The sequence below is a fragment of the Emys orbicularis genome, chromosome 1 (assembly GCF_028017835.1).
Source record: "Emys orbicularis isolate rEmyOrb1 chromosome 1, rEmyOrb1.hap1, whole genome shotgun sequence".
NCBI lineage: Eukaryota > Metazoa > Chordata > Testudines > Emydidae > Emys > Emys orbicularis.
Window position 1 is genome coordinate 56,488,200 of NC_088683.1, and position 288,358 is coordinate 56,776,557.

Consider the following 288,358-nt stretch of genomic DNA (forward strand, 5'->3'; position numbering starts at 1 on the left):
GGAGGTGGCCATCTCTCCCCAGTCCCATGTGGGGGCTGGCCTGGGGCTGTGCGAGCTGACTGGCACGAGCTGCCTGACATCACCACTTGCCCCCTGAATGTTTCTCCACACACCCCTAGGGGGGCGTGCCACACAGTTTGAAAACCTCTGTTTTCTACTATATTATGTGACTCATGTTATAGGTCCTTTATATTAACTGCTGTACAAATCACCTGGTGTCGGGTGCTATGGCAACGCAAGCCGTACCATATTAGTAGGGGCTCTGCAGCTACTTGTTATAAAGAGAGAGGGCTGCTGACAGGGCAGCTGTTCTCTATGGGTACATCTACAAAGCCTGCAGCAGCAAGCCTCCCAGACTGGGCCAACTGCATAGATATTGTGGCTTGGGCTGAAGCCCAGGCTGTGAAGCCTAGGGAAGGGGATGGACTTTGGAGCCTGAGGTCCTGCACAAACTGCAGTTTCAAAGTACTATCTACAGAGCTATTTTTAAATCACTAGTGCGAGCCTGAATCTATCAGTCTGGGCTAGGAGGCTTTCTGACATGGGCTATGTAGACATATCCTGTGATGGCTCTGGGACTCTGGAACTTTCTCTTGTCTTTGGTCCATAATAGCCTGAATTGGTGACCTTCCAGGCATGCTATAAAAGAAATCTGCTTAAAAAGGTTTTCAGAAGGGACTGAGGGATGCTTCCCAGAACAATGAAAGAGAGAAGGGACTGAGGGATGCTTCCCAGAACAATGAAAGAGTGCAAAGGCGTTTTTGGTAGGTGGTTGGCAAGCAGAGTTCCTGTTTGAAACTGTTATTTTAATGCTGCTGGGATTTTATTGTATTACTTATTACTTGTTAGGGTGCGTAGGGCCTTATTTAGGCTTTTTTTTTTTATTTAGAAATAAAATAAATAACAAATGCTCTTCACTGCCTCTTCAAGATCTGGAGAGTAGATGTTCAAATCCACATCTAAATTAAGGGTTGTTTGTTTTTTTGTTTCTTGGTATATCTGCAACTCTGATGTGGTTGTGTGAAAGGTTGCAGGACTTAAACATTCCTTCCTCCTCCTCCACGAACAAATTCAAATTCTAACCAATTGTAGAAGCAGCCCTCAAACAGACTGACATTGAAACTGGAAAATAAGCTTTATTGTATCACCTGCTTTCTGGCTGGCATCACTCTCCCACAGTGAGCAGGAGTATGAATAAACTGCTTGGGTTTCCTCTCCAAGGGTAATTTTTGTTTTCTAATATACTTTAATTTTGTCTTAGTTTTGAGTCCTATACCTCACTGAGTACCTTGTCAGTACTCAACAAATAATTAATATTAATAATTGGGGGTGGAGGGGTTAGAATGTGTAATTGCCATTGTCAGGCCAGGGATTATACATGCAAAAGTGTGTGGACCAAACCTTCTGATCCCGGCCTCCCAACCAGAATGTCCCTGTGTCTCCTGCCACCAACAGCCTGTGGAACAGCTTCCCAGCAGATGTTTGGGAAGCCAGAAGGGGATATAAAACATCCATGTTTACATTTCCCCTGCAGGTGTCTGGGGTGTACTCGTGTATAGGTGGAAGCTGGGATTTGGTCCTAGGGATGATTTGATACCTTTGAAGATACCTAAACATGTTGGTGCTCCCCCAAGACCTCTTCCATTCGGTGCTCCAAGAGCTCAGTTCAACTTCAGTCTTGTTGCTTAGGTTCCTTTACTTGGCATACATCATGAGTTGATCAGACTCAAGTGTAGGAGTGGGTATACGGCATACCACACATCCGAAGTTACACAAGAAATCTCTTCCTTTATATACATTTACACATTACACTGCATTCACTATACATTGCATCACACATTTTGGAATTGACTTGGTCACTTTGTAGGAACTAATCTCTGTACAATATGCACTGTCTGTGCACAACTTACTCTTTACCTCATTTTATGTTCTAGGCTTATTTTACCCATTGTTATCTTGTCCATTGTAAATGGTTCCCTGGGTGTTCCCCTTTATTTTAACTAGTATAGACATTCTGTTTCCAGCCTGCTGATCCATTTACCTTCCTAATCCGGTCTCCCAATAAATGAGACCTAATCCATGTCCAATTATTCATGTTAAGCGAGGGCTACAAAATGTTTTGATTCTTGTATGTTCTTCTGTCCCTGTTTGGCCAACTGTCCCCTACTCTGTAGAACTGGTCAGAGCACCTCTCTGCTCAAAGATAATGAAAACAGGGTCGAGTTTGAGTGTAAGTGAAAGATTTTAGCTTTGTCCTATTTACTTTCATTTTTCTGTCTGAAACTAGCATATTTTGGGCACATTTCATGAGCATGATATATTACTAGAATAAATGAAGCCACTAAGACCCCTTAGATGTGTAGTCAGTAGGGAGCCATCATGTTACATGCAGTAATTTTCACATCTTTGAGCTAAATCACAGATCCAAATGGAAAACCCATCAGTCAGGGACATCTTAGGAGTTTGTACATACACGGGGGACATTTGGTTCATAAACCAAAGAATGGATTACACTCACCCATATGTTGTTGTTTTTAATCTTTGACACATACAATATGGATAATCTTCATTAAATGAGTAATCCAAGTATAATTCAATAAAGATTATTTATCGATTTGTTGTGGCACCTGGGTGCTTTGCAACAGTGAATTATCACCACATTTAGACAACATATAGATTTTTCATCTTAAATTACTCATGTTGAAAAATATTCTTTATTTTAGACCTGATCCTATTTCCCATTTCAGTCCAATGGGAGTTTTGACATTGACTTAGGTGTCTTCAATTACTTTACTTTTTTTGCAATGTTTCCCTATGGGAGAACACACAACCAGATGGAATGACTTATCTAAATGTGGCAGGGGATGGGAGCATTTTGTGATATCTGGCCCACCTCTCAGATAAGTGAAAGGAAAAGCATGACACACTTGCAGGTTAATATATACCTTTCACTTTGCCAAGGGGCATGATACAAGTAACGATTTCTCTGCAACCCCAAGTGCACTATGTAGTGAGCAGGCGTACATTTTAGCTAACTGCAGTACATAGTGTATAATTGCAACAGTCATGAACAGGATATGAGAAAGGGATGAATAGCATATATATGTATGTTTACATGTGGATAGTTCATTTTTATATCATAACACACAGCTTGTTCTTTTAAAGCCTACGGTTTCAGTAGAGGATTGATTGTTTATCTTCAGACTGTTGTAGATCAGTTGCTATGTTGGTCTTCGTTATGGCCTGTAAATAAATAGCTAGGAAGTCTGTTACAGATTACGTAGCCAAAATATGGCACATAGTAGACTAAATTGCCCAACAAGACCTGTATGTAGTCAGAGATAGAGCTGGGAGAAATATTCCTTATAACACCTTTTCCAGTGAGTGAGCCTTTCTGAGTTAGTGAAATGGAATTTTACAAAATTCCAAGGTAAATGTATTTTGTGCTGTAGATGCATAAAACATTTCCAAGCTGCTATATAGTATGAAAATTCAAAAGTGTATTGTGAAAAGTCCAAAAAACTACATAGCCTAGTGGACTGAGCACAAAGTAGTGAGCCAGAAGTTTGAGTTTTGTTGTCACCACTGCTACTTAATTTATAAATGCGCTAATAATTCTTTACATTATTTAAATGCTTTAAATTATTGTTAATGCTTAACCATATTTAGTAGGTACATTATTTTGTTTTACAGATGAAGCTCAGAAAAGTGTTTTGCTAAAGTTCCTGTGATGTGTCACTATTAGAACTGGTGTCTCGCACCTTACAGTTTTAGGCTTAATCTACTACACCACAGAGCCCACAGGCAAGAAAATTACTACTCAGTCACTTTTCCCTATCTGTAGAATGGAGATAGGATATTTACCCAATTAAATGTATATTTAATCCTGAATATTTTCATTGTTGCTTATGGTAAATATTACTATTCCCATTTTGCAGAGCAGAAAATTGAGGTTCATGACTCAAGGGCTCAGCACTAGGTCTCAGACCCACAGCCAGCATAGCTTTCAGCAACAGTGAGGCAGGAGTTTTTCCTTGGCTAGAAATAGGGCCCTACTAAATTCACGGTCCATTTTGCTCAATTTTACGATCAGGATTTTTTTAAATTAGTCATTTCACATTTTCAGATACTTACATATGAAATTTCAAAGTGTAGTTGCCTTGGGGATCCTGACCCAAAAGGTTGTCAGGGTAGGAGTAGGAGTTGCAAGGCTATTGTAGGCGGGTCTTGGGATTGCCACCCTTCTGCCCTGCTGCTGGAAGGGACACAGCCTTCAGAGCTGGACAACCAGAGAGGAAGGCTGCTGGCCGGGCGCCCAGCTCTAAAGCCAGCACCGTGCCCAGCAGCAGTGCAGAAGTGAGGGTCGCAGGGTCTGGGGCGGGGGTGGGTTACCATATGTCTGGTTTTCCCAGCAGTCTCCCACCCGCTGCGGGGGGGGGGGGGGTGACAGCTGGAGCCACGGAGTTTTCTGCAGCTAGGGGAGTCCCACCCTGGGAGTGGCCCCTGCAGGAGAAGAGGAAGTCTCATCCCTCCCCACTCCCAGCCGGGACTAGCAGCTGTAGCCCTGCACAAGGTAGGAGCCCCTGGCTGAGTGCCAGATTTCCCGGGGGAGATCAGATTTCACGGTCCATGACTTGCTTTCCATGGCTGTGAATTTGTTGGGACCCTAGCTATAAAGCATAGGAATGTGCAGATTTTGGTGAACTGGCTCTTTCTTGTTCATCCCAGATGACCTTTACTGTATATGTACTGTTGGTGTGGTCTCTATCCCCTAAAAATCTAAAGGTAGCAGCACTGTTCCTTCTAGAAAATCCCTGAAAGAAGAGGCAACCAAAAGACGTGAACAAGCAGAGGAGGTATGCAAGCTGTTGGGCAGCCCCTTCCGCACCCCCCCCCCCCCCCGCCCCAGGTCTGTGATAGGAAGGGATTTCTTGAGGAATATTAAGCTTTAAGGTACTAATATATGGAGGTCTGACTATTTTCCTGATATTAGTTTTATTGTGAATTTAAATGTTAGTCTTCAAGTGTATCCCTACTATATGTTGTTTAATAATTTACTTTTATTACCAAGAAGAATTGTCATAAAATAAATAATTTTGTTACCTTTCCTAAATAATACCGCTGCAAAAAATGTATCATTCCTGCCTTCCAATTTACTCAGCATCTAAACTAGCCTCCTGGTGCACAGTTTATCACATCCCTTCCCATCAGAAAAATAAACACAAAACCCCTTAGACAACTCAGCAGTCTCAAAAGAGTCCTACACATCATAAATAAGAACACCATTCTCTTCAACCCATGCTCCCAGGTGGAAAAAATACATCTGGGCTATTCCTGAATCAGGGGTCCAGTTTGAGATAGCAATTGCCTCCTTTTTCTCTGCTGACACAAATGGATTCCTTCTCAAATGGCTCCCTCTAACACACATGAGGCCAATCCAGTTTACTCCTGCGGGAATTCTGCGCGCAGTATTTTAAAATTCTGCAAAATTCTGCATATTTTATTTGTCAAAACAATGCAATATAATCACATCATTTTCAATTATGTTGGTAATTTATTTGAAAATACCTGTCAGCAAGAATGTCTGTAACAATACAGACAACAAAAAAGATTTAGGAAATTTTTTTGACAAATAGTTTCCTTACTAGGTATATTAGCACATCTGTATGGCTCCACAGAGCAGATGGCAATACTAATATTTCCAAGGATGTCAAGCACAGAAGATTTTAAGGGTATGTCTACATAGCAAAGAAACACTAGTGGCTGGCCCGCGCCAGCCGACTTGGGCAGATGTCAGACTGTGGGGCTGTTTCATTGCTATGCAGACTTCTGGGTTCGGACTAGAGCCAGAGCTCTGGGACCCTTCCATCCTGCAGGCTCCTAGAGCCCAGGCTCCAGCAATGAAACAGAAAGACCCCAGGGCCCTGTTCCTCTGCACCAAGGGCACCGCAATAGTGACCAAGAAGGACAGAATCTCGCATGCATGCCTAGACCTGTCCCCCAATCCAGGTGATTGGGGCTCAGTACAGGGGTCTGTGTATGGGAAGAATGGGGCTCAGCATGGAGTGTCTGAGTGCAGGGGGGCTCAGCAGAGGTGGGTCTGGGTGCTGGGGGAGTGGAGCTTCGTGGGATGGGTTGGGGGTTCAGGTGCAGCTGGTTGGAGCTCAGTGGGGCGGGGGCTTCGACAGGGTGGTCCAGGTGCAGGGGGGTGGGGCTTGGTGGCGTGGGGGTTTGAGTGTGGCGGGGCTGTGCATGCGGTGGTCTGAGTGCGGGGCATCCAAATGCGGGAGGGTGTGGGTCGGTGGACGGGGGTCTGTGTCTGTGGTGTGAGTCTCTCTACCTCACTTGCATGCATGTCCCCCCAGCCTTGTCCCTCATCCCAATTTACGTCTCTGCTGGCTGCTCCGCACATTCAAACCGATGCGCCCACACTGCTGGGGAGGAGTGAATGACCACTCTTGCAGCCTTCCTTTGCTTTCCAGTCAGACGTCATTTTTCTGTGGGGAAGCAAAGAAATCTGCGGGGGACATGAATTCTGCGTGCGTGTAGTGGCGCAGAATTCCGCCAGGAGTACCAGTTGGGCTATGCACTGGGGAAGTTCTGCAGCAGTTGTGGGAGATAATGTCTCCCCTTCTCTCTGGCTGTAGAGAAGTTCTGCTGCTGGGGAACCTCCACATACAAAGAGGAATAGATGATGGGTTTCACAGTAGCAGAACCACTATTGCACTGCACACAGGGCACACTTTTGGCTCCATGTATGCTGTACCTCCATACATTGTGCAGTGAAACTGTTCTAGGTACTGCAGTCAGGACCCACCACACACAAGGAGGAAGAGCAAAGGATTTGCCCCTTTGTGAAAAGCGGAAGAAAGAGAATAGCATTGGAGGAAATAAACAGTATATTGGAAGCTGATCATGAGAGTCTTCGCATGTACTACCCACTTCAAAAAGTAATGTGAAAGCAAAAGAGAAAACATAGTTCTATCTATTTATAGTAGCACTAAGCTACCTGCTTCAGCTGATAAAAAAGTGATAAATACAGAGGAGTTCTACTCACTCCAGCACCCTGGAGTCAATCTGAGAATATGTAACTATCCTTAGAGACTCCTCTGTGTGATAAACAGCTTAAGCACCTTAGATGTAGGAACAAAGTCTCTGTCTCTGAAAGAATGAGTGAAATCAAACTAGTAAGTCTGCACTCCTAGAGCATTCTAAAAATGATTTTCTGCTACTGGCAAGCAGCCAGCTTCTCTTGGCCATCTCAATGGATGTTAAGAGGAAAACACACAGGGAGAGAGTAGAGTCCAGGCATCATAATCACTGCATACATACAGCAGTGAGTGTGGAGAGACAGAATTTAGTTATTCAGATATAATTTCCATAGTGTCAAGATGTTTGGAAAGAAGGAGAATCCGCACCCTAATTCAGGCACCATAAAATGCACTGTAGAAGCAAACAATATATCCTAACTGTGCATGTGCTCATTGCTCTGAGACTGTTGTTATATACTAGCGATATGCTGATTGACTTGCATGTTGTTAGAGCTGTTGGGGAAAAATGGGATAAAAATCACATTTTTCTCTATATTTTGTCACTTGAAATTATATGATCAACTTTACTTATTATAGACTGTTGACATGGGATAAAAACTAAAATAATACCAGATTGATACCTGGCATTTACACTTTTAACATGCAAAACTATTTATAGAATAGTTATAGAAGAAACTATTTATAGAAGAAAAAGCTAGGAGCAAATATAACACCTTAAAGACTAACAGATTTATTTGGGCATAAGCTTTCGTGAGTAAAAACCTCACTTCTTCGGATGCATAGAGTGAAAGTTACAGATGCAGGCATTATATACTGACACATGGAGAGCAGGGAGTTACTTCGCAAGTGGAGAACCAGTGTTGACAGGGCCAATTCAATCAGGGTGGATGTAGTCCACTCCCAATAATAGATGAGGAGGTGTCAATTCCAGGAGAGGAAAAGCTGCTTCTGTAATGAGCCAGCCACTCCCAGTCCCTATTCAAACCCAGATTAATGGTGTTAAATTTGCAAATGAATTTTAGTTCTGCTGTTTCTCTTTGAAGTCTGTTTCTGAAGTTTTTTTGTTCAATGATAGTGACTTTTAAATCTGTAATAGAATGACCAGGGAGATTGAAGTGTTCACTTACTGGCTTATGTATGTTACCATTCCTGATGTCCGATTTGTGTCCATTTATTCTTTTGCGGAGGGACTGTCCGGTTTGGCCAATGTACATGGCAGAGGGGCATTGCTGGCACATGATGGCATATATAACATTAGTGGATGTGCAGGTGAATGAGCCCTTGATGGTGTGGCTGATGTGGTTGGGTCCTCTGATGGTGTCGCCAGAGTAGATATGGGGACAGAGTAGGCAACGAGGTTTGCTACAGGGATTGGTTCCTGGGTTGGTGTTTCTGTGGTGTGGTGTGTAGTTGCTGGTGAGTATTTGCTTCAGGTTGGGGGGTTGTCTGTAAGCGAGGACTGGCCTGCCTCCCAAGGTCTGTGAGAGTGAGGGATCATTTTCCAGGATAGGTTGTAGATCGTGGATAATGCGCTGGGGAGGTTTTAGCTGGGGGCTGTATGTGATGGCCAATGGTGTTCTGTTATTGTCCTTGTTGGGCCTGTCCTGTAGTAGGTGACTTCTGGGTACCCGTCTTGCTCTGTCAATCTGTTTCCTCACTTCCCCAGGTGGTTATTGTAGTTTTACGAATGCTTGATAAAGATCTTGTAGGTGTTTGTCTCTGTCTGAGGGGTTGGAGCAAATTCGGTTGTATCTTAGGGCTTGGCTGTAGACAATGGATCGTGTGGTGTGTCCTGGATGGAAGCTGGAGGCATGTAGGTAAGTATAGCGGTCAGTAGGTTTCCAGTATAGGGTGGTGTTTATGTGGGGAGGATAAAGGGTGCAACTGTCTGTGACAGCTCAGCTAAAACAAATTCTAACATAAGCCATGTAAATAAGTTGAAGCATATATTTTAATTGCTTAAGTGTTAGGTAAAATGTGCTACCTAGATAATTTTTATCATACTCAATCCTTTTTTCACTCACCCTTAAATATATCATGCATTATCAAGCCCAAGTATTCATACATGATGTAATGCTATTTCCCAATCTGTCTTTAATATCAACAGTTAATTTGCTGATTAACCATAATCTTATAGTTTAATATACTCTTAGGTTATTTTAACCAAATGTTAAAAATTGCAAAATTCATTGATTCAAAGTGTTGTTTTAATATCTAAGATGCCTACAATTTAAAGTAGTATCATAGGAACCTTAATTGCCTTTTGCATACATGCTTTTTTTCTTTTTAAATATATTGTTGCATTTTGGACACCATTACTTATTGAAAGCAGTCATCCATGTTCACATAAAGCCAGACTCTGCCATCCTTCCTTACAGTGAATAGAACCTTACTCTACAAATTGCCACACTGAGAGTAATGAGAATAAAGATGGTGGAATGTGGCCCATAGTGTAGAGAATTTTCAGCATCTGAGTAGTCTTAAACATTTAGTAATTTAAAATTATCTAGAGGGGAATTTTGTAAGTGAAACACACGTACATATTATGTAATATTGTACACACATACACACACACACACACACACACACACACACACTACGTTAAAATAACATTATTAAGGTTGCAAAGCCAAGCACTAAAAAATTAGGAAATGCCAGTATTAAAGTTGCCCATGCAATCTTAATTCAACCCCCTTATTTATATGCATTATGATACAGTCTTTAATTGCATATCCACATACTATTTTTTTCCACAGGACTCCTCTTTCAGTGCACAGAATGGATAGTGTTCAGTTAATATGTGGCCCCATGCCTTACTTACTGCACGCGATTCAAACCATGCTCTGACGACAGAATTATCGCTCTACTCATGGGCTTTTTTGTGGTACTCATCCCTATAGTATCCAAATGCTTCACAAACCATTTATTTTCACAACACTCTTGTGAGATGGGATATTATTATCCCCATTTTACAGATGGGGAAATGAAAAATGGAGAGATTAAGGTCCAGAATGTCCACTTATTCTGGGTGCTGAATTTGAGACAGTTAGGACCTGATGATTCAGAGTACACAGCATTATGTAGCACTTTATATTTTCAAATCACAGCTCCCATTGACTTCAGTTGCAGCTGTGAGTGCTTAGCATGTCTGAAAATTAAATCTGAGGTCTTACGTCAGACATCAAGAAAATGAGGAACACACAATTGGTGACCATTTGTAAAAAGTTTGATTTCCCAGTGACTTGCCCTGCATCACATAGGAACTCTGCATTAAGGTTGCACAGACAGCCTTAATTCTGGCATTTCCTAACTTTTGAGTGCTTGACTTTGCAATCTTAATAATGTTCTTTCAACATAGTTCTGTGTACATGTGTGTGCACATACACGATTTACTAAGTTTTTAATAAAGCTAATTGAAAAAAAAAAAACCCCAGCAATCACATCGACACCCAGGAATGGGTCATCAACAGGGTTGGGACCTTTAGATCTGCTACATAGACCTCTGTCACTTGAGCTAATGGAGTAACGAATAGCAGTAGAAGATTGTCATCTTCCCTGTGGACGTACATGAAGCTATTTGCAGACAGCAGAGGAATGGTGAAATAGGAATTTTTTGCTCCATTTCAAGCTCTGGAGGGTTATGTGCTCTGGGGGCATAAACTCTTCCGCTCATTGTCCCCGCTCTACAGCTTTACCCTTTTTGCCTCATCCCCTCCAAACTGTAACCCCAACTTCCAGTCCTGGGCTTCACAGTCAGTCCCAGTCTCATTCTTATTGCACAGCCAGTCTCAGTTCCCTCCATCCTGGCTCACTGGCTGTTCTTTCTCTCCTCCCCTAAACCCCATCTCTAATTGCCTGCCCCTCCTTTCTACCGACTTTCCCTGTCAGCTCTGGCTCACAGTCATAGTCTCCCTCCTTGGCCCCTCAAGAAATCCTTCTCTCCTCTCACCCATCCCCTTTCCCCAATTCTACTGTTTCCCAGTTCTGGTCTTCTATGCTAACTCCTCAATTGGTCTTTCTTTCCCCCCCACACTGGCCAAAAAAAAAAAAAAAAAAAAAAAGTTTTTCCCAGTCTGTATCAGATAGTTGTATTAAATGCATCTTATCTAATTCCCATACAACTGTGAACACCCATATTTTGTTTGAAAGTGCACCTCAAATCTTATTTCCCATATCTATACAATCCAGGCTTATACAATAGATCTGCAAGATACTTGGTTTCTTGGTTTTACAGAATCATAGATCTGCAGTGTGACACAACTAGAAATTTTTGAACTCTGGAGTCATTGAGCATTACAGTTTGGTAGAAAAATCTTTTTGTTTGAATGTTATTCCTAGTAGTAGAAAGCATGACTGATAACATTTTAGTGTAGCTATGGGCATACATACATATATATGTATATATATATATACACACACATACACTATTTAAAGCAAAGAGAATGAATAAAATATTTTAATAAACTGAAAAATTGTACAATGTGTGCAAGTTCTGTTGATCAGCTATATTAGAATTATTCTAAATAATTCATTATATGAAATAATTGCTAAGTACTGTAGCATTATTGGTATGTATGCAATGAAATAGCGCATTTCTAATGGCCATATCAGCTAGTAAAAATTCCCAGGCTGCAAAGATTTGTAAAATAGGAGGCCACAGAGGATGTTCTGATGACTTAAAAATAAGCATATCATAATGAACATTTTCAGAGATATACATAGAGTGCTTTGGTTGAAGAAGTAATAGATGTCATGATTAAAAACCTTTTCCTAATAAAAATGTATTGCAAGGTAAGAGAATTAGTTCAAAGGACTCTTTTGTAACTCTCCGTCACAAAGAATCTGTTTTATTATGATAGCTGCCATCCTGGCAATCAAGTGACAGATTTTACTGTGGCTTTTCAAATGTCTGTTAAATATAGCGCCTCCATTTTTTGAATGTTTTGAGTAGCCCACTGTGTAGCTACTGTTTGAAAAGTAACGTGTCACAGTGGGAGGTTGGAAGGGAATGGGCCTCCAAAAGCATTTAGTGCTTAATGGGTCTACTGCTGTAGTGAAGCAGTGTGCAGAAATAATTCTGATTAGGCTTGGTCAATCAAGCTACAAAATCAGACCTGTCCCTTTTCCATTCAGCTCTAAAATACAGAAAACAATCATTGTTTAAAATACAATTTTTAAAAGTCCTTGCACTTTTAGTTAAAATACCATTTATTTCTTAACATCATATGACTGATTCTTATACCTCTGGATACTATCAAATGTAGAGGGAATCAAATGGTTAAACTTGGAGAGGAGATTAGTTCTTTCATTTGGGATTTCACTTTAAAAGGAATGAGTAAAGCTATGAAAATAATAATGTTGAGAATTGAGTTCTGCATGTATTAAATGATACTACATGTGAATAATGGAATAATGTTGTACCACATTTGTAGTGTAATAAATAGCTAATTATTTACAGTTTCATGTCAGAAAGTACCATTAAAACTCTCACACAGCCACATACGTTTAATTAAAAAGGAATAACTTTGAATGATAGGATTTTTGCATAATCATCATGTTGTTTTAAAGATAAGTATTTGGATAAAAGACAGACAAGACTTGGCTGTTAACTTTTAATTTCCATTTTTAAAATGTTTTATATTTTTCAGCTAAATAAGTCATAGCTTTAGTACTAGTGCAACATATGTGCAGAGGGGGCACAGCTAAAATACTCTGACTCTGTTAAGTTTAAGAGGTCATGTGACTGTGGTTACTGTTGAACCACACTGACAATATACTTTGAAGTAGATTATATTACATGTTAGTTGTGCTTTTGTGAAGAAAAGCATTATTCTGAACAGGTCTTGAGAGCTAAATGGGTTTCAGGGGAATTGATAAATAGTTATTGTTGCAAACAAACACTTTAACTAATGTTGACAGGATTTTTATACTTTTATTTGTAAAATAATAGCAAAAGCCATGACGTTTTTAACTGAAATTCTCTGCAGCTTGCATTGTGTACTGTTTCAGAAAACAGATGAATGGTATTTAAACCAACATCTCAGATGTTTCATGTTTCTAAGGAATTATAAAGCTTGAGAAAGAATCGCTGTTCTGTACCTACGTTTCCTCAAGGTAATTGCTTGAAAAGCAAAGGTGATTCAGGGATTCATGAGAAGTGACAAACCATGGCTGCCAACACTACGTATGGTGCAGTCAGCTTTTCTGAACTTTCTTAGTTTATTTTTCAATATGGATAAATTTGCTTTCTGGCACTGGAATCCCATTTGTCATAAATAGAAGGCTTTGCAAGGATCCACTTCTTACGCATGGTGAACAGAAAATTGAGAGCTACTCCATTTGGTAATTCATACAGCAGAATGCAAGGGCAAAGTGAAAGCAGGTCTCTGAGTTAAGAGAAGCAAATCACCATCAGTTGCTTAGGGGAAAATACTGGATGGGGGAAGATCTGGATGGAAATGCTTGTTGACTTAACTGGTTTTAGTATTTATGTATTGTGTAAAAGCAGGAGGAGCTAGAGAGATTCTATTTTTTTAGATAGAAAGTCAGTTATTGTTTAACCTTCCCTCCACCCGCCCCGAAGCAATGCACATAATTTTACATCATTTTAAAGGTTCAAGCAACTAAGCAGATTTTTGCTTGCTTTTAAATAAATACAGGGAAATGTTTAACCCCTATTGTATTGACACAAAGCCTGTGCTGATCACACAGTGAAGCCTGGGAGGTCCAAACACAATGTGATTGGCTGTTTAAAACTGTCCTCTTTTTATACATGTTTCTGCACACAGTCCAGCAACAGCAGGGTTCAGCAGCACACAGTTTTGTCAGCAGGATTACAACGTGAGGGGGAGAGTTTTACCAACTTACCATTTTTTAATAAGAAAATGTAAAGAGGCAAATAATTACATCTGTAAGGTAATATTCTACAGCTACCTTTTGTACACAATTTTGTTCCTCTTTGATGTTCAATTTATTAAGATAGATGCACAAATCTAAGTACTGTATCAGCTAGTTTGGTTTATTAAAATATGAGAAATGTGAGGAAGCTGAGTTTATAGCTCTGAGGATGAGGTTCAGAATCTCTTTTGTGCAATTAATTTTATATATTTGATTAGCTTGGTTAAATGTTCTAGAATTTGAAATCAGCACCACTCTAACTTTTTGTTGAATTGTGTAGAAGGGCTTGAACTGGTAGCATAGTGAAGCCCAGATGTAATTAAATGCGGTGTGCTGGAAAGTCTTAGATTGATTTTAATGCTGATTTCTGGGAAAATAGATTCATTATTTTAACGCTTATATCATGTGGCATAGAACTGTTTCTGAAATATCATAAACTTGTTTAATTTTCATAAAGGATTTTACAGTGCTGAAAGTTTACTTTCATGAAAAAAGGAATTTTTTTTCCCAGTTACAAATTTATCGTATTAGTTTTAAATTAGTTTTGAGGTATTCCCTGTTGTTCTTCCAGAATGAATATTTGAGGAGGATCTAAGTAACAGAGTACTATATGTACACAAGAAGAAAAAGTGTTACCACTCACTGATTCTTCTGCTTCTGTTTCATTAAACAGAGAGGAGCATGTTCATTCCTCTCTAAACATTGACATGTGACAGTTCTGTGATAAAAATCCCTATAATGACTGTTAGATTTTTGCATATAACCCTCTTTAGAAAATGCTTGGGAAAAAATTCCTATCAGAAAAGTGAATTTTGGTTTTTGAAATCTCAGAGACCACAATGCTGTATCTAGTCTAAGCAATCCTGCTGTATAAATATACCTCTACCCCGATATAACGCGACCTGATATAACACGAATTCTGATATAACGTGGTAAAGCAATGCTCCCGGGGGGCGGGGCTGCGCACTCCGGTGGATCAAAGCAAGTTTGATATAATGTGGTTTCACCTATAAAGCGGTAAGATTTTTTTGGCTCCCGAGGGCAGCGTTCTATCGAGGTAGAGGTGTATCTGTACTAGTATATCCCAGAGAAGTGTGATTACTCCCACACTCCAAAGCAGAGCAAAATATCTTTTAAAAACCAAATTAACAATTTTAGTCTGAATCATGTTTACAATACATTCAGATCCAGATAAGCAAAGCTGAATGTCATATTTTAAGACCTTTTCCCCACTGATTGTATCTATGCTTTTTTCACATGCACTTAAATCAGCTGAGATCTTTGATTTTTTTTTTCTTGCTCTGTATTTTGGAACTTTAATAAAAGTTTGAGCTTTTGTGTATGTGTGTGTGGGGGGGAGGGGGAATTGAAAAGGAATTGAAATAGATATACTGTGTTGTATCTTAGCATTGTAAATCAAATTGCCATCAGCTGATACTAAAATAACTATGAAATGTCATTGAGTTTAACTGGGGTGTTACATTCTCTGTCAGTTTCATTACAATCTAATTTATATAATAAAACCCCACTATAAATGGGTGGCAATCTATTTTTGAATCGCACTAAGTGTTTAGGAAGTCTTTTGGTCAGCTCATCATATATATTTCACTTAAGTAAAAGATACCCTTTATAACACACTTTCATTTGTCGTAACAGTTTACCGTCTGGATCCTCTGCTTGATCATAGTATGCCTACCTTTAAAGTCTGTTATGTAGCAAGAACCAAAAGGATTGATTTGGTTATTATGTTAATGCATTATTTGCAAATAGACCACTGAAACTTTGAAAACATTTATATTTAAAAAGTCATCAACATCACAAACATAATAAAGTAGTATTAAACTGTGCTATCACACTCCATTGTTGTTCCATTTAATTGAATGGGGAGCATACTCTGTGGTATCTGAGTGCCTCGAAAGTCCAAGATATACACCTTAACATATTTAAAACCACCTTCACCAAACAAGGACACTCGTTGTTTCCACCAGAGAAGTAGATCGCATCCTGGAATGGGCCACCCAAATACCCCGAGAAAACTAGCTTCAATTCAGAAATAAAACCGCACACCCATATGGGGTATCGTGAAACAAATACAGCCCATACTTGATGGGGACCCCATCCTGAAAGAAATATTGCCTGAATTCCCATTTCTGGCCTTCAAACAACCCCCAGCCTCTCCAAGCTCAACAGCAGACGCAAACTGCCCTCAGAGTAGGACACACCAACTCACAGCAGCACCAGACCCTGTACAAACTACAAACTGCAAAAACTGCAGACACATCTCCACTGCTACAGTGGTCAACCCCCTCCACAACACACCGTTCAAGATCCATGGGTCTTACACAAGCCTATCACAACATGTGGCATACCTCATCCAGTATGCTAAATGCCCCAACCATAACTATCTGGATGAAACCAGATAATCATTATGCTCTTGAATGAACTCACACAGGGAAATGATAGAAGACAAAAACACCCTAACACCTGTGTGTGAACACTTTGTACAAAGCTATCCCTCTATATCTGACCTATCAGTCCTCATTCTCAAAAGAAACCTGCACAATGCTTTCAAAAGATGAACCTGGGAGCTTAAATTCATAACTCTGCTAAACATTAAAAATCATGGACTGAACAGAGACACCGGATTTACAATTTGTAACCCACTAAGCCCCTCTGTTTGTCCTAACTGTAAAGGTGTAAATGAACCACTTTACCATAAATGATCCCTTACAGTATGTGCTAATTGCTTATGCTAAACAATCTGTCCCACCTTGTGTTTTGCTGTGACTCTGGAAGTACCTTTCTCAGATCTGAAGAAGAGCTCTGTGAGGCGTGAAAGCTGGTCTCTGTCACAACAGAAGTTGGTCCAATAAAAGAGATTACCTCACCCACCTTGTCTCTCTTAAACAGAAGTGATATTTGAGCTTTAGAATCTAGAGAGCCACTTTATTATTAAACTAAATTGTAGGGAGCTATAAACTAATTATGATTTGACATCCAACTCCAAACATCATGTTGTAAGATGCGTATCTGGCCCTTTTGTGGAAGAGTATTTATTCCTTGAAAGACTCCTTAAGAATTACATGTTCACAATTTGTGACTTTATATTAAACAGAAGAAAGTTTAACTGTAGCTTAGACAGCAAATTCTGTGCTTAGGCTGTATGAGTCAGAGGCTAGCGCCTGTTTAAAGTCATGTATCTTGGAGAGTCATGCTTGGTGATCACGGATATAAGTAGCTGGGGCTTTAAGGGAAAATTAATAAATTCGGAGTGCCAGCTATGTTACTGCAAACATTAATGACAGTGAGTCTGAAGATGAAGGAGACTTGGAGAAGCAGAAAAAATAACTAATATGCAATGTTACTCCCTGTCATTTTCATTCATTTCTAAGTACCACGAGGGCTGGATTAAGGCAGGGGCTTTAGGGGCTGCAGCCCAGAGTCCCGGCTCAAGGGGGAGCCCTGCAAAAATGAATCACAGGCAGCAATCCCCAACTCTGGGCCGCTAAAAGTCCCGTGGCGCAGCGGGGCGCTCAGGTAGGCTGCTTGCATGCCGTGGCCCCACACAGCTCTTGGAAGTGGCTGGGTGCTAGCACGTCTCTGCGGCCCCTGGCTGTCCCTCTGCCCCCAGGAGCTGCAGAGATGTGCTAGCAGGCAGCCACTTCCGGGAGCAGTGTGGGGCTATGGCAGGTAGGCAGCCTGCCTGAGCCCTGTTGTGCCGCTGGGCAGGAGCAGCCTGTGGTAAGCACCTCCCGACCAGAGCCTACACCTCTCGCACCCCCTCCTCCACCCCAATCTCCTGCCCCAGATCAGAATCCCCCTCCTGCATCCAAACTCCTTCCCAGACCCCGCACCCTCTCCTGCACCCCAATCCCCTGCCCCAGTCCCCTCCTGCACCAAACTCCCTCCCAGGAAAAAGACTTGTATACAGGGGCCCCACAAAATCTAATAGCCCTGGGCCCACAGGAGAGTTAATCCAGTCCTGAGTACCACAATAACAACAATTTTAAAAATTAAATATCTTAATAGAACGAACATTAGCTGTAGGCCTCAGGAAATTAAATTATATTACTTTTTGATATTGTATGTTTTTCTTTATTATTAATGGAATGGTTTTACCAGGCTAGAGCATGTGCTGGTTAGTTATAGTATTTATTTATCTGCCTTATGTCATCATGAATTAACCAATTTACACAAAACACATCAAGAAGATGCCATACAAAATGAAGCGATGCTGTTCTACATTGAGATAAAAACAAACTGTAGCGGACAAACCTATTGAAGTATCAACTATTACCTCAACCTGTTCTGAATTTGGACTAAAAAGAGAAGGTTTGATCCAACAGACCTCTTCTGGAGGGTCTTCCATTGTCCTGGCATGGGTGAAAAAGAAAGCTCAATAGAGGCAAAAAAGTTTCTCACCCTTAAGGTGGAATAACTTTCCACTTCAGATGTGGAATCGTTAGGCTAATGGACTGAAATAAATAGATCTGCCCATGTACCGGATTTGGTGATGATTACTTGAGAAGCTTAGCTTATCTCTCAAAAACACAATAATATTTTAGATAAACTTCTGAGGATATCAGTTCCATAAAAAATGTTAGCATCTTGGAACAAATGAAATCCTGATATCTTATTATTCATTATTGGTTTTATTTACTGTTTATATTGTGAAAACACTCAAAGACCCCAATTAGAATTAGGGTCTATTGTGCTCAGTATTGTTCTAAACAAAAAGAAAGACACAGACAGTTCTTGCCCCAAAGAGCTTACAATCTAAAATGAGAGGGAGGGTAGAGGATTTAATACTTCTATCTATCCCTCCCTCTCACCTTTCTCCCATTGAAATCAATGGATGTTAGGCACCTAGATGCTTTTGAAAATACCACTGCGCACTTATAAATGTTTAGGTGTCTGAATACCTGTACAAATCTTTCCCTTAGACACTTTTGACTCCCATTTAAAAATAATAAATTGTGGAACGTGGGGTAGTTACAGGAGACGGTGAGTAAGTAGGATTGAGGGAGTGCAAGAAGGGAAAGAACACAGGGACACAGATTGGATGGGGAATGGAGAGAGGAAAGAGATATGAGAGGAGGAGGTGGAGGGCAGGAAGCGTGAAACCAGCACCGGAGGTACTGAGATGAGGAGAAATAGGAGGATGTTGCAGCAAGCAACCAAGCAACAGATCAAAAATCATATCCAGAGTGCAAACTGCAAAAAGCAGCCTTCTGGGAGATGGTAAGAGGCCACAGATCTGAATCTCTCCACTGCTGTTGTTACTGCTTTCAACTCCAGCTGTTGCTTGAAAAGTTTCTGCTACTGCTGAGGACTGGCTCTCCCCTGGGAGGTTCTGCTGTACTTTCACCAGCCTATGTAAGTGAGTAAAGTGAGGAGAATGAAGTTATCCCAGAGGGAGGAGTTCCCACACTGAATTCCGAGTCAGAGGATGAGTTAACACACAAACCATGCTTTTTTTTTTAAAGGTCTAATGCATACATTTCAGCAATAGTGGCAGGTGTAGAGCCCAATCCTGCAAACTCTTAGGTATTTGAATAGTCTTACTGAAGTCAGTAGGACTATGTGCATTAGTAAATATATGCTCTTGCATATGTGTTTGTAGAATTACCGCCTTTGTACACTGAATTGCCCACATACTTGCCGAGTACTTTTCTTTTGCCTTCTTCAGAAGCATCTGGTGTTGGCCACTGACAGAGACATGATACTGAACTAGGCAGGCCAGTGGTCTGTTCGGAGTGGCAGTTCTTCTTCTAGTGCTGGTCCCTATGTGTAATTCCACTGTGGGTGTGCATATGCTCCATGGAGCTGAGACTGGAGATTTCTAGCAAGTAGTGTCCATTAGTCCGCACCCGCATAGTTCTCCTCATGTTCCATGCTGAAGGTATAAGGGGTGATGGAGACCAATCCCTCTCCAGATCCTTCTTACTGCTCTATGGCGCTGACTGCTGAGTTATAGTCCTCCAGTGTCTGGAACTGATCCTCTTCAAAGTATTGTCCTGTAAATATTTATAAGTTTTATATTGTTATCGTTAGATATATCATTAGAATCCCCATGCTGGGGAATTTTCCAGTCCTTTGGCATGGGTCTGAGATTATGCCCAGACTCCCAGGCTTTAAAAATTGTGTCTCCTCCTCCTCTTCCTTTCTGGTCAGCAGTGACCACCAGCACTGCTCAGAAAAACTCCTATCTCCGCTAAGTGCAGTATATGTAGCTCTTTTCCCAGCTGAATGCAGTAGGTATAGACCTGGCTTTGGAAGCACCTAATGGAGTGTGCCATGAGGTCTCAGTTGGATCCAGGCCAGGGAGACCTCCCCTCTCCCCCAGTACATCAGTTTGAGACATCAAGAAGTACACCTCCTAGTCCAGTGTCCGATTCAGGAGAAGGTATGGCTAGAGTGAAGGACCCTTCATCTGGGCCTTCTCATGGGAGTAAGAGGCACTCTCAAACATAACAGTAGATCCTCTTCTAGATCTTCTAAGAGAACTCCTCAACTCTGTCCAGGTCAGGTAACTCTTCGTGCCCAGGAAACAAGGACAAGAGAAGAAAGAACCTCCTAAGCCTCGTGATCATGATCAGAAGTCTCATAAGAGCAAGGTGTCAGGGGCCAGACCAGCTAGGTCCTGCTGCTCGCCTGTTCCTTGACTAACTTTGTTGCTAGGCAACCAGTGATCCTAGCTGCATTGCTTTGGAACTGACAGAGTAGCCACGGACCCTGACTGGCTGCTGGTGTAGCAGCCCTGCTTATAAGCCTGGCCTACACAGCAGATCAGCTGCAGCTCAACAGTACCACAGTCACAGCTGCGTTTGCACTTGTTCCAGCCTGCTTCCACTTCCTGCTCCTGCTCTGCTCTGCTCAAGTCCCTGTTCCCCTCTACCTTCTGGCTTTGATCCTAGCTGCCTTGCTTTGGAACTGACAGAGCTTCTACCTTCTGGCTTTGATCCTCTGGCTTACAACTTGGGTTGACCCTTTGATTCTGATATTTGGCTTCTGTCTCTCCAGTTTCACACATACAGAATGGGAAGAGACTGTCTAGGAAGGAGTACGGCAGAAAGGGATCTAGGGGTTATAGTGGACCACAAGCTAAATATGAGTCAAAAGTGTGATGCTGTTGCAAAAAAAGCAAACATGATTCTGGGATGTATTAACAGGTGTGTTGTGAGCAAGACACGAGAAGTCATTCTTCCGCTCTACTCTGCGCTGGTTAGGCCTCAGCTGGAGTATTGTGTCCAGTTCTGGGCACCGCATTTCAAGAAAGATGTGGAGAAATTGGAGAGGGTCCAGAGAAGAGCAACAAGAATGATTAAAGGTCTTGAGAACATGACCTATGAAGGAAGGCTGAAAGAATTGGGTTTGTTTAGTTTGGAAAAGAGAAGACTGAGAGGGGACATGATAGCATGATAGCAGTTGGAGTCCGTTTTTGAAGCTTTTCTGTTGTAAAATAGCCGCCCACAGGTCTGTCATTGAATGACCAGACAGGTTAAAGTGTTCTCCCACTGGTTTTTGAGTATTATGATTCCTGATGTCAGATTTGTGTCCATTAATTCTTTTGCGTAGAGACGGTCCGGTTTGGCCAATGTACATGGCAGAGGGGCATTGCTGGCACATGATGGCATATATCACATTGGTAGATGTGCAGGTGAACGAGCCCCTGATGGTATGGCTGATGTGATTAGGTCCTATGATGATGTCACTTGAATAGATATGTGGACAGAGTTGGCATCGGGCTTTCTTGCAAGGATAGGTTCCTGGATCAGTGTTTTTGTTCAGTGATGTGTGGTTGCTGGTGAGTATTTGCTTCAGGTTGGGGGGTTGTCTGTAAGCGAGGACAGGTCTGTCTCCCAAGATCTGTGAGAGTGAGGGATCATCTTTCAGGATAGGTTGTAGATCTTTGATGATGCGCTGGAGAGGTTTTAGTTGGGGGCTGAAGGTGACAGCTAGTGGTGTTCTGTTATTTTCTTTGTTGGGCCTGTCTTGTAGGAGGTGACTTCTGGGTACTCGTCTGGCTCTGTCAATCTGTTTTTTCACTTCAGCAGGTGGGTATTGTAGTTTTAAGAATGCTTGATAGAGATCTTGTAGGTGCTCGTCTCTGTCTGAGGGATTGGAGCAAATGCGGTTGTATCTTAGAGCTTGGCTGTAGACAGTGGATCGTGTGGTGTGTCCTGGATGGAAGCTGGAGGCATGTAGGTAAGTATAGCGGTCAGTAGGTTTCCGGTATAGGTTGGTATTTATGTGACCATTGCTTATTAGCACAGTAGTGTCCAGGAAAGGGACCGCTTGTGTGGATTGATCTAAACTGAGGTTGATGGTGGGATGGAAATTATTGAAATCATGGTGGAATTCCTCAAGGGCTTCTTTTCCATGGGTCCAGATGATTAAGATGTCATCAATGTAGCGCAAGTAGAGTAGGGGCGTTAGGGGACAAGAGCTAAGGAAGCGTTGTTCTAAGTCAGCCATACCCACAGTTGAATACACATAGGGACCAGCACTCAAGGAGGAAAGGGAAGTTACTTACCCTGTGTAAGCGGAGTTCTTTGAGATGTGTGATACTTATCTGTATTCTACTACCTGCCCTCCTTCACCTCTGCTTTGGACTCTCTCTCATTCATAGTAAGAGGAGGAAATGGAGAGGCATTGGTCTACATTGCCCCCTATACCCTTGGTACAGAGCAGAAGGGGAGCAGCTGCTCAGACACAGACCAATGGACACTACTTGCTAGAAATCTCTGGTTTCAGGTGCATGAAGTACATGCATACCCACAGTGGAATACACATAGGGAACACACATCTTGAAGAACTCCAGTTCTTCCTCGATTGCTTGCACATGTCCATTCCAATGTAGGTGTGTGCCTGCCTCGAGCATAGTTGCCGGAATTTTTTCCCTTAGTGGTATCTGTTGGGTCGGCTCCAGTGCCCCCTGGTGCTACGCGCTCATAGCGCTAGTACAGGGGCCCCCGCCGAGACCGCACGCCTTCAGTTCTGAAAGCAGCGCAGAAGTAAAGGTGGCAGTATCTTGACCCCCATAGAATAACCTTGCGACCCCCCGATGACCCGCTTTTGTGTTGAGACCCCCAGTTTGAGAAACTCTGGTTTCCCCAGTAAAATCTGTATAGTATAGGGTAAAAGTTACACAAAAGACCAGATTTCACTGGGAAGACCAGATTTCATGGTTCATGGCACGTTTTTTATTGCTATGAATTTGATAGGGCCCTATTGATGGCTGAATCCTGAAGAGCAAGCTTGCTCGGAGCAGGTTCATAGAGTCCTACTGGGCAGTAGAAAACCCTCCACAAGGGCAACTTACCTGGCAAAGTGGAAACGATTCTCCCTCTGGTCTTCCCAACACGGGGTTGCACTTACACAGTCCTCAGTGAAAATTTTGGCGTACCTTCTGCTCTTGAAACAGCAAGATCTGACCCTTTCTTCAGTCAAGGTCCACCTGGCAGCCATTTCAGCTTTCTATCCTAAGGTCGACAACAGTTTGGTCTTCTTGCACGAAACGGTAATCTGTTTTCTCAAAGGCCTGGAGAGGGTGTTCCCTCAAGTAAAGGAACCAATCATTCTTGGGACCTAAACCTTGTCCTGTCAAAGCTGATGGGCCCACCCTTCGAGCCGCTAGCGACATTCTCACTGTTGCACCTCACCTGGAAAGTCGTCTTTTTAGTGGCCGTCACTTCAGCCAGGAAAGTTTTGGAGATCCAAGCCCCCACGTCAGAACCCGTATACAATATTCTTCAAAGATAAAGTACAGCTGCGCCTGCATCCAAAGTTCCTCCCGAAAGTGGTTTCACAATTCCAGTGTAGCCAAGCAATTTTTCTACCAGTATTCTACCCTAAGCCTCAAGCAGCTACGCTACCCTACCCTAAGCAACAGCGTCTGCACTCCGTGGATGTTAGATGGGCCCTGGTATTTTATATTCAAAGGACCAAACCATTCCACAGATTGGCTCAGCTGTTCAAAGCGATAGCTGAGAAAATGAAGAGGCTCCCCATCTCTGCCCAGAGGATTTCGTCATGAATTACTTCATGTATCCAGGCATGTTATGACCTCGTGGGAGTTCCTCCTCCACCTAACCTGACTGCTCACTCCACAAGATCTCAGGCCCCTTCAGCTGCTTTCCTAGCTTAAGTCCCTATTCAATATATCTGTAGGGCAGCAACCTGGTCCTCACTGCACACATTCTCAGCACACTATGCCATTACCTAACAAACCAGAGACAATGCCAATGTCAGCCACGCAGTGTTGCAGTCAGCTTGTCCTTGAACGCCGAGTTCACCTTCTGTGCAACTGCTTGTGAGTAATCTACATTGGAATGGACATGTGCAAGCACTCAAAGAAGAAAGAACGGTTACTAACCTCTCTGTAACTATTGTTCTTTGAGATGTGTTGCACATGTCCTTTCCAAGACCTGCCCACTGTCCCCGCTCTCAGAGGGTTGGTAAGAAGAAACTGATGGGGTGATCCAGACAGCTCCAGCTGAATTTAAGTCCTTGCTATAATATTATAAAACAACATTTCTGTAATCATATTCTTTCTTACAAAACAATCTAGTTGTATATTATATATTTGAAAGTCTTCTTTTGAGTTTTTTAATAAACGCCATGTCACTCACCCTTACCCTATTATTCATCTACGCTACAATTGCTCCATAGAATTTCGAAACCAAGCATCAGGTTTTAATTTACATGTTTAAAGGTCCAGGGTGTCATCCTGGCCGCACTGAAATCACTGGGAGTTTTACCATTGATTTCAGTGGGGTGAGGATGTCTCCCCCGGTCACTAACATCCTTACACAATTAATACTGACAACTCATATTCCTTTTAATGTAGGTTTTAATCCTCAAACTGCAAGAAATGCTATACCGAATATCGTTGGTGTTAGTTCCAAGTTTCTTCTTGCTTCCCTGTTTCTCTTGAACATCCAAAAACTAATTCAAATATCAAGTATTGTTCTGTAGATGTTTCAAAGATGATCCCATGGCATAATTTACTTGGATCTTCAAGCTTTTGATTAGCTCTCTTATGAGAGACAATTAAGGAAAAAATAAATAACCACACAGTAAAAGGCTAATTCTTGTTATGGATTATAAGTGAGTTCATCAGAAGGGTTCTAGAAGACTCATAGCAAACAGTTAATCCTCAAAGTAGATGGAAGTTAATACTGACCTAACCAGAAGGTTGACACTTTGACCTCTTTCCACATCAGTTCAGAAATTCAGCAGTTTGATATACTCTTGCTTCATTCCTGTTTCTTTTCTCACAATTAAATGTGAAAAACCTAAATGAATTAAAATGGATTACAATGCATACAAGGCTGTAGACCATAGTTAGTTTAAAAGATGATCGTGTGGGAAAACAGAAATTGTTTGTCCAAGATTAAGAAAAAAGCCTCAAAACTGGTCTGTGAAGCTGCATGTGTTTGGCATGCACAAAATGAACATTCATTTACGTCAGTGTCTGTACGGTCCAGATTCAGCAAAGCACTGAAGCACCTGTATAACTCCAAGCACAGAAACAGTCCCATTGACTTTACATGCTTCAGTGCATTGCTAGATTGGGAGCTATGTGTATGCAACATTTGAGTGCAAGTTTGGAAGTTAACTTTGGAAAATTAGATCCTCTCTGTTGTAACTGGCAAGTAACTGGTCCAGCTGAAATATATGAACATTTGGGTTTTTTGAACATGGCATTGAAACTGAAGGCTCTCTGTAACAGTGAAACAAAAGAGACATGTCAGTCTTCCAGAGTTACTAGATTTGCTTTCTCTCTCTGGTTTTTGATTATGAAGGGACCACAAATTCAGTTTAAAGAACATGTCAAATGATTACATAGTTGTGAGCAAAGTAAAACACCTCTAGGCTAGTGCTGAAAATAAGTCAAGGTTGTCAGGTCACAGAACAGTGTAACAGCAAAATGTACTTAAACAGGAGGTGAAAGAAAGGCAGATGAATTGTCATGTGTGACCAATGGTATCAAATTAAATGAAACTAAAACAAATGAACTAAGTCACTGAAAGGAGTTGTGCATAGTTTTAACTTTTTATAAGTCTCTTCTGTTTTAGTCTCCTCATTTGTAATCAGAAACACAATGAGATGCAGTAAGTTATAAATCTGTAATAACCTCTCTAGAAATGAAATGAAAAATTGATATTGTAATTTTAAATCTGTAGAGTGACCAGAGGTGAAAGTAAGAGCTGGTGCACCGTACCGGGGCAGATTGGCTTCCCCTGGCAGCAATTTAAAAGGCCTGGGGCTCCCAGCAGCAGCTGGAGCCCTGGGCCCTTTAAATCGCCACCCAAGCCCTGCTGCTGGAGCCCTGGGGTAGCGGCGGCGGGGCTCTGGCGGTGATTTAAAGGGCCAGGGGCTCCTGGCTGCCACTACTGCAGCGGAGCCCCGGGCCCTTCAAAGCTCCGCTAGAGGCCGGGGCTCCCCTCCGATGGTGATTTAAAGTGCCTGGGGCTCTGCTGTGGTGGCAGCAGCTGGAGCCCCGGGCCCTTTAAATCACCCCCGGGACTCCCAGCCACCTCTGCAGCTGGGAGCTCCGGGGGTGATTTAAAGGGCCCGGGGCTCCCAGCTGCTGCTACCACAGCCCCAGGGCTTTAAATCCTGATTTAAAGCGCCCGGAGATTTAGAGGCCCCGCCCCCTCCTAAGGACTCCGGAGTACTGGTAAATCCTTTAAGTTACTTTCACCCTGACAGTGACACAGGGCTTGATCTTGCAGACATTGCCAGGAATAGTCCTGGCAAGTGGGACTGCTCATAGTTGCAAGCCCAGTTGTGTTTGCAATCTGTAAAGTCACATTTCAGAACTCACTGCACTCACAGTGAGAGGTAGGTAAGCTCATTTCTCATAGTTTCGAACATAATAGTTTTGAAACTTCAACTCAGCTTGTATTTGGTTTGATTTCTAATGAAGAGACACTGTGGAAAAACAGCCGAAAGAAAACAAATCCGGTCACAGTAGCACCCCTACTTTATGATCCAGTTAGGGATTGAGGAGGGCATACAATAGAGAAGTTCATAAAATTGAACATCTCAGAATTACAGTTTTTTTTAAACACATTACATTGCTCATCCTAGATAAAGTGCCTCCTTACCTTCAACCAGCCTCATCCTTATTCCACCATGCAACTCTCCTCTTCCCTCCACTTCAGGTGGTGACCACAGTTTCCCTTTCAAGGCCCTCTCCCAACCCACTTTCCCTTCTCTCATCTCAAGTCTTTCTCCCATTCAGAATGAGCCAGTAATGCAAGAAATCACAGGGCTGTAGGGAGGCTACTGAAGCTCTAACAAGTAGCTGCTTTATATTACTGATGAAGCAGTCTCTACCTCTTGTGGTCTAAATCCTCACCTGCGATGTAGAGGGTGCGCTTCTGCCCCACGTAGTTGCAAGTGACCATTGGGACTCAGTGCTCCTGTATGAAGGGGAAGAGAAAATCAATAGAAATAGTGTTAATTCAGTTCTTACTAAAACACAGTTTTGAATATAATTTCAATCCAGCTACCTTTATTTATTGTGGCAGGTATGTCAAGATATATCTCTGACAGCTCTGTCTACTTCTGTGCTACAATTTTAATTTCTATTTCGTAGCAGGTTATTATTTAACATGATTCAGAGAGAAGGGATATTTACCTATTTAAATGTCTCGTTCTCCATTTTTTTTCCAGACCAAGCAGTAACATAAAGAAGTCCCAAGAGATAAGAAGGAAAGAAAAACAGAGACACAGATCATCGTGCTCTGAAAATATTTGTACAAAGGTAGGACAGTTTTTATTTTCTTCCTAAACATTTATCTTCCTTTACCAATTAACACTAAGTGAAATCGGATCTCATGGCATACGATACCATGATTGTGTTGTGTTCATAAAATGATACATCACATTCTGTATTTAGTTGCATTTTCAAGCTTGATGGCATAAACAGTTTGTGATGAGTAGAAATTAAAAAATGTCAGTTTTTCTAGTTGTTAAAGAGCTCAGATCAAATGGATTAAAAATGAAAAGCAGACAAACAGCATCCCATGGCATCTCATGCTTAAGAAATTACACTTAATAAATGGTGACGTTCATAGCTGGGCAAAACAGGGAACAAACTTCAGAACAAGTCATGCCAGGAAACAAATGCCCCTCTGAAGATATTGAAGTTCAAAGATTCTTGTTATGCGATTAAATACAATTTTTTTTCCTCTTCCACACTCCCTTACAGTTTTTATTATGGAGCCATCCACTCACGGGTTCTTCAGTCCCACGGTTTCGGTCACACAAGAGTAAAAAGCCTGTTTTGGAAGTTTCGAAGTTACTTTGATTCTCCTTTCTGTCCTTTTTGTATTTGCTCTGCACAGGCTTTTCACCACTAAAAAGAGATAGCGTTGCTAGAATTCAGCAGTGGCTGCTGAATAGACATCTGTGTTTTAATATATGACTTTTGTGAAATAAAAATCTTATTTGGGGATCTTGAATACAGTACTGTGTGCTGTCTATCAGAACAGATGCTGTCTATGTTGTGCATTTCATAGGAGTGGGTGGCTGCACAGGCATTTTGCTCTTATTTATCAGATTTTTTCCCAACATGAGGAAATGTATAGTAGACTTAAAACAAAGAAAGGAAAGTGATAGGTAACAAAAAGCATTGATATGTGAGACAAATAGTGCTGCTGTTCCTATCAGCATTCACTGCATCTTTTCTCTCTAAAGGTTTTATTTTGTATAGTTCAAGAATCTTGTCCAAAATGGTACCAAGTCATTCATGAGCTAAATGTAGTTCCATAAAAGTGGACTGTTACCGTCATTTTTTGAAGCGAGATTGCTGTCTGAAAAAACACTATTAAAGATGCTGAAAAGCTCATTTTGATGGTAACCAAATGTTGTTCTCTAGGAAGCCTTCAGGTCCTCTGGCTTTGCTGAAGGCTGCTTTGGTTCACTAGGGTCTTGAGGTCCTATCACAGTGCCCTTGCTGCCCAGTCAAGACCCTGTTCTCCTGCTGGGCAATGCTGCCATGCAGCAGATTCCCTGGGGCCATATGGCTGAGTGACAGCTAGCCAGACCTAAGCTGACAGCCATTTGAATGTTGAATTGGCTCATGCACAGGTGCCTGCTCCCCAGCAGTGAGATGGTCTGGCCTTATTCTGTGACTCTTACTCTCCCTGTGCCTCGCTAGTTGCTTCTACAGTTTGAGTGCTTAAATCTTGATGCGCCTTAGAAACAACTTAGATAGAGAGGGATAATGCATTATCTTCTTTTGGCAGGGACCAGTACTGGCCTTACACTTGGACTTGTGACTGTAAAATGGATAGTAGCATGAAGACTTGGGAGAAGGGTCAGAATCTAGAGGGAGCATGGGCTGTTATAGCAGAAATAAGGGAGAGACAAGACAGAATGGGGGGGGGGGGGTCAAATCAATATCTTAGATGTCTGTATACTAATGTGAGAACTATGGGGAATAATCAGGAAGAACTCGAAATGCTAGTAAATAAACATGACATAGTTGGCATCACGGAGACTTGGTGGGATAATACGCATGACTGGAATATTGGTATAGAAGGATACAGCTTGCTCAGGAAGAAAAGGCAGGGCAAAAAGGGAGGAGGTGTTGCCTTAAAAATGTACACTTCTACCCTGATATAACACAACCCGATATAACACAAATTCTGATATAATGCGGTAAAGCAGTGCTCCAGGGAGGGCGGGGCTTCGCACTCCGGCGGATCAAAGCAAGTTCGATATAACGCGGTAAGATTTTTTGGCTCCCAAGGACAGCGTTATATCGAGGTAGAGGTCTATATATTAAAAATGTATACACTTGGACTGAAGTTGACATAGAAATAAGAGACAGACTTGTTGAAAGTCTCTGGGAAAGGATAAAAGGGGTAAAAAACAAGGGTGATATCATAGTAGGGGTCTACTACAGACCACCAAACCAGGAAGAAGAGGTGGATGAGGCATTTTTTTAAACAACTAACAAAATCATCCAAATCACAGGACTTGGTGGTGATGGGGGACTTCAACTACCCAGACATCTGTTGGGAAAATAACACAGCAGGGCACAGATTATCCAACAAGTTATTGGAATGTATTGGAGACCATTTTTTATTTCAGAAGTTGGAGAAAGCTAATGGCGGGGAGGCTGTTCTAGATTTGATTTTGACAAATAGGGAGGAACTGGTTGAGAATTTGAAAGTGGAAGGCAACTGGGGGGGGAAAGTGATTATGAAATGGTAGAGTTCATGATTCTAAGAAATGGTAGGAGGGAGAACAGCTCAGTAAAGACAATGGATTTCAAGAAGGCAGACTTCAGCAAACTCGGAGTCGGTAGATAAAATCCCATGGGAAGCAAGTCTAAGGGGAAAAACAATGGAAGACAGTTGGCAGTTTTTCAAAGAGACATTATGAAGGACACAAGAGCAAACTATCCCACTGTGTAGGAAAGATAGGAAGTATGGCAAGAGACCACCCTGGCTTAACCAGGAGATCTTCAATGATCTAAAACTCAAAAAAAAAAAAAAAAAAAAGAGTTCTACAAAAAGTGGAAACTTGGTCAAATTACAGAGGATGAATATAAACAAATAACACAAGTATGTAGGGACAAAATTAGAAAAGCCAAGACACAAAATGAGATCAAAGTAGCTAGGGACATAAAAGGAAACAAGAAAGCATTCTACAAATACATTAGAAGCAAGAGGAAGACCAAGGACAGAGTAGGCCCATCACTCAGAGGGGGGAAAGACAATAAAAGAAAATGTGGAAATGGCAGAGGTGCTTAATGACTTCTTTGTTTCGGTTTTCACCAAGAAGGTTGGTGGCAATTGGACGTCTAACATAGTGAATGCCATTGAAAATGAGGTAGAATCAGAGTCTAAAATAGGGAAAGAACAAGTCAAAAATTACTTATACAAGTTAGATGTCTTCAAATCACCAAGGCCTGATGAAATGCATCCTAGAATACTCAAGGAACTGACTGAGGAGATATCTGAGCCATTAGCGATTATCTTTGAAAAGTCATGGAAGACGGGAAACATTCCAGAAGACTGGAAAAGGGCAAATATAGCGCCCATCTATAAAAAGGGAAATAAGCACAACCCGGGGAATTACAAACCAGTCAGCTTAACTTCTGTTCCCAGAAGGATAATAAGAGCAAATAATTAAGCAATCAATTTGCAAACACCTAGAAGATAATAAGGTGATAAATAACAGTCAGCATGGATTTGTCAAGAACAAATCGTGTCAAACCAACCTGATAGCTTTCTTTGACAGAGTAACATGCCTTGTAGATGGGGGGAAGCAGTACATGTGGTATATCTTGACTTTAGTAAGGCTTTTGATACTGTCTCGCATGCCCTTCTCATAAACAAACTAGGGCAGGGATTGGCAACCTTTGGCATGCGGCCCATCAGGGAAATCTGCTGGCGGGCCGGGATGGTTTGTTTACCTGCAGCGTCCGTAGGTTTGGCCAATCGCAGCTCCCACTGGCCGCGGTTCACCGTTCCTGCGGGAAGCGGCGGCCAGCACATCCCTCGGCCCACACCGCTTCCCGCAGCTCCCATTGGCCTGGAATGGCGAACCGCGGCCAGTGGGAGCTGCAATCGGCCGAACCTGCGGACACTGCAGTTAAACAAACTGTCCTGGCCCACCAGCAGATTTCCCTGACGGGCTGCATGCCAAAGGTTGCCGATCCCTGAACCAGGGAAATACAACCTAGATGGAGCTACTATAAGGTGGGTGCATAACTGATTGGAAAATCATTCCCAGAGAGTAGTTATCAGTGGTTCGCAGTCATGCTGGAAGGGCATAACGAGTGGGGTCCTGCAGGGCTCGGTTCTGATCCGGTTCTGTTCAGTATCTTCATTAATGATTAGATAAGGGCATAGAGAGTACATTTATATAAAGTTTGCAGACGATACCAATCTGGGAGGTGTTGCAAGTGTTTTGGAGGACATTAAAATTCAAAATGATCTGAACAAACTGGAGAAATGGTCTGAAGTAAATAGGATGAAATTCAATAAGGACAAATGCAAAGTACTCCACTGAGGAAGGAACAATCAGTTGCACACATACAAAATGGGAAATGACTGCCTAGGAGTACTACGGAAAGGGATCTGGGGGTCATAGTGGATCACAAGTTAAATATGAGTCAACTGTGTAACGCTGTTGCAAAAAAAGCAAACGTCATTCTGGGATGTATTAGCAGGAGTGTTGTAAGCAAGACATGAGAAGCAATTCTTCCGCTCTACTCCGCGCTGATTAGGCCTCAACTGGAGTATTGTGTCCAGTTCTGGATGCCACATTTCAGGAAAGATGTGGACAAATTGGAGAAAGTCCAGAGAAGAGCAACAAAAATTATTAAAGGTCTAGAAAACATGACCTATGAGGGAAGATTGAAAAAATTGGGTTTGTTTAGTCTGGAGAAGAGAAGACTGGGAGGGGACATGATAACAGTTTTCAAGTACATAAAAGGTTTGGTACAAGGAGCAGGGAGAAAAAATTTTCTCCTTAACCTCTGAGGATAGGACAACAAGCAATGGGCTTAAATTGCAGCAAGGGCGGTTTAGGTTGGACATTTGGAAAAAATTCCTAACTGTCAGAGTGGTTAAGCACTGGAATAAATTGTCTAGGGAGATTGTGGAATCTCCATCATTGGGGATTTTTAAGAGCAGTTTGGACAAATACCTGTCAGGGATGGTCTAGATCAGAGGTTCCCAAACTTATTTGGCCTACCGCCCCCTTTTCAGAAAAAAAATTACTCAGCGCCCCCCTGGAAATCTACCTTCTTTAAGCGAACAAACAGAAAGATGCAGTGACAAATTTGCGTTCTTTTATGTATCTATATTTCTACCTACGTCCTACAATATAGTAAAGAAAGATGTGTTATTAGAATATCGCCCACGACATCAGGTATACAGTGGTTTTTGCGTAAGACGGCAAAAGACAACCAAACTAAAATACTAATGAAACTAATAAATGGGGTTTTGTTCTTTGCTCAGCATTAGCTATATGTATTTGATATTAAATTGTCAAATATCAAACTAAATTTATCAAGAAATAATTAATTTAAAAAATAATCAATATGCACTTAAAAATCAGTTAATAGTTTTAATTTAGTTTGCCCTTATTTAAATAATTGTTCCTTATTAACACACGCCTTATTTACCAATTAACACAGATGATTCGATAGATATAAATAAATGTTAATAGTTAACAGTTTTTTTACGATTTCATTCCCGTTTTCGTTAATATTGTAATAAAAAATATGACAAATATATTGACTGTACACTTCAAATAGTACTGTACCGACACAAGCCTGCTACGATTTTATTATTAGTAAGCACTAGAGACACAGAAACGTACGGTAGATATGTAAGAAAATATAAAAATACTCACGTGTAAATTGCTGTTTTATTGAAACAACAATAATACAATTTGCTTTCTATGTGATCCGTAAAGATCGAAGGTATCAAATATGAATAACATTTTTTAAATACTTATTGCACTATTGTTAACTACTTTTTACACAATTCAGAAACAATCTAAATTAGATTTCATACATGTCGCCTATTTATAGTATCGTATTGTAAACAAATCATTACACGCACATATTCCTGCCGATGCATGCTGGACTTCCCGACAATGCGCGACACGCTCGCCTGCCAACACTTGCTTGTTAAGAGCTGTTGGCGGACTTGACACCTGATCGGTTATAATTTGTGAATTTATTTGGAAAATAAAGTAATCACTACAACTTTAACTCTATGTTACACAACAGATGAAACATGTACGAACGGTTTTTCAAAATTTTCTTATAGTCTCTTCTTTCTTTATGCTTCCACCTCCCCCTTATTTTTATTCAACGCCCCCCAATTGCACCCAAGGCTACTACTGCCCCCCTGGATCGTTCCAGCGCCCCCAAGGGGGCGGTATCGCCCACTTTGGGAACCTCTGGTCTAGATAATATTTAGTCCTGCCTTGAGTGCAGGGGACTGAACTAGATGACCCCTTGAGGTCCCTTCCAGTTCTGTGATTCTATGACATAGATATATGATGACATGACTACACAATGAGATGGTTTGATCAGTGTAAACAAAGCTACAATGGATGCAGCACTGTAGCTGCCTATTAGGTACAGAAACATGTGGCATTAGTAATGGCTAGACATCAAGAAATAGAACCTTGGGCATCACTATGTACATGGGAGAGGTGGGCATTGATTTCTGTGGAGCTGCAAGACAAAACTACCCTACAAGCTTTAAACAGCTTGACTTTGTGCACTGGGATCCAGTCACAGGCAATGGAGAAGGGAGAGGGATCAATGTTTAGCCCTTTCCCCTCATCAGCCATAGCAGCCTGCCTTGTGGCCTTTTCCTCTAGCTGGTCTATCCTAATCTGCCTCTTCAAAGGGTGTCTCAGCCAGACATACGCCCACTTCTTCTGTCACATTGAATCCTGCTGGCAGTATCCATCTGCCTCTGTGAAGGAAATGTTTCTCCATTCAGCATTTATTTAAAGGGACACTATCAGCTTTTTTCAATTGGCTCATTGTAATAATGCATTTGTCTGGAAGAGCACCTTTTAAATAGGATTCATTAAAAATAATAATCATTTTAAATAATTCTTTAAATATTGTTAAATAGGTTTTTATACTCCCTTATTTATATTTAGAAGGGTCTTTTGAATGGGTCTAAAATGAGCATATACTCAGACCTATTCCCAGCCCCCTTTCTCTTTTTGCATAATGATGCTTGCTGCTGTTGCCCACTTTCATTTTCAGCTATGCTGCTACTATTACTGGTAAACACCTACTATCAGGGCCTAGAAAGTTCCTGTACCATCAGCAAAACAGTAAAACTAACTAAACATAGAGTGGTGACAAAACCACAAAGCAAACAAACTAAAATAAGTGAGGGAAAAATGTTTCTCTAATCTATTTAATTAATAGAAATCTTAATGGTTAACTTGTAACAATAGTAGGTACAAATAGAAATGTGATTTTCAAATTGACAGTGTTCCTTTAAAAAATATTTTGAAAATGGTTTCCTATTCTAACAAAACTGGCTCATGACAAACCCTCTAGCTAATTTTCAAAAACTTGACAGCAAAAATCCTTTTTTAAAAGTTGTGTTTGCATTTTTCAACACTTCTGTAGCAGTGAAAAGTACAATAGCTCTTAAATTTCAGCAACAAAAATGGTGAAATGATGCTTTGTGAATCACAACAAATCTCACTAAGGAACTGTCAGCATTGTGAAAAATGAGAGAAATTGACTGAGGAATGATGATTTTTTTTTTTAAAGAAAAAAAAGAATCTGAGCTGCCAATTTATCCTTTGTGAAAGCAAAAGTTTATAGACTTCATTACAAATACCTCATTAAACTTTAATTTATTAAGTAATAAAATATATTACAGGGAAAGATGTATCTGAAATTAAAATATTTTTTTAAAATAAAAGTACTTGTAGGTTCTGATTTATTTGAGAATCTTGGGTACTGACATTCTAATGAGCAGAGACTGACTTCAGTTCTTGGGACCACTTGAGTGTGTGTGAGGGATTTCGGATTGATTGGCTTGTTTTTACCTTAAGTGCCTGGAAGCATGAAAGCACAGGAATCAGAGACTGTAAAAATAAATTAAATTCACTGGACCGCGTCCTTCAGCTACTTGCTTGGTAGCTCTATTGTAACACATTTCTTCAAGATGGTAGATGCTGAAGGAGGAATAAAAGGAATATATTTTATCCTCAGTGGAATGGCTGATACAGTTTTCATAAGTGATAGGCAGTGAATTAGAATTAACACAATTTTATGCCACAATGCTGCCAACCCAAACATTCAAAAATCATGAGTTCCCCCCCATCATGTAAGCGGTGCAAAAATCTTGAGATTATATTTTGAAGTTTAAATCATGTTTTTTGATCTGTCTGCAGATTTTTGAACTCCCTATGCACTCCCCCACTAGGTGTGCGATAGGTACAGCATTGACATCTCTCCCAAAATTATTGTGAGTGATGCGATTTTGGCCCCTGTGTCAGGAGCTCTCACTAGAGGTCCCATTCAAGATCAGGACTCTGTTGTACAAATACAAAGAGCCAGTCCCTGCTCTGAAGAACTTACAGTGCTAAGCATAGTGATGGTTGTGTGACATGGGAGCAGGAACTGGGACTTGCCAACCTCCTTCTCTTATAGGGACCAACAAATATTTCGTAGAAGGGAATGACTTTTAATCCTTGCTGAGCTGGGAACGGCAGTGTTGTCATTTCTTGTGATTTTTTTGTGAGTGCTGGAGCTAGCACCAGTTTCCTGGTGATGCAAGACGCTCCAGGCATGTAGCAAATTTGAGCCCTCAGATTGGCTGCCTGCCCCACTTTCACACCTCCTGGGACAGAATAATCAATTAGAGATGCTGTAGGCAGAGCTCCCTCCCTCTCACTGCAGCAACCCAAAGCTGTTCTCACAGGAGGGGAGGAGGGAGCAAAGAGCCAGGCTGCTCCACTGCTGCCTCCCCTCCTGTTTGCCCTGGAGACAAGACAGTGCCTCTGCTCCTCCCCCCAGGCTCCTCCCTTCCTGCAGCATCCAACCTATGAAGGGGCAGAAAGGACGTGAAAAGCCCCTGGAGTTGTAATCATGTTTTTACCCTACATCAGTGGGACTTAAAGATATATTTAAAGTTGAGCACCTGCTTAACTGTTTGCTTATGCCGAATCACAGCCACAGTATCTAACAAACTTGCCTGACTTGATGTGTAAAGATATTTAAATCAATATTAGTAAAAACACCTTACTACATAAATCCCAGGTAGTCTCTATATTTTGACTTCTTTTCCTTTTCCTGTAACAAACATCCTCCTACCCTTTCCTCCCCAAGTTTTTTTACTTCTCGGACTCCCACTGAAATAAATGACTTTTGCTGTTAACTTCAAGTGGGGCCAGGATTTTGCCTTGCTGGCTTAGTATGTGAAAAGAATGCAGGCAGGTGCAGTAGGTAGCTCCTGATTGCATAATTTTAGTACTGCTACCTTGCCTGAGGGGGAAGCAATGAGAACTGAAGAGAGACTGGGGAAAGAAATGTAGATCAGAAGGGTAGCAGGAAAGAAAGGGTGACCAGACAAAGGAAAGGTGAAACACAGGGCAAAGCGTAAGATATAGACTGTCTACAACAGCGGAGGTTGTAAACACAGGACAGATGGAACAAAACATGTGGGAGTGAGGATTAGAGAAGGAGGGGAAACTGCCCTACTCTCTCTCTCCCTTTACATTCAGGAGGGTGGAGGGCACACTTCATATAGAATTTGAAATGCACATTTACTGTGGGATCCAACACCCTCAATTTTGGTTTTTAAGATACTGAATTTTAAAAAAAATATGCTATATTAATCCCTGTTTAAAGAAGTAGAGCTGCCATTCAGGAACATTTCTAGAGAGACATTATTGCTCTTTTCTTCTTCATTTCACTCTCTCATTTTTTTTTAGTTTCTTGTATTTCCTAAAATTTTTGAATGGCATATATTTGTATTGCTGAAATTGCTGTAAGCTTGAATGAATTCTTTGCATCATAAATATCTGAAAGAAGCAGGAGATTGTATACTAGACATAGAGTTAATTTTGCCTAGAGGGGAGGGATTGGAGTGAAATATTTTATAGTTATGCTTGAAATGTGGAAGGAAAAAAAAGATAATTAGGTGATAAACTTCTAGACTAAGATGAATTATATCCTAGAATTCCAACGAAGTACCATATTTAAAAAAACAAACACCATAAAAGGTAGGATTATTTTACCATAGCATCGCAGGCCAGAGACAGGCAGGCATCCAAATAGAGGTTTTTTGTCACTCAGTTTTGGCCAGACATATATTCAATGGAATCTCTTCTTCCTGAGGCACAGAGTCCTATATAACATACAAAAAACCAAACACCATAAAAGGTAGGATTATTTTACCATAGCATCGTAGCCCAGAGACAGGCAGGCATCCAAATAGAGGGTTTTTGTCACTCAGTTTTGGCCAGACATATATTCAATGGAATCTCTTCTTCCTGAGGCACAGAGTCCTATATAACATTAATCCAAATGTCTCTTTGAGCTGCCAGGCAGAAGGCAGGGCTGCCCCTCCCCCACCATCCTATTTCAGTGATCCTAATGGATCCTCTGTGACAGCTGGTCCTTGTAGCATAGTAAAACCTTAGTGCCCATAGGGATTGGGTGGTTCATATACATGTAGATATAGTTAATACCTAGACCTTTGGTAGAGGAAGCTCTGTAAATAGATTTGGGCCTATCATACAGAAGATTCGGAAATGCTGAATTTGTTAGAATAGTCTGCATACGTGAAATCTCATGCATGAGTTTCCTGAAGTAGCAAACAAAAGAGAATCAGTGAACATAATTAATCCAAATTTCAGAAAAGCTTTTGATACTATACTACACAAAAGATCAGTTTACAAGGTTAGTTAGAGAGGGATCCCTGGAATGGATTATAGCAGCATACAAAAGACGAAGGACAGCAGTTCAAGGTGGAGAGAGAGATGAGCTGGTTTCTGCAAGTGTCTCTTTTTTTATTATTTTGTTTGTAAACGGGCAAAAAAGGATGCAGTTTCTCAAAGGGCTACATTTCCTGTTACAGAATTGTAGAAAAGTTAGCAAATATAAATGAAAAGACATGCTAAACTCAGATGATCTGGACTGATTTATAGTGCTTGAGTTCATGCAATATAGCATAGAGTAATGTTGGATAATGAGGCTAAAGACTACAAAGAATTTAGTATTTTGAGTGTCCCATCAGCATTCAAAGCTGATGTCCTTTTGCATAGAATATAGCTAAACCTTTAACAGCAGGAACATTTTAACAAAGTTGTATAGAGTGTATGTCTAAATGGGTAGGGAGAATAATACAATACAATACATTAATTTTAATTTTGAATTAATCTTTTAAGCAAATTTTATCCCAAATTGTTTATGCCTGCAAAAGACAGTTGTGCATTATAAACTACTGAGCATAGATGGGCTTAAAGGGCTGATATTTGTAGTGAAACGGGACTTTTCTTTAAAAAGCTATTGCTCACAAAATTGACAGTTCAGGTTTAGATCCCTAAGCCTAAGTGTACACTGGCAATTGAACAACAAAACTTTTGTCTTTCAGAGGTGTTAAATACCCTCCCCTTCCCCTGAAAGACAAAAATTTTGCTGCGACAAGTGCCAGTGTGAACAGCGCATTGTCAGCAGAAGCGCTCCCCCGCCAACAACTCAAATGCCCCTCGTTGGGAGTAGACTACACTGCATGACTTTTAGCACAGCTGTGGCAACACAGCCATGTCGCTAAAAGCTGTGTAGTGTAGACATAGCCTAAGTCACACTTTGAGGTGGCTCCACTATGATTCACAAAACTCCCGTCAAACCCTGGAGGCACCTAAACTCACCCAGTGCCTAAATTTTCAGTGTAAAAGTTCCCTTGGCACCTAAGTTTCTGCCTGTGCGTATGTGCTTTGCTGCCTCACTAGCTTTCCAGGTAGCTCTCTCCTACCTAAGCTCCAGAGCAATTCATGAACCAGGGAAGATAGGCAGGGGAACACCTAAATCTCATGTAGGGCCCGATCTGGTAACTGTGCTTAGAGGCTGCCTACCAGATTGGGTCCTATTCAAAATGTAGTGGGAGGTGGAGGTGGTCACGGTGATGGTGCTGACCTTTTAACTTTTAGCACAGTGGTTAGAGCACTCCCCTGGGAGGTGGGAAACCAGTGCTTGATTTGTAAGAAAAGAGGTGCAGGGGCTCAAGCAATTAGGTGCCAGGGCTCAAGTAATTTATTTTACATTCATAACTGATGCAGCAAACCCAGAGATGCCGGGGCTATGAACTGCCAAGCCTAGGGCAGGGGCTCAGCCCTAGCAAGCTATGACACAAATTAAGCACTGTGGGAGACCCAAGTTTAATTTCTCCCTTGTGCCTGGTGGGGAGAAAGAGTTTGAATAAGGGTCTACCACCTCTCAGGAGTGTGGGCTGATCAATGAGAAATAGGTTATTAGGATGTGGGTTCCCTTAGTCTCTCCTGTTGGAACTGTTCCACTGTGTGTAAATCATTAAAAAGTCTTTGGAGCAGGGGGATTGGACCCTGGGTCTCTCACCTACCAGGTGGGTGCCCTAACCACTGCATGACAGAATTGTTCTCTGTGGACCAGAGGCTCTCTTAATTATGTATCCACAGTGCAACAGCTTCACCAGGAGAAGCTGAGGAAGCCCCACATTGGAATATCCCCTAGCCCAGTGGTTAGAATACAGGCTGGAGAGGTGGAATACCCCTGTTCAAATCCTTTCTCCCCTTCTGCCTGAGGAGGGGGAATTGAACTTTGGTCTCCCACAATCCAAGTGAGTGATCTAACCACTGGGCTAAAAGTTGTAAAGTTGGGTGATGGGGGTACTGCCACCAGCTGTTATGTGTGGAGTTAGGTGCCTGCTTAAGGTATTCTCACAAGAAACACCTTAGGTGTCTAAGCTGCCTGACTCCAGGAGACAGGTTCCTGGTTGTGAATTGCAAGCAGCAATAATCACCTCCCCGCAGCATGGCCTTAGACGCCTATCTCTGAGAAAGAGGTGGGGCTTAGCACACTTTAGTATGCACACCCCGCTCACCAGCATCTCCCATGGGCTAGCTTAGGTGGCTCCCCATAAAGTGTGCTGGCTTTTTGTAGATCACATTCAAAGGTACCTGTCTCTCCCCATTCATTGGATAGGTTTTGTGAATCACAGTGTTGTTCCTGTGATTTAATAGATGCCTAAAAGTAACTCCCTTTGTGACTCTAGCCCTTTATCACTCAGGGTATGTCTACACTGCAGTTAAAAACCCGCAGCTGGCCTTTGCCAGCTGACTCAGGCTCACAGAGCTTGGGCTAAGGGGCTGTTTTAATTATGGTGTAGATGTTTAGGCTTGGGTCCTCACAGCACCTTGTGAGTTGGGCGGGTCCCAGAGCTTGGGCTGCAGCCCGAGCTCCAACATCTATACCACAGTTAAACAGCCCTTTAGCCCGAGCCCCATGAGCCCAAGTCAGCTGGCATGGGCCAGCTGCAGGTGTCTAATTGCAGTGGAGACATATTCTTAGTATCTCTGTGACTCAGTTCCCCAGGGCGTTTTGAGGATAACTATACAAAAGATATCTTTATACCTGGTGCAGTGTACCTCCCCCAGCATGTGTATCTACACTATACACTGGCCAAAGTTCTACTTCCGACCCATCCCCTCCTCTTGCATTGGGGTGGGAAGGACAGCAGCCTCTACCTATGGTATGGGTAGTCAGTCCAAGGAGTAGGGTGTGGCCCCTTTGTCATTGTGCAAGATGGGCTGTAATCTGGCCCCAGAGCAGCAAATAAGTGAATCTGCAGGTGTGGGGGAGAAAAGCATCTTTCACTCCCTCTCTGGGGAGCAGAGGAAGCACTGCTGATGTGTTCTTGGTAGGAGAAGCCTCCTCATTCGTTCCTTTCTCCCACCCCCTGCACCTTTGGAACTGCGACTAGCCATGCTGGCCTGACCTATTTGCAGTGGAAACACTTAAAAAGTAGTCTGATCTCAGGGATATTGCCAATTCCAGCAGTATTCCACATAATATTGTGCTCTCTCTTAGGAACCTTGATCTGAGCATGATGAGAGACATAGTACCTCTCCCCTCCCAGTAGTATACCCAAGGGTTCTGTGAGGATGGCAGCTTGGGCTGGTATCAATGTTCAGTTCTCTAGTAAAGGCAGCTAGGCAGCTCAGCCAGCTATTACTTTCCCTTTGCTTGTCCTGCACATGCTGGGAAGGCTGCCCCTGAATACCTCACAAACTGCTCCAGTGTTGTAACCTTCTCTAGTGGACAGTGCAAGTAGGGGGTGCCCCCTTTCTCCCTTCATCACTGCGCCAGCTGGGCTACCCTCCAGATCTCCATTTTCTTTTGGTTGGTGGAGGTTCTTTTCCCTCTCCCCACCCCAAAGTTTGCCAGATGCCTGGGTAGGCAGTACTGGTGCTTCTCTTTCTTCTTCCTACAAACTCTGGCTGCCCTTCCTCTGCTGTAGGGCATAGCAGCTTTTTTATCTTAAGGCAGCCACTGTTACTTCCCCCTGCTGTTGCTGTATGAAACTAATTGAGCACAGGGACAGGATGATTACTCGATACAGGAGAAAGTGAGGACAATTAGTTGCAGGAGCCAAACAACTTAGTGTTAAAGTTTAAAAATAAAACTGCAGTCAATCAACTGGCCATGTGTTCATCATGGCCCTCATATTTTCTAATATGCTAGAGCCTGTTTTTTTTTTTTTTTTTAAAAGAATCCATTATTTTCTTTTTAAAAGAGCCACTCAAATTCCCAGAATTATTTTAATAATAAGAAAAAGCTAATTTAAGAAACAGCTTATTTTAGTAAGTCGTGTATTTTATTCAATGCCCTTCTCTAGAAAACTCAATAGCCTGCATTAAAAGGTTGGGGTTTTGTTTGCTTGCTTGGTTGATTCCATTCAAGGTGATGGAAGATTCTTTTTGGGGTACCTGTAAGCCTGCAAAAAGAGTGGGTATGCAGTCTCAGGAGTTCCAAGAGGTTTCTCTGAAAGGAAAATTGTTTATTGAATCTCTACTCTTTGAGCAACACGGGTCTTACATTATATGTGTATGAGAGTGGCAGAGAGAGAGAGATTGTATAAAGATGTATCAGGAGGTAGCCGTGTTAGTCTGTATCCACAAAACAACAAGGAGTCCAGTGGCACCTTAAAGACTAACAGATTTATTTGGGCATAAGCTTTTATGGGTAAAAAACCTCACTTCTACAAATGCATGGAGTGAAAATTACAGATACAGACATAAATATATATTGGCACATGAAGAGAAGGGAGTCACCTTACAAGTGGAGAACCAATGTTGAAGGCCAATTCAGTCAAGGTGGATGTGGTCCACTCCCAATAATTGATGAGGAGGTGTCAATACCAAGAGAGGGAAAATTGCTTTTGTAGTGAGCCAGCCACTCCCTGTCCCTATTTAAGCCCAAATTGATGGTGTTAAGTTTGCAAATGAATTGTAGCTCTGCAGTTTCTGTTTGAAGTCTGTTTTTTTTTGTTGAAGAATGGCTACTTTTAAATCTGTTATTGAATGTCCAGGGAGATTGAAGTGTTCTCATACTGGCTTTTTTAAGTTACCATTCCTGATATCTGATTTGTGTCCATTTATCCTTTTACGTAGAGAATGTCTGGTTTGGCCAATGTACATGGCAGAGGGGCATTGCTGGCACATGATGGCATATATCACATTAGTAGACGTGCAGGTGAATGAGCTCCGATGGATTGGTTGGGTCCTATGATGATGTCGCTAGAGTAGATCTGGGGACAGAGAAGGCAACTGGGTTTGTTACAGGGATTGGTTCCTGGGTTAGTGTTTCTGTGGTGTGGTTTGTAGTTGCTGGTGAGTATTTGCTTCAGGTAGGGGGGCTGTCTGTAAGCGAGGATTGGCCTACCTCCTAAGGCCTCTGAGAGTGGGGGATCGTTTTCCAGGATAGGTTGTAGATCATTGATGAGCGCTGGAGAGGTTTTAGCTGGGGGCTGTACGTGATGGCCCGTGGTGTTCTGTTATTTTCCTTGTTGGGCCTTCCCTGTAGTAGGTGACTTCTGGGTACCCATCTCGCTCTGTCAATCTGTTTCCTCACTTCCCCAGGTGGTTATTGTAGTTTTAAGAATGTTTGATAGAGATCTTGTAGGTGTTTGTCTGAGGGATTGGAGCAAATGCGGTTGTATCTTAGGGCTTGGCTGTAGACAATGGATCGTGTGATGTGTCCTGGATGGAAGCTGGAGGCATGTAGGTAAGTATAGAGGTTAGTAGGTTTCTGGTATAGGGTGGTGTTTATGTGACCATCACTTATTTTCGCTGTAGTGTCCAAGAAGTGGATCTCTTGTTTGGACTGGTCTAGGCTGAGGTTGATGGTGGAGTGGAAATTGTTGAAATCCAGGTGGAATTCTTCAAGACTCTCCTTCCCGTGGGTCCATATGATTCATATTCACAGAAAAAGTAGACTCTTTGACCTTATGTGGCCTCTAAAAATATATACCTCTTTGTCCCATTAATCTCATCACAAGTCCCTCGTGTTCACTAAAATACCTCTTCATTTTCAGTTCAAGTATCTGCCCCTCAGCCTGGCTTTTATGCCCTTACATTTAAACAATTCAAGGTAGTATGACAGCTATCTTAAGAAAGAAGGGTGTTACTCACTCATCCAGGCCAAGTCCTGGCATGATGGTTTCCAGGTGGTCTTAATCTGTCTACAGCTGTTTATCCCTCTCATAGTTTCTTCAAGATCTGGAACATCCTTAATAAAGCTCAGAGGAAGGGTTACGAAATGAGCCTAATTACTCGTGCGTGACCATGAGAGCCTGGTTTACTGGCCTACTGCAACTCTTAGAAAACCACTCCCAGACAAACCAGGATACACCTTCACCAAGGGCCTGTCCTCCATTTTGCATTCATATGGATTGGCTCAGTACAACAATATAGCTCATTACAGAACATGGGATATCTTCTCATCATGATACGGTTCCCGCTGGACTTCAGCTCTCTCACACATTATAGAGTTAAGTATCAGAGGGGTAGCCATGTTAGTCTGTATCCACAAAAACAATGAGGAGTCCGGTGGCACCTTAAAGACTAACAGATTTATTTGGGCATAAGCTTTCATGGGTAAAAAACCCCACAGGGTTTTGCCCAAATAAATCTATTAGACTTGAAGGTGCCACCGGACTTCTCATTGTTATTATAGAGTTAACATCTTGGCGTTGGCTTGTAATTCCTCCCAACCTCATATTTCATTGGAAAACTAGTGTTGTTCACTTGTCATAGGTTCCTTACCAATATAGTCCCTCCTTTTGACATTAATCAGGATATTTCTAGCTCCAACTTCAAGACCTGGGAAGAAGTCCTCTGGCACTTCCTGGACAACCATGGCCTACTTGGTTTCAGAAAGCCCAATTTTTCCTTCCTTCTTTTTTGGAAGTGCCTGCAAGAAGCTTAAAGTCCCTTTAATGCCCTGTAGCCATTCACGGAGTTCCTGTATTCCAATTCAGCTATGCCTCAACAAGCCTCCATCACTCACTGCACCTTAAAGCCCACTGTGTCAGAGCCATGGCTATGGACTATGACACAGATACCATAGAAGAGGAACCACTCACTATGACAGTGACCTTTCAAGCAACAGAAAACCAGTTGGCTGGTAAGAAAAAATGTTACTCTGTTATTTCTACCAGCTCTTTGCGAAATAGGAACTGCAGTAATTGAAAGAAAAGGTCAGGGATTGACATTAAGGAAGGAACTAGCATACATTCAATCCAGACATAATTTCTTTACACAAAGAATTGTTTGATTTTTAGAACAAATAGCCAAGGGCAACCATCAGAGAATATAATATATATCATTCCAAGAAGGAACTGCAAATGTTTCTGGACTAGGAAAAAAATCAGAAAGTATAACTCCAGAACAGGAGCTGAAACCTTAGAGTCAGAAGTTGTTTTGTTTTTACTGTGGGAAACAATAAGAGGCACATCTGAAAACAAACCATAAAAATCAGAATCCCAGGATTAAATGGAGATATGCCCTAACAGACCATATGATGGTCTATCGGTTACATATTTCTATGATCCTCACAATACCATTTTTTTTTTTGGATACAAGAGCAGGTGGATATTTATCTCTACAGCTAATACTGAGGTTAATCACAATTCCAAGAAGTGTTACCCAAAAGTGGTGTCTTTGGTGCAGACCATATCCTATTACTTATGCGTAGACTGTTCTTTATATAAGGCAGTGATTTAAAGGAGTCCAGTGGGATGAATTAAGTCTAAATGTCCTTATTAATCTCCACCCCCCTTCTCAAACCTACATATGTACATATATTCTTCTAGTATTTCCAAAATTAATGAGGGGTACAGAGCCAAAAAATCTGTAGAAGCTACTCACTGAAGCATGCAGGCTCGAAGCGTCCAAATTATTTTTTATTTCAGTAAATTCTCCTAAATTATTTTAACACATTTGCAATTCAACCTCTTTTTACTTTAAAAAGAATATTTATCTTTTATTCTGTAACATATGCCACTTCATTCTTTTTTTCTGTTCTTTTTCTAAAACAGCAACTCTGTTGCTTGTACATATGAAATTAAATGTAAGAGTTTCAAAGAGAAAGTGATTTAGTAACTGAGCAATGAGTAGAGCACTAAATTCAAATATTTTTTCTTTCAAAAAACGTACATGGATACTAATATATAACTTGAGAAAACTAGAATTTGAGCTATTCCTATTCCAGTGGCAGTTTTGTCCTTAATGTTGGTAAAGCATAACTTTTCTTTGCAAAAATGCAATGCCTCCATTTGAAAAAATAAAATACTTTCTTTACATTTCTCCTGGGGGAATTCTGTGCCACTGGGGGCATGCATAATTAATGAGCCATGCATATTTTTATTTTTTTGCTGAAAAAAAAAAAAAGCTTCTGCTGGAAAGTTGCTGCAGTTCTGCCTTTTGCCCATCAGAGGGCACTATGGTGCTAGAGCAGAGCAGCCTCAGCAGAAAATAACTTTGACTGGAAAGTTGCTGCAGTTCCACCTTTCGCCCATCAGAGGGCACTTTGGCGATAGCACAAAGCAGCAGCTCCTGGCCAGCTAGGGAAGAGAAAGAGCCTATCACAGCGCCTGTCGGGCCAGGTCAGGAGACAGGGGATATGGGGAGACAGCATGGGGCTGCTGGGAGTTCAGACAGGGGCTCATAAGGGCTAGTGGGGGAGGACACTGGGGCAGGGGCTGAATGGGAGTGGAGGCGCAGGGCCACAATAGGGAGGGAGGTGCAGGGACACATGGGATGGCTGAGTGGGAGCACAGAGACACTTGGGGATGGGGGCGTGGGTGTCTGAGTAGGGATGGAGGGACACGTGGACAGGGGGTGCAAGGACACATGGGGGTGCAGGGACTCGTGGGGACAGGGGCAGATGTGCCTGACTGAATGGGGGAGGCTAGGGGTCAGTCATGGTCTGCATGGGGGATGGTCCCTAATAATCCCTAATAATCCCTTCCCGTCCTCCCCCACCAAAAAAAACCCCCGTTCCATACTTTTCCCACCCATACCCAATAGCCCTCCAAGTTCACACCCAGGCTCCATCCCAGCAATTACTTCCCTCTCCTCCAGCTCCTCCATTACCCCTGACTCCCACAAGCCTTTGTACTGCTTCTGAGGGGTGCGGGAAATATGTTTCTGTATTGTAGTTTAAATGAATTATTACTCAGAGTTCTCTGTTAATATGCCTAGTAAGGAATCTATTTGTCAAAAAAAAAAAATTCCTGAATCTTTTTTGTTGTCTATATAGTTACATACATACTTGCTGACAGGTATTTTGAAATAAATGACCAAAAATAATTTAAACTGGTGTGATTATAGTGTGTTATTTTGACAAATAAAATATGCAGAATTTTGCAGAATTTTAAAATGTGGGCAGAATTTTTAATTTTTTGGCACAGAATTCCCTCTGGATTATTACATGTTTGTCATTTATAGCAAATATGTTCCAGAAGCTTTCACTTAGTCTGAGTTCACTGGCTGTTTACTCACCAGTGTTTTGCTGAACCCAGCATTTCAAGACTCATTCAATATACATTAGTAATAAACTGTATCATCAGTGATTAACATTCTGTATTGTAGTAAGAACAAAGTATGTTTGCTCTGTAAAACAATTATTTCCAAACTAAAAAGATTACAGGAATGTTTGTCTTGTCAGGGAATGTTTACAATCCGATTTTGTTACAATTTAAGTTTATATTCTGTAACTTTTTTTCCTGACATATTAGTTATGCTTTTGAATTAGCCAAGCTGCATTTTTTTTTATAAAGTCTTGCACAATTGTATCAGAATTTTGTGAGGAACTTTAACTTGATCTTTTACCGCTTTCTGCCTTTTTTCCCCTTAGTTCTGTAGAGTATACCTCTCAAATAAAACTTGAAAGACCTCGCTCATTTTAATTCCCAAGTTACTTGCATACCTTCGTTACATAAATTTGAAGTCTCTTCACTTTCATTGTGGCAAACTATTTACATCAGAAAGAATGATGTAGCTGAGAGGAAAAATAATGTTCATATAAGAGCTTTGGCCAAAATTTTCAAACTTTTAGTCCTTTACAGTTAGGCACGTAAATCTATATTCAGTCACCTAAATACAGGGAAAAAGAACAGGAAAACCTGTGGTACCTTAGAGACTAACAAATTTATTTGAGCATAAGCTTTCATGGGCTACAGCCCACTTCTTCGGATGCATAGAATGGAACATACAGTAAAAAGATATTTATACATACAGAGAACATGAAAAGGTGGAAGTAGCCATACCAACTGTAAGAGGCTAATTAAATAAGAGAAGCTATTAACAGCAGGGGAGGAAAACTTTTGAAGTGATAATCATGATGGCCCATTTCGGACAGTTGACACGAAGGTGTGAGGATACTTTAACATGGGGAAATAGATTCAATTAATGTAATGAGCCATTCCCAGTCTCTGTTCAAACCTAAGTTAATGGTATCTAGGTCCTGTAGTAGGTGACTTCTGGGTACTCTTCTGGCTCTGTCAATCTGTTTTTTCACTTCAGCAGGTGGGTATTGTAGTTTTAAGAATGCTTGATAGAGATCTTGTAGGTGTTTGTCTCTGTCTGAGGGATTGGAACAAATGCGGTTGTATCTTAGAGCTTGGCTGTAGACAATGGATCGTGTGGTGTGTCCTGGATGGAAGCTGGAGGCATGTTGGTAAGTATAGCAGTCAGTAGGTTTCCGGTATAGGGTGGTGTTTATGTGACCATTGCTTATTAGCACAGTAGTGTCTAGGAAATGGACCGCATGTGTAGACTGGTCTAGGCTGAGGTTGATGGTGGGATGGAAATTGTTGAAATCATGGTGGAATTCCTCAAGGGCTTCTTTTCCATGGGTCCAGATGATGAAGATGTCATCAATGTAGCTCAAGTAGAGTAGGGGCGTTAGGGGACGAACAGAAGCCCTTGAGGAAGAGTACCCAGAAGTCACCTACTACAGGACAGGCCCAACAAAGAAAAGAACAGAACGCCACTAGCCGTCACCTTCAGCCCCCAACTAAAACCTCTCCAGTGCATCATCAAAGATCTACAACCTATCCTGAAAGATGATCCCTCACTCTCACAGATCTTGGGAGACAGACCTGTCCTCACTTACAGACAGCCCCCCAACCTGAAGCAAATACTTATCAGCAACCACACACCATACAACAAAAACACTAACCCAGGAACCTACCCTTGCAACAAACCCCGCTGCCAACTCTGTCCACATACCTATTCAAGTGACACCATCATAGGACCTAATCACATCAGCCATACCATCAGGGGCTTGTTCACCTGCACATCTACCAATGTGATATATGCCATCATGTGCCAGCAATGCCCCTCTGCCATGTACATTGGCCAAACCGGACAGTCTCTTCGCAAAAGAATAAACGGACACAAATCTGACATCAGGAATCATAACATTCAAAAACCAGTAGGAGAACACTTCAACCACTCTAATCACTCAGAGACAGACGTTAAGGTGGCAATTTTGCAACAGAAAAGCTTCAAAAACAGACTCCAACGAGAAGCTGCTGAACTTGAATTAATATGCAAACTAGATACCATTAACTTAGGTTTGAACAGAGACTGGGAATGGCTCGGTCATTACACTAATTGAATCTATTTCCCCATGTTAAAGTATCCTCATACCTTTGTGTCAACTGTCTGAAATGGGCCATCTTGATTATCACTGCAAAAGTTTTTCTCCCCTGCTGTTAATAGCTTCTCTTAATTAATTAGCCTCTTACAGTTAGTATGGCTACTTCCATCTTTTTGTGTTCTCTGTATGTATAAATATCTTCTTACTGTATGTTCCATTCTATGCATCCAAAGAAGTGGCCTGTAGCCCACGAAAGCTTATGCTCAAATAAATTTGTTAGTCTCTAAGGTGCCAGAAGTACTCCTGTTCTTTTTGCTGATACAGACTAACACGGCTGCTACTCTGAAACCTAAATACAGGACCGGCTCTAGCGTTTTTGCCGCCCCAAGCAGCAAAAAAATAAAAAAATGCGATCACAAGCGGCAGCAGCTCTACTGCCGCTTCATTCTACGGCGGCAATTCGGCGGCAGGTCCTTCGCTCCGAGTAGGAGTGACGGCCTTGCCGCTGAACGGCCGGACGTGCCGCCCTCCTCTTCATTGGCCGCCCCAGGCACCTGCTTGCTACGCTGGTGCCTGGAGCCGGCTCTGCCTAAATAAGTGGCCTGATTCTCAGAAGTGCTGACCAGTTGCACCTCCAAATTGTCTTCTGTAAGAGTTCCTCCCCTTTAATCCAGGCCTGAGTTTAGTTTAGTGTCCCAGTTTAATCAAAATTAGACTCCATCGTTGGTGGCCCACAGAGCCTCTCTGCCCACCTTACTGACTGTGAAAGATGAATTAAGTTTTATTAAGTACTATGAATTGAAGTACTATGAAAGATGAATTAAGTACTATTCTCCCTGGTCTCTACTTGAAAGTTTTACTGGGCTTTTAGATTCTCAAGAAGTACTTCAAAGGAACTAGAGACAAATGAAGGGTACAAATAGGCAGGCAGGACTGGATCTTATCCAGCCAGAGAAAAGAAAGAAAGATGTTGCAAGCACAACTTAAAGCCTGCGATGTGGACTGAAGGGAGCTCCTACTTCCTCTTTGTCTCTCCCAAAAAAGTCTGTAGGTTTTTTTAAATGACCTAGTCTAGACCAAATATTCATCCCCACTTGTCAATAGCTGTTTCAATAGGCTTCTCCAGTCCTATAGCTGGAGTAACTCTTTCAACCTGAACCATTTCAGCAAGTACTGAAGGCCCTGAGAATCTGGAGCAGTATAATGTATGAAGATAACTTACTTGCACAAGTTCACTTCCTCCAAGTAATTGTACAATTTGCAGATGCTCAACTGCGTTTTGGACATGGGGGCATGATAATATACCACAAGCAAACTGTTCATCCCAGTCTGCTTGCTAGAGCTAGCACCTGGTCTTACAGGGTATGCACAGCTCAGGAGGATGCAGATAGTTATCATGAAAGATAAATGAATTTAATTAAGAATAATATATTTTAGCATTTTTCCTAGATTCATCACCATTCTTTTTAATATGTAATAGGGTCAACATAGCACAATATTTACTAGTGAAGCCACAAGGGGTAGTGGATAGTATTTTGTTCTCTTTAGTGTTTCTTACCATGTTCAGCTTACATTTTTTCTTAAATATTTTCTATCTCACCCTCACATAGGTGGGTCAGTGTGTTACAGATCTGTTACTGTCTTGAGTTTGGGATGATTGAATTATTCATGAGGTGCAAAATTGTGAAAGAGTTAAGTAGGTCATTCATGGAGAGCTGATGAAAACTGTTTACCATCATATTTTGGTTACATGGTACACATTTTAACAGGAAGTCATTTTAGAGTTTTGTTAGTGTGTTTTAAATGCTTTTACGTGTGTGTGTGTGTGTGTGTGTGTGTGTGTGTGTGTGTGTTTTCTCGTTTCCATTCTTTGAGAGTTTACTCCAGTTAAAATTTCACCATATTGAAAACAAAAGACTAAAATAAAAAAAACATAACACAAAAGGTGCACTGTAGTATACGCTTCCCTTGATGCATATACATGGATTACATACATTAGAAGGAGTTATCTTTAAGTATTTTGGGTAACACTCAAATCTCTTTCATACATACTTATTTAGTTTATTATAAATCTAATAAGATGTCGTTGGGGTGTTAATATGCCCATTTAGAAATGAAGTCAGAATCCTGGGTTATGATTTTAGGACCCTATTCAGCAAGGTACTTATGCATGTGTGACTTTAAGCATATGAGTATGCCTATTACTTCAGTAGGCATAGTCACATTATTAGGTAACTTAACAGTTGAAGCCTTAATGATCAGTCAGGATTGAAACATTGTTACATTGTTAAGTTTATTTTTTGTTGATTAAAGTTAGAGTTGTATAAGATTAAATCAAATGAATGAGAAGATCCATGAGGCTAGGTAAGTGTAAAGAAATCCTGTGTAACACCTTGGATTCTGATCAGTGACACATTTATGAATTCTGTTCATTCACAAAAACTGCTGGTAGGAAGAAAAGGCTCCTCAGCTTGGTGATGTGAAAAGTGGAGGTGGGGTATAAAGAAAAGCCATGCATGAATTCTTTTTCTGAGTAAACAATTAAGTTTTGTTCCCTTCTCCCACATGACTCCCCCAAAACAATATCTAGTGTGAAGCACAGATGCTGTTCACAAAACCTTCACAAAGTGTGCTTCTTATCAGCTTTTTATCTTTTGACTTTGTGAAATGACTATATTCACTAAAAAAATATGCTTTGTTTAGTCAGTTGAAAATTAATCACAAGTTTACATAGGCTGATTTTGTTTTTGACTGATTTCCGGCACTGATGCAAATGTGACTGGAAACTATGCTTAAAACTGCAAGGAAACTGTATCAACTTCACATATGTTGAAGCCAAAGAATGCCCCTGGATATATCTGATATTTGCTCACTGCTCTCTCAGAATTAAATTGTTAGAAATACAGAGCCTGATTCTGCAAACTGCTGCTCATATGAATAGACTTTAATCGTGCAAGTAGCCCCAGTGAAGTTGATGAGATACATAAGTACTGCTGAATAGGATTTGGCCCATGCATTCCATGGATTAGACAGAAACTATCAAAATCATTTTAAAAGCCCACCACAACGAATTTTATTATATTTAGTGAAAAAGTCATTGCTACCCTTGCAATTACCATTTCCCCTGTATTGATGCAATATTTAAATAGTGCACTATGAAACAGGAATGGATTCATTTGGTCATTTAAAGCATTATCTTTTGAAGAGCTGGAGGAGGGGAGGATGGTGTAGAGAGAAGATTTTATGCAATTATATTTTTATACATCAATGCCTGGAGGTACTTTAAAGGGAAAAGAAACACAAAAAGCTTCTGTAAGCAATATTATTAATAATCTTTATAGTGCTACATGGAATTAAATATAAGTTTGTTGTTAATAATCATTTGGGTTACTAGGAAGTTTCAGGAAGAACATTTACAACATCATCTCAAAAAAGTAGTAGCAGTAAATGGGCCAAATTTTGAGAACTCCATGCAATCCTGTCAACTTCCATGGGATAGAAGTGAAAGGTTAATATAATGGAGTAACTCCACACACACACACACACACACACACACACACACACACACACACACACACACCTCTAGATTTTAGAGGGTAGTGTAGTGTAATTGTGGTTATGCTGTAGTTTATAATCAGTCAGCAGAAATAGTGATGCAAATCATTAAGTGGGTACAAAGTAGTTGAACCAGATGTGCAAGTAGATGAAAAACTGCAAGAGCATCGATGAGAGATTCTGGAGGTTAAATTAGATATTGAGGTGGTGGGAAAAGAGAATCTAGTTGCAAATGGTATATCGCCAGTCCAAAATGGGGTATTGCCTTTTAAATTATTCTATACAGAGGCAGTAAAAGAGTAGCCACACACAACTAAAATTATGTTGCAGATTGAAGCAGTACTGCCACTACTTCAAAATGCTCTCTTCCCCCATTAGTCCTTTTGAAACACAACACTTACACAATTCTTTATCTGCTCACACTAGCAATCACTGTTGGTGCTATAACGCTATGTTCCCACAAACAGATCTAACACATTAAAAATGCTTGAGGAGAAGGGATACAGCATGGTCAAGTGAGCTTGCTGTGGTGACATGTACACTGACATAGGACAGAGCCTGTAAGGGCATCATATGGCGTGTGCATTTGCACCTTGACAGATGTCTGCATTGATCTCTGTAGTTGTGTGTCGTGCAGTTGCCCAAATTGTCTGTTCAGTGCAGGAACTGCCTCTGACATCTACTGAGTTTGACAGTATTTTCCCTGGGGGAGTTTATGAGTTACAGCCTGCATCAGACCTTGCCTGTCAGTTATACTACTGTGCCCTACTCTGACTTTGCACCCATCGCTATGATAGCATTATTTTACACCCCATGTTCACTGCAGTACTTTTTAGTAGTTTAGCATACCACTATACCTGTTTACATCCTGTGAGTTCATTTTGCATTCACTTTGCAGAATTTGTCCTGGTAATGGCTGTAGCTAATTAAACATTTGGATTGAGGCAGATATACATTCCCCTGTACAATTGGTGGAAAACACTGGGTGAAACGTTGAAGTCAGTTGCAAAATTCTCTTGATCAGGCCATGCAGGTGAATGAAGATAGACACAGGGATGGATTTAAGTAGCAGGCTTTAACTTTATTAATTTAGCACCCATCCACAGTGTAATCTGCTCCATCTCCCTGACTCTTGCATACCAGGCATTTAAAGTGGGTCAGTTTTCTGGGTTACAAGGCTTTACCATCTAACTCAGAACAGGCTCTGCTCCACTTGCCCATAGGATTCAGTTCACTCTTCTGAATCCTCCTTCCCTCACGGGGGATGGAGATTACCAAAGAGGGACCTTGGTCTGCAATGACTTCAGGTCTCCCCTACCCCGATAGCCACGAGTGCACCACTCCCAGGTCTCTTTTAGATCTGGGAGCTGGACCTTTTAGCTTTTATCCACACTGGACACTATCCACAAGTTGCGACAACTAAACATTCCTACAAATTACTAATATTAATTTCCGAGTCCTGCTCTTGTTTAGCCTAACTCCATGAAGCTCTGGAGAAAGCAAAAAAAAAAAACCTACCAGGCCACTGCCAATTTAGCCCCACTGGGAAAAATTCCTTCCTGATCCTTAAAACAGGCAATCAGCGAGACCTGCAGCATTTTAAAAAAACATGCTACAACTATGGGGAAGGAGAGTGGGACAGCTACAGGAAGTCTATAAAAGACCCAGGCAAAGGTTTATATTAATGAGGGGGAAGGAGGAGTGAGGGACCAATCAGCTCTCATATCCTTTTGGCTGGCCAATGGCAAGTGAAGAGTCCCTGTGTTAGAATAATAGAATCACAGGGTTAGAGGGGACCTCAAGGGCCATCTAGTCTAATCCCTGCATGATTTGTTGTGTCTAAGCCATCCAAGACAGATGGCTATTCAGCCTCCTTTTGAAAACCTCCAGTGGAGGAGCTCCACAACCTCCCTAGGCAATTTGTTCCATTGTCCTGCTGTTCTTACAGTTAGCAAGTTTTTCCTGAGTTTTAATCTAAATCTGCAATGCTGTAGTTTGAACCCATTGCCTCTTGTCCTGCCTGCCCTCTGTGGAAAGAGAGAACAACTTTTCTCCATCTTTTTTATGGCAGCCTTTCAAGTATTTGAAGATCATTATCATGTCTCCCCTTAAATTCCTCTTTTCCCAAACTAAATATACCCAGTTCCTTCAGCCTTTTCTTGCATTCCATCTCTTTGATCATCTTTGTCACTCACCTCTGGATCCTTTCCAGTTTCTCTACATCCTTTCTATACATTGGTGACCAAAACTGGAGACAGTACTCCAGCTATGGCCTAACCAGTGCTGTGTAGAGCGATACTATCACCTCCTGTGATTTGCATGCTATGCCTCTGTTAATGAAACCTAAAATTGCATTTGCTTTTTTTGCAACAGCATCACATTGTTGACTCATGTTGAAGCTGTGATCCACCACAACTCCCAGGTGCTTCTCAGCAGTGCTGCTGCCAAGCCAGTTAACCCCCATTCTATTATTTGTGCATTTGGTTTTTCTTCCTGAAGTGTAGCACCTAACATTTGTCTGTGTTGAATTTCACTTTGTTGTCTATAGCAGTGATGCACAAACTTTTCCAGTTGTGCCCCCCTACCAGTAACTGACTCTGCCCCCCACCCCCACATTACTACACAGCCAAGGCATCCTCAGCAGCAGAGCTTGGGCTGAAGGTGGGGCTGGGGGCGGAACTGAGGATGGGTCAGGAGCTGGGGCTAGATGCGGAGCTGGTCTGGGGGCAGAGAGGGAATGAGGGCAGAGCTGGGTGGGGGTGGAGCAGGGGGCAGAGTGGAGCTGGGGCTTGGGGCGTAGCGGGGTTGTGGTGGAGCTGGGCTGGAGGCAGAACAGAACTGGGGCTGAACAGGGTTGGGGGAGCAGCGAGACTGGGGGAGGAGCTGCTCTGGGGTGGATCAGGGCTGTAAGCATGGCACTCCCTCCACACCCCCTGTGGGGGCTGTCCTGGGCCCCACCGCAAGGGGGTGGCATAAGACACCTGGCGTTGCTGCTTGCGTCCCCTAGGTGCACCACTGGTCTATAGCCCAGTTCTACAGTTTATCAAGAGCCCTCTGAATTTTTGCATGATTTGTTCTTAGTAAATTCTGCTAGTGATTACCCCTTCATCCCCCAGGTATTCGCAAATGGAATGTTTTATACATTGCTCTAGTAGCTTCCTAAGTATCAAGGTCAGGCTGACTGGTCTGTAGTTCCCGGCTCTTCCTTTTTCCCCTTTTTGAAGATGGGCACTATGTTAACCCTTCTCCAGTCTTCTGGGACCTCTCCTGTCATCCATGGGTTTTCAAATCTTGTTGCTAGTGGCTGAGAGATTTCTTCAGCTAATTCCTTCAGTAACCTGGGGTGAATAGCATCAAGCCCCACTGATTTGAATTCATTCAAATTGGTCAGAAGATGTCCAGTATGAACTCCTTTCCTCCATATCTTTTCTGGATCTGTCCACCACACAGCCGGTCCAATCTATATCCCACCTGGTGAGATGAGTGGGTGGCAGTTGACTGCAGTTGCACCAGGGTTTCATTCTATATCTTTTGTGATAAAATCAGAATGACTAGGGAGGTATGAAATTAGAACAGATAGCATGAACATCAGTTACATGAATTTTCTTTTCCTGTTATCTTTTTATTTTCATCAGTCATTTTGATTTGTAACAGGCCAATATAAGGAAGATTACACACAAGCCTGTCTTCATTCGTTGAAACTTAGTTAATTTGAAATGAGAATGACAACTGTGCCATACACAATGGGGGAATTCTCTCAGGAGAGATACCTGGCCCCTCTCTGAATACTGTGGTTGCCATTAAACAGTCAGCAGTCACCAGACTGTTGTTTTTGAGATCCCACAGTTATTCAGATATACCAATAATAGGAAATAACTGTGGTGTGGTGACTACTGCCTTTCCAGTGATGACCTTTGTACTTTGATAGTTTCCTTCTCTGGTACACAGAGCATTGGTGTATAGGCCCTGGAATCCAGGAGTGGTTTAAAACCTAGTGACCCCAGCTGTATTTTATGGATCCCAATCCGGCATGTCTGATTCTGAGAGACCCAAGTCTTGTCAACAAACTTGCCAGGCAGGCCAGCTAGCTTCAGCTTACACTACAGAGTTGATTAAAAGGCTTTATAAACTACTCTCAATAGTGAGTAAAGGAGAGAAACACTATGGGTATGGGCTAGAGAGGCTGTTGTTAAAGGAGCAGGAAAATTATTTTTTTAATTATACTGTTTGTGCCTTCAGTTGGACTCAGTGTTAGAATATAAAACACAGCAGATGATTTCAGACTAAAATGCTGTTAATTGGTTACCTAAGGCTGCAAATCCTGGCTGTTCCACAGTGACCAAAACTAACTTTCTGTGATTCTGTGCAAAATTCTCTGCTTATGCGAAAGCTACCTAAGCACTTAGTAAAATAGAACAAGCGGTGAACTACTGAAGCACCCAAGGGGTGCTGCGTTCTGTACGGGAATTCAAAGCAAAAACATTTAAATGATGTATCTTGGCATATAAGTATTCTAGTTTTTACTGAACAGTGACTTTTGTTCAGGAATTCACAAGCTCTTATGGATTTTCTAAAATTAAGCAGATGTGTGTACTGTAACTGTTCAATAATGTCATCAGGCATCGGGAACCCTATTTTGCAGTAGCTAAGTGTCTTTTCATATTTGACATGGTCCAGTAATGTTGCAGAGCTTTGCTGCTTCACTAGATAGTTGATTACTATCAGCAGTTTCTAAAGCCTTTTAATACTGCTGAAAGAATAGATAATGAGTCTACAATGCACAGTGCTAGAATGACAAAACAAAGAATGGATATTTAAACGTTGATGCCATTTAGTTTCCAAAATAATTACAATTCATATGGTTTTATTGGCTTTTACAAGTTTGGAATATAATTCTTTATTTTTCAACTTGTATAAAGTGTCATTCAGCATGAATACCTTTCAGCATGAAATCTATCGAATGTTTTAACCACAAAAAGTGAAAACACACGTTGCTTTGAATATTGTCATCCATTCATTTGTCAACAGACTTGTTGGTTTATGAAATATTATCAGAAGGATCTGAATTAAACAGTTCAAATATTTTGAAAGAGAACATACATTTCTGGTGTTTAAGTTTGCACTTGAAATGTTTTTAAAGTTTTGCAAATACAAATAAATTATTAACATACTATAGTGGCAAAATGAATCAATAAACTACATATTGATTTTGGCAAAAATAATATAAAAAGTTACATATAAACAAGCACTGGAGATTAGCCATGCAAAATAATAATATTTTTTCTATGTATTTTCTTTGAAAGAATACATGTTTTAAAATAGGAAACAATATGAATTTTGTTTACTTATTTTTCATTGAATTCTGTACTAAGTAAAGCTGAGTGTGAACATAAATTTGAGATTTTCATAATGAAACGTTGAGAAAAGAATAACTTAAAAGTATAGATCACAATAGCTTTTGCAGACAAATTTCTTGTGTGTGTGTGTGTGTGTGTAAATATATATATAATCTCTCTTTGTTGGTATCATAAATTGTTAATGCACTGTAGTATTTACATCTTAAACAGAAACAACAGCTGATTGACTTTAAAGTATTTCTTCTACAAAGAAAATAATAATTTACTGTAGCTTTGTTGTGATCAATCAGTGCTTCAGAGAAAAAAATTCTTTTCTGTTACAAACAAGGTATATCAAGAGGTGAAATGGAGTTATCGGTCACAACTATCTCTGATAAACATTTGTTCTCATGTCAAAACTTGTACATATTTTGTCAGAATCAGTGCAATTGATTACCAGCAGGAAAAGGCTGACAGTGACAGTACAGGTTATGGCTGAGATGCTTGGACTAGTTCTTCCTCATTTCATCACTTTCTAAACAGAATCTTTTAGTAATGCATAAGCAGTTCTATTCATTTCTTCTCCTCATCCAGAACCTCCTCTTCATCACTGCTGCAAATGTGATTTGCTATTTTCCCTTTTAGCAACTGTTTTCAATTTTGGATCACTCCATGGTTTTCAGGCTATTTGTACCTTAATGTGTAAGCTGAACAGTTCTAGAATTCCAGACATGGTGAATGCTCTGGGGTACAACTAAATGAGGAAGCCAGGAATGCTAGAAAATTTATTTTTAAAGGAGCAATGACAGGACCCAGCAGACAAGTCACCAGACCTACAGGACTCTGCTTACAAATCTTCCAGATATGGAGTATTATGGCACGTTGCATGCCAGGGGCCTGGATGGCAGATGACTTATTTACCAGACTGATTTAGATGTGAAAAGAGATCATTCCTTTATATTGGTATAAGGGAATGGTCAAAGTTTTAGGATTTTTTTTTATATTAAAAGAATCGATTTTCACATCTTTGGTTAAAACATTATTTTTCCTCATGACTTAATCTATGGTGTATAGTCTTTCTGCACAGCATCCTAATACATGTGTCTAAAGGTCAATAAAATAAATTATAGCATATTTACAGAGTTCTGTGGGGGAAACTTATGCATAATGCTTGCCTGAATCCAAATGAGCTGTAGAAGATACCATGCCTTTATGAGCATTGCATGCCTCAAATATTTTAGAAATACTAACTGAAAACATCTAGGAATTATGCTCTTGAATGATGCAACAGTTTGAAAAAATCAAATCATTTATTCAAGCTGCTTAGAGTGAATAAGTGCAACAAATAAATGAATTATTAGGCATCTTTCTGAATGAAATATTTTTGAACTAAAGTTAATTCTTGCATTATTTTGTTTTACTCAAATATTTTATTTCTTTTTGACATTCACTTTATACAGGTTGTCTTAGGTTACTCCTATAACTTATTATAGAAATAGATATTTAGTATTTTATAAGATTGGATAAGGATGCACTTTTTTTTATTAGATATGCATTACTGTGCATAAACTTTGTTGCACATATCTTTTTTATGAACACTAAAATGTAAAAGGAGAATAAAATAATTTGGTAATAAGGTTGTCTTTTCATGTTTTTATAAAAAGGGTATCTGTTGTTTTTTTAAATTATATTGTTAGTGACTTATCCTACCCATTTTTGTTCTTGAACATAAAAAAAAGAATGTGTAAGCAAACTCTCTATAGGAAATCCATTGAAGGGTTGAGATTCCTTCTTGCATGATTTATTGTGAATGGAGAATATATCCTATCTTCCTCAGGTGCTGATTTTATGCATCGTCTCGCTCTTGATGGAAATACAAGTTGTGCTGCAACTCTTGTGAGGAAATATGGAGAAAATGTGTTTTGAATTATAAAGATTGTTTAAAAAAGAGAAGCTAATAATGGAGTTCTTAAGAGTATAATGAAATTTAAGAATACATATCCTCTGATTGTATACAGGAAGTTATAAGAAAAGAGTGAATGTGGAGTTTACATTTTGCTGTGCTGTTTCAGAATGGTTGCAGCATAGTTAAAAATGAAGACTGTGGACTTGAGCCTACTCCCACTTTTTCAGTATCCATTAGGAAAAATTCCACTGAAGTGAATGGAGTTATACCCATATAAAACTGGTGTAAATAAAGATAGAATTGGACCTAACATTTGAAGCTATAGTTCTAACTATTGTGTACAGAAGAGGGCATTCCTAGAAACTGACTTGTCATTTTGCCTATGACAAGCAGAAGGGAAGGACAAGTCACATATATTTATGTATATAATTGTTTACATTCCTAAGGCTCTGATCCTGCAAATATTCACGTACATACTTAATTTTAAACATGAGAGGACCCCTTTGAAATCACTGGCAATAGTCATGCTGAAAGTTAAGCATGTGTGTAAATGTTTTGCAAGATGGGGTCTAAGTAACTGCAAGATAATACTATATTGCAAGCCTGTCTTTCTCCCCTTCCCCCCATTCATACATATTTGTTTATTACCTTTCCTTGTTGTTCCATGTTGAATTTACATTATGCACTTTTAGGGGCAGTAGCCTTGTCTTTGTGAGGCACCTAGATCATCCTTTGGCAATTGAGAAACTATTCATAATAATGTGTGGAATTCTCACTATGCATTCCTTCAAATGCTCCTCTCCAGCTGAGTGGTGGGGAAGCATGGTCAGAGTGGCAGGAGGATGGTCAATTCTTGGGGGGCCAGGGAATGAAAAGTGCTTGATCCCAAATATGCTAGAGCTTAGCCCTTCTTTGGCCTCAAGTGCACAGGGATATTTGCCTTGAGGAGTGGGAGGGGTTTCTCTGGCTCCTATTGACCAGCCAGGGGAGCTGGGGGAACCAAAAGGCTCTCATTGGGGCTCCCTTCTTAATTTAAAGCCCTCCTGGGTATTCATGGGACATTTTGCCACTATTGCTGCCTTGTTTCATTCCCCCGTAGTTGAGGTATGCTGAGCTGTGTTTCCAGGATGCTGTGGGTCTCACTCATTGCCTGTTTTTTGAATAAGGTAAGAATTTTTTCTTATGAGCCAAATTGGCAGGTGTCCAGAGGAAAGCTTTTCTTGTACCATTATGAAGGCAAATTTAGGTCAAAAGAGTAAGAATGGGAATTTTAATGGTGGAGGAGTATAAGAATGTTTAGTTCATTACAACTTACAGCCAGTGTCCAGTGCAGATAAAGGCCGAAAGGGCCAACTCTGAGAGGTAAATGAGACTTGGAATGTGGCTGGGGGGTCTTTTTACCTGTAAAGAGAAGGGGAGACATGAAGTCTTCATGGACTGAGATAACCATTGGTACCATTTTCCCCATCGCAAGGGTAGAGCAAGAGGATTCAGAGGTGGTCTGAGTCCTTGGATTAAGCTGAAGAGGTTCAGCTCTGAAATACTGGTTTTATGGTGTGAGGCCATTTAACCTTACACTGGACCCAGTTAAATGCTCACTATGGGAGTGAAGGGGATGGACGGCACGGCTCAGATTTGCAGCCCACAGCTTAAAATCCATCCCTCATCTGCGTCTTATTCCCCTGTGTATCCTGAGAAATAGAAATGTGAAAGGAGGTTAAATTCAGTTTGAACTCTGTGTGCTATGAAGTTGCTGAATACAGAATAGGAATCCAGCAGAAGTTACATAAAAATGATGAGACATAGTTCTGTGAAAGCAGGTGTCATAGCCATCAGGTGGTTGAGCTGAATAGACTGCTAGAATGAAAGATGATATAATGAACAGTATGCGTAAAGATTTTGTGTGTCACAGTTATATCACAGTGAGAAAAGTGGAGAAATTGTGCCCCAATTGAAAGGAATGAAAAAGAATGACCATACTGTGTAATTATTTGATTAGCATGAATACAAGTGCATAGCACAATGAAGTGAGGAAGAGATTCAGTAGCAGTGTGATGGAATTCTGTGGGAGATGCAGCAAGTGTGGACTTTTGGTAAGCAACTTTATTTTCCCTACAATAAAAATAAAGCTGGGGGAGGAAATCTATTCTGATGGCATCCCTTAGTAAGGCTCTTTAACTCTTAAACCTTTTGAATACTGAATAAATTTTGAAGATTGCTGTATCATTTTTTGCTGTTGATGCCCTAGCCATTCCTGTGTGTGAATCAAAAGCAGTGAAGGGGAACAAAAATACTAAGAAGTTTATTTGGTTAATTTTATTTGTATTTAAAGAACTTTCTTCTGCCTAGATATATACAGCCAAATGTTCCCCTCTACAGCACAGACCCCTTGTTTCCCATCCTTGCAGAAGACCCTTCAGAGGTGCTCCAGAGGACTGGGCTCTTGTAGGAGGGAGGAGCGGAATTAGAGTTAGGATCATGGGAATGACTTTTCATTGTGCCATTGCCCCCACCTGGTGCCATGAGAATTCTCAGACTGAGTTGAGCTACGTATTGGCTATGGCAGTACTAATTTATAGTAGTTCCTTCACTGAAGAGTGAAATGCACATACCTCCAAAGGGTTAGAGAGAACTGTAAGGATCATAAACACATTGCCAACGTGGCTTCTGCAGGAATCTTGCTGTGGGGGAGGCTGCAGGCAGAGGGCACATGACATTTGCTCAGATGGCCCTGGCCTCCAGCAGTTTCCCTGAGGCCATTTGGTTGGGGAGGAGGTGCAGGGGGCAAACATTGGTAGATGCCATTCTCATCTACTGAAAAGTGATGATTATGGAGTGGATGACGTTTAGGATGTATGAGGCAGATGTCTCATCTTTCACAAACAGGAGGAAATTCAGTTCAATTATTGTGTGGTCTCTTTTTTTGTGTCTGCAGTTATTTGCAGACACAATGCAGGTAACTTGGTAGTTCAAATATCTGACTGCACCTTCAGATCAGGTGCTTTGATTACCAAGTGACAGTAATTACAGGCAAGAGAAAAGTCATCCAGCTTTTGAAATTCTGGCCCTTAATATCATTAAAACAGTGAAAGGAAATTGAATTGCTCTGTATGGATAGTTAGAGTTAGTTAGGGTTTAATTATATTTGTCATCATAATCCACACTTCACTAGGTGCTGGTTTTTGTACAAATCCCATGACCCAGATACACTGAATGGTTCCTTTTAAAACAGTATTTTAATCATCCTTTTTTAATCCTTGTGTTGTCTCTCTCTTTTTCCCTATGGCATTCAATATCTTGGTTAGTCCAGTGCCAGTGGGTGTTCAGTGGCTTGGGTAAACTCTTGCTGATTAAACATTTGGGAAAACATGTGTTTGAAGTTCAGAGAGTCTCAGTGATACCTCTTATTAGCTTTGTAGTCAGAAATTCTGCTTCACGATATTGAACATCAGATTTGTCGCAGTTCCCCCCAACGAACATTGTAGATATTAACTTATTGCATTTTTAATATTTCAAGACCTATTAGAAGAGAACCATAAGATTAGCAGAGATCAAGGTGTTTCTTGTATGCCCTACTACTGATATGAGGATTCTAAATGTGTTATTTCCTGCCCAAAAATAAGTCTGTTCCTTATGGACTTGGCAAAAATGGTTTTCCAGTGTTATAGTATCTGTTCATTAATCTTAAAAATGGAAATTATTCCCCTGGATTTAGAAACTTAAATGGTTTTAAAATCCTTTTCTAATGCACATTTAATTCAGTTGGTGAATGAGAATTTAGCACTTTACATGATCTGGTAGGAGTATGTATTGAGCTGAACTTGATTCTGAAGCATCACTCTGAAATAATTTGTAGTTTATGTCAGAAAATGTATAACACGCCATTGGCAAAACACCAGAACCCCAACCCAAAGAGAAAGGGCTAAGAAATCTTTGCAATGGTACAGCTTAGACCAAGTTCATGCCAAAGAGAGACCGGGGGGTGGGGGCACTATGCTTAATTTCACCATGTGATATCACCACGCTTTCTCAAACTGTGGAGCCAGACCCCATGGTTGCAGACTAGCCTATGTATGGGTGGGTCTTAAACTCTTGGCTTAATATTGTATTTACAAACTTGACAATAAGAAAATGCAAATCTCTGCATGAGATGTCCTTTTAGATTTCTTGTGCTCTTGTTCCAACTCCCTTATCCAGGATTTCCCCTGTAATGACTGTGTTTGCAGGAAGCTGCTATAGCACTGGCATTGAGAATATCTCTTCCTCCGCTCTCAACATTCTCACTGCTGGTGTCCAGCCAGCCTGGAGCGGCTGAGAAAGAGAGAGTTAGTTGGAGGAAGAGACAGCAGATGGCAGGGAGGGAAGGTGTCATGAAATGCTAAACTGTATTACACTGTTCAGCTGCTAGGTAGCACAGTCGGTAACATACCTTACCAGAGCTGGTAATGGCTAGAGGGAGCAGTGTATTAAAGATTTCTAATGGGAACACATCTGGTGCATCTCTGGGATGGAAGCTGTGTAACCAGTCCATATCTGGCACATGTCATGGTGTCAGAAGTGAAGGTAGCCAAACTGATGCCAGAGGAGAACAGAAACAGAAAGAAAGCCGCACCAAACGTTGCAAGCAGAAAAAAAACCCAACAAAGTTGATGCCATTTTTCAGTGCCCCAGAGAAAATCAGCTTTGGCAGACCTTCAGAATAGACAGATTGGAAGCAACATTTTGCAAGATTTTGTATTGCTACTAAATTCCACCAGTAAACTGAAAACATTCAGGTATGCTCTTTAATGTTCTTTAATGTATGCTATGGGGATGGGATTCAGGCAGACAGCATCTTTAAATCCTTTCCTTCACTGAAGACAGTCAGAAAGATGACTATGACAGAGTTCTGGCTATGTTTGAGGTATACTTTACATCTCAAAAAAAGTGGAGAATTCAACAACCAGGGGAATCTATGGCATCTTTTCTTAGAGCTTTATATGCATTGGCTGACAACTGTGGTTTTGGGCCTATAAAAGGTGAAAACATTAGAAATAAATTAGTTATTGTCCTTGCAGATGATAGTCTTTCATAGCAGCTACAATTAAAAACAAATTTAACCCTGTATACAGCTATTCAAATAGCAAGACAGTCCAAACTTGTGAAGCAGCAAAACAAACTTTCCAAACCAGAAACTAATTTAGAAGAAGTAAACAGACACAGCACGAGTGCTAAAAGTAATTATCATAAAAACCTTGAGGCAAAGAGGTAGAACTCCCAGGCTAATTACAAAGCCTGCCAGATCAACTGCACAAGATTTGGGAAAATTCATAGCCCAAGAGATGTACATCCAGCCAAAGGCACAAGCTATAATAAATGCACAAAATGTGGACATTTTGCAATTGTTTGCTGACTCATATTACAGACAATCCAGAACAGTAGAGGGGAGGGTAACAAGCTCTTATGGGCTCAGCCAGAACTAACCAGGCACACCTCTAAGGCTTGCTCTGCCTGGAGGGAGGAAGCTTAAAACGGGAATCCTGCCACAGGATGGGGCGGTGACTAGGGTAAGACTGATGTGCCTCAGAGACTGATGGCTTCAGGGTTAGAACAAATAAGAAAATGGTCACAGATCCTGCCACACCCGAGAATGTATGGACCAGGTATAAAGCTGGGGTTACCAAAAGAAGAGGCTGGAGGCAGACCCTAACCCTGATCAAGGACACTAGAGCTTGCAGATAATCATAGAATATCAGGGTTGGAAGGGACCTCAGGAGGTCATCTAGTCCAACCCCCTGCTCAAAGCAGGACCAATTCCCAACTAAATCATCCCAGCCAGGGCTTTGTCAAGCCGGGCCTTAAAAACCTCCAAGGAAGGAGACTCCACCACCTCCCCAGGTAACGCATTCCAGTGCTTCACCACCCTCCTAGTGAAATAGTGTTTCCTAATATCCAACCTAGACCTCCCCCACTGCAACTTGAGACCATTGCTCCTTGTTCTGTCATCTGCCACCATTGAGAACAGCCGAGTTCCATCCTCTTTGGAACCCCCCTTCAGGTAGTTGAAGGCTGCTATCAAATCCTCCCTCATTCTTCTCTTCTGGAGACTAAACAATCCCAGTTCCCTCAGCCTCTCCTCATAAGTCATGCGCTCCAGACCCCTAATCATTTTTGTTGCCCTCCGCTGGACTCTTTCCAATTTTTCCACATCCTTCTTGTAGTGTGGGGCCCAAAACTGGACACAGTACTCCAGATGAGGTCTCACCAATGTCGAATAAAGGGGAACGATCACGTCCCTCGATCTGCTGGCAATGCCCCTACTTATACAGCCCAAAATGCCGTTAGCCTTCTTGGCAACAAGAGCACACTGTTGACTCATATCCAGCTTCTCGTCCACTGTGACCCCTAGGTCCTTTTCTGCAGAACTGCTACCTAGCCATTCGGTCCCTAGTCTGTAGCTGTGCATGGGATTCTTCCGTCCTAGGTGCAGGACTCTGCACTTGTCCTTGTTGAACCTCATCAGGTTTCTTTTGGCCCAATCCTCTAATTTGTCTAGGTCCCTCTGTATCCGATCCCTACCCTCTAGTGTATCTACCACGCCTCCTAGTTTAGTGTCATCGGCAAACTTGCTGAGAGTGCAGTCCACACCATCCTCCAGATCATTAATAAAGATATTAAACAAAACCGGCCCCAGGACCGACCCTTGGGGCACTCCGCTTGAAACTGGCTGCCAACTAGACATGGAGCCATTGATCACTACCCGTTGAGCCTGACGATCTAGCCAGCTTTCTATCCACCTTACAGTCCATTCATCCAGCCCATACTTCTTTAACTTGGCAGCAAGAATACTGTGGGAGACCGTATCAAAAGCTTTGCTAAAGTCAAGGAATAACACATCCACTGCTTTCCCCTCATCCACAGAGCCAGTTATTTCATCATAGAAGGCAATCAGGTTAGTCAGGCACGACTTCCCCTTGGTGAATCCATGCTGACTGTTCCTGATCACTTTCCTCTCCTCTAAGTGTTTCATAATTGATTCCTTGAGGACCTGCTCCATGATTTTTCCAGGGACTGAGGTGAGGCTGACTGGCCTGTAGTTCCCCGGATCCTCCTTCTTCCCTTTTTTAAAGATGGGCACTACATTAGCCTTTTTCCAGTCATCCGGGACCTCCCCCGATCGCCATGAGTTTTCAAAGATGATTGCCAAACCCCAAAGGGGTAGCCAAAAGACTGCCTAAAAGATTGAGCACCTTTGTCTTTTTCTTTTACTCTGATTCTCCCTCTCCCAGGGGATGGAGAGGGAAAGGCATCTTTTGTTTGGAGAATCCCTTGTATGCCACAAGTCTGGAGAAGAAACCAGCCCAAATTGTGGTCTGGTGGGGACATGAGGGGGTCTCACCCACTACAGCCTGCCTTATTATACTTTTACACTTGACTTCCCAGAGCTTATGTTCCATTCTCTTTTCCTCACTAGGATTTGACTTCCAATTTTTAAAAGATGCCTTTTTGTCTCTAATCACCTCTTTTACAGTGCTGTTTAGCCATGGTGACATTTTTCCTCTTACTGTTCTTTTTTATTTCTATTATTTGGGGTAAACATTTAGTTTTTAGTCTATTATGGTGTTTTTAAATAGTCTCCATGCAGTTTGCAGGCAATTAAGCCTTTTTATAGCCATTTAACTAGCTTCCTCATTTTTGTGTACTTCCCCTTTTTGAAGTTAAATGCTACTGTGGTGGCTTGCTTTAGCATTTACCTCTCCTACAAGTATGTTAAATTTAATTACATTATAATCACTATTATAGAGCTGTTCAAGAACTATTGTTTCTGGAATATATCACGTTTGATGACACAGCCTTCCTGGAGAGTGAAACTGAATATGCACGGAAAGACTGTTTACTTAAAATTGACTTATCAGCAGAAGAAAAAGTCCTATCATTTTCAACCCCTCCAAGAGCTGAAATCACCTGACTAGCCCTGAATATATTCTGAACTGCATGGGCCAGTTGACCACAGAAACAACTTACAAAGACAAATAACTTTAAGAAGCAATGCTGAACCATATGGAATAAAAATACTGCTATCAGACAGACATTAGAAGAAACTAGCTGCTGATTTATGCAGATTCAGAGGGACTGAACAGAACAGGGCAATTATCTAGCAATCCATCCCTGGTTGTCCAATCCCAGTTTCTGGCAGTTGGAAGTTTAGGGACACCCAGAGCACGGATTGCATCCCTGACCATTTTGACTAATAGCCATTGATAGACCTATCCTCTATGAACTTATCTAATTCTTTTTTGAACCCAGTTATACCTTTGGCCATCACAACTTCCCCTGGGAATGAGTTCCACAGTTTGACTGTGCATTCTGTGAAAAAATACTTTGTTTCTTTTAAACCTGCTGCCTATTAATTTCATTGGGTGACCCCTAGTTCTTGTGTTTGGGAAGGAACATAAGAACGGCCATACTGGGTCAGACCAAAGGTCCATCTAGCGCAGTATCCTGTCTTCCGACAGTGGCCAGTGCCAGATGCCCCAGAAGGAATGAATAGAACAGGTAATCATCGAGTGATCCATTCCCTGTCGCTCATTCCCAGCTTCTGGCAAACACAGGCTAGGAACACCATCCCTGCCCATCCTGGCTAATTGCCATTGCTGGACCTATCCTCCATGAATTTATCTAGTTCTGTGAATGAGGGGTTTGGGGTGTGGGAGGGGCTCAGGCAGAGGGTTGGGGTACGGGGGGTGAGGGCTCTGGGGTGGGGCTGGGGATGAGGGGTTTGGGGTGTGGGAGGGGCTCAGGCAGATGGCAGAGGGTTGGGGTACAGGAGGTGAGGGCTCTGGGGTGGGGCTGGGGATGAGGGGTTTGGGGTGCAGACAGGCTGCCCCGGGGCAAGGGCCAGAGAGAAGGATTTCCCCCCAGCCCTCTCCGCACAGGCAGCAGCGAGCTCCAGGGGAGGCTCCCCCCACTCCCCCCTGCACCACACTCACCTCGCACCACTGTCACTGCATGTGCTCCTAGGGCCCCTCTCAGGTACAGGGAGCCCCCTTGTCTCTCCTGCGGTAGGTGCCGGAGGGGGGGGGGCTGCCATCACATGTGCACCTCCTCCCCTGTTGCTGCCCCTCACTGTAGCCTCACTGGGGGTGGGGGTTGGGGCTGCCCCTTGTCCAGCGTGGGGCAGGAGCGGTGACTGCGGGCGGGGGGCCCCCCTGTGCTGGTGGAGGGTCCCATTGGAAAATGAAAGGGTCTGAGGGGGAAGGGCAGGCTCAGGGTCAGTCTGCCCTGGCAGTAGTGGATGGGGGGCACTAGGACCCTGCGGCGGCAGTTGATGTAGGGAGGCAGCATGGAGCTGCAGGGGAGAGACAGGGACCCTCCGGACCCCGGAAGGCGAGCGGGGGCAAGTGGGGCTGGGGGACACTCGGGGGAGGAGTGTGGGGGCGGCAGGTGGGGCCGGGGGAGAGACCCGGCCCCGAACATTGATGGAGCTGGGCTCCCGGGCCCTGAATATTGCTGGAGCCTGGGCACCATGAGCCCATATAACTCACCGCCTATGTCCTTTTCACATTATTTTCTTTGGATTCAGTACTTACTATGCATTTTGTGAGAATCTATAGTATATGCTTGGCATACGTTTTATATGATGTGGAAGCAAGTATTTTATAGTAGAAAAGCCCTTTCCCATCTATTTGATGGAGAAATATACTGAACTTCATTTCAGTAACCAAAAAACAGACAGCAATAAATTCTGTATGTATGCATACCCTTGTAGAATAAAATTGAAACATACCCTTCTTGTTCAAGAGCTTGTTTTACAAGGACAAAATAGGAGTTCTCATCAAAACTATAATGTATGCAGAAAATATCCTGAGGAAAATAGCAGTCAAGCAAATTAGCATTAAACAGATATGTTTAGTGGAATTGTGGATCGGTATATCTGTGAATTGGAAGTTCATGTTTGCATCTTTTAAATTATTACATCAAAGTGTAATGTTTACCCAGGGCTGGATTTTGGGGCAGGAAACCCACGTGACCAACTAGGGTGCCAGGATTGGGGGGGTGCCAGCTCGGGGTGCTGTTTTTGTTGTTAGCATCAAAAGGAAAAATAGAATGTTTGAAGTAACATGTTTCAGGTATTCCATATGTGGATTCATTTTTCACTAGCCTCCTAGAATGTTCTGGACCTTTGTAGAATCTCATGGAACCTTCCAGACTTTCTGAAAACTATAATCAGACTCATGTGATGACAGAAACAGCAGTGAGAAAAATTGCATACCACAAATTGATCCTAAACTCTGCCGATATTGATCGTACAATTTTGAATAGGCCTGGGCAAAACTGAGTATATGACGTTTCCAGAAAATAAGCAGATGTGACACTTCTCAAAGTCATACTGTGAAAGAGTGCTTACGAATGGTGAGAAACTGAATCAGCATTGGCTAGTTTACTCTAAATCAACTGACAAAATGTTCTATTTTTGTTGCAAAATATTTGACAAAAATGCCAAATCATTGCTTGCACTTTCCAGGTACAATTACTGGCATAACTTAGCTGATGCTCTGACGCAACACGAAAAGTGACCCAGCCATTTGGCCGACAAGACACTGAGGTCGCTTGCTATTCTATCACTTGAAAATGCCATTGGCCAGTCTTTGGATCTCTCTGACACTGTGTTTTAGTTTGAGACTGAACTAAAGGACTAGGGTTAACATTCTAAGGCTGTCACCTACTGTAACACTAGTCCACCCAGTGTTGGTGCACAGTTCAATTTCTTGATGTTAATACATTTCAGTTATTCTTAAAATTAAAAAGTTTCTATAAGCTTAGAGGAAATGAATTTTCTTATTTGCTTATATATGCAGGGCCGGCTCTAGGCACCAGCAAAACAAGCTGGTGCTTGGGGCGGCACATTTTTAGGGGTGGCATGGCCGGCGCCAGAATGCCGCCCCTAAAAATGTGCCCCGGCCGCCCTAGCTCACCTCCGCTGCTGCTGCCGCCAGCGCGCGAAACAGCTGATTCGCGCGCCGCTACTCGCCCTCCCTCCCACGCTCTCAAGCCTGGGAGGGAGGGGGAGCAGCGGCGCACGAATCCGCTGTTTCGCGCGCCGCGGCCGCTCGGGGTCTCCCCCTCCCTCCCAGGCTCTCAAACCTGGGAGGGAGGGGGAGATCCCGAGCGGCCGTAGCGCGCGAAACAGCTGATTCGTGCGCCGCTGCTCCCCCTCCCTCCCTCCCTCCTAGGCTTGAGAGCCTGGGGGGAGGAGGCAGGGCTGGGGATTTGGGGAAGGGGCGGAGTTGAGGCGGGGCCGGGGGTGGGGTAATTAAAAAACGGCCAAAATTGTTTTTGCTTTGGGCGGCAAAAATCCTAGAGCCGGCCCTGTATATATGGCATGAATAGATACAGATTTACAGATCCTAGCATGCAAATTTATCCTCTTATATGATAGGGATAAATCATGCATACAAATTGTGCATCAAAATCATGAAAATGGTGATTAATACAATAAAAAATAAGGTATTCAAAAGTTTAACAAATAAAGGGGGGGGGTGCCAAAGACGTTCCTCATTGGGGCACATTTGGTCTAGGGCCAGCCCTGTGTTTACCTAGATAATATTTATATACTTCTGGATAAGTATGGATAATTTATTTTTGTCTAAGTAAAGTACAGCATTTGCTTCTTCACCCCCCCCGCCCTCCCCCCACACACACACACACCATGGGAAAAGTAAGTTAGAAAACAGAGTGGATTTACCCAGGGCCGATGCAACCACTAGGTGAACTAGGCGGTCGCCTAGGGCGCAAAGTGGTTGGGGGCGTCCGAGATTTTTCCTCCCTCCCCTCCCTTCCCCTCACACAGAGTGCAGCGCGGCTGATTGGGCGCCTGGACCTGATTTAGCCACTCCCATTGGCCTCCAGCAGGCAGAGTCCCTCCCCCGCTCCCCCCTCCTCTTGCCTCAGCGTTGTGTCGCCAGCACGCTGCGGGGGAGGGGCTGTGGACTCCGCAGCCTGTTTGTTTTGGCTCCACGTGGAGCCAGCAGCTGGAGCAGCATGGTGGTAAGGGGAGTCCCAGGGGGGCTGTCGGGGGCGGGGGAGGGTTGGATGGGTCGGGAGTTCTGGTGGGGGCCTATTAGGAGGTGGGGGTGTGGAGAGGGATTGGAGCAGTCAGGGGACAGGGAGCAGGGGGAGGGTCGGATGGATCAGGGTTCTGGGGGGCTGTCAGGGGGCGGGGGGAGGGTTGGATTGGTCGGGAGTTGGGGGGGTCTTTCAGGGGGCGGGGAGTGGTTGGATGGGGCGTGGGAGTCCTGGGGGTCTGTCTGGGGGCGTGGGTGTGGATAAGGGTTGGGGCAGCCAGGGGACAGGTAGGGGGTAGGGTCCTAGGGGGGCAGATAGGGTGAGGGGGGTCTCAGGAGGGGGGCAGTCAGGGGACAAGGAGTAGGAAGACTTAGGTAGGGGGTAGGGTCCGTGGGGGCAGCCAGGGGCAGGGGTCCCAGGAGGGGGCAGCCAGGGGACAAGGAGCGGGGGGGTGTTGGGCATTCTGAGGGGGATGGGAAGTGGGAGGGAGTGGATGTGGGTGGGGCTCTCCCCCCCGTCCTCTTTTTTGATTGTTGAAATATGGTAACCCTAAAAAAGTAGTGCCCTGGCTTGACAGGGAGGAGCCGCCTTCCGGAGGCACCGGAGAGCCAGAGCGTCGGCTTGCGGGGGTGGCGAGCCCTAGCCATGGAGGAGCCGGCGCGGCACAGGGGGGCAACAGCCCTGCAAAGGCGGCGGCACTGCTAGCGGGGAGCAGCTGTGCCTCCTGCCCAGGCTGTGGCCCGGCGGCCCCTCCCCGGGGGCTCCTGCAGGCTGCAGCAGTTGCATGTGGTTGGCGGCCCCCGTGGCCCCCCCCCACCCCCGGTCCCTCCTCGCTGTGCTAGGGCTCTGCAGCTCCCAGGCATGTGAGCTACCGGGGCGCAGGGCCCTGAGCCTACTCTGGCAGGGGCAGCGCGCGGTAGTGACGGCTCATACTCCCAGGAGCCGCAGAGCCCGAGCATGGAAGGGGGGAGCCGGGAGGCACATGGGGGCTGCTGTCCGCATGCATCCACTGCAGGAGCCCCCGGGGGGGGCGCCAGGTGGGTTGCAGCCCGGGCAGGCGCACCCCCCGGCCTACCCCTCACCGCGCTCGGGTTCTGCGGCTTCCGGGCGTGTGAGCTGCCACTGCCCCTCCCAGAGCAGGCTCAGGGCCCTGCGCCCCAGTGGCGGCTCACACGCCCGGGAGCCGCAGAACCCGAGCACGGTGAGGGGTAAGCCGGGGGGGCACATGGAGGGCCTGCATCCACTGCAGCCTGTAGGAGCCCCCGGGGGGGTGTACCCGGCCACAACCTGGGCAGGAGGGACGGGGGGCGCGGCTGCTCCCCGCTAGCTGGGCCACCGCTTTTGCAGGGCTGCTGCCCCCCTGCGCCGCCCCAGCTCCTCCATGGCTGGGGCTCGCCGCCCCCGCAAGCCGATGCTCTGGCTCTCCGGTGCCTCCAGAAGGCGGCTCCTCCCTGCCGAACTGCTGCAGCGGCCCAAGCCCGGCAAAGCCAGTGAGTGGAATCAGGGCGGGGACCGCTGGGGTGGGGTGGGGAGGGCTCGTGGGGGGCTGGGCATCCTCCAGGGGAGTTCAGGGGGCGGGGAGGGGGGAACCTGGTCTGGGGAGCAGCCCCTGGGCACGGCTGGTCCCTGGGGTCTGTAAAGGCTCGTTGGGATTTGTCCCTCAATGAACCGATGTGCGGGGTGGGGGCGCGTAAGGTGGAAGTTTCGCCTAGGGCGCAAAATATCCTTGCATCGGCCCTGGATTTACCTCTTGATGAATAAATGAATCCTTTTTTACCCTAAAGCTTTGAATTAATGACTTGTGGAAAAAGGCTCACTCAGACAGATCATAGTAATTGGCATTGTCCTAGTGATGAGCTGCTTGATGATGTTGCACCTAAAACTGTATCATTCTAATGGTTTTAAATGACCTTCTCTGATTTTTGAAAACCGAAAATACCATAGAAACTAAGTTTAAAATAAGCTTTAATTGAAAGGGAAGCACATTGGGAAAGGATGTTAGCATTTTCTCATTTAGAGGGATTAGTTTGTGATAATGATATTTTAAAAATTCCATTAGATGTGCAAGATTAACATGTCAGAGAATTAAGCTTTGGTTTTATTTTTGAAATGTTAAAATATAGGCCTCTTAATCCTTTCAAATTGCTCAAATCAGAGAAAATATCCACATTTACCTGGGTTTGAAACACGAATAAAAATAAACTCATTCATATTTTGGAATTTTTTATATCTTTTATAAAGTAGATTCAAATAAATGACTGGGAGGAGGGAATTAAGGGGTGAAACCAATTTTGTTATTTTGATGCAAGTTTGTGTGTTGACCTTTCCTTAGACTGTAAGTTCTTTGGGGCAGGCACTGTCACTTACCATATGTTTGCACAGTGCATAATACAATAGGGCTGTGACCTGTTTGTAAACCTGTAGGTACTAATGTGATATGCATGCTTAATATTAACAACATTCTTTTATCACCTAATCCTGTTGCTTCTTCCTGTACAATATCTCCATTATCCATCTTTTTCTTTCTAGTCCTAGAGCTAAAATCTAAGTCAAAGTATTAGTCATCTATCATCTAAACTATTGCAACTTGTTCATTGTGGATCTCCCAGATTCTGTCCTTGTTCCTCTCTGGTCTGTCAAGAACATTGCTGCAAATACCGTTTTTCTGTCCACAGCTCTGATCACATTGCTTCTTTCTTTGAATCTCTCTATTAACTCCCTCTCACTTTCCACATCAAGTTTTAGCTTGTACTCTCCACTGTTAAGGCTCTAAACATCTCTACAACGCCTCTTTCTTCTGTTCTGCCCTCACCCCTGTAACTCATAAAAGATACCATTCCCTTTGTATTTTCTCCTCCTCTCATCTCCATCTTTTCATCCAAGCTGTCCCCTACACCTAGAATAGTCTATCCATCCTGCTGTCGCAACTACGCACCCTCTCCTCTATCAGGGCCAATCTGCCACCTAATGAAGGGCTGCCAATTATTATTTTTTATTTTATTTTATTTTAAACACCACACAAAGCATATAGACCACTCTGTGCTCTATCCACCCCAGGGAGCAAGGAGAAAATCTGGCAGTTCAGCAAGGAGGAGGTTGCTCTGTGTTTGAATTATTGTCTGTTTGGTTCCTTTGTAAGCTCCTCAAGGCAGGCAGGCTCTTCTACATTCTCTAGTGCCAAGCAGATAGTCAGTACTCAACACAATAATATGAATGGGCAATGAAGTGCCTTTGTTTTTAGCAGTTCATTGTTCTGAGACAAATATGTTTATTTTGTTTTCAGCTTTCTGTCTGCATTTGCACCATTTGTGCTCTCTCTTTGCCCTGTTGCACATGCTGAATGTTTTTCTCTGTCTAGATTTGCAGAAATCTGGAAGACTTTACTTTGCACTTTATGATTTAAAAAACTGAAAGAATTAACAGTAATTCCCCCACCTCCAGTGTCCTTTTCTATGCAGTACATGAGACCACCAAAAGCAGACAATCCCCATTGAGGCATACAGCAAGTAAACCATTCTTTCTTACACCCACCCTTTTACCTTCTCATCACTCATTGCTCCACTGCCAATTATGTACAGAAGGTGTTCATGTTTATCACCATAGTGTAAGCTTTCCTTCAAGCAAAGGTACAACAGTTAGTTATAAAGTTCCAGAGACCTATTGTGGTGTCACAGGTTACCGGACATCCTTGAAAACATGCATCTACATGCTTCTCAGGAGCGCAGCCTGACCCGGGGTCTAGTTAGTGAACCCATCATGGCTGGGATATCTGTTCACAAGTATTTCTCCTCATATCTTTCCTAACTGTGCAGTGGCAGTATGACGAGTCTCATTTGTTAAAGTAGAGATGGGCTTGATTTACAAGCTTGCTCACTCTGCATTGTAACCAGTGTTAGAATGAAACGTTGGGAATCTCTGTTCAAAGGCACTTGTCTCTCCCCATTCATATTGCAGGAACCTAGGCATTTAATTCAGGCTTTGGTGATCACAGTGTTCCTGTGATTTTCTAAGCACCTGAAAGTTAGGTACTATGATGTTCAGCATCATCTTTGTGAATCTGGGCTTAAGGTAAGTAGGTACTTTTGAAAATGTTACCCCAGTCCAAAAAATTACTGAAACAATGGTATCATGGGACTGCCTGTGTATTATATCTCAATGACTTTTAGAACAAGCATGCTTAGTTTACAAGTAAAAATATTATTTTCCTAACTACCAATCTTGCAAACTCCTACTCCATCTTGAGAGTCAAGCTGTGTTCTTTCCTCCTTCCCCATCTGTAAGAAATGCTAAATTGTGTCTCACTTACACATGTGCAAGTTGTGTTCTCAGGGTCACCAATGCATTGTCATTGCCTTCTATAGATTTGTATTGGTGGAATCAACTGAAACTTTGTAAGCAATTCTTTGACACACAAGAAGGAGCGTACTTTCTTGAGTTGTACAGACTCTGCAGAAGTGACCAAAATAAAAAGCAGTATTATTTTTGTCACAAAAGTCAGCAGAGATGACTGAATATACAGATAGGTGAGAGAGCGTAAAGCTGCTGAGTAAAAAGGTGCCATTTTTACATAGTCACTTTTCAGAGTAGACCTGCAGAGACTCTTGGGAGGACAGGAAAAACCAACAAACTAAAAGCTTTTGGCTCTTGACACCACTTGTCCCTGATCTGTCAGTGTGGAGCAGCCGTAAGTAGAGGAACTGACATCCTTTTTTATTTTTAAACCAAAGGCCCAATTGTTTCCCCTGGTCTCCAACTCCATGCAGAAACACCCAGAGGAGAGAGGATCTTTTGAAAATTCTGCAAAAGCCACCTTGTGGAGTTTCCTCAGTCTTGCCTTGAAACCATACCAACAGTTACACCTGTGCAACCCAATCCTGTAATTAACTCCAGGCAGGTGGAAGCCCGGCACCTATGTAGACAGAGCTCTATAGAGTTTAGTCTGTATTGGTCCAGAGTGCTCAGCCTATTGCAGGAGTGAGCCCATGGAGAAGAGAGTAAATTACAGGAAAAGCTATGTTATCCGGCACTTTACAAACAGAAAAGAGATAAACCGGCATTTCGAGAGAGGGTGCGGGGCGCAGGCTCTGGGAGGGAGTTTGGGTGTGGGAGGGGGATTGGGGCAGGGAATTGGGGTGCGGGAGGGGTTTCAGGGTGCCAGATTCAGGCAGTGCTCACCTTGGACAGCTCCCCTCAAGTGACAACATGTACGGATAGGCGCAGCCAGGTGGCTCTGCGCACTGTCTCTGCCTGCAGGCGCCGCTCCCGCAGCTCCCACTGGTTGTGGTCAATTCTCCTAGGTGGAGAAATGGTCACAGGGGCTCCGTGTGCTGCCCCTGTCCCGAGCGTTGACTCCGCAGCTCCCATTGGCCAGGGACTATGCCCCGCACCCCCTCCTGTGCCCCAACCCTCAGCCCTGAGCCCCCTCCCACACCCAAACTCCCTCCCTCTTAATTAACCAAAAATTTTGACTTACCGGCACCTCCTATTCCCCCAACATGCCTGATAACAAAGTTTTTACTGTATGTTGTTGCAATCAGAGTTATCAGTTACAACAGAATGATACAGAACACAAACAGAATGGGCATATAGATAATTAAACTGGTTTATTTTTATTATTATTTTACCCTTATACTATGGTAGCCCCTAGAAGCAGTCAGATGGTGTCCATTGTGGTGGGGGCTGTACAAATCTATAGTAAATGACAGTCCCTGCCTCAAAGAACTTGCACTCTAAAGGAAAATAATGTTTTCATCATTGCTGTGAAGGAAGTGGTAAGTGAAATGTTTATGTATATTTTGGTGACTTGTTCATTATGAATAGGACTATTTTCTTGAGACTTCAACACAGAGATGTACAGCTTGCAATGGGTTTTGAATTGTATGATATTTTGTGGATTTTTTTTTATTCTGTTAATGCTAATTGTATGGTTTTAACTGCAATGAGAAAGACAATGTAACTATTGTTCATACCGAAAATGCATAATTTGGAGGAAGCATAATAGTTCTAGAAACACGTCAATATTTGTATGACTCATAGTAAGTTATGCAGTTTATATCTTATAAATTTATTATAATGTACGTGTTTTACAGTAACACTTAAGAGGCCCCAACTAAGACTGGGTCTCGACTGTGCTAGGTATTGTATAAAAACACAGTGGGTGACAGTTCCTGCCTGGAGTGCATATATCTAAACTGACAAGACCGACAAAAGGTGGGATGGCACAGAGGCCCAGGGAGGTGAAGTGGCTTGCCCAACGTCACTCACTGAGTTACTGACAGGTCTCCTGAATCCCAATCCAGTGGAACCATGCTGTCCTCCATAAAAATATATATGTTGTCCAAATGGCATGAATATTACTATTAATATTCTGTCAATAATGGCTTAAATAGTCATCAGATTGAGTTAGCTGGTTCTATTTGCTTGTACGATTTTGGATTACAATAATTGTTTCTAACTGGAATTTTTTATTTTAGCTTTATCATTTCAATACTAGGTAATATTAAGTGTTGCATTTCTTTAAGATATAGACTTGTTTTTAAAAAAGCTCATATGTCATAAAAAGTATATTTCCTATTAAAAATTCTGATGGTTTCATAATTGTTGTGTAAAACACAGAAAGAAACCCTGCAAAGATCTGGACTTGACTGATAAGGGAGTTGCTATAATCACAAAAGAGAATATTTTGATTAAACTTTTTTCCCCCCAGAAAATACTATGTGTGACATAAAATGAATATTTATAACATATAAGCTTTTTATGTACAAATCATTGAATGCTTCTATTTATTAACTCCCTTTTCCCTCATGTGGAAATGTTTTTCTTCATTGTTTCCCTGGGAACCTATATACTGCTGCTCAAAACAGATGAATTTCCCTGAAAAAGCTTCATTGTCCTCTATAGTAAAATATTCATCTATTTGGCTACGTGAAGAATCCAGATATTAGACACTGAGGAGGGAAGGGAAAAGTTTCATACTCTACCAGTTTACTTGTAATTTTCCTTGGATTTATAGTGTCTGAGCCTGATCTCCAGTATTCAGAAGTATATGTAATAGATTGCACATTTTCCTAAAACCCATTAATTTTTTGTATTATTCCTTTCTTGCAGTGTCATAGTCTTTCCACATGTCTAACTTTACGTTTGACTCTAATGTGAATACTCTAAAACAGGGGTGGGCAAACGTTTTGGCCTGAGGGCCACATCGGGGTTCTGAAACTGTATGGAGGGCTGGGTAGGGAAGGCTGTGCCTCCCCAAACAGCCTGGCCCCTGCCCCCTGGCCTCCCTATCCTGCTCCCTGTCCCCTGACTGCCCCGACCCCTATCCACACCCCTGCCCCCTGACAGGCCCCCCGGGACTCCCATGCTTATCCAACTGCCCCCTGACTGCCCCCTGGAAATCCCTGCCCCTTATCCAACCCTCCCGGTCCCTTACCATGCCGCTCAGAGCACCAGGACTGGCAGCCACGCTGCCCGGCCGGAGCCAGCCACGCTGCCGCGCAGTCTAGAGCATCAGGGCAGGCCGGCGGCTCTCGCAGCCCCGCCACCCAGAGTGCTGGCGGCACAGTGAGCGGAGGCTGCGGGGAAGGGGGGGCAGCAGGGGAGGGGCCAGAGGCTAGCCTCCCCGGCCGGGATCTCAAGTGCCGGGAAGGAAGTTTGCCCACCTCTGCTCTAGAATGATGTAAACAGATGTGGCTGTATGTGTGATGTTATGTGCATATTTGTACATCAAAACTATATTGGCCAGCCAGCAATGTATGGCACACATCAGACATTCTCCTAAAGAGATGGCACAGCAGCTGCATTTCCTGGGAGATCAGGGGTGCATTGTGCCTATTCAGCACAGGACTACATTGGAGGTGGTGTGTGGCTGCCCCACCCCAATAGCATCTATGGGAGGCATTGGGTCTCTTTGGTTCGACGGGGACTTGTTCCATTAAACATTGAGGTGTCCATCCAGACACCAGATTTTACCTCCCAGTTTACCCCTTCCTTATATATGCTTGTCCTCCCAGCCCCCACCTCTCCTTTCAAAGGGATTATTTGCTTTCTTCTTTTCTTTTCCCAGGTGAAGCAACCCAGACACTTGAAGCCTTGCGAGCAGGTGGCTAGCTGGGAACCATCACTGTGTGCTGTGCCAATACCCAGTGCTCTGCTCCTGAGTCATTGGTGCGTCCAGACCCCTTACTTCTAGTCCTGTTCTCCAAATTTAATTATGTCTTACTTTAAAAGGAACAGTCATTTCCCCCTCGATTTTAAAGATTATTCTTTTTTTCTAAGCATACTTTAAAAAAAACTTTCAGGCTCTAAAATTGTATTTTGCTAGCTTGCGTGTGTCTCCCTTAACCCATGCTTAACATACACAGAGCTTGGAGTTTGAGCTCACTCACAACTAACACGTCAGCAAGAAATACAGGAAATGCCACCATAGGTTAGTTTTAGTGGTATATATAAAAACTTTTGTATAATCTGAAAATCTATTGAATGGCTCCTGAAGCAGCTGTTCCTGCCAAATTTTACTATGAAAGATTGTTTTCATGTGTTTTCTTGTGAAAAATCTAGGTTGGAGACACTGGTTTATGAGATATTTGATAAAAAGGTTAAGGGTAAAGGCAATTTGTTGTTTAAAAACTGGAGATCTGAAATTGAACCATTTATACTGAGCTGTATAAGGACATGTCTTATTTTCTAGTGGCTGACATTATGACATAATATAACAACATTCATTAGCTGTTGTATTCATATAGTATTAAATTATAGCAAATTGCATTTTGAATATGTTGAACAAGAACACCAAGTTGTGCTGACAACTAATTACTCCTGTATGTTTAAATACGTTCTATCATAAACCATTTGGGCATTTTCTCTCTATAAAATACGACACTTAATAACATAAAGAGTGCAAATTCAGAATTAACTTTCCCAGTGCTGCTTAATCCCCATAGTATACCAGAGTACGTCAGCATTTTATATTGTATTAAATCATTGCAGTAATAAAGATAGAAGACCTGAGGTATTTTTGCATAATGCCAATTTCACACTCGTTTTAATTGTATTTACAGTCCAGGGGCCTCATTCTCCACTGCCTGATACCTTGTGGAGTCATTTACATGTGTTCAAAGTGAGTGCAATGTAGGTGTAAAATGCTATCAAATCAATGCACTAGTGTGTTACACTCACTTTGCACAGGAATAAATACACCATAAGATGCCATGCAGTGAAGAATCACGCGCTGGGCATTTCCCTGAAGGGAGAGTGATGTTAGCTAGGCTATCTGGGTGGAAGCTTTGTGGGGAGTGGAATCATTGAAGGCCAAAGCTCATCTGGGGTGTGGTCCCATAGCGCTGAGAGCTTTGTCTAAATCAGGGATTTCAAACTCAAATCACCACAAGGGCCACATTGGCCTGAAGGCCGCATCACTGACACCTTTTCATATAAAGATACAAAAGCCCCCCGGCCCCACCCCCACTCCACCCCTTCCACGAGGTCCTGCCCCGCCTCTTCCCACCCCTTCTCCGCCTCCTCCCTGCCCCTATTCCAACCCCTTCCCCAAATCCCCACCCCTGCCCTGCCTCTTCTCTGCCTCCTCCCCTGAGCACGCGGCTCCCCTCCCTCCTGGAAAGTGCTAAGCGCTGCCAAACAGCTGTTTGGCCTCCGGAAGCGCCTGGAGGTAGGCAGAGGAGCGGGGATGCGGCGCGCTGGGGGGAAAGGGGGCTGGCGGGTGAGGGGAGCTTGGCAGCCGCAGGAAATAACTCCGGGGGGACAGGGAGCTTGGCAGGCTGCGGAAATAACTCGGCCCGCGGGCCGCGTGTTTGAGACCCCTGGTCTAACTCATGGATGTCAAAGTCATTCTGTGAGGAGGGCCAAATTCCACTTCTGGTTGTGGTTTGGGATATAAATTTCAGTTCACAACAGACTTCACACTGACGTCAAGGGGAAGCTTGAACAAAGTTCAAGGGTAGAGTATGCAGGTCTGGATTAATGCACAGGCAAACTAAGCATATGCCTAGGGCCCAAATGCATTGGTGGGGTCGGGGCTGGTGCCCAACAAACAGCCATACACTCTGCTCACCATAGCCGGGCTGGCCATGCTGCGGGACCAGCTGTTCATCCTGCTGCTGCTTGGGGCGCTCACCTGCCATGACAGTAGGGCGATCAGACCAAATTTGAGTGAGTGGCACTGTGACCAGTGTCATGATACGCAGCCCCCTGAACAACAGGAACATGAACAAATGGTCCAGCAGATCCACAGCGTGGCCAGCCCAACTGCGGAGAGTGTACTGAATGGCTGTTTATTGTTATTCATGAGAAGATAGGGGCCAAAAAGTGTATTTTACCTCTGGTGGGTTAATCTGGCCCTGAGAGTACAGCCCTGTGTAATAACTTAAAATGTAGTTGTTATTATTTGTTATTTAATCAATTATCCTTGTGCAAGTGGTAAAGCAATTATAATAGATCATCTAATATTTTTATTGCAGTAACACTTGTGGGCCCTGAACCTGAAAGAGGCCTCCTTGTGCTAAGTGCTGTACAAATATTTAGGGATGTACTTTCCAGTTTCATCAGAAACCCTAATAGGATGCAAACAAAGAAAAGTATTTTCCTTATTTTCCACCACTGTGTAAAAAGTTCACTGCAGTCAGGAGTCCTTGTGAGCTGTTTTGCCCAAAAAGGCAAGTCCAAGAAATTCTCCTGGGAGGAGCTAATTTTAGGCATATGATGTTTTTGCAGTTATACGAGATCCCGTGTCCCATCTTATTTTATGTAATCTCAGCTAGTTGCTCTTTGTAAGGTAGTTGCTATCTTGCTACCTTTGCTCCAAACACATTTATCTAAAAAAACAAACATTTCCAAGAGATTTTCCTCTCTTTTTGGGTTAATGTTATTTTCTGTGTATGTGTGATGCTTCCCAGGGTTGTGAGGCACCCTGCTACCACTTGCCCTTAGCATGAGGAAGTCTTGTCTGTGGGTCAGATCCCCAACAGCACCAGCCTCTGGAAACACAAGCACTGACTTTCAGGACTATGTAGACCCCACTCTCTCTTTACAGTTTAACGGCAGGCACATTCCAATTCCTGTGTCCTCTGAGCATCTCCCTGGAATGGCCAGGCCCTGATCCACTGGACACTTACAGAATTCACAGATCCTCTGTTCCTGTCAGGGCCGGGTCATGGACGGCCTGTGTACACTAGTCAGGAGATGAGTAGCAAAGTCAGAGTTGAGCGGGGTCCGGATACCAGGGAGTCACACTCAGGCACCAGGTTACAGACAGCAGGCAAGTAGCAGAGTTGGAGACGAATGAGGGTCAGCAGCCGGAGTCTAGTGTCCACAGAAAGGCACAGTCTGGAGCGGAAGCAAGAAGGTGGTCTGTCTCACTGTTCAGACAGCTCCCCATGATGGGCTCCTGGTTTATATACTAACTTGAGCCAATCAGTGGGCTGTGGTGGCCCACCACTCAGACCCTGCTGGATGATACTTCCGGCAGTGTCTAGCTTCACTTGGTCCTCCAGAAGAAACACAGGCTAAGCTTCCAATGGTGATGTGAAAGCGTCAGCTGCCCAGAACCACCATGGTTCCAGGTTCTAGTCCTCCAGGTTCTTATACCAACGCTCCCCGTTCTGGGCCCTCTTTGGGGTGATGCCACCCCAGGATTGTTGTGGTGAGTTTCCAAGAGTAGAATGCACATGAGTGCAAAACTAATTAGGGTCTGAGCCTCTGTGAGGGTACTGCCCTGAGGCCATGTTGGATGCATCCGCTTCCGCTATAAACGGGCAAGTCAGGTCAGTGTGTGCCAGAATTGGGGCTATGGTGAAACTGATCTTACGCTGGTCAAAAGCAAGCTGGGCTTCAGTTGACTAAATGAACTGAATGGCTTTATGAAGGGGGGAAGTCAGGAGGGCTTTTTGTTCAGAAAAGTTGGTGATGAATTGCCTATAAAAATTCGTGAAGCCCAAGAAGCACTGAAGTTCTTGGCAGGTCTGGGATGCTGTCCAGTTGTGGATGGTTTTCGCCTTCTGCGGGTCCATCTGAATGCCCTCCAGGGAGATGATGTAACCTAAAAATTCAGTGGTGGCCTCGTCAAAGATGCACTTCTCTAGTTTGGCGTGCAAGTCATGCTTCTGTAATCTCTCCAAGACAGACTGGACATAATGGCAGTGCTGCTCAGGGGTCTCAGAATACACCAGCATATCATATCCGTGACATAAACGTAGCCTTAATCATGAGCTAAGTCTTCCTTGCAGCTTTTAGGTTTGCTTTGATGAGTGGCTTAAATTTCTCTGAGGCCAAAAGATTGGGCACTGTTCTTAGTCCTAAGTATAATATATGAACTAATTCTCTACTGATGAAACATCTCTGTAGTATTGTTACATCATTATTCTCTTATTCTTCTCTTCCAGCTTCCTTGGTTACATTTACATAATTATTCCAACATCTAGTTTGGTAAGAAGAAAAGAAAGTTGGGCTTGTTTGTCTCAGTGGGAGTTAACTAATCCATCTTAAAATAATGATGACAAAAAAGACCATATCTGCAAGCAGAGCTTCCCTGATTCTCTTTCTGTGCCAGATGATTACTGCATTGGAAGTACCTCTTGATCGTAAGTATTAACTTGTGAAATAAGCGTGTTATAATGGAAGATAATGACAACATCTAAAACCAAACACTGAGAATGTATTAGCAAATGATGGAGAATCTATGTATCAAAACATTTTAATCATTGTTTACTTTCAATTTATAATGTTTTAAAAGAACTGTACAAATAAAATGGCCTACATTATAATTATTAGCCTGATGATGACTGATGGAAGATTTCCATAATTATGACAAATTTCTAAAAGTATCTATTATAAGCCGGGCTGGTATTGTTAAGGTGGCCCAACACTTCCCATTATAAGACCCTGTCTTCAGTAGTTTAATACTTTGCTGAACTTTGACCATTTTGGCTGAAATTTTCCATTCCATGTTCAATGCCTGGTGTCTGCCTTAGGTTGGATTTTTTTGGAAAATTTCAACCTAAACAGTTCAGTCATTTTCAGGAACAGGCTGGAGAAAAATACATTGTTTCTCCCATGGATCATTCCAGGGAGGAGGTCCTGGCCCAGGACTGGCAAAGGTAATTAAGAGCCGTAGGCGGCATAGGGGGACAGCTTCCCCAGGGCCAATCCTCCCCTTCTCCCTGTTTGCAGGTGGGAGGGGGGTCGGGGTGCAACAAGGGAGGGCCAGGGGGCTCAGATCTCCCCCCTTTGGCCATAGACAGAGAGGTGTGGAAAGCCGGCGGGAGGAGGTCCTAGTTTCTTCAGGGAGCTGGGAGGGAGATGAGAGGGTAGTGGGGGAGAAAGAGCTGCAAGCAACCTCCTTAATTCCTACCTATTTTTTTTTCATAAATATCCCAAGGTTAGCATCTCTGCCCCAGGCCACCTGGCACCCCAGGGAGCAGGTCACCCTGTTAGAGTGGCATTTCCTAAATTTGGAATGCTTGACTTTGCGACCTTAATAATGTTCTTTTAACAAAGGTGTGTGTGTGTGAATGTGTGTGTGTGTGTGTGTGTGTGTGTGTGTGTGTGTGTGTGTGTGTGTGTAAAATACTAAAAATAAACTACATAAAAGTAAAAGTATCAATTCAGTAAAGAGACCTAAGTGTTATGGTAGATATCTCAATGAAGATCTCTGCTCAATGTGCAGATGCAGTCAAAAGAGCAAACAAGATGGTACAATATATAAAGAATAGGATGGAGAATAATACGTAAAATATTATAATGCCATGTAGAAATTAGTGGTGCAGCTTCATCCACAGTACTGTGCAGTACTATTCGTGCCATCTCACATGGGTATTTCAGAATTATAGAGGGTTCAGAAATAGGTAATGAAAATGGTTAGGGACATGAGAACCTTCTTACATGTTGAGATATTGAAAAGGCTGGGATTGTTTACCTTAGAAAGAAAACAAATAAGAAGGGGCATAATACAACTATATAAAATAATGAATGGTACGAAGAAAGTAGATCTGGAGCTTCTGTTCTCCCTGTCTCCTAACATGCACAAGGAGATGTTCAATTAAATTAAAAAATGGCAAATTCAAAAGTGATAAAAGGAAATAGTGTTTTCTCCTGGGGCATTCTGTGCCAAAAAATTGAAAATTCTTCACGCAGTATTTCAAAATTCTGCAAATTATATTTGTCAAAATAACACTACATAATCACACCAGTGTCAGTTATTTTGGTAATTTATTTCAAAATACCTGTCAGAAAGTATGTCTGTAACAATACAGACACACACTAAAATTCCCCCAGGAGTAGAGAGTTAAAGAAACCCCTATGAAAACCCAGTTCCTGTTTCTCTGCCCCCTTTCCTCCCCCCCAGAGCCCAGCCATGGTACCCCTCCAGCCAATATACCCAAACCTCTCCCTTGCAGAGCCCAGTTGCGGGGCCCCCCTGGCCCAGATACCTCCCCCCAGAGCCCAGCCACAGGGCCCACCCTTGCCCAGATACCCCCGCGCCCCCCAGAGCCCAGACATCCACCCTCTCTCGCCCCCAGAGCCAAGCCGTGGCTCCCCCAGCCTAAATACCCATCCCAGAGCCCAGGGATCCAGAGGGTGAAACAGCCTGATGCTTGGTCCCAGGCTTGCATGGAGCTTCCTGCGTGCTGCCGTCTCCTTCCCTGAGGATGTGCTGATAACTGCAGCTGCCAGGAACCCTCTAGCTTTCTCCCCCTCCCCCCAGCAGTGTCTTCTATGTGTGAGCTGGGCTCTGTCTGGTCTAGTGGCCCCTAGTGGTGGCCCACAGCACTGAAGCCCATTTCTGTGGGGGAAAGGAAATTCTGCGTGCACAATGTTAATTTCTGCAAAATTCTGCATTGTGCAATGGCACAGAATTCCCCCAGGAGTAACTGTTCCACATATGTAATTAGACTGTGGAACTCACTGCTGCAGGAAGTTGCTAAGGCTAAGAACTTAACAAGATTTAAAAAGGAATTGGATCGTTATATGGATAAGAATAATATCCAGAGTTGTTGTAGGTAACGCTAATGACAATTTTGGAAGGGGTATGAAAACTCCATGTTTCTGGGTTTACGACAATCTCTAATTATTACAGACTGGGATGAGACCTAATGTGGGGGTGCAGATAACCCTACATCTATCTACTGTGGAGTTCTTACACCTTCATCTAAAACATCTGGTGCGGGCCATTGTTAGAGACAGGACATTGGACTAGATGGACCATCAGTCTGGTCCAGTGCAGCAATTGCTATGTTCCTATATTGAACACTTCCGTTGATTATAACCACGTAGAACAGAGAAACCCAGTTTAAATCTAGTCATATTTAACGGAAAATTTAACAGATGTTAATTTTAAGACAGGGAAACTCAAACTTTGCTACACCAAGGGTTATATGGGCAATTTGCTGGGAGTCTGAGGTAGATTCCTAATTGGTGTAAAACAGCCCCCTTCATCTTCGAGCTAGTGGTGTAGCCTGCAGGGACTAAAAGGCAATAAGGTAGTTCTGCAACTTTATTCAGGGCATTCAAGGCGTCTGGCTGCACTTCCATTTTGAAGATCAGTATGGTCATGGGCCATGTTTCAGAATTCTGAGCCACAAGTTCCCCCTTAGGTGCTATGCCTGTCTTAAACCAATTGTCTGAAAGGACAATTCAGGACCACTGATAACAGGGATTAATACGTGAGCAAATTCACTGATGTCTCTAATCTGCATGGTTTCCTTTACCGCAGTGTTGTCTGTAATAAACAATTATCTACTGTAATGATCTTGGGGTTCATTAAGCAACAAACCAATGAATGAGAAAGGAATAAAATTTTTAATAAAACAAACTAGAGAGATTCTGTGGTGAACTGCTGTACACAGCTACATAATGTTCTCATTGCCAGCTTCCAGCTTACATCTCTAAATTCTTATATTCATAATACTGTCCCTTATGAGGGAGTGTCTCTAAATTATAATCTTCCACAAACATATGTCTACATCCACTACTGTAAATGCTTGTTTTTCTTTAATAACAATACACCTAAATTGCAAGCATTTCGGGTTTTTCCCTACACATTTCCCAAATATTTCAAACTAATGACCTTCATTTCTATAACAAAATCAATATATCTAAATGAGACTGGACTTGTAAATGCCCTTACAGCACTACATTACTAAACTGCCGTTCTGTGATTTTTAAAGCATGAGGTACGAATGCCTGTGTTTTCTAAGTAGAATTTGTTTCCCTGGCTCTTTAATTTTACACAATAAAAAGAAAAGTAATTCAATCCCCTTCTTAGGTTTGAAATGTATATAGTTTATTTGAATGATTTTAATGTGCCCATCACAGTGGTATCTGGGCACATGAAAGACCGTAAAAGCAATGCTTTAGATTAGATTAACCTGCCTTCAATAGACAGCACAAATGGACCTCTTACCTATATAATGCCAGCTCTTAACAAGAAAGAAGTATGCCCTCCTACCTTGACCTCAGTAATTCTGTCTGAGTATATAATATAGAGGCAGGGATTTTTCAGCTGATACAGATAAATATCCATTAACGAAGAAAACAAAGAATCTGAACAAATGTCTGTAGCTAAATTATTGTTTTTATAAATAATGGTAAAAACAATCAGAAAATTCTTAATTATCTCAGTGTGACCAAGGGATGATCAACAGTGTAGGTAATGAAAGGTAGTTTTAGTCTTTTCATTCTCTGAAATATTATTGAAGATGGGACCATATGCAAAGTAACTGATATAAGGATGAGATCATATAGTGTAGCATGTGACAGGGAAGATTAATTGTACTTTTCAGTTATTTTTCAAATTGAAATTAATTGCCTGTCTGTGGAATAGAGTTAGATGCTTTTGTGTTTGTAAGAGTTATTTTAGCTTTAAGCATTTCCTTTGTATTTCCATATGGTCATATGGGTAGATTGATTTTGGCTGCAGCATGAGGGCAATGCACTCTATTAATTCTGATTTCCTGTCTCCTCAATACTTCCAAATCAATGTTCTATGTCCTTTTTAGGTCAATGCCACATACCATGGTTGACATTAAAAAGTGAGCATTTCAGAGCAGTTTCCTATACGGTGGAATCTGAGCTACTGTAGTATTTCCTGACACAATGGGAAATGTTTTTAGTATTTCAGATATTACACTGTGGTAAAATGTTCTCTTTATAAATGACCACGTATATATCAGAGATACTTACCTTCCCTCTCTAAGATGCTAAGTTTCTTCTTACTAACAAATGATTCTCTTTAATCTTTGTTTGCCCATTCACCTGCTGATTCTGATGGGGGGAAAAGCAATACTTCTCAAAGAATGTAAGTTTCTGTCCACAAAAAATAGATAGTGAAAAATAAAATGTGTGCTGCTTAAAATTAATACTTATTTTGTTGAGCATTAAGTGTAAAGTCCAAATAATGTGGATCTGGTATTTGTTCACAGTTGTGTTTGCTGTGGCTAAATGTTTTGTGCATGCAGTGTTAAGAAAACACTATTGTATACATGTCAGCTTGAAGGTATTTTTATAAAATAAAACATTCAAACACAATTTGATTTTACTTTACCTGAACAGTAAGAGTCTTACAATTTTTTTTTTAAAGCAATTTGCTATTGCTACTTTCAGGAGTAAAAACATTTGGTGAAACTGAATTCATTGAGAGGTGTGCATGCATAAGGCAGGGACAATATGACCCACTCATTTTTTTATACCTCTGATGGTGGAGAAATTTTTATTTCTTTTTAAACAGTGCATACAGTAAATAAACTAGGTCCAGTCTTCCTTCAGGATGCACTAACATGGACATTGTGCCCATCTTGAGTCCAGTGAGTTCAAGTACAATGGGACTCCACATAGGTTTGAATGTTTTCAGGTCTTGATGCTGGATTGAGGTCTTATATGTGCATCAGGTGCTATCAATATACTGTATTACAAAAGTGCTCAGATTGTACCCCTTTTCAGACAGCACTTTTGCCATCTTAGAACACTGGGTATACTGGCCCTGAGAACTGTTCCTCAGAGGGGAAAAGAACTAGCCTCTGACTGCTTCTCTACAGGAACATGTGAAGAGTCATCATCCTGGGAAGAAAACCTCCCAATCACTTTCCTGTATGCAGTGAGGAAGGAAAGGAGATGCTAACCCTGAAGGACCTGTTCTGTTCTATTCTATATAGGGTATTATACTATGCCATGTTACCATGGTATTTGAACATATCCACCTTGCTATTCCAGGAAATGGGGATGTTCAACTCCCACTACAGCGCACTGGGAAGTATATCCTGGAATGGTTGGCCCCTTGTGAAACCATTTCTCTTTCTCTTTTCAAGATATGTATTAGCTAGTCAAATAGAGAAATATGCATTTGCAATGAGTTAATGAAAACTGTCCAAAATTTGTAAAAAAGATTAGCTCTCAGAATTTCAGTACCTTCCTGTTAGTGGGACAGTTAGGGCCCAGTACTGTGAGGCACTTGAGCACCTCCTGTGAGATGCTGTGCACTCTCAACTCCCATTGTTAGGATCAGGATCCTTGTTACTAAGACTTCTTCTAATTTTGAGGTACTAACCAACTTCTAGCTGGAAAATCATGCGTAGTTGTTTTATGACTCCTTTGCAGCATGTTTAGTGCAATCTTAAGGTCCCAGTGCTACAATTCTTACATACAGAAGTGTCCAAGAGGAACTTTATGGTGAATATTTTTCTCAGTGAACATTTTTTTACCTATGTAAGGGTTTCAGGATGATACCCTTACAGATCAGTTCAGATAATTCAGTGGTTAAGTGTATACTGGGGTGTACATGCTTACGTGCACAATAATTTACATTTGTTTTCAGAGGAATTTACTCTGGAAAAAAGCAGAATATGTGAGGAAGTCATAGGCCAAGGGATTTCATTGACTTTATTTATTTAAAGCTGAACATATTCAGGGATAGAACTCTGAACTACTGTAATGATACCCTGGCAGCCACTGTAGTGTAAAACAGATTGAGAGTGAGATATGCAGTAAGACATTGATTGTCACTGTCTGCAACTCCTTTTTTTGTCATGAAATTTTGCATTCCTTTCTGTGCAAAGAGAGGTGCAGTCAATGGTAAATGATTGCGAATTACTTTCATAGATTGGCACCAACTCCTTCACCAGGAGAATGAGTTTCAAACCATGCCAATCATTCTTGAGCACTTGACTGACCCGGACATCTCTTGTTCATCCTTGGGCAATTCAGCAAAATGGATATTCCTTATTATTTTATGGAAAAGGTAGAAAATGCAAAATCCATTTTAGGTTTGTTCGGTACTAGGAGAATAAAATGGAAAAATTCTACAAGTGCTATTTTTGATACAGAATTCCCAAATGTGTCAGTATCTGGATATACTTATTTTTCTAAACACTTAAGCTATAGTCAAACTTTCAGGTACAAATTTATGCAAAAATTCTTTTACTCCTGAAATGTAGTTTTCCTTAAATCATACCTCAAGTGTGAATTAGTCATGTTACCACTGAAATTTAGTGCAAACTGGACTCCTACTTGGAGTGTTCGAAACACATCCAATGTTTATAAACTGAAAACAATGTACATCACTTTTGATTGGTTTGTGTACACTGAAGAGAGCTCTTTTCAAGTGTAAATTGGGGCTCTTGTTTGTTTGTTTTGAAATATTTGTTGGCTTTAAGGATTCAGGTGTCCTTTGACTTCACAAATATTGAATGAGTATATCTGTAGTATATTAAACAAGGAACATCCATGAAACCTCTTGGGAAGGGTCTTCAGTTGTGGTAAATCAGTACAGCTTCATTGAAATGAATAGAGCTAACCTGATTTACAACAGTAGAGCATCTTGCCTTTTGAATGCAAAGGATACTTTAATACCAGTTTTTTGTTGCTAATTTTGTCTTTTCTGCCTATAACACTGGTGTGTTGGTACCTTGAAAATATCATTGTTTCTTAATGTTTCTTAATTATGTTCTGCAATAAAGTATCACAGCCTCCAACAATAACTCAGCAATCTCCAAAAGACTACATTGTTGACCCTCGAGAGAATATTGTAATACAATGTGAAGCAAAAGGAAAGCCACCTCCTAGGTTAGTACTACTTTTATTGTTTTTGCAGTTACAGAAATAATGTAGAAAATCTAGAATAACAAATATGAAAACTAAGAGGAAATGAAGTAATTTTCTAGACTAACACACAGCTTTAATCTAAACTAGTAACATCAAATCAGTGTGAAGTCTTATGTTTACCATCCTTGTTATTTTTATAATAGTAATAATATCTGCATTAAGTGAGCCCTTCCCATGAAAGTGCTGAGGACATTGTACTGAACAACAGTACCATAGAAACATTCTAAAAATGTATAGCGTTACAATTTTGAAACATCCTCTTAAAGTTTTCACTAGGAAAATCAGTAAGGGGATCATTACAGTAAGAGGAGTAGTCAGCTGTACATGGGGGGCACTACAAAGCATATCATAGCACTGGTCTGATCACCTTCCATCCTTGGATATCCTGGTGGAATTTCTAAAATGCAGGTGGTGTATGAGCACACATAACTGCTAGAACAAGGCTGAAAGTGGAGGTCTCAAATTCATCCATGGTCTGCACCATTATTTGCTTGATTGATGTATTCCATGATTTCTAAATTGTACAATTTTGTGAGCAAAATGCAATGAGCTAAGGAATGTGTGTCAGCTTAAACTTGGGTTTCCTTGATTTTCTAGGTTTATTTTATAGCTTTCATATTACTCAGAGTATATTAGAGGCAGAGGTGGTGGTGCTGCCTATAGTTAAGGCTCTCTATAATTCCATTATAAGACCCTCTTTTCAGTTGCTTATAACTTTACCAATTTTTAATAATTCTGGCTGAAATTTTCTATGCTACATGTCTGCATGTTAGGCTGAATTGTTTGCAAAGTTTCAGCAGAAAGAGTTCAGCTGTTTTCTAGAAAGCGGGGGAGGGATAGCTCAGTGGTTTGAGCATTGGCCTGCTAAACCCAGGGTTGTAAGTTCAATCCTTGAGGGGGCCACTTAGGGATCTGGGGCAATATCAGTACTTGGTCCTGCTAGTGAAGGCAGGGGGCTGGACTCGATGACCTTTCAAGGTCCCTTCCAGTTCTAGGAGATGGGATATCTCCATTAATTTATTTTATTTATTTATTTAATGAGGGTAAGCAAATATATATTGTTTTGCCAATGTTAAAAAAAAATCTTACAACTTTTATTGAGAAGCTCTAATTCCCTCCAGTTTTTAGAGTGGGGTCTTGAAAATATTCAGGGATGTGACTATGGGATCAAAGAGAGGTTCTTTTTGGTGTCCTCATGAAAATCCACCTGAATTTATTCAGTTTATAAACATATGAAAATTACCATTTGTCTATGTTCAGTAGAGGTTTGATAGAGGCTGGAAGTAAAGTTCACCAAACATTTTGTGTATTGAGCATGCTCCACTCACAAATGTGCTCTATGCAAACTACACTAAGCATTCTTCACCCCACAGAGCTCATAGACATACTCCAACCCAGGGCTGAGCAGGACTTCTCATGGAATTGTTCCTTCTGGCATCTGGGGGCAGTTGTGATGCTGGACACCAGACCCAAGAGCAGGGAGACTTTCTCTCCTGTGCTCTCAATGTTTTTATTGTAAGATGTTTTTAATGTCACACGTCTGTTATAGAGTACGGTAGCATCTCTAGAGTTAATGCTGCACCAGGATTTCTATTTTAACAGAGGTAATGACATTCTCTAAAAACTCTGTGTTGAGTGAGATGATGAATTTGTAATGCTTACTGTAGTTTGTAAAGTGCTTGAATTTTCTAGTGCATTTTCCAAAGGAAAGCGGGGGAAGGGGGGAGGGAAGAAGTGATGAGACGGGGACAACCTGAGTTTAGTTATGCCTATTTTCATAGGCACTATGTGACCAAATATGTTTTTTGATTGAGCTAATTGACTTGATACAATAGGTCAAGCAGTAGAGGCTCAACTTTTAGATCAAGTGGTTCTGGGTTAGATCCCTGCAGACACAAATGGGAATTAGCACGGCTATGGAACTCTGAAGTTTGCTAGGGAGAGGGTTAGTGCAATGTACCTCTTTGTCCCCTGCTATTGTATAAACCAGGGATTCTCAAACTGTGGGTCCCAAAGTGGGCTGCAAGACTTGCTGGAGCCTGGGACCAAAGCCCGAGCCCCACTGCCTGGGGCCAAATCCCAACAGCTTCAGCTCTGGGTGGCGGGGCTCAGGTTACAGGCCCCCCTCCTGGGGCTGAAGCCCTTGGGCTTTGTACCCCCCCCCCCATCTGGGGTGACGGGGCTCAAGCTTTGGCCCTCACCACCATCGCAGCAGGGCTTGGATTTTGCCCAGCCCCACCCCCCGGGCCCAGTGGAGCTCAGGTGGGCTCAGGCTTTGGTCCCCTCTCCTGAGGTCGTGTAGTAATTTTTGTTGTCAAAAGGGGGTCGCAGTGCAATGAAGTTTGAGAACCCCTGGACTAAACCATAGATTGAGGCTTCTGAGTGTGCTACTGCTTCTAGCTAACAAGCTGTCTTTTTAGGTCAAGCAACAGAAACTCATGCTTTTAATCTCGGAGTTCCAAGTTCAGGCTCCTACATTGCCCATTCCACACCTATCTATCTGAAGCTAAAATTGAACCCCATCTACCTTCCACTCGTGGTGCTCATGGATTACAGAAACTCTCCTGCACTGTTCAACCATAGGAGGACATACCACAGTTTAAGCTGTGTGAACCCTGCTGAGTTGGTTGAATTTCACTTGTACTACATGTATTTAGATTTATATGTAAAAATCTCACTAGTAATCAAATATAAATGTGCAATGTATGGCCGACTTTTGTATGTTTAAGGGTCTGATCCTGAGAGGTAATGAGTATCAGCAGCACCCACTGACTACACTTGGGGTTGTATGTGCTCAGCACTTCATGAGGTGCAGCCATATAATCACGATCCTAGCATTGTATCAATGTATTTTTGGAAGTAAGAGAATATATATTATGAATGCATTTTTAGAGCAGTAGGAGTGGCATACTGTGGATCTATTTCTTTTCCTGAAAAGAAATCTTTATGAATTGTAATACTGTACATTCTCAGCAGCTGCTTTACAAAACATCAGTTGTTTTAGGTAACACCAAAAGTAACAGATTGGTTATGGCCTACGCGAATGCAAAATTTAATGTATAGAATCACAACTGTTTGCATTAGAGTAGTGAAAAGCAATCAAACCCACAATATTACCTTTTTATTCACTCTGGTAACTTAAAAAATGGACAAACCAATTAAGAGACATGATCTCCTGCTGAGACCTTATATGACACATTTCAGCCCAGAACAAATTCTTACAGGGCAGTTATAAACCCTTTGAATAATGGGGTTTATAATGGAAATGCTAATGCAGCTTTAACAATATCAATTCTAGCAGATTTCACTGTATCATCTTTAGTGGAAAATGAAAGCATTTTTTTCTCTGTGATTAGCTTATCAATCCTTCTGTGTAATTTTATAATATAAATATTATAAATAATTTATAATTTGTAATTTTAAATAATATAAATAATATATAGCAAAACTGCTGACCTTAAAATGGCATCTATTAACGAGTGTAGCCAAGTCTTTTGTCTCAAAGCATGTGTGTTTATTACTCATTTCCCAGTTAAATAATTCAAATATATTGTTCTTAAGCCACATTTTTATGCGACACACAAAAATCTCTATGTATTAAGAGATTTTCTGAAGTTATTTTTCTTGTTTTTTCCAAATCTTTAGTAATTAGTTTCCTATTCTTGTATTTATGATTCTAGTTTCTCATGGACCCGTAATGGAACTCATTTTGATATAGATAAAGATGCACGGGTAACAGTGAAGCCAAACTCAGGAACCCTTGTAATAAACATTATGAATGGCGGAAAGGCAGAAGCATATGAAGGAGTATATCAGTGTACAGCAAGGAATGAACGTGGAGCAGCAATTTCCAATAACATTGTTATACGCCCATCCAGTAAGCGTAACTCTAAAATTCATCAAACCTGAAACATTTGTACTTATTTTTTTATTGTGAACTTTTTGGTTAATTATTTTCTTTTTTCCTTTCCTTTAAAAAAAAAAGACATCTTTTTAATCATCAAAGCGATCTTGTTAGAAGGTAATTGTACAGTTTCTGATATTCTAGTTTAGTGCTATACTGCATGAAAAGCTGCCAATTTTCTCCAAAGTTCCTTAGTAAGTTAAACACCCAATATGTTTTCCTGGTTTTCAGTATGTCTGACTCATTTGTCATGTTTAAAATTGGACAGTGTATAAAACATTACAATTAGAAAAAAGAATTGTAAATCTTTAACATATTTCTGTGATGTGGAGTACTTTTTTAAAAAAAAATCTGTTCTTGCAAAGTAATTACTTTTTTTTTCTTTCTTTCTTTCTTTCTTTCTTTCTTTCTTTCTTTCTTTCTTTCTTTCTTTTTTTTTAAACAAACGCCTAACATGGAGTATATTGAGACAAACACACATATCCCTCCTGTCCCCAAATCTTAAAATTTATTGTGGTATTATATTGTCGTACTTTTCAAACATCACAGCTCTTCAGCGCAAATGTATTTTCTTGAGCTCCTCTTATTTTTACCATAGTCTTTGTTAAATCTCTCCACATGTAATGCCATTTTAGAACTGTCTGACTTTGTTTTTTCTAATTGTATGCATTGCTTTTCTACATTATCCTGAATCAAACTTGTTAAATGTTAGTGATTACCCAGAAGAATCCCTTTCTGTTTGATTATTTAGAATAAAGCAATGATTCTCTAAAACGTATAAACAACAATATAATGAAACCTTTCTTTTTTCCAAAGACAACACAACTACTCAGAAGTAGAAGTTATAATCCGTGTACAGTAAATGTCAGAAGACCGTTCCTTTTAAATTATGTTACATATATCGTTCTTTCGTGGGGTTCTGGAACTTTATCAATCCAGAGTGTTTATGAATGTGAAAATTATCTTCTACAGGATCCCCCTTGTGGACTAAAGAAAAAGTAGAACCAAAACATGTCAGAGAAGGTGATCCTCTAGTACTTCACTGCAGCCCTCCAGTTGGCTTACCACCACCTATAATATTTTGGATGGATAATTGTAAGTTTATATTAAATCTGCATAAATAACATATTTCTTGACCATTTTTATTACTGTTCTAAGTAATTTGTAATTACTTATGAAAAATTGCAGCAGACAGTGTAGTTACTCAGTGAGGATAAAATCCAGTCTCTCCTTGTGCAAGGCTGCACAGTTCCACAGAACAGGAAGGGCCATGCCAGCAGAGAGGCTGCTCATGAGCAGTGGGTGCAAAGAGGGTTAGGGGCTGTCTGCATGTGTCTTGTGGTTTTATATTTGCTGACGTATTTTTGAGGGGAGATAAGGAAGCAGCTGAGAGCACTTACAAAGAGATGAGACATTACAAAAGGCAGAAGGTAGGTCACATCTGGGGTCCACAGATCACTAATGTATTTCTTTATGTATTATAATGAAAATAAATGTGCCCTTGTTTTTACTTAGCTTTCCAAAGGCTGCCTCAAAATGAAAGAGTTTCCCAAGGTCTAAATGGAGACCTTTATTTTTCTAATGTAAAACCAGAGGACACTCGTGAGGACTATATTTGTTATGCGAGATTTAATCACACTCAGACTATACAGCAGAAGCAACCTATTTCTGTGAAGGTGTTTTCAAGTAAGTATTATTTTTCTTAATTATACATTTATATTGTATTTATCTAGATTTTTCACTTGCTGGCCTACAATTAAGTAGTTGTATGTGACAGAGAAATTGTAATCTTCATCACAATAAATAAGAAATAATTCTATACAACTTTAAAATATTAATATCCAGTTTTCTTTATAAATACTTGGCAAAAACATGAGCTGTCCTAAATAATACATGCTGTTTTACTTTCCATGTTCACCTTTAAAGTTTTACGTTAAATACTGAATTTTTCCTTTTCAATAATATCTCACTCAGTTCACCTATATTTTGTAACATTTTACTTATTTAAAAATTATAGTATGATAAATACTGAATTTGAATTGGCAATCCTATGTGCGTACACCAGTTCATAATGATCATGGCTGTTCAAATGAATTAATCAGCAGACAGCTGCAATAACATATTGCTTTCTGCTTGTATTGTTAAATCGACTTGGCCATAGAGATTCACGTTTGATGCCCAGTAATCTGATTTACCCCACTTGTATGCATTCTTCATGATATTCTGTTTATTTCAGTGGATTCATTGAATGAAACTATATCTGCTAATTTGAGTGACACTGATTTTTATGGTGGTGAGTTATGGTGATCCCCACTGGTATTCCCTCTTTCATAGTAGAATTTAGTTAACTAACTTCACCTCCATGGCTACTTACCTTTGACTCCCCTTTCCAATTTCTAATAAATATATCCATTAGTACTGGTGATAATATACACTTTACAAAGGGACGGCACAGTGTGATCCTTTAAAAATACTTAAATAATTTTGATGTAATGTCAAAAATATGACACACAACAAAAATCTCAGCTTTTACAGCAAATGAATCCAGTCACACTGGCAGATTTTACAGATTATTTGTCTAATTGCTTCTGTATTATGCTGTTCATTTATGTTTTTCCTCTAATTTAATTGGTAAGTGGAAACGTTCATTATCACTGGGACTAGTCAATATTACATGCTATATCATAAGCATTAATAGTAGCTTTAAATATTTTAACAGATGCTCTTAATATTTAATAATTTACTTAATATACTATTCATTTTTAATCTGTTTCATAAATGTAAAACTAGATTGAATTAAAGTCTAATACTTTTAAATGTATTTGTAAAATTAACTTAAGAGAAACAAAATTCTGGATATTTTTGTTTTAATTAACTTTAATTCAGTCCGTGTTGAATGGTCTGTTTTTCTACATTGTGGGCCATATCCTCAACTGGTATAAATCTGCTTAGCTCAGTTGACTTTGATGGAGGTACACAAATTTACATCAGCTGAGGATCTGGCCCCACAATTTTACATTCTATGTGATGGATAGAAAATAGGTTAAAATATATTATTATTTTATTTTGTTTATCTTGAGGCCTTTTCCATAACTGAGGTTCTATAGACACTAATCCTCAATTACTGAAAACTAAAATATCGCAGGAGCATGACAACTTTTAATTGTCTACATAAAATTTAAATTTAGTTAGAGAGCAAACCATAAGGGTGGGATTTCTGCAATAGGGTAATAATGACCTGCAAATAGAATGACATATCGAGTACAGTTATTAAAAATCCATTCAATTGGCACATGACACAAGGCTGCAGAAGTCAATTTGCCACGATTTTTCACAGCCTTGAGTGGGTTTTTGCAGTGCATGAAATGGGCAGATTGTTTATTGTAGTGTGGCCTTTTTCTGTGTTCCCCTTTCTCTGTCTCTTTTCCTTCTGAAGAGGCACATTTCATATACCAGCATTTGAGATGCTCTATGTACATCCTAAAATTATTTTAATGTGTTCTTTATGACTTAATTTAGCAATAAATCCTATGTCCAGATAAACAAGGCATATACATCTTTATATTGCTGCCCATATAAAAAAATACCACAGCAGACTACTGTGTTTTAAGCTATTATAGTAGAATACTGGAGTATTTTTATAATGTTTATTTCGAGAAAACAGTCTGATCCGATTTCTGTATCATTAATATTTTAAAATGGAGTTATGAAATACTGTAATAGACTTTGAATTAAATCAAGAAGTTCCAAAGGTTTTAGAACAGATATAGTAATCTGTGTATAAATTTGGGTTTAGATTTATGTCTATATATTGGCCATGTTATTTAATTTTTATTATTGTGGAGAAAGCACTTGATCATATAGTTCAGGTTTTCCGAAACATTCAAATTAAAATTATGTCTTAAAGGGACAAGACATGGCTGAAGTTTATGAGAAAAGTCCTTTGTGGACTGGAAGATTCTGAGCAAAACATATTTTAAACTGCAATATATCTTGTCACTCTCATTATGTTTTTGAATACAACAGGTTTAATTTGGTTCAGTTTTTTTCTGTGTCTTATTTGTGGTGTTAGTGGAAGTACAGAAAACATCAGATGTTGAATATGATTCCTGCAATATGATTCCTGCACCTTTGCAAAGCCTAATTGAAGTGTGTGGGGCTCTGCACAGATGTAAGGGTCCGTATGAACCCATCACATTGCAGAATCAGGGCCTATGAAAGTACAATATCGAACAGGTTGGCTCTTTTTAATGTATGTGTCCAATATTACAATGTTTCTTATGTCCAGATAGGATTCTAGTATGCTGAGCAAAACCCTAACCCTTTGTAGCTCTGCAAATTCTTACAAAAGGATTTTTGAATTAAATGAACAATACACAGAAAAACTCCTGTGCTAAATTCTGGAATGCCCATATGCATGAAACTGAGCCCTCATTTTAATATTAATGTATATGCTATCATCATACCTGACTATAAATATATTTACTGTCAGTATTCATATGTATTGGAAGCAGATGGATTTTTGCCGGGTTGGGAAATATGTTTGAAAAATATCTTTCTGATTGTTTTCATTATTCTAATTTTTTTTTAATCAGCCAAGCCATTGACAGAGAGACGACCAACTCTTTTAACTCCAGTGGGGAGCACAAGTAATAAAGTGGAACTAAGGGGAAATGTACTTTTGCTGGAGTGCATTGCAGAAGGATTGTGAGTTGCTTTTTCAATCAAAATGTTCTTTAAATATAAAGGTAGAAATACTGAGAAATATTTCAGAAAGAACATCAGTGCCGTAGAAAGTACTCATAGCATAATGCTAGATGTCATAATGATAGACGTTGTTAGATGCACAGAGACAAGCAGATAGAAACTAAAAACCGAGGTGTTTGTTTTCAAAACATGACACATATATTTGGATACTGATAGATTAAAAACATATTTAGGACATAAATGAAACAACCCTTATTATGCTGGCCAATCTTTACACATCACAAAACTGCTGCACAAACTCAGCAATATTGATTGTTTATGTACAAGAGAGGCCAGATAGTAGAATAGCATGGGTGCTTCAGGCTACACTTGGGATGCATCTGCAGAGGTGTAGGGAAGAGTTTGTTATGTTCCCTCTGCATGCCTGAATCAAGCCAATGCTCGTGTTCCCTCACATTTATGATAACTAAAGTCTCCGAAACTACAGAGACAAGTAAGAACCTGCTGACTTGATCTTCATCTACACAATAGCTGGCAAATCACTTGTGTGGGAAACCTTAGGACCACATTCTATTCCTATCTCTGGCTTTTCTTTGTAAATTAATTTGTTAATTGGTATGTATTTATGTTTCTTTATTATAGTGTTTGGTGGCCCCCACTAGTACCTGTGTGCATAGGAAATCACAAAATAATACTTTTATCAATGAGTCTACCAATTTGATAAATGAATTTTACCTAACACATCCGCTTTTAACTCTTAATAAGCAATTGGCAGAGAAGGGTACATAACTGATTTGGTGCAGAACTAGAAACATTCTATCACTTGTTGAGACTTCTGTGGTTCCCCAAGATCAAAAAACAGTCAGTGGCCCATGTTAGCATAAAGTACACATGATTGCATCAAAATGGGGTAAAATTTTGAAATATTAACCAAGTACATTGTGTCATCATGCATTTTTCTCTCTTGTCTAATTTCATGGTGGTTTTTTATTAGTAGATAACAGTGCATGTGGAGCCAAATTCTGCTCTGTTAAGCTGTTGTAAATTAGGTTCTTCTAGTTAACACCATCACTACTGAGAGCACATCGTACTGTATATAATTTTGGATAGTAGATTTCTAAATGGATATCTGCCTTGAATTATTTATATTTGAGAGGTGACATTCTACTGGAGAAACAAATATACTTTTTTACGTTTAAACATTTTAAAATATATCTCCATAAGTTTGGTCAGCTCACATGTGGTGTTAAAACAAACAATTTGCTATTAGCATTTCAAAATCTCAATACACTACAGATCATCTGATATTTTAGAGGTGGGCCCAGAACTTCAACTGCACTGAGTGCATCTGAAAAGAAGGGGTGGTTGGCCTCCCCGAATACAGGGGCTGCTCTGCGATGGGTTCATCCCCAGCACATTTAGGCCTGGTCTACACTACGAAGTTAGGTCAACGTAAGTCACCTTGTGTCAACCTATTTGTGCATGTATCTATGATCAAATTTATTTCTGGATAATGTAAGTGCCCTGCTACAGTGAAGCAGTAAAACTACCTCCCTGAACAGTAGGGAGCCCTAGTTGACCTACTGAGGTTGATAGTGTGAGTGTAAACCAGGGGTCAGCAACCTTTCAGAAGTGGTATGCCAAGTCTTCATTTATTCGCTGTAATTTAAGGTTTCGCATGCCAGTAATACATTTTACATTTACAGTGGCCAGCAGATGGAACCCCAGACTGGCAGTGGGCTGAGCAGGGCCGGCAGCCGGGACCCCATGCTATAAAGCGGGACCCACTCAGTCCGCTGCCAGTCTGGGGTTCTGTCCGCTGGCCCCTGCCAGCCGGGGTCCCAGCCACCAGCCCCGCTCAGCCCACTGCCGGCCTGGGGTTCCGTTCATCCAGGCCGACAGCAGGCTGAGCAGGGCCGGCGGCCGGGACCCCAGTCCGGAAGCAGCGTGCCATGGTAAATCAGCTCGCGTGCCACCTTTGGCACACATGCAATAGGTTGCCGACCTCTGGTGTAGACAATGTGTGACCTGTGTCAACCCTAACAGACCTCCAGCAGCTGTCCCACAATGCCCCATTCCCTGCGGCAGTGACTGGTCTGGTTACAGTTGTAAACTCTACTGCCCAGGGGTCACAGAGACAGCAAGCCATTCCCCTACTCCTCCTTTAAAACTCTCCAGATGTTTTTTGAAATGTCTCTTCCTGATTGCCCACCTTTGCAATACACCTATCAGCTCATCCTTGTTGTATCCAAGTTACTGTGTTGGCTCCATGCACTGCTACCTGGAGTGGGCAGGAGGTATTGAATCTCCTGGCCCTGTGGGGAGAAGAGGCTGTGCAAGCACAGCTATGGACCAGCCGTAGAAACATGAACATCTACAAACAGATTACATGGAGGATGCTGGCAAAGGGGTACAACAGGGATCAGCCACGGTGCCATGTGAAAGCAAAGAAACTTCTCCAGGGATATAACAAGGCCAGTGAGCGCAACATTTGATCTGATGGTGCCCTGCAGACCTGTCCCTTTTACAATGAGCTGCGTGCCATACTTGCTGGAGACCCCACCAGCACCCCACAGACCACCATAGATACCTCAGACAAGCCTGATACAGAAACCCCTACTGTGAACACTGAGGAAGAGGAGGGGGATATGCAGCGGGTGGCTTCAACCATGCTGCAAGCCAGGATCTGTTTGAGACTCCGCCTCAGTCTAGCCAGTCCCACCAGGCAAGCACAGATGAGCCTGATGAAGGGGAAGTGATCTCAGGTAAGTCTGTGCATACATCTTTCCTCACAGTGTTTAAATTTAAAGATGGAGCCCATCCCATCCCCAAATTAATAAGTCACAGGTATCAACTTTCCACTGATTTACTCACATGAGAAGAGGTAGAGGTACAACAAACAAGTTGAGATGGCAGCTGCGTTTTCATTCCCCGGTTGGCTGAGGCAAGTGGGACAGGGCAGGATGCGGAGCACTTTGTTTATGTACGTAGGGATGTCCATTTTATCCTCCTGGGAGAGCTCAATGAAACTTCCATGGGGCTACTCTGCAATCCTGTCCCAAAGGTTTCTAGGGATGGCTGTGTTATTCCTTCCTCCGCAATAGAACACTTTCCCATGCCACTTTGCAATGAGTTTTGCAGGCACAATTGAAGTAAACAGGCTAGAGGCACAGGGACCCGGGCAGCTTCTGGACGCCAGTAGTAGCTGTGCTCTGTGCCTTTGTTACCCTAAGAGTGAGATATCAGCTAAAATCACCACCTCCTATGGAAAATAGTGAGAATATTCAGTGCCATTGCCCTGTACTCAGTACCCATGGAATAGGGACTGAAATGTTATTGCTTCAAGTATCAGAAAATCCTTCCCCCCGGCCCCTGGCAGGCCATATTCACCATGGCTGGGGCTGTGCCAAGGCGCTCTAAAGCTGAAGTGTCAATATGCATTTCTTATTAAAATTGTTTATGGGATTGAGGAAAGGGAATTTAGAAACTTATCTTTCCCTTTCTTTTGTGATTGTAAATCCATTGGTACATCTCGGTTTTTATCAGCAGCTTCTGCTATGATGGCCTTGAGGGGTGCCCCCTCCACAGCCCCAGAATGCTTGACCCTGAGGAGGAGGAGAAAGAAGACATGTTCAGAGAGATCCTACAAACCAGTGCTGCATCTGACTATGAACAAAGGGCTTGGAGGGCCAGTATGACTGACAGCATGGAGACGGAAAGAGGACAGGGGAAAGGCCCAGGAATCCCAGCAGGACAAGGAAAGGGAAATGTACCAGGACATAATGTCCAATAAGTACAATTATATGATGGGAGGCAGGGTTCTACAGTCCTGGGGTTCATTTCCAATTTATCTCTTAAGTTCCTAAAGCTCATGCTTCAGGGTTCAGACAGCCACCAGCAGGGGTCTGGAAGATCCCCCTGTCCAACATATTCAAGGAGGGTTTTTTTAATCTTCTTCCTCTAAAGCATTAGGGATGGCCATGGCTGGAGATGGGGCATTGAGTAGGGTAGGGCAGGGATCTGAAGTGGCATAGTGCATTCTCTCTCTCTCAGGTGCTTCGCTGGCTGATTCTTGCTCACATGCTCAGGGTCTCGCTGACCGCCATATGTGGTGTAGAGAATGAATTTTCCCTCAGGTCAGTTTAACAGTGACCTTGTGGGGTTTTCGCCTCCCTCTACAGCATGTGGGTGTGGGTCACTTGCCAGGATTGTCTGGGTATATCGCATTTAACCATTTCCTTGCCATTGTGGGGCCTCAAGTACTGGTGCCCCTTGGTCCCTCCTATTCTCTGCCTGTGGCTCATAGTAGTCTAGTCTCCTGTGGGTTGTAATACTTTGGTCTCATTTTGAATGTTGGGTTTGGAGTGTGGGTACTAAGTGATGTTGGTGGCCTGTGATAGACATGAGCTCACATTAGATGATCTAGTGGTCTCTTCTGGCTCTCAACTCAATGACTCTAAGTTTTAGGAATGTACTGGGGACAAGTTTTTGTTTCAGAAAGTGGAGGAACTGGTTGTGCTTTTGAAGGATTCTAAGGAAAGGGGAGCAAGATCAGCAGAGTAAGGACAATGGACTTCAAAAAAGCAGTTTAACAAACTCAGAGAACTAGTAGGTAAGGTCCCTGGGGAAGAAAAGCTAAAGGATAAAGGAATTCAGGACAGCTGGCAATTTCTCAAGGAAATAGTATTAAAGGCACAACTGCCAACTACAGTATTCCAATGTGAAAGATAGGAAGAATAGTAAGAAGCCATAATGGCTCGATCAGGAGCTCTTTAATGACATGAAAATCAAAAGGGAATCTTACAAAAAGTGAAAACATGGATGAATAAGAAGGAGTACAAAATAATAGCACAAGCATATAGGGACAAAATCAGAAAAGCTAAGGCACAAAATGAGTTACATCCAGCAAGGGACATAAAAGGCAGTAAGAAGAGGTTTTTTTAAATATATTAGGAACAAGAAAAAGATGAAGGAAAGTGTAGATCCTCTACTTAGCAGGGGAGGATTGCTAATAACTGATAACATCAGGGGCTGTGGTGTTTAATGCCTATTTTACTTCAGTCTTCACTAAAAGATTAATGGTGACCAGATACTCAACACAATTGATATTAACAAGAAGAGAGAAGGAACGCAACCCAAAATAGAGAAAAGAACAGGTTAAAGAATATTTAGATAAGTTAGATGGTTTCAAGTCAACAGGGCCTGATGAAATTCATCCTAGGGTATTTAAGGAATTAGCAGAAGCAACCTCAGAATTATTAACTGTTATTAACTGGAGGACAGGTCAGGTCCCAGAGGCCTAGAGAAGGGCAAACATAATACTTCTCTTTAAAAAAGGGGAACAAAATGGACCCTGGGAACTGTGGACCAGTCAGCCTAACTTCAATCCCTGGAAAGATACTGGAACAAATGATTAAACAATCAGTTTGTAAGCACCTAGAGTATAATAGGAATAGCTAGTATGGTCAAGAAAAAATGAATGCCAAACCAACCTAATTTCCTTCTTTGAGAGGGTTACTGGCCTTTTGGATAGAAGAAAAGCAGTAAATATATCTTGATTAAAATAAAGCTTTTGACACAATCCCACATTATATTATCATAAGCAAACTAGGGAAGTGTTGTCTAGTTGAAATAACTATAAGGCAAATGCACAACTCGTTGAAAAACTGTATTCAAACAGTAGTTATCAACGGTTCAAAGTGAAATTGGCAGGGCATATTTATTTAGTGGGGTCCCGCAGAGTTTAGTCCTGGGTCCACTACTGTTTTTAATTAATGCCTTGGATAATGGAGTGGAAAGTATGCTTATAAAATTTGCAGATGACACCAAGATGGGTGGAGTTGCAAGCACTGTGGAGGACAGGGTTAGCATTCAAAACAACCTGGACAAATTGGAGAATTGGTCTGAAATCGACAAGATGAAATTCAATAAAGATAAGTGCAAAGTACTTCCATTACAAAGGAAAAATCAAATGTACAGCTACAAAATGGGGAATAACTGGCTTAGGTGGTAGTATTCCAGAAAAGGATCTAGGGGCTATATTGGATCACAAATTGAATATGAGTCAACTGTGTGATGCAGTTGCAAAAAAGACTAATATCATTCTGGGGTATATCAACAGGAGTGTATGAAATGGAGGTAATTGTCCTGCTCTACTCATCACTGGTGAGGCCTCAGCTGGAGTACTGTGTCCAAGTCTGGGCAACACACTTTAGGAAAGATGTGAACAAATTGGAAAGCTTCCAGAGAAGAGCAACCAAAATGATTAAAGGTTTAAAAAACTTGACCTCTGAGGAAAGGTTAACAAAACTGGGCATGTTTAGTCTTGAGAAAAGAACACTGAAGGGGACCTAATAACAATCTTCAAATACATTAAGGGCTGTTATAAAGAGGACAGTGATCAATGTTCTCCTTGTCCACTGAAGTTAGGACAAGACGTAATGGCCTTAATCTAGAGCAAGGGAGATTTAAGTTAGATACTAGGAAAAACTATAAGGATAGTTAAGCTCTAGAATAGGCTTCCAAGGGTGGTTGTAGAATTCCCGTCATTGGAGGTTTTTAAGAACAGGTTGGACAAACTCCTGTCAGGGATGTTCTAGGTTTACTTGAGCCTGCCTTAGTGCAAGGGGCTGCACTAGATGACCTCTCCAGGTCCCTTCCAGTCCTGCATTTCTATGATTCTATGATGGGTCTTCTCAGGCAGCAAACCCAAATGCTACAGTCCCTGGCTGACCTACAGGTCCAAAAATCCAAGATTTCCCACCGTGGGTAGTCCTTGGAGAACTCTATAGTCACTGCTCCCTGCACCCCCCACATGGCATTGTGGGCCGCATCTCTACCCCTACCACTCCAAGCTGGGGAACAACAACAAAAATCAGGAACAGCGTCACATTCATTGACCCGTGAGAACCAGGGTTGGTGTGTGTAGCCACAACAGACTGCATGTGTGCACTCAAATGGACAGAAATGTTACCTCCCTTTCCAGTGTTAAAGTTCCATCCCTTTAATTTATGTTAAACATTTGTGTTACATTGTCTGGGGGTTTTTCCCCCCACATTGTTTTTCTGCACTGTTTTTCCCACTCAATAAAGTTCTATTTTTGGATAATACAATTATCTTTATTAGTTCACAACACATATTGCAGAATTCATACACAAAGTAATCAGTACTTGTAGATTTACAGCATGTACCATTTAATTCATAGCTTCAGAAAAACATCCGGTCATACTTATAAATGTACAGCTAGCACTACACAATCCTTAGCAGCACCCAAAGCTCTAGGACCAGAGGACAGTTCAGCACAGAACACTACTGTGCCTGACCGTTAAAGTGCTCTTTCAAATCCTTCCTCGACTGTATAGCTCCACACTGGGCTCATGTAAAGGTCCTTGTGTCTGGCTGTTCAAACTCAGCAGATAGCCACTCAACCTCCATCTTCTACCCTGGCAGTGGTTTTCCCCCTTTGCCTCACAGATATTATGCAGGACACATTGGGATGTTTTCCTCACTGAGACCCAATCTTGTGAGTAAACACCACCAGGGTCCCTTCAGTCTACCAAAAGCACATTCAATTGTCATTCTGCACCTGCTGAGCCAGCAGTTGAATCCTTGGTGCTGTCAAGGTAGCCAGTGTGCAGCTTCGTGAACCAGGAGAGCAAGGAGTAGGCTGGGCCCCCCAGAATCGCTGTTGGCATTTCAATATCACCAATGATAATCTGCCGGTCAAGAAAAAAAAAAAAAGTCCCTGCTTGCAGCTCTCTGAATAGTCCTGTGTTTTTAAAGATGCAAGCGTCATGCACCTTCTCTGACCAGCCCACCTTGATATCAGTGAAGCTTCCCTGATGATCCACCAGTGCTTGCATAACCATAGAAAAGTAGCCCCTTCTGTTGTACTCTGTGGCAAGATGGGCTGATACCAAAATTGGGGCAGGCATGCTGTCTATTGCCCCATTGCAGTCAGGAACCTCATTGCTGCAGTGGTGGGAACTTGATCCGTCTCCCAGAGATGCCTGAGCAAGTCATTTCTATCCCACAACATGATGCAAAGATTTCCTAAAAGGTATTGTGCTGGATAGCAGCATGTGGCACACTGGGATACCTACTCACGGAGCACCACACTTTGCATTGACACAAGTATTCCTGGTGAGTATGTGCAATAACCGACATAAGCAGCCAAGTATGCACTCGCCCAAATGATATACAAACTTCAGCAGCTATATGCAAAGTAACTTGTATCGACCAAAGTTTGTAGTGTAGACATGGCCTTGGTGGGGCACAGGAATGGCTTGCTATGTCTCCTTTGCTCTGTCCATTTCCTTTAAACCAGCTTTCGAGGAGTGGATGATATCAAAACTAATACTGTGGCTCTGTACTACTCGAAGATCCTCCCTCTATTGATGAAGGTGAGCCAGATCTGTCTGGTAGGGTTGCCATGGGGACAAAATGTCTGGAGTACAGCCAAGAATTGGCGCTATGGTCCTTATCCAGAATAATGCCGGTTGTGATCTGATCAGCTCTCACAAACTAAGCAAGAATGATCTGGCCTGGTCAGTGCTCAGATGGGAGACTTACAAGAAATAAGTATCACTCTTCCTTCTGAGTCGGCTGTGACTCAGTGGGAAGAGTGATACTTATTCTGAGTCAGCTGTGACTCAGTGCCATTTAATGGTGTTAGGTGATATAGTTGTGCTACAGTTGCGGTCTGTAGGATGAGACTTAAAATTGAAGCCCTCCCCGGTTAAAATTATGTGACATTTTTTACAGAAGATACGGGTGTTAATATTTCTTTTTGGCCAGGCCAAATTTAGGGTTAGGTAACTTCATTTAGCCTACCTAAATTCTTCCTGCACTTTCAGTAAGTTACAATATTCCTGGTAAAACTTGTGCAGATATTTGTAGTGTGCTGCTAGGTCTACTACTAACAACTCCTGTTGAAGTCAATGATGGTTTTGCCAAACAGTTCCTGTGGGGTTGGGGCCTTAAACAGCTGTCACAAACCACTCCAGAGGTGCCTTAATTTCAGTATCAGTGAAGTGATTCCTGGGTGTACACAGTAGTTGAATTTTTTTCCTCCGAAAAATACAGTTTTGTCAAAATAGACATTTTTTACAGGAAAATATAAATTCAGATGAAAAATTTCTACCTTCCTATGGGAAATGTCAAAATGAACATATTTTGTTTTGAATTGACATTTATGACATGCTTTTTTTTGTTTTAACTTAAAATGGCATTTCATTTTTGCTATTTGGCTTAAAAACATAGAAAATTACATTTTAAGTCAAAATGAAATGAAAATTTTCAAAGATTTTCATTTTGGAAATTTCTTATGTGAAAAATTTAAGGTTTCTGGCCTGCTATAGTATAATTTATAAAGTACAACAAATATTATGGGTTTGCTTAATATAAGGTGACCAGATGGCAAGTGTGAAAAATCGGGTTGGGGGTAATAGGCTTCTGTATAAGAAAAAGCCCCAAGTATCAGGACTGTCCCTATAAAATCGGGACATCTGGTCACCCTAGTTTAAGAAGACAGATGCTGCATATATGTGATATTATTGGAAGCTACCTTTTTCTTTGAGTAGTGTCCCTACGGGTGCTCCACTGCATCCAGCTTGCATCCCTGCACTACTGACCGGAGACCTTTGGTAGCAGTGTCTGTTAGGCCTGCACATGTCCTGTGTCCTGTCTCTCCTCTTGCCCCGCCATGAGGCTACCCCCCCACCCAGTTCCTTCTCAACCGTCCCTGGCAAGAGATGGTGCCATTTGCAGCCCGTTTGCTATCATTAATTTCTTTAGCATTCCTAGTAGTCTCCTTAGTCTTAGCTGTAGTCTTTCTTTTTGTTTTCTATACCCCAGTCAAAAAAGGAGACTTTATTTTCCCCCTTTTTCATTGGGGACCCTTTTCCCCAATGGGATATGCCTGATTCACCAGGCTTCAAGAAGTGACCTCCTGCAAAGAGGCTATCCCAGTGGCAGGCAAGCACTCTCATGTCATACCATGCCTCGGGGAAGGCCACATCCCACAGAAGTGTGGTCTCTGCCAGTAACTTAGACCCAGGTCTCAAAAGGACAGAGAGTTGAGATAGAAAATGATCTTCATGAAAGCATCCTTCCAATCTTCGGACCTGTGCCGAGAGTCACCTGGCAGACATGCCCGCCACACAACCCTCAACATCAAATGACTGTGGATTGAAGTGTTCAGCCACGGACCCCTCTCGTAAGTCATCATAAAAGAGAGCAGTGAGTCCCCAGAGTGAGCCCCAAGCTATCTGCAAAAGATCTCTGACACATATGGCATCGTTGACACCGAAACAATTCCAGCCCAATATCCATGGCTCATGAAGATCTGGAGCGGCAGATATCGTTGACTTGCCTAAGGACCTGATGGGCACAGGCACCGAGTCAACAGTAATGACTGACAAAGATAGGAGCGAACTACACTCCAGTAAAAAGACGCTGCCGGTATGCAGTGTACCTTCAGCACCATCATCAATGCCCCATCTGGCACTGGAACAGTGGATACAGGCAAGATCCCCGATGCCCTCTGTACTACCAATGGTACCAGGTCAGTCAGCACCACCGGTATTTAGGCACTCAAGAGACCTCCAGGTATCTGACGTATCAGACTCTTCTCTTCTCGGCACCGGGACTTCAGACTGAGTCTCCTATTAAGGCGGGAGTATTCTCTGGTACCCTGCCATGTACCCCCACTTTCAAGTGAGGAGTCAGACAGCGAGCCAGAGGAGACCGTTTCCCACTACTCCTCCTATGCTCCCTATGAGCCCACTACCAAGAGGCTCCTTAAGTATAGCCTTGGTATGGCCAGCCATGGGCACCCCCACCAGGCTCTGTTCCACTACCCCAGTGGCCGTACTCCGAATACTGTCCAGTTTTGGGCCCCACACTACGAGAAGGATGTGGGGAAAATTGGAAAGAGTCCAGCGAAGGGCAACAAAAATTATTAGGGGGCTGGAACACATGACTTATGAGGAGAGGCTGAGGGAACTGGAATTATTTAATCTGCAGAAGAGAAGAATGAGGGGGGATTTGATAGCTGCTTTCAACTATCTGAAAGGGGGTTCCAAAGAGGATGGATCTAGACTGTTCTCAGTGGTAGCAGATGACAGAACAAGGAGTAATGGTCTCAAGTTGCAGTCGGGGAGATTTAGGTTGGATATTAGGGAAAAAAATTTCGCTAGGAGGATGGTGAAGCACTAGAATAGGTTACCTAGGGAGGTGGTGGAATCTCCTTCTTAGAGGTTTTTAAGGTCAGGCTGGGATGATTTAGTTGGGGATTGGTCCTACTCTAAGCAAGGGGTTGGACTAGATGACCTCCTGAGGTCCCTTCCAACCCTGATATTCTATGATTCTATGTGCTTAATTTGTAAGCATGTGAGTAGTTCCATTAAGCATACCCTGCAGTCTCGCTGGGTCTCCCCTCCCCGGGGAACCCCCAACCCCCTATCCCCATCTCGCCTCAGTCTTTGGCTACTGCCAGTCATCATTTAGCCCCCACTCACTGGGATGGACTGCAGTATAATTGCCACTCATCATTGGCAAGGAGGGTTTGGACCTGCTGCCTCTACCTACCCTTGGGCTGCCCTCTGCATCCCCAGTACCTTTCTTGGCCTTTAACAAGGCCTGCAACCTGGGGGTTTGCCAGGCCGGAGCTTCCCAGCTCCTCTGGCCTTTCCTCAGCCCTGCTCCAGTCTAGGTACCCTGCTCAGCTCCCAGCAGCCAGGCCCATCTCTCTCAATATCTAGAGAGAGACTCTGTCTTGGCTTCTGGCCCCGGCCCTCTTATAAGGGCCAGCTGGGCCCTGATTAAGCTGGTCACAGCTGTGGTCAGCTACGCACTCAGCTTCCCCAGCCATTCTTAATCCCTTTTACTCTGCTGCAGCCTTCTCCAGGGTTGCTTTCACCCTTCCAGGGCCGGAGTGGGGTGATTACCCCACTACACTCCTACTGTCGAAAGTTCTGTTAAAAAGGGAAGGAGACAGACTTGGTACCCTTATGTAATGGGGTCAGGACTCCCCACCACAGCGCCTCCTGCTGGTTGCTCCGGGAATTAACTCCTTCCAGCCTTGGAGCGTCTCCTGCTGGCTGGTGTCTCGCCCGTTGTCTGCTCTGATGTGTTGTCTCCACCACCGGCACACGCGTCGCAATCTGGACACGGCCCTCTTCAGGACACGGCCCTCCGGCAGTGCCCACCACTCCATTCTCCCCCCTTCCAGGGGCATATCAGTAGTCCTAGACCGCACCTGTCTTCATGGCCACCTGCCACCCCAAAGTCTAGTCCCTTACCTCAAGGACAAGGTGCAGTCCATGGGCCATGCTCCCGCGTGGCAAGGTGCGGTGTAAGGGGGGAGGAGGGGACCCAGGACCGCCCACTACTCTGGGCCCCAGCCCAGGGACCCTTGAGCAGCAGCTGCTTGCTGCCTTCCTCCACTCCCCGTCACTGCCTGCTTTCCCTGGGCCACTTCCCCATAGCCGTAGCACCCACTCAGCCCTTGTTTCAAGGCCTGCAGTCTGGCAGAGTCAGCCAGAGCTCCTGCTGCCCTGCTACCCTGCCCAGCAGTGCTCTGTAGTGCTCAGCAGGGTGCCGCTCCTTCTATGAGGAGCCAGTCCTCCTCCCTTGCTGGTTAGGGGGAGACTGATCTCCCTCTGTGCTGCAGCCTTTATATAGGTCCGATTGACTGCCCACAGGCCCTTTCTGATTGACTGCCCATCTGCGCAGCATCTCTGGCCTACTTTAACCCATTTTCTCCTGGAGTGGGGCAGCCTCCCCACTACACCTTACCTGTCACAACTCGTGACATGCCCACCAATCTCTCTCCGATACATTCTATACCTCCTCTCACAGAATGAAGGATGCACTCTACATCCCAACCTGGAGATTCTTTGCCTCAAAGCTTGGCTGCTTCATGGTTTCAACACATAGAGGACTCCTATTCGATGGAGATACAAGAGGTATTACTACACAGTAGAAAGTCCTCAACACACCATACTTACCTGCAGAAGTGGTCCAGGTTTTGGATTTGGTACAATTCCCAACAAATCTCCCCAACATACATGACCTTTCCAAACATCTTACATTATGTACTGACTCTTAAAAAAAAAAAGGTAAATATCTCTGTTTGCTCAGGGTCCTCCTAGTGGCTATAGCAGTTTTCCACCAACAAGTAGAAGGGTACTCAGTGCTATCACACCAGCCACTAAACGATTCCTCAGGGGCATAGTTAATCTTTTTCCCCAACCCCGACATTCTGCACCTACATAGGACCTAAACCTCGTATTGAAAGGCCTGACTAGACTTCCCTTCGAACTCGGGACCACCTGTTCGCTTACATGCCTGTCAGTGAAGATGACCTTCCTGATAGCAATCACCTTGGCTAGGAGGATAAGAGAAATAGCGGCTCAGATGGCACATTCCCCCTACACGATATTCTTTCAGGATGAGGTTACACTCAGGCCACACCCAAAATTCATCCTTAAGGTAACTTCCCCGTTCCATGTGAACCAAATGATTCACCTCCCGACTTTTTACTCTAAGCCTCACTGTGATAATAGGAAGGCTATATTACACACACGAGATGTCAGGAGGGCCCTAGCCTTTTACCTGGATAGAACAAAGTCTTTCGTGAAGTCCCCGAAGCTGTTCCTCTCTATTGCAGAAATCTCCAAGGCTCAGCAATGTCAGCCTAGAGACTCTCTAAGTCAGTCTCAGGCTGCATTAGACAAAGTTATCAGATTTGCAACATGACATCTCCAGATACTATTTGCGTGTACGCCATGAGGTCGATCTCTTCATTCGTCACCTTCTTCAAGAATGTCCCTATCTCAGAGATCTGTAGAGCAGCGATGTGGCCGTCAGTTTATTTTCACAGAATACTATGCAATCACTGAGGATTCTGTCCTCCGATGCCATCATCGGCTCCACAGTACTGTCATCTGTAACTGACCTGACTCCGAAGCCCCAACCCTCCAGCAGGGATAGTGCTCAGGAGTCACCTACAGTGGAGTACCCATAGGGACACCACTCAAAGAAGAAGAACAACAGTGCAGTAATGATGGTTCTTCGAGATGTGTGTCCCTATGGGTGCTCCACAACCCATCCTCCTCCCCTCTACTTTGGAGTTCTTGTCAATGACTCTGCAGTAGAGAAGGAACTGAGGTGGGTTAGCCCATGTGCACTGGTTAGCCTTAAGGCAGGGCATGAGGGGAGACCGTGCATGTGCGGACCTAATGGACACTGCTGCCAAAGTTCTCTGATCAGCAGTGCAAGGACGTGAGCACACCTCCTGTGGAGCACCCATAGGGGGACACATCTTGAAGAACCATCGTTACAAGGTGAGTAAATTTTTCTTCTAAAGTAACATGAACATCAAATTGCCACCACAAATAAATAATCATAGCTTAGATAAAGAACATTCACGTATGTATTTGAATCTTTTATTAGAGTCATTAAGGATTGTAAATTGCAATTGATTAAAAAAAATGTATTCTGTAATTATTAAATCAAGGAAGTTTGTTGATGTTAATGACTCTACGATTTACTGGAAATGACAGAGTAACATTGGAACATTTTCCACATTTGTTGGTTATCCCCAAAAACCCAGGTCAAAGTTCTCAGTACAATAATTATCTTTACAAGAAAAATTAATGGATTGAACTCTTAACCTCGCTTTTTCCCCAGCTCTTTAATCTCATCTGTGTTTTTCTTTCTCCAGACCCACACCAGTTATCCGCTGGATTAAAGAAGGTGGAGAACTGCCCATCAACAGAACATTTTTTGAAAATTTTAAGAAAACTCTCAAAATCGTAGAGGTTTCTGAAGCTGATTCTGGAAAATACAAATGTGTAGCAAGAAATCCATTAGGTTCCACTCACCATACCATTACAGTAACTGTCAAAGGTAATGCTAAAATAATCCCAAATTTTACAATGTCAGCATCCCAATGCAAGGTTATATAGTAATGTATTTTATCAGGAAAATATATTACAGTAAATATCTACAAGGATGAATACGTGTAAAAGAAACTGAGTAAAAATAGTCATTAAATCGACTGAGGTTTCCCACAAGACAGACTTTACCATGTCTAGTCTTTAATTTTTATGATGGCCTCATATTAGTGGTGGTGGTTTTTTGCCAAACAGTTCTGTGGTGCTAAATTGAAGCTATCCCTTAGAACAGTGGTTCTCAAACTTTTGTACTGGTGACCCCTTTCAAATAGCAAGCCTCTCAGTGTGACCCCCCTTATAAATTAAAAACACTTTTTTATATATTTAACACCATTATAAATGCTGGATGCAAAGCAGGGTTTGGGGTGGAGGCTGACAGCTCGTGACCCCCTGAGGGTCATGACCCCCAATTTGAGAACCCCTGCCTTAGAAAGAATTCCATTAATACAATACTAACTGGTACCTGTGGTAAATTTAGTCTAGGCTTTCTCTTATGCGTCATAAGAGACTGCTCCCCCACTTCCTCTACTGCTCCTTTCCCTTCTCCTACTCCTCGTCCTTCTCTCTTCATTTCTTTCTTTTCCTTCTCTTCATCCTCCTCTGCCTCCCATCCCCATTCTCCTTCTCTTTTCCCTTTTCTCCCCTTCCCATCTTCGCTCTTTCTTTTTTCATATCCCCTTCTTCTGGTTCTACCAAACTAATTTTTACTAAGTTTTATCTGTCCAGTGGTATTATAGCCCTGGGATTAAAGACACTTCAAATATGTTAGTATTTGAAGTGCACCTGAGGGCTTTTGTTTGAATTAGCTAATGAGAGTTGATTATTCCTCACGTGGCAAATCAGTCACTTCTTTTAAGTAAACTGCTAGTGTTTGTGCACAACTCTTGACACCAGTTTACATTGATGTTGACTTTGTTTGGTTCATGATGGTTCTGTGGATATCATCCACTTCCTTTTTAAAAATAAAAAGATAAATTCTCCATGCACCTGTGTCCACTAATACAATGCATTATTTATTTATTTATTTTTATACAAAATGTGACAAATATGCGGTTTGCATAGACTTACTGCAAAGAATCTGCTGATAGGCATATAGAAGTTATTTTTCTTATAAGGAAATCATCTCTTGTCCATTTTGTCTCTCTCTTTCTCTGTGTTTGTCAGCCAACCAGGTTTCAATTTTGACCCCGTTAAAATCACTGGGAGTTTTTGCATTGATTCAGTGGAGCCAGGTTTTCACCCTAAATCTGTTTCTCCTCCCCCACCCGCCTGAGTCGCTCGCACTTTTCTCTTCACCTATTATCAGTCCCTCTCTTCCTCTTCTATGGGTGGCCTAAGGACCAGGGACGCCTCAAAACTTATTAGAAAGGCTACTGTACTAATCCTTTTACAGAAGCCAGAGTCTGTTATCTTTTGCTGTCTTTAGAAATACAGATTAGGATTAAAGCCACTGATGTGTATTAATCGAATTTACTTCCATTCAGTTAAGAATCTTGAAAATTTTAACGTAGATAGTTATGCATTCTTTATGATTTATTGTCCATCTATTTAACAGCCTAATGGCTTGTATCACTTGTAACCTGAGCTAATCAAAACATGATTTTACCGTAAATTATTCATATATAAATATATATATCAGCATTTTTGCCAGTTATAGCTACTGTACTGACCTTCTGAATGGAGACTTGCAACATTGATGATTGTTGTGTTTTCTTTCCTGACCAAAGCTGCTCCATACTGGATCACAGCACCTAGAAACCTTGTGTTGTCTCCTGGAGAGGATGGAACCCTGATCTGCAGAGCTAATGGCAACCCCAAACCTAATATTAGCTGGCTAACAAATGGTGTGCCCATAGCAAGTAAGATTTTTAATCATCTTAATGGAGGATGAATAAAAACACAATAAAGATTAGGGACACATAAGGGATATGAAACTTGTTCACATATGAATAATTATTCCATATTTAAGGATGTTTTGCCTGATGTTGAATAATAAATGTGTATGACGTGAAAGAAAAATGCTACTGTGCATGAAGATGAAACAGCAGAAATTACCTCCAATGTGCTGAAACTTCCAAATATTACTGTTTTGAAGTGGACAACTCATTATCCTGTTCTGCTGTCTGCTAGTGTAATACTCATGGAGATGAGGTCTTAGTAACAAGGCTGTGATGTGTTCCACTGACTGGAGATATCAGAGGGATAGAATGTCTAATTGTATTGCCATTGCAATATATATTAGATCTCTTAAGATTCATAGCTATTCAGTTGCATCCCCACTGGAAAGTTGGTTCTGTGTAAGAACTGAAAAGGGGGTAAGAGGTCAAAAGTAAACCTCTGTGGTTATATTAAGCACCTCTATAGGGGTTAGAATTTGAAATATTTTCTAGCCTTCCAGCTCTCAGCAATCAAAGACTGTAGTAAGGCTGTCTGAATGAATCAGCAGCTGTCTGGAAATCAGCTTGTGGCAAGTAGGTGTCAGAGGAGATGAACCCCTAAAGCAATGAAACAACTGATTCTGTGAATGTGGATAAGAAAAGCAGCTGTGAATTGATGCCCCAGTCACTCATTTGTTAGCAGTGTTATGACTGGCAGCACAATATAAGGGATGCAAGACAACTACTATCTATAGCACATCTGTACTTGAGGAAAACTTACACACTGATATTGCAATATGCTGTCAATTCTTCTTATACAGGAACTCCTCACTTAACGTTGTAGTTATGTTCCTGAAAAATGCGACTTTAAGCAAAACGATGTTAAGCGAATCCAATTTCCCCATAAGAATTAATGTAAATGGGGGGGTTAGGTTCCAGGGAAATTTTTTTCAATACTGGTACACAGTGATGATGATTGTGAAGCTTGGTTGAGGTGGAGGAGTTAGAGGGTGGGATATTTTCCAGGAAATGCCTCACTGCTAAATGAACTAGCAATTGACTGAGCCCTAAGGGTTAACTCTCACACTCTATGAGGCAGCAGGAAAGGAGGGAGGGCAGACAGACACACACCCTATGTGTGAGAGAAAAAAATGCACATTTCTCCTTTAAGTAGCTGACCCCAGGTTTTAGTACACTGCCCTGTTAATTAAATCAGCTTGCTGAGACCTCCTGAGACCACAGCTACTGCCTAGAAGCTCCCTCCATAGTGTGAGTCCCTCCCCCCCCCCCGCTCTATGGAAGATGGGTTAAGCGGGGTGCAGGAGCAGGAGGGAGGGGGAGACACCCTGACATTAACCCTCCTCTTCCCTCCTCCCCCCATGCAGCAAGCAGGAGTCTTGGGGAGCAGCTCCAAGGCAGAGGGCAGGAGCAGCACATGGCAGTGGGGGGAGGGACACAGCTGAACTGCAGGCAGCTGCTGCACAGGGAACTTAGGGGAGGGAGGAGCTGATAGGGAGGGCTGCTGGTCCACCCTGGTTCCAACCACCCACCAGCCAACTGCAACTGGCTGCTCTTCCTGCAAGCAGTGGACAAAACAGGCAGCTGCCAAATGACATTAGAAGGGAGCATTTCACAACTTTAAACGAGCATGTTCCCTAATTGATCAGCAACTTAACATTGAAACAACGTTAACCGGGACGACTTTAAGTGAGGAGTTACTGTATTCATATAATCACTGCTGGTCCTTCACCCTTGTCATAGAAATTTCTGTCCGTTCCGGCTGAGGAATAAGGAGAGACGGACACAGCTAGCCAAGCAAGGAGCCCCGGGAGGGGCGATCCGTTTATTTCAATTGCAATTGGGTTCGAGCTCATAAGTCAGCAAGAACAAAGAAAACACTTACACCAAAGCGTTATATGCAGTTGCTTATGATAATCTATCGCTCTATGAGTGGCCAAAATTTGCCATCATTACCATACATAATTAGCAAGCTACATGTTTCTGCCCCTCTTATGACCCCTTATTGTTCATCTATTTGCCCCCTCCTCCTTGCTTATTTTGCAAACTAAGTGGTTAGCTATCTACAGGACGCAGGCACAGAAAGGTCCATTGTCTCCAGGTTTGGAGTTTCGCTACATTTCCTCTTGAAGGAACTTCCTGACTACCTATAGCTGACCCTGCATTTTGTCCTTCTTCTTTCTCCCATGTGTACGTGACAAATTTGCCCCCTGGCAGTTAAGTAGAATAATTTTATATCACCCTTATCCCTCATCTTTCCCAACGTAACACTTAAGACAAAGGGGGAAGGGATAGCTCAGTGGTTTGAGCATTGGCCTGCTAAACCCAGGGTTGTGAGTTTAATCCTTGAGGGGGCCACTTAGGGATCTGGGGCAAAAATCAGTACTTGGTCCTGCTAGTCAAGGCGGGGGCTGTACTCAATGACCTTTAGGGGTCCCTCCAGTTCAATGAGATAGGTATATTTCCATATATATTTTTTTAAAAGCCAGACAACCTAACCAGCTGCTTTGTCAGAAATGATGATAGTATTCTAAAATTCTGCCATTTTGTGCTGGCACTTTAAAGATTTGAAAGTGTAGTATGAAAGGGAAATTTCCAAAGAAGTTAAAAAAAAAGTAAGAAGTGGTTCAAGTAAAGATCAGTTAAAGAGACAGCAGGACTTCCAGGAGTCAGAGTCCATCCCAGGAAGTTGCAAAAGAGAGAAGTAAAACCTTACCTGATAGGTGTAAAACCTCTTGGAAAATGAAGACAGACAGCAGGTATGGGGAAACAGCTAATAATGTGACTTAAAAGGAGAATATCAGGAGAAGTTGAGGGATAATGCTGTAAGCCAGACATCTGCAGGGGAGAAGGTAGAAGCACTCACCAGGGAAGGTGAGTGATAAATATGATTTGATTAAGATTGTAACATAGGTTTTAAAATGCTGGGTCACGATGGCTAACTCAGTCACATAACCTTGAGGTTAAATAGTAAATCTCAAAGCATTCGTAAGTGTGCTGGATACACTCAAATAGGTTAATAGCTAATAAAATAACAAATAAATTTTTATACCCTTTTCATAATTTTCTTTCTTTACTTTCTCCTGCTGTTTCGTTTCCTTTCCTGCCCTATTTTTATGTAGATGTTTTTGTCCTGTCAGCCCTTACAGTTCATCTAGCCCCTCCCACTGCAGACTCCACTCTCTGTTCAACTCTCTCTTGTATCCTTGATTATTCCAGCCTTCCTCCTCTGGTAATCAGAATCCACCTCTCACCTCTATTGCATACTGATGAGTCACTGATATCTTTGGAAGTTCCAGATCTCTCTTATTCCTTAGCAGGGTTCTGTCCCCCCCTCCACCATTCTTCTTCCCTTAGCAGTTGCAAATATTTAACTGGGAGTTTAGCTGACTACTGCAGTGCAAAGTGTAACTAAATGACAGGGCATCTGAGGGAGTGCGGGAGATAAATGGAGCCAAGTGACAGAGTGCTATACTTACGAATTCTGCAGCTTCTAAAAGGAAAATGTTCCAGTTTAAAATAGCTGAAGCCAGTCTGTGGGATTTGCAAATGCAGCATGCCCTCTTTTTCACTTGGCATAGAAAATACTTATGTGGGCGGGGCCCCACTTGCTTCCGGTTGAATTTTTAATGTATCATTGTAAAATGATTAAACTAAAGCAGCTGGTTGGGCTGCAGGGCAGTGCTAGGAGAGCTACACCAGTGGCACCATTTCAAAGCAAAACTGCTATATTTGAATTTCAAAGACCTTCTGTCACCATAGATCCCACAATGCACCTCCTGTGGCCCAATCATCTGTTTGCAGTACTTTAGTTTTCTATTGGAAAATACAACTGGGAGATGCTTAATGCTTCCTGCTTTGTTTTCCTATTATAGTCAGACAAGGGATGGGGCAGTGTTGAAGAGAGAGCCTCTCACCTGTGTTTCAGTTAAAGGAAAGGTCCTAACATCAAGGAACGAGATGGGGGAGAGGGAAAGGGAGAAAGTTGAAAGGCAACATCATGCAAAAAAGGGGAAAAATAGTGGGCACTTAAAAAAATTAATTAAAAAAGAGTAGTGGCTAAAATAATTGCCTCCGCCCACCCTCAGAGCCTGTTACCTGGTGTAAACATCTTTTTTTAAAAGAAATAAATTTTAGTTCATTTTTAGTTAATGATCACATTTTTAAGAAGAAAACAATTTTATAATTACAGTAATTTGCTGGAATGATAAGGGCCTAATCTTGCAATGCTTACTCACATGAGTAATCTTTATATGAGTGGTCTAGCTGAGGTCAAGTACGATAACTCGCATGAGTAAGGGCGTCCAGTTCAGACCCTGACTCTGCTTTGCCTTGTGCTTCAATTAACACTTGAGTTCTGCACTATTCATACTTCTGCACAATCTTTACTGTTTTGTGGTTTAAATATTTAACATGGGTTTACAAAAGGGAAATCATGCATAAAGTGCCTCAACTTTTAAGAAAGTAACTATCCAAATTAATTGGAAGGGGAACCACTGACATAATTGGACTTCAGAAAGGTACTTGCAATACTGCACAAAAGACTAATTTATTGGTTCAGTGGTTTATAGTACAGGCTGAGCTATTAAATATTAAACACACACATTTCAAAATTAGAGGACATAGTGTACTGAAAGAAACTGATTATCTTCACTTGATATGTTCTTTACATGCTTGTATCATTTTTCACATTAAAATGATATTTTTATTCAGTCTCTCTTTGTAATCACATAATACATTGAATTGAAGACAGAAAATGATAACCCTTTGATCTCTGTTCATGAGAATGTTTCATAATCCTTGGTTAGGAAAATTCTTAGTTCTTATTATTTTCCCTGAATTTTTACACACGCACATGCACTCTGCTGGTCCCAGCCACATGAGTGTGGGATGGAGGCTACTGGGCTCTGATATTCTGTAGAAGACCAGTCCCACAGGAGAATGAGATGGGCTGTCAGTGCCAGCATGCACTCACCACTCCAGCCATCATTCCTGCTGGAGTTGTGCAGATGGGCCAGGATCTGAGCTAATGAATATAGAATGGATGAAATCCATTGAAACTGGATTTTATTTACTGCATACAGTGTACAGTGTACCCAATGGACAGTGGTTGCTGGTGCCCAAAATACATGGTGGGGCTGCAGGTAACAATCTGTCACCCTATAGCCTCCACTTCCTACCATCCCCTGTAGGTTGATACTGTTTTCAGAGTGAGAACCTGGGGTTCCAATTAGGAGGTCTCAGGGAACTGTTTTTCAGGCGAATAAGGAAGGGTTGGTGGGGGAAGAAAGAAGAAGATAAAAGGGCACTCTCTTCCGTCTTCTGTCCTCTCTCTCGTAGAATGAAAAATTGTGCTGGCTTACAGTAAAGGGCAAGATGAGAGAAAACAGTATTTATTCTTCTTAACATTGTGTCCCCTTGTTGTTCTTTCCCAGTCCCAACTTCTGCCCCTCCAATCTAGCTCATAACAAATCACCTCTCAGCTACTGTCTTTACCACCATGCACACCAACTACCAGTTCAACCACACCCTCATTCACCAAGTGACTTCTTTACTCCCTTCTCTCAACCCTGCAAACCTGGCCCTTCCACTGCCCAGCTCAGAACTTCTCCAAGTCCTGCTTAACTACCTTCAACACTTCTCCTACTCCTCCAAAGCACACAATCCAACTACAGGCCAAGAGTCCCAGCTTTTCTGTCCTAATTTCCCCACAGAACATATGCAATTAAAACAACACCTGGACGAAACCCTCCAAAAATACTCTCGTCCCATAATATAGTCTAAATACATAATGTGACATTTAGCCACTTTGATCAAAGGTCTGAGAAAGTAGATCTATGCAAAGCCCTAAGGAGCTACAGATTTTGGTTACAATGGAGAACATTTGCGGCTCTCAACCATCAGCCTGTAGACATTTAAATCTAGGCACCATTACTCAGAATCATCAGTCGTATCCTCGGGATAGCATGTAGGAAAGAGGCAGCCTTTCAAGTTTCCAGGCCCAAACTATGTAGAGTGAATTATACATTGTCACAGGGTCCACTCCTGGCAGGTGGCACCTCCCCCTGGTGGCTTTGGGGATTAGCTCCTTCCAGGTGCTGCACCTTTTGCCTTGGAGGACTTTGATACCCTGGAAGGGGAGGACCAGAGTGACCTGGCCGGAGGGCAAGTCACGAAGAGGAAGCTGCAGCTCCTGGAGTGAGATTGTCTTCTCTCACCCTGTTCTCCCCACAGGTTGGACTCTTTGGGGCTTCCTTCCTTCCTTCCCCATACAGGGGCACTCTCTTTTCAGGTGTCCCCTTCACCTGCAGGCATAACACTCCTTTGGCCTCTGCCCTCCTGGCCCTGATACCTCTTTTCCACTCTCTGCAGCCTCTTCTAATTTCTTCCTGCATGAGCTTAAATAAATACAGTGTTGTTCAGCCAGCTGTGTCAAATAGTTTTGCAGGTACCAATGTACCTCCCACTGTCTCTGCTCATTCTCCAGCAGCTGCCTCAGCAGGATCTGGATCCGTTCTGGCTGTTTGTCAGTCCTCATCTGCAGGGGCGAAGACTCTGGAGTCCAGGCTGGGAGGGTATAAGTGCCTTCATCAAAAAAGGCTTCCACATACTGTGACTCCATTTTCTCTTTCCTTTTTTTCTGTTATTGCCTCCCATACTCCCCTTGTATCAGGGGTAACCGCCTTATACTGTCCTTCATGGTCCACCAAGATCTCTTACACAATCTCTTTTATAAGGGGTAATCGCCTGTCCGCATTCTCCACCGAACTGTGGAGGGGCCACACATTGCAGGTGACACCACCTCCTGGCGGCTCTGGGGATTAGCTCCTTCCAGGTGCTGCACCCTCCTCTGTCAGTCTCTTCACCCATCGTTATCTCCCACCCTGTCTCACTCCAGGGGTTGCAGCTTCCTCTTAGTGACTCAGCCCTCTGGCCAAATCACTGAGGTCCTCCCCTTCTGGGGTATCAAAGTCTTCCAAGGCAAACTGTCTCAGGCAGTCCACTCTCTGCTGTCTGGTCCATGCCACTTCCCCAGTGGCTGGTAGGGGAACCCGGGCTTTCGCTCTACTCCAGGTTCCAGCTCAGGGGCACTTTCGTCAGCAGCTAGGGCCTGCCCTATCCCATACCTTGTTGCATTTCCCCTGAGCCTTTCCAGTCTTTCTGGCTCTCCCACCTCTCTGGTTTACCAGCCCAAACTCCTTCCAACTCCTTCCAAGGGAGTAACTGTAGGCTTCCTATCTCTATAGCCCCAAACACACCTCTCTTCTTCCAGAAAGTGATTGCAGACTATCTCCCTGCCATCCCTTTGTGCATCCTGGGCTTTATACAGGTCCCTCCTCTTCCTGTCCAGCTGAATGTCATGTCTAATTAATCCCATCTCCCTGGCTTCTCCAGGTGCAGCCTGGCCTGGCCACCTTGACCCTTTCAGGCCTTATGTGGGTGGATACCCCATCATACACCTGTGTCGTGTCTTGAATTGCAAGTACAGTCTTTATGTAATATAAATGTAACGTTCATTGCATCTACAACCTATATGCAGGAGAACGGCCACATCCAGCACTAGCTGTAGCTTTTGGGTGGTCTTCAAAGTTAGTTTCAGGTAGAGCATGTGAGAAACCTGGAGGTCACAAATATATGGATTACTCTGGTTATGATGCCATCTTGATTCAGCCAGTTACCAACAGAATTTACTTAAATCTAATAAGCACTAGGATATTCTTCTCTTATGCTGTACTTTATTTGATATTTACTGTCTTGTCCCCATTCTGTCCTTGCAAATATAGCTAATAAAAGGCATAGTGTCACCACAATTATGCAAATAATTAACTATGATCCTATTTGACTGTTATGGTTTCAACCTCCTTCAGCAATACTGGATCATACATTTATAACCTTAACTAGGGAAATGACTGACAAGTAATGGATATGATTGCAACTTTTACATATTGGTTATGAATGTGATCCTCTGGAGGAAGAGGCATGTAGGATGAAATAAATAACATTACTTTTAGCATTAATGGCTATAAGACAGATGATATTTTGATCGTTCTAAAACCTGCAAAGCCTACATGAAGACCAACAGCATTTTGTATGAAGGCTAGACAGGGGCCAAGTATTTCAATAGATGTCAATAAGAAAGACTGCTTATCATTATTATATTATCTCAGCAGAAACAACAACAGGGTCTACTGTGTCTTCAGAATATTGCTCATGTGTTAGTTATCTCTGGTTGGTCTTCAGCACCATCTGCTAGGGATCACGTTTATAAGACCTATGATTGATATGCGCCATAGTGTTTACATTCACTGCAAAATGTGCATAAGCTATGAGAAATATTTTTGACAATCTGGGCTCTACAGTTATGATGAAATATGTTCAGTGTCAACATTCATATCAAGTATTTGTTTCTTTGAATGATTAATTTTCTACCCTGATGCAAAATTATACCGTAACAGCTTTTTAAAAAAGATGAACAAGAGATTATCACAGTTTAACAACATTTCCTTCTGTTATGCTGTTAGTATCAAGCATCAAGTATAAGTACACCATTATGAGTCCCAACCCTATCTTATTGGAATTTATTTGGGGGTTGAAAAAATAAAAATTTATTTCTGAAAGGTTTATCAGAAATCATACCTGCTCACTTTAAAAGCATGGCAGAAATGGTTGCTCTTGATTCGTAGATGTACCGTGTTAAAGAAGATTTTGGCATCTAAAGGCACTTAGAGTAATTAATTTTGCTATTCCGTCCCAAGGAGAAATTCTTCTCCACTTTTACTGTGTATTGTTTATGACATCTTATTGATCAAAGAAAGATTATGCTCCAAGATGAGCAGAAAGACAAGGTGTACATATTGTCATTGATATGTGAAAAAGCAGCCAGGTTACTGTGTTTCTTTTCCTTCTAGTATATTGGGTTAGCTTTTAGCTCAAGGGAGTCTCCAACACAGCATCTGAGCATGTCATCAACATACTTGTTATCACTTTCACTATCAAATAGAAACACAGTTAGCAGCCTACCCTACAAAATATGGTGGTGTTCCAAGTAGCATATTTCTGACAATAATTTGTATAGTATCCTGGGCCTGCATTGCACTTTACAGGCAAATAAAAGACAAGGACCCTGCCCTGTGGGGCTAACAGTTTAAATAAACATTGCTGAGAACTTTTAATACTGGCTCTTCTGTGACATTAATATTTGGTGGCTTCTTCATTTCAGACATGGAAATCACAGAATCATAGAATATCAGGGTTGGAAGGGACCTCAGGAGGTCATCTAGTCCAACCCCCTGCTCAAAGCAGGACCAATCCCCAACTAAATCATCCCAACCAGGGCTTTGTCAAGCCTGACTTTAAAAACCTTTAAGGAAGGAGATTCCACCACCTCTCTAGGTAACCCATTCCATATGAGGAAGTCATTCAGTGATTCTGGGAACAGTCAACGGCTTGACCAATTATCATAGTAGTAGTAATAATAATAATTAATAAATCATAAATTCATAGAAACCAGAGATGGAAAAATACATCTTAGGCCATCCAGCCCATCTCCATTCTCGGGGTTATACTCTAATGGACATCTATTACATGTTTGACTAGTCGAATGTTAAATATGCCAGGCAATGTAACTCCCCCCCTTTCCTTGGCAAGACTATTCAACAGCATTTTAGGGCCTGATCCAAAGCCCATTGAAATCAATGGACAGACTTCAATTGACTTCAGTGGGCTTTAATTCAGGCCCTAATATTTTATTGTCAGGGATTTTTTTCTTGGTAATCAGGGTAAAATTTTCTTCTTTTGACTGCTAGTTATCTATGTTTATATGCACTGGGCATGCAATGTACTCAACTAACTGTTGCTCTGAGAATCATAAATTTGAACTTCCTGAATGTTGTACATATACAATCTAAAGAGTAAATACACCTCATCAGAAATTAGAAATTTCAATGAGAAATGGAAAAAACAATTCTATGGAATTTTTTTTCCATTTTTCACCCAACTCTAACCATAATGTTGCTTTTAATGTATCTATAATGTTGCATTTACCTTTTTAAAAAGAAAATAGAATGGTGCTACTAAGTCCAATCAAATAAACATATTATTGTAAGAAATTTCCAGTGCTATTTAGGAGATGGGGGATATCATGCAAAACTAGAACTGGATGTGCAGTCTAATAATGAAGATAGATTCAGATCAACATAGGGGAGACTTATGGTGTGGAATGACTAGCTAAGATGAAGAGAGTGTTGGACATAATATATAGCTTTCTTTGTGTTTGAACGTGCTGTATTTATTTGCATATTTGGAGAAGCACATAGAAAGCTGGTTCAACATACACAAAGCAAATATGCACCTAAGGGTACTGCAAATATTGGGAGTGGGAAAGCATTCAGGTCTCAGTCCTGCAAATATGTAATCATGTGTGTAAGTATTTGCAGGATTAGTGTTTCAGTAACCTTGTGGGAGCAAATGTGGGCTTGACAGGGACAGATATTTACGAGTTTGTCTAGAGCAGCAGAATTCCTTGAGCAAGTCCTGATCATTCCTTTAGCAGAAAGTTGCACACTGTATTTAAACAATGTGCAGCTTCCTGCTGCTTTTGCTGTCCATGTTTCTACCTCAGATTTTGGCTAATATGCCAATAGTCCGTGTTCTATTTGTGAACAAAAGTCATGATTCTGCACTCTGATCATCTACATGGGCAGGTCCCTTATGCACAGTCAGTTGGGCTCTGCTTGAGGTCAGGGTTCTGTCCACATGGATCAGATTGCAGGATTGGGGCTTAAGTCCATAGATTTACTGAAGTTCTAAAAAGTAGCCAGCTTTTAGATAGGACTGCAAAAAACAGTCAGATTTGACTGTTCTTTCCACACACTGACATCTCAAACACATCTGAATGGAATTTTAACAACCCCCCTCCCCCCACCCCACCACACCCTCCTCACACAAGTTAACTTTTGAACTGAGTCTTAATGTGAGAAATTTCATCCCAAAAAGTAATTTGTGGGGAAAGTTATAAGCAACAGAAAATGGCACATATATTAAAAGTGGCTTTTCAATGCTACCTATAGCATCATTGTCATAAAAGTGTAAAAATGAGCTCATTTTCAGTTGCTTCCTTCCACAGTGGTGAACGTAATTTGCAAATTATCAAATAATGTAACAAAACTGCTCTTAGAAGGCAAATCCTTCTTCTTGCTTGCAAAAAATAGTCCATTTCCAAAAATAATGTCATCTCTCTTATGTGCTACTGGTACATCTTTGTCTGAGGTCATTGCCCAAAGACAGTTAACTGTTGATGAACACAGTAAAAGAATCATAAGTTTCATGAATATTAAAGAAGCTCCTAAATTATATGCCAGTAGAATCAATCTTTGATTAAATGAATTCCTAAATTAATCACACAGAATATACATATTCCATATAAAGAAGATTTTTTTTAAGTACACAGGTATGTAAACTGATGTGGTTTTGCCAGTCAACTCAAAGTACTTCATCCTGTAAAAGGGATCTACACTGGCAGAAAGTTTTTTTGCAGGATCAGGGCCTAGCACAGTAAATGTGCCCTCAGAGATTATATTGAGACCTTGTTTAAGCATTTAATTTCAGGGGATGGGAGGATTTGTTTCACTTTGTGAGTTTGAAATTTCCTCATAAAATTAAGATCTTTGACATAGCATGTGAACATGTGAAATAGCATGGCTCCTTCACATTTTTAGTAGGGCCAGTATTGGCAACCACAGTTGCCAACTTTCACGTGGTAAATAAGCACCCCGACGTTCACAATAAGCCAAAAATAAAGCTAATCCCATTTCAAAACAAGGCCAAAACAAGCCAATCCCTAAGAACCACAACACTTTATTTGACTAGATCCCGCCGCATGCAGTCTGGGACTGTGGTGGGCCTGCTGTGCACCCTGACGGTCTCCCCCCTTTGCCCCTGCTTGCCAGGAGCAGATCAAAAAAGAGAAGCAACAAGCTACAAGACAAACAAGCAACAAGCTACAAGACAAAAACTAGCCAACAAGCAACTCACAAGCCAATTAAGCCAAAAACAAGCCACATTTCTGCATTTTTTCACAGGTTTGGCATGTCTGTTGGCAACATGTTTTGAACCAGGAGTAGTACTTAGTAATAAAGAGAGTAGGATTCTCTGAGGTACAGGCAAGTGTTGATGTTGTGAACAACCAAGCAGCTAGGTAGTTAAGTCAGTTGAAATATAGGTGATGGGCAGAATTAAGGTAAAAGGGGTCTTGAAATAGAATATGAGAAGACAGGGAGCTTTTGGTACAAAAGGAAGCAAAGCAAAGGCGATTACCCCCAACAACAGAGTGATGGTGGCCCAGATTTAGGAATGGAGGTGGACTGGGCTTGAGAAGGAAACCATTCTTGAGCCTGGAATTGGACAGGAAAAATGTATTTAGAAAATGATTTAGTTAAATTGGTGCAATTTCTTTGCGTAAACTAAGCTTTGGAATCAGAGTGAGATGAGAGCCATTTGAGCAGAGGAAAGGGGGTCATAATGAGAAACAGAACTGGACCAGAGATATTTCTAGTCTACTATCTTGCCTGTCACAGTTGTCAGTACCAGATGTTTTAGTATACGGTACAAGGAAAAAGCAACAGAGGGTCTTGTGGCACCTTTAAGGCTAACAGAAGTATTGGGAGCATAAGCTTTCGTGGGTAAGAACCTCACTTCTTCAGATGCAAGTGACTTGCAGTGAGGTTCTTACCCACGAAAGCTTATGCTCCCAATACTTCTGTTAGTCTTAAAGGTGCCACAGGACCCTCTGTTGCTTTTTACAGATTCAGACTAACACGGCTACCCCTCTGGTGCAAGGAAAACAACCCATAATAGGCAGTTGTGAAATAAACTATATGGGAAATTAATTCCTAATCCCTCTCAGTTAGAAGTTAAGTTATGCCCCGAAGCATGAAGATTTATATCATTTTAAAAAAATCCTTGCTAATTTAACAGTGCATGTTCTTATAATCCATATGAATGGATTCTTTTTTTTACTTCTCTTCAGCTCTTGGTCTGAATTATATCTTTGGCAATGCATTCTGCAGGCTTAATTATGCTCTCAAATTCACAGATAATATCAGGGGATGTAGACCCGGGAGATACTGCCAAAAATGTGGTGTCTGCAAATACATTAAAACTGTAATTTTGTGTATTTATATGCAACAAAATTTGACAGTCTAGATTCTATTTTCAGTTTCACCTATGCAACCCCACCCAATTTATTCTGGTTGTGCAGGGATAACTGAGCAATATTTGGTCCAGTAACTTCAATAATATGTCTGTCTTTTACTCTGCATTATATATTTCATCCCAAAGCATCCCAGGCCACTTCTAGAACTCAGCAGCTGTTTAATACCATGCAGCAGCACTACAGAACAGTTTAGAACTGGCAGTGGTTCAGTACTCATTCAGAGGAAAGAGTGCCACCTACTGAATCACTAACACCACTTCCATAAATGCTCCTAGCATGTTCACAGAGAACTCCTACCCAGTAATGCATCTGACCTATTATAGTTTAATTTGAGGTAATTTTCATGTGGGGAAAGCTATTTTTTATTTTATGTTTTTAGACATATTTATGTTTAAGAATAGCAGAACATGTGAACAGTTGGAGTTCCTAGAATATTCTAAAGTTCCCCCATCTTTATAAATTAATTTTCTTTTGGCATTAAGAAGAAGGTTTTTTCTTATCCCAATCATTACATATCTGTGTCTGTATCTTTGTTTGCCTGAATCGTAAATACATCAGTATATTTTTGTATGTTTTCCTCTTCAAATTACATGGATCATATGCCTTTGACGTTAATCATAAAAGAACAGTGGACAGTATAAGTATAGAATAAGGATAGAATCTGGATAACCTTCTAAATCGCATCATGATATAACGGTGAACCACTGAAGGGAAGTCTGGGAAGATGGAATCAAGAAATACTTCTGTCTTTCATAATATTTTATTCCCTTCACAAATATAGTACTCATCAGCTTAATAACAATTTAAGAAAGAATAAATACACTTTTTTTAACCCATATAGTTGCCCCAGAAGATCCTAGCAGAAAAGTAGATGGTGATACCATTATTTTCTCTGATGTGCAAGAAAGATCAAGTGCTGTTTATCAATGCAATGCCTCTAATGAATATGGATACTTGCTGGCAAATGCATTTGTGAATGTTTTGGGTAAGATCAATCTTTCATTTTTCATCTGTAACTTAATTAAGAGTTGTTGATTAATAAATTTTCCTGATATTGTTTAATTTAATCCAGACTTTCTGCAATGGTAAGTAACAGAAAAATATTGCTGATTAAGTCAACATAAATGTTAATAAAATAAATATTTTATATTGCAAGTGATTATGAATACTAATCAAACCCCTATATTACACAGTTCTTTCTTCTCCTTCATATATGGTCTCCACAGAGCCCCACTGTAGGGGTTGCATGCCCTGCCATACAGCTACAGAACTTTTTTGAGTAGAGTGTGAGCATATCTCCTGAGCCCTCACTCTATAGATGAAGAGCATAGATACCCCACTCTCTCTAACTTCCTCTCTCCCCTCTGCTGAAGGAGGCATGAAAGCATCTTGTCCCCTTTCTCTGTTAAATCAGGCAAACAAAAATAGCAGTAAAGAGTTAATTAGTACTAGGTTTAAATTAATGTTTCATTTTAATTTTTTTTATGGTCCGTTAAAAAAAATATGTTATCTTGATCCACATAAAAACCGGGACTTCAGATAGTCTTGAAAAAGGTAAAGGACACTCAGCTAAAGCCTGCAACACCTTTAAGATCTTCTCAAAAAGGATCCAAAAGGATTTTAAGACGCTGTTTCAGATGCTGCTCTTGCAAGATGATCTGGTTATGCTTGTGTCAGGGAGACCTTCTCCTAAGAAAGTATCTCCAGCCATGAGTAGTATGGCCTTCAGTGCCTCCCTGTGAGCTTAAGCCTGTTGTAAAATCTGAGTTGGAAAGAGGTCACCTTGTAAAGCCTCACCATGAGGAAACAACAGAATCAGTTCCAAAGATCAGAGTTCAGCAGATGGAGCCAAGGACAGACCCTCTTTCGTTGCAAGATGCCTCAGAGGAAAGGAAAGGTGCTTCACCAAAGAGTTTAACCCCAGATCCTGGTGTGTGCAGCTTCCCTGTACCCAGGGGTTGTAGAACATCCTAGTAATTGTGTGTTCAAATCAGTTATCTGCATTGGGGCAATGATATTTGTCCCAATAGACCTTGCTTCCTTTTTTTGAGCATTTTCTGATTTAATTCTTCCAGTGAAGTCATATGCTTCGGTGCCTATCAGTATTGCTCACTGAAAAACAAGAAGGAAGTATTTACTTGTAACAGGGAGAGTCCCCTGTATTACAGCTTCTACAGACTACCAGCAGCAGAGGTAGATAAAGCCCCTAAGTCACCTCAGAGGGAGATATAAATGTGTAATTTTATAGGCTACTCCTGATCTTCGTAATCAAATATGCCTTATATATAGATAAATAAAATAAAATGTGTTGTGTTGTCTTTTTAGCTGAGCCACCAAGAATTCTGACTCCTGCTAATAAATTATATCAAGTCATTGCAAACAATCCTGCGTTGCTAGATTGTGCTTTTTTTGGTTCACCTGTGCCTGAAATTGAATGGTAAGTCATTGTGTATAAGTACTTCTGAAGAGGCATACACTTTCCTTGAAAGCAATCATTTAAATGTTTTTTGTTATTCTATATTTCTTTTTTTTTTTAAATAAAGTAGGGCGCTCTTTTTTTTAACATGCACTGATTACAATATTGATACATTAAATTATTTATGTAATTTAACATTTAATTAAATTACTGATAGTTTCCATTTTAAATTTCACTACATGGATTTACTTGACATCTGTATTTTCTTATCCAGTACTCTAAAATTTGCTTTTCTCACACTAGATATGATTGAATTAGTGCATGATATTGGATAATGATACAATTTTTAATATAAAGGTTTAAGGGAGTAAAAGGGAGCATCCTGCGCGGAGATCTTTATGTTTTCCATGACAATGGAACTCTGGAAATTCCTGTGGCACAAAAGGATAGTACTGGCACATATACCTGTGTAGCAAGGAATAAATTAGGAAAGGTACAAAATGAGGTCCATCTAGAAGTCAAAGGTAAGAAACCAATCATTGTTGTAAACCATTTTAATCACAGTTTAACCCAGTATTTCAGACAATTTAAATGTCTAATAGCAACTCTAAATTTCAGATCCAACAATGATTATTAAACAGCCTGAATACAAAATCATTCAAAGGGGTGGCCAGGTTTCCTTTGAGTGTACTATAAAGCACGATCCTACCTTAATACCAACTATTACGTGGTTGAAGGATAATGGTGAACTGCCAGATGATGAAAGGTACAGATAAATTATTTATTTTGTTTTTTGTAATTGTATTTTTAAATTCATTTTTGTTCATGTTTCTCCTGTTCATCTGAAATGTACAAGCCAACATATGTTGAGTAACTTCCACAAGAAGACTAATCAATAACAACATCAGACCCATGTTTGTCTTTGCCTAAAAGCCCATCCTAGTACAGTGGCAAAGTGAAGGCAGCAATTAGAAATGCAAAAGCAACATTTAACCAATGGAAAAAATGGAAAATAGCAATCAAAATAAATTAGAAGTCTGAATAGTAGAAATTTGATAAGGGAAGCTAAAGACATCAGGGACAAATCCATGGTTGGTGCTAAGAACAATAAGAAAGAGTTTTTAAAAGTATATTAGGAGCAAAAGAATTCATAGCAGTGGTATATGCCCATTAATAGATAGAGATGGTAAAATTGTTTGTGATGCAGGCAAGGCAGAAGTGGTCAATAAATATTTCTGATTCTGTATCTGGAAAGAAGCAGAATGATGTACTTGTATCACATCAGGATGATGAAGTAATTTCTAGTCCATTAATAACTAAGGACGTCATTAAACAACATCTGCTAGAAATAAACATTTTAAACTGAATGGAAAAGTTGCACCCAGGAATCTTGAAAGTGCTGTGTGAGGAGATCTCTGGCCTGCTGATATTCATTTTATAAATCTTGAAATACAAGGGAAATTTCAGAAGACTGGAAGAGTGTTAATATTGTGCTGATATTCAAAACAAGCAAACAGGATGACCCAAATAACTATAGGCCAGTAAGCCTGACTTCAATCCTGGGGGAAATAATGGAAGAGCTGATAGAGGATTCAATTGATAAAAAATAGGAATATATAATTAATGCCAGTCAACATGGTTTTATGGAAAATGGATTATGTCAAACAAACTTGATTTCATTCTTGGATGAGATTACAATTTTGACTGATAAAATTAACTGTGTAGATGTAATATACTTAAACTTTTGTAAGACATTTGATTTAGTACATGACATTCTGAGTAAAAAAAATAGCACTATACAATATCAAGACAGCACATATTGAATGGGTTAAGAAAGGGCTAGCTGACAGATTTTTAAAAGTAGTTGTACATGGGGAGTCATCATCATGGTGGTGTTTCTAGTGGGGTTTCTCAAGGATCATTTTTAGGTTTCATTCTATTTAACATTTTCATCAATAATCTGGAAGTAAATATAAAAACACTGCTAATGAAATTTACAGATGACACAAAGATTGGTGAAGTGATAAATGATAGGACAGGTAGGACAGTCATACAGAGTGATCTGGATTGCTTGGTAATCTTCAAACAAAATGTGTTTTAATATAGCCAAATGCTAAATTATACATCTAAGAACAAGGAATGCAGACCAAATCTAGGGAATGGGGGACTTTATGCTGGAAAGCAGCGACTCTGAAAAATATCTTGGGGTCATAATGGACCCTCAGTTGAACATGAGCTTCCAGTGTGATACTGTGGCAAAAAGGGCTAATGCAATCCTTGAATGTATAACCAGGGGAGTGGTGAGTAGGAGCAGGGAAGTGATTTGACTTCTGTATATGGGTTGGTGAGACTGGTACTGGAATATTGTATACAGTTCTGGTGTCCGCATTTTAATAAGTATGTTGAAAAATTGGAAAGGGTGCAGAAAAGAGCCACAAAAAATGTTTGAGGGCAGGAGAAAATGCCTCATAGTGTGTGACTGAGATCTGAATCTGTTTAGGTTTTCAAAAATAAGATTGAGATATCCTTTGATTACAATGTATAAGTACTTTAACAGGTACTATAAGTACTTTAAAAAATACCTGGTACTATAAGGCTCTTTAATTTAGAAGAGAAAGGAATCCCAAGAACTAATGGCCGGAAGCTGATGCCCAACAAATTCCAATTACAAATAAGACACAAATTTTTAACAGTGGGAGTGATTAACTATTGGAACGAACCAAGGGAAATGAAGGATTCTCCTTCTCTTGGTGGCTTCCATTGAAGATTGGATGCCTTTTGGAATATGTGCTTTGGCCAAACAAAGGTTATTGGGTTCAATACAGAGGTAACTGGATGAAATGTAAAGGCCTGCGGTATACAGGAGGTCATATTAGGTGAAGTTATGGTCCCTTCTGCCTGAAATTCTACATCACCACAGAGAGAGTAATTTTTCTGTTCTTGATCCAGAAAACACTAGAGCTTTGTAATCATGTGGCCGACTTTAACAACTTGTATGAGAATGGAGGACTTTTCTGTTGAGATCATCCTAGGCTAAAACTCTACATTTAACTGCAAGATAACTACTGTTAAATCATACTGGCAGATGGGTGGGAGAAGGAGCTTGGAAGCTAGGAGAGAGGAGGTTCTGTAGGGAAACCCTAGCAACAGTCAAGCTTGGGTAGGGTTCTTAGGCTGAAGTTTATATTATGCTAATGTTAACCTGCCAATACAGACAAATTCCACAAAGTAAGTTCTCTTTTCCAAAAGTGAAAACCATATCTTTGTATGGATTTGGTTGTGGTGGGGTCTGCCTATTAATGTTTCTAGCAGATTCTGTCAGTGTTTACCCTACATTCATGACCATGCATGGGTGAATCATTTCTAGGATCCCAAACGTGATTCGGCCAGAAACATTGAAAGGTTTTATTTTAAAAAGTTAAGGCAAATAGTATATGCAAATATTCCACAATTAGGCATATTACACAAGTACACGTAAGACTTTGCAATTCACTTTCTATGAACTTTTATTCCAGTAAAACTGGATCAAACAAGTGTTTGAAGAAAGCAGCTACAAAAGATTAGCAAACTCAGAATAAGTGAATTCATTATAAATCTGATCAGATGTTCACAGCTCTAGTTGTGTGTTGGTGATGTGTCCTGTCTTGTCTTTTGGAGGACATCAGTATCCTGTTGCAATGACAGTTAGGATTGAAGGCTTCTGCTAGCTTCTGAGTGCAAAAGCAACACTTTTTGGTGCTACACATTTGCAGATCAGAGGTCTGAATCAACTGCTAAGAGAGGTGTCGTTCAGAAAAGAAAACACATTTGAATACTGATGTTACCTATTAGTGAAAATGTAATTGTAGTGCAAATGTTGAAGATACATTAAGCCATGGAGATGTTGCTAGTACCCACAAAAATATTAAGCCATCATTAAGATTTGGTAATGTTTATACAAAACTTTATTATAACAATGAAAAATCCACGATTGACTGTATTGTTTACAGGTTTATTATTCATAAAGATAATTTGGCCATTATGAATGTAACTGATATGGATGATGGAACCTATACATGTGTAGCAAATACTACCCTGGACAGCGTTTCTGCAAGTGCCGTACTCACTGTTGTTGGTAAGATTGCTTTTAAAATGTTGTAAGGGCAAAGCTGTGTTTGTGTTGTATAAATTGTTAAAGCAGTATTAGATTTGATATGATGGACACTAATAGAGTTTGATAAAATAAAAACACCCCAATTCATATATGCTCTTTGGGCATTCAGTTCAATTTTAAGATAAAAAATAAATGATATTCAATCTTGCCTATATTGTCTGATATTTTTTAAGGTAGTGTATGAAGCAGAAGGTAAAATGTGAACCAGCTGTTCTGTTTTTTTGAACAGAAAGTAGTGTCTCCAATGGGACAAGGTCAATCTCATAGTAGGTGGGATTTTACCTTCGTTGCAGTTGACCAATGACTCTGCAGAGTATTTCAGCACCAACACCGGTTGTCTTGAGGTTCTTGTCAGCTTCTGCAGTTGTATTCTGCTTCAAACAAGTTGAACAATATGCTTGTTTAACTTTCACTCTTGCTTCCAGGATTTTTGTTAGACTAGCTTTCTTTCAGTTTAGCTAGGCTTCCTGTAATTAAGAAATAGCTATGAAGTCCACCAGCCAGGAACTGATGGAGTGCAGTGTACTGTGGATATGCCTCCAGCGCATGCCTTCTGCTGACTGGGGACACCAATTGTGGGGGGAATCAATACCCACATAAGGAGATCCTGCTGCTTACCAGCACTCTTGTTCAGCTCAGGATCAGTCCCCAGGAGTTTAAACTCTTCTAGTAGCTATTGGCTCTGTTCACTGAGTGTTTGAGAAGGCAGCCCTACTTCCTTTATTTCTCTAACCAGCTTTACTTCAGTCCAGTATCTCTCCTCTCCCTCCTTGTAAGTATCTTTTCAATATATCGTCTGTGTGATTCTTAGCTAGAGAAGCTAGCAGGAGTCTCAAACCAAAATCTACGGGTGCTCTAACATTCTACAGTGGTTTTCATAACTGTTCAAGGGTGAGAGAAGCAAAATGCCAGTTTTAGTTGTTATTGACCTTGTCCATATGAAAAATAAGGGTAAAAACATTTGTCTGTGTACGAGTCTTTTACTATATTTATTTTCTTGATTTAATTTTTCATGTGAAAAAAATTGGTTACTTTATCTTTCTTGCAAAAAATAAAAATATATCAATGCATGATTTAAAATTGACCGTTTCTTGTAGCAAAAATAACTTTACTTTATTATCTCTAACAAATGTAATCTTTAACTATGTGTAAAATCATGTTTCTTTGGCTACTAATTTTGATTAAATCCTTTATATTAATGTCCTTTTCAGCTGCTACCCCAACTCCAGCTATCATTTACGGTAAACTAATACAAAATCTGTCTGCATCATCTACCAAACATATTTCACACTTTTGCCTCTTGCAAATCGTGTCCTCTTTGTTTTTGTTTTTTCCGTTTCATGCCTTTTTACCAACTTTTGTTTTTAAAGCAGAAGAGAATTCTGTGCAGTCATACCATTTTCTTATTAGCCATTTGTTCAAACTGTTTCATTACTATAGTATTAGCCTTTGGAATTTTACACGAAGGCTATTTTAAATTATTTGGGAGTATACAATTTATAGAAAATGAAGTTTTTAAACAATTTTTTAAATGTGTTTACAGTATCATTAAATTTCTTCATACTAAGTACAGTAATGCAATATATTTTCTGTAATAATTTGTAATACAGTACACATACTGGAAAAAAAAGTTCAGCAGTGTCCTGAAAGCCCACATCAAAAACAAGTATAGGTCTGATCTTGCATCATTTAAATTAGAGGGAGTTTTGCTGTTGACTTCATTGAGAGAAACATCAAGGCCTTTAATTCTAGCTTCCACAGTGCAGAAGCATAAGCTAAACCAGGGGTAGGCAACCTATGGCAAGGCACGCGAGCTGATTTTCAGTGGCACTCACACTGCCCGGGTCCTGGCCACCGGCCTGGAGGGCTCTGCATTTTAATTTAATTTTAAATGAAGCTTCTTAAACATTTTAAAAACCTTATTTACTTTACATACAACAATAGTTTAGTTATATATTATAGACTTATAGAAAGAGACCTTCTAAAAATGTTAAAATGTATTATTGGCACGCGAAACCTTAAATTAGAGTGAATAAATGAAGACTCGGCACAACACTTCTGAAAGATTGCCAACCCCTGAGCTAAACGAACCCTGAAAATCTAATTGTAGCAGTTTACATGGCCCTAGATAGGTATTTGCGATGTCAAAAAGCATCCTGTTTTCTCAGTGGAAAGGGGTCCTTAAAAGTGGCCAAAGAATTGATCTCATAAATGTCTTGATTTTATTCCATGCTGGAAATGAAATCAGACTTTATTACCAAGGTTCTTTTCTGCTTCTCATTAACATTTTACATGAATTTTAATGTTATGGCATAAGAGTGCCTAGATTTTAATCTTTTACAATATCCTGAATAAGGTGTTTAGTTTACTATCATATTCTTTGAATTTGCGATGCAAGGCAAAATATGGTACTATGGACCTGATACTGCAAACACTTAAAAATGTGAATAACTTTATTCACTTTAATAAGTCCCATTGACCTCAATGGAACTACTCCGGTCTTTCATTCCATATATTTCATTTCATATATTATTAATATAATGAATAATTTTCAGCAATATTGGATGAACAATTGCATAATTATGCATTCAGAGTATTGTATATTAACAGTTTAGTTTATATTTTCAGGCTTCTTAAAATGTGTAGGTTAAAAGTAAAATGTCTTTGTTTTTCTTATTGCAGAGCATCTTTCTTAAATTGACGCATGAAATATTTGTAGCAATTCTGAAACCGTTTCTTCTTAATATCTGCGCTTCTTTATTTTCCATGACCAAATATTTTATTTCATATATAATAGTTAGCTACTCGTATTCATTAGTCATTAACTGAACGTGATGCTGAACCATGCATTTCATATTTCTTTGCTTTTCGTTACTGTAGCTTTTATATTGCAAAACAATCAAGCATAGAGTTTCCGTCAGTAGTATTTGCTTGTTACAAATGTATTTAGAAAGTTCCCAGCAACATCAGTTCTTATCCATTCCATTCCAATTGCATGCAAATGGCCACTAAATCATATCTGCAAAATGAAAGTAGATCTCTTTATTGTTGTGCTTTTGGAAAAGTTTTGGTTGAAATGTGAGAATTGTTGCCAGGAAGAAACTCTTTAATCTGTTTTATTTAGTTACTACTGTATGTATTTATTTGGCTTACAGATCGTCCAAATCCACCCTTTGATTTAGAATTAACAGATCAGCTAGAAAGAAGCATACAGCTGTCCTGGATACCAGGCTATGACAATAACAGCCCCATTACAAGTATGTTTGGTTATATTTACTGGAACAAAAATTCATTGTTTTAATTTTTCAGATTCCAAAGAGTTTTGAAATATAACTTTGTGTAGTAAGATTAGCAAATACATTCTTTCATTGTTATTATTATTTACCAGCATTACAGTGGTGCCCAAAACATGTTGCATGCTATTCAAACATATGGAAGGACACATTCCCTGCCCCAGAGAGTTCAGTCAAAAGCCCCTAATCCTGCAGTCCCAACCAGTAGCACAGACACTTGCATCCATGTGAAACCCCTTTTAAGGGCTCAGTCCTGCAAATACAGGAATAAATTTTTAATCATATGTTTAGCCCCATTGAAATAAAGTTACTCCCATACATTTTTTGAAGGTATGTGCCCTTAAAATCTTAAACTAACCTGACTGTGCGACAGTTGAATTTGAAAGCTCATTGGCAGCAATATCTTTATGTGTTATTAATCTTTGTTGACAGAAAGGCTTTAACTTCCTCAAAATTATAAACCAGATGGTTTTTCTGATCTTTTCAAAGCCAGACTTTTGACAGAAATAAACATATTTTGGGCCCCGGAAGCAGTTCATTCAGGCCTAGTGCTTGGGGTGTGCTCTCCAGTCCAATCTCTATTCCAGCAAACAGGAGCTTGCAGGTTTCCAGGCCAGGCTCTGTTAGTGTCTCTCATTGGGGCCCTTCTGCACTGGCTCCCTCCCCAGCCACTGCTGCTCCCCCATAAGTCCCACACAGTTTGCACTCAGCTGTAACGTCCAGCAGTCACAGCCTGTTCCACACATGGAGCTGTGTTCAGTTCCCACAGTTTCCTCTCCGCATCCGATTTCGCTGCAGCTCCTGGCTTGGCAAGCAGCCACCGCTTCCCAGTTGAGCCCGGCCACTTCCTCATTCAGGACCCTTCCCCTTACCTGGCCAGGAGAAAGGGAATGTGCAGTGGGGAGTGCTGACGGGAGTTATAATCCCTGCTTAGCAGGTCCATCACACTACATATACAATTTCAAATGTTTTCTCTCAGTGCTTATTTCTGTGCTGAAACGTCATCTATTGTTTCTTTTTCTCAGTATGGTATTTCTAAGGCTCCTGTTGTGGCAGTATCCAAGCAGCTAAGACAGTTACAATAGAATTATGCTTACTTACAGTTAGAATGCCAAAGAGTAATGTTTCCATTACATTTCTTGCTAAGGACTGCTTGTTCAGTTTGTTCTCTAACTTATTTAGTATAATTTCAAGTTTATTTTAAAAATATTTAGTGTAGATTGGATTGCTGACTTATGATTATTTCATTCATAAATGACTGTGCTAGTCTCTGATGCCTAGGAATGTTATAGTTCTGACGTATAATTGAACTCAATTTTTGTTGATAGATTTTGTCATTGAATATGAAGATGGAATGCATGAACCAGGGGTATGGCATTACCAGACAGAAGTCCGTGGGACTCAGACAACTGTACAGTTAAAGCTGTCTCCATATGTTAACTATTCATTCCGTGTAATAGCTGTCAATGAGATTGGTAGAAGTCAGCCAAGTGAAGCATCTGAACAATACCTAACAAAAGCTGCAAGTAAATAAACACTACCATTTACCAGTAATCAATTTACTCTTTAGATGCCATTGAATGATTTAGAATTCAAACAACAGTCGGACCTTACTCAATTATAAATATTTAACTTTTAGAGCCAGATGAAAATCCTTCCGGTGTTCAAGGGATAGGATCAGAACCCGATAATTTGGTGATTATATGGGAGGTAAGTTTTTTAGCCTATAAGTAACATTTTCTAGAAAATAAAAGTATCAACTTTGAACAAATTAATAGATGTTATAGTTGGTGCTTGTTTGAGACAAAATAAAAATCCATTAATTTGTCTGAACCTTTCCCCTTTCTTAAATAGGGGGGAAAATGTAAATAAATACTCACAGTGAGAAACATACTTTCAAAGGACTGTTTTCTCCTTGGTTAATTAGTGGTTTCTCCATCTTCCTGACAAACTCATTAATTTAGGATAACTTGAAGAGTTTTCATGCATTAAGATTAAAATATATACATAGTATCTTAGATCAGTTAGCCTCATAATTTTAGAATGGATTCAGATTTAAATCCTAACTCTTCACTAAGCTTTATTATAAACTAAATTATCATTATACCTTCCCACTTCAAGCTGTTTGTGGATGCATTGTACTGACACTTACAAGGCAAGAATTCTGATTCTGTTTCTAAATATGGATTCCCAACTACCCATTACTGCAAAGTCAGCTTCCCATTACAGCTTTGAAAAGGTTCCAGCTCTCTGGGAAATATGATTTATAATAACTTCTTTTAGCTCTTTCGTAGTAGCTGTCTTCCACGACTGAAGAAAACTGACAAGAATAATATATTTACATCAGTTAGCCGGCATGATTAAAACACTTAGTGATTAGGTTCTCTGCTTTTCAAAACATTCCAGGTGATATACGAATGCATTATTTCATTTTGATGCCAGGGTAACTGAAATTACACCAGCATAAAAACGAAACAGCATAATACAGAAGTTTCAATAGCATTACACTGGTATAAAACTGGGGGAACCAAATGGTGAATCAGGCTCATTTTTACACCTTGGTTCTTCTTTAGAAGCCTATGATTTTGTTATTATCCTGGATTGCTCTTCTTTACAAATGTTATAAAATAATGTTAATGCATTCATTTCTTTTTTTTTTCATTTTAGCCTTTAAAAGGTTTTCAGTCCAATGGACCAGGTCTTCAATACAAAGTCAGTTGGCGTCAGAAAGATGTTGGTGATGAGTGGACTTCTGTTATAGTTGCAAATGTTTCAAAATATATTGTATCTGGTACACCAACCTTTGTTCCATATGAGATAAAAGTACAGGCTTTAAATGACTTAGGATATGCACCAGAACCTGCAGAGGTGATTGGACATTCTGGGGAAGACTGTAAGTTTCTCAGACTGACTGACTTGTACTAATTAAAAATATCCAAATACAAAGTCACGGAGGGATTAAAAAAAAGCCATTGAAAATTTGTGGGAGGGAATTTTTCTCTCATGTAATAAATGAAAATTGTAAACTTCAAATCTTTGGAGGATAGTCAGAGGCTTCATAAACCTCAGCGGTATGAATATTGAGGCCCACTTCAACAAACAGTTGTTAAATGAGCCAACAGTGTGACCCATTCCTTTATGAGTGTATTATCTGTTCATATAGTCTCTGATTATAATCTGGGATTCGTTGCATCTCTCTCCCACACAGTACCAATGGTTGCTCCAGGCAACGTGCAGGTGCACATTGTTAACAGCACATTAGCCAAGGTGCACTGGGACCCCGTTCCACTAAAAACTGTCCGAGGACACCTTCAAGGATACAGGGTAAGTAATGGTAGAAGCTTTTATATCCTCATCTATCAAAATAAAATTCTCTTAATGTGTATATGTGTTTGGGAGGGAGGTAACTGCAATTTAAAATGAGTATTTTAGATTTTTTATTATAGCACAATTTTGGTTGATAATTTGTTGACATAATATACTTAAGACAAATATGTAAGGCAATTAACTTATTCCTGCATGGAATTTTGGTTAAAAATAATTATCACTGTGCAAAATCAATATAGCCCGTATTACAAGGATTAAAATCTGATTATCTAAGTGTAGTGCCCTTCTCCACCTGGTTACCTCCTTTAATGCCAATCCGCTTACAGGTTTTGATGGACAGGTCTGGGTTCTTTTGGATCCCGCCACCCACTCAGCAGGGTGTATCTTCTTTCATTTTTTCCTATGAAATTATTTGGCAGTGCCTCCACCCTCCTCGCTCCTTCCTGGCGGGGTCGCCAGGGCAGCGTGGGCGGAAAATTCTAGCTACAGAGTAATCCCCACTTACTTGCCAGATAGTTGGAGACTTCCAAGAAATAACCCAAACACATGAAAATATATTCAGCACAATAATTATATTAAACGGGAGACAAATACAACATAACAGGGTGAAACACTATTTTTAGGGTCACCGGTGCCCACACGGAAAATACCCGTGACTTGATGTAGCAAATGTAAAATTAGTGTCCCGTTGGTACGCATACTTTGCTGGGGCCCTTGATGACCTATAACCACAAAATTCTTCTCTGCAGTGGTTTAGCAGTGTGGCTGACTGGGTTCAGTACAGCCCAAAGGACTCACAAGTGGGAAGAGGTGGTAAATCCCTCCACAGGTGTAATATGCAGCAGTTTATAAAATCCTCAAACCCTGACTCCGTGGCTTGAGGACACAGTTCAGGGAGTAGGGGGGTCCCCAAAACAAATTCCCTGACTAACTAAAAGATGGTGCATTCACAAACTCCATGAATGATCCTCAGGTTCGAAGATGACACTGGACTCCTCAGTCACTGCAGAGGGGCTGCTGTCTGCTGGCAGGGATCCTCCTCAGGCAGGAATCAGGCTGCGTCCGTCCCAGGATTTCCCCTCAGCACAAAGGGGTGCAGGGCTCAAGGTGTAGTTATACAACTACACCTAACATCCAAACTGTAGCCTCCTAGCCCAGCCTCCAGTCACACACTCAGCAGGCAGCTTCCCTGGATTAACAGACAGAGCAGAGCTGACCATGTGGTGACTGGTCTCACCTAGGGAGCTGGAGGGCGAACTCAGCCTGGCTGGGGAAATTTCCCAGCAAACGCTGCAAATTGGGAATCATCAGTGGGGAAGGAAAAACCCAGCTGAGGGATCTGCTGTCAGGTCCCTAGAGGCCTGTTCTCAGGGGGAGCCCTGCATGCAGGCCTGGGTCTCACCAGCTCCCCACACAGCCAGTCCTGCCCTTTTCCTGGCTGGCTCCAGACTGACTACAAAATGGCTTCTCCCTGGGAGGGCCTGTCACTCCCTATTGGTTGCTGGGCGGACTCTGAGTCTGCCTTGTCTCCCCCTCCCTACCAGGGACAGTGTGCCTCTCCCTGAGCTGCCAGCAGACAGAGTCCCAGGAATCTAGGTAATCTCCTTGGGGGTTACAGGTTTCAGAGTGGTAGCTGTGTTAGTCTATCAGCAAAAACAACGAGGAGTCCTTGTGGCACTTTAGAGACTAACAAATGTATTTGGGCATAAGCTTTCGTGGGCTAGAACCCACTTCATCAGATGCATGGAGTGGAAAATACAGGAGCTGGTATAAATACATGAAAGGATGGGAGTTGCCTTACCAAGTGTGATATATGCCATCATGTGCCAGCAATGCCTCTCTGCCATGTACATTGGCCAAACCGGACAATCTCGACGCAAAAGAATAAATGGACACAAATCTGACATCAGGAATCATAACATTCAAAAACCAGTAGGAGAACACTTCAGTCTCTCTGGTTACTCAATAACAGACCTAAAAGTGGCAATTCTTCAACAAAAAAACTTCTAAAACAGACTCCAACATGAAACTGCAGAACTGGAATTAATTTGCAAACTGGACACCATCAGATTAGGCCTGAATAAAGACTGGGAGTGGTTGGGTCATTACAAAACCTAAATTTAATTTCCCCAATACTAATTTCCCCCTACTGTTACTCACACCTTCTTGTCAACTGTCTGAAATGAGCCACTCTCATTACCAATTGAAAAGCTATTTTTCTTCCTTTGTTATCCTGCTGTTGTTTGAATTGTCTCATTCAACTGACCTCACACTTGGTAAGGCAACTCCCATCCTTTCATGTATTTGTCATCTGTGGCTCAGTAAAGGCTCAGTTTAAAAAGGGGGAATACAGGGAGTGGGGCGGAGGGGCTCCTGTGATAGTAGGCCTTGGAGCAGGGTGATGGTATGGAGGAGAACTGAAGAGGATCTGTGGGGAGCAGGGGAACTTCAGGTAGAGAGACACCAGGTTGCAGAAGGACACCAGGGAAAGAGGCCCTGGATGGATCTTACATCTAGTTGGCACTCTCAAAAGAGCAGGAAAAGCCTGAGCAAAGTCCAGGAGGGTTGAAGAGTGTTAGCTAGAGAGGACAGACGCTGAGAGGAAGGGTTGTCGCCAGCTAAAGACTGGGTCAGAAGACTCTCTGGTTTTTATGTGGGTTTTTTCGGACTTATGTACTGCAGAAGGAGTCGGACTGTTACATGAATCAGTGGGAGGGTTAAGTCACTCCAAGAATTGCACAGTGTTGGAAGCTGTGTGGCACGTTGAAGACCCAGGATAGAAAACTGAAGCAGGGTGTCTCCAGCAGCGTGCCATAAGGGGTATTCTCAAAGACTGCATTCTGCAACAATCTGGAAGAAAATACAAAATCATTACTGGTAAAATTTGCAGATGGCACAAAATAAATAGAGTGGCAGTCAGGAGTAAGACTTTTGGATAACACTGCATTGCATGGTAATACTTCCCAATAGTCCTAGTCCAACTCCCATTGAAATCAATGGAAAGCCTCACGTTGACTTCAGTGTGGGTTGGAGCAGGCCCAATCTGAATAACTACTTCACAAAAACAGTGCACTTCAAATGTCATAGTTATTTGTATGGTTTACAAAGCAGTCAGTTACCTTTCGTGAGACAACAGCAAAGTCCTAAAGCGAAATTCAGGCCTTTCTGGAAAACAAAATGACTTCTATATTAGGATTACTGCATGTATTTACTGGAACTGATTTCAAACCTTTTGGTCATTGGATGTGCAGCATTACATTAGGAACGCGTACACGGCTCAATGGAGAAGGTGTGCCCAGGTGTCACATGACTGAGAGCCAGCCAGAGAATAGAAAGTCATGTAGGTAGCTGCAGTATGAAGCAGGTTACACCCAGCTCACCCTTGCACATTTGCAAAATGGCAAGTAGATCAGGCCCCTAGTTAATACCATTGAGTGCAGTGAATCATTCTGATTAAATACAAACACACACATTGTTTTAAGTGGTGCTGCTCCCCTTCTCCCTATTACTTTAATTCATTTTCCTGGCTGAACTATAAATTATGTGAATAATACATCTCTATCCTGATATAACGCGACCCGATATAACACAAATTCGGATATAACGCGGTAAAGCAGCGCTCCGGGGGGGCGGGGTTGCGCACTCCGGCGGATCAAAGCAAGTTCGATATAACGTGGTTTCACCTATAACGCGGTAAGATTTTTTGGCTCCCGAGGACAGCGTTATATCGAGGTAGAGGTGTATAACATATTCTCTTTGAACTTCACATTCCCCTACCAAATCACCTTTTCTTCCCCGATCAGAGCTCTGGCACCTTGTATTGCAGAGCCAGCACTGGTATGAAGTAGTGATCCTGTCAGTTTCCAGATGAATAGACCACCTATTTGAGCTGTTCTTAGTAAGGTTGTTTTGCATCACCTGGTAGAATGTCCTCCAAGTTCATTTCAGTCCGAGATAATTTTCAGCCTGACTGCTGACATTCCCATACTAAAGTGCTTTCAGAAAAGTTTGTGACTTCAGCATTTCTGAAAATTTACATGTCATGACTCAGCCCTGGTTTAGCTTTGATTCTACTACTACCAGCAGGAGTTCAAGCTAAACTGGTCAGGAGGGTGAAAATTAGAAGCATTTTTCAACACTGAACCTGTGTGAAATGCTCATGGGAACCAAAATATTAGTATACCCTTGTATCGGTTTTTTTTTCTTCTTTTTACTCTAAATATTTTTATTTCATATCTTCCTCACAGCAGATTTTATAACACTTGTAACTCTCCTTGTCTTGACCAATCTTTTTAGGTCACATTTGCCACATATTCTACATGCCACTGGCTCTCATTTCTTTCCTTTTCTGTTACCTAATAAACTTCGGATTTGTAAAAATGCTGCCAAGCTGTTCAGAACAGATGAAAAATCCAAACTGATTACAACCTCGCCATAGGCTAAACACTGATTGATTTACTCATTCTGATCATAATACTTTTGTAGGAGTACTACAGAACGGAAGAAGTTTCAAGGTGTTTCAAGAAATGCTGTTGCATGAATCTGGTCAACCAGGGTTCAGTTTGTTGTTTTCCTACCTCAAATTCTGCCAACTGCGTCTGTTCAAAACTGAAGGGCATAGAGTTATCCTTTCTATTGAAAACCAATAGAACCAATCTCTTTCCTTCAGAAGGAAGTCTCTTGCTCTGTAGACACTCTTTTTATATTGTAAGTCTTCCCACAGTACCTTATGCTGGAATAACAATATTATCACCTGCAAAGTAATAAAAACAAGTAGATCCTGTTATTACTATAATTGAAATAATTTACAGTTGATGTAATTGAAACTAAGATCAAGCTACATGAGCTTGATAAACTTAAAATCCTGATAGCAATATATATAACCCGATCCCTGACAGGATAGCATGACACTAGCACCTTTAAGTTGACCCCCTAAATAAACTAAAACTAAAACAAAGTAGAAGTCACAATGATAAGAATAAGATTCTTAACCAAAGGCACCTGGTATTGCATAACAGATTTCTTTGTCTAAATGGGCTTTCCAGGACTAACAAAGTCCATCATTTCATATTCTTAATGGGTAAAATCCTGGCTCCATTAAATTCAATGGGAATCTTGCCATTGACGTCACTGGAGCTAGGATTTTACCCCATAGACCTTATTCTAGTAATTTTAGTGTGGGATCACACTCACAGCCTAACAGTGGCCCTGCAAAATAAATGTTGATATATTTGAGGGTGATGTTCCTAGGAGTAACACAAAATTTTAAGGGGGCAAATTTTAACACTCTCTGGAGAATTGTTTTAAGGAGACTGAAAGGTAAAGTAAAAGGTGCCAAGGAGAATCTCAGTAATTATGCCAGGGAAGCTCACCTTCATTCTGGGAAAGTCTGAAGCCTCTTATCAAGAGAAGAGTGACACAGCACTAAAACAAATATACTCTGAGGGGGATTAAACCATCACATTTGTTAAGTCTGAAAGAACACCATTAGGCTAACTGAAATTTTGTGAGTAGTACTTAGCAGACACCAAAGAGTGTGCGTTGCTAGAGACACCCGCCATACAGTGAAAATCTTGACCTTTTGCTGAGGAAATGAATAGAGGTGAATCTCCAGCTCTGTCAATCCAGTTCCTTTCATGAGCACCCAGGAAAAACATGACGAGAATAAGAAAGGAGAAGCGCTTGAAGGAATTGGGGCTGAGGTATTCAAAACTGGGTTCATATTCACCAGAAAAGGACAGGGTAAGAGACTGAATTTGCTCAGCACCTCACCAGGTCAGTTTCAAGAGAGCACAATAGTTATTTGCTGTGTGTAACATTCTAAAATTTTGAAGGTGGATGTCAGAAATGCCCTCCCCAGCAGTCAACTGTGAAAGAAGGGGGAGGGATAGCTCAGGGTTGTGAATTCAATCCTTGAGGGGGCCACTTAGGGATTTGGGGCAAAAATCAGTACTTGGTCCTGCTAGTGAAGGCAGGGGGCTGGACTCGATGACCTTTCAGGGTCCCTTCCAGTTCTATGAGATAGGTATATCTCCATATTTTAAAAAAAAAAAACTTTGAGCAGACAGCAGGGGAAGTAGGCAGTGTCTATTCATGGAGGGAGGGTGGCAGACACAAGAGAACATACATGGCTGGTAGGGACATGTTATATTTATTTTGATGGAATACATGGCTCCAAAGAGTCAAAGGTGTTAACATGACGCAGTCACTGTCCACATTAACATTGTTAAACAAGGTCCAGAGTTTACTACACAGAGGCCTGCTTAGTCCCATGGCAAACACACTGTTAAAAATCCCTTTAACCTTTTATTAAAGATACAGAAAAGGAAAAACAGTTAAAGTGTTTGGAATGTAAAATATTAACTAAGGCTTTCATTTTAACAACCTCCCTTGTTCCTGTTCCCTTTCCCTTTAGCTGGAGTGAGTTTTTATAAGGGAAAAGTCCCTGTTTGACCATCTCTTAGATGGTATTAAAGATTATAATAACTGTCCTTTTGGGAATAAAAGAAGTGTTGGGGGAAAAGGAGCTGAGCTGGAGCTTTTGTTATTGCTGCTATTGTTAAAGTCCAATTCTGTTTCATAGAAGCAACCCAAGACAAACACACAGTGACGGGGCAAGGCCAGATGGCTATAGAAAAGTAGTGGGAGATAGATATATTAGCCCCAGGTTAAACAAATCCCTGGTACCAGGATAAGTAAATGGCAGCTGCTCCAGGTCAATTAAGACACCTGGGGCGAATTAAGAGCTTTCCAGAAGGCAGGGAAGACAGCTAGGTTGATTGGGACACCTGAAGCCAATCAGGGGCTGGCTGAAACTAGTTAAAAGCCTCCCAGTTAGTCAGGTGGGCATGCATGTCAGGTGCTGTAGGAGGAAGTTGTGCTGTTAGAGAGACTGAGCAGTACATACCATATCAGGCACAAGGAAGGAGGCCCTGAGATAAGGGTGAAGTGGAGCTTGAGGAAGTGGGGGCTGCTGTGGGGAAGTAGCCCAGGGAATTGAACATGTCCTGTTCCTAAAAGGTCAGCTACCATAGCTGATACTATTAGGGTCCCTGGGCTGAGACTGGGAGACAACAGAGACTGTGCAAGGGAGGATAGCTTCTCCTCACTTCCCTCGCTGGCTTATGATGAAAATGGCTCAGTAGACTGTGACCCTTGTCTCTAGAGAGAGAAGGGTTAAGTGGAGGGTCACAGTGAACCTCTGAGGCTAGCGAAATCCGTCAGGAAACGCAGGACCCACGGAGACAAGGACAACACACAATAGGGAAGAGAAAAGAACAGCAAAGATAGAATATGCAGCTTATGTCTCTCGTGTTGACTCTCATTTGCATCCTCTTTGCTGGAGAACACAGGCACAATATGTGGTGTAACCAGCCACTCTGAGACCTGACAAACTTGTATCAGCATTGGGCTGTTTAGGCATTGCTTTTAGCTGTCTTTCTGGTCACAAGCTTACAGCAGTGTTGCACAATATAGTCTTTGCTGGCTAAGAGACTCCCGTTAGACAAAAATCAATAGGAGAAGGATAGGAAAGAGGAGAAATAAAGTGGGGAAGTAAAAGGACAAACAAGGGACGAAGTAACAGTCTCACATCCCAGGTGGTGTTCAGGATTCAGCCAAAACCAGTGGAGGTGGTGATGTCATCTGGGTCTCTCTCTCCAGCCTGGGCTGATCAGAACATCTCTCAGGATCAGGATGACAAAGGCCCAAAAGTGTAACAGTAGATCCCGGGTCTCCCAGGAGCTGTAGGAGTGGCAGCCATGATGGTGAAGCTTACTCCTTTCCTTTTTTCATTCAGTAATTGTTGCATTTGCTTTGATTTTTCTCCCCTAAGTCTTTTTTAAGGACACCAAAAGTGAGTGATGAGCAGACTAGCCTGTCCCCTCATTATTTTGTCATAAGAACATAAGAACATAAGAAAGGCCGTACTGGGTCAGACCAAAGGTCCATCTAGCCCAGTATCTGTCTACCGACAGTGGCCAATGCCAGGTGCCCCAGAGGGAGTGAACCTAACAGGCAATGATCAAGTGATCTCTCTCCTGCCATCCATCTCCATCCTCTGACGAACAGAGGCTAGGGACACCATTCTTACCCATCCTGGCTAATAGCCATTTATGGACTTAGCCACCATGAATTTATCCAGTCCCCTTTTAAACATTGTTATAGTCCTAGCCTTCACAGCCTCCTCAGGTAAGGAGTTCCACAAGTTGACTGTGCGCTGCGTGAAGAAGAACTTCCTTTTATTTGTTTTAAACCTGCTGCCTATTAATTTCTTTTGGTGACCCCTAGTTCTTGTATTATGGGAATAAGTAAATAACTTTTCCTTATCCACTTTCTCAACATCACTCATGATTTTATATACCTCTATCATGTCCCCCCTTAGTCTTCTCTTTTCCAAACTGAAGAGTCCTAGCCTCTTTAATCTTTCCTCATATGGGACCCTCTCTAAACCCTTAATCATTTTAGTTGCTCTTTTCTGAACCTTTTCTAGTGCTAGAATATCTTTTTTGAGGTGAGGAGACCACATCTGTACACAGTATTCGAGATGTGGGCGAACCATGGATTTATATAAGGGCAATAATATATTCTCAGTCTTATTCTCTATCCCCTTTTTAATGATTCCTAACATCCTGTTTGCTTTTTTGACCGCCTCTGCACACTGCGTGGACATCTTTAGAGAACTATCCACGATGACGCCAAGATCTTTTTCCTGACTCGTTGTAGCTAAATTAGCCCCCATCATGTTGTATGTATAGTTGGGGTTATTTTTTCCAGTGTGCATTACTTTACATTTATCCACATTAAATTTCATTTGCCATTTTGTTGCCCAATCACTTAGTTTTGTGAGATCTTTTTGAAGTTCTTCACAATCTGCTTTGGTCTTAACTATCTTGAGTAGTTTAGTATCATCTGCAAACTTTGCCACCTCACTGTTTACCCCTTTCTCCAGATCATTTATGAATAAATTGAATAGGATAGGTCCTAGGACTGACCCTTGGGGAACACCACTAGTTACCCCTCTCCATTCTGAGAATTTACCATTAATTCCTACCCTTTGTTCCCTGTCCTTTAACCAGTTCTCAATCCATGAAAGGACCTTCCCTTTTATCCCATGACAGCTTAATTTACATAAGAGCCTTTGGTGAGGGACCTTGTCAAAGGCTTTCTGGAAATCTAAGTACACTATGTCCACCGGATCCCCCTTGTCCACATGTTTGTTGACCCCTTCAAAGAACTCTAATAGATTAGTAAGACACGATTTCCCTTTACAGAAACCATGTTGACTATTGCTCAAGAGTTTATGTTTTTCTATGTGTCTGACAATTTTGTTCTTTACTATTGTTTCAACTAATTTGCCCGGTACCGACGTTAGACTTACCGGTCTGTAATTGCCGGGATCACCCCTAGAGCCCTTTTTAAATATTGGCGTTACATTAGCTAACTTCCAGTCATTGGGTACCGAAGCCGATTTAAAGGACAGGTTACAAACCTTAGTTAATAGTTCCGCAACTTCACATTTGAGTTCTTTCAGAACTCTTGGGTGAATGCCATCTGGTCCCGGTGACTTGTTAATGTTGAGTTTATCAATTAATTCCAAAACCTCCTCTAGTGATACTTCAATCTGTGACAGTTCCTCAGATTTGTCACCTACAAAAGCCAGCTCAGGTTTGGGAATCTCCCTAACATCCTCAGCCGTGAAGACTGAAGCAAAGAATCCATTTAGTTTCTCCGCAATTACTTTATCATCTTTAAGCGCTCCTTTTGTATTTTCATCGTCAAGGGGCCCCACTGGTTGTTTAGCAGGCTTCCTGCTTCTGATGTACTTAAAAAACATTTTGTTATTTCCTTTGGAGTTTTTGGCTAGCCGTTCTTCAAACTCCTCTTTGGCTTTTCTTATTACACTCTTGCACTTAAGTTGGCAGTGTTTGTGCTCCTTTCTATTTGCCTCACTAGGATTTGACTTCCACTTTTTAAAGGAAGTCTTTTTATCTCTCACTGCTTCTTTTACATGGTTGTTAAGCCACGGTGGCTCTTTTTTAGTTCTTTTACTGTTTTTCTTAATTTGGGGTATACATTGAAGTTGAGCCTCTATTATGGTGTCTTTAAAAAGGGCCCACGCAACTTGCAGGGATTTCACTTTAGTCACTGAACCTTTTAACTTTTGTCTAACTAACCCCCTCATTTTTGTATAGTTCCCCCTTTTGAAATTAAAGGCCACAGTGTTGGACAGTTGAGGTGTTCTTCCCACCACAGGGATGTTGAATGCTATTGTATTATGGTCACTATTTCCAAGCGGTCCCGCTATAGTTACCTCTTGGACCAGCTCCTGCGCTCCACTCAGGATTAAATCTAGAGTCACCTCTCCCCTTGTGGGTTCCCATACCAGCTGCTCCATGAAGCAGTCATTTAAAGTATCGAGAAATTTTATCTCTGCATTTCGTCCTGAAGTGAAATGTTCCCAGTCAATATGGGGATAATTGAAATCCCCCACTATTATTGGGTTCTTAATTTTGATAGCCTCTCTAATTTCCCTTAGCATTTCATCATCACTATTACTGTCCTGGTCAGGTGGTCGATAATAGATCCCTAATGTTATATTTTTACTAGAGCATGAAATTTCTATCCATAGAGACTCTATGGAACCTGTGGATTCGCTTAAGATTTTTACTTCATTTGAATCTACACTTTCTTTAACATATAGTGCCACTCCTCCCCCTGCACGGCCTGTTCTGTCCTTCCGATATATTTTGTACCCCGGAATGATTGTGTCCCATTGATTGCTCTCAGTCCACCAGGTTTCTGTGATGCCTATTATATCTATATCCTCCTTTATCACAAGGCACTCTAGTTCACCCATCTTATTATTTAGACTTCTGGCATTTGTGTACAAGCACTTTAAAAACTTGTCCCTGTTTATTAGCCTGTCTTTTTCTGATGTGCCAGATTCTTTTTTATGTGGCTGTTTATCATCTGATCCGGCCCTTACATTATACTTTTCAGTCCTCTGCTCCTGACTATAACCTGGAGATTCTCTATCATCAGACTCTCCCCTAAGGGAAGTCTGTGTCCGAGCCACACGCTCCTCTGCAGCAGTCGGCTTTCCCCCATCTCCCCATGTCCAGCAATTAAAGCTAGTTTCTGACACGCCAATTTTGGTTATTTTTCAAGTAAATGCAGACATGTATTCCAACTACGAGTGTGCGCGCCCCGTGTCTACTGGCCACCAATGTCTTACCGATACCAGTAGCCCCCTTGGGCTCAGTGGTAAGCTCCTTTGTCCAAGTCAAAACCAAGATTGCCTACTCGTGTGACTTTGGGGGCTGCAGATCAGCCGCAAGTCCAGACGCCCATGGTTCCCTTTCCTGTGGAGCCACCAGAGTTTCCCCATCTGGAGATGCTACCTCAGGAGCGACACATCTGTGGCTCAGCCAACAGCCTCGTCCTTGTCCCCAGACAATGTGGTGCTGCCTGGTTCATCCTCCCCTTCCATCCCGGAGGGCTTCAAGGCATACCAGTACCTTTTACGCCGTGTGGCTGCATTCCTTGGTATTCAAGCAGAGTTTCTCCAGGAGAATACCCATAAACTCATGGACATTTTCCAGCCCTCTGTCCCTGAAAGGGTGGCCCTTCCAATTAACGAGGCGGCCTTCGAGCCTGCAAGAGCTTTTTGGGGTACACTGACCTCAGTACTGCCAGTGGCCAAGCGTTTGGAGAAGTGCTGTTTTATGCCTGTTCAGGGATGCATGTGGTTCTGTTCCCATCTGGCCTAGAACTCCCTGGTGGTCATGGCGGTGAATGACAGCCCAGCAGGGCAGATTCAAGTCCACTCCCAAGGACAGAGACTCTAAGCGCCTGGACCTTTTGGGAAGAAAGATATACATCTCCTCTTCACTATAGATGAGGATCACAAACAAGCAAGCTTTGCTGGCTGAATATGACTTTCTTAATTAGTCAGCTATGGCCAAATTTGAGGAGCAATTGCCCAAGGCTTCAAAAGAGGAGTTTCGGGCATTTGTCTTTGAGGGCTGCTTGGTGGCCAAAACATCTCTGCAATCCACCCTTGATGTTGCAGACATTTCAGCCAGGGGCAATAACCATGAAGAGGACTTCCTGGCTCCAAAACTTGGGGATCGCTCTGGATATCCAGTAAGCAATTGAGGTCTTGCCTTTTGATGGCTGAACCTTGTTTTCGGACAAGACTGATGAAACCCTGCATTCCTTTAAGGATTTGAGGACTACTTTAAGGTATTTGGGGGTGTTTGTGCTACCCTCACAGAGACTCCACTGCGGGACACAGCAACAACAGCTGTACAGGCTGCAGCATCCGTTTGTGCAGCCCTTCCCCCTCGAAACAGCAAGATTACTCCAGGAAGAGGGACAAGTCTCATAAGAGGAAGCACTCGGTCTTGAGTGCCCTCCTTTGGCGCATGCTAAGTAGACATTTTGACTTGTTGGACCAGAGCACTGTTCCAGTTGTTCTTCCTCCCTTGTCATCCCCCCATTCCTTTGAGGACATGCTGGCCCATTTTTACAATGCCTGGGTCTTGATTACCTCTGACAGTGGGGTCCTAGACACTGTCAGATCGGGCTGTGCCATCCAGTTCTTCTCCAAGCCCACTCGCCACCCCCCTTCCCCATCCTTCTTCAGGGACCCCCTCTCATGAGACACTGCTCTTTGAGCAGGTCAGCTCTCTGCTAGCATTGGGAGCGGTGGAGGAGGTATCCTGCCTGCTTTGTCTCAGAACAACTGGTTCACTGCTCTGGACCTTCAAGATGCTTACTTTCATGTGACCATTCTGCCGAATCACAAGAAGTTTCTTCACTTCATGGTAGGAGACTGACAGTTTCAGTGCACAGTGCTTCCGTTTGGCCTCTCTTCTCCGCCCCCCCAAGTCTTAACCAAATGCATGGCCATAGTCATGGAAGAAAATCCATATTTTCCCCTACCTCAGCGACTGGCTGCTGAAGGATGGCTCCAGAAAGGAGGTTCTTGCCCATATTGATACCGTGCTATGTTTACTCAACCTCTTTGGACTCATTTAAAACACCGTGAAGTCAGCCTTGGCTCCCGCTCAGCAAATAGAGTTCATTGGGCCCTGCTAGATTCCACGAGGTTAAGGACATTTCTGCTGACCAACCGCTTCCAGGCAATTCGACAGATGTGTCTTGATCTGCAATCACAACCGTTTACAACAGTCGGCAAGTGTCTGAGCCTGTTGGGCCAGGTGGTACAACTCACCAGGTTGTGTGTTTGCCCTCTTCAGATGTGGCTCAGGATGGTTTACTGCCCTGCCCTGCATTCTCTGGACAGGTTGGTTCACCTTCCTCCATCATTCCTGGAGTCCCTGTGCTGGTGGGAGTCCCCATGCAATGTGTGCAAGGCATCCCCTTCACTTAGCCCTCTCCGACCAAGTCACCGGCTACCAACGCATCCCTTCTGGGTTGGGGGAGCATCTGGACATGTTGAGGGTGCAGCCTTTGGTTGGGACAGGAGGTCTTGCTCCACATCAATGTGCTGGAGCTTTGGGCCATCCACAATGTATGTCGTGCCTTCTGGGACCATATCAGATGTTCAGTGGTTCACATACTCACAGATGATACCACCACAACTTACTGTGTGAACAAACAAGGGGGAGCTCGCTCCAGATCACTCTGCCTGGAGGTGATCAACCTGTGCCAGTTCTACATTGAAGAAGAAATCACCCCAATAGATGTCTATTTACCAGGGATCCAGAACCACCTCGCATATCATCTCAGCAGGTTTTTCTCCCCGAGCTACAAATGGTCTCTGAAGGCGGAGGCCCTTTGGATGGTTTTCACAATGTGGGGCATCCCCACGATCAACCTCTTTGCAGTGAGGGAAAACAGGAAGTGTCACCTATTCTGCTCTTGAAGGGGCTCAGCCTGGGCTCCCTCTCCGATGCTTTGCACTACAGCTGGCAGTCGACGCTGCTGTACTCATTCCCCAGGTCATTGCCAAGCTCAAGGTGGATCGAGCCAGGCTCATCCTGATCACCCCATCATGGCTGAGACAGTGCTGATTTTGGGACCTCCTCACTCTGTCAGTTCAGCATCCCATGCCACTTCCTTTCTTTCCCAACCTTCTCACACAGGACTGCAGCTGCACCTTGCATCCGGCGATCAGCCTCTTGCACCTTATGGTGTGGCTGCTGCATGACTGAACAAGGAGGAAAAATGTTGCTCGGAGGTTGTCTAACAGGTCCTACTTAACAGTAGGAAGCCTTCCACTAGAATAGTCTACTTGGCGAAGTGGAAGAGGTTTTCCATGTGGTCCTTGGCCCGTGGAGCCATCCAGCAGAGACTTCCATCAAGGACATATTGGAGTACCTGCTACACCTTCAGGAATCTGGTTTAGCACTCAGTTCTCTAAGAGTGCACTTGGCAGCAATATTGGCATTTCATCCACCTCTCCAAGGAAAATTGATTTTCTCCAATGCCATGGTGATGAGATTTCTGAAAGGACTTCTCCACCTGCATCATCCAGTACTAGAGCCAGTTGTGGGACCTGAACACAGTTTTAGCAGCTCTACTGGGGCCTCCATTCAAGCCCCTTGCTTCCTATCCACTGCCTTTCCTGTCTCAGAAAACAGCATTCTTGATGGCCATTACCTCTGCCAGGAGGGTGGGTGAGTTGCTGGCCCTAATGGCAGGGTCTCCTTACATGCAATTCTCCAAGTATAAGGTTATGCTCTGTCCACATCCCAAGTTTGTATGCCAGGTGGTCTCTCAGTTTCAATTGAACCAGGCGGTATATTTGCCTGTATTTTTCCCTAAGCTGCATTCCTCCCCTGAGGAGCAATGCCTCCATACGTTAGATGTTAGATGCTGTCTAGCCTTTTATCTGACCAGGACCGAACAATTTCGTGCTTTGCCTGGCCTGTTTTGTATTCTATTTGGACTGCATGAAGGGACAAGCAATCTCTTTGCAGACCATCTCTAGATGGATAATGTCTTGTATCAAGACTGCATATGAGATAGCATCAGCTACGCCTCCTCAACAGATATGGGCATGTTCGACTAGAGCACAGGCAATGTCGGTAGCATTACTCAATGACATTTCCATATTGGACATTTGTAGGGTGGCCTCAGGGGCATCCATACATACACTTACGGATCATTACGCGATCACTGCTTCTTCCAGAGCAGACACTAATGTCAGAAGAGCGGTCCTGTGATCCTTACTCAGATAGACTCCGAGCCCCACCTCCAGGTGGGGGTACTGCTCACTGGTCACCTAGTTGAAATACACGTCTACATCTACTCGAAGAATAATAATTGGTTACTTACTGTAATTGGGTTCTTTGAGATGTGATGCAGATGTATATTCCACAACCCACCCTCCGTCCCCTGTGCTTCAGAGTCTTCCCTGGATGTTCAGTGTGAAGGAACTGAGAGCGATTGAGGCAGTGCTGCCTTATATAGGGGAGGGACTGCAGACACAAGGCGTGAGCACCACCCCTTTACGGTTACTGGTAGGCAAAAGTCTCCAGCTCTGGCACATGGGGCGCGCACACCTAGTTGGAATACACGTCTCCATCACATCTCAAAGAACCACAGTTCCAGACCCAGTAAGTAGCCATTTCTTCATTGATTTCTGGTCCCACACGTCTCTTGTTTATCGGACATGATCTTAACAAAGTCTTGAGTAATATCAACAAGCCTTTTTGTTAAGGCTAATTCAGTCTTTCTTTCTCCTTTTTGCACCCTTTTCCATCAACATTTGTCATATGTGATTGGAACCATTTGTAAACTTTTGTCAGTGTTCCCACAGTTGGTTCACAATAGGGGTATATTTGTTGGGTGATTTATTACAACTGGGGGCTACCTTCTGCCAGGTCTGCTGCCTTTCCATTGGCTGGACATGGGGGAATGGACTCACTGGTTAGTTGTTATACTTAGTATAATATTGGTGCTGTTATTTAGGATGCTGCAGTCTGACTAATTGCCCATTTTGGGATCAGGAAGGAATTTTTTCCCACTGGACCAAATTGGTAAGAGGGTCTGGTCTGGTGGGTTTCTTTGCCTTCCTTGCAACATCATGGAGGCTATAGCATTAAGACTTTAAAAGGCTTAACATTAGGAAAGTAAGACTGCTTAGCTTGCCACAACTCGTGGCTGGTTTCCAATGTGGATAAGGATAAAAGGGTCCAGATCCAAGGGGTAAATGAGACCTGGGATTGTGGTGGTGGACCATTCGCCAATTGGAAAAAGGGGAGACCTGAAGTCCTTCCTTGGGAGCCTCTTACCCCTCCATGTTGGGGAGGTGGAGAGGATTCAAAAATGAGCTGAGTCCTAGGGATGAGCCTAGTTATTAGTTCTGTGGTGGGAGTTCTGAACACCACAGTGTTAAATGCTTGGTATGAGTGCACGGGAGGCAGGGCACATAATGCCCCTCATCACTGTTAAATAAAATGGCTGTCTGCTTAAAATTCATCCCAAGTGTCTGTTCATTCACTTTCATGTATCTATCCCTTATTAAAGAGGGTTAAGCATTCAGAAGCAAGAGAACATGAATTGATGTGAAGAAAGAACAGCCTCTACAAGAGCTCAGGGGGAAAGTTCCTTTTTAAAAAAAATTATTTATATGTAAAATGAACTGCAAAAGAAGATTCATTGGTTATCCTCAGCCTGTCTCAGACTGAGACCCAGATCCTGCAGTGAGATGAAGGCAGGCAGACTCCTGCACCTGTGTGGATTTCGTTGCAGGACTGGATTGTAGGTCTCCTTTGATGATTTGCCTATCACTCCAGACTAGAAAAATCCCTTGTGTCCTTCACACACACACATGTCTGCAAGATTCTGAAAGTCACAGTCTGTTCCTTGGTCTGCTTCTGGGACAGTGCAACTATGCACTGCCCCTTACATGGAGCTTGCTGAAAAGCCACTCTCTAGTCCTAAGTAACCACCTTTTAAAATGTAGTTAGGTATTCATGAAAAAAATCATAGCTACCAGTTTGCAAAACTGGAACACCAAAATACTCACTACAATTTTTTTTTTTAATGCGTAGATTTACTACTGGAAAGTACAGAGTTTATCTAAAAGAAGGCGGCGGCATGTGGAGAAAAAGATTCTGACATTCAGTGGAAACAAGACACATGGAATGTTGCCAGGACTGGAGCCTTATAGTTCTTACAAGCTGAATGTTAGAGTTGTTAATGGTAAAGGGGAAGGACCAGCAAGCCCTGACAAATTATTTAAGACTCCTGAAGGAGGTATGAAATGAGGAAATTAAGGTATAAAACTAAGCTTAGTAAGTTCAAAAATAGCATGTTGTAATTTTAAACTTTCTTGGGTAGTTGAAAGAAATAAAATTGGGGGTTTATATTAGGCACGATATTAAACATTATGTTTGTATGTACAAAAGTGAAAGCAAATGTAAGGGTGATACAGAAGTTATGCCATAGTATTTTATAAGACATTCTAGTGCCATATACTTAGCATTTACCATATATTCTTCTTACAAGTTCCTGGCTCACCTTCCTTTTTGAAGATTACTAATCCAACACTGGACTCTCTCACTTTGGAATGGGGTCCACCTACTCACCCAAATGGTGTTTTGATAGCGTATACACTAAAGTTTCAACCAAGTAAGTAAATAATGGTAAAATCAAAAACCTGTCTCAGACCACCTGCCTGCTGAATACTAATTTATATCCTTAATTCAGTAGTTTTTTCACAATTTACAACAACTATGTGGTATACCTTCTATAAATTAAAAATAAATCATACCGAATGTTATATTTGTTAAAATATGGTAAAGGTTGATCTACATTGACAATGGTCGCAATTGAAAGAGTTCATCCTCTGGGCTACAACTGTGGGATTTTTTATTTTTTATTTGTTTGTACTTCTCTACAATGAATTGATCCATGCTTCATCAAATGCAAGTAAAAGCTGATGTGTAATTGTCAGCTAAACAATAAACAAGTCATGGAATACCCTCTCAATCTAGACTGGAAAGCCACTAACCTGTCCTCCTTCAGATCCCCACTTCTACCATGATGTCTACAGTAAATAGCCAACTGATAATGGTTAGGCAGGTAGCTGGTGTTATCAAGATTTTGGTTTTATTTACATCTTAGAACTAAACCCCTCAAAACTCCAAAAACTTTTGAATGAATCAAATCCAACTAATTGTCCTCCCTCCTGCATTCCTTCCATTTATTTGTCTCATCTACTTCAAATGTTTCTTCTTAAATTAGATGTTAAGTTCTTTGTGGCAGGAACCATTTCTTTATATGTACAATATGTCCTTGACCCTGACTTGGGCTCCTGGAAGCAATGTAATTCTTAGAAATGATAGCAGAAATACAGTATTGTTACTCTAATAAATACAGTTGAGCTCTCTGCTATGATCATGATAAATATCTGACATGTAGCATATATCATACACTTGGATCCCTTTATAAAACTTACTAACTGATTTTTACATCGAATATATAGTAATCATTTCATCCACCACTGGAGATCAGAGAGCTCTGTGATAAAATGTAACAACAATGGTTCAACAGAACACAGTATCATTACACAACACTTCTGGGATAGAAAGTACTCTCCCCAGTTGATATGTGTGGGGAATGTAGGTAGGCAGAATATAATTTTGCAAAAATTGTCAGATTTATCATGACTACAAATGGTCTGGAATTGTTTCATATATTTTCTGAAAGACTGAGTCCCTAAGAGTCATCTTGTTTGTCTTTCAAGTACAGTTGAAAAGTAACGACCACCTTTACCATGTGCGTACAAACCAGATGGGACAGCATGGCCGGCGTCTGTGACTTGAGGCGGGGTGCCGGGAGAGCATGCCCGCAATGATTTGACTGTGGCACTGGCTACTGCGGAGAGGCAAAGGAGCCTTGGCCCTGAGAGGGAAGAGCGGGAGCTGGGTGCCCTCCTCAGGCAAAGCAGCCAGCGGTGCCTTTGCATAAAAATATAGTTCTATGGGTGGCCACCTCTGCTTGGCAAGAGATAAATAGGAGAGTGGAGGGAGAAACCTATACAGCAGGGGGCAGCACCCATGACCCCACCCTGCCCTGGGGCAGAATGCAGACCCCAGCAGAGGGGCACCTTGATGATGATCCAGCGCTCCCCTGAGCAAGGAGGTGGCCTGGTTAGAAGCCAGGGGTGGGAAAGGCTGACCTATTCAAACTGGTGGCAGCAGCAACGAGCTCCTCAGTGGGGGCCTGCAGGTTGTGACTGGCCAGGACTTCTGGTGCAGGGCAGGCTGTTCTGGGCAAGCCAAGTGATTTCAGGCTCTGATTAAGGGGGGACTGGAAGGGGCTGAGGCCAGGGCCGGCGCTTCCACTGGGCGACCCTAGGCAGTTGCCTAGGGCAGCAGGATTTGGGGGGCGGCATTTTGCCGCCCTCGGCGGAAATTCGGCGGCGGGGGGTCCTTCTGCTCCGGGTCTTCAGTGGAAATTCGGCGGCGGGTCCTTCACTCGTTCCGGGACTCGCCGCCAAAGTGCCCCAAAGACGCGGAGCGGAAGGACCCCCACCGCCGAATGCTCAGAGGAGGAGCGCTGCCGCCTAGGGCGGAAAAACCCTGGCGCCGCTCCTGCCTGAGGCAGTGCCGCTGGGAGGCAGTGGTGCCCTGCCCCCCTCGTGAACTGTCAATGGAGGGAGACTGGGGGCCCCCACGGCTGGGATGGGGCCCCCACGGCTGGGATTGTGCCACGGATCACCCCACATGGCTGCATGAAGCTCCGGCAGCCAGAGAAGATGGTCAGTTCTACCTTTGGAGCTGTGAGACTATGATGGAGGGGCCCTGACCCCCCTACCTCCCAAGCATGGAGATCAGAAGGAGGGCCTGGCGGGAGGTGGTGGGGGTTACAGCAACTGGCATAAGTTCTTCTTGTGCCCGCGCTTGGTCTGCAGGGCAGCCCACGTGGCCATCTCAAACACCTTGTGCACCCCATCCTTCCTACTGGCTGAGTACTCCAGGTGGCCGAAGGTGTATTTAATTCATTATCAATGTGAAGGGAAGACTTCCACCTGCTGCATCACAAACACTCCTTCATGTAGAGCTGGAGTTTTCTTTGCTGGTATCTCCTAGAGCAACTGCCTACGCCTGATCCTGCATAGCTGGTGTAATATGAAAAGATGTCTGTATTGAGGAGCTCTAGCTGCAGGTTCATCTGAGTGGTTTTTTTATTGTTTAGTTGATAATTGCACATACATACCTTTTTATTATATTTTGAAAGGAAGCATGGATCATTTTGCCAAAAAATAAAAAACCTGTTGGACCATATATAATATGCACATATGTGCATATATTTACAGTTTATGAATGTTCAAGTAAATACTGTGAATATAAAAAAAAACCTAGTGGCAACATGATGCTTGTCCTATTTGGAATGTTTTATTCACTGCATGGTAACAGTATGGGGTTCATTTGACTGTGGAGTGTGTGTGTGTGTGTGTGTGTGTGTGTGTGTGTGTGATTACAAATGTGTGTTTCAGTAATGACAGTAATGAGGACCTTTAATCACATAATCATCTACTGATATCAGAAAGTATCTTAATTTTAATTCATCTCTGAGATGGCTTCTCGCTCAGCCCTGCCCTTGGGATGCACTTGTCTCCAGCTATGCACCTAGAACCATTTGGAGCCATAAGTGCCTCCCACATAAAAAACTCCCAGCTGCCTCAATTTCTGTTCAACTGCTGCAATAGCTTGACACCAGTTAGCAATCATTTGACTATTTTTGTCCCAACATTTAGTGTGTTTTATTCTTAGGTAGGTAGTTTAGCATATTCATTAGGTTTTAGCAGTTTTTTACGATAAATTTTTCAAAAGCACATAAGTCCCATTTTCAAAAATAACACAGGTGTCCCAGTTTCATAAGTGACTTTCAAAGTGACTTACACTCCTAAGTGCCTGAAGGTCAGATTATTCAAAGGCATTTAGGCACCTAACCTACGTAGACACTTTTGAAAATCCCACTAGACAACTATCTTCATCCTTAGGCCCTTAAATACCTTTGAAAATCTGTCAAAAAGTCATTTTTCAAAATGGGGCTTAGGCTCCTAAGTCACTTAGGTGCTTTTGAAAATGTTGCCCTTAGTCTTTTTACTGGTAAAAATATCTCCCTGTCTCCCTGACATTCTCAGGAGTGAGTAAACTGCACCTTATGCCCCCTACACAGCCACACAAGCCTAGCCTCTATCCAGCATGTAGCTGATTTATCAAGTCAGATAGCAGAAGTTACAGTATTTATCATTTCTGGAATCAGAAAATGAACAGCACTGTAGAGAAATTTGAAAAGAAAGGCAGTACCTGGTATAAAATGTTTTAATTAACACAACTGTAATATAGATTGTGTTCCTAATTAGATATTCAGAGATAAACCATCTAACTCTTTATGCTTTTCTCACAATGACAGTTAACAGCACTCATGAATTAGGCCCCTTGGTAGAGATCAGAATTCCTGCAAACGAGACCAGCTTGATATTAAGTAATTTAAATTACAGCACACGATACAAGTTCTACTTTTATGCACAAACATCAGTTGGAGCTGGAAATCAAATAACTGAGGAAGCAGTAACAATTATGGATGAAGGTAAGATGGGTATGTATAAAGAAAGTCCATTTAAGTTTAAAGAATCCTACAGAAAATAATTTAATGTTTTATTTAAAATGTTAGTACTTTTTCCTTGTTGAAGCACTCTTTATTAAAAATTATCTAGCGAATACCTAGTTTTAGTGTGCACTAATATAAACTATTTAAAACAGATTTTAAAGAAAAGATGTGCAAAAATTTTCTACCACAACTGATGCTTAAAAAAATTGGTGTAAAAAGCCACCTCTGTATATCACTTTCTTTACAAGACCTAAGCTACTTGCTTTTCAGGGCTAGGCCGTGCCTTTCAAAGTTTTATGCAACTTTACATACTCTTAAGTGCCTTTCCCAGTCATCTATACTATATCTATATTATGCTTCTGGTCACAGGTACAAGACTTTGTTCTGGTTATTATCCTTCATCCAGTGATAAAGTCATGAAATGCTGCCTGCTATGGTTTGGGTAGTAGAAAATCTATAAAGTCTAAAACAATACAAATCTCTAAATCACAATAACTTATATATAGTCTAAATGTTTTCTCATGGGCCTAGTAGGAACATGGGTGTACTGTAAATGTAGTACCACAGCTAGGACCAAGACCAGTCCAGTATATGGTCACCAGTTAAAGAGTCTGGGACAGCCACATGTTAATTTAGAACTAAGAGTATTGCTTTATAAGCTTACGTTGTTTTAGGCATTTTAGATTTAGGATCTGGGACAAAATTCTTCTGTTGGGAGTGCTATCCTTTAAAATATTATGGAAATTCAATTTAAATAATTAAAATCACTGGAAATTTTGTGATGTGGCCTTTGATAATTTTGCACACCTCTAATAAATTCTGTTTTATTGCAAGCTTTAGATTTACTTGTTTCATACTTGGTAAGCTTATTGTTTGTTGGAACTGCCATAAATTGGTTGGTATGAAACCCAGTAGATCTAATAGGTGTATTCTGGTTATATCATAAAATGTAACTTTTTTTAAAAAGTGAATGTTAACAAGCATGAACAGTAAAGATTAATAAATGCATGTATATTAACTTTAGAATAATCAATCAATGTTCAACATAAGTATGTATTTAATTTCTTACTCCCTTGATCTAATATATTTCACTTAGAGCATGCTTTTATGACAATTTATATTTATATATATGTTCCCTCTGGTGTTGTATCTAATTATATAGTGTCCTATTTTTATTTTCCCCCATTAAAGCTGGTATTCTCCCTCCTGCTGTAGGTGCAGGCAAAGGTAAAATAAAACTCTGCATGATTTTGTAAGTGTGTGGATTTTTGCAGTGTTATAAATGGGGAAATTTCTGCTGGTAAGGAGAGAAAACACTGGCCTATATTTTGTTGTATTAACTATTACTTGATATTGGGGGAGCTGTTTATTTAATAGGCTGCCTTGCTGATAAAGATGCACCCTACATATTTTTCTACAAAGTTCCAGAGGAATTTGTTAGCTTTACTTCAGCAAACTCTAATTCTTTCTCTGCATTATGAAGTTGTATAGCACTCTCCTGTACATTCAGGGTCTAGGCGCGGTACTACCCTCTTACTAGCATGGGGTAAACAGGCATTCTTTCACACAAGCTCATCTACCTTATACAGGTTAGCCTTTATAGGTACGTCTGTACAGCCCACAGCAGTGAGTCTCTGAGCCCAGATCGACAGACTCAGGCTTGCGGGGCTCATGCTACAGTGCTAATAAAAGCTGTGTTGTCATTTGTGGAGGGCTGGAACCAAGCCCCAACCCTCTGCCTGAGCTTCAGAGCCTGAACTCCAGCCCAAGCACCTACACAGCTATTTTTATGCACACCTGAGTCTCTCAGCCTGGGCTCTGGGACTCAGTGCTGCTTGCTGTGTAGATGTACCCAACAACTGATATTGAAAGGACTCTGCCAAGCATAGGTGCACAAACTAGGGGTGCCGGGGATGCTCTTGCACCACCTGTTTTGAAGTTATGAAGTTCCATCAGATACAGGGTTTACAGTTTGGTTCAATGGCTTTCAGCATCTCCACTATAAAAATTGTTCCAGCACCTATGCTGCCAAGTATATGTTATCTGGGAAGAGGAACATCCTTTACTCCTGGGGGAATTCTACACCACTGTGCATGCGCAGCATTTATGTCCCCCACCGATTTTTTTGCTTCCCCGCAGAAAAATGACTTTCTGACGGGGAGCAAAGGGAAGTCACAAGAGTTGTCATGCGACTCTCCCCAGCAGTATGTTCTGGGTGCCCAGGGAAGCCGGTGGAGAGAGAAATCACTGTGCGGCAGGAGGCGGGACTGGGGAAGACCCAGCTGATGGCCCCTACCCTGTGCCAGGCTCAGCTGCTGGTCCCAGCTGGGCTTGGGAGGACGGGACTTCCTCTTCCCCTGCACAGCACCCCCAGATTTCTCCCCCGGTAGCAGGAAGCTCTGCAAACTCCCCCACCCTACCCCACTTCCTGCATGCAACACTCCTCAGCTGCAGGGGGAGGGATCCCGGTACAGGGAGCTGCTCCCCAAGCTGCCCAACCCCTGTGCATCCAGACCCCCTCATACCCAGACCCTCCTGCCGAGCCTCCCCACCCCCACACTCAGAACCCCCCCCTCCATGAGCCCCACCTCCCCTGCACCTAGATTACTCCGATGAGTCACCCACACCTAGATCCTCACCCTACCAAGCCCCAAGCAACTGCACCTGGATCCCCCACTCCCTCAGAATCTAGACCACCCCCACTGAGACCCCAACACCCGGACCCCTCTGCTGAGCTCTATCCCCCTCAACACCGAGACCCAACCACAATCACCTGGACACGTCTGCAGAGTCCGATTACAGTTGCACCCAGAGCCCCCCCAACAATCCCCTGTGCATCCAGATCCCCCCCGCACCCAAATCCACTACTGATCTGCCCACACCTAGATTGCCCCACACAGAACCCTTTCAACCCACACCTGCATTCCCCCCACTAAAGCCCTCCACACTTGGATCCTGCCTTGCTGAGCCTGCCAGCCCACACAGAGGGACAGTCCCCTTGGGTGTTCCTTGCGCTGTGTCAGGCTTGGGTGCAGCCTCACCGTTGAGACCATGTCTTGGGGGGGAGGGGAGGGAGAGGAGCTCCATAGTGATCTCCCACCTCTATGCAGCCAGTGGCCTGTGCTCCCCAATGCCGTGTTGGAGCCTCCACATTTATTTGACAAATAAAATTTGCAGAATTTTAAAATATTACGCACAGAATTTTTATGTTTTGGCGCAGAATGCCCTCAGGAGTAATCCTTGTTCTGAACCATGGTCACTTTTATCCATTTGGTCAACTTTCCTTCACTTACAAATTAAATATGGATAGGAGTTAGATTACTGACAGCACCTTAGGTGAATTTCTCTTCTGCTATATGTCTCTTCACAGAAAGAGGGCATAGAGGAGGTATCAGGTTGAACATATAGGCAACAACTTTCTTTGTCTCCTTTTTCTTCTCTTTCTCAGGCTCACAAATCTTATGACTGAGCACTCAGGGCTATTTCCTTCAATAGTTGATCTACTGCTTGAGGCACATGTTCATCTTTGGCTTTGGATTCAGCGCTATTTATTCCTTTGTGAGGTAGCTGGTCCCTTTGTCAGACACAGAATTGCCTTTGTGCAGAGTTCTTGAAGATAATACCTTCCTATTCTATGCATTTTCACACGTATAGTTCTTGTAATAGCTTTGGAAAAGGGAAGCAGTTGAGACAGTAGATAAGAGCAGAGCCCATTATGTGCATTTTCAATACGCAGCTCTAAACATTTTAATGTAGTTATGAGTCGTAAAGATGTCTATGCATTTGAGTGATTTAACTATACAGTTTACTGTGAAGACATAATTAACCCTGATGAAACATCCCTGTTTCCTAAGGAAAAGTAAGTAGATTATCAGAATCATAAATAAATATCTATGTGTGCGGTATCCTATCAAACTTTTTTATACATTTGACAATATAAAAACATTGTCCAGTGGAAAATATATCTAAAGCAGTCAGATATGTTTAACGATATCAGTCAGTGAAGAACGTACTTCAATTCTAATCCAGTATCAGGTGACTCAGACAAATTTAATTTAAAGTGTTTATACTTTGAAATCGGATTTATAAAAATGGTATCTTCTTACAACAGATGTGTTTCTGTTGTGTATACAGCTTACTTTAACAGCAGTTTCTTTTTAGTGCTTTTTTACTCCATTTATCACTGAAAGATCAACACAGCTGGGATCAAAGAAATTGGATTCTTGTTCTTCTTGGTCATCATAAACTAAGTCCCAATGAGTTCCAACCGTACAAACCCACTGAAGAAAAATAAGATTCCACATATATAACTGAGGGTCTAATTTCAACCTTACTTTAAAAAAAAAGTCTCTAGTTCTTATGATTTCAAAGAAAACTTTGAAAACATGAATCAAATATAACAGAAGCCAAGACATCCAAGTAAGTTCTCGGACAACCTGAAATGACAGCTGTGAAATGTGAGCTTCCTCTTTCATCTCAATGGGAGTTAACTCAGATAGTAATGATGATAATTGATATGTCAACGTGGTTTCCACAGCTGAGACAGCAACACTTGTTTTTTTCCTCCCATCAAGGAGGAGCTAACCCCAAGAAGCCTAGCAATGCATTGAACCCCACTGATGGAGAGCCAAGCCCCAAAAGCCCAGTAGATCATGTGATCCAGTTTTCAGCATCTGCACAGTCTTTTGAAAACACCATCTCATTTTCTCATCTCAAGAGCTTGGAAGAGTACAACTATTCGTTGTTTTTCATACTTGACCCCCTGAAGACAAGCACATGTGTGGTGCAAGTCAATGGGACAAGTCCCATGATGCCATATTCACAGAGTAGAACCACACCTTAAAATGCAGGATCAAGCAAAGCTATAATAAACTATGGATCTTTACTATTCCTCAAAATTTTTACCATAGTCTCAAAATAAATCCTCTACCTTCTGAGCCAATACTTCTCTTACTGTCTCTCCAAGCGGAAGTGAACTCTGAAATGGACTGTATACTACTGTTTCTAATATTTTAAACAACCATAGTATCCTTGTTTTCTCAGTTTCTCTTAGCTGTTGATTGCTAAACTTGAGATTCTTTAAATTACCTCTAGCTGGATTGGTCAGATCTGAATGGTAGTGCTTGTCAGGGGGAAGATAACTGCTTCAGGCATCCCAGAATTTTTTAAATCAAAACGAAGAGAAGTAATTTCTCTGCAATTTTCACATAATGTAAAATAGATATTTTAAATAGGAAAAAGAAAAAAGAAGGGTTGGGGGAAGAGATGGTTTCCTCGCCCTACTGTGAGGAGTTAGAAAGACAGAGTATTGCAGCAATTTAGAGAAAGTAAAAGGGAGAAAGAATTGTTCAGACTTAATATCCTGTACATATGAACCCCCATAACCAGATTCTCAGGGCTGGCTAGACTATTACATCAAGTAGGAAAATCCCTGGGGCCTTGGCAGAGCATAAAGAATTGAGCTCCCCTTCCCTTCAATATTTCCACTCTCAAGAATCCTTAAACAAAAATCAAACAAAACAAGGGAGAGGCAGGAGATTCAACACCCCCTTTGTCATGCAAATCTGCCTTTCCCCGAACCTGCCCAGATCACTGAAGAGGGAAACACAGTCTTCACTTAACTGGATAAATGACCCTGTCACACTCTGTTTACTTTCCAATTTAAAATTACATGATCTTTGTCTTTCCTAACCCTAAAAAACAACAAGGAGTCCAGTGGCACCTTAAAGACTAACAGATTTATTTGGGCATAAGCTTTTGTGGGTAAAAAACCTCACTTCTTCAGATGCATGGAAGAAGTGAGGTTTTTTACCCATGAAAGCTTATGCCCAAATAAATCTGTTAGTCTTTAAGGTGCCACCAGACTCCTTATTGTTTTTGTGGATACAGACTGACACGGCTACCTCCTGATACTTTCCTAGCCCTGTTCTGTTTGACCTTCTCCATTACTTCTGTTTACTCAGAATATGCAGCTCCTTATAAAGGTGATTTTTTTTTAGCAACAGCTGGTTAAAATGCATGAATCTAAAAACTGCATATATAAAACACATTTACCACATCAAATATTGGCACTTAGAAGGTAGATAACTACATAAATGTGTATTGATGCTTCTTTTGCAATCCATCAACTGGCTGGACTTGAGGCTACTGAAATAAAAGAGAAGATTATCGACTAAGAAGCTGGATGCATATACATTATTGAAGCAACCGGAAATACATCATTGTAATTACTTGACTTCAGTCCCACCTAGCACCTTCTATCATCAGGTCTTATAAATAGGTCATTAAGGAAGGGAGAGAGAATGAGATTTGTGGAACCAGCAAGATAAATACCACCAGATCATATGGGATGCACTCACAGAGAGGCACAATTATTTGCATAATCTTCAGCACTATTAGCACTAAAATACTAACACTTCTAATCAACCAAATACATTAGGATAGTATCTTATTCTCTGTATTAATCCCATATGATGATAATCATTAAAAATATTACTTTCGTTGTTGCAAAAAGATAAGGTGAGCACTGAGTTTGAAACTATCCCTTTTTAATTGTATCACTTGCATATACAATATGTAGCTGTTTGCTGTGGACTAAAAATCATTCTCAGCAGCATTCCTGTCTCCTAGTTGGTCAGCTAGACTGTTGGTTATCTCAACAGAAACATCAGCAAATTTGTGCTTGCAGGAGGAGATGAGACCACTTATTAAGGATGGTCCTGTTGTTAGGGCACTTGCCTCAGGAGACCCAAGTATGATTCCCTGCTTTCCCACAGGCTTCCTGCCTGACACTTGGCAAGTCACTTAGTTTCTCTGTGCCTCAGTTCCCCATTTGGAAAAAAATGGGGCTAATGGTATCTGAGAGGGTTCTTATGAGGAGACAATACACTAAAAATTGTGCAGTGCTCAGGTAACTGAAGACTGGAAAAGGGCAAATAACAGAAGGTAACAGAAGACTGGAAAAGGGCAAATATAGTGCCCATCTATAAAAAGGGAAATAAAAACAACCCAGGAAACTACAGACCAGTTAGTTTAACTTCTGTGCCAGGGAAGATAATGGAGCAAGTAATTAAGGAAATCATCTGCAAACACTTGGAAGGTGGTACGGTGATAGGGAACAGCCAGCATGGATTTGTAAAGAACAAATCATGTCAAACCAATCTGATAGCTTTCTTCGATAGGATAACGAGTCTTGTGGATAAGGGAGAAGCTGTGGATGTGGTATACCTAGACTTTAGTAAGGCATTTGATACGGTCTCGCATGATATTCTTATCGATAAACTAGACAAATACAATTTAGATGGGGCTACTATAAGGTGGGTGCATAACTGGCTGGATAACCGTACTCAGAGAGTTGTTATTAATGGTTCCCAATCCTGCTGGAAAGGCATAACGAGTGGGGTTCCGCAGGGGTCTGTTTTGGGACCGGCTCTGTTCAATATCTTCATTAACGACTTAGATATTGGCATAGAAAGTACGCTTATTAAGTTTGCGGATGATACCAAACTGGGAGGGATTGCAACTGCTTTGGAGGACAGGGTCATAATTCAAAATGATCTGGACAAATTGGCGAAATGGTCTGAGTTAAACAGGATGAAGTTTAACAAAGACAAATGCAAAGTGCTCCACTTAGGAAGAAAAAATCAGTTTCACACATACAGAATGGGAAGAGACTGTCTAGGAAGGAGTACGGCAGAAAGGGATCTAGGGGTTACAGTGGACCACAAGCTAAATATGAGTCAACAGTGTGATGCTGTTGCAAAAAAAGCAAACATGATTCTGGGATGTATTAACAGGTGTGTTGTGAGCAAGACACGAGAAGTCATTCTTCCGTTCTACTCTGCTCTGGTTAGGCCTCAGCTGGAGTATTGTGTCCAGTTTTGGGCACCGCATTTCAAGAAAGATGTGGAGAAATTGGAAAGGGTCCAGAGAAGAGCAACAAGAATGATTAAAGGTCTTGAGAACATGACCTATGAAGGAAGACTGAAAGAATTGGGTTTGTTTAGTTTGGAAAAGAGAAGACTGAGAGGGGACATGATAGCACTTTTCAGGTATCTAAAAGGGTGTCATAAGGAGGAGGGAGAAAACTTGTTCACCTTAGCCTCTAAGGATAGAACAAGAAGCAATGGGCTTAAACTGCAGCAAGGGAGGTCTAGGTTGGACATTAGGAAAAAGTTCCTAACTGTCAGGGTGGTTAAACACTGGAATAAATTGCCTAGGGAGGTTGTGGAATCTCCATCTCTGGAGATATTTAAGAGTAGGTTAGATAAATGTCTATCAGGGATGGTCTAGACAGTATTTGGTCCTGCCATGAGGGCAGGGGACTGGACTCGATGATCTCTCGAGGTCCCTTCCAGTCCTAGAATCTATGAATCTATGAAACTAGGATAAATATTTAAGATAGATTTCCTGCACACTCAGCCTTTTCTCCAATATGACTTGCTCTTGCTAGTTGTTTTTGCCTCAGACCCCAAATCAGGAGGTATTTAGTGTACAGAGAAGAGCACCAGTCCAGCCCGGAAAAAAAGCCATTCATGAGCCCTTAGCTCACATGTGGAGTACAGTAGTGGAATTGCCTTTACAGGAGCTTGTGAAACTATAAAAGAATGCCTGTTTTGTCAGACAGTTTGGTTTGTAAAATTAGTTATGCCTTAATTTCTTTGTTTTTCCTTCAGCTAAAACTCTATATTCAGACGCTTACCATCTCCTGTCTTGATTAGCATCCTCCTTCTCTTTGGCTTCCCTGACACCATTGTAGTCTACCTCCTTTATTCCATATAAAATGCTGCAGCTAAGATCATGTTCCCTGCTCCCTCTTTCAGTCCCTTCAGGGGGCTCCCCCTCCTCTGCTATACCAAATGCAAGCTTCTTGTCCTTGCCTTCAAGGCTCTACATAACTCTGTCGTAGTATCTTTTTGTATTACTCCCTGTCCACCGGTTCCATCAATGAGGCCAGATTCAATGCACCGTGTGTCCACTTTCTTATGAAATGTCTCCATGCTTTCCTCCATCCAGTCCCTACGTGTTGAACACCCATCAGGAGCTGGTCAACAAGGCCACTTCATTCTCCTTACTCAAATCCCCCTTGAATACTCATAATAATTGGGAGAGTAGACTAGAGAAGATAGTAATGACTTCTTGGTAATAGCATGCAATCATTGCTTCCTTGCCGTAACTTTTCATGGTTCAGAAATCCGACAAATTTCATATGAAACTAGTTAGATGTGTAACAGGAAGGTGACTTTCCTGCCGCACTCTACTAGTAGAATATCATCTCAGCAACTCACATAACATGAGAGTAGCCTAATACTTGCATCTCCTAATTCTAAAAAAGCAATGCACTCTTGAGTTTCATTGTGCAATAGCTGTCTTTTAACAAAAATTCATTTTTACACAATTCTTTGTTTGCCCTGTCAATTCATGGCAGAATCTGCTACCTGTTGTATTTTCTTGTTTTATATTCTTGAGGCTAATCCTCATCTACCTATAATTTTTCAATAGTGCTTCATAAAAGGCAGGTCTTATCAACAGGGCAATACACAGAAATAGTATGATGCAGTTGTATAGATATATTCAACATAATTTCACTCTACAGAAGTCTAGAGATGTATGTTTCCTTCTCAACCCACCACTTTCTTCATGGAGTAGTAGTGTACTACTGCAGGACTTAGGGATTTCAGGATCCATATAAAGTCATGTTTGATGGTGAGTTTGTCACATGATTGGATCATTACTGAGGGAATTCAATTAGCTATTCAGTTGAAATAAATAATGAAAAAATTATCCGCCTCAGTTTTAAAACTTTGTTGTATCTCATTACTCATCTTACCGATTGTGTAGCTATGTGTAGCTTAGCTTAGTTATCTAGCGGAACAGTGTTAGTGAATGGCTGGAAGGTTATACATGACTATACAGATTAATTAAAAACAGGGGTTATCATTGATTTTAAAAAGAGATTATGATTAGTTAGGTCCTGGTCCTCTGATCCTACAATTAGATCCAGGCAGGAGAATGTTTGTACCCAAGAGAGTTCCATTGAAACTAGTGGGGCTCCAGACAGTGCTTCCCATTGCAGGATTGGAGCCATGGTCACTGATTGATGCCAGCTATATTTTAGCATCATATCACTGCTACAGAGTGGTTAACAGAGATTAATTTGTTGGAGGTAGCTGAACAATAATCAATCAGCCTGTGTAAACTGGTTCGCTTCATAGTAATCCAGTTTCTTTGTGGAGCGAATGTACTATCAAATTACTGCTTGTACAGCACTATTGTATAGTTGCAGGGGCACAGAATTTAATGCACATTTACTCTTTCTTACTGAATAGGCATTTCTTCACAACAGTACTAAGCTTTTTTTTTTTTTAACCAGTTGGCACCGGTACAGTTTCAGAGCTCCTGCCAATTGGTTTTTATGCATTGGTGATGACTGCTGAGAAACCTCTGTTTTCAGAGCCAAAGGTTAATTGCCATTAGAGGTATGCTGACCCAGAAAGCAAAACAAAAATTTGGATAGATTTATGACAGGCTCTGGGTGTTCAACCACACAGACTCCTGGCTTTCATCACCTCAGGCTGCAGAAATCGTATTATATTATGTAACATGCAGTATCATACAGCATGAGAACATGGTGCATGAGACAGACTTTAAAAAACAAAACTCCCCAATTTTTCTAAAACTTATGGAAAATATGTCAATTAATTAAAAAAGGACAGGTATAAAATTAATGATGCTGTGTAACTGAACTCTTTATTCAAAGTACTGTCTTCAGTAAGAAAAACCTAGAAAAGAAATCTGAACAATTAGTAAGCAAGGAAGACCCTATAAAAATAACCATTTATAAGAATCAGATGAGTGTATATGTGGAGAATTTGAACATAAATCAGACAGTTGGGTTGATGTTGAACCTAAAGTACAAAGAGAATGAAGAACAGAGGCAACTTGGCCATTGTCTACAATTACGTATACAAGGAGAATTTACCGATGCCAGAGGGACTTTAATCTAGCAGTTCTAGCAGTCTAATTAGATCAAAAGCTCTCAACTGAAGTTGGAGAAGTTCAAAAAGGGAGTAAGATGCAAATTTTTAACAGGGAATGTAATTAGTGATTGGAATAGTCTGCCAAGAGATATAGTAGATTCTTTATCATTTGGAGTCTTTAAATCAAGATTATAAATCTCTAAAAGACATGGTCTAGTTCAGCCACAAGTTATAAAACTTGATCAAGGGTTTATTGGGTGAAATTCTGTGGCCTGTATATGCAGGAAGTCAAAGTAGTTGACCATAATCAACACTTCTGGCCTTAAAACCTATGAAAAAACTTACTGTTCCTTTGACACTTATTTTTAAAAAATCATTGACAACTTTGGAGAGACCAGAATATTGCAGGGAAAAAAAGAAGTACCAATTTACCCACACCCCTCCCCCCCCCCGCCAAAGAGTGCCATCCTGACAATCAGGGCCGCCCGGGGGGGGGGGGGGGATAGGTGGGGCAATTTGCCCCGGGCCCCTTAGGGGCCCCCACGAGAATATAGTATTCTATGGTATTGCAACTTTTTTTATGGAAGGGACCCCCAAAATTGCTTTGCCCCAGGCCCCCTGAATCCTCTGCTGACAATTGCCATCCTGTAAGTCTTTTATCCCAGTATATGAATGAAACAAATACTAAGGACCAGATTGTGGCTGACCCCTGTTTGAGTGCGCAAATGAGTAAGAACCATTATGTATCTTGAATTCTGCCTGCCAGGGCCAGGCACAATCCCAGTCGCTGCACTCTCCTAAGTTCAAAGACTGCTCAGTATTAGCTCACTATATGCTCATTATATGCTCTAGCTACCTCAAAGTGGGTATGGAGGAGTCAGGACTGCAGCTTAATGCCCTTACTTATATACATCATGATAGTATGTGATCATGTAATTAAAAATGGTTTTCCCCAGGCAACAATAAATCTGGCATTTGCTAACTTTTGAGTACTTGATTTTGAAATCTAAATTTCTTTTTTTAATATAGATTTTTTGGGCCAGGGTTTGGTTTGGGATGTAATATATACAGTATAGTTTGGCTGAGAGATGATTGAGGAAGGCATGATCAAAGTCGACCAAAACATTAACGAGGAAACAAGAAGTCTGGGAGGAAGGAGAGTAATGATGTGGTTTGATAGCGTGCTGAGGGATTTAACTAGAAATAGTTGGATGAAATGAAGAAAATAAAACAGTAATATAAATATCAGAAAAAATTTCCTTACATGGAAATGATTAGGCTGTGGAATAATCTCATGAGAGAATGAGAGTAAACCCCCTCACTAGATTGGATTTAACAGCTGTAAATGAATTGCAAGGAACTCTCCTGCATTGGGAAGTAGGGGGATTGGCTCATCTTTTATCACAAGAATCTTTCTATCTCTTCAATACTTTTATGATTAAAAGGATCTTGCCAAAAAAGTGGCTTAAAGAAAAAGACTATTTTAAACCACTGTTCTAATTACTGTAAAAATGTTTTTTTTATCATTTAGTTACTTTGTACATCTTTGAGAGATTTACAGAAAGAATGATCCCAAAGGAGTTTGTATATAATTTTCTCTCTCCACTTGCAGCTAGAAGTACTGTATGAAATGGGTATTTCAGATTTCAAGCCCCTCTAATTTAAAAATGGTGCCATCTGTTTAACAACCTGACTTGATACCCATGGAAGTCAATGGGATTCTTTCCATTGACTTCAGTGGTCATTGGATCAAGTCCTAAATGAGTTCATCTGTTATTGCAGAGTTATGGTGCAGCAGATAATTATAAGTTCTTGCAGTAGCTATTCAGGTGTTTATTTCACATTAGTGAATTAAGCGTTATACTAAAGTGATATTTCAGGAGATACTGCAGGTGCTACTTCTGCTCTGAACTGAATAAATGTATGGTCTTGGTTTAATGGAAGTAATTTTTGTCCGTTTATGAATAGGTATAAGATGTGACTTTCAGTTAGGAATCCTGTGTTGTCAGCTCTTTCTTGTTCCTTTGTATACTTTTATGATGCAAACAAGGATCTGTAGTAATAGCTTCTTGTGTTTTTTGGAGATACTAAGATGTGGAAAGGACATAGAAGGGTAAAAATGTTAGCCCAGTAAACAAAGAACAAACAAAGAAGCAGCAAGAAGATATAGATGAAACTTTTTAATCGACTAAATTAAACTCAGATTGGCCAGCCATTAAGAACCACACTGACTTCTGCAGACAGTCCTAGAATCTATGAATCTATGACACTGGAAAATAAGAGATGTAGTTTTAGGGTGTAATTGAAACCTTACAATGAAACTGCGTGAGAGAGTGAAACAAAGGGGAGTTGCTTTTTTATTCTGTTTGGTTTTTAATTATTTTGGTGGGTGGGGGCGGAAGGAGTGTTTAAATATATATTAAAGACTGGACCTCAGATCATGTTTTCCTGGGATTATTTGCACAAGTCAGATGAACAGGACTTTGCTGCAGGGTTGGGTGTGGAATGCCAGTGTGCTACATGTGATCCTGTATCTTTCAATAATGAGCTTTAAAAATATTAATATCTTTTCAGAGAAAATAATAATGTAAGTGTTCTGTGCCTTAAAGGATGGTAACATTTTCTAATCAGTTTCACTATTATTTTTCACTCTGAACAGATCACCCACAAACATATTCCTCATAAGTGTATTGCTGGAATGAGGGATTTTCTCTTTAGATTTAATTTGGAGAATTAATTTCACAAACTAAGAAAATTTAGAATGAAATTTTCATACACGTCTTTAATATTAGCCAATTTTAAAAAATATTCATATCTGCAGCACATTTTGAATGAATTGCATTATTCTTCAAGATGTTGAAAGCAAATCCATAAATATTTGATTCTCTGAGTTAACAGAGTTACGAACATGGGAAAAGAATAAACTTGGCAGGATTTTTAAAAATGTGTGATAGCACCTGCGAATTGCACCATGAAGATCCTGTGGCCTGTTTGCAAAACAAATTTCAGACATATTTTCATTTACAATTTAATAATATTAATTTGGCAAGGATTGAGTGCTCTCCTATTTGTGAATCTAATTTGTAGAGTATTAGTCTGTCTGGTTCCACATGAGGGGTGAAATCCTGGCCCCACTGAAGTCAATGGGAGTTTTTCTATTGACTTTACTTGAGCTAGGATTTCACCTGTGGTATTTTGTTGGCCTTTGAGAAGTATTCTTGGTATTATATCTGAGAGAGAAAGTGCCTTTTTACTAGAAGTGGAAACCTCAGTGACAAATAATACTACAATAGCAGAATATCTGCACAGAAAAACAATTTCATGCATTGCTCTCTGAAGGAAAACCACTTAGTGAATGCATTGGTCTGGATTTCTATTTAGATGGATTTCAGGATGATATATGTTGTGAAAAAGAACCTATTTACTTAATAGCATTGAGCAAACAAGAATACTGAAACCAGTTTCTATTTATGAATAGCCCAATTGAAGAACTATAAAGTAAATATATTTATTTAAAAGAAGTAAGCCAAAATATAGCTATTTAAGGATCCACAAGAAACTGGTCCCACTCATTGTAGTCAAATGCCTTCTCCTCATCCAGGGAAAACACCACATGTTGAAGGGAATGTCTTTTTGGCAGTGTTTATAAGGTAATTCCATAATATCCATAATTCTTTCCAATGAATCTTTCTTGAGTATGCAAAATATTGATTTCTACCCTTCACACCAGACTATTTTGGTAGTGGGTACACCAATATGTGGTTCTTGCTGGTTTTTTCAAGTAGTACAGTCATTTTCATGCAATAGTGAGCTTTTGAAGTTTTGGGCCTCTGTTTCTCTTTTTTGTTTAGCCACCCACTTTATATTGTTCAAAAACAGAAACAAAACCCATCCACTTTCAACTGGGTCCAGATTTACTATAGTTGACTAGCTGTTTTTGACTAAGGTCTGAATTAACAGCCTGGATGCTCTAACCTACGGTTTCAAAAGTGTCCACTTATTTTGGGTACCTCAATTTTAGGGTTACCAACTTGAAACATGAAGGGCCTGATTTTCTGAGGTGCTCAGCACTGCAGCTTCCACTGAAGTCAGTTGGAGTTGTGGATGCTAAGTGCTTCAAAAATCAAGTTCCTAGGTATTTTGAGGCTGGTCACCAAAAATTGTGCTATCCAAAATAAATGGAAAATTGAAAATGTAGGTCTCCACCTCCTAAATCATAGAAATTAGAGAGAGAAAAGGATAATATCTCCCAAAGATTCTCAAGGAGTGTGTAGGATTGTCCTACCTCACTCAGTTTTCCAGAACCAGAAAATAAAATTATATGGCTCTTGTTTTTTTCCCTTGACGTTAGTGTCTGCATACTGATTACTTGCTTTTCAAGAATGGGTTAGAATTAAAACACATTAACTAGAATCTAAAAATAGTTAATTGCTTTTTTGGTGGGGGAGAGTTACTATTGATGGCTAAATTGTCAATAGAGTATTTAAAATAAAAATCTGAAATGTTAATTAAGATTATTTAAGAAATGCTCTTCTATAAATGTTAGGGTTTAGCACATCTATAATCTGGCTTGCTTTCAGAGTAATTTACATTACCCTGTCTTTTTCATATTTTATCAAGTAAAATTATTTGTAAAGAAACCTGCATGAACTTAGAGTATGCATGTGTTGGTTCACTTAACAGGTAAGATTCTGTTGTCTGCTGTGTTGTTTAAACATTCTTTTCCTATGTAAAACTGTTTTTACTCTTTTTATGTTTCTTCTTTTCTACTATCTCTGGTGATGAAGGATACTCAGAAACCCTTTTTGCAACCTCCCCTGTCATACATACTGTCCATCTAACATTCTATAAGGGTATTGTGATCCTTTTTATCATTATAAATTCAGTAGAGATAGTTGAAAAGCAAAATTCTATGCAGGGCCTGCAGTGAGGAATTTTCAAAGTCTATGAAATACCACATGGAATTAAGGAAATTGTGTACATGCATTACAATACATCCTCTCCTACAGTTCCCAGTACTGAGTGACCTGTAGAATGCTCTTCACTTTTCAGCTGTCTGCATTGTACTTCAAGAGATTTAAACGATAGTATTTTCCAGGGCTTTGGCAATTTGGTATTTTATAGTGTTTGGCAATTTTAGTGGTCTAGGCCATGCCAGTAGAGTTCATAGATTTAGTTCTCCTTTCTAATTTAATAGTGTAGTGACTACCTGCTGTTCAACTACCGCATGTTCTAATGCTGTAATTTAGTCACTAATTTTCAATAATGGAAACAATGAGTATGTGTGAACCGTACATTCCATATATGTGGTCCAAATTAGCATAGTGGTTTCTTAAGATAGATTTTATTATATGCATGGAGCCACAATTTCATATTTTGCTTTGTTTTTCTATTGTGTATTCAGTGCGACCAATTTATCCAAGGATCAGAAATGTTACTGCATCTGCTGCTGAGACCTATGCCAATATCAGTTGGGAGTATGAGGGACCAGATCATGTGAACTTTTATGTTGAATATGGTGTGGCAGGCAGTAAGAAGTCATTTCATTTAATTATTCTAAGTGCTGAGATATATTTTAAAATATTTGAATAACTGAATTTGGCATATATGGATCTAGCTTTGTTGATAGTTTTTTAAATGTCTAGAAAAATATCTTTTAATTTGATCTAGCAGACTGAGTCATATTAATATAGTAATAAAAATTCCTGCTCTTCAGGATACATGATGCTTAGAAAATAAGCCTTTGTTCCCTTGTGTTACTTCATCAACTCTTGTGAACAAGAACCATTACTACCTTTAACTGCCTGAAGCTGTTTATCATGCAGTGATTACAATCCTGCTGTGAAAATAAATTGTGGTGGTTCTATTAAATGTCCTAAGAAAATTACAGTGACAAAAATACATATATCAAAATAAAAAAGAATCAAACAAAAGCAAATCTTGTTAAGTTATCCCTTAAAATAGCAGCAGCCAAATAGCATATTATGAACAGCAAACTTCTACCCACATATTAGCATGTAGTTAATATAAAAAAATAAAGCTCTAATCCTCTGTAAGAGCAGTTTGATTTAGTTCTCTTTATGCATTAACATTAAGATGCTGAGTTGGTAAAATGGAGATACTTCCAGTACACTGTCCTTATTAAATGGTGAATAAATGCCAAAGACAGTGTACAGTAGAACCTCAGAGTTACAAACACCAGAGTTACGAACTGACCAGTCAACCACACAGCTCATTGAGAACCAGAGGTATGCAATCAGGCAGCAGCAGAGACAAAACAAAAACAAAAAAACAAATACAGTACAGTACTCAGTTAAATTTAAACTACTAAAAAAAAGAGATTGTTTAAAAAAAGATTTGTGAGGTTAAGGAAACTGTTTCTGTGCTTGTTTCATTTAAATTAAGATGGTTAAAAGCAGCATTTTTCTTCTGCATAGTAAAGTTTCAAGGCTATATTAAGTCAATGTTCAGTTGTAAACTTTTGAAAGAACAACCGTAACATTTTGTTCAGAGTTATGAACATTTCAGAGTAACGAACAACCTCCATCCCCGAGGTGTTCGTAACTCTGAGGTTCGACTGTAATTGTAAGTCTTCTTATGAAAAGGTATAAGTTTTGTTCTGAACTTTGCACAGAATAACTTGAGATGATTTTAGAAAAAAACATTCAGAACAATCAGGAACTATTTCCACATCATCTTCAGCATTTAAAGAGAATTTCTCAACAAAAGTAAATGCTGATTAAAAGTGCAAGCAGTATTATCAAATTCAGTAAATACATATTTTCTTTATATAATTTATAATTGAAAATTCAAACACATTTCTTTAAATAGATGCAAAATAATTATCTGTAATGCAGTGGAACAAAAGTACAAAATAAGCATTCTTATTTAGATAGTTGTTTTTCTTGATATTGCATGCAGTATAGTACTGACAATCATTATTTTGCCTAAAATTATATTCTTTTTGGAGAAAGCAGTTATTTGTTCAGCAAATCCAAGTTTAGCCAACTGACTATAGAAAGTGTTCTGACTATAACTTAGAGTAGCAGATAGTAACTTAAAATATTCCAACTTGTTGTTTTCCTAAAATTTTTATAGGCAAAGAAGATTGGAAAAAAGAAATTGTAAATGGTTCTCGGAGCTTCTTTGTGTTAAAGAGTTTAACACCAGGAACGTCATATAAAGTCCGGGTTGGTGCTGAGGGTCTGTCTGGTTTTGTGAGTTCAGAGGATGTGTTTGAGACAGGTCCAGGTGAGGCACACCATACCAATTCTGTCTCACATTCAGAATTGTGATATGCCAAGTGCTGAAACATTGAATTGCTGCTAGTGGGGAGATATTGTAGCTAAAACATATTGATATCATTTTCTTCAGTAGTGCTAAACTACTTTGTAAACTTCTAGACATGCCAGCCTATCTACTTTGTAGACTATGAATGTTTTCCTCCTTTCAGTTCACTTTGTTTCCCTGCCATTTATGTTATGGGAAAGAACACTTACTGTTCACATTCATTCTGAATTCTGTGCACTTAAGCTGAAATTGTTTCTAATTCATCTTTGAATTGAATTAGAACCTATTGTGCAATATTTAAATAACATGGTGTACTGTAACACAGCAGAATATCTATTTTTAAAACTAACAATCTCAATATCAGCAGTTTAGTTTCCAGAAGCATGATGTAAAATTGTTATGAGTTATCAGGAGTCTAGGTATCTGATTTAAGTAAATATTTCATGTAATCCTTGAATATATCATATGCCAGTAGGATGAATGATAAATAAGAAGATCTCTAGTAATAAATGTTTCTTTTTCCATCAAACATTGGCTTCCAGATGATGTTTATATCACTTAAACTACAAAATACCATAATTAATAAGACAGCTTTAACTATTTGAAATGTTCCATACATATTTTCCATAGAAAAATAATAGATTTTAGTGCAAGAAAGTTTGCAGCAGTTGTGTCTTCATATGAGAATAAATGATGGCTGTTCATTTAACTCAGAGAAAGGGTTTTATTGGAAATGTATTGATGTCGTGATGAATATGGTGTTGCAATATCAGCATGTTCTTGATAAAATGTTATTGTTTGGTCTGTGTTTGCTAGGCATTCTTGCTCATTCCAAGCAATGTGGGCTATGGACAGTTATCCTAGTAGATCTTACTTTGGTCTCACCTACTACACAAACATTATGATTTAAGAAAATAGATTGCTAATATGTAAAGTAGTTTGAGCAATATGAAATAATTATCCCACAGATAACAAAGCAAGTGATTAACATGCCAGTTTGAAAGAGCGTTCACTTTCTAAAATCATAATGTTTTTGTTTTGTTTCATGTTTATAGTACATTAATGCTCATAGTGTTACAATGTTGCTATAGGAAAGCTTTTGAAACATAATGCTAAATAGCAGTGCCCCACAAACATTTGCAGTTTCAGTAAAAAGGTTTTTATTAGTAACTTTTTAGCCAGATGAGGCTAGTGATACCAGAAAACGGGTATGCAAAATTATATATGTAGGTGTGTTCAGAACCAGTAAGCACCAGAGCGCAAAGATTGTATTGTAACTCACTCAAAGCGGCGGGGGAGGGGAAGTCCAAAACCTTCCCAGTCAACATTCTGCTTAACAATAAAACTTCAGTAGATCAAAAAGTCAAGACTCCTTTATGTATCTGTGAGTAAGTTAAACACCTTGGCTCCATTCCTTGAGTCTTTCAAGGCTGGGAACACTAGAGGCAATGTTCTCTCTTCCTGGCAAAGTTCAATATAAAGCATTGCTTTTGAGTCCCCCATCAGATGAGTTGTACAGCAAAATTCTTTCTAAAAGAATCTAGCTATGTCACTTTCTGAAATCTGGGCTAATGCTGCTAAACATTGGGGAGGGGGACAAAAGAGCAAGATACCCTTTTAGAGTACTCCTTGGCAAGGGAGGAAAACCTTAGACTGGGTATGTGAGGCCTCTACAAGAAAATGGCTGTTTGTTCTAGCAAGCATTCCTATAGAACATCTTCATAATGTGTGATTTTTCTCTTCTTGAGTATGTCCAGTATAGTGGGTTATGTTTTTTTTCTCACATATTAGCAGCTTCTGTGTTCATCAGGAGTAAATATCTTTCTGCCAGAAGCAGATAATTAGTTTAGAGTAAACAGAAAATTTTATTCCATTTTTTAAAGTTATACTGGGCTTTAGAAACCCCTCCCTATTGGATATACAATAAGTCAAAGAATACAAGAAGCTGCATAAGTAAGTTTTCATCTGTACTCTTATCATCTCTCTTGCATGTTTTTATGCATGGATTGTTTTGTTTGATACTATTTTCTTACTACATTTGAATGTTAAATGTGCTTGTGTGTTTTGCTATAATATTTGCTACTAAAATTTTAATGCCTCCTTATATACGCATGTTTACAAAAAGCAAAATCACTCTAACGTAAACGTAGACAAGAAAAGAAAACTACTGGTATAGGTTAATTTATAATTCAGAGCGAGATCACCTTTCTGCTTCTATTTGTTTTTTCTTGTAAATATTACCCTGACATTTCTATATATTTAAGTTTTAGGTTTTTAACCTCCACTTTATATAAAAAAAGAGAGAAAATGGGTTTGTTTTATTTTGTCATGTGTATTAGTGGAAGCGTTGGGATCAATTCTGTAAGAAATATTATTCAGCTTCTAAAAATCAGAATACAGATGCCCCACCAGAGGCTGTGAAAGCTGCAAAAATCAATCCCACACCAACCAGACTCATCCAATGATCAAGAAATCAAGTGAAGGGCAAATCATACCCTCCCCCAGTAAAACCAATAGGAGGGTACTAAGAAACAGGCAAACTCATCCCCAGAACTTCTGATGGGAATAGGATTTGCACTCTAGGTGGAATGAGCAGCAGGTCCTGCCTCCAAACTTCAGATACCCTAAGGGCATGTCTACACTTACTTCCTGGTCCGGCCGTAAGCAATCGATCTTCTGGGATCGATTTATCGCGTCTTGTCTAGATGCGATAAATCGATCCCGGATCGATCCCGGAAGTGCTTGCTGTCGACGCCGGTACTCCAGCTCGGCGAGAGGAGTACGCGGCATCGACGGGGGAGCCTGCCTGCCGCGTCTGGACCCGCGGTAAGTTCGAACTAAGGTACTTCGAATTCAGCTACGTTATTAACGTAGCTGAATTTGCGTACCTTAGTTCGAAGTGGGGGGTTAGTGTGGACCAGGCCTAAGTTTGCCTACAGATCCTGGGGGATCCAGGATCTGGAGAGGGAGACTATGCCATGGAGGTGGCTGATCCCCTTTCATACAGAGGCAGAGCAAGGGAGATTCATGTGTGGATCTTAAGACATAAACTACTCTTATGTAGAGTTTCTACTGAGATTGGATGTGAGATGCCACTGATCTCAATAGAAATTCTGGGTAACCTCCCTGACACATGGGCTCACGTGAAATGGAGCAGAGGAATCTAGAAATTCTGGATAAAAATCTCCCATCATCTGTGCAGAGAGGGGAATTTGTGCCTGGGCTTTCCCCATCCTTGTGGATTTGTTGTCTCTACCAACCCCTACAGACCCAAATCTCCTGGACTGCTCTTCACAGTCCAGGGGTTCTATGAGTGAGGAGCGGCAGGGAGCAGACAGACTGGATGCAGGTGGATGCACCCCTCCTTTTCTTCTCTCAACTGACTTCTCCTCTACAGGGTTCCCTCGCCCTTTAAGGGGAGTCCTCGGGGCAGCTGGCTCCACAGTTTTTACTTGTGAGAGTGGGAAAACACTGCGTTCACTAGGAAAACTCGTCCTGTGTAACAGAGGATAGGAAGCAGTGGGCACAGCACCCAAACCACACAGATTTCTGGGATGCACCGGAAATGAAAGCTCCAATCCTGCACAAAGGCCCTCAGTGTCTGCTCTATAATTGATGTCTCTTCTGAATGTCACTTTTCAAAGTCATGGTAGACAGTCAGAGGAAACTCACTCAGAGAGAGACCCAGCGAGGGGCTGCCCAGTCACATGCCACTTACTCCTTCAGAAGCTAAAAAGGGTTGTTAAATCATAGCAATTGAGATGGACTGTCTGATAATATTTGGCTTGGAAGAGAGCAGAATCCGCTTTACATGGTGCTCAAATGCTGATTTTTTGTTCTAATTGAATGATGGGGTCTTGAATGACCTACCTTCTCCCTTGTTTCAGTGAAATTGGCCTCCGCTAGCCAAAGAGTATTTGCTTTTTTTAGAATGTAACCCAGATGTTTTATAAATTATAAAACACAATTCCTTTTTTTACTTGTATCAATGTAAGTTTCAGAACAATTTTAACATTAGTAAAAAGTGTAAATGTGTAGGACATGTACATGTTTTACAGTGAATTGTTAAACTTAAATGATAAATTAAATTAGTAAAATACAGGAATATTAGACATATTCAAGAGTCAGTTCTAAGCTTTTTTACTCGTAAACCTACACTTTTTAATTTAAACATCTACAAACTACAGTGCTGCTATATCCCTCATGATTGCTAATTGCCACTTGTTATTATTGCTGCATTAATAAATTATACATTATTTATGCAAATAATAATATAATACACATTTAAATGTGTATCAGATAATCTAATATTTTTTTCCCTTTCATTCTTCAGCAATGGCAAGCCGGCAGGTTGACATTGCTACTCAAGGATGGTTCATTGGTCTTATGTGTGCTGTTGCTCTTCTTATCTTGATTTTGCTGATTGTTTGCTTCATAAGGAGGAATAAGGGTGGCAAATATCCAGGTAGGATATACATCAATGTAAACTAAAATAATAACATGCAGGAGAAGTCACACCTGTTTATCAGCTAGTCATAGTGGACATTGCATAACATCATGTGCTAATAGCCAGTTAGAAAGCTTTCTTTGTGCCAATTGTTCTAAAGCTATTTCAGAATAAGTTGTACTCAATGCATTACTTAGCCACAGATGTGTCTGGGTAGTCACTATGGTGTAGTTTTGTAAATATAATTCCATAAATAAAATGAGATATACATAGCTCACAATTACTAACTATATTGGGTGTTTTGATTTTAGCATGTCATGTTGAGCTGGCTTGTGGTAAAAGGAATCAGTTATTTCAATATGTAACTATAAGAGCCGGAAGTCACTACTCAAGAAGACATGCATTATCATAATTTTACCATCTGAAAATACTACCAAAGATGATTCACATCACCTTGTATAATGGAATATAAACTAAATATGTACCAACTATGAAAATTGTTACTTGCGTAAAAATTTGATACTATAAACCATATACCCATAACTACTCTATCAGGATAACATATCAGAATAATAACTAGCAAAACAGTAATGAAAAGACACAAACAATATTTTTTAAAAAAACTTGTAAGATTCATAATATAATTTCCCATGGTTTATTGGCATATGTACTATATTCACAATTTATTGGCATATGTACTACAGTAACTCCTTGCTTAACGTTGTAGTTATATTCCTGAAAAATGCTACTTTAAGCGAAAGTGTATATATATACACACACACACATATACACAGTATAAGTTTTAAACAAACAATTTAATACTGTACACAGCAATGATAATTGTGAAGCTTGGTTGAGGTGGTGAAGTCAGAGGGTGGGATATTTCCCAGGGAATGCCTTACTGCTAAATGATGAACTAGCACTCGGCTGAGCCCTCAAGGGTTAACACATTGTTGTTAATGTAGCCTCACACTCTACATGGCAGCACGAATGGAGGGAGGGGAGACAACATGGCAGAGAGAGACAGAGACACACACCATGTGTGAGAGATAGAGAGATGAGCATTGCCCCTTTAAGTACTCTGACCCCCCCTCTAAGTACATTGCCTTTTTAAGTAGATTAGCAAGTTGAGATAGCAGCTGCTGCCAGCAAGACCCTTCCATCCTGAGCCCTGTCGTGTCCCTCCTCCCTGCTCTGTGGATACAGTAGGGGGAAGGGGACACCCTGACATTAGCACCCCTCTTCCCCCCACCTCTGCACAGCAAGCAGGAGGCTCCCGGGAGCAGCTCCAAGGCAGTGGGGAGAGGGACAGCTGAACTGCCCAGCAATTGATAGCCTGCTGGGCCGCTGCTGCACAGGGAACTTAGGGGAGCGGGGAGCTGATGGGGGGCTGCCAGTCCACTCTGGTTTCAAGCCCCCACCAGCTAGCTCCGATGGGCTGCTCTTCCTGCAAGCAGTGGACAAAGCAGGGGGCTGCCAATCTACGTTATAAGGGAGCATTGCGTAAGTTTAAATGAGCATCTTCCCTAATTGATCAGCAACATAACAACGAAACAACGTTAACTGGGATGACTTTAAGGGAGGAGTTATTGTATTTAAATATCTATCTTCTATGTTAGTTATTCCTAGGCTTCTGTCACCTTGGTATCAAAGGCCCGAATATTGCAAATATATGTTAATATCTTTACATGAGTTAAATAGCACTAGTCACATACATAAAGTTAGTTATATCTCTAAGTGTTTCCAGGATTGGGGCCTCAGTATACAAAGGAGATGTATTTCATTGAAAATAGTATTTTTAGGGAAAATATTTTGAAAAATACAGTTAACTTTAAGAGAGACAAGATTATGTTAAATTTATCCCCAAATATAGGGGATTTTTTTGCTTGGTTTTGGTTAGTTTGTAAAAAAATAAAGTTACAACAACAAAAATTCTTCCAATAATTAAAAAAATCCAATGGAAACAATTTTTTAAATAAAAATAAACATTCCCTGTGTATTGTTTGTAACCCAGGCATTGCTGCAATTGTGCTAGTGGATAAGAAAGTGAAAACAAATTTGCTAGAAACTGGCTATAATCAAAAACGAAATGAACTAATCATTTTTATTTATTAGTATGAGAGAAATGCAGTCAACTGACAGCATAAATAAATAAAACTAATTTATTTAAATTTTAATAATCTAACTTTTTTATTAACCTAGAAAACGAATGCATTTTTAAAATCAGATTTTAAATCTGAAAGTGGCGCTTTTTAAAGACACCATAATAGAGGCCCAACTTCAATGTATACCCCAAATTAAGAAACACAGTAAAAGAACTAAAAAAGAGCCACCGTGGCTTAACAACCATGTAAAAGAAGCAGTGAGAGATAAAAAGACTTCCTTTAAAAAGTGGAAGTCAAATCCTAGTGAGGCAAATAGAAAGGAGCACAAACACTGCCAACTTAAGTGCAAGAGTGTAATAAGAAAAGCCAAAGAGGAGTTTGAAGAACGACTAGCCAAAAACTCCAAAGGTAATAACAGAATGTTTTTTAAGTACATCAGAAGCAGGAAGCCTGCTAAACAACCAGTGGGGCCCCTTGATGATCGAGATACAAAAGGAGCACTTAAAGACGATAAAGTCATTGCAGAGAAACTAAATGGATTCTTTGCTTCAGTCTTCATGGCTGAGGATGTTAGGGAGATTCCCAAACCTGAGCCGGCTTTTGTAGGTGACAAATGTGAGGAACTGTCACAGATTGAAGTGTCACTGGAGGAGGTTTTGGAATTAATTGATAAACTTAACATTAACAAGTCACCGGGACCAGATGGCATTCACCCAAGAGTTCTGAAAGAACTCAAATGTGAAGTTGCGGAACTATTAACTAAGGTTTGTAACCTGTCCTTTAAATCGGCTTCTGTACCCAATGACTGGAAGTTAGCTAATGTAACACCAATATTTTAAAAGGGCTCTAGAGGTGATCCCGGTAATTACAGACCGGTAAGTCTAACGTCGGTACCGGGCAAATTAGTTGAAACAATAGTTAAGAATAAAATTGTCAGACACATAGAAAAACATAAACTGTTGAGCAATAGTCAACATGGTTTCTGTAAAGGAAAATCGTGTCTTACTAATCTATTAGAGTTCTTTGAAGGGGTCAACAAACATGTGGACAAGGGGGATCCAGTGGACATAGTGTATTTAGATTTCCAGAAAGCCTTTGACAAGGTCCCTTACCAAAGGCTCTTACGTAAATTAAGCTGTCATGGGATAAAAGGGAAGGTCCTTTCATGGACTGAGAACTGGTTAAAAGACCGGGAACAAAGGGTAGGAATTAATGGTAAATTCTCAGAATGGAGAGGGGTAACTAGTGGTGTTCCACAAGGGTCAGTCCTCGGACCAATCCTATTCAACTTATTTATAAATGCTCTGGAGAAAGGGGTAAACAGTGAGGTGGCAAAGTTTGCAGATTATACTAAACTGCTCAAGATAGTTAAGACCAAAGCAGACTGTGACGAACTTCAAAAAGATCTCACAAAACTAAGTGATTGGGCAACAAAATGGCAAATGAAATTTAATGTGGATAAATGTAAAGTAATGCACATTGGAAAAAATAACCCCAACTATACATACAATCTGATGGGGGCTAATTTAGCTACAACAAGTCAGGAAAAAGATCTTGGAGTCATCGTGGATAGTTCTCTGAAGATGTCCACGCAGTGTGCAGAGGCAGTCAAAAAAGCAAACAGGATGTTAGGGATCATTAAAAAGGGGATAGAGAATAAGACTGAGAATATATTATTGCCCTTATATAAATCAATGGTACACCCACATCTCGAATACTGCGTACAGATGTGGTCTCCTCATCTAAAAAAAGATATACTGGCACTAGAAAAGGTTCAGAAAAGGGCAACTAAAATGATTAGGGGTTTGGAACGGGTCCCATATGAGGAGAGACTAAAGAGGCTAGGACTCTTCAGCTTGGAAAAGAGGAGACTAAGGGGGATATAAAATCATATAAAATCATGAGTGATGTGGAGAAAGTGGATAAGGAAAAGTTATTTACTTATTCCCATAATACAAGAACTAGGGGTCACCAAATGAAATTAATAGGCAGCAGGTTTAAAACAAATACAAGGAAGTTCTTCACGCAGCGCACAGTCAACTTGTGGAACTCCTTACCTGAGGAGGTTGTGAAGGCTAGGACTATAACAGCGTTTAAAAGAGAACTGGATAAATTCATGGTGGTTAAGTCCATTAATGGCTATTAGCCAGATGGGTAAGGAATGGTGTCCCTAGCCTCTGTTTGTCAGAGGATGGAGATGGATGGCAGGAGAGAGATCACTTGATCATTGCCTGTTAGGTCCACTCCCTCTGGGGCACCTGGCATTGGCCACTGTCGGTAGACAGGATACTGGGCTAGATGGACCTTTGGTCTGACCCGGTACGGCTGTTCTTATGTTCTAAAGTGTCCCTTTTAAATCATGTTCAAAAATGGCTGCAACAAAGGACTTTCACTACTGCCAAATGATGTACAGTATCTTGTCCTTCAGTAAAGATATTTTTAAACTACCACATATGTATTTTATTTAGAAGTAACAATCTAAGGCCCCAGATCCTGCCAAATCCATATTACTCATATCCACATAGGTCATTTTGCAGGATCAGGGCCTTAAATATTTAGTCCCAAAATTTAATGATAAAAAACCCAATTTCAAATATTGTAGTGAAGGAAAAGGAAGATGCACATGCTGATCCAGAAATACAGCCTATGAAAGAAGATGATGGAACATTTGGTGAATACAGGTAAGCAGCTGACACACAGTTTTCCTTATGTTTCCTTCTCTTGTTATTTTTTGGATTTAGGAATAAAATATAGTTTATAGATGACACTTATTTTATGAAAATGAAATTACAACTCTTTGTAATGGTGCAAATTACTTTGCATTTAATGTTTTACAGAATTAATTATAAATATATCTTTAATGAGACTGGTAGAAAAATTTAAAACATCAAGAATTATGATTTGCAGTATTATGCTAATTTTATCATATATTTTAGTGATGGGCCATCACTGAACATTCAGATCCAAATTTGAATTTTGATGTCTCAAAATTAAGGGCATTTCCATAGAGAGTTTAGTCTCTCTGGCCCATCTTTAATATATTGAAAAGATCAAATACTTGGCAGCACTTTTGCCCTGTCCTGCAGCACATAAAATACTCTGTCTTGGAAATGTGCTTCTCATATAAACATCGACAACAGTAACTTGTATCCCATTCATTGGAATGCAGGTTCTTTTAAAATTGCTGCCAGTACCAATACAGAAACACCAAAAAAATCAGTTAAATGACAGAAAAGAGGGACTATCGCTCAGGAAAAACACACCACTCTAGAGAATTCAGTGCATGAGATACAGCAAACTGCTTCAGACCATGCCACTGAGCTGACTGTCATTCTTGCATGCCATTTTTGACTGTCATTCTTATAGAAACATGTGAGCTGAATCTCCTTGCAGCACAAAAAAAAGATGCTCTTTAAAGAAGTCTTTTCATAATATTTACATATGGTGTGTTTTAAAGAGAGCTGTAACATGATATTAAATACATTTTGATTTAGTACAGAAAAGGATTTTATTATTTCTTTCACAGGTCAGTGTTACATTTATTTTTCCATAGGTAATATATTCTTTATAATATATTCCTATGTAAATAACATTTTAAAAGACTTTAATTTTTGTATGTAATCGATTCTAGTGCATGGAAAGTCTGTTCTTTCAAATGGGGTTCACTGGACTGTTGTAACATTTTTTGTGTAGCGGAATGTGCATCTCATCTGGCTGGAATAATTTCTATATTTTTTCACTGTTCTGAATGCCAAAGAGCAGTTTCTGTTTACTCCTGCGGCTATTAAAATTATTCTAATCCCTCATAATATTCGCCAAGTCAGTACAAAAACATTTTAAACTTGGTATTTGTTTTTAATTTTAAATGCCTATTGGGTTAATTTAGTTGATTTTAGCTGACAAAAATGAGAGACTGAAAGCATTGGCTGGAAACAGGCATAATACAAACAAGTACTATACAAGCTTCTCTATACAGTCCAGCTACTGTATCTGACTTCTAATTTACAGCCCCTCTGCTTTTCTATTCCTGGACATTTCTTTAGCAGAAACTGACATTGATGCAGAACTGTGCCAAATTATGTGATGGCTTTGTGATTTTGACAAATACTCAGTCAGGTCTAGGATGAGACCAGTGAATTTGCTTTTTATGTGTGACATGTACCAGGGTCTGAATGTATGTATCCATATTTAAATGGCTTGTGTGTTAACCCACAGAACCATCTAGTGCTTTGTTAAATGGTTTTATAATGCATTTTAGGAAAGGTATTACCAACCCATTGTGTGGTGAATATGGAGAATAACATGTGCAACTTCTATAATTGTTCACAGGAAGGGAGTTGCTCATCTAATTCACCATGCAGAAAACTTCTTTCTAAAATGAATTTCTGAGCCATTCGCCTATGATGGGCTTTCCTCTTTTTCCCCTTAGAGACAGGGCATCTACAGCAACCAGTCAGACTGCAGAAGATGTTTTGGCTCCCTCTCTGCAGCTCAGCATCAGTGCAGCCAATTAGTTCCCAGTTTCCCTCCGCCTCACACAGTTCTGGTCATGGTGCAATGCTTCTTTGAGGAAAGGTGGTGTAGGTTCTTCCTAAAAATTTCTCTAAGAATTCGAGTATTTTGAATTTTTCATCACTTCAGGTTCATGTCTATGTGGACAATAAAGAAATTGGACAAAGACAGGAAGAGAAAAGGTAACTGTGCCACCAAAACTCCTGAAACAGACCCTGGCTTTACCAAAGCAGCATCTGTGAAATCTGAGCAATCCAACTTGTCCAGAAGATCAGCAGATCAATCATCCAGGACCAGATCAGAAACCCTCTCCTCCAGGAGCAGGGCTAAGCCGTCTTCAAAGCTCTCAAGGGTTAGTTCCCTCTCCTGTTCCCTCTGCCAGGAGGTAAAGAGATCAGATGAGTGGAAATCCAGGGATGGCTCTGGACATCATGTTTCTCAGCAACAGATAATGAGGACAGAGGAGGGGTTAGATTCTCAGGCAGGATGGCATTCCCCCTTTCAGCAAAGGTTCAGCCGGGCCCTAGTTTGCGGGTCACTGGCAGGACAATGTTCCTCACTCCAGCAATGAGTCAGCCATGCCCCAGACCACAGCTCAGATTCAGTGGACAACCACGGGTCCCATCGCAAGATGGTAAGACCTTCTATTACTACTACTACTCATCTCTCTGATTCTGACAAAAGTTCACTAATGAGAGCTGTAATATTGCCTGAGATTACTACCATTTTAAAGGATGCACTTGCCGTGGCCAGGCACAGTATTGCTTCTGCTACGCAGGCTGGACCCCCTCCAGTAAAGAATTCCAGGGTACCACACACAGCAGTTGCACTGGTTTCCCCTGAAGCAGCTGGGCACAAGTCCCAGGTCTTGGTCTCTGAAGGTATGGACAGTTTAAACATGCTAGCAGCTTCCAAGAAAGAGGAGTCTAAGGCTAACAGGGCATTTGAGGATGATTCACCCTCGGAAGGTGGGGAAGTGTCTTCTGCTTGTTCTGTGGAGGAACAAGAGGAGCCTGAACCTGCACGTAAATTTAACATGGAGAATCAATATTACTTATTCAAGCATATTAAGAGAGTACTAAAGCTAAAAAAACCCAGTTCTGAAGAGCCTTCAGAAGAATTGCCTATCCTCTCTGAAGAGGACAAGGTGGATAAGGCCCTTTCCATCCATTCAGCAGTGCAAAAACTGGTCTGTAGAACTTGGAGTAATCCTGGGGCAAAACATGTAGCCCCAGCTGTTCTACGTAAGCTATACCCTCTTCCAGCAGATAAAGCTTCTCTGGGGGGGGGCCTTACCCAAGGTAGATAAAGCAGTGGTCACTGGTGATACTAAATCTTCTTTGCCTGTTAGTGTGGATGCTGTCCCCAAAGATCCTACTGATAGAAAGGTTGAGGCTGCGATTAAAAGATCTTTCAATTTAGCTACAGCCCAACTGGGAGCCTCCATCTATTCCACCTATGCTACTAGAGCCTTACTAGTCTGGCTGGAGGAAGAATTAGCCAGAGATAAAAAGGAAGGGGTCCCAGCCAGAGCCATGCCGAGAACACAGTATCTGTGTAGAATTGCAGCTAATTTCATTCACGATGCAGCAGAGGATTCTCTTAGACTCACAGTTAAAAATATGGCCTGCTTCACAGTAGCCAGGAGGGCCATCTGGCTACGTCCCTGGTCCTCAGAATTGGTATAAAATATCAGCTGTTATCTTTACCATACAAAGGAGGCATGTTATTTGGAGATTCCTTGGACCAGGCCCTTAAGGGTTTCTCAGAGCGCAAGTGTTCCCTCCATCACCTGAAAAAGAAAAGATCCTTTCCGGTCTCTTCACTTCCTTATCCTCGAAAATGTCAGACTCCCTGTCGTTCTCCACCTAAATTTAAAGGGGGGAAGGGAAAGTATGGGGTCTCTCAATCCTTTCGTGCCAACTACATAAGCAAGTCTGGTTTTCAAGGAGACAATAGATCCATCGAGAGGAGCCTTCTGACTTTATAGGGCTGTTTCCCAATCTCCCAAGAGCCAAAATAGATGGAAGAAGTTGACATATTCAGTGACTGGACTATGATACTGGACATGTGGATCCTTTTGATAGCCCTAAATGGATACAGCACAGAATTTGTAGAAATGCCCTCCCTTCCTACTGAATTCCATCTCTGTTCCACAGGAAAAAGCAGAGTGTTTTATCAACTCTCTCTCATTTGTTATCAGCCAAGGCTGTGATTTCAAGCCCTACTGAACAAAAAAATCTAGGTATCTACTCTCTGAATTTCATAGTCTTCAAATAGAGACCAGTTCTGGACTTCAGGTGACTCAATCTATTTGTAATAAATTAAAAACTGAGTAATCCAGAACTCTCCTCACAGCAGTATAGCCAGGAGATATCAGTAGATCCACAAGATGCTTATATACTAGGCACATCACTATAGATCACCAGTATCTCAGTTTTTATTTTATCAATCAGCACCATCTTCAGTATCAGCCCTTCCATTCACTTTGATTTCTGGCCCTACAGTGTTCTCAAAGGTCATGGCAGAAGTGGCTGTAAGAAGGCACAATCCCATATAGAAAGAATTAACTGTCTCAAAGCAAGGTGCAAAGGATTCTACCACAAATTAATATTTTCCAGAAAGGTCACAGATGTCAGATTTAAGAAGATTCATTGTCCCATTCATATTCTAGTCTTCTTAGTATCCTGTACAGATGTGATGTCGTGGACTGTTTTCAGTTTAGACCTCTTCAATTGTGATTTCTCTGTGTGAGGGCACACACGAGCTGGTTTAGCCTCTTCAGTTGGTGAATGTATTTCCTGCCAGATGAATCCAATGAAGGGAATGCCACTTCAGGAAACCCAGCAGCACACACACACCTGCTCTTATGGGGAGCATACCTGGACCATCACAAAGTAGAAATGAAATTGAGTCCCTCCAGAAAGCTATTTTATATCAACATACTGTAGTTAAGAGCAGTCAGGAAATCCCTGTGCCTCTTCTGAGTCTTGGAAGAAGATTAGTCTAGGTCAGTATGCTGTGAACAGAAAATGTCTTAGTAGTGACACAAGAACTAAGCAGGAAGTATGAGAAATTAGTGACTGTGTAAAGAGACCTTGTATAGTCAGAGACTATACAAGGATCTCCTGTTCCCCTCAGTGCAAAAGTACCAAAGAGGTGTCAATCTTGCAGGCGAAGCCAAATTTCTATCCTAGGCAGAATATTCATTACTCCAGGGAAGTGGGAATTTTATCCACATCTGCAAACCTGCTGATTCACAGGTGGGGAAAGGTCGTAAGTGCACATTCATCACTCAAGACAATAGAAAACTTCCAAGCTTCTTCAGTCAGTACAACTGTTTGATTCTTTCTGTTCTCTGGACCCAGAGATTGCTGTACCATATATTTCCACCAATCCCAATTCTGTAAAAGGTGCTCAAAAAGACCATACAGGACACTTTTCTGTTGAATCACTGCTTTTGACTTCTCTGTTAGAAGTCTTTTTTTCCCTAGTAGTCATAGCATCAGGTGGGAGGGTCAGTGAATTGTCTGCTATTTCTTGTAAATTTCCCTAATATTTTACTTTCACAAAGAAGAAGTCTTTCTAAGAATGGTTCCTTGACACTTGTCAAATGTTTCATCTGATCTTGACTTAGAACAAGAGCTTAAACTTCCTATTTTTTTCCTGCTTCTGCCACAGTTGAAAAAAAGCTCTGATATTGCTGAGATGCTAAGAAAACCTATCTAGACAAAACCATTTGTTTTATTTAGTGAGATTAAGGAAAGGTAGTAAAATCTCTAAAATCTGCATAGGCTTCTGGATTGATTTATACACGTCTAGTGTACAGAGAAGGAGTTCCTTATCCCTTTCATCTTCAGACCCACTTGACTTGGCATCATGAGCAGAAGGGGAGGGGGAGTGTCTGCAGGTCAGGTTTACAGTGAGGCCATACCTATCTAAGGTATTGATATGGCCTCTTATACCCAATCATTTCAGGCTGTTGATCTGAGGGCACAGAAAAAGGAATTTATTCCCTACAAACTTCATTTTCTGCATCCTCATATCCATCAGCCCGGAATGTCTCCCCCTTCTAGTCTGTTTAGCATCACTCTGCATGTAAGAGTTATGCTAGAAGTGAAAGAAGTTGCGTGTTACCAACTGGATGTTGCTAACCATATTTTGAGTTATTTTGCATGTCTATGACTATGGAAGAATCTACTGGGAATTGATTGGCTGCTGAGCTGTACAGAGAGTACAAAAATCTCTTCTGCATTCTGACTGGTTGCTGCATGTACCTAATTCTAGGGAGGAATGACTAATATTTAGACACAGAAAAGATTTGCAGGTAATACATTCCTTTAAAAAAATGTGATGAACTTGTGAAGCTGTCCTGTGTACTTCACCTTTCTAATGTGTTTTCTTCCAATATTCTTAAATTCACTACAGTGAAGCTCTTCGTTGTCACCTCCCCTCTTTTTCACTCATCTCAACCATCAGCTGCAAGTTTGCTATTTGTTTCATGAAACCAGGAAGAAAAATAAATTAGTTTTTTTATATGATTATTGCCATTTTATTCAAGATATTTAATTCATGTCTCCAAAATATGCCTTTTAATTTTAAAGAGCAAAGGTTCCTAATATAAGATAATAGGGAAAAATGTCTAGCCATCCATTAGTATCAGTCTTTATTAAACAGCTAGGAACTTAAGGTTTGGTTCTAGCACAACAAATAGCACGCATGTCATTGGACTTACTATGATAGCAACCTCATCTCAGTGCAAAATCCATACATGTTCACACCTATTATTTTGTTCCTGGTAGTTATTGTCTCAATGTTAATTATATGTAGTGTATGTGCAAAACATTTCAAAATACTGGTTTTAAATTTTTCACTACAAATTTTTTCAGTAAATTTGTAATTTATTTTCATGTTAAAAATTACAATAGGTAAGTATAAGTCAGTGAATAAAATCATTAGTAAAGAAAGAAAGAGAGGATTTTATGATCTGTCATGATTGTATTTTGGAATAGTTTTATGAAGCTCCATAAACAAGAAGAGCAAGCCTCACAGATACTACATCAGAATTTCTGGCTTTAGAAATCTGTTTTTGCAGAGAGTTATTAAACATTCTAAAGCTGATATTCTACAGCTCTTTGGGCTTCAGAATTCATAATGAGACAATGCAGCTGTTTTGTGCAATATGCTTCTTGGCAACACATTGAAAACTCATTCATTTTCCCCAGAGCACCAGGGTCCCTTCTCTGTTTTGCACCCCCAGGGTTATAAAAGCAGTGTATGAAACATGAGTGTTCTCATGTCCTCTACGTCTACCCCTCCATCTCTCATTTTCCCTTCTTTCCTTCCCTTTTTCACTCCCTCACCCTTTCTCTCCCTTCCTCCAAAAATTTAGTAGTTACTCATCTAAGCACAAGTCTTGACCATAATCCAGGTTGATAAAAATCACATTATTCTTACTTTCCCTCCTCCCAAATGAGGAGTGGAAGGCTCCCTGGGTACCCCAACTGCTTTTTCCACTGCCAGTACTTTGGCAGAACTTCTTACTGTACTTCTGTGGTGCAAAAAGGGAGGGAATCCCCATGCCCAGATTTGATTTTTGCATATGCTGTAACTGTGCATTCACGCCAGCGTCCACCTCCATGCAGGTACACTCCTGTGTAAATCTGCAGTTTTGTTTTGTTTGTTTGTTTTAATTATACAGACAATAGAATCTGCATCCTTACTAGCATATAGAAAAATCACAGACCCAATGCAACCAACTGTGTAAGTATTTTTTCATTATTTAGATTATAAATAAATTTTGTAACCCCCTCCCCAATAAAATTAAATAAATATAAGTTACATAAAGGAACTTATAAGTCAAAAGCTCCTGTTTTGTTTTGTAGGAAGTACAATAATTGTATGAAGTCAGTGCTGTTACAAATGTTTCTGATACAATTTTATAAAGTATTGCTTATTTACTTGTATGCCCTAAAGTAATGAACTGAGCTACCTGTGCTCACGTGTTATTCTGCTCAGAGAACTTCTTCAGTTAAGTCCAAATATTTTGTTATCATGGAATTTTAAGTAAAAGGTGTTACAGTGGAATAGGAAGCAATAAATAGTTTCTCCATGAGCTTTCTTTGCTGCTTATTGTACCAGGCTGTGTAAAATTCAGTGCCATAAATACCATCATTGTTGCTCATTGCCAGTTGTCATCCAACAGTGAGTAAATTTAAACAACAAAAAAAGATTCAAAGACTTTGGCAAAGTATTAAGCTAACTGAAGCACAGCTCACAAAATATTTGGATCTGTAGGTCAGCAAGATTCTTACTAGGTGACAAGTTTGTTGTTTGAGCATAAGAATTAAATTGATCATACACTGTATAGTACAGAACTTTTAAATGATTTACATTCTGAACTCTTGAGAAGGAAATTATCATCTTTTTGTCATTTTTAAATTGGACAGAATTTCTGGAACAACTAACGACTCTTTTGTGCAGTGCTTATCAGCATTAACAAAACAAAATAGTTATATATGCAGTAACAATTTGGTTACATTTTTAAAGGTTTGTTGTGTTATATGGATTGTTTTATCCTGAAAATATTGCAGTTGACATGATCATGTAAATGTTGACCAAGATTTTCACAAATGGGTGCTGAAAGTTAGGATACATGCTGAAAATCAGTCCCCTTTAATATGTCTCAAGCTAAATGCCCAAAATTTGAGAGACCCCCAAATCACCAATCATTTTGGAAAATTTAGGAGCCTGTGTACAAGAGGTGACCTGATTTCTAAAGGAGCTGAGGGCCTAGATTCAGTGGGAACTACTGGCTGCTCAACACCTTTGAAAATCAAACCACTTATTTAGATGTCTAAATATACATTTGCGAGCCTACCTTCAGGCATCTCTATTTGTAAATCTTGGCAGCAATTCTTACTCACCCAAATCTTTATTCCGGTGAATTCCCAGTGAAATCAGCATACTGTACCTCACTGTTCTCACTGTATTAAATGCACATGTATATACAAACAGAATATATTTTATTGTGGTGACTCATTAGCTATTTAAAGACATTACAATAAGCAAGTTTGCATGCTTCACTGAGAACCTCACAAAAGCATGTAATATTTTCTGACTGAGTAGCTTGATTTTACATTAGTATAAAATGACTGCTGGCTCTTCTGCTGGTACTATACTATGTATTTTCATTTATATCTTTGTATTTTGTAACTGTAACCCTGTTTTTTGCATTGCAGCATGTATGTCAAAAGTTTAAATTATATTATGTGTTTTATTACATTTCAGCCAAGATTATCTGAACATTTGGAAACAGATACATTCATGAAGCATGAGGCATAATCTCTGATACTCCCTTCGTTCTTGAACAGGATTTTCATACTAGATATACCACAAAATTATGCAGGATCTCATTTTGCACTTGTAAAATGTCAATCTAGAAATGAATTGAGCTGCCTAATATTTATGGAGCAGTCACTATACGTGACAAACAACTTGTCACGTCTTAGGCCTGGTCTACCCTGGGAGGCAGGGGGAGGAATCAATCTAAGTTACGCAACTTCAGCTACATGAATAACGTAGCTGAAGTCGACGCACTTAGATCTACTTATCATTGTGTCTTCACTGCGGTAAATCGACGGCTGACGCTCTCCCATCAACTCCGCCTGCTCCTCTCACCCTGGTGGAGAACCGGAGTTGACAGGAGAGCGCTCGGCGGTCGATTTATCACCTCTAGTCTAGACACAATAAATCGACCCCCACTGGATCGATCGCTGCCCATCGATCAAGTGGATAATGTAGACAATGTGGCGCAAGAAACTCTTTTTTTCTTTCTTTCTGTTTTCACACCACATGTTATGCAGCAAGTGGTGGTTATGGATTTAATGCTTTAGAATTAAACAAGAATTAAACTGGAAGATCACACATGCAGTATTAATTGCTAACTGCAATTACATACAGACCATTGCAAACTCCACAACAGTATTTCAGAAAAAAAACAGGTTCCTTAAAATTGAAGTGGTGAATGTATCTGTCTCCTAGACAGCAGTTCTAATGCAAACCTTTTTGACCAAATTCACAAATGTGAGCTATATGTCATGAGAGAATGGAACAAGGAGGGTGAAGAGAGAGTCTCCCGTGTGGATACTCAACAGATTTAAAATATATATATGTTTGTTTCAGCAGATATAGTAATATTACCAGGAGAAATGCGGCTGACTAGAAGCTCTAGCCACATAAGGCTTAATTAGGCTGTAGCCTGTCTGACTGTGGATCTGTCGCTTGCATTCAGATATTTGACTGAAATGGAAAAGATTAATACAGTATTATTGCAGCATGATATAGTGCTACTCAGAAGTGATGTGTTGCATCTTAAGTTGATTCAGAACATACATTTGTAGTGTTTGGTGAAAATGGCTAAATCACATTATTGTTAGCTAGCTAAAAGGATATTCAAGTATAAGATGTGTAAATATACCGTTCCCTCCTCATCCTGACAAATATAATGCCCTGCCAAAATGAGAGATTCAACAAGAAACAACTCAGGATGCTGGCTGTGTATGTAATTACAGGCGCTTGCATGCATGATGTACCATGAGCCCACCACACCCACTGCCAACTCTGTTTTTGTGAGCAGTCCTGCTGTTCAAATTGTAGAGTAGAATTCTTGTCATTGTTAATACCTTGTATGCTCATGACACCAAAGCAGGCAGAGAAAATGGATGATATTATTTGGATCCTCATGCCGTGTATGTCTAGGTAGCCACAAATGAAACTCCTTTGTCACTTGACTTTTTTATTCTAACATTAAATCCTTAAATGCACATATATGATACAATTGCACACCTCCTCTCTGTCTATGTGTAGATATAAAAACAAATACAGTGATGTATTTATTTGTAACTATAGGTCTGCATATAAATAACAGATTTTCTTAAGGTGCAGCCATTTGGGATGTTCTGAAGCCTAAATAGAGGAGATGATAATGTAAAAAGTATCTTGTGTGATAGAAAGTTGGCTTAATGGTTTGTAATGATGGTAAAGTGCATTTCAGCAGAATATTAATCAACAGAATCAATATCTGTGTGCTCTTGTGCATGCTGTACAACAGTACATTCTTGGTTATTATATGATGATATCCCTTCAAATAAGAATGGAAAACAGATATTGTGAACAATTAAATAATTTACTAACAGGAATTGTGCAGCTAATTCAAAACACTCATTGCTGAATATGTGTCCAAAGTTAACAAGCCATTCTGGGTTAGTATGGCACAATGTAAGTTTTGCTTTTCCTAATATCAGTTTATTTTTCACCCCCGTAATTTGTGAATCTGTGAATAAATAAATAAAACACATTTGTTGACCCCTTCTATGCCCTATATGCATATGGGCTTGAGTATTTTATTATATGTTCAAGTTAGATTTTTGCATTTGAATGTGCAGCTTAACCCAATGGTTACTAAGTGGGAAGTCACAGCTTGAACTACTGCTGAAGTCTTCAGCTTCAAGGTCATCCACAGCCTGTTTAATGGGGGGGGGAGGGGAAGCCAAATCTAAACACAGCCCAGCAAAGTCTGTTGCACTAGATTTGGACCCTATCATATGTAGATTGTATTGGAGTGAGGAGTATAATAGAGAGCTAACCTTCTAAGCAATGAAAACAGACTTTTTCTATGTGCATACACCCACAGGATGGTGGTAGCAAAGATAAAAGAAACAGGGTAAAGCATTTCTTCCATAACTGCAAAAAAAAAGTCTAAAATATTTCTAAGATCTTTAGCACGCTTTAAACTGCCCTGTGTTATCAGTATTCAACTAAATAGATTCTGTATCTGAACATATTGAATGTTTTAGCAATTATAAGCTCAAATTCCTATTAAAGGAATACTGATCATTATCAGGATATGGACTCTGCTTTTCTTCTTAGGCTATTTTCATTTGTTTCTTCTGCACCCTTTTAATGGAATATATAGGTCTCTTGAAAGGTAAGGTTGAAAATTGCAAGCCTAGCCTGCATAATGTAACAAATTATTGAAATGCAGCACTTTTTTTTTCTTTTTTACTAGATAAAAATCAATATATTTCATTTAACCGAATTCATTCTTCATTCATATTCAAGAAATCAGTGAATTACGAAGTTTAACAGACTAACTTCATGGCACAGCATAAGCTTTTTCTTTGAAGAACAAAGAACTTGCTCTTATAATGTCAACAACCCCCTTTTTAATGCTTGCAGTTCTTTTGCTTCCAGATCAAGAGCAGAATCTCTTATCACTGAAAAACCATGCACGATGGAAAAAATGCACTCCCTCTACTGAAGACATTATATGTTTAAACCATTTCTACACCATGTATTTATCATATCAGTTTGTTTCTACAATGTGATTGTAGGATTGTAGGACTGGGCACATGCTTTTTAAAAGTCTGCATGCATGGTTTGTTTTGGTTTTGCTTTTGTAAATTATGATATGTCTATTAATTATTTGAATTTCCTGTATTTTTCCAGTGACGCAGAGGATCATAAACCTCTAAAGAAAGGAAGCCGAACACCTTCAGACAGGACTGTGAAAAAGGAGGACAGTGATGATAGTTTAGTTGACTATGGCGAAGGTGTAAATGGTCAGTTCAATGAGGATGGCTCCTTTATTGGACAATACAGTGGTAAAAAAGAGAAAGAACCTGCAGAAGGAAATGAAAGTTCTGAGGCTCCTTCTCCTGTCAATGCCATGAATTCCTTTGTTTAATCAAGAAACTCAATTCCCTTCCTACAATATTTTCCATTGTGTTTAAAGCACTTGTGCATCCTCCTTCTCATACTAAGAACATACAGGTGACAAAGCTCCTAGCAACAAGATGTTTATACTATGAGAACATATAGGTCAATACAGTTACACACTATAAAACCACAGTAAGTGATATGTTAGTATGAATCAAAGTGCAAAAGTCAAAAATTTTGGTCTGAATTTGAGTATTTTTGCTTTTTTTTTAAAATAAACTGACAAAAATAATATAACATCATCTGATAATGTTATTTCCTGTCGAAAATACAGTATAATGCATGAAAAATGCAACACATTTCACAGATAAACCTGTGTATGCTATTAAAATCTGGTTTGATACTTTGTTATGCAGTCCTCAGCTGAATCCCTGGATATGAATTCCGTTTTCATTGTCAGAGTGTTATAGTAGTGTTATATAGAACTTCAATGTCTTTGTGGACATTGTTGTGAAATTGGTGACTTAATGTCTAGCTATCATATGTCTTTTTGCAAGACAATTAGGAACAGTATGTATGGTATATAATTGCTAAATGATTTAATTATGACACTTGCATTTGCTGATGCTTACTGAGACCCTGTTATCTGCTCTTTGTTCCTATTACTTTATAGCCTTCCTAATCTATCAAGTATTACAGCACTACAGTGTTCTATTTTTACATCGTGTATATGTTGGATTGATTTTAAGACATAAAACAATATCCGTTGCAATGCATTTTGGAATTTGTACAGTCACTGAAGTGAAATTTTAAAATGAGACAAAATATTCCAGAAGACACAGGGCAAAATACATTCAGTGCCTTTATAGAATATGCATTCCATAATGCACTGTACTACTAAGTTGGTGCAGTAAACTGTGATTAGTGAACTACTATCATTGCCAAACAAAGTAACTGGTAAAAAGCAGAGATGTTATGAAATGGTTGAGCTGCAAAATGCAAGGTTTAACGTTTTTTAAATTACACAAAGCACAATATTTTTTTCCCTTGAAGATAAAATAACAGCTTTTAGACAATTAGAGCACAACATGATTTCATGGCCTTACACAGTTTACACAAAAATGGCTGAATTCAGATATTTTACTAATGCTGCAAAAACCTAAAACTCTCTTGCAAAATATGTTTAAAAATACCATGCCAGCAACAGCACATTTTCCTCTGAGTCATTGCTTGACCCATGTGGCAGCTTTTGAAATTATCTACAGCATGAAAGCAGTGTGTAGATTACTGCTCAGAACCACAAAATTCAAGGAATCTGACAAATGCTAACAAGGTTTAGTGGTAAAGGATTACTGTTATCAGTTACAAAAATATTCTCTCACATACTATATCAATCAAACGGTTTACCTCCAAATATGAAATTTTATAACAACCTATGGTTGAAGGAATGCTCAGTTTCATTTGCCAATAAATTGGTTTTTCATAACTTGCATCAAGTTTAATTTTAAGTATGCTTTTTATATGTAGATATTTGTTGAATTTGTAAATACACTTAAAGTGTAGATGCTATATGCTTCTAGGTGTTACAAACAAATAAACAAAACAAAAAAAGCCTATGTTGTACTGTGTAAGAAGTACTATAGCCAATGGAGTGCTTGGTATTTTAAAGCATCTACTTAAATATATATTTTTTGCTGTGAAAATGAAATAGTGAACTGTTCTACTTATTTACTGCAGATTTCTAGATATTATCTTAAGAGCTTGTGTCCGTGGATTCCATTAGACCATAGTACACCTTGCAGCTTTTATGTATGTATTGTAGGTAAAGCACAATTTGAAGTAATCACAAATTGAAGTCAGCCGTACAAGCTTCTTTTGCACCGTTAAGCTTTCCATAATCCATTTTCCTTATGGAAACAAAAACAAAAAATGAACTATATAACACTGATTACAAAGCACAAAGAGAGTTTCTTAATAAGATTTCCCAACGGTATTGATAACAATGAAGTGAAATTTTATTCTTCTTTAATTGTAGATGCTGAATTTATCTGTGCATGTAAGGGTACACATACAGGCTCACTTCTGTAATAGTGCAACAGATTTTGTATTAAAAATAAATGTGGTTTTAAAATTTCATTGTTTGTTCTGTTCACAAAATATTGATCTGATTTACCTCATATTTAAGAACTTTTAAAATGAAAAAACATCATAAATGAACTACAACCAGGTTATTTTCAGAATGTTGCAGTTCATCATTTCTGTAATATCCGTTGAAAAATATTAATTATGGGCCTGATCCTTTCCCACTGAAATCAAGTTCTATTCAAGTTCCTTCACTGTTTTCTTTCCCTAGATACATTATTTGATCAAAACTGAGGGCATGTTGCAAAAGACAAAATTACATCCCCACATTCACCCAAAAAGAGAGACATTCCATACTCACTTGGGCCACTCCTAAATTCAGATTTGGGCTCCAAAATAAAATATCTGATTTTCAAAAGTGCTGAACACCTAGCAGCTCTCATTAACTGTTGAAATCTAGGCAGTCTACAGATCCATTGCAATGGACACTTCATACCTGGTCTGGACTGGGTGTGAATAGAAACAGATTAGATAGGTGCCTGCCTATGAGTTGTTATGGAGAAAGTAGATAAAGCTGTGGATTTCATGGGCGACAGGAAATAAAGAGAATCTATGATTCTTGGCCAGGCTAATTTGGAAAAATGATTCTGCTGGTGGGCCATAAGTCCCTTTACCAGTCCTCTCAACCAGGTATGTCATTTGATTACCTGTGGATATTCTAGTTTCCAGTATATGTGCACAGTCACAATTCTGGCACATAAGGGTCAGAACTGAGGTATAGAATTGTGCTCCTTTTTCTGTAAATGGGTCTGTTCTTTTCTCAAGCAATATGCATTCAGGATACATGTAAGGGGGAATTTAGGTACACGCAAGATAGCCATTTCTGTTTTGATTTAAGTGTAATTCCTGGAAAGAGCTGTGGATCTTTGAATTGTGGTGTTTGAACAAGAGATCTCTTTTTATGATTTTGTTTTATTTGGATGCTTGCAGAAATTAGTGTTCAAACATAAAGAAAGTTTTCGTATTTTACCTTTTCTTTTTGGCTGTGTTTTTATTTAAATAGTGGTAATTAGGGAGATAACTAGGGAAAATTACCCCTAGGTAGTCTCCTCTCCTGCTGCCCATCCTAGGAAAAAATATTCAGGACAGATTCTTTTTAGGCTCCACCTACCAGAGGAAAAGTGACAAAAGATCTATCAACCAAACTGTCTATATAAGCATCTGGCCTGCCTCAGTCTTTCCAAACAGCGAATTCCAGAGCTAAAGAAAGAAAGCAGTACGAGACATCCTGGACTACAGTAAAAGAGATGAAAGCATATTGCCCCAGAGAGGAGAGTAGATTATGATGCAGGTTAGAAGAAGAGGAGATTTCAAGAATTTCTGGTGAGTAAATTTCCCTATTTGCATATCTCTCTCTCTTCTTCTGTCCTAGGAAAGAACATTTCACGTAAATGGCAGATACAGTGAGTAGTATCAAAGGAGGGAGAGACTTACCTAAGTGTCAGAGTAGCAGCCATGTTAGTCTGTATCCGCAAAAAGAACAGGAGTACTTGTGGCACCTTAGAGACTAACAAATTTATTTGAGCATCTCTAAGGTACCACAAGTACTCCTGTTCTTTTTACCTAAGTGTGCTGCTCATAGGACTTTGCACTCGAGTGGTAATAGTTTATGAATGTGTATGGGGATGAACATGTTGCCAGCTGCCTTTTATACCAATGAAATGGAAGCCTTAGCTATGCTGCCCAGGTGGTGAATATATCCCAATGGGCTTTTGACAAGCTCTAGATATGATCTACCATGATTGTAAACCAAAACAAAACAAATTTTGATCCATCTGAGCTAGCAACCACTGGTTTATTGCTGCTTTGCCCTTATGGCAAGAGAAACCCACAACTTACTCAAACCCATTTAAACATAATAAACAGAACATCAGAGCATGCTTAATATGTAAAGAATAGAGTCTTCTGTCTTGTAACGCAGGGGGAAGAGTAACAATGGGTTCCTTGTCACAAAATCCAGAGTTTGCCTTTGATATTAATGTTAGGGATAAATGGAATGCTGCCTTATCTGGAAAAAAGCTTAGGGCAGGTCTTCACTCCGGGGGGTGTCGATTTAAGATACGCAAATTCAGCTACGTGAATAGCGTAGCTGAATTCGACGTATCGCAGCCGACTTACCCCGCTGTAAGGACGGTGGCAAAATTGACCTCCGCGGCTTCCCGTCGACGGCGCTTACTCGCACCTCCGCTGGTGGAGTAAGAGCGTCGATTCGGGGATCGATTGTCGCGTCCCAACGAGACGCGATAATTCGATCCCCGAGAGGTCGATTTCTACCCGCCGATTCAGGCGGGTAGTGTAGACCTAGCCTTAGAGATATGGCAATGAAGAGAAAGCTCAGTTCCCCCTGCTGTCTAGCACAGGTCATTACAGCTAAGATGATGACCTTGTAGGAGCATTTCCCCGGAGAAAGAAGAGACGTCACATGAGGACATACAGTACCAAAGAAAATTCCCATGGATGGACTACTTGTCTGTAAACAGGTTTTTGCAGTAGAAAAAGTTGAGGAAGTCTTTTAAGTGTTTCTACCTGCAATGGGTCCTCTGATAGCTGACAGTGCCCAAGCATAGAGTCTCTCTTTGCCCTCTGTGAAACTTCGGAAGGATAAAGTTGAGGCCATTTTACAAGGAACAGGGTTTGTATTTCTCTACATGCTTTATTTGAAAAACACCTTCCAAATAAAAGAGAAAGACTTGTCAGTAGATGGCTACCTTCTGCTCATCAGGAACTCCATGGGGGGGAGGGATAGCTCAGTGCTTTGAGCATTGGCCTGCTAAACCCAGGGTTGTGAGTTCAATCCTTGAGGGAGCCACTTAGGGATCTGAGCAAAATCAGTACTCAGTCCTGTTAGTAAAGGCAGGGGGCTGGACTCGATGACCTTTTAGGGTCCCTTCCAGTTCTATGAGATAGGTATATCTCCATATATTATATTATCGTGGGACAATCTCTTTTCCAAGAACTAGTTTCACTCAACTGTTGTCTCTCAACTGAGGTGTTCAGACTGAGAGAAGAGAACTGTGCCTTCCAATAAAAGATCTTCTTTCGTATTTTGGGTATATACTAAGAGGTGGAAGGAATATCCCAGCTGCTGGCTCCCAATGATACACAAGCATATGTGTGCTCTGGGCTTCTGGGAGCAGAATCAGGGAAGTTTAGCCAGTCTACTACTGGTGTCCCCATTCTGCACCTGCTCTATGAAAAATTCTGGGACTGAAACTCCATTATCTAGAAGTGAGCTAACTACAGCTGAGCCAGTCTCTGATAATATTGCTCTTTTTCTGGAAATAGAGGTCTTCCACAGAAAAAAATTAAGACACTGCCCAAAATCCCAGCCCAAGGTCCTCCACCAGGAGTATTTTGCTCTTGGTTTTCTGCATCTATTCCTGTAGGTAGCAGCAGTTATTTTCTTGCATTGAAACAAGTTATATCTGTGAAGAATGAAGGGTTTCCAGGTTTTGAGGATTAAGGAGGTGGCATAGTGGTCTAGAAGTTTGATATTCAGACTCTGTTTGGCCGGAGCCTATATGGGGAACCTAGTCTGAAAGACTGGTATCTTTTGGTAAGAAAAAAGAGGTTTGCTGAAACCTGGAGACACTGGAACCATCAGGAGAAAGAAAGCTAAAGGAGCTGAGAGAGAGAGAGGTTTCCTTTGGAGATTGGAGGCAATGCTGTAGGACGGAAAGTCCGAGCAGGATCTCTCTCAAAAATATTTGGATACCAGGACCACTGTGATCTTTGTAAAGACCCCAGAGATGGAAGAGTCCAAAGGGGAGACCAATTAACTGAAAGGACATGGCAAAGGAACAACTGATGACCGTGGTGACTTAGGGCATACAAGTAGCATCCTTGAAGTCAACTGAAAAAAGAAAATCACCGTGGGAGAAACCATACAGGACAGACCTGAGGGGATGAGAGTTTCCATCTGATATTTGCCCTTCCAGAGATAGCAATTAAATAGCCAATGGTTCATAACTGATGGAATCCACCTATGAGTTTACACACCAATACAGTGTGGCAATAAAATCTATTCCCTTTAAGGGATCTGAGAACTGCCTGTTTTAGTAGAAGTGCTGAAACCTCAGAGTAGAGGGCCAGGAATTTTAATGTGTGAGAGTATACAGAGAAAGCAAAAGGGGAGAAGGTCCAAAAGAAACCTGACAGATTAATCTGCCACACCCAAGTGTCCAGAATGAACAAGGCCCAGACTGCTGTGGAGTTGCTGGGCTCCAACAGGAGATAAATAAGAGAGAGGAAGCTGAGCTACATAGATGTCAGGAGGGCCTGTTGGAGGAGAAGGGAGCAGAAGAAGAGAGAAGCCAAAAAGTGGCTCTAAGTGGATATCGAAGGAAGAAGAGGAACCCTGAATTTCATTGGAATATTGGCAGAAATGGTGATATATACATGTTGAGGATCTGGCCTTCTGTGCCCCATGCTCATGGGAGCCTAAGTGTAGAAAATGTAGTAATTCATTTGATGTTGGGAGAGTAAAACAAAATGAGAACTCCCCCAGGACATGATCTCTCTACCTTTGAAACAGAAGTATACAAACTTTGGTTTACAACAATGGGCTACCATATATTTTTTCATTAGTGCAATAGAAACATAGTGAGAGTTAAAAAAAATCTAATATAAAAGCTGTGGAGGTAAAAAAAAAAGAAGACAGAATTCTGCCCTTAATAGCAGGTGCCTGGTCTCCCCTTGAAATCAGTAGGAGGCACACATACTCATCCAAGTGTAAGTTTTGATCAAAAGTATTCTATAGTTCGTTTAACTATGAACATGAACACAAAAATTATATAAATATCAGACACTGAGCTTCAACCTTGTGCAACCAAAACTCAGTTTGAAATCAGTGAGAGAGTTTGTGGCAGAGCTCTGACCTTGTCCCCGTGGGTCCTGTGCTTCTAGGCGGTATATGCTAGCCTCAGTGGCTCTCTGTGACCCTCCACATAGCCCTTCTCTCTCTAGGGCCAGGGTTACAGTCTACTGAGCCCTTTTCATCATAAGCCAGCAAGGAGGTTGGTGAGAGAACTCCCACAGTCTCTGTTGTCCCTAGGGCTTGTTTTAGAACAGTTTAGCCTCCTGTCCTGACAGGGGCCTGACTTCCCCTCCCAGGAGGTGTTCCTGTAGTGGTGGGTTGGGGGGAACCTGGGCCCGCCCTCTACTCCGGGTTCTGGCCCAGGGACCCTAATGGTAGCAGCTGTTGGCAGCCAACCTTTCACTGCCAGAGTTGTGCTTCTCCCTTCTTCACCCTTACCTTAGGGCTCCCTTATCAATAACTTGAGGGTGTCTTCATTAACCAGCCCTTCAGCCGCACTTCCTCTCCCCTGGCTCTCCTCTGCCTGCCTGGAGTGAGCCCTTTTTATAGTATCAGCGGGGCCTTAATTAGAGTCAGGTGGTCACATTAGCTTAATGGCCTCACCTGACTCTTTGCAGGTTAATTGGAGTCAGGTGTTCTCATTAGCCTGTAGCAGCCCCTGCTCTGGTCAGTCAGGGAACAGAAAACTGTTAATCCAGTGGCCAGTATATCTGCCTTCTGCTATTCTGCTGTACCCAACTGGCCTGGGTCTATCACAAGTTGGTTTCACAAGAAGTGCAGGATTGGACCCTCAATTTAATGTAAATTTTACTTCAGCAAAACAGTGACTAGCATTTGTCTATACCTTGGGTTTAGATTTCTTCCTGGGGTCATGCCTATTAAAATGATTAAGTACAGAATTGCATGTTTGTGTCTGAGGGTATGTCTACACTACGAGAGTAGTTCGATTTTACTTAAATCGAATATGTGGAATCGATATTACAAAGTCGAACGTGTGTATCCACACTAAGGGCAGTAATTCGACTTTGTGAGTCCACACTAACGGGGCAAGCGTCGACATTGGAAGCGGTGCACTGTGGGCAGCTATCCCACAGTTCCCGCAGTCCCCGCTGCCCATTGGAATTCTGGGTCGAGCCCCCAATGCCTGCTGGGGGAAAAAATGTGTCGAGGGTGGTTTTGGGTAACTGTCGTCATCCAACCGTCACTCCCGCCCTCCCTCCCTGAAAGCGCCGGCGGGCAATCATTTCATTTCGCGCGCTTTTCTGGTGAGTGACAGCATGGACGCCACAGCACTGCGAGCATGGAGCCCGCTGCGACCATCGTTGCAGTTATGGCCGTTGTCAACACCTCGCACCTCATCGTCCACCTTTTCCAGAGGCAGATGCTGAGAAATCGGGCGAGGAGGTTACGGCATCGCGGTGAGGACATGAAGTCTGAGAGTGGCACAGACCTCTCGCAAAGCACGGGACCCCGCGCCTTGAACATCATGGTGGCAATGGGTCATGTTGATGCTATGGAACGGTGATTCTGGGCCCGGGAAACAAGCACGGACTGGTGGGACCGCATAGTGCTGCAGGTCTGGGATGAATCACAGTGGCTGCAAAACTTTCGCATGCGGAAGGGAACTTTCCTGGAACTTTGTGAGCTGCTGTCCCCTGCTCTGAAGCGCAAGGACACCCGGATGCGAGCAGCCCTGACTGTCCAGAAGCGAGTGGCCTTAGCCCTCTGGAAGCTTGCAACGCCAGACAGCTACCGGTCAGTCGCGAACCACTTTGGCGTGGGCAAATCTACCGGGGGGGTGGCTGTGATGCAAGTAGCCAACGCAATCGTTGAGCTACTGCTGTCAAAGGTAGTGACCCTTGGAAACGTGCAGGTCATCATAGATGGCTTCGCCGCGATGGGATTCCCAAACTGCGGTGGGGCTATAGATGGAACTCACATCCCTATCCTGGGACCGGACCACCAGGCCAGCCAGTACATTAACCGAAAGGACTACTTTTCAATGGTGCTGCAAGCACTGGTGGACCATAGGGGACGTTTTACAAACATCAACGTCGGATGGCCGGGCAAGGTTCATGACGCTCGTGTTTTCAGGAACTCTGGTCTGTTTAGACGGCTGCAGGAAGGTATTTACTTCCCGGACCACAAAATAACTCTTGGGGATGTGGAGATGCCTATAGTCATCCTCGGGGACCCAGCCTACCCGCTAATGCCCTGGCTCATGAAGCCCTATACAGGCGCCCTGGACACTGAAAAAGAACTCTTCAACTACCGTCTCAGCAAGTGCAGAATGGTGGTGGAGTGTACTTTTGGATGTCTCAAGGGGAGATGGAGAAGCTTACTGACTCGCTCTGATCTCAGCGAAACCAATATCCCCATTGTTATTGCAGCTTGCTGTGTGCTCCACAATCTCTGTGAGAGCAAGGGGGAGACCTTTATGGCGGAGTGGGAGGTTGAGGCAAATAGCCTGGCTGCTGATTACGCCCAGCCAGACAGCCGTGTGATTAGAAGAGCCCAGCGGGACGAGCTGTGCATCCGGGAGGCTTTGAAAGCTAGGTTCACTGAGGGTAACCTATGACTATTAACTTTGTTTAAAGAGAAGCCGAACCTGCCCCCGTTTCTTTACCCAGTTTATGTTGACTATCCTCTGCAGCTACATACACCGTTCACCCCGTCTCCCCCCCCCCCTTCCAACACACGTTTAAAAATAAAATACATGGAACTTTGTTAATGAACACCGTTGACTTTATTACGGGTTTCGCGGTAAAGGGTTGAAACTGGGACGCAGACTGTGGTGAGGAGCGGGCGTAGTGATGGAAAGAACGCTTATAAACTCGAGGAATGACAGGCTCCTGCTCCTAGAGCGGTCCGCAGTGCTGGACTGGTTGTTTCAACGGAGCCTGCCACCCCTCCTTTTCGGGACTCTGTGTGTGGGGGCTATGTGACTTTGTGGCGGGGGAGGACGCTGCTGCGTGGCTCTGTGATCCAGGATAAGGACCGCTGCATAAGATCTCTAACCACCCTCCCCCGCCACAAACTCACATAGCCCCCACACACACAGAACATAAAAACCAACTCCCAGACTGACCAGGGTGCCTAGTGACTGCAATGTGTGTGTGACCTGCTGCTGAACATGCCCCCCTGTCTGTACCCTGCTAAAGGTGACTGTCCTGTCCAATTACCAATCCCCTTCCCCCCCTTCAAACACACTGTCCTCTAAAAGAACATGATGGAAACAGTAATTAAAAGAAACGTATTTTTTTATTAGCAACTAAACAGTTAGGGGATGAAACTGGGCCAGGGGCTTGGGTGAGGTGGGAAGGAAAGGACTTATCAAATTTTGGGGAATGAGAGCCTTCTGTTACTTGAGCAGTATGCAGGGGTGGAGTGACAGTGTTCACAGCCCCTGCCGCCCCTCCTCCTTGGGACTTTGGGTGAGGGGGGGATGGGACTTTGTGGCGGGGGAGGGCGGTTAGAGATAGACTGCAGGGGGGCTCTGTCCTCCTGCCTCTGGTTCTGCAGAACATCCACAAGGTGCCGGAGCGTGTCCGTTTGCTCTCTCATTAGTCCAAGCAGCGTTTGAGTCGCCTGCTGGTCTTCCTGACGCCACCTCTCCTCCCGTTCAATGTGTGATCGATGGATTTGGGACATGTTCTCCCTCCACTGGGTCTGCTGGGCCGCCTCGGCTCGGGAGCAGCCCATAAGTTCTGAGAACATGTCGTCCCGTGTCCTTTTCTTTCTCTGCCTAATCTGCGCCAGCCTCTGGGAGGGGGATGCCAAAATAGGTCGGGAGACAGTCGCAGCTGTGGGATGGGGAAAAGGGAGTGAATTCCTCACAAAGATAATTTTTTGTGAACAATGAACATAGTCTTTCTCTGTGAAGAAGACCATGCACAGCACCTATCACATGCGCACTCAGGACAAGGTCGAATTTTCGGCCTTCGCATTCAGTGCCTGGGGTCTTGCACTGGAGATCAGAGAAGCGGGGCAGGACAGCGGAATTCGGGTAGCAGGCTGACATGGTAAGCCGTAGACTTTTGGCTGCTTAAAACTTAAATTATAGCAGTGCCCTCCTTTCACGTTCAAAGCAATGCTCCTACCGTTGGCCAGTTCCTGCTACCGGCAATCCGGCAAGCATGAACTCTGCCCCTGTCCCACTCCCTCACGGCTGTCCCCGGGAAAGATCCCTGTATGCTGCCCCTCTCCCGCCTCCACCGCGTGGCTGTAAACCGCCGGTTACAGTTCTGTAAAGGAACAGGCAAGCAGTCCCAACAGTAACATTCCCCTAATTCAAAGCAGGTCACCATGAGCGACATCACTCTGCTGAGGATTTCCGGGACAGAGAAAGACCGCATTCTGCGTGAAAGCCAGCAAAAACCAGGGCCGTATGCCGCCATGCTCTGCAAGGCAATGATCCCGGAGTACTTGATGATAGCCTGGCGTGGAAAAGTTTCCTACCAGGGAGGACCCAATAAGGCCGCTCTCCCCAGGAACCTCATGCAAAGGCTTTCCAATTACCTCCAGGAGAGCTTCGTGGAGATGTCCCATGAGGATTTTAGCTCTATCCCCGGACATATAGACCTTCTTTTCCAGTAGCTGCACTGGCAAGGACTAAAAAGTAGAGCGCCTAGGGCAAACTAATCATCATAAACCGGACATTGTTTGATTCTTTTGCAGTAGTTGCACTGCCAAGGACTAAAACGTTAAGCGCCTAGGGCAAACTAATCATGAAAAACCCATTGTTAATATTGTTAATATTCCTGTTCTGTTCAAAATAAATGTTTACATGTTTTAAACACTTACCGACTGATCCTTCCCCTGATTCTGGCTCCGGGTTAACGCCTGGGGAGGGTTGGTAGGGGATCTCTGTGAGGGTGATGAACAGATCCTGGCTGTCGGGGAAATCAGCGTTGTAAGCGCTGTCGACTGCCTCGTCCTCCTCATCTCCTTCCTCATCTTCCCCGTCCGCTAACATCTCCGAGGAAGCGGCCCTCGACAATATCCCATCCTCAGAGTCCACGGTCAGTGGTGGGGTAGTGGTGGTGGCCGCACCTAAAATGGAATGCAGTGCCTTGTAGAAACGGCATGTCTGGGGCTGGGATCCGGAGCGTCCGTTTGCCGCTTTGGTCTTCTGGTAGCCTTGTCTCAGCTCCTTGATTTTCACGCGGCACTGCGTTGCATCCCAGCTGTATCCTCTCTCTGTCATGGCTTTTGAGATCTTCTCGTAGATCTTTGCGTTCCGTCTTTTCGAGCGCAGCTCCGAAAGCACGGACTCATCGCCCCACACAGCGATCAGATCCAAGACTTCCCGATCAGTCCATGCTGGGGCCCTCTTTCTATTCTGGGATTGCATGGTCACCTCTGCTGGAGAGCTCTGCATCGTTGCCAGTGCTGCTGAGCTCGCCACGATGTCCAAACAGGAAATGAGATTCAAACTGGCCAGACAGGAAAAGGAATTCAAATTTTCCCGGGGCTTTTCCTGTGTGGCTGGTCAGAGCATCCGAGCTCGGACTGCTGTCCAGAGCGTCAACAGAGTGGTGCACTGTGGGATAGCTCCCGGAGCTATTAGCGTCGATTTCCATCCACACCTACCCTAATTCGACATGGCCATGTCGAATTTAGCGCTACTCCCCTCGTTGGGGAAGAGTACAGAAATCGAATTTAAGAGACCTCTATGTCGAACTAAATAGCTTTGTTGTGTGGACGGGTGCAGGGTTAATTCGATTTAACGCTGCTAAATTCGACATAACCTCCTAGTGTAGACCAGGCCTGAGAGAGAAAGAGAAATTTAAAAAGAATAAAACTGTCAGGTTGCCCGTAGTCTTTTTCAGGATTGGTACTCTATAGACAATAACACTAGCAGTCTTTTTTCTAACTTGGCTCTTGTTCTTGCCATGATGATCAATTACAGGAACACCTTGCTTTATTTCTCAAATAGCAATTATGACCAGTGTGAACCGCACCTTATGTAGGATCCACAGGGTGCTTAGACAAAAAAAAAAAAAAAAAAAAAACCTCTAGCAAACCCAAAGGAGTCCTTGACTGGGTTACCTACCAATAGCAGGAATGTCACTGTTTTTAAAACTGACATGCGCAGCTCTGTGGATCACTTGGAAGTACTTCACAAACCACTAGTGGTCTGCAGACCAATTTGAGAACCACTGGGTTAAATTTCCTTGTGTGAATGAGAGCTGTTCCAACAGATAAATGGCAGAGCATTTTTCTTGGTAAGCTGGTGACATGGTGTGAAGACTTGGGGAATCTGTCTGTGCAATTTATGGATTCTGGTTGATATTGTGAAGTTGTTCTTTTGAAAACTGCTGTATCACAGAACGCCTCTGTGTCTATTCACTATTGCTGACAAGGCTGTAAGCATGTCTCTCCCAGACTAGATTCAATGGAGGGGAGTTAACCTTAATGACTGTACTTTGACTGATGAAGAGATATGCTAAGGGGTTTGGCTGGAGCTAAGGGAAACCACTTCCTTCATCTTGTCTGGATGGTGCTGAGGTTCAGAGAGTAGAAAACTCACTAGCAGTAGGACAAAGGGGACTCACACTGCTGCACAGGAAGCTTTGGGCAGGAGAGAGGGAAAAATACTGGCAGTCTTTCATAGCAGTGGAGGTTCAGTTTAGCTGCAGGACCAACTAAGGTCAGAGAAAGCAAGCTGACCTAGAGGGAGAAAGAGAGGTTCCATAATTGAGATGACAAGCCATGTGCTGCAAAAGAAGAACACTGGATGGCTATAGAGGACCCCAGCCCAAAGAATGCTCGGGAGCGGTGAGAAAACTGACACGGGGAAACACATGTAGGGTTTATTATTTTTGTATATGTCTATGTATTTCTTGTGTGATTAAGTAAAGAGCAATGTTGTTAGAATCCTATGGAAAGTCTGCCTACACCAGGGATTGGCAAACTTTTTGGCCTGAGGGCCACATCGGGGTTCCAAAACTGTATGGAGGGCCAGGTAGGGAAGGCTGTGCCTCCCCAAACAGCCTGGCCCCAGCCCCCATCCGCCCCCTCCCACTTCCAGCCCCCTGACTGCCCCCCTCAGAACCTCCGACCCATCCAACTTCCCCTGCTCCCTGTCCCTGACCACCCCCTCCCCGGACCCCCCGCCCCTAACTGTCCCCCCCGGGACCCCGCCCCCTATCCAACCGCCCCTGCTCCCTGTCCCCTGACTGCCCTGACCCCTATCCACACCCCCACCCCCTGACAGGCCCCCCGGGACTCCCACGCCTATCCAACCTCCCCGTTCCCCATCCCCTGACCACCTCCCCCCAGAACCTCCGCCCCATCCAACCACCCCCTGTTCCCTGTCCCCTGACTGCCCCCCGAGATCCTCTGCCCCTTATCCCCTGCTCCCTGCCCCCTTGCCATGCCACTCAGAGCACCAAGACTGGCAGCTGCGTCACCCGGCCAGAGCCAGCCACGCCGCCGTGCAGTCTAGAGCACCGGGGCAGGCCGGCAGCTCTCGCAGCCACGCTGTCCAGCAGGAGCTCACAGCCCTGCCGCCCAGAGTGCTGGCGGCAAGGCGAGCTGAGGTTGCGGGGGGGTGGGGTGGCAGCAGGGGAGGGGCCGGGGGCTAGTCTCTCCGGCTGGGAGCTCAAGGGCCGTGCAGGACGGTCCCATGGGCCGGATGTGGGCCGTAGTTTGCCCACCTCTGGTCTACACCTATCATATACCCTGGAAGAGTTAACCTGTGGACCCAGGACACCCATACAGTTGAAGTTCCAGGAGAGGGTGTGTTTAAGCTACAGGGAAGACTGAGGGGTCAGCATTGGTGACAGGTTTTGGGTCGTTGGACCGTGAGGTCTCCACTCTCAGGGGAGGGTGCTAACATGAGTGTCTGCACCGCAAGAGTGTGCCTAGGGATCCCAAACCATGGACCTAGACTTGGTTCAGGCTCTGGGTGCCTAAAGCACATGAGGACCAGTGAGGTGGGTCCCCTCACGGAGATTGGGTGTGTAGCCAACTAGATCTGTGACACCTGGTCCTAGTCCTATCAGCTAATGCCCGCTCGTTATTTTGTAGGTACTGTATGTTCATGGGTTACTGTTTGTATGTGTGATAGCTAGCAGCTGTAAGTCTGTACAAACAAAAATGGTGCCAAGTTCTGGGCTTTTGCCTGCGGCCAATTAGCTCATATTTTGTGGTTCACTTGAAGGCCCTAAACTCAAAACATGGTTACAAGTGGGTGATAAATTGCTCCAGGCTGAACATGCAAAAATAAAAGTGACGCAGATAAGCTTTTGGCAACCCTAGGATTCAGGCTTGCACTTGTTAGTACATTAGTATAGGTCAGTACTCTGTCTCACCAGCCTATCACACTTCATCTGCCTTAGAATTTGTCCTGTCTGTTCATGATATCTGTGTCACAGAAGCCAGGATTAAGGTATAGAAGCATGAAGACTGGCATAGCCTCTCACACTGAATTGGGGTCCAGGTCACTGCTGATGTCATAGCTGTGAAAATGAAGATTGGCTCGCTCTCTCCTCTACCTGCCTCATAAGTATGACATTTATTTTTATAATGCATTGTCAGTCCCTTAAAATGTGATCCAGACAGTTATGATCATTAGCACCTGTGAGTAGCATAATACTGACAGTTTAAATACTTGTCACAAAGCAACCTCAGGACATACATGCTGAATTTACTGATATCCTGACATCAGGAGGTCCCTTTATATGAAATTAGATGAGGGGACAATGAAATCATTTGCTCTGAACTAATCAAATTGTCAGACAATATTATTGTCAGCATGACTCTGCCTGCAGTAACAGTCTAAGGGCAGTAGGACCCTGTTTGTGGGGGGGCAGAGGTTGTGCCCCTTAAGATTAGCATCATGTTGGCTGTGTGACAAGGGATGGGAGGGGAAGACATCCATAGGACATGAACAGCAGGGTAGCAGGGAGACTTGTTACACAGGGAGAGAGAGGCAGCAAAGGGCGGTGGATGCTTAGGGTATGAGAGAATAAAAAGCTTGGAGTAGAGCGTCAAGTTTCTAGAACAATTGTTAAAGCTTTTGGAGAGAGCACAGTGTGAATGTGAGAGTGTGCAGGTGCATTCACACCAAGCAAATATGTACCAACAGTTGGGGTTAACGATAGGAACAAACAAGGCTTAAAGACTAAAAATGAAGTAAATTTACCAAATTATTGCTAATTTCTAGAGGTTGCGAGAACAGTATTAGATGCTGTTGAAAACAGAAAATTCAGGATCTGCCACGGGATTCTAGTGATAGTCTTTACGGAGATTTGCATCGTGATCTACAGTGTACACCAGTAGTTCTCAACCAGGGGTACGCAGAAGACTTCCAGGGGGTATATCAACTCATCTAGATACTTGGATAGTTTTACAACAGGCTACATCAAAAGCACTAGCAAAGTCAGTACACACTAAAATTTCATGCAGGCAATGACTTGTTTATACTGCTCTATCTGCTGTATACTTAAATGTAAGTACAATCTTTATATTCCAATTTATTTATTTTATAATTATATGGTAAAAATGAGAAACCAAGCCATTTTTCAGTAAAAGCGTGCTGTGATACTTTTGAATTTGTATGTCTTATTTTGTAAGCAAGTAGTTTTTAAGTGCAATATGAAACGGGGGTACACAGGACAAATCAGATTCCTGAATGGGGTACAGTAGTCTGGAAAGGTTGAGAGCCACTGGTCTACACAAACCCATTTTCTGCAGAAGTGTATCATAGAGTCAAGCGTTTTCCCACTAATGACAGCAGCCTGCAGCAGGGAGCTCTCAGTGACAGCTAGTTTCCATACTGTAAGCGGCAAGATTCCAGTACACCATTCTTGGTTTTCTGAAACACATGCAAAAGTACAACCCATAACCATGTTATCACAGATATTAAAAGCAAAGTCATGTTTGCTCTGTAGATAATTTTGGTCATGTTCTTAGTGATCAGATGATCATTAAACACAGATATTAACCAAAAGGAAAAGGGATGTTGGAAAACAATATTCCACATTTTTGAGATGCTTGTTTTTGAAGTACAAGTTCTTACGCTATACTGAGAAGCTAGGGGAGGGGCTTTTGTCCACCATCTCATTTAACTGCTAAATAAAATTCAGTTTGGTGGCTGGGGGTTGTTCCTCCCAAAAGATAAAAGAGGAAACAAGATTACCTTGTCTCTAACCTAAACTGCTGCTTGCAGGTTCCCTGGCATTCCATGCTGCTCTTTAGCTGCATCTCAAGCTGTCCTTTTACCTAAATCATGGTATTTAAATATCAGTCTTAATCAGATCGTTTGTTAAAAATACTTTGAAAGGTTATCAAGACACAGTAAAACCAAATGAGAATTGAGAATTAACATAATCTAAGCCTAGACTTAGCATAGGATTATAATATCTAGAGATGAAAAATACATATTGGAGCATCACTGCATCCATATAATGAGCAGCACCTCCCAGCCTACGTGCTTTAGTTACAGCCCTCACAGGTGTGAGAATGGTTGGACATGTGCTGTGGAAGGCTGTAGCGCTCTTTCAAGAACAAGCTTAGGCTCAGGACTCATGGAGGACAGGAACAAGGGCAGCATAAAATGGTATAGTAGCAGAACTTACTGCTTAACATGCAGGTGATGCAAAATGCAACCCACCTTCCTCAACAGGTAGGGGGAACTTGAGGGAGCCGGCAGCGCAGGGTGACAACTCCAGCAGTGAAGCTGACCTGCAAGGCGACCTGATTGGTCAGGAAGAGTAGCTGGCTGTTAAACCCATCAGCAACACTCTAGTTGCTCAATGCCTTCACACCCATAGCTATGATCCTCCCTGTGTCAGCTGCTCCTGTCTTGCTCTAGTCCCATTCCTGCCTAGTTCCCTCACCTTGCTCCTGGTTCCAGCATCCTCACCCTGACTCTGGCTCTGACCCTTGGCATGTCTACTGGTTCCTGATCCTAGCTCTGACCCTTGGCTTGGCTTAGTTCCTGGTTCTGGCTCTGACTCCTGGCGTGGCTATTGGGTCCTGACTCCAGCCCTGACCCTCGGTTCAGATCTTTTCCTTGGCTCTTGCTCTAGGCCTGACTACCCATGGCCTGGTCTCTAACATCTGGGGAGGTTTTCGCCTTCCTTGCAGCACCTTCAAGCTACAGTAGGTTAAGTAGGAATGCACTTAATACCTAACTGAGGTACCTGCTTGAGTTGTTAATTTGTCACAATTTGCAGCTGGTTTCCAGTGCAGTTAAAATGATAAAATGAACGGTTCCCAGGGGTAAAAGCCTTGGATTTTCTGGTGGGCCTTGGGCTCATGGGAGAGGGTCAGATCTTGGAGCCCTTGCAGGCTGAGGTCAGATCTTGCGACCCTCACTTCTGCACCCTCTGACCCCCTTGTGGCGGGCAGATGGTAGAATTCAGAGCAAGCTGATGGGTAGGCTGAGGGGAACCTCTCCTGAGTTATGGGTTATATGGGAGGATTCCTGTAACCCCCACACCGAAACCAATTAAATGGGCAAATAGTGCCCCTGCCCTATGTTTAAGTTTAATAAAGTTGAGACCTGCCATTTAAAATCCATCCATGTATCAGTCCTCATTTCACCGCTGTGTCCGGATCAATAATTGGTGACACAGAAACCAGTGAAAAGTCAGTTAAACGTATGGCAGAAAGAACCTAAACAAGTTAGAGGAGCAGGTGTAAAGGGAATTGTAAAATATCATCTCCCTGCCATCTGTTCTTTATTTTCAATATAAATTTTTCCATGTGACAACTAAAGTGATTCAAAATACATAGATAGCAGGACTGAAAGGCTTATTTTACTGCCCATGAGAAAAAGGAGGGCTTGTGTGTGAAACATGGGGAATGTTACTAGTTGAGTGATAAAATAGATGTTGAATTGTCCAGGGTTGAACTCTGTTGGGGAGCATTTAATATGAAACCTATAGAAACAGGTGAAAACTCTGTGACTGAACAGACGTGGCCATAACATTGTGCCTCAGGCTGCCTGGCAGCAGAGTCATGTTTCCTCTTCTCTATGCCTATTCCCCCTTGCAAAAAAAGTTCTTTTTCTGATGACTTCTGGGCATTACCACATTCTCCACTGAATCAACATCAGGAGGTGCAATATCCCCACAAATTCGGAGTTCACAAACGTGACACAGAAAGAATAATGGTTATGAGTGAGTAACCTTTCCTTAATAAATGCTATGCCTCAGTGGCATGATAGAACCCATTGGTCAGACAATGATTCTTCCAGCTTCCACTCATGAAATGAAATCACTTAATGAAAAACCAGACGTGATCATTAATGGACACGTCCCAGTTAACTTGGTACATTTAAAGCACGGCACAACCATCTGATGCCTCCATCTTCCCATCTGCAAAATAGGGATTGCAGTACCGAATTTACTAAGGCTTAATGTGCTATGGGTTGTAAAGCACTTTGGAGAGCCCTAGATACAAGGTGCAAGGAAAGTGCAAAGTACTGGTTTGATTGTACCATCCCCCAGGAAAATCAAAGAGGGAGGAAACTCTGTTTCTTCTCAGTTCTTCTGGGTGGACAGAGTTTCCCCACTAGCAGGAAAAAAATGGGGTTTCAGCCCTCAAACTCTCTCTCTCAGAAGTACAGGGTTATCTGCATTGAAGGCCTATTCCTCCACAGTGGCTGCTCCCTGCACACCTGGCCCCCTGTTGTTCTGCCTCAGCTCCAAAGGTAGATTTTTCAAACAGCTAGAAGCGCCTTTACAGTGGGGTTTCAATGAAAGCGCCGTCTCAACAAAAACAATACCACTGCTTGCATGCCAGCACAACAGGGAATTCTTAGATACCAGTATTTCATCATTGCCCTTACTGTCCTTTATTTCCATATCTGCAGCTCTGTCACAGTGTATTCCCTGGCAACACTGGACACATGCAGTTGCACACATATATTTGCTTATGTCTAACTAATCCTTACAAATCTGATATTTTCATGCAGCCCAGCCAATGAGGTGACCTTGTGCTCACGCTAATACGTATATTTGCACATACCCAACTTATGAGGTATGTAATTATGTGCGCTTCACTTTTGCAATCTTATCGTTAATGCCAATTTCTCTGAAAAGGAATTTGCCCATAGATGATATTTTAAGAAAAGCAAAATAAGCAATGATCACAGGGGTTGTATTACACAAAGAGAGTTTGCAGATGAGTTTAGCAAAATCCTATATGCAGTTAAATTATCATTCTTTTCTGCTTCTTTTATATTGCCATTTATTTTCAGCAACAACCTATGACACGGTTTGTGTGTGTCCTGCTAAAGGCTTAAAAAAAGACACAATAAGCATGCTAAATAGTATGAAATTCAGGAGGGAGAAGTAGGCCAGGAATAGGGTAGCAGAAGGGGATGCAAACCATCCTGCCCTTTGTCCCCTTTGGGTCTCTAGGAGCTGCTAAGACTAAAGAAGTGGAGCTCTGGAGGGCCACAGAACGCCCACCAGCTTTGGGGCCTTTAACCTGGCAGCAAAATCAAGCCCTCTCTGAAACCAGAGTGTGGAGGAATGTCTATAAGAGATTCCCCATGGAGACTTGCACTCAAAAATCTTCCACCTGTGGTTTTTCATGTAGTGCAGAATAAGAGGAAACAATCTAGCCCATTATTATTAAGTATAGCTAGAATTTAATTCCTATTGCCACTAAATCAGTTGGACTGAATGAAAATCACTAGGCAATTTATAAAAATGGCCATCTTTCCTGACAGATAAATTATAAAGTTTGTAGCCATGTGGCTTCACGTGTTGTTATTTTGGCACGATATTCACTTTTATTGGACACTCAGATGAAGATTGTCTTGTCTGCCTTTTTAGCTTTCTGGTAAATAAGAGAACACCATTCAATGTTCAGTTCAGAATGAGTAATGTACACAGAGGAGAACTCTATGAATGTTCTAATCAGCCTTTCTGCTGGCTGTGGTAAGAGTGTGAGTGGCACCGCTGTGCTTTTGATTGGCTTTTTTGTTATTTTGTCCTTTTTTGACCTTTGAAAGTTAACGTGATTTTTTTTTTACAGGGGTTCATTTAAACAACTAAAGATTGGCCAGCCTGAGGCCATTCCAAAGCAACTGTGGGATTCATGGCATCACCTCTACATACAGGCATTTAAACAAATTCTTGGTGAAGACCTCATCTAAATGCAACAAGCCAATGCACATGATTCCATTAGTAGCCAGCTGGCCACTTCAGTTTTTGCACAAATGCAGAATTAGAAAAACAGTCAGGTTTCTAAATTACATTAGGCCTTGGACAGAACAGTAGGTACAGGAACCAAGCAAAGTCTTTAATACTGGTAGTGTTTTCAGGGAAATGGATCACAAAAATAATCATGGGCAAGCACTGATGTTTTTTGACACAATATAGGCCACTCACTAAAAATGAGAGGGTGTTTTTGAGCATGCAAATAGAAAAGGCCAAGGTGCACTTGTTAAGCAACTGAAAACAGTAGCATTTATAGCATCAAGTTACTACCACTCCTCCTTCATACAAAGTTATGCTGGTTTTGTATTTAGAAAAAAATTATTTGGGATTGGCCGATATTATGGCGATTTTCATTAAAAGAGATTTAAATGTCATCAATTGATTTGGTTAAGGAGACAGCTCTGTTGAGATAAAACTCCCAGCTTAGATGTGTGTGCAGTGTGCTACGGATGTAAACACCTTAGAGACAAGAAGATGAAAAAAACAATGATGAGATTATTTTATGACGTTAAATTGGCAGTGGTTCCTGGAAAGCTGACTCATGAACCATAATATAATTGAAGCAGAATACCTGGGGTTATTCCATCTGGATGATGCCCCATACTGAAAATTAGTAATGTAGAAACCATTAGCAGTATCAGTATAAGGGCTGGACTGATATAGTTTGAGTGTTTTTGTTAGGAGTGGTTAAAAAAAACACCAGTAGATGTAATAGTACCCCTGAAATGTGTAATAGATGGCATATAACTATAGCTAGCCTGTGATGTATCTTTGGGATGGATTCATTTTGACTTGCTCTATGAAAGAAGCTTAGGCAGGACTGGGGTCTAAGCTTGTTTCCTGCAGTAGGCACAAAATTAGCTTATGTACCATTCAGAGTCTCAAATAGTAGAACAGAAAGTTCCATGTGTGCCTGTGTTGAAGAGCAGTTTGCAAATGGAAATAATGAAATTGGCATGTTAACTTGTCTGCTGACCAGAATATAAAAGAACCATTGAAGCCACTTGAGGTTGTTGATTGTCCTTGGCACAAGGCTGGAGGATACCTCTCTGAATTAAATAGGAAAGATTACTTTTTACAGGTGGACTACTACTTGATTTTTTATTTTGGAAGTGAGCTATTGCACAACAGCAATGTAATAATGTATTAACACATTGTAAATCACTGTTTGCTTGCCATGAGCATCAAAATGAGTTAACAGATAATTGCACAAAATGTACAAGTCACTCATTTCAGTGCTTATCTTTGATATATCGTGTCAAGAGTTTACTATGCACAGTAAAATGGATTAGCAGAAAAGTCAATATGAGTATCAAAGGTCTTGATTTTTAAAAATGCCCTGGTGAGTTCAAAGGATCCATACTTATCATGGTTAAAATATCACAGCACACTTTGCAGTGCTTCATTAGGGTCACCAGTTCAGAAACTCATGGACAGGAGGACCAAAACCTTAGTGCCAACATTTAACAAGCTCCTCGAACCAAAGATTATTAGTTTTGAATAGTTACAAAAGAACTATGTGTCAGGGGAACGGGAACAGGAAAAAACACCATGACAAGAATGCCATAATTGCAAGTGGAGGAGGATGTTGGGTTTAAAACTAAATGGCTGACAACTTGCCAAGATAACAGCAATGCCATCAGCACCAATGTCAGATATCAGTCCTACAGAAGGAACAAAAGAAACAAATATAGTTTGGAGGATAGCTGTTTCTTTTGGACATGCAGGATGCTTCCATTCTGACAAAAGTTACACATGCTCACCTACTCAGACAATAAATACAGTAACTTGTTTTATCCAGTACAGACAATAAATACAGTAACTTGTTTATGGTATGAGGGCTGGAGAGTTATTTGTGTGTATATATCTGTTGTAGATGGAGACTTTAAGACATCAGTGAAAAAATTGAGGTTATGTATGTGATCCTAGGCATTCACACCCTACATCCTATTGCAATGATATTTGTACAAAATATGTCTTGGGAGGTATCGTTTGAAAACTAACACCACACTGGTCATTAATAGAATTGTGAAATGTATGTGGCAGTGCTGTACGTGCAGTTATGGATGTCCTCTGATATCATGTTTTAAAGTCTGTATTGAATAAAGTAAAAAGCAGATCTGCCCAGTTCTTGAATACAAATGAAGCAGGGTTATCCAGTGACAATGGGATTGCAATTTACATGTGCGGTAAACACAACCATCAAAGTTCACAAGGTGGTTGGGGAGTCAGCATGTCTGGATCACAAAGGAAGGATAACACCTAGTCAACTGGCATCTGGAATTGTTAAAGGGACATTTACCTTGTAAAATTGCAGCAGGAAGCATCGCTTTGGAACACACACACTGGGGACACCTTAATCAAGATGGAGTCAGCCCCCTGGAGGAGACAGGACACAACCCCAGGGGAACAATTTGATCCTTGAAACAAAGGCAGATTTTGCTATATAAGGACACACAGAAAGACTTTGGGTTATCCTTCACTTGAGTGGGCAAGAAAAGCCAGCACCTTAGACTCTGTGGAGATCCAGCAATGGCTAAAAGCTAGAGCTGGAAAAGCAAGATTGATGAAGAAACCATCTTGAACAAGTTAAGTTTTGCCTGAGTTAATTTTTAGTCTTAGAAACCTGTTTTACTTTTGTTTATTTTTAACCATTTCCAGCTTTATTCCTTCACCTTGGTATCCCTTAATCTGTGTTCTTTTGTTAATAAATTTGTTTGGTTTTATTTTTACTAAAAAGCAGCTCAGTGCTGTGCTTGAAGGAAACGGCGTGTTAGCCCCAGTTCAGTTCATCAGTTGAAATGTATTCACTCTCTAAAAGAACAGCAAACTTAACTTCTGTGAGTGTTCAGGATGAAGGCTGGACACAGCAGGGACACAGTTTGGGGAAAATTTGGGAGTGGGAGCTTTTGGTGTCACTCTGTGAACAGTAACTGGACAGTGCAAGCCAGGGTGTGACCTGCATGCTGGCTATTGGTGTCCAAGGTCTGAGCCACAGCAGCAGAGCATTGAAGGCACCCAGAGTTGCAGGGCAAGCGGTGACACAGATCCTTACTAGGCTGGGTCGAACCCCAAAATGTGACAACTTACCAGCGACTGGAGGTTCTTCAAAGTGTGTAGTCCATATCTGTATTCCACATATGGGTAAGCATGTGCTCTATGCAGATTTCTAGGAAGTTGTGTCTGTTAGTCTGCACCTGTGTAGTTGCGCCGCTCATGCTCTGTGTCGAGAATATAAGGCAGTGGCATTCAATAATATTTTCTGGGGGATTGGATAAGGCAATGTCCAAATCTTGGCAGGCCAGAGGGTTCTTCAGGTGTTTGCTCTCTAGTGAAAGCACCTCAGTGTTTCACCTAGCTGACAGGGATTGGCAATGTATAACACACATGGCAAAGATGGCATGTTAGCTGATTTTTTGAATAGCATTCACACTACTAGTCCAATCAGGCACATTTTGGGATGCACTTCAGTTAATTTTCCCTCTGTTTTCTGTCATGCTATCTACAGGTAAAGTAGAGCCCCCTCTTTGGCTCTGGCTGCACCCTGGGCCACCAGCAACTCCAGCCCCTGTCCTCCTCTGCTGTCCCAGCTGCAGCATCCTCATGCTGACTTGCCTCTGAGCTTCACCCCTGTGACTGGCACCTGCTGGCTAGGAGGACACTCTACAGCCAGGGAGGGAAAAAAGCCACCTGGCAGGGGAGTGCAGGGTCTGGAGCCACCCTTGAGGATCTTCTATTTGGTCCACCAGGCTGTAGCTGTACCATCATGCTGTCTGCTGGGGACCCTACTATCTGACTCCAACTCACCCCAGGCTCCTGGTGGCTCTGGCCCCTGTACTCCCCTGCCAGGCAGTCCCTTTCCCTTCCCAGCTGCAGAGCCAAGCCAAGCTGAGGGGAGGTGGAAGGAGACGCTCACAGACTGGTCACCGTGGGAATGCTGCAGCAGGACTGGCAGGGAATGCAGGGTTCAGAGCCATCAGGAGCACAGGTTGCAACTGGAGCCGGGTAGCAAGGCCACCCTTACAGTGGAGCCCCAAGCAGGGAGCAGGACGGAACAGCTGATGAAAACCACAAACTATGTGCCCTCTCCAGGGAGAGGCTTATTGATGCCAGTGTAACCACAGAGAATTTTATTTCTGAATAAAGCTACTCAGAATGGGTGTCTCTCCTTCCTTTTTCTTGGGAAACTATGAAATATGGGGAGTAGAATGTTTTCCCTTGATTTGAAGTGATACTTGGTCTATACTCTGAAGGAGTTTTCCCCATGACAGTGGTCCCTGAAGAGGGAAGGGGGTTTGTAGGGAGATGGGGAAAGAAACTCAAAAATGTAGGTGGAGTGGAAGATATCTAGTACCCACTTGTCATTTGTTATTGCCCTCCAGTTGTGGTCACAAAGGGCAAGGAGGCCACCAAATTTTTTTTGGGGGGGGGGGGGCAATAGAACATTGCATCAATAAAGTTCTTGAGTTTCCCATCAAAAAGTAACTCCTTGGTTGGTGGATGGTATTGAGTGGCTGTGGTTGAGGTGAAATAAGCTGTATACATAGATCTTTCTACTCCCTGATATTTGCATGGCAGTTCATAAGGGTGCTGGTGGTAGAATGGCTGAGGGAGAGGTCTTGGCTTATACACCTTTTTGTGGTATTTTCTCTTCAGGGCTTCAGGGAGCAGAGGGCAAGTGTAAACACTCGTCAGGCTTTTTGTTTAAGAGATTGGACTTGTCAAAGGGCAATTCCTCAATGGTGTTTTGGATTTCCCTAGGGAACACCAAAGAGTTAAACCAAGATTCATGTCTCGTAACTATCACCGTAGCTATAACTTTAGATGCAGTATCGGCCACATCCACTGCAGCTTGAAGAAAGGTCTTAGCTACCAGTTTGCTTTCATCAATGAGGGCTTGGCATTGGGCCCTGTCCTCCTGAGGGAGTTTGTCTTTGAACTCCAAGAATTTGGAGTAATTTGTGAAATCATACTTTGCTAACAGGGTCTGGGAGTCAGCAATTCTAAACTGGAGGCTGGTGGATGGAAATACCCCTTTGTCTAGAAAGACAAGGTGTTTAGCACCCTTGTCTGCAGGGGTTGTTTTGGAGTGTGGTAGCCTGGATCTCTCTCTCTCTCTCTCTCTGTGGCTGCTTGGGAGTTGGGGGGCAGTTGCTGCCCCTTTAGCTGGTACATAATATTGCCTCTCAGCCCTTTTTGGAGTGGGGGCAGAGGAAGCAGGAGTATGCGATGTCCAGGAACCTATGCTATGTATCATGGACTTCTATGAGTGGAATCTGGAAGAACTGATCAGAAACAGTGTTTCCTCCCTCTTTGATTTTCCTGGAGGATGGTACAATCAAATGAGTACTTTGCATTTTCCTTGCACCTTGTATCTAGGGCTCTCCAAAGTGATTTACATGCCATAGCACATTAAGCCTTAGCAAATTCGGTACTGCAATCCCTATTTTGCAGATGGGAAGATGGAGACATCAAATGGTTGTGCAGTGCTTTAAATGTATCAGGTTAACTGGGACATAATGATCACTTCTGGTTTTTCATAACCACAGTCTCTGATTGCATTTCAGTAGGGAATGTACTTTGTTCTCCTGTCAGCAATAATCTACTCCCAGCTAGAACATCACTGTGCTTTTGTTGTTCGCACTTCTCTATGTATTTGACCAGAGGAAAAAAAATACCTCTGAAGGCAGCAGCCTGTAAATCAGATGGCCATTCAAAAGCCTCTATGGCATATGCTATACTGTGACTTTTTAAACCACTGTTTGAGCAAAGGAGGGCATGAGGAACACCACATCAGCACCGCTAAAGAGGAGGCATTCTGCTGGGGGAGCATATGTGGAAGTGGCAAGTTGCTACACCCTTTAACAGGGTACAGTATGTGCTCCACCCAGTACCAGCTGAAAGGCGCTGAGCCATGGCTGTTATCCCTGATAAGTCTAGCACCACTACAATGCTCATGTCCTTTTGCTCACAGAACAACAAAATGAAGGATTCTAGCTGCTCCTTCGGCTGGCACAACAGCATGGTGAAAGCAGTGTCCTCTTCCACACTGTCAACTTGCACATCTCTGCCAGGGGAGCAAGATTCTGTCCCTAAACTTAAATGTTAAAGAGCATAGAAGTTCCACAAAGTAGTATTAGAAATATTAGATCATCATTTGGAGAAAACAAGCTTTTTATATACATACAACAGCCCACATTTATGATCCCAAATTTTAATATTCTAGTCCTTAATATGTGCCATTTGATTTGGATAAATCAGCATCTAAGTTTGTGGACATTGTGGCTAAATCCTGTACCTCTCTGAAAATTTAAATGTCACAGTGCAACTAAGTGTATTCACAAAACAAGAATTAGCCAGAGTCCATTTACTCCGCATCATTATTATTTATTAACATATTTAACATCCTTCACACCTATCAAGTGCTTTTAAAACAAGTAAAGGGTAAAGGAAATGTGGTTTTCAAGTATAAAAAACAAAACACCCAAAAATGATATTATATAATTAAAACAAGTTTTAAGTTTATTTTTCAAAGAGCTAATATAATCAACTGCACAGCTCTATTGAGAATGGGAATTCCAGCAGAGTATTGCCAAATAAGCAAATGTGTTTTCATTTGGGAAAACAAGTAGCAACAATGGACAAAGATAAACAGAAAGGAGCATATGTAGGTCAGGCGAATATATTGTAGATGTGAATCACAAACTGTGACTACTAAGGGATCAACTTTTGATCAGAATTTAAAGGCAAGGATATAATTTTAAACATGGTTTTCATTTTCAGTGGTAACTGATGTAAAAGCCAAAGACGACGACATGGGAAGAATGAGGCTAATGGCTAATTAGATGAGCAGCTGAACTGAGAAAATCGGCAGTGAGCATGACACGGAAGAGGCAGGAAGACCAATGTGAACAGTTTAAGTAATCAAGCCAAGACTTTCTAAAGTATGAACCTAAGTTTTTAATCATAGATATAGTTTGCTATAGATCTTTGTAAGAGAGACACCTAAAAGGTCTTAAACTGAAGTAATGTGCACAGCAAAGGAAAAACCAATCTAAAAAGGCTTTCTTGCTACTGAAACTGGCATAATGCAGGCACAATTAACCTTGAGGAAACAGAAAATAGAGATGGGTGGCTGCTTGCCCAAACTTAAAACCACACTTCCTGCCCATTGCTGCATGTGCATTTCTATGAGGCATTAAAATGTTTTTGTTAGAGGAACAAACTGTTTAGGAGCCAAGTAATCGTCACCCACTTATTGAATGGGAATTAATAAGACAACTGGAGAGAATTAGATTGGTTTAAATACTTCATTCCACAGTGTATTCAGAAATCATGTTCTGAGTAAATGAATAATCAAGTAGATCTCACTTTCACTTAAGGAACTACTTTTCATGCATTGGGCCTAATATTTGAACCAATGAGAGAACCCAGAGAGTAGTGTTCGCCATTGACTCCAAACTCCTAAGCAGATTTGGCGCCCAACTCCAATTCAAAACCAATGGAAATTGGATGCCTAAATTACTTAGGCACTTTTATAAATCTCACCAGGAATCTGCACCACTGGCTGCCCAAATACCTTTTAAATTTGTCCCAAACTGTCAAAAAAAACCCAAACCTTCATGCAGAGACCTTATAAGCTTATGACAGCAGGGAGCATTTTGAAACCTGGATTATAGTGTTCATTACCAGAAATTACAGCTATAACTATATTGTTTTAGAGAAAAATATTTCAAATATGACTTGTGTCTATAGTACATAACTGAGTGTTTGTTCTACCGGAAGCAGTGAGTTTGGTTTGAAGCGTGTCAGAGACAATCCTTGGGATAACAAGCCTGGAACATATCCATATTTTTGTTAAATTGATGAACTTCTATAAGCTTGCAGGGTCCAGTGGGCATCACTGGACACTGCAAGATGGAGGTTCCTAGGGTTGTGTCTGGGACCGGAGATATTGGCTAGTGTCATTCGGTTGTACAATCCAAGGAGCAACTTACATGCAGAGCTGGGTAAGGCTGGCTCCCAGAGTCAAGGATTGGAGTGACCTAGCAGATCACCAATCCGGATAACACCAGAGGGGAACGTCACAGTGTGTAGCTCTGCTAATCAACTCTGCGGCACTTGAATCTCTTCTGGGTGGCTGCCGAACTGTGCAGCTTATAGGGAACATAACTTGTGACACCCCCACCCCAAAGAAAACCCCTCCTTTTTGGGTCAGGACCCCTACAATTACAACACTGTGAAATTTCAGATTTAAATAGCTGAAATCATGAAATTTACAATTTTTAAAATCCTATGACCGTGAAATTGACCAAAACGGACCGTGAATTTGGTAGGGCCCTAATCATCAGTATTGTGCGGGGACCCTAGAATAAAAGTAATAGTTGAAATGGACTGGACTGGTAAGGCATTGTATTTGGTAATGAATTTGAATAGTAGTTTAGTGTTGCATTTGAACTGTTTGTTCTTAGAGGAATTTATTATTAGAGTGGGGCAAACATTTTCAGACAAATAGTGCATTTGCCAAAAAAATGAAGTTTTGGTTGACTTGAAACTATTTGTGAATGCATCATAAATTCAAGGATAGTTAAATATGCATTGGAGCAAGGCCTGGAACCCAGGTGAACACCCTAACCAGCAGGCTACAATCATTCTCACACTCTGGTCCAATGAATATTTAATTTATGCAAAGTGGAACAGCTTCAACAGGAGAGATTGAGACACTGGAGCAGGGATTTGAACTCAGGTCTCCCTACAGCCAATGTGAGTGCAGTATTCAGTAGGTTATTGGGTACAGGGGTGATGACAGCCACGTCACCTGTTTTGTGAAGTATATTTCCTTTGATTTCAATAGAAAAGTAGTTAAAAATGCCTGAAATTGAAATATTTGTTTGACCAAGAAAACTGAAATAAAAATAATTTTGGGTTGATCTGAAATGATTTTTTTCATTTCAGTTCAGCCAGTGAACAAAAAAAAAACAAACAAAAAAAAAAAAAACCCACAATTCTTTGCACAGTTCTGTTTCTTATGTAAGCCTAGAAATGGAAGCTCTCCCTTTAAGAACAGGATGAGTATGTGGCTACCACATGGGCTTGTTGGAGGTTTTGATCAATGTGTGAGTTGGACTGACTGTCATGCAGCTCCTGAGCCCTGAGAACCTAGCTTCTTTCACTTCAAGAAAGCTCAGAGCTTGGTTTAATAAAACATATTCTTCACAAAAATGAATCACATTCTTGAATAAATGCTAATCCAAAACTAGGTTAAAAACTAATGGTGGGATTTAGGGTTGCATTTTAGCTTAGCTAAGGATCTGTGAGTCACATACCTGAAAACTAAAGCCTCCCTGGGTGAGGAGTTAATAGCATAGTAATAGAACAGGATCTTAAGGCTGAAATCTTGTGCAAAAAACAGAAGTCAATGGGATTGTACAGGGTGTAAAACAGTGTAGAATTTAGCTCTCGGTACAGATACTTAAGCTGGCATCGGCAAAACTAAGTAATATCAAGTAGGTAAGATAAAAGGGTTAAATGCCTCAAACATAACCAACACTCTTTGTACATCTATCAGATTCTACAGGAAGTCAATGTTATACCCTCAAAGTAGGAGAGACAGACATGGGAATATATTTTAGTCTGTTAAAATCCTGGCAAGGGCAGTTTGAATCAATTGTAGCTGCTGTAGTCCTTCTGTTGGAAGAGCTCCAGAAAAGAGATCATCAATAATTCAGGCAGGAAGTAATAAAAGCAATTCAGCCTCCTTCAGGGAAAGGTAATATCACAACATCATGATGTTCTTGAGATGAACAAACATCAGGCATATTGATGAATAACAGACTGGAGCCCATGATATCTCCAGGAAGTTTTTTGCCAACTGAAGGAGCATGCATCACGTCATTTACCTGAAAAATAGTATGAAAGGACTTCCAGTAAGGTAAAATGGCTGCTGAATGCAGTTGTGGTGTCAATGTATTACCAGCATCAGTGTGAACAGTTTTAAGACTATAATGGCAGAAATAAATCTGTCAGCAATGAGATTTCCCAGTGTGTAGGCTATACCTCTCTAGCACCCCCTTGGGAAGAGGATGGGCACTGGTCCTTTCTCAGCATCTGTTCAAGATTAAATAGTCCAAACAAAAGCAGAGTCCTAGGCATTTTGGAAGCCAAAGATGGAAAGGTGGAAGGGAAGTACTATCCCGTCTCCTTTCTGAGAGTCTGAGTGGCCAAGGACTGAAATCATCCCAGTCAGTGAGCCCTGCTTCCAGGGGCCAGAGAGCTCTGGGCTGCTCTTTCAGATTACCACACTGCACTGAGAAGGGCTCAAGCCTCACAGGTACACCGGGCTGAGGCTGATTGTGCCCAGAGCAGCTCTTTAACCCTTTCAACGCAAATATTCCCCAGTTAAGAATGTACATTAGCCTCCCTGTGGGCCTGATATTAGAGGACAATATTTCAAACACAAAAGCAGTACATTACAGCATTCTCTATCTATGACTTAAAGAGAATATCTACTCACAAAATACAAACAGAAATGCTCAAACTAGCTGGCGGAAAACCAAGATGAATATAAACAGAAAGGCAGATATTAAGGATAAAACAATCATGGCAATGTAAAAAAGTATGGGCGAAACCAAGGACAGATGATAATGAATTGACCTGTTTCTCTAAGTACTGAGTGGGGTTACTATGATATTATAAAGCTGCAGAAAGGTCTTTTAAAAGTACTGGAAAATATTATTCTGCTTTAATTGCTCTGGGCAGAGCCTTGCATAACCACAAGAGGCCAGACTCAGTGCTGTGATGACAAGACCAAATGACTATCTGAAATTTTTCATAGTGATACACAATAATTTCCAGAAAGATGGGCCTGCAGCTAAGCCATCAAACCCTATTCCAAAACCTACTGCCAAAGCAGGGAGGTTGGAAATAGGGTTACAGGATGTCAAAGGATTCAGCATTTTTACATTGTGACTAAGAATAGCATCTAGCTAGGATAAAAGCACAAGGGCTATCAATCAGTCCTCATGCTTCAGGGAATAAGCTGATTTTCAGCTGGGATCAGAAAGAAATTTCCAGCCATGGAATGGCATTGCACAGTTTTGTGCACTGCTAGGAGGTAAATGTATGTTAAGATTTAACATCCACAGATTCCATTATGTGCTGCCTACGTGATCCATGGCTGATCATTTGTATGTATGTAAGAGAGGAGTATGACTGCTCAAAGCTCTGGTATGAAACTGCAGAAAAACCTAAGAGTCTCTGGATAAAGTTGAGAAGTGTGGTCAACAAGGGTGATGTTGTGGTCGGAGTCTGCTATAGACCACCAGACCAGGGGGATGAGGTGGACGAGGCGTTCTTCCAGCAACTAACAGAAGTTGCTAGATCACAGGCCCTGGGTCTCATGGGAGACTTTAATCACCCTGATATCTGCTGGGAGAGCAATACAGCAGTGCACAGAAAATCCAGGAAGTTTTTGGAAAGTGTAGGGGACAATTTCCTGGTGCAAGTGCTGGAGGAACCAACTAGGGGCAGAGCTTTTCTTGACCTGCTGCTCACAAACAGGGAAGAATTAGTAGGGGAAGCAAAAGTGGATGGGAACCTGGGAGGCAGTGACCATGAGATGGTTGAGTTCAGGATCCTGACACAAGGAAGAAAGGAGAGCAGCAGAATACGGACCCTGGACTTCAGAAAAGCAGACTTTGACTCCCTCAGGGAACAGATGGGCAGGATCCCCTGGGAGAATAACATGAAGGGCAAAGGGGTCCAGGAGAGCTGGCTGTATTTTAAAGAATCCTTATTGTGGTTGCAGGAACAAACCATCCCGACGTGTAGAAAGAATAGTAAATATGGCAGACGACCAGCTTGGCTTAACAGTGAAATCCTTGCTGACCTTAAACGCAAAAAAGAAGCTTACAAGAAGTGGAAGATTGGACAAATGACCAGGGAGGAGTATAAAAATATCGCTCAGGCATGCAAGAGTGAAATCAGGAAGGCCAAATCGCACTTGGAGTTGCAGCTAGCAAGAGATGTTAAGAGTAACAAGAAGGGTTTCTTCAGGTATGTTAGCAACAAGAAGAAAGTCAAGGAAAGTGTGGGCCCCTTACTGCATGAGGGAGGCAACCTAGTGACAGAGGATGTGGAAAAAGCTAATGTACTCAATGCTTTTTTTGCCTCTGTCTTCACGAACAAGGTCAGCTCCCAGATTGCTGGACTGGGCAGCACAGTATGGGTAGGAGGTGACCAGCCCTCCGTGGAGAAAGAAGTGGTTTGGGACTATTTAGAAAAACTGGATGAGCACAAATCCATGGGGCCGGATGCGCTGCATCCAAGGGTGCTAAAGGAGTTGGCGGATGTGATTGCGGAGCCATTGGCCATCATCTTTGAAAACTCATGGCGATCGGGAGAGGTCCCGGATGACTGGAAAAAGGCTAATGTAGTGCCCATCTTTAAAAAAGGGAAGAAGGAGGATCCAGGGAACTACAGCCCAGTCAGCCTCACCTCAGTCCCTGGAAAAATCATGGAGCAGGTCCTCAAGGAATCAATTATGAAACACTTAGAGGAGAGGAAAGTGATCAGGAACAGTCAGCATGGATTCACCAAGGGGAAGTCGTGCCTGACTAACCTAATTGCCTTCTATGAGGAGATAACTGGCTCTGTGGATGAGGGGAAAGCAGTGGATGTGTTATTCCTTGACTTTAGCAAAGCTTTTGATATGGTCTCCCACAGTATTCTTGCCGCCAAGTTAAAGAATTATGGGCTGGATGAATGGACTGTAAGGTGGATAGAAAGCTGGCTAGATCGTTGGGCTCAACGGGTAGTGATCAATGGCTCCATGTCTAGTTGGCAGCCAGTTTCAAGCGGAGTGCCCCAAGGGTCGGTCCTGGGGCCGGTTTTGTTTAATATCTTTATTAATGATCTGGAGGATGGTGTGGACTGCACTCTCAGCAAGTTTGCAGATGACACTAAACTGGGAGGCGTGGTAGATACGCTGGAGGGTAGGGATCAGATACAGAGGGACCTAGACAAATTGGAGGATTGGGCCGAAAGAAACCTGATGAGGTTCAACAAGGACAAGTGCAGAGTCCTGCACTTAGGACGGAAGAATCCTATGCACTGCTACAGACTAGGGACCGAATGGCTAGGTAGCAGTTCTGCAGAAAAGGACCTAGGGGTCACAGTGGACGAGAAGCTGGATATGAGTCAACAGTGTGCTCTTTTTGCCAAGAAGGCTAATGGCATTTTGTGCTGTATAAGTAGGGGCATTGCCAGCAGATCGAGGGACGTGATCATTCCCCTTTATGGGACATTGGTGAGGTCTCATCTGGAGTACTGTGTCCAGTTTTGGGCCCCACACTACAAGAAGGATTTGGAAATATTGGAAAGAGTCCAGCGGAGGGCAACAAAAATGATTAGGGGTCTGGAGCACATGACTTATGAGGAGAGGCTGAGGGAACTGGGATTGTTTAGTCTCCAGAAGAGAAGAATGAGGGGGGATTTGATAGCTGCTTTCAACTACCTGGGGGGGGGTTCCAAAGAGGATGGAGCTCGGCTGTTCTCAGTGGTGGCAGATGACAGAACAAGGAGCAATGGTCTCAAGTTGCAGTGGGGGAGGTCTAGGTTGGATATTAGGAAACACTATTTCACTAGGAGGGTGGTGAAGCACTGGAATGCTTTACCTAGGGAGGTGGTGGAATCTCCTTCCTTGGAGGTTTTTAAGGCCCGGCTTGACAAAGTCCTGGCTGGGATGATTTAGTTGGGAATTGGTCCTGCTTTGAGAAGGGGGTTGGACTAGATGACCTCCTGAGGTCCCTTCCAACCCTGATATTCTATGATTCTATGATTCTCTGTGAATTTTGTGACATCTGTATATTTGGGGCCTACTGCCCAGGGCCACCCAAGGGATTCAGGGGGCCTGAGGCAAAGCGGGGGAGCTGCGGCACTTGTAATCACCCGGCAGCGGTCTGGGTCTTCGGCAGCACTGAAGGGCCCCCCGCTGCCGAAATGCTGCCAAAGACCCGGAGTGACTGAAGGCCCCCCCACCGCCAAAATGCTGCCGAAGACCTGGACCGCCGCCGGGCCAGGGCTCGCGGGGCCCGGGGCAAATTGCCCCACTTGCCCCCCCCCCCCCGGCAGCCCTGCTATGGCCCATGCCCACTCTATGGCTTCACAAAGGATGATTGAATGATTGAATGATGGTATTTTATATGGAAGATCAAGTCAGTATTATATTCATATGGATATCAGGCATCATATTATCACAATTAATACCAATAAAGTCAAGGCACTGTACTTCATTTTAGGGAATACATCATTCTCGCCAATGAAGAATCCCAGAGAAACTCTAACATGACATGCATGGGTTTCTATCTAGTCACTGAGTACCTTATGGTATGATTTTCTAGGTGCCATCCAGACAGAGAGAAGACTGGATCCCTGCTCCAAAATGTTTACATTCTAAATGGCACATGACTCAAAGATGGGGTGAGAATACACAGGGATGAGGTTGGAGGATGAGAAACACTTCATATTTAAAAATAATAGCTAAGTTTGGTTGACTCACTTCTTATAACCATTACAGTAGAGAGGGGTCTTAAGTTGGGATTTGAGCTGAGGAGGGATGCACACCATGCATCATGCTTAAAGATGTCGGAGAAATTTGTGACAGATGTTCGTGAGGCTAGCAGAATGGAGTTTGGGGCAGCAGAGAGCATGGCACAAGACTAACATAAGTAATTGGAGGCAGCCTTAAATATGGACTTGCTGAAGAGGACAAAAAACTCAAATGACGAAGGAGAGCCAGGAAAAGGATTAAAGAGTGGCATGATGTCAGATTGGCAGACAAGGAAGAGAATCTTGGGAGCTGCATTTTGTATGGTATCTGGAAGTCTAGAGAGAAAGAGGCTGCAGTCATCCAGATGGGAGATGTAGGCTCAGAGAAAGGTTTTTGTTCTTTTTTAAGTGCTTGCCCATATATTACACCCTTGGTGCACATGCACCCCATGCACTGGAGATCTCAGTGTCTGTTGGGGCTGCATATATGCCCTGAGTATCCTTGTTCTGCCGTACAGGGTGGAACTGGCCCAACCCCCATTCAGTTCCTTTTCATTGGCCATGGCTGTAAAATGGAGCAGCTCTCTGCCTATATTTCAACACAACCTTTTCACAGTCTTTGTAGATCATTGTCTATATATTAGCAAAAGGTAGGGATAGTTAAGATAGTTGCCTATTGACAATTTTTGATAGATTTTTTTTGATTGTTTTGAAAGTTCTTGCCTTCCTTATTTTGATTCCTTTTCTTTCTGATCAGATCTTCCCGGTGTTAGGGCTTGGAGATGTACCATCCTAAGTCACCTGGCTTTAAGCATTGCCCCTCTCTTGCAGCAGCAATTGCAATTAAAGATAGACACACCCAATGCCTTTTTTGTCTTGGGGAAGCCCATCTCCCTGACAAACGTTCAGTGTTCAAATCCTATCCTAAAAGGACTCTTAAGGCAAGGAAAGCACTCCTTAAAATGTTTTTGTTCACCTACTCCATGCAGCCAGCCTCTGATACAGTGGCAGATTATGGTTTTGTGGGGCCCTGGGCCAGAGCAAGTGGAGACCTCTTGCCACCCCTTCTGCCTGCAGTCCCTCCCCGCCGCCTGCTGGGGAAATGGGGTTGGGGTGCAGGGGCTTCCCCCAAGCCCCGTCAGGAGCACTGGGTGGGCGGGCAGAGAGGGGTAAGCCCCTACACTCCGACCCCGCTCCCTGGCAGGACCGCCGGGCAGGCACAGAGGGTCAAGTGCAGGGATGCCCATTTTTCCAGGTCCCCCCAATTGGCTGGGGCCCCTGGGTAATTTGCCACTGCTCTGATGTAGTCAATACTTACCCCTCTGGACAACTTCCCCCTCAGACCCAAAATGAGTTCCAGATCCCAGTCTCCATCTTTGAAGACCATTCACACTTTTGACTTGGGTAGGACTGTTAAAGCCAAGTCCTCAGAGAAAAGGAACATTGTTCCTCTGGGAAGAGAAGGAGCAGATCCACAATGGAAATTCCAGTAAACCAAAGTCCAGATCACTTCAAATGCTCCTGCTCGAAGGAGACTCAAGCTGGGTATCACAAGAGCTCTGAGGGAGCACAGGACTGGTACTCCAGCACCATTTGGGGGATTCCAAGTTTTAGCTGTCTCTGGTACCAAAGCCAGAGCATCGGGGGCTGCCTCAGCACAGAGTACCTCATCTCCAGCTTTACATTATCAGCTCTATCGGTGTCCATCTATTCAATGCTCCTCAAGTGTGTTGGTACTGGGCATCTCAGTACTATCAACCCTGATCCTTTCTAATCCTAGATTGAGGTTTACAGCACCATCCCTCCTGGTATCAAGGAATTATGTGGTACCAAGGGATCTTTAGATTTGGGAAGAACCAGAACATCCACTGCGCTCTACAGGGCTGAACAGCCCTGCCACGGTACCAATGCCCTTTATCTCATCAGTACCGAGTACGTCCCCAAGGCTGATTATTTATGGACTTACCATGCAACCTAGCAACCTGGTTTCAGCAAGAAACCCTGCCCCCCGCACTCTGGAATGCTTTTTTTTCATTTTCCGATTCACAACACAGTGGGGAGGGATCCCTTACTTATTCTCCAAGACCCCCTTCTTTTGAACATTATAAGTCCAAGAGTCGAGGGCTTCTGTCATATCTAGATCTCATACGGAATGAGGGAGTATTCCTGCATCCTGGTACACTTCTCCTTGGCTCCCAGGCTCTTTTCTTTACAATGTTCCAGTATGGCCCTACTGGAACCCCTAGTGTCTTCACAGTCCAAGATGTCACACTTCTGCGCTACCTCCTAGGATGAGACCCTTTTCCCCTACACCATCCCAGGAATGTAGGGTGCCTCAGCTTGCAGCCTATGAATCTGAGCCCCCTGAGGAAGGGCACCCTCAGGCTGAGGCTCAGTCAATACCTCATCCCGAGATGAGGTGGTGATCCCCATATACACCATCTCACCCAGATGACTACAAGAGCTTTCAATATCTGTTCAGATATATAACCAATTCACTTAAGATACCAGTGGAAGAGGTACAAGAAACCTCACATAAGTTTTTACCTTGCTTACCATACCATACAAGGCTGGCTAAAGGCTGTATATGCGTCAAGCAGACATATCTTTGCTAATCCCCCACAACATCCTGACATTAATATATTAATGGAAACATCCAAACTCCTAGCCCAAGCAGGTATCTAGAGGAGTATCCTTTTCTCCACCCCTTGCAACCGAGACTTAAGTGACACATATGACCCTTCTGAGGTAGGGAATGCATCTGGACCATCATCAGGCACAAAGTGTATGGACCTGCAAAGAGATTTGTCTACTTATAAGTATATTGCAGCTCAGAGTGGTTCACAAACCCTGTGCAAGGACTGACTATTCAAACTATGACTGATAACACGACAACCATCTTTTATATATGCAGGCAGGGAGGTATTGTTCATCCCCGTTATGTCAAGAAGTGGTTTGGCTATGAAACTGGTGCATTCAGCCCCAAATATCTCATGGTGATACATCTACCAGGTCTACAGAATGCTCTAGCAGACCATGTTGAGCAGACATTTTTCATCAGAGAATGAGTGGATGATCAAGGATTCCTTTATCTGTTGCACTTTCCAGGAGTGGGGTCATCCTTCAACTGTCCTATATTCAAAAAACAAGAACAAGTGTCTCAGATTCTGTTCCTGAGGGGATCTTAGCTTAGGATCCCAGTTGGACACATTCCTCATTCTGTGGTTTTCAAGGATAATGTATGCTTATCCTTTAATTCCTTTGATTCCAATGGTGCTCAGGAAGTTCAAAGAAGACAGTGCCATGGTCCTCATTATATCTGCCACTTGGCTGAGGTTGGTTCACAGAGTTGATGCTCATTGATACCTCCACCAAAACCCTTACCTCTTCTATCAGACTTAATATGTCAACACAACGGCAACTTCTTACATCCCAAACCAGCCTCCCGCCACCTCACAGCATGGCTGATGGCAGAATGTCAGATGCTGAGAGATCATGTACTTCAGATGTCCTGAACATTTTGATCTAAGTGGAAAGTCCACCAGACTAACTCATGCTGCTAAGTGGAAAAGATTTGGAATTTGATGTGAAGTGTCAGCTACAGCCTGTTGACTGCTAGGTCACTATTATTGTGGATTACTTGCTCTCTCTAAAGAGTATGGGACTATACTCTGTTAAAGTGCACCTGGCAGTCATTTCTGGCTTGTACCCTCTCCCCCATTGAAGACTACAATTTTTTTCCATTCCACTATGATGAAATTCCTTATGAGTCTTTTCCATATTTTTCTACCAGTAAGGGAACTTTCCCCCTCCATGGGAAGTGAATGTGGTTCTGGCAGTTTTAATGGGCCTGCCACTTGAACACCTAGCAACCTACTCCCTGTTGCACATAAGCATCCTTTTTAGTGGCAAGTACATCAGCTGGAAAAAATGGAGAAAGACAGGCTCTCATGGTGTGACCTCCCTGTACCATGTACTATAGAGATAGGGATCACCCAGACCCCATCTCAAGTTCTTGCCCAAATTAGCAACACATTTCTATTAGAACCAAATTATTCATTTACCAGTATTCTTCCCTATGTCACATACTAATCAGGGGGAGGTGAGGCCGCAAACCTTAGAGGTATGTGTGACACTGTATGATTGAATATGGCCATTTATATCATTGATATTACCACTGTTATACAATTGCAACAAATCTTGTACAAAGTATGTCAATGGGAAAGTTATGATTTGCTAAGTATGATTATCCTATTTATATGCATGTATCATCTTTGTATCCGAAGTGAAGAATATTGGCTATATACTGGTATCTTACACATGTGTTGTGTTCCTGGGTAACACCTCCCAGATAGAATTCACATTAGGGCCAGACAGCTGTGTGTTGATGGCCCATTAAGGACACTCAGCTCACAATGAGCCATAGAAGAAACTCATTCCACCTAGTAAGCCTTTCCTGTGGACGCTTCAGAAACCATATTGCCAATGGCTGCCTCTGTGAGTCATCAAAGCATGTAAAGGCATGTGATATGCTCATGTGACCCTCGCTTTCATCTTGGGCCAGTAATTTTCCACGCACCTGGGTTGTGGGCTTTGTTTGGGACAGTAGATTTCCATGCATATGGCTGGGGATATAAAAAGGCACCTGAGACATTTCCACTTTGTCTTCATTTCCTGCTTCATTTCTCTGGACTGGATTTCTAACAAAGAAGCTTTGAACAAGGGACTGATGACACTTCCCCCACCCCCACCCCCACCCCCCAGTATGTTTGGGTAATTTCAAATAGACTTTTGCAAGCTAGCAGTTTATTCCATCAGTGTTTCAAACCTGATATAAGGACTTTGAAATCACTTGTATGTGGCCTAGGTGCGGGCACTCTTATGCCTGTTCCCTGGGCCACTTCCTACCCCAGCTTTGGATCCTCCATCAGTGCCACTGGTCAGTTTCTGGCTCCAGGGGGTCTTCCTCTATCAGCCGTGGCCTGTCATTCCTGGCTTCCATGGAGTGGAGTGAAGGGCCTGTTGTGCCTTGGCAGCAGGGCCTGTCTTGGCCATATAGACCCCAGCAGCTTCACTGCAGGAGCTTACAGCACATAACTGCACCCCTGCTCTGTCAACTCAGACTGAGCTGAGCTGCTCTCTTTTGACCTCTGTCTCAAATACGAGCATACCCAGCAGGTGCAGCTGGGCGGGGCCTTCTGGGCCCAGAGTTGTTCTTTAACCCTCAGTTCACCAGTGTGGGGCTCATACAACCCATCACAGTAACTAACTTCCGTTTCTCTGGACACAGGGATATGCTAGAGAAAGGATGTGAAAGTTTGGTCATAGAATGAATGTGAAAGATTGTTAGAAGAAGGAGCAGGTTGATCCAGAGGCGGATTGAGTAGATGGAATCCTTTATTGCGACACTTGTTCCCCTTGACCCAATTGTCAAGTAAGCACTGGATTAGTTACATCACACTCTTTTTATTTAAATATGTAAATGCCTACATCCACTACAACACCCAAAAACCCTTATTAAGTAATAGAAACTCCCATACTATGATTATACCCACCCCTATTGACTGATTACAGCATTACACATATTATATACACATCTTTACCTTGAAAATACATTTCTTGACAGTAGTTTATTGCTACAAATTCCCTTAATTTGCAGTTCTCAGGGGAGAGAGGAAGGGGCCATGACCCAGGGCTCGCTTATGTAGCTGGCAGGGCCGGCTCCAGGCACCAGCGAAGGAAGCAGGTGCTTGGGGCGGCCAATGGAAAGGGGTGGCACGTCCGGGTCTTCGGCGGCAATTCGGCGGCGGGTCCCTCAGTCCCTCTCTTCCTCTTTGAGCTGCCACTGAAGTGCCGCCGAAGAAGAAGAAAGGGAGCGAAGGACCCGCCTGCCGAATTGCCGCAGAAGAATGAAGCTGCCGCTGAAGTGCCACCGATCGGCTTTATCTTTTTTTTTTTTTTTTTCCGCTTCGCCGCTTGGGGCAGCAAAAAAGCTGGAGCCGGCCCTGGTAGCTGGGAAAGGAAGGGAGGAGTAGATAACACTTCTTTACCCAAAAGATATCCTTTAGATCCCCACATTTCTTATGCAGCTGCAACACTTATCAGTTCTTACAAGGAGAAAGAAGGGGGAAGGGGTAACACTTTATCTATTAAGTGAAGGAATAGTGCGTGCCTGTGCCTACTCCCTGATACCATGCCAGCACAGCAGCGGTTTCCATGTCTACTTAACCCTTACATATTCCAACAAAGATGAAAGAGAGGGAGAAGTAAAAGATGACTCACAGGTTATGAAACTCAGTGGTGGGGAGAACAGTGGAGTTTTAAACAGTGCCAAAGAAAGTGGAGCCTGTGGACAGTTTGGGACGAAAGACTATCACATTCCAGGGTGCAACCCAGACCAGTGAGGGGGTGTGTCACCACCTGCCCTGCAACCTGGGCTCTTCACAAACAGCCAAACAGCATGCAGGTCACACCCTGAGTGTCTGTGTATAGCTGCAGTCTGCCAGCAACACTGACTCCAGCAGCCTTTATTTAAGCAGTAAAGAAGATGACGTGTAGTCTGAGGTGAAGATGGCCCCATACTCTTTCTTCTCCCCTGTGTATGCTGAAAAGCAGATTTGCCTTTTCTCCCTTTTGCTGTTTCAAGGACCATGTTTATTACTTATATGTAAATTGCGTCAAACACATTCCTTTGTTTAAGATAGACCTGCTTATCCATTCTCACCTAATTGGGTCTACGTGGGTTTGATCATGTGCTACCAACATACAGGAGAATTCATAACTTTACATATAATGTTGTTAGATACGTATCACCATGATATTATTGAGCAGTGAGTTGTTAGTTTTTAAATGATACCTCACAAGGCATATTTTGTACAAAGATTATTACAACAGTGTGTGGGATATGAATACAGGGGGTGCATTTGGCCACAAAGATGAGGAGTTCAGTTTTGAACCTGGGTAACTCTCAGTTCTTGGTGAGCTCTCAAGAAGAGGTCAGAGGAACTGGTTGAGATGGTTTGGAAGGACGGAGAGATGACAGGAAAAGAGGTAAAGCTGGGAGCTCTCAGCAAAAAAGTGGTGATTGAATCCATGTAACTAGATGAGATCATCTAAAATGAGCAGAAGAAGAAAAGAGGGGTTGTGACTAGGGGAGAGGGGAGGAAGCTCCACCAAAGGAGACACTGCAGGAGTAATCAAAGAGGAAAAGCTGGAGAGAACAGTATCTCAAAAACCCAGGCAGCACTGTCAAACAAAAGGGTGTGGGCTACTGAGCTGAAGCAGCAGGGAGGTCGAATGAGATTGGAGTACAGACCCGGAGTTCTGAGATCAGAGCAGGTACAGCTGAGTGAAGAAGGCAGAAATCAGACTGGGATCAAGAACTGAGTTGGAGCTCAACACAGCACATTCCATAGAACCACTCAATTTGTTAAAGGTAAAGGGAAGATAGAGTAGTAATTGGAGAGGCAGGAGGAGTCAATGGTGGTTGTTTTTTTTCAGGATGGGGAGAACAGATGCCTATAATATCTATATACACAACTCAAAGACCTCCAGTTACTGTAAGGTAAATGTTGAGGGGGGCAGGGAGTAGAGGGCTGAAGTCCGAACCTGGTAGCACATGCATTAAAATATATAATGAAAATATGTTACAAATTGTATATAATACAATGGCATTATTTCATATAGTAGAATAGTTCAATCTCACAGAAAGTGATTTCATTTTGCAAGTATTGGGTGCTGTGAAAGTAACCACATGAGGGTATAAAGTAAGCAGCTATCATATAGAAATAGAAATATTAGAATATTGTACAGGGAATTATAATTGTGCTTGCCCTATGTAATTAACAACCACTCATCACCATACTCTAGTCCTAGCAATGATAGTGTTTTCATTAGGCTGAAATGGATATTGATAGCTTCACATATCCTCAACATCCCCTGGGGCATGGAGAACCCTTTGACAGATGTGTGCATTCAGGACTCTCTGATCAGATGTTCAGAAAGCGTGCTTGAGGCCAGTCAGAATTTGAACTGGTTATATAAAATACATTCAGCTTAGGAGGCCAGCAAAATCACACTTTGGCACAATGTGAAGGCAATGTTTTTAGTACACTTCAGGAGGAGTCAGCCTCAGAACTCTAATTAATGTTAATAGGCGTAACAAAGCGAACCCTGTGCATTGCTGCCAAAATGTACCAGTAAGTATCAGTGTAGATTTTTTTTCATCCAGAACCCAAGGCACTGTTTAAGGAAACCAATTACTCATCCACCACCAACTCTTAAATATGGTAGATGTCATGTGGATTTGACAGCAGAGCAAAACTCAAAGTGAGAAACTCAATAAGTGTCACAAAGATTCAGTGCAAAACTATAAATGGGCCAAGCTTTGAGTTTAACAAAACCAGGAGCTGCTGGGGTTTTGCATGTGTTGGAACAAAGAACAAAAGTTCTGCACAGCTTGATGTAGTGTGTTATTATTGTGCACTGTTTAATAAATTTAGCCTGCTCCTTTAAAGGCATGTAATTACACCAAGAGACCTCTAGGAGCCAGAGTTAGCAGCCTGAGTTAGTAATCCTTTGGTAGTAGCATAAAAGCAGCTATGAGTGTCTGTGTGATTATTGCTTTCCAGCAGTACATCTGCCAATGAATATCAGAATTAGAGCTGATGAAATTTTTTCAGCAAATAGTAAATTTGCCAGAAAATGCATTCGGGGGAGGGGCACTGAAACTATTTGCTAATTTGGATCAAACTTGGCAAATAGTTTTGTCTGGGGGGAAAAAAACCCTTGAAAACAAATTTCATAAATGTCAAAACGGTTTGAATAGACACTTTGTTTAGAAAATATCAATCTGAATAGACGTTCAAAATGTTTCACTTGGCCCAACCAATTTTTGTTTTTCCAGCAAGAAATACTGGTTAGTTAGTTTTGGTTTGAAACTAACTGAATTTTGAGAGATTTTTTTGGTTTGGTCATGAAACCAAAAATCAATTATTCACTCAGTTCTAATCATGGCATATATCATTTTATGATGTTGCATTACGGTGTTCACTTACTGGCATAATATTTAGTTAATAATTTTCATTTTGTGAATTAATTAATGAGCTCAAATAATACCTACGCTAGTCTATTTGCATAGCATATTTGTTATTATATATCACAATTTTATTATAGTTGTTTGTGTGGTTCTGCAAGCAAGCAGAGTTACTGGGCCAAAAATCTTATGAGGTACTGTCATACAAAATTCTCATAGCATCTTCTCTTTTCAGGTCATACTGGTTATCTATGGAGTCCCTATACTGTAGTGCATAATGGTAAAATTAATGCCCATACTGGAGATATTCAAAGAGGGAGGCCAGTACCTGGACCAGCGGAGTAACAAGACTGCATTACATACACATCATGAAGAGAGAACTACGTATGGGAATGACTTTTTGACTTGTTTTCAGGTTATGTCAATCAGTGCCTTCGGAGAGTGGCTCACACCTCTCTATAGTAACTAATTCAAAGACTCTAATGTTAATCTCAGGGAACATTTAGACTGACATTTTCAAAACTGCCTCAGTGATTTTGATGTCCAGTTATTATTAAAGTTAATAGGGATTGTGTGTTCAAATCCCTTGGAAATCCAAGTCAACAGAGGGGGAGCATGCGGGGGTCACGTGGCCCCCAAGATTTGCTGCTTGGCTTGTACCGAGCATGCTCAGTAACACTGCTGAAGCTGGCTGCCCTCACTCTGTGCCCCCATTATCGGCAGGCATGGGTCATCTCTGCAAGTCTACCTCTCTTTTGGTTCAAGGATAAGTTCTCAGAAGCAGATATACTCCAAAAGATAAGATATACAAATTGCTAGCTATAACCTGAAATGCTGAACTTGGAATATGTGAGAATACTGAGAGAGCTGCTGCAGGGAGCACAGATCTATGGTTCTCAGTGGAAACCTGCATTACAGCACATAAGGTGAAAAAATGCAACAGAAATGTAACCAAGTTACATAGGCAGGTTAATAGGCTGGCTGGCTGAATGAATGTTTCTTGGCATACCCACAGCCAGTCCTTAAAGAAGCTTGCTCCTCCAAGATGGGAATGACCTCAGTGTTAGGTAGTAACTGAGAGGAATTTCAGAGAGGTGTCTCTTCTTCCTGCCTCTGGGATAAATAGAAACTGGTAACAGTAACACCAGCAGCAACAGGTGCCTCTGTATCCTTTTCCAGTTACATATAGGCATGCTTTTTTTATTTACTTGAGCTGGTGCCTGTGTCATTATTCCAGGGACTGTATGTGCTCATGTTAACCCATCAATAAGTAAACTACTGCAACTTCTGTTATGTGACCTCATAGTCCACTACCAGTATAAGGCACATGCAATAACTAAAAAAGGTGTGTCCTCCATTTTGGAGAAATCAAACTCTGCTCTTGGCACAGAGAGCAGTTATGTACATTTTAAACAGAAGAAAGTGAAAGGGAATGGGGAAAGGGCTGGCAACTGGCAAAAGGAGGAGGAGAGAGTATAGTGTTGGCCCTCTGGCTGAGCGGTAGCCAAAATCTGAGGCATTGTATGGTGATTTCCATTTGGATGAGAAATTGGTTTGTGGAGTCTGGGTATTTTTTAAAAACAAAATGTATACACATCCTGTTTTCTGTATAGCAGGAGGAACAAAACTGCAGGTATCCAGCTCTCTTTTGCAGAAGCCTTGGACCCAATTCTTGTGCTGTTCCCCCAGAATCAGGGCTCTGTCTCTCCTTTTCTCCAGGGACTCACACATACTCCCAAGAAATCGCAGACTCTCTGCTGACTGCCCACCCAACAGTTAAGTCACAGCCCTCTCCCCTTGAGTTTGAAACATAGGATGCCCTGTTAGCGCCACACTGCTCTCTAGGTCACATGGTCTTGGTAGGCAGCTCCTATGTCAGCCCCTCCTTTGTCTGCCCCTGTTTTTACTGCACAAATAGGGTGACCAGACAGCAAGTGTGAAAAATTGGGACAGGGGTTGGGGGGTAATAGGCACCCATATAAGACAAAGCCACAAATATCTAGACTGTCCCTATAAAATTGGGACATCTGGTCACCTTATGCACAAATCAGCTTAGGCCCAGTTCCACAAAGTTACTTAGGCATGTAAATACCAGACTGAGCTACCTAAGTCCCAGTTTTGGCTCCTTTGTGATCCACAAAACTTCCTCCGAATCCTATAGACCCCTAAACTCACTCGGCTCCTATGTTTTCTGGATAAAAATTCCCTCCGTGCCTAAATTTCTGCCTCTGGGCATGCATGCTACTGCCTCACTACTGGTGTCCCAAAGCCTGTCACCCCTAAGCCCCAGAGCAATTCACAAATCAGGGGAAATCCTTCAGCTGCCTAAGTCATGTGCCAGGTCTGATCTGGTAGGCATGCTCAGAGGCCATCTACTGGAGAAGGAGTTAGTACCCATTTTATAACTTTTAGCCCAGTGGTTAGAGCACTCACCTGTGGGAGACCCAAGTTCAATTCCTCCCTCTCTGCTAGAAGGGTGGAAAAGATCTGAAACGGGGTCTCCCACTTCTGGGTATTTACAACTTGTTAAGTGCTGAAGGCTGGAATGTCGTTGCCTCAGTAACGCTGTTCAGGCTGCTCGGTGCTTCTGTACTGCTAATTCAACAGACCTCGATGTTACTCATAAAGAAAGACCACAGGCACAGTTCGGTGACAAAGGCACTCGGCCAGGTTTATTGCCCGTAAGGCACAATCCTAGTGCCTTGGCTCTGTGGTTACAGGTACACTAACACATAAGTGCCCAGTGACAAGGAATGGCTCAGTCAGCAGTGGGAGTGTCTGCTGTCGCCTAGGTCACACAAAGGGTTAAGGCGAGGTACCCCAACTTTAATCAACTGAGACAAACATCTGGGGTAAACAACTTATGCACCACCTTATGTGTTTCATGACGTCTGTTTGTTACCTCCCCTTGTTCCTGGTATCTTGGACAAAACACCCATATTCATTATTTTGTCAAACCATCTTATCTGTATTAGCTGGAATATATTTACATAAATATCTAATGCCTAGTACACCAGTACATGAACTTGGCAAAGTTGTTGCTAGACAGTGAACTTGTAAGTACTTTAATACATGGCCTGACTTTGGTTCATATCCTCTGGTTCAGCCCTCAGATCTTGCACCAGGCTCAGTGCTCCAGGCTCTCTCTCTCTCTACCATACAACTATTTAAATATTTATCCACAGTGGAATAGTCATTCGGCCAAAGAGAGAAAATAAACAGGAATGGCTCTGTAGACAGTGGTTAGGGCATCCAGCCGGGAGGTGGGACACCCAAGGTCCAGCTCCCCTTGCTAGTGACTCTTTAATTATTTAGCCACAATGGAACAGCTTCAGCAGGAGAGACTGAGAGGAATTAAAAACCCATGGCTGGCCTGGGCCAGCTGACTCAGTCTTGTGGGGTTCAGGCTAAGGGCCTGTTTACTTGCGGTGTAGATGTCTGGTTTTGGGCTGGAGCCTGGACTCTAAGACCCTGCGAGGTGGGACGTTTCCAGAGCTCGGGCTGCAGCCTGAGCCCAAACATTTACACCACATTTAAACAGCCTCATCGTCCGAGCCCCACGAGCCAAAGTCAGCTCCCACAAGTCTGGGGGAAATCCAGCACAATGCTAAAAGAATTGCAGATAAAAGAGAAAGAGAAAGAAGCTGAAATCCAGAAATTAGCACATCAAAGAGTTCTGGAACTCCACTGTGATGGACTTCCCCGGGTGCAACCTGGAACTGGGGTACCACTGAGCCCTTTGGCATACCCATCTGGCATAGCCCTTTGGGCCCCCTTTCAAGCTGTGAGGCTGTGACAAGCCACAATCCTCTCCAGACCTTACACTTACCCAGCCATAAATAAGCAGGGAAACACCCAGCTGCAGTTACATGAAGGCTTCTCCTAGCCACTCACGAACTAACAATAGAGAGGCTCCAGCCAGCTTCCTTTCCCTCCTCCCCCTCACTTCACAGCCTAGGACCTCTGAGCTGTACTGTCTTGCCCTGGTCAAAAGCCAGTGTAAGTTTATTACCTAGTCCAACCCTCCCTCGATGTAGAGAGGACAATGTGCCAGTTTTTGTTCCTGAGATTACCCAAATGCTTCTAGCAAAACACACTGTTTTAGGTAAAAAATATAAAACAAATGTATTAACTATAGAAAGATAGATTTTAAGTGATTATAAGTAATAGCGCCACAGATCAAAGTTGGTTACCTAAGAAATAAACAAAATCATAATCTAAAATTTATAAATTAGATGGGATTTGAAATAAGCAGTGTCTCACCCTGATGGTACAAACAGTCCACCAGTCTTCCATACACAGGCAGGGCTTCCTTCTTCCCCGCCTGGGACACCCTTCCCCAGTTCATCCTTTGTTCTTCAGGTGTTTCCAGCTGTTGTGTTGTAGGGGGAGCAGGGCCAACAAGTGGGCGGGGAAGCCGGTACAAATTACCGGGGCCCGGCGGTCTGGAAGGGGGCCCGGCTTCCCCAGCTCCCTCCCTCTCATCCGCCCTGTTTAGCCGGTCTGGGGCCCGGCGGTCTGGAAGGGGGCCCGGAGTCCGGCTTCCCCCTCCTCTCGTCGGCCCTGTTTAGCCGGTCCGCCCTTGCTGGGGAGCCTGAAAAAAATTTTTTCACTGGGGCCCGAACCCGCTCTCGGCGGCCCTGAGGGGGAGTGAGGACCATTGTTGATGTCACTTCCCCCTTTTATAGTATCTTCCATGTGGAGGGAACTTCATTGTCTCAAACAAAGTCCCCGGTGCAGTTTGTGGAAAAGTACTAGGACAAGATGGAGTCTAATATTACATAATCTAGTCACATGCCCTTGCATGCTTCGATGAGTCATAGCAGCCATTACCCATATATTGGCTGAAGTGTCCACAGGAAAGCTCATCAGGTGAAGATAAGCTTTTCCCATGTCCCATCGTTTTTGTTGATGGGCCATTACCTTGAATAGACCCTTCACAATGTGCTGGATAGACTGGATGGAAACTAACTTGTGGGAGGTACCCAGGAGCAAGCACATTTGAAATACAGATGCATAGTCAATATTCCTAACTTTGGATACAAAAATGATACATGCATACAAATAGGATAATCATTTTCAGCAAACCATAACTTTTCCATTGATATCTCACATGACATATGTCATACAAGATGCACCATAATCATATCACTATGGTGAATATGGCATGCAGAGCGTCACAGTAGGTTCCCGTTCATGCATATCTAAACAAAGTTAGGTGTCTCCCTGCAGCCCACACTTAGGTGTGTATCTTTGAGAGAGGGGCAGGGATTAGGACACATCTCTGATGTCAGCATCTCCTAATGGCTAGATTAGGTTACTCCCTGCCTAGCCTTCTGGTTTGTGGTTTGCATTCTATGGGTTTGTCTACACTGCAAATAAAACCCCATGGTGAGTTTCAGAGCCTGTGTCAGCTGACTCAGGCTCATAGGGCTTGCACTCCAGGGCTAAAAATAGCTGCGTAGACATTCTCACTCAGTCTGGAACCCAGACTCGCTCCCCCCTCACTGGCTTTCAGAGCCCAGACGCTGAGACTTGCTAATTTAAGGGTTTTTTTGGAAGTGTAGCTGTACCTTAAGGCCCTTGTCTCTTCCCATTCATTGTATAGGAGCCTAGGAGCCAAAACTCAGGCATTGTGAATCACTGTGTTGTTCCTGTGATTTTCTAGGCACCTAAAAATTAGGCACTGTTATGTATCACAATGCTTAAGTCCTTTTGTGGAGCTAGGCCTGAGTGCTTAACATGCTCATTTACTTTAGGGAAGTCTGTGATTGGTTTTGCTTCCAAAGCCACTAGTGCAGCAATTAACTTTTTCATAACAATACCCTGAAGCAGAATGTGTACCCTCCATCCATCTACCTACAATCAAATTAGAAAGGAAAAGAGGAGAAAAAGAAAGACATCCTTTTTGTCTGATAGAGGGTTGTAGTAGCCATGTCAGTCCCAAGATATTAGAGATACAAGGTGGGTGAGGTAATATCTTTTATTGGATCAACTTCTGTTTGTGAGAGAGACAAGCTTTCGAGCTTACACAGAGCTCTTCTTCAGGTCTGGGAAACACAGTGTCACAGCTGAATACAAAGAGGATCATATTGTTTAGCATAAGGAGTTAACACATAACAATCTATAACCCACTAACAACCCTCCTTCCTGCCGTTGTCTTTCTCCCCCCTCTTTTGTTCCCCCCCTATGACTGGAGGGATGTTCACAGTCCACGGACCACTTCACCTTGAATGGTCCCTTGAAATATGTGTTAACTACTTATGCTTAACAATCTGTTCCACCTTGCATTTAGTTGTAACACTGTGTGTATGTTTTCCAGACCTGAAGAAGAGCTGTGCGTAAGCTCGAAAGCTTGTTTCTTTCACCAGCAGAAGTTGGTCCAATAAAAGATAGTACCTCACCCATCTTGTGTTTCTGATAGAGGGAGCATTTCAGGCCTCCATCTCTTAGGTTGTTTCTCTCACCTAAGGAGGGGAGCTCTCTCCTCCTACCTATCCTCTAATAGCAGAAAATCTGTGGTCCTTAATATCATTTGGGATGGAGTCACAAGCATATGTGAGTGAACTGTTGACCCCTTACTGAAACTTAGTTGGGGGGGTTGGATCACACTCTCCCAGTACCAAAAGAAAGGGAAGGGCCGATGAGAAATCAAGACCCTGAGACTGACAGTCCCCAGGGCCAATGGGGAGAGTCCAACGCTTTAGATCAGCCTGATTGACAGGTCAGGCAGGCCAATGAGTGAGTCAGGAACTTGGGGTCCCGTCCTCTGTGTGAACTGGAGCTGCCTGAGCCAGAGTGGGGCCGAGCTAAGTAGTGAGCAGTAGCCTGAGCTGAGCTGGGAGCAGAGCAGCAGGAGCAGCAAGGACCAGAGAGAAGCAGCTCAGAGAGAAGAGCTGAGCTGGGAGCAGAGCAGCAGCCAAGACTAAAGGGGCGAGAAGAGCAGCCCAGAGAGCTGAGCTGGGAGCAGAACAGCAGCAGCACTGAGGCAAAGTTGAGCTGTAGCTGGAGCAGTCTGGAGCCAAGTATGGTGAGCAACTGGGGGGACCCTGGTCAGCGAAGGCCCAGCTCAGGAAGATGCCACCAGACAAGAGGTCTTGCAGGCCGGACATGGAGGGGGATCATAACACTGACGGGAGGGCTGATCCTGGGAAGAAGGGTCCTGCCACCTTGAATCTGAGGGCATGTGGCCACCACCAGAGCAAGTGTCTGACCCACGTTATCACTGCAGCACAGCCATGGCCTGGGAAGGGGGTCTTGGACATGTGAGGAACAGATTGTGAACTTTCCTTATACTCCAGAGATTGCTGTTTGTGGTGCCCTGTGCCCACAGAGCGGGGTTACTTTTCTCCTTTAACCTTTCCCATTTTTTCCTTATTTTTTTAGTTGTTGTTTAATAAATTGTATTTGCTTTGAACTATATGTAATGATCAGCGGGTCAGGGAAGCATCTGGTGTGAAGAGAGTACCCTGTAGTGGGGACACCCTAGCCTCTGTCCTAATTGACCACGACAAGCTTGGGGGTTAAGCCTCCCAGGAATCCTGGGCCCAGCCTTGTCAGGATTACAGGGACTCTGCCACACGGGAGAGTGGAAGGGGAGCCTCGAAGTCAGGCAGGCCTCTAGGTAAAGGGAATTGGAGTGAGGACTCAGATCCTTTCGCTAGCCAATTCCACCATGGTAGTGAATAAGCCAGGAAAATTCCCCACAATAGTGGGACTAATCCACCACTTACATATAGAGTGTGGAATGGGAAAAAGCTGAGTTGTTTGTACCGTTTTCCTCGCTAGAAAGCATCTGTAGGTGACACATTCTCACAACTGCCCTGGGCTTGGCTCAAGGTAGACCTCAGAGTCTTTGAAAAGCCGTGTATCTTTGACTGGTAGTAGGGAGTTCTGTGCTGCTGCCCTCAGTTGTCTGCAGCCAGAAGTAGTCCACTCTTCCAATTCTGTCTCCATGCAAAAAAGTGCAAGGAGAAGAGGCATCAGGGAGATTAGAGAAAAGCCAGCTGCCCAATTCTGAAGTGCATGCTGGCAGGTTGCCTGGTGAGTGCTGGATGTATGGTGTAGGAATGAGGGAGAAGAATTCTGGGTCAGGTTGTTGTGCTGCAAAACACAGGTGAGCTGCTGGGATCAGGTGGGCATTTATTGTTCTTTGAGCTGAAACCAACTTGAGACTCTGTCATGTTATTCTACTAGCCTAATTGCTAGGGGGTTTGGGCGGGGCAAGGGAGGTTATAATCAGCTTTTTGCCTTGATATATTTTAAGATCTAACATGCAGAAATTTGCACCGTGTACTTAAAAAGAGGCCAGGAGGAGGAGGGGTCTAGACTCCCTTGGTTTCTTTTCTTTCTACAGCCTCCCAACTTTATCTTGGACTTAGTTTGTAGAGAAGTATTCTGGGCTGTAGTGGAAGTAGAGCCAGCACAGCTGATTAAGGGGCTTCTGCTTGATTCAGGCACCTGACTGTGATATCTGTAGCGTGGAATCTGACCCCCTCTATCCAGCACTGTCTTCCGGACTCCCATACAATGTAAGCTGGAGGAATTTCAACAGATGGGGAGAACACTAGGAAATCTTTCACCTAGAGACTTGTGTGTGTTTGTGAAAGGGTTTAGGGGAATAATGGATGGAGTGTTTCTGTAAACCTGGAAAAGGAGGAATATGTGGTGTACCCCAGCCAAGACTGTGATAAAGGGTCAGACATCCTGATTTTCTCCAGGGTGAGGTGTATATAGATTAGTATCACTGCAGAGCTCTGTCAGCACAGAGCAGTTTATATCAGTGAAAAAGAATACAGAATGCCCACAAGTTTGTTTCTAGAAACACATTCCAGAAATGAAGTTTTGTAAGGTAAGGCTGCATGGGGAAAAGACATAATATAAAATGACTCCTTTTTATTTAGCATTTAACTTATTGTATTTATTATTAATCTTATAACTAATCCTCACCAATAGTCATGAGGAGTGCAGTCTTCTTAAATATGTGGCATGCATGATGCATCAACCCCTATCTTGGCTAACCACTAATGCACTGAGAATGTGGCCACAGTTTATGTGAAATTCTAATTGTAGATGTGAACATGGAATTCTTTCTTCCATGGGGGAAAAATTATACTGCCTGACACCCATCTAGTGGTATATGCACCTGGGTATTGTGCTGTATTCAACTGCTGCACAAACTGATGTTTGCCCACTGAGGGGATAGGCTGCATCCTGATAAACATGTTCAAACACTTCCAAAAATAAGAAGAAAAGAGATGCATTGTCAGGAGATGGTGCTATTGTCTAATAGCGATGTTTATCCTTAGCCTAGTGGTGGGACTGCCATTTCTTCAGTGTTTCTGACTGTAAGAGATATGGAAAAGCATGTGGGGCAATGGTGAACCTATACTGAGTTGTGTGCCTGTGAGATAAGGGGACAGATTTTATTAGTAGGGAAGAATCTGGTTTTATCTCATGACATGTGCATGGATAATCCATTTTTATGGAATTGGGCTTTTGCATTTAAAGATCCTGAAGTAATTACTGAATGCCAGATGTGACAAAAATTTAATCATCCTGAGTTTAGACCTTGTTTTTAATCTGGTGTGTTAGCTTTTTATTTTAAAGATACTTGTGATTGATTTCAAAGGTACTGTATAACACTACTGCCACAGAACATGTGCATGTTATATCTTCAATCTTTAACACTGAAATATGATCCTCTGATTAATAATTAACATTTAAATGCAAGCTCTGTACCATTGCATTAAAAAGCCTGCATCATTCTGCCTCAATCCCTATGTCTTATTTATTATCTGTATGTCTCCCATATGTTTCCATTATTAAGTAAAAATTAAGTAAATATATTAATTAGTTCATAGCACATCTGATTTAATTCTTAGAACATTAGAATCCATAATCTCTATTGTATCTGTTGCACTAGTTGTACATCTCATCTTTCTGAGCAGAAATGAGAAGCAGTGTTGAAGGGCATTCTCCATGTCATCCTTGTGCATAAAATCAGCAATGGCTCTCTGAGCACTGAAGTTGCATAGATTCTGATAGGTAGTCCAATGCAACAGTCCAAATAACCTCTCTCAAGACAGTCACTTTTAAAATAACCTCATAGAATCAATGGGCCCATTATTCTACCAGCACATCAGGCTGTTTGTCAATTTTCTCTAATATATCTGGTGTAGATTATAATAAAGTCTCTAATGCCATTTGTATTGGACTACTGTCAAATGATAGCAGAGGGTACCTTTGTAATTGATTCCAGAAATGAGAACCATGTCTTAGTCAACACTCCATTTGTTAATTCTTGAGGCCATTCTATGGTTCATTCCTATAGCAGTAACTAATACAAATAAAATATGGTTTTGCAAAAACAAAATTGTAAATATCCAGCTCTAGATGAAGGATGTTCTATGATGATATTTTTATTTGAAACAAACAAATGATTCAAGTTGCTTAAACGCAAACTGAATTATTTGTAGATTATAATCATTAAGAGCTGGATCTCATGCCCACTGAAGTCGATGGAAGTCCTTGAATTACACTGGATCAGGCCCCTAATTGTTTAACTGGGAATATGTCATTACTAAGCAGCTCACATTTTTTATTTAAATTCTCCATCTCTAGCACCTGAATGGCAAAAAATATTTCCATCACATTTATGGACCCTGTCCAATCCCAGAAGGCCATGAGAGCCAGTTCCACACAAGACCAGCCTATTCAGAGGAGAGAATGAAAAAGTAATCTTGGGAGTTGAAGAACTGTTTTAGAGAAGGAGTATATATATATATATATATATATATATGTGTGTGTGTGTGTGTATATATATGTGTGTGTGTGTGTGTATATGTGTGTATATGTGTGTGTGTGTATATATATTTATATATAAATATATATAAAACTCACACAAAAACTACATTAAGAAAATATTATTCAGGTTGCAAAGTGAAGCACTCAGAAGTTAAGAAATGACACAATGAAGCAACCCTTAATTCAACTTTTTGTGCATATACATAAATACACAGTCTTTACTTACAGGACCACATACTATTTTTCCCACAGTACCCCTGCATCCTTCTTTGGGCAGCCTTTTTGAACTACAGGTACATCATAGGGTAAATTATTCCACTGGGAAGCACACCAATGGTCAGTGCTATGGTGACACTTCTGACTTAGGAAAATTGTCGTGATGCATCAAAATGTCTCTAATTTAATTTTTCTTAAAAGATGATTTACAGGTTCAACACGAAGGAAAAATGGAAAAATCTATGTATTTTGGTGCTCTAGATCTATTGGTACTGTGTATTTTAATTAAAGTTCCTGGGTGGGACTGGAGATCCAATGGGATAGGATGAATTTGGATCTCAAGATGAATAAAATGACCCTTGAACACAGCAAATGGCCACTCTGGCCCTGATCCTTGCCTGCTTTAGGAACATTTGCATTATTCCATCGCAGCCAACCACAGGTGGATCATCCCTCTGCCACACACACCTGTTCTCAGTGCAGAGTGGCAGGGCCAGGGAAATAGGGGCATGGCTGGGCCACAGCAATGTCTGGCATCACACGCTTCGGGTCATAGAGAATAGGCATAAAAACAGCTTTCAGGCTGTTCTAATTTGTGTCAGAGGACTGGCCAGGCAAACAGACAGCCCAAGATCAGTGAAGTGCACAGGCAGTTTACAGTCATCTTTGCATCCCATTCTGAGTTGGGCTGTGCATTCCTCAGCTGCAGCCTGGATGGACTCCTTCTCTCTATTTCTTGCTTTCTTTTTTTTTCATTAGTACTGAAAGTCTTCCCTGGTAGAAGTATTCAGGAACTCTTACTGTTACAGTACTGTCTGTTGTAGCACTTATTTGTTATTTATAGTTAAGGAACTACAGTAAAAGCTTTGTTATCTGGCATGTTGTGGGAATGGGGGGTGCCCGGTAAGTCAAAAATTCTGGTTAACTAAGAGGGAGGGAGTTTGGGTGCATGAAGAGGTTCAGGGCTGGGGGTTGGGCACAGAAGAGGGTGCACTGCCTCCGCCCACAGGTGCCACTCCCGCAGCTCCCACTGGCTGCAGTCCCCAGACAATGGGAGCTGTGGAGCCAGCACACGGGGCAGGGGCAGCGCATGGAAGCCCCCGTGGCTGTTTCTCCCCCTAGGAGCATTGACCTCGGCCAATGGGAGCTGCGGGGGTGGCGCCTGCGGGTGCAGGAAGCACACAGAACCACCTGGTCACGTCTCTCCGGACATATCGCCCCTTGTGGGGAGCCGCCCAAGGTGAGCGCTGCCTGGATCTGGCACTCTGAAACACCTACTGGGCCCCAACCCCCTGCCCTGAGCCCTTTCCTGCATCCGAACCCCCCCCCAGAGTCTGCGCCCCGCACCCCCTCCCAAAAGGCCAGTTTATAGAGCTTTCCGGTTTGTAAAGTGCCAGATAACATAGCTTCATTTTGTATACATAGTTGGGATTATGTTTTCCAATATGCATTACTTAGCATTTATCAACATTGTATTTCATCTGCCATTTTGTTGCCCAGACACCCAGTTTTGTGAGATCCCTTCATAACTCTTCGCAGTCTGCTTTGGACTTAACTGTCTCTCACAGGTGAGTGTATGTGTGTCTGTGATCGTCTGTACTCTCCCCAGGGGTGGAGCGGTAGGGGTATTGCACTGGCCCTGGACACCACGTGACATGGGGGTGGGGGAGATGTAGGGAGGTGCCGGAATGTAATTCACTATGGGCTGCAGGGGTAGGTGAGCACAGATCTGTTGAGTCTGAAGGTCAACCAGAGACCACAACATGTCTGTTTGCTCCCTGAGAAGTGCTATCATCTCTTGCTGCCTGTTTCTCTTCTCCATTCTGTCCTTTAGCGTCATTCACCAAGCCCTCTGCTCAGTATCCGAAGCACCAGAGGCTTGCAGGATCTCCTGGAACACGTCTTCCCTTGTTCTCTTCTTTCTCCTCCTTATTTCACTGAGCCGCTCTGTCGGTGTGCATGGAGGGACCCTCAAGGCCGCATTTGCAGCTGCAAAAGACAGAGGACAGAGGTACTATTGTGAGTGGATTCACTCCCCTCGATCCACACAAGTTACAAGCACTACATTCTTGCTTCTGCTTGGGATTCATAGAGCACAACAGCAATCCCAGCTATGGTGAGTGCTCAGAGCGGTGGGCAGCTCAGATAGTAAGTTGGGGGAAGCTCACAGTCATGAATATATGCAGATATGACAAATGAACTTAATACTGGCACTGTTTTCCACAGGCAGTAGTGACTTTAGCTAATATCTCACTCCTGAGGATAGTGGAGGCTGAAGGGAACAGCTCCTGCACGCATCTGGCTGCAGACCAGGTACATATACTGCTACCTGTCGCTGCAATGATGCCTGCTGAAGTAATTGCTGAGGATCATGGGGAAAATGTCATACTGTACTGTCTTTCAAGTGTGTGCCTGGATGTTTTTATCTGGGAAATCATTGTGTTTTGCTTTCCAGTTGTTCTTCCCACAGCCCCTTATTAAGCTAGATCACTGCAATCACAAAGTCTTATAACCTAATAGACAATAACTTCACCTCGCTGACCAGCTCACAGAGAGTGTTCATAAAGTGTACATCTCCATATTCTTAGATTATTAAATAATTGCTGCATGTCTGCAACACTAAATCTTTAGGTACTCTAGTGAAATCCTAGCCCGATGGAAGTTAATGGAAATGAAGTCAGGTTTTCACTGTCTATCTATTTAAACTTTACCTTTTTTTAAAAGAATTGGAATTTGTGGTTAGCCTAACTGTGATCTGCCATTAATATGCTACATTTTACCAGTTACTGTACATATAACAGGAATCAAGGAGATTGTCCTTTTGCACAGAACCATGAATAATGAATACCAGTTCAGTGAGGAGTTGGATGTTGAGAGAAAAATCAAATAATTAATCATCCTGTTAGGAGAATACCAGCCTTGTTATGGTTGAATTCAACTAAGGAAGGCAGCCATTATATGCCCCCTAAATATCTTAGTGTATTATCCTTAATTGGTTTTCTATTGCAGTGCTATTGAAACTGCAGTTTCTAGTTTTGTTGCTAAAGTTCCCCATTCTGTGGTTGATCCTGTAGTCTTTATTTAGGAAAATCTCCCATTGAAGTCAATGAGATTTGCACACATATAGATGGATTGTGGATCCAGCCTTTATTTGTTATACTCACATTCTTGAAGACTATCCAGTCCAGTGGCTACATAGACTTCTCTCCATTCTAGAATTGTTTGAGCCATTTAGGTATCAGGGTGCTGATAAAGGTAAAACAGTCTTTTAAATAATGAATATTATAATGAACAATTAGCATGTTAGAGTTCAATGATAATGCTGTTTGCTTGATGTACATCTCATTAGTCTTACTTATGTGTGTAACCATATTTTACCTGAGTATCTTTGATAAATGAAGGAAGAATTGGAAGTAAGTGCCTATCACTTGCTTCTGCCTAAGTATAAAAGCATGGAAAAACTTGGGATTAGTAAAATACCATGAATATTTAGTGGATTGGATTCAAATTCCTCTTGCTAAACTATCCTTTCTAGCTGAAAACTCTATAGACTGTAGTGTGGTGATGCAGTTTGCTGTGAAGAATATAAAATGCTTTATATTGGAGAGGCATTAATTGTAAACTTTAATTTTGTCTGTTTGTTTTCTAAGTAGAGCATCTGGAACTTGCAAAAGAATCTGGAGTTAGAAATTCTATCTTAATTGCTTTTATACATTTGTTGACAGGGTGCCCATATTTAAACCACAGACATCTACCCAAGTTTTGTATAAATGATAACAAATATTTTTCTTACACTTTTTATATCTGGCTTTTTTCGTGGGTCCATGTCAATCAAGAAGAGGGTAAGAAGCAGTTTAGGAAATTAATTTTTATCCTTGGACTATTCGGTAGACATCTGGACTGTAAATCTAGATTGGATCAACAAAAGATAATAAAATTAGCTGCAAGCAGGAGTGTGTTGCCCCTACACTGCATTTTGGAAATCTAATCAGGAAATGACTGAACAAATATAAAAAAGATTAGATAAATTAATCGATTTAACTTATTCTCAGCTCCATAGTTGTTCTACAACCCATTACATAAGAACATAAGAACGGCTATTCTGGGTCAGACCAATGGTCCATCTAGCCCATTATCCTGTCTTCCAACAGTGGCCAATGTCAGACACTTCAGAGAGAGTGAACAGAGCAAGGCAAAATGATCCATCCCCTGTCATCCATTCCCAGCTTCTGGCAGTCAGAGGTTTAAGGACACCCAGAGCATAGGATTGCATCCCTGAGAATCTTGGATAATAGCCTTTGATGGATCTATCCTCCATGAACTTATCTCATTCTTTTTTGAACCCAGGTATACTTTTGCCCTTCACAACATTCCATGGCAATGAGTTCCACAGGTGGACTATGCATTGTGTGAAGTACTTCCTTTTGTTTGTTTTAAACCTGCTGATTTAAGTAATAGGACACATACCACAGTTAGTAGTTCTGCAATTTCATATTTGAGTTCCTTCAGAACTTGGGTGAATGCTATCTGGTCCTGGTGACTGATTACTGATTAATTTATCAATTTGTTCCAAAACCTCTTCTATGGACTCCTCAGTGTGGGACAGTTCCTCAGACATGTCACCTAAAAGGAATGGCTCAGGTGTGGGAATCTCCTTCACATCCTCTGCAGTGAAGACTGATGCAAAGAATTCACGTAGCTTCTCTGCAATGGCCTTGGCTTCCTCGAGTGCTCCTTTAGCACCTTGATTCTCCAGTGACCACACTGATTGCTTGGCAGGTTTCATGCTTCTGATGTACTTAAATTTTTTTTTGCAGTTAGTTTTTGCATCTTTTTCTAGTTGCTTTCCAAATTCTTGTTTGACCTGCCTAAATATACTTTTACACTTGACTTGCCAGAGTTTATGCTCCTTTCTATTTTCCTCAGTAGGATTTGACTTCCAATTTTTAAAGGATACCTTTTTGCCTTTAACCACTTCTTTTCCTCTTTGTTTAACCATGGTGGCATTTTTTTGGTCCTCTTACTATTTTTTTGTAATTTGGGGTCTACATTTAATTTGAGTCTCTATTGTGTAGACTGTGTAGACTGTCGGTCCTTCATCAGTTAAGACTGAGCCGATCACAACTCGTCTTCCAATCTTCTCTCGCTCCGGCCATCCTTCACCATGCTTATCCATATCTCCTTGTTAGGAAATCATCCCACCTCTTTGGAGGCCGACCGCGTGGCCGTTTCAGTTCTCGTGGATACCACTCAGATATAGCTGCAGTCCATCTGTTGTCACTGAGTCGGGCCACATGTCCCGCCCACCGCATTTTGCTGAGCCTGCTTTCGACAACAACATCTCGGACTCCAGACTGCTTCCTAATTATTTAATTGGGGATGTGATCACGGAGCGAAATGCCCAAAAATGTTCGTTCCATTGCCCTCTGTGTGACAGACAGTTGATGTTCTTCAGCCTTCATCAGCGACCATGTTTCGCTGCCATATAGCATCGCTGGAAGCACGGTCAAGTTAAAAACATTCGCATGAGTTGTTTTGCTGATCTTTCCTTGGAGGATGTCCCTGATGTCGTTGAATGCGCACCATCCAGCTTTTTTTCTGCGTGACAGTTTGCCTTTCTGATCATGGCGCATGTTGACTTCCTGGCCCAAATAAACGTATTTGTCGACCTCTTGGATCTGCTCTCCTCCAAGAGTTATTTGGGTTCTTGGCAGAACATCCGATCTCATATATTTCGTTTTCGACTGGTTCATTTTTAATCCGACTTGACTACTTTTCGCGTTCAGTTCTTTAAGCATTCTCTCAAGCTGGACTGTATTTTCAGCTATCAGCACTATATCATCTGCGAACCTGAGATGTTTTAGCCGCTCACCGTTTATATTAATCCCGCCTTTCAGGTCTGCTCGTTGAAAGACCAATTCAAGACAGGCTGTGAATAATTTTGGTGAAACTGTATCTCCTTGTTTCACACCGTTCTCGATGGGGATTCTGAGGGGAGTGTCGAACAGCGATATATCCATGCTGCAGCCAGAGTTCGCTTCCTTTAATAATGTGATATATTTTGCGCTGATGCCCTGTTCTGAAAGAGCTTCAAGAATGGTGTTAGTCTCCACGCTATCAACCGCCTTCTCGTAGTCCACGAAGGCAATGCATAAAGGGAACTTGTATTCCCTTCAACGCTCTAGTAGTTGGCTTAGAGTGAAGATGTGGTCTATCGTGCTGTAATTTCTTCGAAAACTGGCCTGCTCTCTAGGTTGCTGTCATCCAGGTTTCGCGACAGTCGATTTGTTATTATTTTGGTGAACAACTTATAGACATGCGAAAGCAGGCAGATCAGGCGATAGTTCTTTAGATTTTCTCAATCGCCTTTCTTATGCAAGATGGTATTGGACTCTTTCCAACTGGACGGTATCTTCTGGATTTCCAGGTAACGGCTGAACCTTTGGGCGAGAGCTTTCCAGAGTTCCTGACCTCCCGCCTTAAGCACTTCTGCTGTCAGACCGTCCTTGCCTGGAGCCTTCCCCTCTTTCATTTGATGGACTGCGTGATGGACTTCGCTGATGAGAACCGGGAGTATGTGTTCATCGGTTTGTTGAAGTGATGGCATTGGGACGTCTATACGGGATGCAAAGAGCTGTGTATAGAAATCCCTGCAGATTGCCTCCATCTCTGTTCGATAGGTTACTGATTCTCCATCCTTGTTCTTCAAAGCCGATAATGATGACCTGTACAACGCCAGTTACCGTTTGTATTTTTTGAGACGTTTACGATCTTCAGCAGCCTTTAGGAGCTTTTCGGTTCAAAATTTCTCAAAGTCTTCCTTCAGCTTCATTCGTATGAGCTTGCAGAGAAGGGAGTACTCAAGCCTGTCACTGCCATTTCTTTTCATTTTCCTCCTCTTCTCCAATAAGGTCTTTGTATTCTCCGAGATTCTTCCGCTAGCTCTTTTTGGTCTTTCACGCTCAGCTGATTTCACACACCGTTCCAGTCACTTGCTGAAGTTCTCATAATCGTCGCAGTCATCCAGGAGGCTCCAGTCTTCCCTGGAAATGTTTTCCTTCAGGATTTCCTCATTGAAAGCTACCGGTTGGTGCCTTCAGTTCGCCATACACAGCGCCTTTTTCTCCACCTTCACAGTGAACATGAGTCTGGCTCTCAGTAGGCGATGATCACTACCGATGTTAAATGATGGCACTACTGAAATATCCTGCACAATGCGTCGTCTATCGATCAGAAAGTAATTGATTTCATTCTTTGTCTTCATGTTCGGTGTGATCCAAGTCCATCTCCTGTTGGCCTTCTTTCAGAACCAGGTGTTACCAATGAACATTCTCCTTGTCTCTGCCAATATAGCTAGTCGTTCTCCTCACGTGTTTCATTCTCCAATACTGTACCTTCCTATGAACTTTTTGCCTTCTCTCCCTCTTCCAACCTTGGCATTAAAATCTCCGATCGCAATCATATATGTGGAACTCTGAGTGAGGGTTTCCTCCAGCTCCTGATCGAATCCTTCCACATCATCATCTTCGCATGCACTTGTGGGAGCTTAGAACTGGATGATTTTGAGGGTGCTGTTTTGGTTCAATCTGAGGTAAAGCACCCCGATATGTGATGACTTCAAATGGCATGAGACGATTTTCGAAGACCATTCCTTGTTTATGATGAATCCGACTCCTCCAACTGTCCTCGTGCTTCTCCTTTCCCTAGAATGACCGTGCTTCCATCCCTCCAGCTGACCTCCATCTCCTTCTTTCGTCGTGTTTCGCAAACACACAGCACATCACAGGCTGTTTTTGCCTTTTCCTCCATGAGATGATTTATCAATTCCTCCCTCATCAGTGTTCTGCAGTTGTAAGTGCACATTGAGAGGGTCGTCCGGTTTCCTTTTGTCAACCTGGCACCTGAGATTCTTTTCAGCCTCTCGTCGATCGAATGCCTCACTGCCTCTGGAGTGGGGATCGAGGGATGTGCAGAGAACTGAGACTTGGTTTTCCGTGTTGTTTTAGTCATTATTTTAAGCCACCTGCTGGCTGGCCTGTCAGTGGTGCATTTACCTCCTCAACTTAGCTAGCTTACAGTCTCAGAAAGAGGGATTATACGCCCCTCCGCAGAGGAAGCAACCCTCTCGCTGGGCTGACAGTCCGACACCTTGATAGCATGGTTAGACCTGCCAGAGAATACACTCCGCTACCATCGCTGTCTAACAGCCAGGGTCACCACTGTGCCACATTGAGGCATCGAGGTAGGATTTGCAGCAGGAGTCTCTATTATGGTGCTTTTAAAAAGTTTCCACACAGCTTGCATGCATTTCATTCTTGTGACTGTACCTTTTAATTTCTGTTTAACTAGCCTCCTCATTTTTGCTACTGTGGTGGGCTTTGATATACCCTCTCCCCCCACAAGGATGTTAAATTACATTATGGTCACTATTACCAGGGGTTCAGCTATATTCACCTCTTGGACCAGATCCTGTGCTCTACTTAGGACTCAGTCAAGAGTTGCCTCTCCCCTTGTGGATTCCAGGACTAGCTGCTCCAAGAAGCAGTCACTAATAATGTCTAGAAATTTTATCTCTGCATCCTGTCTTGAGGTGATATGTACCCAGTCAATATGGGGATGGTTGAAATTCCCCATTATCATTGAGTTTTCTGGTTTTGTGGCTTCTCTAGTCTCCCTGAGCATTTCACAGTTACCATCACTATCCTAGTCAGGTGGTTGGTAATATATTTTGACTGCTATACATTTATTATTTAAGCATAAAATTTCTATCCATAGAGATTCTATGGCAGGGGTTCTCAACCTGTTCTTTCTGCCTGTAGTCCCACACCACAGGACACCCTGCAAAGCTGAGTTGCTTGGGCTTTGGCTTCAGCCCCACACAGCTGGGGCTTCGGTTTTCTGCCCAGGGAGTCTAACGCTGGCTCTGCTCTCCGGTTTATTTTGGAGGACCCCCTGAAACCTGCTTGCGACCCCGCAGAGGGTCCCGGACCCCTAATTGAGAACTGCTGTTCTGTGGTACAGTTTGATTCATTTAAGACTTTTCCTGTATTTGACTGGATGCTTTCTGACCTACTCTGTCATTCCTTTATATTTTGTATCCTGATATTACTGTGACCCATTGATTATCATTGTTCCACGAAGTCTCTGTGATGCCTATTATATCAATATCCTCATTTAATTCCATGCATGTAAGTTTACCCATCTTAGTATTTAGATTTCTAGCATTTGTATATCAGCAAAAAAAAAAAGTTTGCAACTTTTTGGATGCCTGCTTCAATATGTATTCCCTATGAAATGTTGGGGGGGGGGGGGAGGAATTGCCTTAGGTCCTAGCATCAGACAAACTCAACCTTAGGTAGTGATTAAATCACAGTTTATAAGCCAAGTAGATTGGACCAAGCTAAACCCAAGTACTGCACAAAATGGTCCTGGTGATTAAGTATATGGCACTCTTCCTTTTCAGTCAGTACTAACCCAATCCCCCAGCACAGTGCTTGGGGCAGAGATGCCTTTTGGACAAACTGAAAAACCAGAGATCATTAAAGAGCAGGTGTGTCATCTTTGGAGTCCTTATCAAATTACAACTTGGGAAAATAAATTCTGCCTATCTAAAATCTTAAACATTCACTTCTGCCATGTATGCTAAGTCATGTGTGAGGGTAACAAAGTTATACATCATCTCCCTATTGGAACCTTCAGGTGTGTTTAATCCATATTGAGTAACCATGTTATCCCATTATTGTCACCCTCATTTAAACTGTATTCTCTTCAGGGAAGAGACCATGTTTTTGTTTGGTTTTGTGAGGTATCTGTCATATTTTGGGTACTCAAAAAGTAATTAATAATAATATAATATTCCTCTTGGGGAATTTATTTTTTACAACTCCTCCTAAAATTCATTGTGTGGTGCTTTGGGTTCAGAATTGCTGTCAAAGACATATTTCACTTAAGATGTAGATGTGTTTTAGCGATGGGCTAAGTGATCCCTACTGTAAAGATACTCAGATACCAGTGTGATGATTGCAATAAAATTACCTAAGCAGATAAATAAAGTTGCCAATCCTGCAAACACTTATGCATGTGTTTAGACCACTTTCACATCCATGGTCCTTCTGAATGAAAGATATGATATAAGCAGTATCAAGTTATTTTTCCTGTAGTACATATTACATGATTGTATACATATACACACACACACTTGCATGTGCTTGCATACACCCTCCCATACATATGAATATGACAAAGACTGTGCATATGTGTATATGGCATATATAGCAGGGGTCTGACCTTACAAATCACACAGAAAACTATCATTGAGTTAATAGAAGTTCTGCATGTAGAGACATAGCAGGATTTTGCTCTCTATATTGTGAAAGTTTTGCTTTTACAATATTAACATTTGTTTTCAGGAAAATATCCCTATAAATCATTAAAAATTAAATTACAAATCAAACAAGCGTTATCAATCTCTTTGCCACCTAATGAGCACATGTCTATTACTGGTTTGGCATACTGCAAAGAATAATTTAAATGGTTTAATTTTGTAAAAGCACTTTTAAATACTATTAAAGCAGTTAGATTTTAATGCCTAAGGTAGTATCTTCCTGCTTTAAGTATAGTTCAAAAGTTAGTATGCTAGGTATTATAGCTACAACTGCTGCAAATAAGAATCATGAAAGTTTTGTTTTCTAACACTGCACATGGGCAAATAGTATTTTAATAAGGTCCCAGTGGTGTTAGTTGTGAATGTTTAGAACTACCACAAGGGCATAGAACAAGAAGGTAAGGGTCTGTGGAAAAAGGAAATAAAGTCAGTTTTGCATTCACCAGAAACATAGTGTACTGGTTCTCTGTAATCTTTACACTCCCTAACTTGAAAACATGTATCTGGAATATGGTACGCAGAACATATTGCAGTTTTCAAAACATAAATGACTTCATTTGTTAGTGTACATTAGGTTTTCATGTGATCGAAGATTTAACATGGTTTATTGCAACATTTTTCTCCAAGATAATTTACTTAAATTCACAGTTAACACTTCATTTAGGATAAAAAGTAGGTAAGTCTTATATAGATGTATATTTGTACTGTGGATGTGTATAAAGTTAACTTAAAGCTACAATCACCAATACCAGCATTTCATATACCAGTGTAATGCTCTTTAGTAAACTTAATTTTATTCATTGATTTCTCTTGGATTATGATTAACACCACCACCACTTTTTTCTTCTTAAAATTCGATCTTATGATCTCTGTAATCTGAAATTCAGCATGTCTGGCTAAGGCATTTTTAATGCTTCCATGAGCGGTCAGATGATGAAATTTTGTGAATAATGTCATAAGAAAAACTACATTTTAATATGGGTCATTAAGTTCCTCATGGCCTCGATGACATCCTAACCTTCTTGTTGTCTTTAATATTACAAAAGGCTATTTTATCCTCCATAAACAGATGGGGATAACAGCAATAAAATCCCATTAGTAATAGTAACCAGTAAACTGTGTTCCATTGTAATAGATCTCACAACTGCTCTTGTATTTATTGCATATTATTAGTAATATACCTTAAGGGAACATGAAATGCATACCCTCTTCCCCGGGAGTTGCAAGAAATGCATTAGGCCTGTTGATAAGAAATATCCTTGGGGTTTCTTCATGTGTATTCCCTATACACAGTTGAAGTTAGGGAAAGCCATAAGACAGGGTGTATTCTCTACCGACTCCAGGGACTTCATATTACTGGGATATGTAATGGGACATTTATGCATTCCAGGTATACATCTGTATGACAAGAAGACATTTCCTCCTAGTCCAGGCAGGTTGATTCAATATATTTAGAGTTAAATTCTGTTTTCATGAGAACAACTTACTTGATCTTGTGAAATATACAAATATTATATTATGCTTAAGACAATGACTAAATGACTGGGGTTAGAAAGAAATTTCCCATGGGCATGTTAATCTATTACTGGGTTCAAGCCCCTCCTAAACATCTGGTACTAGTGACTCTCTGAGACAGGATATTAGGTTGGATAGATCAGTAATCTGATCTAAGTTCCTATTTAAAAAAAAATCCCAGTGTAATAAGTTCAATTTCATAAACATATAAAATCAAACTCACTGTAAGTGAGTAGTATCACTCTTCTCATCTCATACATTGGAAAGAAGAGTATTCCATATGTTTCTTTTTATTATTAAAATAAAACCATGCTGCTCCCCGTTCCCCCCAAATATACTGCTGGAATCCATTCCTGGAAAACTGGGCTCCTGCTTGTGGCTGAATGGGCTACCTTGAAGCAGCCCCTGGTTCTTACATGTGGACAGGAAATATTTCATTATTGTCATTTCTGCCTTTAAAGGGGAAGCCAGCCAGTGTAGCTGTGGAGGAGGGCTCCAATGCTCAGTATTTCAGACAGAGGGATATACTTGCTAACATAGATGCAGCTGTGCAACAAGAGGTCATTCTTATCAGAATGCATATGGCATCACTTATGACCAAGAGCCACCCCCTAGGAAGGTTATTTCTTCAGTAAAAATCGAAATGCCTTATCCCTGCTGTTGGGGCTCTTAATTTTCTTCAGCTAACTGTTGCTGTCTCCACAGATGCTGCATAGATATACCAGCAGTGATAGACCTGAGCACTTGAAGGATTGTTTCAGGGATTCCTTGATCTTCTTATTGAATGACCTGATCCTTCACGGTTGCTCCTCTGCTCACCAAGTTGTTGCTGTCTCTACAATAGCCAAGGTTATCCTTGCTTTTTCTGTGTCTCTGCATCTCTCAGGGGTAGGAGACCTTGAGCTTGATGCTAGGCACAGCTTTCGTACCAGGGATGTATCATTCATATGGTCATTTCTGTAACCTGAGAATGCATGGGCAAAGCTTGAGGTGGTCTGTAAAATGAAAGACAGCAAGTGATCCTGTTGCAACAGTTTTGGAAGGTCTCTTATTGGAATTATAGCATGGCATGTCAAATATACAAGCAGTCCTCCTATGTGTGATTCTCATCCCTCTCTTGTGCTTGGGGTCTGTGTAAGAGTAGCCAGCCACTAGAGTCAGTGGCTCTGTAATATCACAGGAATATTGACCATTTGTAATTCAATTATAAAATTGAACCATAGAGAATTTAAGTGACTTATCTAGGGTCACCCACCTGTGCTGTCCTGTCCCTTTAAATGTTTGATCACTCCCACTGTCCCCAGTGCACTGCCTCATGTTTGTGTTAGTTGCAGTTTTGCTGCAAGAACTACAAAGCTACCACCACAGCAGATAGCCGTGTGTTTTCATCAACTCCCTCTGTGACTATCTATCTCCTCCTCTGCTGGGTTCAAATACAGTAGAACCTTGAAGATACAAACACCAGAGTTATGAACTGACCAGTCAACCCCACGCCTCATTTGGACTGGAAGTACACAATCAGGCAGCAGCAGAGACAAAACACACAAGCAAATACTGTATGACTAAGTAAAATGCCAAGCAGTGGGAAGCACAAACATGTCACACTTTCAATTTACACAATGCTAAAAATATTTTAAAAAACTCGACAAAGGTGTTAGCCTCAGCAACATAGCAGAAGAATATGGTATCAGGAAATCAATCGTCACTGATATTTGGAAAAGTCAGGGAAAAATAAAGCAATTTGCAAAAGAAGCCAAAGAAGCAGCAAAAAGCAGATGTGTTGTATGCAAAGCTGCTGCTGCTGATTTTGATAGGCAATGCATATGTGATTTCCACAAGAGAGCTCAAAAGGCAATCCTATAAGTGGTAAGATGTTTATAGAAAAGGCAAAGTTACTCTACCGAGAAACATATCCAGACAAAAGTGAGGACCATTTTAAAGCAAGCACCGGGTGGATCTGTCAGTTCAAAAATTGGCATGGAATACGGCAGTTAGGAATGCAAGGAGAGTCTCTGACAGCTGACTTAAATGCTGCTTTTGAATTTAAAAACACTTTCAAATCATATATTGAACAGCACAAATTAACCTGGGACCAACTGTTTAACTTTGAGATGGGCCTGTACTGGCGCCTGCTTCCAAACTCTGGCAGACAGTTCAGAAAAACAGGTGAAGAATTTCAAATCCAGAAAAGATTGGGTCACACTTACGGCGACTGCTAAAGCAAGTGGGGATTTCCTTAGAATCATAGAATATGAGGGTTGGAAGGGACCTCAGGAGATCATCTAGTCCAACCCAACGCAGGATCAATCCCCAACTAAATCATACCAGCCAGGGCTTTGTCAAGCCTGACCTTAAAAACCTCTAAGGAAGGAGATTCCACCACCTCCCTAGGTAACCCATTCCAGTGCTTCACCACCCTCCTAGTGAAAAAGGTTTTCCTAATATCTACCTAAACCTAAACTTCCCACACTGCAACTTGAGACTATTACTCCTTGTTCTGTCATCTGCTACCACTGAGAACAGTCTAGATCCATCCTCTTTGGAACCCCCTTTCAGGTAGTTGAAAGCAGCTATCAAATCGCCCCTCATTCTTCTCTTCTGCAGACTAAATAATCGCAGTTCCCTAAGCCTCTCCTCATAAGTCATGTGCTCCAGCCCCCTAATCATTTTTGTTGCCCTTCACTGGACTCTTTCCAATTTTTCCACATCCTCTTGTAGTGTGGGGCCCAAAACTGGACACAGTACTCTAGATGAGGCCTCACCAATGCCGAATAGAGGGGAATGATCACGTCCCACAATCTGCTGGCAATGCTCCTACTTATACAGCCCATGCCGTTAGCCTTCTTGGCAATGAGAGCACTGTTGGCTCGTATCCAGCTTCTCATCCACTGTAACCCATAGGTCCTTTTCTGCAGAACTGCTGCCTAGCCACTCGGTCTCCAGTCTGTAGCAGTGCATGGGATTCTTCTGTCCTAAGTGCAGGATTCTGCACTTGTCCTTGTTGAACCTCATCAGGTTTCTTTTGGCCCAGTCCTCTAATTTGTGTAGGTCTCTCTGTATCTTATCCCTATCCTCCAGTGTATCTCCCACTCTTCCCAGTTTAGTGTCATCTGCAAACTTGCTGAGGGTGCAATACACACCATCCTCCAGACCATTAATGAAGATATTGAACAAAACCGGCCCCAGGACCTACCCTTGGGGCACTCCGCTTGATACCAGCTGCCAACTAGACATGGAGCCATTGATCACCAGCCCAGTGATCTAGCCAGCTTTCTATCCATCTTATAGTCCATTCATCCAGCCCATACTTCTTTAACTTGCCGGCAAGAATACTGTGGGAGACCGTATCAAAAGCTTTGCTAAAGTCAAGGAATAACACGTCCACTGCCTTCCCCTCATTCACAGAGCCATTTATCTCACCATAGAAGGCAATTAGGTTAGTTAGGCATGACTTGCCCTAGGTGAATCCATGCTAACTGTTCCTGATCACTTTCCTCTCCTCTAAGTGCTTCAAAATTGATTCCTTGAGGACCTGCTCCATGATTTTTCCAGGGACTGAGGTGAGGCTGACTGGCCTGTAGTTTCTCAGATCCTCCTTCTTCCCTTTTTTAATGATGGTCACTACATTAGCCTTTTTCCAGTCATCTGGGACCTCCCCCGATCGCCATGAGTTTTCAATGATAATGGCCAATGGCTCTGCAATCACATCTGCCAACTCCTTTAGCACCCATGGACTTGTGCTCGTCCAGCTTTTCTAAATAGTCCTGAACCACTTCTTTCTCCACGGAGGGCTGGTCACCTCCTCCTCATGCTGTGCTGTCCAGTGCAGTAGTCTGGGAGCTGACCTAGTTCGTGAAGACAGAGGCAAAAAAAACCATTGAGTACATTAGCTTTTTCCACATCCTCTGTCACTAGTTTGCCTCCCCCATTCAGTAAGAGGCCCACACTTTCCCTGACCTTCTTCTTGTTGCTAACATACCTGTAGAAACCCTTCTTGTTACTCTTAACATCCCTTGCTAGCTGCAACTCCAAGTGTGATTTGGCCTTCCTGATTTCATTCCTGCATGCCTGAGCAATATTTTTTTACTCCTCCCTGGTCATTTGTCCAGTCTTCCACTTCTTATAAGCTTCTCCCATTGGGGTTCATTCACAAAAGTGTGAAACTTTGCTGCTTTGCAAATGTCATTATGTCAGCTCTACCTCTCCTTTACTACAGCCACTCCAGTGCTTGGATGGATAAAGGCATTTTCTCTGACTGGTTTTTTTAAACACTTTGTTCCACTTATGAAAGACCACTTTACATCAAAATCTTTACCTACCTATCCAAGCTGTGCTACTGATGGATAATGCTGCATCTCACCCGGCTATTGAAAAATCTATTGATGGAAGATGTAAGCAGTCGGTGTTTGTTTTTGCCACCAAACATCACAAGCCTCGTTCAGGCAATGGACATAGCTGCTCTGGAAAACATGAAACATTGATACAAGTTACACATCTTACGGTGATTATTACTGGGATAAATCCAGTTTGAATCTTACACGGATTTTTGTAAGCTGCTGGCAATCAAAGACGCTATCTACATGTGTCCTGAGTCCTGGAGTGAGATTGGCTCTGAGTCTTTGAGATGTTTGTGGAATAAACTTTGGCTACGTATTGAAAACACTGAACCAGTAAATTTGGAAAACAATGATCAGACGGAAATAAATCAACTCAATTTTTCTGAAGAGCAACAGCTTTTGGATATCACCACAGAGAAACAGGAGGAATGGCTAAATATGGCTAAACATGAGAACGGACACCCTGAGATAATTGAATTGGTATGCGAAGTGGCACAACTGAACAGTGACATTGACAGTGACAGTGACAAGAAGGAGGGGGAGAATGCCAAGAAGATCCACACATGCAAGAAGAAGAGCGCTTTGCTACCTGTCTTCAGTGGCTTGAACAACAACCTGAAGTCACACCGATTTACCTAATGATACTTCAAGAGCTAAGCACCTTAGCAGCAAAAAAGTGTGTTAGCAACCTCAAGCAGAGTACCATTAAAGATTTTTTCAAGTCTACATAGTTTATCCTGGAGTACTTAAGCAGGAAAGTTAAGTTTGGATACTTTTTTTAAAAATTGTCATTATAAAGACTAGTGCCACTACATTTTGCTGCAGCATTTCTTCCCCCCCCCCCCCCCCCAATGCTATTTGAGTGGACATTTAAATTGGTGGGCTTTTGTGTTGGCTTTTTTTTTTTTTCATGGATAGTGAATACTAAAAAAGAAGCAAAGGAAATTACTTAAAATTAAAATATGGTGTTAAATATAAACTACTAAAAATAAAGGGAAAGTTTAAAAAACATATTTGACAAGGTAAGGAAACTGTTTCTGTGCTTGTTTCATTTAAAGTAAGATGGCTAAAAGTAGCATTTTTCTTCTGCATAGAACAGTTTCAAAGCTGTATTAAGTCAATGTTGAGTTGTAAACTTTTGAAAGAACAACCATAACATTTTGTTCAGAGTTACAAACATTTCAGAGTTATGAACAATCTCCATTCCTGAGATGTTCGTAACTCTGAGGTTCTACTTATGACATTGGTGATGAAGGATTTCTATCCCATGAGTGTCCAGTGCTGCCTCTTCCAGAAGAAGAAGAAACAGTAAGCAAATAATATTATAAAAAGGAGGAAAGTTCACATAGAGGCACAAAGTGACAAACTGCTGCTGGGACACCGTGAACCACCCAGCTAGTGAGGGGGAATTGGCAATTAAAAACAGAACAAAGAAATAGGCTTCTGCCCAGAACTACTGCAGACAAAAAGCAGTGAGGATTTTTCTGCCATTGCTGCCTAGCTGCTACAGAAACAAAGCAGTGAGGGAGAAGTAAGAAGCCATATTGACTGACCACATGCAAGCAGGCAGGCAAACAGCTTAGCCTGCACTGAGGGTCTATAGTCAGTAGAGGGATCCCAAGTACAGTCAAAGGAAAAATTTTGCAGTTTGCAGTGTTGCTCCACAGCCAGAAGAGGCAGATCAAGCACAAGACAGCTTCCATGTGGCAGAAAAGGAATGCAGGAGGTGTGAAGTCCCATAGGAGAGCATAGAAATGGAAACTTTTGTGGGCAATATTGGTGAATTTGACAACAACCATGAATTGTGGGTGGTGTACCTTGAACATTTTGAGCAATTTGTGACCTGAAATACCATTTCAGATAGACAACGAGTTTCAGTCTTGCTGACAATGAAGGGTCGAAGGCATACAGACTACTGCATGACCTGTTGTCTCCTACTGTGCCTGGAACTACCACATATGCTGCAATTACTGCAGGAATGTGGGAAAATTTCTCTCCTACCTCATCAATGATAGCAGAATGATATTTGTTCCATCAGTGATATCAAGGAAGTGGAGAGATGGTAGCACAGTTTGTTGCTGCTCTAAGGAAGTTGTCAGAACACTGTCAGTTTTGACAATCATTAAGTAATGCATGACCAGATAGTCTATGGATTACCCAGTGAGCAGGTCCAAAAGAAGTTATTGACTGTATCAGCACTTACATTCAAGAAGGCTGTTGAAGTAGCAATTGCCATGGAGAGTGCAGAGAAGGATACTCTGGAATTTAGTGTGAATAGAGAAGTTCATCCCTTGACTTAGTGAGACAAAGAACTATGGGAACATAATGAATTTCAATGTGGCAGTTGTGCACAAACTATGCATGCTGAAAAGTATTGCTGGGCATGTCAGGTTATTTGCAGAAAGGGCCAGAAGAAAGGACACATTGCATGACCTGTCACACAGTTCAATGACCAACAACACAGAATAACTGTTCATCTAAGAAGACACATATGAAGACTGAACCTAAGAAAGGACAGAAGATGGGAATTCATAAAGAGGAAAAAGGCAAGAGTTCTAGTGACACTAATCAAGACCTAGCACTACACATGTTATCAGAAGCTAGAATTAGAGATGATATCTGTGTCACACCCGTGACTGAAGAGTTTCCTACAAGAATAGAGCTTGATACTGGAGCTGCTGTTTCACTGATTTATGTATCTACCTGTCATCAGACTTTGTCACAAGTTCCTCTGAAAGAAATAGCCACAGTGTTGAAAAATTATACTGAAGAAGAGTTAGTCCTAAAAGGGATACTCCAGGTGAAAGTTCAGCTAGATGGACAATCTGTTATTTCACTCTTGTATGTGATTGAAGGAAAGTATCCACCATTATCTGGTAGAACTTGGCTTGAGAAGTTCAAGGTTAATTTGACTGAGGTCAAGGCAACCAGGAAAGCACCTTGAAATCTTCAAGAAATACTGGACAGACACTCCCATGTTTTTGAAAAAGAGCTTGGACAGATGAGCAACATGTCAGCAAAGCTCAATGTTAAGTCTGATAGCTAGTCAAAATATTGCAAGCCCAAAGTTCTGTCTTATGCTCTGAAATCTCTGGTGGAAGCTGATTTGGAGCATTTAGTGAACATCAGAGTCTTGTCACTAGTTTCACACAGTGAGTGGACTACATCTATTGTGATCAGGAAAGATGGTTTAGTCCAGGGGTCTCAAACACGTGGCACGCGGGGTTATTTTCTGCGGCCCGTGAGCTCCTCGTGGCCCCCCGCCCTCCCCTAGCGTTTACCTAGAGCGTCTCCGGCCTGACGCACACCGGGGGCAGGGCAGGCTCCTTGCCTGCCTGCCCTGCCCCCGTGCCGCTCCGGGAAGCGGCCGGAACCTGGGGGAGGAGGGGCACAAGGGTCTGTGTGTCGCTGTTGCTTCAGGTACCACCCCCAGCAGCTCCCTTTGGCCGGGAATGGGGAACCGCGGCCAATGGGAGCTGCTGGGGGTGGTACCTGAAGCAACAGCGACACACAGACCCTTGTGCCCCTCCTCCCCCAGGTTCTGGCCGCTTCCCGGAGTGGCGCGGGGGCAGGGCGGGCAGGCAGGGAGCCTGCCCTGCTCCCGGTGCACGCCGGGCCAGAGCCCGCCCCCCGAACCTCTCCTGCAGCTGAACCCCCAGCCCTGAGCCCCCTGCCGCACCCTGCACCCCGCACCCTGACCCCCTGCCCTGAACCCCCTGCCGCACCCCACATCCTGTCATAACTATAAAGGGAAGGGTAACAGCTCTCCTGTGTCCAGTACTATAAAATCCCTCCTGGCCAGAGACTCCACAATCCTTTTACCTGTAAAGGGTTAAGAAGCTCGGGTAACCTGGCTGACACCTGACCCAAAGGACCAATAAGGGGACAAGATACTTTCAAATCTTGGGGGGGGGGAGGCTTTTGTTTGTGCTCTTTGTTTTGGTTGTTGTTCGCTCTTGGGACTGAGAGGGACCAGACATCAATCCAGGTTCTCCACATCTTTCTAAACAAGTCTCTCCTATTTCAAACTTGTAAGTAAATAGCCAGGCAAGGCGTCTTAGTCTTTGTTTTCTCAACTTGTAAATGTACCTTTTACTAGAGTGTTTATCTTTGTTTGCTGTACTTTGAACCTGAGACTAGAGGGGAGTCCTCTGAGCTCTTTAATTTTGATTACCCTGTAAAGTTATTTTCCATACTGATTTTACAGAGATGATTTTTACCTTTTTCTTTAATTAAAAGCCTTCTTTTTAAGAACCTGATTGATTTTTCCTTGTTTTAGATCCAAGGGGGTTGGATCTGTATTCACCAGGAGTTGGTGGCAGAAAGGAGGGGGATGGTTAATTTCTCCTTGTCTTAAGATCCAAGGGGTTTGGATCTGTATTCACCAGGGAATTGGTGAAAGGTTTCTCAAGGTTTCCCAGGGAAGGGAATTTGGGAATGGTGGCAGCGGACCAGATCTAAGCTGGTAGTTAAGCTTAGAAGTCTTCATGCAGGCCCCCACAGTTGTACCCTAAAGTTCAAAGTGAGGATACAGCCTTGACATGGTGGCATAGCGGTGGGAAACATTTTAAACCCAAAAGCCAGTAAGATTTTTTTTTTCCTTCTAGCTGCTTGGAAAGCAGAGCTGAAGGTAGATGCATATCTTATCTCTCCTTGCCTGAAGGCAGAGGTGTTAATTTTTTTTAACAAGAGCCTTTGTTAAGAGAAGGGTTCAATTAATGAGCAAACGACTGGTAAAAGGAATTTACAAGCTGAATTGTTTTTTTTTCTTTTTACATCCTCGGGAGTAGCTAGTTAGAAAGTCTCTGTTAACTCAGCAGCAGCCTGAGCTGAGTACATCCCAGTTTCAGTCAACTGCAGAGGGGTGTGACCCAGCACAAGAAAACAGGAAAATGACTACCAAAGAAGTAGCTAACAAAATAGAACTGGCCAGACTAGAAGCAGAAGAAAATGAGAAAAAACATCAGAGACTGCTTCAAATTTAAAAAACTTGAGAAAGAAGCTGATGTGAGGGCTAGGGAGCAGAGAGAAAGAGAAGAAAAAGCCAAAGAGGAGGCCCATGAAAGAGAAGAGAAAGCCAAAGAGGAGGCCCACAAGAGAGAGATGGAGCTGAAAGAAAAAGAGATGGAGGAGAGAGAAAAAGAGAGGAAGCATGAGCTGGAAGTAGCAAGGGCTAGGCCGGATACACCAGCCAATCCTAGCAATGGATGTGGAATAATAGGGGTAGATATGCTTAAAATATTACGGTGCTCAATAGATCTTGTGAAGAATGTTCTGTGGGCATTAGAGTAAGTTAAAAAAATGTAAAATAGTAATAGTGATAATAATTAATATAATATGTAGTAATACCTTTTTATATGATTAATTTAAATAGGGAAAGTAAAAAAAGAGAAAGGAGAGTAGATGAAAGGTGGCAGAATGGTTTCAAGAAATTCCTCAGGGGGACTGAGTCATCTATCTGCCGCCCAGACCGGGAAAACCGAGCGGTCTGCTGCTTGCCAGGAGCTAGGATTCACAATGTGACGGAGAGACTGCCGAGACTCATCAAGCCCTCAGATAACTACCCCTTCCTGCTTCTCCATGTGGGCACCAATGATACTGCCAAGAATGACCTTGAGCGGATCACTGCAGACTATGTGCTTCTGGGAAGAAGGATAAAGGAGTTTGAGGCGCAAGTGGTGTTCTCGTCCATCCTCCCTGTTCAAGGAAAAGGCCTGGGTAGAGACTGTCGAATTGTGGAAGTCAACGAATGGCTACACAGGTGGTGTCGGAGAGAAGGCTTTGGATTCTTTGACCATGGGATGGTGTTCCAAGAAGGAGGAGTGCTAGGCAGAGACGGACTCCACCTAATGAAGACAGGGAAGACCATTTTCACAAGCAGGCTGGCTAACCTAGTGAGGAGGGCTTTAAACTAGGTTCACAGTGGGGAAGGAGACCAAAGCCCTGAGGTAAGTGGGGAAATGGGATACTGGGAGGAAGCACGAGCAGGAGAGCGCAAGAGGGGAGGACTCCTGTCTCATACTGAAAAGCGGGACGATCAGCGAGTTATCTTAAGTGCCTATGCACAAATGCAAGAAGCCTGGGAAACAAGCAGGGAGAACTGGAAGTCCTGGCACAGTCAAGGAACTATGATGTGACTGGAATAACAGAGACTTGGTGGGATAACTCACATGACTGGAGTACTGTCATGGATGGATATAAACTGTTCAGGAAGGACAGGGGGCAGAAAAGGTGGGGGAGTTGCATTGTATGTAAGAGAGCAGTATGACTGCTCAGAGCTCTGGTATGAAACTGCAGAAAAACCTGAGGGTCTCTGGATTAAGTTTAGAAGTGTGAGCAACAAGGGTGATGTCGTGGTGGGAGTCTGCTATAGACCACCAGACCAGGGGGATGAGGTGGACGAGGCTTTCTTCCGGCAACTAACAGAAGTTACTAGATCGCAGGCCCTGGTTCTCATGGGAGACTTTAATCACCCTGATATCTGCTGGGAGAGCAATACAGCGGTGCACAGACAAACCAGGAAGTTTTTGGAAAGTGTAGGGGACAATTTCCTGGTGCAAGTGCTGGAGGAACCAACTAGGGGCAGAGCTCTTCTTGACCTGCTGCTCACAAACCGTGAAGAATTAGTAGGGGAAGCAAAAGTGGATGGGAACCTGGGAGGCAGTGACCATGAGTTGGTCGAGTTCAGGATCCTGACACAAGGAAGAAAGGAGAGCAGCAGAATACGGACCCTGGACTTCAGAAAAGCAGACTTTGACTCCCTCAGGGAACTGATGGGCAGGATCTCCTGGGAGAATAACATGAGGGGGAAAGGAGTCCAGGAGAGCTGGTTGTATTTTAAAGAATCCTTATTGAGGTTGCAGGAACAAACCATCCCGATGTGTAGATAGAATAGTAAATATGGCAGGCGACCAGCTTGGCTTAACAGTGAAATCCTTGCTGATCTTAAACACAAAAAAGAAGCTTACAAGAAGTGGAAGATTGGACAAATGACCAGGGAGGAGTATAAAAATATTGCTCAGGCATGCAGGAGTGAAATCAGGAAGGCCAAATCACACTTGGAGTTGCAGCTAGCAAGAGATGTTAAGAGTAATAGGAATGGTTTCTTCAGGTATGTTAGCAACAAGAAGAAAGTGTGGGCCCCTTACTGAATGATGGAGGCAACCTAGTGACAGTGGATGTGGAAAAAGCTAATGTACTCAATGCTTTTTTTGCCTCTGTCTTCACGAACAAGGCAGGGCAGAAAAAGTGGGGGACTTTTCCCCCAGACTACTGCCCTGGGCAGAACAGCATGGGGAGGAGGTGACCAGCCCTCTGTGGAGAAAGAAGTGGTTCAGGACTATTTAGAAAAGCTGGATGAGCACAAATCCATGGGCCAGATGCGCTTCATCCGAGGGTGCTAAAGGAGTTGGTGGATGTGATTGCAGAGCCATTGGCCATTATCTTTGAAAACTCATGGTGATCGGGGGAGGACCCGGATGACTGGAAAAAGGCTAATGTAGTGCCCATTTTTAAAAAAGGGAAGAAGGAGGATTCAGGGAACTACAGGCCAGTCAGCCTCACCTCAGTCCCTGGAAAAATCATGGAGCAGGTCCTCAAGGAATCAATTCTGAAGCACTTAGAGGAGAGGAAAGTGATCAGGAACTGTCAGCATGGATTCACCAAGGGCAAGTCATGCCTGACTAACCTAATTGCCTTCTATGAGGAGATAACTGGCTCTGTGGATGAGGGGAAAGCAGCAGACGTGTTATTCCTTGACTTTAGCAAAGCTTTTGGTACGGTCTCCCACAGTATTCTTGCCGGCAAGTTAAAGAAGTATGGGCTGGATGAATGGACCATAAGGTGGATAGAAAGCTGGCTAGATCATAAGGCTTAATGGGTGGTGATCAATGGCTCCATGTCTAGTTGGCAGCCGGTATCAAGCGGAGTGCCCCAAGAGTCAGTCCTGGGGCCGGTTTTGTTCAATATCTTCATTAATGATCTGGAGGATGGCATGGACTGCACTCTCAGCAAGTTTGCAGATGACACTAAACTGGGAGGAGTGGGAGATACACTAGAGGGTAGGGATAGGATACAGAGGGACCTAGATTAGAGGATTGGGCCAAAAGAAACCTGATGAGGTTCAACAAGGTCAAGTGCAGAGTCCTGCACTTAGGACAGAAGCATCCCATGCACTGCTACAGACTAGAGATCGAATGGCTAGGCAGCAGTTCTGCAGAAAAGGACCTATGGGTTACAGTGGACAAGAAGCTGAATATGAGTCAACAGTGTACCCTTGTTGCCAAGAAGGCTAACGGCATTTTGGGCTGTATAAGTAGGGGCATTGCCAGCAGATTGGGAGACTTGATCATTCCCCTCTATTCGACATTGGTGAGGCCTCATCTGGAGTACTGTGTCCAGTTTTGGGCCCCACACTAGAAGAAGGATGTGGAAAAATTGGAAAGAGTCCAGCGGAGGGCAACAAAAATGATTAGGGGGCTGGAACACATGACTTATGAGGAGAGACTGAAGGAACTGGGATTGTTTAGTCTGCAGAAGAGAAGAATGAGGGGCGATTTGATAGCTGCTTTCAACTACCTGAAAGGGGGTTCCAAAGAGGATGGATCTAGACTGTTCTCAGTGGTAGCAGATGACAGAACAAGGAGTAATAGTCTCAAATTGCAGTGTGGGAGGTTTAGGTTGGATATTAGGAAAAGCTTTTTCTCTAGGAGGGTGGTGAAGCACTGGAATGGGTTACCTAGGGAGGTGGTGGAATCTCCTTCCTTAGAGGTTTTTAAGGTCAGGCTTGACAAAGCCCTGGCTGGTATGATTTAGTTGGGAATTGGTCCTGCTTTGAGCAGGGGTTTGGACTAGATGACCTCCTGAGGTCCCTTCCAACCCTGATATTCTATGATTCTGTGATTGTATGAGGAAGAGATGGGAGAGTTGTTGGATTTAGACTTTCCATTAAATGAGTTAATGACATTAGTGGCAGCAGAAGAGGAAGTGGACAGCGGGATAGAGGAGTCCGAGGAAGAGGAAATACCACCAATGATAGTGTCCCAATTATCAATAGACCAGTTCTGAAGGCCCCTGGTCCAAGTCTGAATCAACATGGCAGAAATTGAGATGCTATGTTATGCAGACACCGGTTCCACAATTTCAGTGTTAAATACTGCAATGGACTTTGATCTTTTGCAATATATGTCAGAAAACATATATTTGATCACTGGCATGCTAGGAAACCAAGTATTAATTCCTTTAAATGTGCCATTGTGTGTAAATGTGGGGCTAAGGCAACTGAACAATATACAATTTGGTATGATGAACTTTGGAAATGACGGGTATGGAATCATTGGGGTGGACGTTATTTTACCATTAAATTGTGTAATAGACATAAACAATAGAATGTTGTGGGATATGGCGTAAAAGTTGAAAAAGGGAGGAGGAAAAGGGTACAAGTAAATAGGTATATATGTAATAATAGGTAGAATTTAAAAAAAGAAAATAATAATAGTTAGAATATAAGCTAAAGATACTATAGATAGTATAAAGTAGAATTAGGATATAAAATAAATAGGATAAATAATATAAAAAGAGCTAAGAGGAAAAAAACCATATACCCGGTACAAATGTTATTTTCAATCACTTTTTATAAAAAGTGTTACTTAAATAAAACATATATTTACATACTTTTAAAGGAGAAAGGTCTTTCATTATTCTTATTTTTCAGAAAAAGCCAGATGGTGGAAGATACAGTTCTATTCATCCAGGCTCTTCCTGGTATTTGTGGCTACTGGATTCTGCTATAGTGGTGCAAATTTGGATGCAGAGAAATCAATAATGACGATTCAATGGACCAAGTCCAATCAAACAGCTATTGCCAAAATTAATGTGAGTTGTTTCTTTACAGTTCCAGAACTAAGTGCTGAGAACAGAATGGTACAGGTCATAATGGGGCCTGTATGGGTTATAAATTTTCTGGTACAAAATAATTCAGGCAAAATGCCTATTACAGAAAATTCTCAGAGGTGTTTTATTACATTCTCCTCTCTAACCCAGGGAACCTTGAGTTCCCATGGCTATCCCTCACCAGGGGCCAATAAAATGTGAATAGGTAGCTAAAGAAGGAAAAGGTTCAATATGGGGAAAGGCAGTAAGAACCGGGCAATGGCAATGTGTGCTAGTAGACGAATCTGGAACACCTGCACACTCCAATAGTCTCTTGGTAGCCACAGAAAGTATAACTAGTACACCTTTTGTAATTACAATACCAACAAACAGTATACA

The 288,358-nt window shown here is 41.9% G+C and overlaps 1 protein-coding gene across 2 annotated transcripts; it reads left to right on the forward strand.

The window, feature by feature from the left end:
• Positions 1 to 84,970: 84,970 nt before the first annotated feature.
• Positions 84,971 to 206,134, forward strand: NRCAM (neuronal cell adhesion molecule). Of its 2 annotated transcripts, none has more exons than XM_065412614.1 (28): positions 84,971 to 85,070; positions 89,768 to 89,785; positions 92,439 to 92,544; positions 96,264 to 96,460; positions 97,460 to 97,582; positions 98,003 to 98,173; positions 101,083 to 101,194; positions 115,923 to 116,107; positions 117,882 to 118,013; positions 132,104 to 132,247; positions 133,588 to 133,699; positions 134,036 to 134,202; positions 134,297 to 134,444; positions 137,668 to 137,792; positions 139,043 to 139,072; positions 140,987 to 141,088; positions 142,453 to 142,650; positions 142,764 to 142,834; positions 143,792 to 144,017; positions 144,333 to 144,448; positions 161,482 to 161,686; positions 161,939 to 162,061; positions 165,857 to 166,033; positions 182,438 to 182,563; positions 184,132 to 184,284; positions 188,657 to 188,788; positions 193,478 to 193,556; positions 205,897 to 206,134. In XM_065412614.1, the coding sequence occupies exons 1-28, from the start codon at positions 84,980 to 84,982 to the stop codon at positions 206,132 to 206,134; spliced, it is 3,807 nt and encodes a 1,268-aa protein (XP_065268686.1). In that variant the 5' UTR covers positions 84,971 to 84,979. The 2 variants fall into 2 exon arrangements, with proteins under 2 accessions (XP_065268686.1, XP_065268677.1); XM_065412605.1 differs by lacking the exon at positions 89,768 to 89,785 and adding an exon at positions 167,246 to 167,281 and having other exon boundaries at positions 85,040 to 85,070.
• The last annotated feature ends 82,224 nt before the right edge of the window (positions 206,135 to 288,358 follow it).

Bases quoted from the DNA above. Each gene is read 5' to 3' on its own strand.
- NRCAM (XM_065412614.1), top strand. From the start codon at position 84,980: ATGATGACAAAAAAGACCATATCTGCAAGCAGAGCTTCCCTGATTCTC. The intron at 92,545-96,263 runs GTTAGTACTACT...TTATGATTCTAG, and splicing joins AAAGGAAAGCCACCTCCTAG to TTTCTCATGGACCCGTAATG. The intron at 116,108-117,881 runs GTAATGCTAAAA...TCCTGACCAAAG, and splicing joins CATTACAGTAACTGTCAAAG to CTGCTCCATACTGGATCACA.